Source organism: Eretmochelys imbricata, chromosome 11 (genome assembly GCF_965152235.1).
Source record: "Eretmochelys imbricata isolate rEreImb1 chromosome 11, rEreImb1.hap1, whole genome shotgun sequence".
Classification (NCBI taxonomy): domain Eukaryota; kingdom Metazoa; phylum Chordata; order Testudines; family Cheloniidae; genus Eretmochelys; species Eretmochelys imbricata.
This window is the reverse complement of record NC_135582.1, coordinates 4810102-5098459: the sequence shown is the minus strand read 5'-3', so window position 1 is coordinate 5098459 and position 288358 is coordinate 4810102. Positions and strand designations below refer to the sequence as shown.

At 42.7% G+C, this 288358-nt stretch overlaps 5 protein-coding genes across 12 annotated transcripts; 1 reads left to right on the top strand and 4 right to left on the bottom strand.

The window, feature by feature from the left end:
- Positions 1-3115: 3115 nt before the first annotated feature.
- Positions 3116-45530, bottom strand: CYP27C1 (cytochrome P450 family 27 subfamily C member 1). The gene is made up of 9 exons (XM_077830292.1): positions 45174-45530; positions 35734-35924; positions 28749-28948; positions 26156-26365; positions 20745-20908; positions 16827-16993; positions 15743-15821; positions 4712-4915; positions 3116-3232 (listed from the first exon to the last, which is right to left on the bottom strand). The coding sequence occupies exons 1-9, from the start codon at positions 45528-45530 to the stop codon at positions 3116-3118; spliced, it is 1689 nt and encodes a 562-aa protein (XP_077686418.1).
- Positions 45531-71310: 25780 nt separating this feature from the next.
- ERCC3 (ERCC excision repair 3, TFIIH core complex helicase subunit) lies at positions 71311-116252 on the bottom strand. 5 transcript variants are annotated; one of them, XM_077829547.1, is made up of 15 exons: positions 116184-116252; positions 113432-113637; positions 107442-107678; positions 105712-105761; positions 103920-104055; positions 103570-103728; positions 101569-101773; positions 98585-98899; positions 95893-96077; positions 91079-91281; positions 87308-87404; positions 86996-87113; positions 82043-82161; positions 73434-73586; positions 71311-71893 (listed from the first exon to the last, which is right to left on the bottom strand). In XM_077829547.1, the coding sequence occupies exons 1-15, from the start codon at positions 116200-116202 to the stop codon at positions 71759-71761; spliced, it is 2337 nt and encodes a 778-aa protein (XP_077685673.1). In that variant the 5' UTR covers positions 116203-116252; the 3' UTR covers positions 71311-71758. The 5 variants fall into 5 exon arrangements, 3 of the variants coding, with proteins under 3 accessions (XP_077685673.1, XP_077685675.1, XP_077685674.1); XM_077829549.1 differs by lacking the exon at positions 116184-116252 and adding an exon at positions 115939-116058; XR_013347445.1 differs by lacking the exon at positions 82043-82161 and having other exon boundaries at positions 71754-71893.
- An 11019-nt stretch (positions 116253-127271) lies between these two features.
- MAP3K2 (mitogen-activated protein kinase kinase kinase 2) lies at positions 127272-212761 on the bottom strand. 2 transcript variants are annotated; one of them, XM_077830290.1, is made up of 17 exons: positions 212644-212761; positions 174285-174354; positions 165086-165225; positions 161770-161810; positions 158044-158143; positions 155700-155813; positions 154686-154785; positions 151866-151996; positions 150302-150381; positions 145176-145243; positions 140868-140960; positions 138622-138828; positions 137769-137917; positions 135896-136027; positions 133928-134057; positions 131774-131951; positions 127272-128589 (listed from the first exon to the last, which is right to left on the bottom strand). In XM_077830290.1, the coding sequence occupies exons 2-17, from the start codon at positions 174289-174291 to the stop codon at positions 128364-128366; spliced, it is 1896 nt and encodes a 631-aa protein (XP_077686416.1). In that variant the 5' UTR covers positions 174292-174354; positions 212644-212761; the 3' UTR covers positions 127272-128363. The 2 variants fall into 2 exon arrangements, with proteins under 2 accessions (XP_077686416.1, XP_077686417.1); XM_077830291.1 differs by lacking the exons at positions 161770-161810; positions 165086-165225; positions 174285-174354; positions 212644-212761 and adding an exon at positions 158660-158802.
- A 25009-nt stretch (positions 212762-237770) lies between these two features.
- On the bottom strand, positions 237771-265581 carry PECR (peroxisomal trans-2-enoyl-CoA reductase). 2 transcript variants are annotated; one of them, XR_013347537.1, is made up of 8 exons: positions 265450-265581; positions 264065-264198; positions 246666-246831; positions 245902-245983; positions 242907-243003; positions 239962-240072; positions 238986-239084; positions 237771-238851 (listed from the first exon to the last, which is right to left on the bottom strand). XR_013347537.1 is itself a non-coding variant. In XM_077830305.1 (8 exons), exons 1-8 carry the CDS (start codon positions 265577-265579, stop codon positions 238763-238765), a joined length of 921 nt encoding a protein of 306 aa, XP_077686431.1. In that variant the 5' UTR covers positions 265580-265581; the 3' UTR covers positions 237771-238762. The 2 variants fall into 2 exon arrangements, 1 of the variants encoding a protein (XP_077686431.1); XM_077830305.1 differs by having other exon boundaries at positions 238986-239097.
- Positions 265582-265975: 394 nt separating this feature from the next.
- On the top strand, positions 265976-286204 carry TMEM169 (transmembrane protein 169). 2 transcript variants are annotated; one of them, XM_077830051.1, is made up of 3 exons: positions 265976-266156; positions 280874-281310; positions 284641-286204. In XM_077830051.1, exons 2-3 carry the CDS (start codon positions 281007-281009, stop codon positions 285261-285263), a joined length of 927 nt encoding a protein of 308 aa, XP_077686177.1. In that variant the 5' UTR covers positions 265976-266156; positions 280874-281006; the 3' UTR covers positions 285264-286204. The 2 variants fall into 2 exon arrangements, with proteins under 2 accessions (XP_077686177.1, XP_077686178.1); XM_077830052.1 differs by lacking the exon at positions 265976-266156 and adding an exon at positions 279474-279519.
- Positions 286205-288358: the final 2154 nt, after the last annotated feature.

The window sequence follows — 288358 nt, the reverse complement described above, 5'->3', positions numbered from 1 at the left end:
CTGTGGATGAAGGGAAAGCAGTGGATGTATTGTTTCTTGACTTTAGCAAAGCTTTTGACACGGTCTCCCACAGTATTCTTGTCAGCAAGTTAAAGAAGTATGGGCTGGATGAATGCACTATAAGGTGGGTAGGAAGTTGGCTAGATTGTCGGGCTCAACGGGTAGTGATCAATGGCTCCATGTCTAGTTGGCAGCCGGTGTCAAGTGGAGTGCCCCAGGGGTCGGTCCTGGGGCCGGTTTTGTTCAATATCTTCATAAATGATCTGGAGGATGGTGTGGTTTGCACTCTCAGCAAATTTGCGGATGATACTAAACTGGGAGGAATGGTAGATACGCTGGAGGGCAGGGATAGGATACAGAGGGACCTAGACAAATTGGAGGATTGGGCCAAAAGAAATCTGATGAGGTTCAATAAGGATAAATGCAGGGTCCTGCACTTAGGACGGAAGAGCCCAATGCACAGCTACAGACTAGGGACCGAATGGCTAGGCAGCAGTTCTGTGGAAAAGGACCTAGGGGTGACAGTGGACGAGAAGCTGGATATGAGTCAGCAGTGTGCCCTTATTGCCAAGAAGGCCAATGGCATTTTGGGATGTATAAGTAGGGGCATAGCGAGCAGATCGAGGGACGTGATCGTCCCCCTCTATTCGACATTGGTGAGGCCTCATCTGGAGTACTCTGTCCAGTTTTGGGCCCCACACTACAAGAAGGATGTGGATAAATTGGAGAGAGTCCAGCGAAGGGCAACAAAAATGATTAGGGGTCTGGAACACATGACTTATGAGGAGAGGCTGAGGGAACTGGGATTGTTTAGTCTGCAGAAGAGAAGAATGAGGGGGGATTTGATAGCTGCTTTCAACTACCTGAGAGGTGGTTCCAGAGAGGATGGTTCTAGACTATTCTCAGTGGTAGAAGAGGACAGGACAAGGAGTAATGGTCTCAAGTTGCAGTGGGGGAGGTTTAGGTTGGATATTAGGAAAAACTTTTTCACTAGGAGGGTGGTGAAACACTGGAATGCGTTACCTAGGGAGGTGGTAGAATCTCCTTCCTTAGAAGTTTTTAAGGTCAGGCTTGACAAAGCCCTGGCTGGGATGATTTAATTGGGGATTGGTCCTGCTTTGAGCAGGGGGTTGGACTAGATGACCTCCTAAGGTCCCTTCCAACCCTGATATTCTATGATTCTATGGTTCTTTTGCAAAATGATTTAGCTCAAGGCATAAAATAGTTCCAAGTCAAAGGGTTCTCTCAAATAAGAATAGGAGTACTTGTGGCACCTTAGCAGCTAACCAATTTATTTGAGCATGAGCTTTCATGAGCTACAGCTCACTTCATCGGATGCATACCGTGGAAACTGCAGCAGACTTTATATATACACAGAGAATATGAAACAATACCTCCTCCCACCCCACTGTCCTGCTGGTAATAGCTTATCTAAAGTGATCATCAGGTTGGGCCATTTCCAGCACAAATCCAGGTTTTCTCACCCTCCACCCCCCCACACAAATAGCTATCACCAGCAGGAGAGTGAATTTGTGTGGGGGGGTGGAGGCTGAGAAAACCTGGATTTGTGCTGGAAATGGCCCAACCTGATGATCACTTTAGATAAGCTATTACCAGCAGGACAGTGGGGTGGGAGGAGGTATTGTTTCATATTCTCTGTGTATATATAAAGTCTGCTGCAGTTTCCACGGTATGCATCCGATGAAGTGAGCTGTAGCTCACGAAAGCTCATGCTCAAATAAATTGGTTAGTCTCTAAGGTGCCACAAGTACTCCTTATCTTTTTGCGAATACAGACTAACACGGCTGTTACTCTGAAACCTGTCAAATAAGAATATTTGTACAAATGTAAAATTGGTGCCATAATGATCAGAAGCCACATACAAGAGATATTTTCCACTAGCTGTCAAAGAGAATGTAACTTTAAAGTATACACTTTTTAGATTTGCCACTAGATAGTCAATTAATCTAAAACCGATAATCCTCGTAGCAGTCACAAATCCATCCTACAGAGGGCAGGCAGTCCATTACAATGAGAGTTTCCAGTTCTTACTTTTAAAAAGAGAATATCAGGACAAAAATTATATGTTTGTTTTTGTTGCCATTTTTTAAAACATCTCTGTTACTAATAATATTTTAGGTCACAGGAAATGGAAACGTGGAAACTAATGTATTTCCATCATTTTTCTTGTTTATTTACTATTTGCATGTAATTCAAATGGAACAGTGAAAAAATCTAATTTCACTTCCTGCTTTTCGTGTGATAACACTGTTTGGGTTCATAACTCTGCAACATGGTGTTTAAATACGTTTTTTAAAAAATTAATTTTTTTACAAATGCTTTTAATTTTACAGACACATTTACATAAGAACTGCCATACTAGGTCAGGCCAATTGTCCATCTAGCTCAGTCTCCTGTCTTCCGACTGTGGCCAATACGAAATATTTCAAAGCAATTATTATTTCTATTCACTTTATGTTTTATAAAAACATTTTTAAAAACAGATCCTAATTGTTGAGTCTAAACAAACTGGCAACATCTTCCATATATTTTTACAACATCTTTATGTTTCAAACTATTGAATTAATTTTATTTTGACGCATATCATGTAAATGCTTTTTTAAAGCTAACTAAAGAGGCAGAATTCCAAAAAAGGCATTGAAGACAACAAAGAGAAACTGTCAATCAACATATATATATACAGGTTTGGGAACAGTATATATCACCACACAGACACACAGGAATGCTTCTCTTTGACGACTAAGCAGTCTAACAAAAGCTCAAGACAATATGCCATGTCTGAACTTGATAGTGTTGTTTCAGTGCATCTATTGCTATCATACAAAACTGATTCCAGGGAAAAGGTAACTCCCAGTGCAAAAAGGAAGTATTTAAGTTTATATTTCCATACAGTTCCATGTGAACTTGTGGAATTATCTTCTATGAGAGAGATAACATCTCTTGGATATTGCTAGAAGTAGGTCAGCATCTAAGACTTAATCATTTTGCAGAATGCCCACAAGCCAATGGACAAGAGAACAATCATCATATTTCAATCAGATGCAAGTCAATTTCCAAGAAGAGTACACACTAAAATTTCCTAAACATTTGCATCTCACTTCCTGTCAGCAAATTTCACATTGATGGCGTCTCCAGGAGTCAAAAGTCCATGGGTTTTGGCCTTAACTGGTTTAGTTTTGGGAGAAATTTTGATCTCAAAATTTTGAAGCAGCTGGAAAGAGACATATGTTGATATTAGACAGCTTATAAATTGACAAATACAAACTTATAATTCTAGAAACAGAAAACCAGTAATACTCCTTAGAGTTCATCACTACCACTAATGTTGCTGTCAGTTCCAGTGAACCTGCTTAACACGATTTCTCTGTGGGGAAAATGAAACGGCTCCAGGATGAAGACCATGGTTGACAGCTATGCTCCTCTGGCACGATGGAACTTTCGACAATAAGAGAAAAGCTTGTCTGTACAGGAGACAGAGCTTTTTCGGTGCCTGGCCTAAAACTGTGGAAAAAACTCCCACAGGAACTAAGGACTCTCTAAGTGCAAGGCATGTATGTCTGACCTTGCCATCATGAACAAATATATAGTGTGTGTATATAATGAAAAATATTCCAAAACAAAATACTCCACTGCACACACTTCTCCACCTGGGCAGAGGATGGAACAACAGAACATGACAGATGTTAGTCGCATTCCTTAATGCAAGTGCTCTGATAATAAAGTGATGAGCATGATACAAGAACCTATATTGAACAGAATAACAATAACAGTCTGTCATTCAATCAAGGTGATTCTGCTGATATTAGACCATTGCACTGATGCCCATGATACATCCACTAAAGCAGCATGAGAACCAACACATGGGAGAGACAGCAACTTCTTTGAAATGCTACAGTGCATTACACAAATGACTGTGGAGCACATCCAAGTAGATCAGTTCTGACTGTGAAGTCATGGTAAATAAATAAATAAATAAACAAACAAACAAATAAATAAAATTGCAAACTCATGTGGTTTGATTGCTCAATCTGATCCAAATCTTTTGGGGGATTCTTGGAGATGCATACATACAGTAGGAATTGATAGGAAAGCCTTCTCTACCTCAGGATGTAATACAAAATAATCTATATAAAACAGCAAAAAAGAATACATGCAGAAGCCTGAAAAAGAAGACACAGGGATCAGAGAAAACATGGAGACGGTGAATGTTTGATTTGAATGTTGGTTAGTATGGTCTGCCTCAGTCTCAGGATTACAAACCTTCTTCACTTTCTGGTAAATGCTCCACTGTTCTCAATACAACAATGTTTTAATCAAAATCCTATAACTGAGTAAAGAACCATCCTGCCATATGCCAAGGGAGCCTTTCATTTAAAGGTTGCAATTGACTTATGAAAATCCTTTTACACTAAAGTAATTTATTTCCTTGGTAATCTTACATTGGATGGATTTTGCTTGTACTACAACTGGGATTTACAATTTTTATTTCTGTAATGTAGATTTTTATTGAAATGCTTAATTCTAAGCACATGTGTATTCTGAATGAAAAAGAATGCAGGATCGGGGCCTAGTCAACATTCTTTAAACAAAGCTTTTCTTAAATAAAAAGATGTCCAGAGGCAGTTTGCATATTAAAGAGCTGATACTAATATATTTTTATCTCTTTATAACACTGTCACAGATTCCTCACCTGAATCAGTGCAAGGTGAATTTCCAGTTCTGCAATTCTTTTTCCTATACAACTGCGAATGCCATAACCAAATGGAATGGAACCAAAGTTGTCCACTCTGTCCGTATTGTCTTTCCTCAGCCAGCGCTCAGGTCGGAAATCATTTGCCATTGGGAAATTCTCTTCCTCATACGATGTAGCATAATGACAGAGTGCTAACTGGGTCTGAGAAAACAAATTATATTTTATTTTTAATTAATGCTGATACACGTAGCAATAATAATAATAATAATTCAGTTATAATTTGTATAACATGAAATATGATGGATAAAAAGATGATGTAGAAATTACATATCTGAGTTTTCACAAAGAGCAGTATCTCAAAATTAGATCTCCTTCTCATTGGCTCAAATTAGATCATCTTCAAAAACTTTTAGGCTCAGTAAAAGATTCCTCATGAGCTTGTATAAAAAGAAAATACACAAGGGAATGTAATATAATAAACCCTTTTATGTCTGTTTTTCTCCTATATGTATTGCCTAACACAATCAAAGGAAAAGAGGAAGAGATGGTTACTCACCCTGTGCAGTAATGAGGTTCTTGGAAAGGTGTGTTCCTATGGGTGCTCCACTGTAGGGGCGGCAGCACCCCCTGCACCTGGGATGGGAGATTTTCACCAGCAGTGCCCGTCAGACCGCGCGTACGCACCTCCCCTCTCTCGCACTGTGTGCGGGACGCATATAGAGTGCTGTGCGGTCCGACCACCCCCAGTTCCTTCTCTGCTGCAGAGCTTATATTTTCGTCTCTGAAGCAGAGGGGAGGTGGGTGTGTAGTGGAGCACCCACAGGGACACACATCTTGAAGAACCTCAGTTACTGCACAGGGCAAGTAACCTTTTCTTCTTTGAGTGACGTCCCTATGGGTGCTCCAGTGTAGGTGACTATAAAGCAGTGACCCTAGTTGGAAGGCTGGGGCTTCAGAGCAACATGTACTGTCGAGGATAGGACAGCATGTCCAAGGAGAGTATCCATTGCAGCATTGTGCAAAAGTGCCAGGCAAAAGTGTTTGTTGGTGCCCATGTGGCAGCCTTACAAATGTCATCAATGGGGACATTATTAAGAAAGGCAAACGAGGTAAATAATGATCGTGTGGAATGTGTTCTGACTGAGATAGGAGGTTGTCTATCGTGGAGTTCATAAAATAAATGCATACAAATGTGCATACATTTAGAGAGGCATTGTTTTGGTATAGCAGTGCCTCCGGATCTTTTGGTGGTGGATTGGAATAATCATGGCGATTTCCGGAAGGATTAGTCCTGTCCAAGTAGAAGACTCATGCACACCTCACATCTAGGGTTTGTAGAGCTGCCTCCTATTGATTACTGTGAGGCTTTCAGAAGAAGCAAAGGAGGTGTATTGGTTGATTGAGATGAAAAGATGTTGGGACCTTAGGTAAGAATCTTGGGTGTGGGCGTAGTTTAATTTTGTCTTTACAGTAACACTGTGTATGGTGGACATACCACGAGGGCTGTGAATTCGCCCACCTGCCTAGCAGAGATGATGGCAAAAAGAAAGGCCATTTTCCTTGATAGGTGTATGTAAGAACAGGTTGCCATTGGTTCAATCGGGGGCCTAGTGAGAGAACAGACGACTAGGCTGGGGCCAGGCTGAGGTCAAGTCTTGTATATGGCAAATACCCATCAACAAGCGCTTCATGAGCAGGTGTGTGAAGACGGAGTGGCCAACAATGGGGGAGGGAAAGGTAGTGATTGCCGCCAAGTGTACCCTAATAGAGCTATTGGCCAATCCTGGCTGTTTAAAGGGGAGGGTGTGTAGTGGGACAGTGGCCCCACTTTGGCAGAAGAGGAGTTAAAGCAGGCTGGAGGGCGCCTGTGCAGAACCCGACCAATCAGAGAAGGGCAGAAAGGCAGCCAGTCAGGGCCAGGCTGGGCCCTATATAAAGGCTGCAAAGAATAAGTGGCAATGGAGAGTGTGCTGTGTCAACCTGACGTAAGCTACATCGCAGTGAAATCTAGTCCATTTTTGAATGTAAGTGTGTCTGGTTGTGTCACGCCTGCTATTCAAAAGTATCTGTTTGATTTAGTCTGAGCAGGCTATTTCTGGACCCCAGAACCACAGAGGAGCCAGGCTTTAAGGTGGAGCATCTGCGGATTGGGATGGAGAATGCATCCTGTGTCCTGTGAGAGGATCCACGGTTTTAGGTGGAGACAGATCGGTCAGCATACCATCACGCGTAGAAGGTAAGTATACCAGACCTGTTGTGGCCATGTTGGAGTTATTAGTATGACATGAGCTCGGTACGCCTGTATTTTGCGAAGTACTCGGAATAGGAGAAAGGGATGGAAGGCATAAAGGAGTGGTATATCCCAGGTTACGAAGAACAAGTGTCCCAGCAATCCGCGCCCCAGTCCTGCTCCAGAACATAGAATCATAGAATATCAGGGTTGGAAGGGACCCCTGAAGGTCATCTAGTCCAACTCCCTGCTCGAAGCAGGACCAATTCCCAGTTAAATCATCCCAGCCAGGGCTTTGTCAAGCCTGACCTTAAAAACTTCCAAAGAAGGAGATTCCACCACCTCCCTAGGCAACGCATTCCAGTGTTTCACCACCCTCTTAGTGAAAAAGTTTTTCCTAATATCCAATCTAAACCTCCCCCACTGCAACTTGAGACCATTACTCCTCGTTCTGTCATCTGCTACCATTGAGAACAGTCTAGAGCCATCCTCTTTGGAACCCCCTTTCAGGTAGTTGAAAGCAGCTATCAAATCCCCCCTCATTCTTCTCTTCTGCAGGCTAAACAATCCCAGCTCCCTCAGCCTCTCCTCATAAGTCATGTGTTCTAGACCCCTAATCATTTTTGTTGCCCTTCGCTGGACTCTCTCCAATTTATCCACATCCTTCTTGTAGTGTGGGGCCCAAAACTGGACACAGTACTCCAGATGAGGCCTCACCAATGTCGAATAGAGGGGGACGATCACGTCCCTCGATCTGCTCGCTATGCCCCTACTTATACATCCCAAAATGCCATTGGCCTTCTTGGCAACAAGGGCACACTGCTGACTCATATCCAGCTTCTCGTCCACTGTCACCCCTAGGTCCTTTTCCGCAGAACTGCTGCCTAGCCATTCGGTCCCTAGTCTGTAGCGGTGCATTGGATTCTTCCGTCCTAAGTGCAGGACCCTGCACTTATCCTTATTGAACCTCATCAGATTTCTTTTGGCCCAATCCTCCAATTTGTCTAGGTCCTTCTGTATCCTATCCCTCCCCTCCAGCGTATCTACCACTCCTCCCAGTTTAGTATCGTCCGCAAATTTGCTGAGAGTGCAATCCACACCATCGTCCAGATCATTTATGAAGATATTGAACAAAACCGGCCCCAGGACCGACCCCTGGGGCACTCCACTTGACACCGGCTGCCAACTAGACATGGAGCCATTGATCACTACCCGTTGAGCCCGACAATCTAGCCAGCTTTCTACCCACCCTATAGTGCATTCATCCAGCCCATACTTCCTTAACTTGCTGACAAGAATACTGTGGGAGACCGTGTCAAAAGCTTTGCTAAAGTCAAGAAACAATACATCCACTGCTTTCCCTTCATCCACAGAACCAGTAATCTCATGATAAAAGGCGATTAGATTAGTCAGGCATGACCTTCCCTTGGTGAATCCATGCTGGCTGTTCCTGATCACTTTCCTCTCATGCAAGTACTTCAAGATTGATTCTTTGAGGACCTGCTCCATGATTTTTCCAGGGACTGAGGTGAGGCTGACTGGCCTGTAGTTCCCAGGATCCTCCTTCTTCCCTTTTTTAAAGATTGGCACTACATTAGCCTTTTTCCAGTCATCCGGGACTTCCCCGGTTCACCACGAGTTTTCAAAGATAATGGCCAATGGCTCTGCAATCACAGCCGCCAATTCCTTCAGCACTCTCGGATGCAACTCGTCCGGCCCCATGGACTTGTGCACGTCCAGCTTTTCTAAATAGTCCCTAACCACCTCTATCTCCACAGAGGGCTGGCCATCTCTTCCCCATTTTGTGATGCCCAGCGTAACAGAATTGAGGGCAGTGTGCACTGTGTTGAGTGCCAAAGAGATCTATGATGGGACAGCCCCAGTGGTTGAATATGGGTTGAAGTGCTCGCATATCCAGCTCCCACTCATGATCGTGCAAGACCATCCTGCTCAATGTGTCTGCGGTTGTGTTCTGGGAGGTGCGTGGCTGAAATGGAGATGTTATTCTGGATACACCAGTTCCACAATTTGTTTGCCTCTGAGCATAAAGAGTGGAACCTCGCTCCACTCTGCCTGTTGATGTAATACATTCAGGCAAGATTATCCGTCATCACTCTTATGATATGATGTTTGAGAAGAGGTAAGAAATGTCAGCAGGCATTGCGAACCACTCGTAGCTTTAGGAGATTGATGTGTAAGGTAGATTCGGTGGACAACAATCTGCCCTGCACCGAGTATTCGTATAGATGCACTCCTCAACTGATTTGGGAGGCATTGGCGTTTAGTATCCTAGTTGGCGATGGTTGTAGGAAAGGAACTCCAACAAAGACTTTGCTGGGCTGTGTCCACCACAGCGGTGAATCCTTGACTTGCCTCGGCATGGATAAAAGTTTGTGAGTGCTGTATTTGTGGGGGAGGTATTCAATACAGATCCATGCTTGAAGAAATCGCATGTGTAGTCTTGTGTGCCTGACCACAAACATGGTCACTGCCATGTGGCCTAGAAACTGGCGCACATTTGTGCAGAGATCTGGGGGCAGACCCGTGCAATACCAGATCCGTTATAGCCGAGAATCTGTGAGGTGGTAGGAAGGTTCTGGCATGTATGGCATCCAACTGTGCACTGATGAATTCCAGCTGTTGTACTGGCATTAGAATGGACTTTTCTAGGTTCACGACGAGGCCTACCTTCGTGAACAGGTCCATTGTTATATGGACAGCTCAGAGTGTTGATTTCAGAAGGGGCCTTGAGGAGACAGTCACCCGAGTATGGAAAAATGACGATTTCTTGTTTCCTTAGGAAGGCCACGACTACTGCAAGGACCTTGGAGAACACCTGAGGTGCCATGGAGTCTGAAGGGCAGTACTTTGTACTGGCTGGTGCCCACGACGAACTGGAGGAATCGTCTGTGGGCAGGATGTATGGAAATATAGAAGTATGCATCTTGGAGGTTGAAGGCTGAAAACCAGTCCCTCTGTTCCAGTGCTGGGATAACAGTGGAGAGGGTAACCATCTTGAAACATTGCAGCTTGAAGAATTGTTTCGATTGCGAAGGTCCATGATGGGGCCACCAGCCTTCTTCTGAATCAAAAAATAGTGGTAGTAGAAACCTTGTCACATGTGCTAGGAAGGGACATGGCTCCCAGAAGATGACTTATTTCTCCCCATAGAATGGACTCATGAGAGGGGTCCCTGAAGAAGGACAGGGAGAGGGAATGGCAGGGTGGGAAAGATAGGAAGGGGATGGAGTATCCTTCCTTGAATATCTCTAGAACCCACTTGTCCAAGGTGATGAGACTCCAAGATGGGGAAAATGGAGCTAGTTGGTCACCAAACTGTTAGAACATCAGAGAGGGTGGGGATGACTGGAACAAGAGAATGTTTCTAGGGGCCTCAACCACACCTTCAAAATTGTTGCTTTGGTGCTAGTGCATGAGAGGTAGCTCCTTGAGGAGTGGGCTGTCTACGTTTAATCAAAGGCCTTGTCAACAGCATTGGGTTAAGAGGTGTTGAGAGGTGCATTGTTGAGTTCGGGATCACAGGGGGCAGTTGATACTTCCCTGAGCATCCCTTTGGTGCTGGCATGTATATCCTGAGAGAACAAAGTGTAGCTCAAGAATCTTTAAGGGAGTGCAGAGAGTTATCTGTGCACTCTGAGAATAGTTCCTGGCCTTGGAATGGTAAGTCCTCTACTGCTGTTTGTACCTCCTTAGGAAAGCCTGAGAAGTGGAGCCATGATGCACACCTCATGACCACAGCAGTTGCGATGGATTGAGCAGCGGTGTCTGCAGGATCTAGCGAGGTTTGTAGGGTTGTACAGGCTAGGAGGTGTCCCTCCAATATTAAGGACTGGAATGGCTCCTTTTTGGTCTCTGGTATATCGTGACAGAATTCCTCCTATTTGGAGTAGTTCAGATCATTATATTGGGCCATGAGAGCTTCATAATTTGACATCCTAAATCGTAGCGTGGAGAGTATGCCTTGTGTCCAAATAGGGTCCAGGCGTTTCCAATCTCTTCTGGATGACTAGATCGAGGTTGGTACTAATGGCTTTTCTCCTGCACCGCACTGACCACCAAAGCATTTGGGGTGGGGAGCGAAAAGAAAAATTCAGCATCCTTCATCAGAACATAACATTTTCTGTCAGCGTGTTTGCAGGTCAGAGGGATGGAAGCTGGTGTCTGCCATAGAACCTTTGCAGGTTCGAGAAAAGCTTCACTGAACAATAGTGTGATCTCTGAGGAAGAGGATGTGTGGAGAATGTCCAGCAGTTTATGCTGCTGGTCTTTGACTTCCTCCAATGATATCTGGAGGGAATCCACAATCCTATGGAATAGATTTTGAAAGTGCCTGAAGTCATCGGCAGATTTAGGGGGTGGTGGCATAATCGCCTTGTCAGGTGAGAAGGAGGAAAAATTTAAAGTTGTGGGAGCCTCCTCTTCCTGCTCTTTCTCCTGTTCTTCCTCCCTGGTACTGGTGGTGGTTCGACTTCCTGAGGACGAGAGACTGATGGAGAAGGGAGAGGTGTAGGTCTCCAACTTTGCTCTCTGGGAGGGTTCCTGAATTGTGCCCTGTAGCCCAAGGGTCCCAATATGGCCAGTTTGGTGGGAGTGGCACATGTGGCTGCATCCACAGTGGTCCCTGCCAGGATTGGGGGCCAGAGTGAGGATAAGCCAGTGCAAATTGCCCAGAAGTCGAGGGAACAATGGAGCCTTTGTCCTCCTCCTCCTCTTCCTCCCTGGGGAAGGGAGGTGCTGTCCTCGGCGAAGAGAGGAAGGAATGTTGTGAATCCAGAGAGGAAGGCAGAAGTGGGGGGAGATCCCGTCAAAGAAGTGAAGACTCGGGAGTGTCAGATATCAGCAGGTCTTTAGAGTATCTGAAGTCTTGTGGAGGGGAAAGGAGCATCATTGGTGCCTTTGTAATACACGGTGCCGAAGAGAGGGTGTATGTCCCTGAAATTTTAGAAGATGGCTCCAGAGACTTAGCCGATGACTTGACCAGTGCCAAAGACTTGACCGGTGCTTAAGATTTCAGTGTCAATGATTCGGTTGGCATCAGTAACTTGGCCGGTGCCAATGATTTTAATGGTGCCGAGGACTTACTCGGTGCCAACAGCTTCATCAGAGCCAGAAACAGTGTCGGTGCATAGTTCCAGCAAGCGGGCTGCCTCAGTCCCCAGAGCTGGGAAATGGCATCGAAGTCTGAAGGTCTGGCCAGATAGGTTCTTTAAACCATTTCTTTGAGCCTGTACCAGAGGTACTCAGACGAGCCCTGGAGCTATGTCCCCTGTCGGATGAGGTTGAGGCCACCAACCTAGCCAGGAACAGTGTTCTGGCAGGCTGCACCTCAGAATGTGAGGAGGAGGACGCCCGTTTCTGGTCATCTGCACAATCACAGGATGACTTTCTCTTCACACGGCATGGATAATAGGGGTCAGCAGATGACCTGGCAGAGTGTGAGGGCCTCTCTGGGGGAGAGTCCGGGCCCGGGTCCAATGCTGGATGTAGCAATCTCTCCATGAGGAAAAGTTTCAATCTAATGTCCCTGTCCTTTCTGGCGCTGGGTTTCAGGTGAGACAGTGTCTCCAGACAGCAGATACGCTGCGGGTGGCTGTCCATTATCGAGAAGGCAGCCCCACACGAAACGCACTCTTAAACTCGGGAGAGCCAGGCATAAGGGTGAAGGGAAAAGGCTTCGCAGTCGGGAAAGGTGGGAAGTGAGAAAAACAGAAACCTAAACTATGAGAAGAACTGTAAAGATTAAGTTAAAACAAAACAAAACAAAATTTTGTAGATAGAAGGAGAAAGAAAAAGAGGAGGAAAATACTAACTACATTATCAGGTAAGGCACTCTCTATGAGGGAATAGGAGAAGCGGGCTCTGCTAGTGGATTCCGTCCCAGACCAAAGGTGGTAGAGCAGGAAGTGGGGGTGGTCAGACAGCACAGCTCTACATATACGTCCTGCGCACAGCACAAAAGAGGGGAGCTGCACATGTGCAGTCCGACGGGCACTGCTGGTGAAAATCTCTGATCCCAGCCGCAGGGGGTGCTGCCGCACCTACATTGGAACACCCACAAGGACATCACTTGAAGAAGAACTGCATTTATAAAAAAAGAAATTGGAGACTAGATTTTGTTCTCAACTACTTTAGGGGGTGTAAATCTCAACTACTTTGGTGTAAATCCTGCATATCTTCACTGATTTCAACAGATTAACTCTGAATTTACACCAGTGTAACAGTGGAATTTGGCCTTAGGAGGTGACACAACAAGAGATAGCATGGCAAAGAACATACATCACAGTTTATAATATAAAAACAGAAATGAACAGAAGCCACATGTGTACACCTAAGTGCAGAATTTAGCCATAAGGGTTGACACAACAGGCAGTTGCATCACTCCTTCGAAACATTCTGATCTATTTTGCAAACATATATCAGAATTAAACCAGTGGTTTCAAACACATGACTCATGAGCCAAACCCACTCCCAGTGTGATGCATTGTTGTGGCCCACATGCCATACTCAGTTTCTGCAAAATCTAAGCTTTCATTTTTAAAAAAAATAATTTTTAACCTCATGATTGTGAAAATAACTTTCCAAACACAAACCAGGTGTAAATCAATGCAATTCTTGAGTCTGCAGACATTGTGAAACAATAACTTTGAGGGATGTGGGTTCCCCAGCTCCCTCATTAACTCATGGATTAACATTAAAGTCTATTTACAACATTGTAACGGTCAGCATTAATTATTTAACTGATGATTATTTTAGAGCAGAAGGGATGGGGAAAGCATAGGTACAAAACTGGGAATTGTGTCAGGAAGAGAAATGCAAGATGGAGACGGGAGGAGACAGACACAAAGGCTCATATCCACAAAGGGGACTGGACCATGGGTCTCCCACCTGCCAGGTGGATGCTCAGCTCACCAGGCTATAAAATTATTCTCACTCTCTTTGGCACACTGACGAACTATTTATTTAAAGCACAACAGCTTGAACAGGAGGGACTGAGGGAGCCCCACGTCAAAATAACCCATAACTCAGTGGTTAGAGCACTGTCCTGAGGGGAGAACCTTTCCCACCTCCTTTCTCTGTATCAGATAGAGGGGAGAATTGAACCTGGGTCTCCCATATCCCAAGTGAGTACTCTAACCACTGGGTTATAAGGTTGGCACCACTCTCTCCTCTTCTGCCAGTTGTTTGTGTGGAGTGAGACAGATGCCTAACTCAGGACTTGTCTACACTGGCACTTTACAGTGCTGCAACTTTCTCACTCAGGGGTGTGAAAAAACACACCCCTGAGCACTGCAAGTTTCAGCGCAGTAAAGTGCCAGTGTAATAGCTATTCCCCTTGTGAAGGTATTTTTTTTATAGCACTGGGAGAGCTCTCTCCCAGCGCTATGCTGTGACTACACAAGCCATGTTAAAGCGCTGCCATGGTGCTAGTGAAGACATGCCCTCATTCTCACAATAAATGACTAAGGCCTGACTGCAGCAGAATGATTCCTGGTTGTGGATCACTAGCAGAGATAGGTACCTCCCTGCAGCCCAGATTTAGGTGCCTATCTCCTAGAAATGGATGGAACTTAGGACATACCACTCTTGTCAGAATTTCCCATTGGCTAGCTTAGGCTAGCTCCTTGCCTAGTGTGCTGACTTTTGTGGATTGTATTCTTAGACACCTATCTCTCCCCATTCATTGTATAGGGAGCCTAGGTGATGTGGATCTCATTATTCCGATGATTTTCCAGGTAACACCTAAATCCCTTTGTGGATTCAGGCCAAGACAGTGGAAAAGGAGAGAAACAGAAATGAGAATGTAGAAGAAAGGAAAACAGAGATCAGAAATAGTGGCAGTACTAAAGGTGATCATTTAACCAAGAGAGATGCTGAATGCAATAGATAAATAATAAAGAATGTTAAGAACGCAAGGATCTGTTTCTTTACACTAAGGCCCTTTTACTTTGCTCTGACAATGTAAAAGGATTTTAAAGGAGCAAATTACACTTACATCCATTTAAAAGGCCACTTAACTCTTCTATAGCAATGTCAGGGAGCCTTAACGTAAATGAGAATCAGGCCTTCTAAGCTTAGTTACTTTATAAAAGCATATTCTACCCTTCATCTTGTGTAAGTCTCCAAATGGTATCAATGAGAGTTCCACTGTGAACTGAGAGTAGTTTGTAGTCCTAATTTTATACCTTGGCTATGACCATAATTAAAACAAAAATTCACCTCTCCTGATAGAATGAGTTTGATACCCCAAATTACACTAATTTACAAAAATAATTAAATGTGTGCTCTAGTTTGAAATCTAATCATAGCAACCTAATACAAATTTATCAACAGCCCTCTTTGTTTCTAAGGTACTGAAGAGTAAAGCCAAAACTGAAAGACTCATCAGAGGGTGAGAACCAGTCCTTCTAATAAGGAAAACACTCACATTTCCATCAGGATTTAGGTAAAAAACATAGTCAGTGATAAAATTATTTTTTTTCACATAAATGAACACTATTATAAATTCCTCTTTCCTGTGCTTCCATCTTTGGTGATATCTTGCAAAGTCACACAAGTGTACTTCTGTCTTAATGGAAGACTTTCCATACATAAAGACATAAATCTGTCAGGACTGGTCTAGGTATATTTATCCTGCCTCAGCATGGTAGGGATACCCCTATAGGAGATTGGGCCAGGGATAGAAGATGACCTTTTGAAGTCCTTTCCAGTCCAACATTTCTATGATTCTATGAAGAAAATCTGTTCCTCTCCCTCCATAAGGCCATCACACAACTCACCCCTTTAGGTATCAAGTATCCTCCAACAACCAAGTCTTCTTGTGTCACTCTACCATTTCCTGGCAATACTGGGAATAACCTACAGACAAATGTTAATGAGGGATTCAGCATCTATAATTTATAAAATTTACAAAGGTTTACAAAAGATCCAGTTTAGCTACCACATTAACATATACTCAGAGTGAAAAGAACTGTAGCAAGTATGGATTCTCTTGGGGACCAAAAGAGTGTGGGGCGCCATGGTCTGTCTATTGGTCTCTATAAGACTAGTTGCTAGTATCTCTTTAGTTCTAATTTTGGCTCTGCCAGAGAAATAATAAGAGACAAGATGGGTGAGGTAATATCTTTTATTGGACTAAAGTACCTTTTCCGGACCTGAAGAAGAGTTCTGCGTAAGTCTGAAAGCTTGTCTTTTTCACCAACAGAAGCTGGTCCAATAAAAGATATCACCTCACCCACATTGTCTCGCTAATATTCTGGGACCAACACGGTTCAACAACATTGCAAACAAAAGTGAAATAATGGGTAGCCGTAACATGACAAATTAATCTCAATGCCTCAGTTTCTCCATCTGTGAAATAGGGATAATGATACTTCTGTCATTTTACTTCCATGAGCACAGGTACTGCTCCTGGCTAGCAGAGCTAGCCACCCCTAAAAGGGAGAAGTAGGCTATGTGTCCATGGCCTCAAGAATGGTAGCAGTGGGCACACTCTCCCTGTACTCCCTGAGGCACAACTTCTCCAGAACTCCTGCTGAGGTGGTTTCACAGTCCCTCACAGTGATCAGTGCTCTAACGGCACAGTCAAGCTCTTAATTATCTATTACAGGAACATTGTGAGCATTAATTAGTTAATATTTATACAGCACTTAGAAAACATAAAGTATTATATAGGTGCTATGTATGATATTAAATTGCTCAGAATGCACTGAGTATACTGGTGATACAATGAATAAAAGTAATAGCAGCCACCACCACCAATAGCAGAAACTGAAAACATATTTTAGCTTGGACACAAGAGTCACTATAACCAGAAAGAAACTGGCAGACAACTGCATGTTGATCATTAAAAGTTTCACTTACCTCAGGGTTTCTTTGAGCAGGCCTCTAATCAGTGGCAATTTGGGGACATCATCTGAAGTGGGAACTTGATCTTTTCCCAGATTATTGACTATCTCTTCATACACAGATTCCTGAACTTCAGGATGCTTTGCCAACAAGTATGTTGCCCAGGACAAAGTGAAAGAAGTCTAAGAAAGAAACCGCCAACATCATCAGGAAAAAGAAAAAAATAATGAAAGTAGCTACAAATATTTAATTCAATGCCAGGAAAAACAAGCAGTTTTCAACTAAGGATTCACTATGTACACACACAGTTATAAAACAAAAGGATATGAGTAACATCTGGGTTTCAGGGCATGGAATCAGTCTACATCATCCTCTACCTCAGCCCTTTTCCACCTGGAAAAACACACCAGAACTACCCCTCCTCCGTATTTCTACAAGTGAAAGATCAAAAAGCAACAAGAAAAGTAAACTACAAAATGATATATATAATACAAAAGCTATAAACATGAATGGATGAAATTATTAGCTAGTTCTCAATTACTGCTGTGCCTTTCCTCCCAACAAAAATATTCTGCAGGATGATAGAATGCTATGCAGACCATTTCCACCCACTGTAAGCATATTGCATTCTCCTCACAGAATCCTAGTAACGATAACATTGATATTACCATTTCTAGAATTATATCTCATCATTTAGTAAGTGATGTTGTAACATAATATGCATTTTCCAGCAGTTGGAAACTACTAATATGACATAATTCTACCTCCTATGGAAAGTTTTCCTATCAATGCTTAAGGGGAGTGTGTGTATAAATCAGAGTTTAAAACAACCCAGCATAATTCACCTTTTTACTCTCTTCATGAATAAGCTGTTTCCATTAAAATGACATATTCAAAGAAAACAAATCACACATTTATGATACTAATGATCATGAAAGACTGTACAGAATTACAGGTTTCAGAATTAGGCATTTAAGGAGACACTGGCATATTAAAAATCATAAATTCCAAATGTGGCTTGCCCTGCATAAGCGCACAAAGGCAGGGATAGGACACAAGAACAGGAGCCATGTCCCCATCCTTCTCTACACCAGCTAAATGACTGAAGTTGGTGCAGGTGCATGTGTGTGTCGGAGACCACATGTTACCACATCCAAAAAGAAGGTACAGCAGCCTCTTTTGAACCTGCTTCCCTCAGAACTCCTCTCCACAGACAGAATACCTCCAAGACTGACTGATTCAGTGTCCCTTGGCAAACATGGCAGTTTACTTTTTTATAAATAACATCTTCGATTACTAAAAGTGAAAGAAGATTTAATCTTTACTTTATTTTTCACCATTGAAAAATAATGTGGTTTGAGTTTGCATTTTTCTCAGTTTATATAATGAAAACAGATTATTCAGTTTCATTTTTGTATAGTTAGTTACCAATCAATTTTACTTTCAGGTTCTCATGCACTACAACAATGTTGGAATTTTTGGGTTGCCAACAATATACTGGTAAAAACAAATTTATGGAAATATTTCTGTTGGTATAACTTTACAAAATTGGAATCAGAGAGCAAGTTTGACATGACAGTGACCTTTTCAGTTTGTGTTTATTTGCAAAAATAGGACACAATGCTGAAAATCCTGTCCCCAAATGTGTCTACTCTGCAATGTAAGCCCAGGGTTAGTAGAACGTGAGTTAGCAGACCATGGGTTTGTTTACCTAGGGCTTGTGCATCTACACTCATTTGTAACCCCAAGTTAGGAACTGTTGAAACCTGGGTCTCAACCGGGGGCTCCAGCGTCTACACTGCATTCTGTGAGCCCAAGACCAATCACACATATCCCTGACTCCCTTGCGCCCTCCCAAAATGTGAACACTCTGCCCTTTGTTCATAGTGCAGTGTGGAAAAACTTGACCAGCCACCAGAAGACTGTCCAATGGGCAAAAAGTTGGCTGGTGGGATTGCGTAATACTTTTTGCGGACTCCCTGTGCATAAATTCAGTGGGGCAGCATCTACACTGCAAAGCAATAGGGCTTGAACCATCAGACCCAGCTGGACTCAGGCTCGGACCCTCCACCCCTGGGCGGGTGCCCCTGGGTCAGAGCCCTGGGTTAGTGCAATTTGTGTGTAGATGGAAGGGAGATTAGGCTTGAGCCAGAATTCAAACCCTGGGCTTACATTTCAGGGTAGAAATAGCCCAAGAATCCTCTTTTTAGCCTTTCGTCCCTATAATATCCTTCACTACAGCTCAGTTCTGGGCTGCTCCTCTCTGAAGAGGCTGACAGTTGTGCCAAACTACACACAAGAGTTATTGTGATATAAACAGTGTCTCCTCTCAGGTTCCCAGGTCCTTCATATCCTCTTCAAAACTGGCTCTGTGCTACAACAGCCAAAATGCTTGGAAGCCAAATAACAGCTTTAGAAATTTATTCAAAATCTTTAATAATCCTTGTGAGCTCTTTCAGTTTCCATCATGTAACAAAACCTGAAATGCCAGCATTGGGGAAACAGGGCTCCCTCCATTTCTATCATGTACCAGAAGGGGGGAAGCCAGAAGCACATGTTTCTCATAAAATAATCATTGTTAGTTGAGAAAGCTGTATAAATGCAAACACAGACTCTGTTGTCATGAACTAGTATACTGATCTTTTGGTTTAATGAAAACTCTCTCCGCCTAAAAGTGGAAAATTAGGGCTTTGAAAGGCTGGAAAACTAATGGGATGAATAAATTGTGTTTTATTTAAATAAACAATAAAAAGCTCACCAAGCTCATAAGCCTCTGGAAAACTTAACCAACCGAGTAATTCTAATACAGAAATAAGCCCTTACATATGCTTTTTGTTCTGAGGCTAATAAAGTTTCTTTTTTTCCCAACCATCCCTCCAGACCGCTCTCACACCCAGAGAAAGCTGAATCCAATTAGCAACAAATGAGCTGGATTTTTATTTCAAGCTTACTGGCAAACAAGCTTGTAGAGGGTTATAGATCTTCATCAAACCCTTCTAGGCTTGATCCAAAAAGTTTAATTACAATCTCCAGCACATGGCTCATTTATATCTCTGTGGATGAACCCAATCCTAGAATGCAATTCTCAGCTGTGCTGAGCCCATGCTGTGGGGCAGGGAAGGCGGAGGTGGCTCTAAAACCACCTTTATGCCACCCCAATCTCTAATCCACAGGGATGTTCTAACATGGATTGTCAAGAATGGTTCTTTAGGGATTATGTGTATCATACTCTAGCCTCGCCGCCTGCCCCCCCAACCAGGCTCCATCATGCCCCGCCCCTGCCTTCGAATGCCCCCACCACACCCCATCATGCCCCCTATACCAGCAGGGCTGGCAGAAAAACGGCACAGAGTTCAGGCTTCCTCCATGCTTGTGACTTCACATCATCCCCATACGGCTGGTCTAAGATCCCCTTGATATCAGTCTAGTGGTACAAAGGGACTTTAACAGAGGCCACGTATCTTATCTATAATGTCTCTCAATGATTAATTGTACATATATCAAACTCTATTAGCAAGTTCTAAATATACCTATTTTTTTAAAGAGAGACCCTCAATAGAGTTGCCTATTTCTTTTTTTCTGAAGGGCCATTAAATATTTATTCCATCCCCAAACTAGAAAAGGGAATTTAAGAAAAACTAACAAATACATATATTTCTATTAGACTGTGAAGTAGTGTCCTATAGAAAATGGTGGAAGCCCCATCACTTACAAAGTTCAAAATCAAATTGCACTGTAGAGAGTATATTTTGGCTTCAGTGGATGGACTATATGAACTAGTACATATTTTCCATTACTACTATGATTCCATGATTCATACATGCAATTTATGATGCACAAAAACGCTTACATAGCATTGGCGCAAGGTTGCAAATGGAGTGGATTTATACAGCAATAAAATTGTCCAAACAGAAAATGATATAATAATCTTACTGTGTCCACTCCTGCCAGAAGCATTTCAGTCATATTAGCATAGATCTCTTCCACAGTAAGCTCTTTAGTCATTAGGAGATAGGTGAGTAGCCCACCTTTTACTTCTTCTCCTTGGTCCAGTTGGGACTGAATAGCCTTTATCTTGTTGTCAACGTGGATTTGACCTTTTAAATGACAAAAAAAAAAAAAAAAAATTAAAAAAATCCCCTAATCATTGTTCAGCCCTTCTTTTCTTTCCTCCCTTCTTTCCGATTTATACTTCGGTGATTACAAACATGGCACCTCCAGTGTAGAGGTGGGTTATGCTAAAGAAGAGGTCATACCACAATGCTTAAACCACCCCACAGATTGGTCAGATGCTGACCTCATAGAAAAAAGAACCATAATTGGCATATTCTTGCATGAAGACCACACAGACAAACACACACACAAACAAACAGGTGACCTTGGTAAAGCACATAATCTCCACCTATATTTTAATTCCTTTTCACAGCAAGTGCTACTGCAAAAAAGAAACAATGTGACAAAGAAACCTGAAAACAAAGAGATTGGAGTCTGTTGTTGTTCAGTTGCTGTTAATATTAATCAGAGGTCTGCAGGGGAAGGGCTTGTTTGTTTGTTTTTGGAGGTGGGTGTTCCACAAGGGGAAATGGTAGAAGCCCCATCAAATGCATTCTTTAAAGCAATCAAAAATGTATTATAGGGAATAATTTTATATGCGTAGGGGTATGGACTTGATTTCCTGATAGATCTTGCACATCTTTAATTTTAGCCCTGGGGAAATTCTGCGGGAACTACCCCCCTCGCAGAATGCCTGTGCTTCCCTGCAGAAAACGTCAGGGGAAGCAAAGAGAAGCCTCACGGGCAGTGGGATGACCATGAGTGCAGTTGTGGGAGGGTTTCCCCCACCCAAACAGAGGTGAGGCATGGGGGAAGCACACAGGGTTACATGCCACTGCCCCTCCGCCCCTCATTTCTGCAACCACAGAGCTGCCCAGCTGAAGTAGGGGGATGAGATGGGGAAGAACGGGGATAGGGGAATTGCAAGGGGAAGCAGGAGTCCGGCATGTGGCGTCCCCTTGGCTGCATCTGGGGCTTCCCTGTTAAGCAGGCCCATGGAACCCTTACCCTGAAAAGCCCTAGCCCCCTACACCTCGACCTCTCTGCTGAGCCCCTCACACCCAGACCCCCACTACACTGAGCCCCAACCAGCTGCAACTGGATCCCCTCATCAAACCCCACTCCCCCAGTAACTGGACTCTCCCACTAAGCTCCCCACACTCAGACCCCCTCCACCAAGCCCCATCTCCCCATACCCAGACCCCCCCCCCGAACCCCCTACATTCAGAATTTTAAAATATTATTTTAAATACATTTTATTTTTTTGGTGCCTAATTTTTAATTTTTTTGTGCATAATTTCGCTCAGGAGTAATTACTATAGGTCAATACAGCTCCAGCCATATGACAGATTTATATCGTTAATAATCTGAAGGAACCTCAAAACTTCTCTCAAAAAGTATACATTTGGGGGAATGTAGAAAAAGAAGATTCTGCTACAATATGAATGAAGTAATATGCAGATGTTTCCCAGCACCACTTCTGCAGGGTAAAAAGATTAGAGGGTTTTTGATACCCCCAAATTTTAAATGAGAAATATGAAAACAGGACTCCACTTCCGCAGAGTGATTATAGGCCACTGAAATGCTTATAAATAGAATGTTTTAAACCATATGCCATACTTTCCCTTACTTTTCTTTCCTCGTTTTTTTAAGTAGTAGGTATGTTTGCATGAAATACACTCAGTATTTCTTAAGAGTTCATGAGCTGATTCCTCATTTTGTTCACAGTCAGTTGAAGAGATGATGGTTTTGTTACAGAGCTCCTGTTCCAAAACTCACTGAAGTCAATGGGGAAAAAGCTTCCATTAAATTGAATAGGTTTTGGACAAGTGATGATTCTGACTTCAAGTGAGGAACAAGCAACAGAACAGATTAAAATAAATAATGAACTGGTAATGTAAAATAAGGGACTTACTAGACCATATTGGCAAAATTGTTTCCAAATGGAATATTTTTCAAACTTTTCTGTAAGAACATAAGAAGGCCATATTGGGTCAGACCAATGGTGTATCTAGCCCAATATCCTGTCTTCCAAAAGTGGCCAATACCAGATGCTTCCAAGGGAATGGACAGAACAGGATAATCATCAAGGGATCCATCTGCTGCATCGAGTCCCAGCATCTGGCAGTCAGAGGCTTAGGGACATCCAGAGTGTAGAGCTGCATCTCTGCCCACTTTGTCTAATAGCCTTGATGGACCTATCCTCCATGAACTTATTTAATTCTTTTTTGAACTCAGTTATACTTTTGGCCTTCACAACATCTCCTGGCAATCAGTTCTACAGGTTGACTGTGCGTTGTGTGAAGAAGTACTTCCTTTTGTTTGTTTTAAATCTTCAGCCTATTAATTTCATTGGTGACCCCTGATTCTTGTGTTATGTGAAGGAGTAAATAACACTTCCTTATTCATGATTTTATAGACCTTTATCATATCCGCACTTAGTCATTTATTTTCCAAGCTGAAAAGTCCATGTCTTTAAATCTCTCCTCATATGGAAGCTGTTCCATACCCTTAATCATTTTTGTTTCCCTTCTCTGTATCTTTTCCATTTCTAATGTCTTTCTTGAGATGGGTTGACCAGAACTGCACACAGTATTCAAATGTGGGCATACCATTGATTTATATAGTGGCATTATGATATTTACTCTCTTATTATCTATCCCTTTCCTAATGGTTCCTAACATTTTGTTAGCTTTTTTGACCCCCAGTGCACATTCAGTGGATGTTTTCAAAGAACTATCCGTGATGACTCCCAGATCTCTTTCTTGAATGATAACAGCTAATTTAGACCCCATCATTTTGTATGGATAGCTGGAAATATGTTTTCCAATATAGATTACTTTGCATTTATCAACATTGAATTTCATCTGCCATTTTGCAGTGCAGTCACCCAGTTTTGTGAGATCCCTTTGTAACTCTTTGCAGTCAACTTTGGACTTAACTATCTTGAGTAATTTTGTATCATCTGTAAACTTTGCCATCTCACTGGCAAATTGTGGGGTCAGCGACAAGGGACTGGTTGGGGATTATGACAGATATCCATTCCTCTCGCCAGAGTGTTTCTGCCCTAACATCCTGGCGTGGAAAATGAGACCATAATGGGCGACGTGATGACAAACATGCAGCTGGTGGTTTAAAAAGGTCATTGTGCAGCAGCAGGCTTGAATTGGCGCGTACTTTCTCCAGTAACTTGCCAGTGGCAACCTCTCATCTGATATGATGTGGAGCAATATTGCTTAGAACTGGAAGCCATGGGAGTGGGGTCAGACGCAGGGTGCCAGAGATGATATGCATGGTGGCATGTAACTGCGGATCCACCAGTTTGGTGTGTGACGATCGACTCCAAACTGGTGTGCAGTACTCCACCACCGAATAGGTGGTGGCAAGGGCTGATATCCACAAAGTTGGCGCATGAGCACCCCATGATGAACCTGCCAGTTTGCTAAGAAGATTGTTGTGCGTCTTAACTTTAGCTGCTGTCTTCTTCAGGTGGGCATGGTAACTCAGTGTGCAGTCTAAGGTCACACCTAGATAGACCAGTTCTACTTCATGCTTCACCTTCTGACCATCCAGATAAACATTCAGTGTTTGGGTTGTGCTGGTGTGGCGAAGATGGAACAAACTGGAAACTGTTTTTATGACACTTGGCTGAAGGCACCCAGTCTTACAGTAGCTAACTTTATCATATCCCAGTTTAAGGTGGCATCAAGCTCGTGAAATGTCCAGGCTTGGGTACCGCAACAGATGTCATCTGCGTAAATGAACTTTCGTGACTCCATTGTTGGCAGGTCATTGATGTAAAAGTTGAACAGAGTTGGAAAAAGCACACAGACCTGGGGTAACGCATTGTTGTCTCTGGGGATATAAGGAGGTTGACACCAACTGTGAACAACTTGCAAACTGGGCATCTCGAAACAACCTTGCCCTTCTCCATGATGTTAAGCAGTGAGGCACGTTCCATTCTTCTAGATGGGATCATGACTACTCTCCTGACTTGTGCTGGGTCAGTTCAGTTCATGGCCATCCTCAGCCAGCAACATGCCGAGTCTTGGATAACTTTCCACGCAGCCAACACAGACCGTCGCTGATCCATATCAGGCTACAGATCACAGTTGTCAAGAGTCCCAAAAAGAAGTGGTGGAGATTCTGAAAGGCAGACAGGGAAAAATACAGGGAAGCACTGGAGAAGAGAGTAGTGACAATACCAGCCGAGCATATCTCGGTAAATGAGACCTACTGTCACTTCTGTGGTGCTATCCCATGCGGTTGCCGCCCTGTCTACATCCCCTCTCTCGACAAAGAGTGCGCTGCCTTGCTAGAGCAGTATGAGGCATCTGGTGACCCAGATGTCACTGACCATCTGATCGAATCGTTGGACTCTGTTCGCCGAGCCAGATGGGAGGAGACAACCAACAAGATGAGCTTTACCCGCTCCAGCTGCAAGTGTTAGAGTCTGCTCTGAAGCCTTGGAGCAGGGCAGCAGCCACCTGCACTCTGCCGACCCTCAGTGACACCCAACCAGGTAGCTGGACACCTACTTAAAGTGGCCAGAGCACCTTTGGAGAAACAGGTGTGAAGACAAGTGAGGAACAAATGGCGTATGTTTAAATGTGTACACCAGATCAGAAGCTGCCCAGAACCATTCACTGTAACCAAGCTGGAACAGACACTGGGTAGCATCAAGTGTGGAACAGCTGCGGGCTATGACAACATATCTCCAGAATTCCTGAAAAACCTGGGCCCCCGTGCTCAGCTTTGGCTTGTGAAATGAAACAGGTGAACAAGACAGACAAACAAGGTGGATGGGTAAATGGGGTAACAAAACAAATAAGCTTTAGCAAAAAAGCAGATGTCCGAATATCTTTAACCTCTAGATAATAAGCATGATTTCACAGAAACATAGAAGATAGAGATGGAAAAGATGTGTTGGGCCGCACAGTCCACCACTTGGCCAATAAAGGATTGTTTCCTAGAATACTTTTCCTAGTTTTCTGTTCAGTCTAATTCCAATTGTCCCAATCAGTGCGGCTTCCACTACGCCTCTTAAAAGATTACCGCACCACATTCTAGTAGATCTCGTTGTCAAGAAGTTCTTTCTGCTATGTAGCCCAAATGTTCATCTAGTTTCTCTAAATAATCCCTTAATATTTCACACTGTACTTTATTCCTACTTTCTTCCTCTTCCCCAGTTTCTTACTATAATTTTAGGGTACAAATGCAACAAGCTCTATTCAAATACAGTGACAGCAGCTACAGAGACAAAGTTGAACTTTTCTATTATTAAATCTTACTGAATTTGAAGAGTCCATCCCAGGATCTGCAGAACTCTCTCCAAGGTTTTGGAATAAATGGACGAAGCCATTTGGGAATTGCCCCTGCATACATAGTTGTCTTAAACATGCTAAACATCAATTCCAGAGCCTCAATGTATTCCACAGTCTTCTCTGGGATGTTGTTTTCCAGGCAGCCCAATCGGGATTCATACAGAATAGTTGCCACACCTGAAAAGGAGAAAAGTCACAGAATTTACAGTCCCTTCATTCTTTTTATTTTCTTTGAGTTATTTATGGTACAGAATTAAAAGGTAAAGGAACAGAACCAAGTCTGCAAAAACATGCTTAATTAGTTTGACTAGCACTTACTTGGGATGGTTTAGGGATAATACAGTCCCTTATAAAACAGAGGGTAGACTAAATGACCTCCTTATGTGTCCTTTCTATGATAAAGGAGATGTTAAAGTTATTTCTTTTATCTCCTTTTACCTCTTCATGGGCCACCTTGAAGAATTATTTCTGGACAAATGAACTATGAAACCAATGATATACCTGAGATACATCGATGATATATTCATTCTCTGGACAAACGACTTAAACTCCCTTATAGACTTCCACCACAACTTCAGCAATCACCATCTATCCATTAAACTCTCTCTGGAACATTCCCATACGAGCAACAATTTCCTTCATACCACAATCAGCTTCAACAATGGAATCCTACAGACAACTATATACAAGAAACCCACGGATTACCACACCTACCTTCATAGATCCAGTAACCACCCCAAACACACCAAGAAATCTGTTACTTACAACCAGGCACTCATATATCACAGAATATGCTCTGAGGAGAAAGTCCAGGACACTCAAAACTGCCTTCACCAAACAAGGACACTCCACCAGAAAAGAAGATTGTATCATAGAACAGGCCACCCAAATACCCTGAGAGAACCTGTTTCAATACAGAAATAAAACCACCTCTGACACACACCCCTACTTGTCACTAGCGCCCCACACTGGAACTCATACGGGGTGTCATCAAATAACTACAACCCGTACTCAATGGGGACCCCCATCCTGAAAGAAATCTTTTCCGAACCCCCTCTCCTGGCCTTCCAACAATCCCACAACCTCTCCAAGCTCATCATCAGAAGCAAGCTTCTCACAGGCCAGGGGCACACCACTCCAAAGCAGTACCAGATCCTGCCCGAACAACAGATACAAAACCTGCAGATATACCTCCACTGCTACAATGATTGACATCCCCGACACACACCTTTCAAGATCCATGGGTCCTACTCATGCCTACAACAATATGTGGTGTACTTCATCCAGTGCACTCAATGCCCCAACAGAACCTATGTGGGTGAAACCAGACAATCATTACACTCTCCAATGAACTCACACAGGAAAATGATAAAAGACAAAAACACCCTATCTCCTGTGGGTGAACACTTTTCACAAAGCGATCACTCTATATCTAACCTATCAGTCTTCAACCTCAAAGGGAACCTGCACAACATTTCCAAAGATGAGCCTGGGAGCTTAAATTCATAACTTTGCTAGACACTAAAAATCATGGATTGAATTGAGACACAGGATTTATGGCTTATTACAACAATCTATAACCCCTAACAATGCCTCCTTAGTTGCTTCCCCCCACCACCACTTCCTTTCCTTTCTATGACTGGAGGGGTGACAACGGGTCACTTCACTTTGAAGGATCCCTGGAAATATATGTTAACTGCTTACACTAAACAATCTGTTCCATCTTGTATTTAGTTGTGACACTCTTAAGTTTCCCAGATCTGAAGAAAAGCTCTGTGTAAGCTCAAAAGTTTGTCTCTCTCATCAACAGAAGTTCGTCCAATAAAATATATTACCGCACTCCCCTTGTCTCTCTAGTTCATGCAGTGTCAGTTAAAGAACCACATGAAACTTTAAAACAAAAACTAATAATTCAACCACTGCTGAAAATCAGATATTTGGGAAAGGAATAAAACAAATGTTTAAATGCACAAAAAAAAAGCTACATAACAGTTACATAAGAACATAGGAATCGCTATATTTGATTGGACAGGAGATCCATCTAGTCAAGTATCTTTGCCTCCACCAGTAGCCAGATGCTTCTGAAGAAAGCGTAAGACCCCCACAGTTAGGCAGATGTAGGCACTGAAGAAAAATACTTTTCCCTGTTGAAACTGAAGACAGAATTTAGGTAGGCTAAATGTGACCCCTTGGCCTAGAACTTGGTAAGTATATTGAAGCTTAATGCCCCTACACTTGTGAAAAGTACCCTAGTATTTTGGATGATTACAAGTGGTTAGGACCTTGGGTTTACACTTTGTTTATAGGCGGGAACTTCAGTAGCAAGTGACCCTTTAACACAAAGCAGATATGGGATTAGTTTTGACTCTGATGAAAGAATGGTACTGATTCTTTAGCTGAAGTAGGCGCTAGTTAAGTGAAGCATTTGTAGGATCAAGCCATCTGATTGTTTTAAATTAGCTCGAGTGTGGCAGTGGCAGTTTATGATAAAAATGCCTAATTATAATCACATGGTTTCGCATTAATTTTCTTTCCAGATATTATGTGGTCTGTGTCTCACCTTCCATGGAATACTTGAAGAAAAGGTTGTTAACATTGGTCACTGTTTCCCTATCTTCCTCTTGACTCCTGAGAGTGTTGATTCTCTTAATTAAATCTGTGATGACTTCATTGACTCCTTCAGAGAAAACAGCCACATCCTTGGGTTTCAGGACCTTCTGCCTTAGTACACTCCTCATTTTTAGCCATTCTTCCCCTTCCCTAGAAGAAATAATTTAAAATATCTATGTACAATTCTTCCTGACAATCGTTAGCGAGGCAGGAAGTTCATGAATTAAATAAGAGTCTCTCATTAGCGAGTGATAAACAAATTCATTGGTAAAACTGAAACCACTACTGGGAAGGAGTATAGTGGACACTGGTGTGTCAAGTAATATGTTCTTAAGTTTCTTATTCTGTATTTACTGAAGGTGGCAAGTCATTCCATTGTCTAATTCACCTCACTGTTACAGTACGCAATCAAGTTTGTAAGTTAATTAATGTGTACTGGTTAGAGCTGTAGGACTCTTTCTGTCAGTATTCTGGAAGGGTCTTCAGGTAATTGTTTAATCACACCTGCTATATACATACAGTACCTGACCAACAAAACACATCTGAGATTCTGGTTTGCAAAAGTATCACACATATTCCCATTAAAATGAAATTTTAAATATACATTTATCTTTGCTAATTTGTTTTCTTTTATACAGATTTGGTGCTTTTCTCCCCAAAACATCCAACATAACCAGCTTTCATGGTCCACTGGTCTGATTTAATATAGCAAATCCTGTTATTTGCATATCAAGCCCTGTTATGTTTATTCCAAATCTAGGGGAAGTTTTCTGTGAGCAAAGTTTACTTTCTGTGAGATATGGTACTTTTCAAGTCCTAACCACCTACATTATGAGAAGTTCAAGACAGACCATTAATACATTAAGAATTACATAACTTAGAACAGTGGTTCTCAACTAGAGAGTACGTAGAGGTCTTTCAAACGGTACATCAAGTCATCTAGATATTTACCTAGGTTTACAATAGGCTACATAAAAAGCACTAGCAAAGTCAGTACAAACTAAAATTTCATACAGACAATGACTTGCTTATTCTACTCTGTATACTATACACTGAAATGTAAGTACAATATTTATAGTCCAATTGATTTATTTTATAATTATATGGTAAAAATGAGAAGGTCAGCAATTTTTCAATAATAGTGTGCAATGACACTTTTGTATTTTTATGTCTGATTTTTTAAGCAAGTTGTTTTTAAGTGAGGTGAAACTTGAAATACACAAGACAAATCAGATTCCTGAAGGGGTACAGTAGTCTGTAAAGGTTGAGAGCCACTGACTTAGAGTATGTGAGCTGAACAGGTTCATGCCAATTCAGATACTATAATGTGTCTGTATAATGTCTATGTGTATAACAGCAGTTCTCAACCAGGAGTCTGTGGGCCCTTTCTGTGGGGCCACAGGGCCCCACAGCTGAAACCCGGTGCCCCAAGTCCTAGCTACCCCCCCCCGGGGGCTGAAACTAGGAGATCCAGGGTGAGGGGTGCGGGCTCTGGGAGAAAGTTTGGGAGCGGGGTGCAGGCTCTGGGCTGGGGCAGGAGGTTGTGGGGTGGGAGGGAGGATGGGAGCGGCCAATGGGAGCTGCAGAGTCGGCGCTCAGGGCGGGGGCAGCGGCACGGAGGGAGGGAGGCAGAGCGGGCAAGGAGCCGCCTTAGCCCTGCTGCTGGCATGTCTCTGCACACCTCTTGCGGGGAGGGGGGCAGTAGGTCTCCGTGTGCTGCCCGGGCTGGGGGTAGCGCACGAAGCCACCTCCTCCCCGCTCCAGGGGCGCACAGAGACGTGCCAGCAGCCGTCCACTTCTGTGTGCGGCGTGGGGCCACCAGCCATGGCATGCAGTGCCTGCCTGAGCCCTGCTGCACTGCTGGCTGGGACTCAGGGGCAGGTTGTCAGATATTTGTCCTGCATTTTGGGGCCCCCCTGTCATTGGGGGCCCCGTGCCACTGCACGGTTTGTTTCATGGTAAATCCGCTTCTGAGTGTTGTGGCAGCCATGTTGGTCCCAGGACATTAGAGAGACAAGGTGAGTGAGGTAATATGTTTTATTGGAACAACTTCTGTTAGTGAAAAAGACAAGCTTTTGTATTTACACAGTGCTCTTCTTCAGGTCTGGGAAAGGTACTCAAGAGTGTTACAGATAAGTACAAGGTGGATCAGATAAGGAACTAACACATACACACCAACTTAAAGCAGCACTAGTTGCTGCCATAACAACAGATGCAAAACCTGCAAACATATCTGCACTGCTCCAGTGATCAATATCCCCCCAACAAACACACCTTTCAAGATCCATACGTTCTACACATGCCCATCACAAAATGTGGTTTCAGAGTAACAGCCGTGTTAGTCTGTATTCGCAGAAAGAAAAGGAGTACTTGTGGCACCTTAGAGACTAACGAATTTATTTGAGCATAAGCTTTCGTGAGCTACAGCTCACTTCATCGGATGCATAGTGTGGAAAGTGAAGAAGATCTTTTTATACACACAAAGCATGAAGAAATACCTCCCCCCACCCCACTCTCCTGCTGGTAATAGCTTATCTAAAGTGACCACTCTCCTTACAATGTGTATGATAATCAAGGTGGGCCATTTCCAGCACAAATCCAGGGTTTAACAAGAACGTTGGGGGGGGGGGGGGGGAACACAAGGGGAAATAGGTTACCTTGCATAATGACTTAGCCACTAAAGTGATCACTTTAGATAAGCTACCACCAACAGGAAAGTGGGTCTGTGTGGGGGGGAGGGGAGAGAAAACCTGGATTTGTGCTGGAAATGGCCCAACTTGATCATCATACACATTGTAAGGAGAAAGAAAAGGAGTACTTGTGGCACCTTAGAGACTAACGAATTTATTTGAGCATGAGCTTTCGTGAGCTACAGCTCACTTCATCAGATGCATACCGTGGAAACTGCAGCAGACTCTATATATACACAGAGAATATGAAACAATACCTCCTCCCACCCCACTGTCCTGCTGGTAATAGCTTATCTAAAAGCCATTTCCAGCACAAATCCAGGTTTTCTCACCCTCCGCCCCCCCACACAAATTCACTCTCCTGCTGGTGATAGCCCATCCAAAGTGACAACTCTTTACACAATGTGCATGATAATGAAGTTAGGCCATTTCCTGCACAAATCCAGGTTCTCTCACTCCCTCACCCCCCTCCAAAAACCCACCCCCATACACACACAAACTCACTCTCCTGCTGGCAATAGCTCATCCAAACTGGCCACTCTCCAAGTTTAAATCCAAGTTAAACCAGAACATCGGGGGGGGGGGGGTAGGAAAAAACAAGAGGAAATAGGCTACCTTGCATAATGAAAAATAAAAAGATCTTCTTCACTTTCCACACTATGCATCCGATGAAGTGAGCTGTAGCTCACGAAAGCTTATGCTCAAATAAATTCGTTAGTCTCTAAGGTGCCACAAGTACTCCTTTTCTTTCTACAAAATGTGGTGTATCTCAATCAGTACACTAAATGCCCCCAAAAACTACATGGGTGAAACGAGAGAATCGTTACACTCAAATGAACTCACCCACCAAAATGATAAAAGACATATACACCATATCACCTGTTGGCAAACGATTTTCACAAAACGGTTATTCTGTATCTGACCTCTCAGTCCTCATCCTCAAAGGTAACCTGCACAACATCTTTAAAAAACAAGCCTGGGAACTTATATTCACAACTCCACTAGACACCAAAAATCATAGACTTAATAAAGATAAGGAGTACTTGTGGCACCTTAGAGACTAACAAATTTATTTGAGCATAAGCTTTCCTGAGCTACAGCTCACTTCACTGGATGCATAAAGTGGAAAATGCAGTGAGGATGTTTTATACACACAGACCATGAAAAAATGGGTGTTTATCACTTCAAAAGGTTTTCTCTCCCCCCACCCCACTCTCCTGCTGGTAATAGTTTATCTAAAGTGATCACTCTCCTTACAATGTGTATAAAGATAGGTTTCAGAGTAGCAGCCGTGTTAGTTTGTATTCGCAAAAAGAAAAGGAGTATTTGTGGCACCTTAGAGACTAACAAATTTATTTGAGCATAAGCTTTCGTGAGCTACAGCTCACTTCATCGGATGCATTAATAAAGATACTGGATTTATGGCTCATTACAACAATCTGTAAACTACTAACACACCTTTGGCCTAGGATTGTAGAAGTGTTAACTGCCCACTTCACCTTGAATGGTCTCTTGCAACATGAGTTGACTCCTTATCTGTTCCATCCTTGTATTTAGTTGTGACATTCTGAGTACCTTCCCCAGACCTGAAGAAGGGGAAAGCTTGTCTCTTTCACCAACAGAAGCTGGTCTAATATCTAAAGGTATTACCTCACCCACCGTCTCTCTCTTCGTTATTTAAGCAGACAAACCAACAGTCTTTCAAACATTTTTAAATTGTCATTTGAATAAGCACTCCCGCTGAAAGTCTTCCACTTGGAATGGGATGCTGCTGTAGATTACAGAAAGTTACTGGACCAGAGAGGAATTTCATCCCCCGCCACCTCCCCACTGCCTTCTCTTCTCTTGCTGTCTCTGGAATGCCCACTCCATCTCTAAAAAGGTCTCAGTCATCCATGACCTTTTCATATCTTGCTCCCTCCAGCTCCTGGCTCTCAGATACCTGAATCCCTTCGTTTGGCTTGGCCTCTGAAACTTGCCCTCTCTTATGGAGGCCTCTCCTCTCACATCTCCTGCCCTGCATCAGGCCACGGTGGAGTTGTCGGGCTTCCCTCCCATTCCTGCTGCTTCCAACCCCTCCCTCTTCCCCCTTCCCACCCTTTCTTCTCTTTTGGACAGCACGGCATCCAACTCTTCTCTCCTTTTCCTGTCCACGTTGCTATCAATTACCATTCACCCAACTCCTTCCCATCAGCCTTCTTCTCCGGCTATGATTCCTGGCTCTCTCTCTTCCTCTCCTCACAATCCACCATATGCATCCTTCTCATCCCTGAGTAATTTCATGTTGATAACCCATCCAACCCCCGTAAATGCATGTTTCCTCACCCTCATGTCTTCATTCAACCTGCAGCCCTGGTTCAACTATCCCACTAGCAAAAAGAGCCATTCACTTGACTTGGTTTTACCAAGCACTGCTCTCTTTGATCTCTCTGTTGCTGAGTTCCCCCTCTTCAACCATTATTCAGTCTCGTTCAACATTGCCTGTCAGCCTCCTCTCTCATGCCCTGTCATTTGGCCTTTCCATGACTTCCAGTCCATCAGCACTTCCAGTGCACTTCTCATCTGCTCTCTGCTCTCTCTTCCCTTTCCTCCATTGATATGGTTTTTGATTCACTTAATTCCTCTCTGTCCTCCACCCTTGATTCTTTTGCCCCCCTTTCCCATTGAAAGGGCCACCCACAATCCCAGTTGTCTTTTCACCACCTTTACTCATTCCTCAAACTGTCTCATCTTCCTGTCTCCACTTCTCTCTTTGCAGAGTACCTTGCTGATTTCTAGCAGGAAAAAAATGACAAAATATTATGTGACTTTCCCCGACTCTTCAGTTTGCCTTCCCTTCCCCCTCCTACAACTCTCTCCTCCTTCTCTCTCATCACAGATGCACAAATTCTTCTCTGATCTCCTCCTTCAGGCCCTCCACTTGCCCCAGTGACATCATCCTATCCCATCTCCTGATCTCCCTTGTGCCCACTTTCATCCCCAGCTGACTCATCTCCTTAACTGCTCACTATCTTCCATCTCTTTGCCTTCACAATACAAACATATTTTACTCTCTCATATCTTAAAAAAAAAAAAAAAACACCTGTGACCCCACTTGTCTCTGCAACTACTGCCCCAACTCCCTTCTCCATTTCATCTCCAAACTCATTGAACACACTGTCTACAATCGTTGTCTGGAGTTCCTCTTCTCCAATTCCATCCTAGACCCTCGTCAGTCTGGCTTCCACCCCTTACACTCAACTGAAGCCGCTCTCACCAAAGTCTCTAATGATCTCTTTTTTTAGCCAGATCACAGAACCAGTACTCCATCCTCATTCTCATTCTCCTTAACTTGTCTGCTGCCCTGTCATCCCTATCATCCAGTCTCAGCTTCTTGCAGAGGTTTAGGGACAACTGGAGCATGGGGCTGTGTCCCTGACCATCTTGGGTAATAGCCTTTGATGAACCTACCTTCATGATCTTATCTAATTCTTTATGGAACAGAGTTATACTTTTAGACTTTCCAACATCCCCTGGCAATGAGTTCTGCAGATTGTCTGTGCATTGTGTGAAGAACTACTTCTTTTTGCTTTCAACTTACTGCCTATTAATTTCATTGGGTGACTCCCGTTCTTGTGTTACATGAAGGGGTAAAGAACACTTCCCTATTCAGTTTTTCCACATCGTTCACAATTTTATAGACTTCTATCATATCCCCCCGGCCCTTACTCAGCTCTTTTCTAAGCTGAACAGTCCCAGTCTTTTTAAATCTCTCCTCGTATGGAAGCTGTTCTATACCCCAATCAGTTTTGTTGCCCTTCTCTGCACCTTTTTCAATTCTTATATATCAACAAGGAGCCATTATTTTGAATCTGACCTATATTTTAACCTTGAGATTTTGGTGTAATGTGAGTGTTAAATGCATTATCAGGCTTTCACTATATAAAGCCTTTTGCTACTGCAATTTTATCTCATCAAAGTAAGAGAATGGCCATGACTCACAAAAAGATTGGTTCCCTTTTGCATAAACACATTACATCACTGATTACTGTGAATGCTTCACAAGGACAATTACCCTCATACACCACCCCCCCCCCCCACACACACACAATCATGTTACATGCAAGCTTTCAGAGGCAGATAATTCTTCTTGAACCAATCATATGCTAAATGAAAAAAACCACCAGGCTGATTTATATAGTACTTCAGAAGATTAACATGCTTTGATAATACAAATTAAGAAGGGAAAATAGTAACCATACTTACGCAGAAATAAGTCCTGTAGCTCTCCCTCTTAAATCTCTGTACTCTTGCCAGGATTCCATGTTAGCTCTTTGTGGAGTTCTACCTTCCGCTCGGAGCACCTGAGCAACCATGTCTCGATCTGCAATGGACACTACAAACTGTGGACCAAAGTGAGACTTGAAGATCTTTCCATATTCCTGAGTGTGTTTTTGCTGCAACATCAACAACAAATCAGAGAAAAAAAACATTATGAAAAAAAAAAATAAAGGCAAAGGAAACTGATACTTTTGTCATAGAACATATCAATTTGCATTGACATAAAATGCCACCTAATCTACTGAGGGGAGAGTTTGCAGCAGTAGCACTTTAGAAACAGAATAAGTTTTTCAGGAGCAAACCATACTTCTGAATACCAGCCATCTTCAAAGATATTTCATTACTTGAAAGACAGGAGTTGAAGACCAGCCTGATGATCTAGTGGCAGATCCGTGAGCAGTCATGTGTTGGATCCAGATCTAGGTCCCAAGCTCTTCAATCAAGCAATAGCTGGAAGTGTCACTAGAAAGCATCATCATTCTTGAAATACTCACCATGACCAGAAGGGGAGGTCACTGCTATGCGGGATCTTTGAGGCTGGAAAGACCCCAGACCTCCACAAGACACAAAGGGCTAGCTACACTGAATATTGAAGAGGTGAAAGGACTTGTGGAGTAGGGAAATGTCCAACTCATGTCCAAAAGAGTGACAAAATTGTTTTTCCCCCATGTCAACCTGTTGTGCAGTGCTCCATTTTGAAAATATTGGTCTTATATAAAAGATCAGCCCCAAAAAAGATCAAAACAAAGGATGAAAGTAAAGGGAGGTAAGAAGCATAGTCAAGAAGTAAATTTTTACTTTTTTGTTTTAAAAAGGCTCACTTGTCCCTCTTCAATAAATAAAGCAATTAGTGTGTTCCTTATTCTTTACAAAGTGTACTCAATGACCTTGCCATTAGGGCTGCCAGCACAACAGCAGTGCATTGAAATTTCCAAATTTTAGAGTAGATTTATTATGACAAACATCTCAAAAAAGGCATACATTGTCAGGTGGTGGAAAAGAAAAGGTGGAGGGTGTTCTACTTATCTAATAAGGTATCTCTGTTAAGTGATCCATGAATACTAGCTGGAGGCAAAGAGCAGGCAATTAAGAAAGAGGAATTGAGAAACATTCAACAATAAAAAAAACAAACAAAAAGATTTCTCAAAAGATTATTTTACAGAGTGATGCTCTATCTTTCCCAACAAATAGAAAAAGATTAATAGATTTCATTCGGAGATGGTCTTGAAATGAAGCACCCATCTCTCAGGAATTCATTTTGAATATATCTGAGGAGAGATTAGAACTAAATGTAGGCCGAGATAAAGCCACAAAACCACTTTAGGAGATAGTAGATATAGATAATAAAAATCCATTAGCAGGAGAGCTGGTGTAGAAGAACCAAGAGTTCTGAAGGAACTCAAATGTGAAATTGCAGGACCTCTAACTGTTGTCTGTAATCTATCATTTAAACCAGCTTCTGTATCAAATGACTGGAGGATAGCTAATGTGACGTCAATTTTTAAAAAGGGCTCCAGAGATGACCCTGGCAATTACAGGCCGGTAAGCCTGACTTCAGTACCGGGCAAACTGATTGAAACTATAGTAAAGAACAAAATTGTCAGACAAATAGATGAGCATAATTTGTTGAGGAATAGTCAAAATGGTTTTTATAAAGGGAAATCATGCCTCACCAATCTACTAGAATTCTTTGAGGGGGTCAACAAGCATGTGGACAAGGGGAATCCAGTGGATGTAGTGTACTTGGATTTTCAGAAAGCCTTTGACAAGGTCCCTCACCAAAGGCTCTTAAGCAAAGTAAGCTGTAATAGGATAAGAGGGAAGATTCTCTCATGGATTGGTAACTGGTTAAAAAATAGGAAACAAAGGGTAGGAATAAATGGTCAGTTTTCAGAATGGAGAGAGGTAAATAGTGGCGTTCCCCAAGGGTCTGTACTGGGCCCAGTTCTATTCAACATGTTCAGAAATGATCTGGAAAAAGGGGTAAACAGTGAGGTGGCAAAATTTGCAGATGATACAAAACTACTCAAGATAGTTAAGTCCCAAGCAGAATGCAAAGAGCTACAAAAGGATCTCTCAAAACTGGGTGACTGGACAACAAAATGGCAGATGAAATTCAATGTTGATAAATGCAAAGTAATGCACATTGGAAAACATAATCCTAACTATACATATAAAATGATGGGGTCTAAATTAGCTGTTACAACTCAAGAAAGAGATCTTGGAGTCACTGTGGATAGTTCTCTGAAAACATCCACTCAATGTGCAGCAACAGTCAAAAAAGCGAACGGAATGTTGGGCATCATTAAGAAAGGGATAGATAATAAGACAGAAAATATCATATTGCCTCTATATAAGTCCATGGTATGCCCACATCTTGAATACTGCATGCAGATGTGGTTGGCCCATCTCAAAAAATATATATTAGAATTGGAAAAGTTTCAGAAAAGGGCAACAAAATTTATTAGCAGTATGGAATGGCTGTCGTATGAGGAGAGATGAATGAGACTGGGACTTTTCATCTTGGAAAAGAGATGACTGAGGGGGGATATAATAGAGATCTATAAAATCATAAGGAAGTATTATTTACTCCTTCTCATAACTCAAGAACTAGGGGCCACCAAATGAAATTAATAGGCAGCAGGTTTAAAACAAACAAAAGGAAGTATTTTTTTTATACAACGCACAGTCAATGTGTAACTCCTTGCCAGAGGATGTTGTGAAGGCCAAGACTATAACAGGGTTCAAAAAAGAACTAGATAAATTCATGGAGGATAGGTCCATCAATGGCTATTAGCCAGAATGGGCAGGGATGGTGTCTCTAGCCTGTTTACCAGAAGCTGGGAATGGTGGGCAGGGGATGGATCACTTGATGATTACCTGTTCTGTTCATTCCCTCTGGGCTATTGACCTGGCATTGGCCACTGTCGGAAGACGGGATACTTCTGGGCTAGATGGACCTTTGGTCTGATCCAGTATGGCCGTTCTTATGGTAAGAAAATTTACAATCAGAGAATCAGGATCGGAAAAAATCCACCATCAGGAGAACAGATTTAATTTGTGTAAAAAGAAAACGGTGAAGTGAGCTGTAGCTCATGAAAGCTTATGCTCAAATAAATTTGTTAGTCTCTAAGGTGCCACAAGTACTCCTTTTCCTTTTGCGAATACAGACTAACAGAGCTGCTACTTTGAAACCTTAATTTGAGTAGTATCCCTTAATCTTCCACTATTATATAGATGAGATGTTCAATTGCCTGTAATAACCTTGGAAAGAATTAATCATTCTTTAACATATTGTACTACATTCTTATAACATACGTACATTCAGTTATACTCTTTACGGTGAGATTTATAAGCTAGAATTCAATAAAGACAACTTTGGACTAAATTTTGAGGAGTGAAATCTAATGAAATATGTGTTCTTTCCACAAATAATAGAAAAAGAAGGTAACTCTTCAGGGCAGGAATCTTGTCTTCCATTGTGACTGTACAGCCTCTAGCTCATCTGGGAACATTACTTGTAAAAAATAATAAAATAATAAACAAAATGGCATTTTGTGCATCACATGTATATTGCAGATATGTCTGAAAGGTCTGTTTGATATTTTATTTCACAAACCCATTACTTCCATATTTTGTTTCTTGTTACAATTATTAAAAATATCCTGCCTTGTCTCCCTACTCCCTCATATGTCATGCTGTACTTCACACACAACATTTGAATTCGCAGAGTCCAAACCCTTCCCCCTCACCTTCGTTTTCCTTCTCTCTGAACCTATGGGTGGAACACAACAGCTCCAACTCCACTGAACTCAAAACTCTTTTCCTTTACCCAGAGTTGCTGTAGGCACTGCTGCTATGGCCAACTAAATTCTGGAATCAGGTTACTGAGAACAGAACCTTCATTGTAAAAAATGCTTAAATCCCCCCCACACCACCCCTTTTGCATATGGAACATTTCTGTCTCTCAAAGAACATAATTTAAGTAGCTGCAATGGTTACCAAGAGGTTTCAGATTAATTCATTCCTGATGTTCACTCTGTTGTTAAATTTAACAGGGTGTTATTAATCCAGTTACAGAGTATATACAAACAAGCCATCATGATTTGTAAACTAAAATGTTTTGTGAGACTCTAAACTGAATAAAAAATAGATAAAATATACTGCCCCACACCTTTTTTTTGCGGTTTTTCCTTCCACAAATTGTATTGGATTAAGGGGAAAATCCTGTATTGTTCAGTGGTTGTGGCATGTATTACTATTTTTTCACCTCTAGTTTCTTTGATTGTTGTTATTTTCAAAAATTTTCATAGCACTAACAAATATTTTAGTTGCTAAAATTAAAGAAAGCAATATTTTGCACAGTACGTATAACCCTGTTGTAATTTAATTTGTGGATATGGGTCACATGTCTGTCTTGTACACCCACACACACACACACACAGTATTTTTTGCTTTGTTTCTCTCAGGGGGGAGTCAGTTGTTTTAATTGGCTACCAATCCAGTTAGGCCAAGAAATTCAAAAATAGAAGACTAAAGTTTGGCTGCCATTGACCTCACTAAAGATTTAAGAGTCTAACTCTAGTCTATTTTTAAAAATTTTAACAGAAAGTAACATATAATCTTTACTCTAAAATACAGCAACTTGTTTGAATTTTCCCTTTTTGCCTTTCCTTTCCCTTTCTGGGAATTTTTAGTCCCTCTTCTCCATCCTGATTTTTGTTTCCTTCCATAGTTCATGTTTCTATCCTGATACCTTGTGTTTTCTCAGCAGCTGCCCTTTCCTTTCCCCTCTTTTCCCTTTTTATCTTCTCTGCTCCTTTTCCATCCCCAAGATCCTCTGCTGCTGCTTCTTAGACCTGGTCTACACTTAAAAGGCTTTAACTTATGGCACAACTTATATTATTAAAGGGTATGATTTTTTACCAACAGTTAAACCCTAGCATAGGTGCAGCCATACTGGTATAAAGCCCTTTATGCTAGCCTCGTATATTTTGTTCACCGAACTGGAATAAGCTATACTGGTAGAAGCACTTTTACTCTGGTATAACTGCATCTATATAACAGGGTTTCTGCTGCTTGAATTGAACTATGCCAGCATAGTTAAGGAAGCAAAACTTTTAAGTTTAGACAAGGCCTTATGGGCTGGAATACAGACAATCCCTCCACCTATAATGCAAGGCATTTGGTCACTCCCGCCCTTATATCCCCAGTGCAGCCACAGTTGCAGTCTTTGTATTTTTCTGGAGAGGAGGGGGAAGCAGACCTGCTTAACCCTGAGCTACTGTAAAACAGGTAATCAGATTTGACAGAAAATGAAGTATATGCTTTTAATTTTGCCCTCCTTAGGGATGGTGTCTTCAGAGGGCACACAAGTCCCTTCCTCACTCCAGTGGTTTCATTCAGTGTCAGTTCCCTTTTCTGCCTCTGAAGGATGAAGAGCTCCTCTCTTCCTCTGAAGCTTCCCAACTCAAGTTTTTCCCTCCTTTCTGCCCCATCCCTTTCTGTTCCCCTTCCCCCAATGTCTAACAACTCCACAACTTTCCTCTGACTGTCTCATGACCCACTGGATTTTGCCCCTTTCAGGCCTCCTGCTCCCCACTGTCTTGACTCCACAAGGGAAGATGGGGACTCATTTGACTGTTGCTTCCGCCATTGCTTGATGCAGCACACCTTCTCTATATGGTACCTCACCACAATCCCCACACTGCCTCTTTCCTCATGTAGCAAGAGCACAGAGCAGGAGCTGATGGAGAAACCAAAGAGAGTGTGACAAGGGATCAACCAAAGAAGAAAGAGAAGAAGTTTCAACTGCTGGTCTCTCACCTAGCCAGCAATTAAGAGTGAGCAGGAGAGAAACAAAATCCTGAATGCTGACCTAGCAAAGCTGGAGACACCACTGGGGAGCCCAGAATTGAGATGGAAAGCTATCCTCTGTCCAAAAGCCTGAGGTTAAGTTGTTTTGGGCACCAGGGATTCCTACTGTGGGTGTAACTACTGCGGGAAAATTCAAACCTATCTACAGTGACATCCCACCCTGTAGTGTATGGTAATGGACCATCCTTATTGTGATGCCTAAAGTCTAATGTTATCTAACAAAAAGAAACATTTGATCAGACAGTATTTTTTCTAGCAATAATTATTCTAAAGGGTCAATACTCTGCATTACAAATGTCTGATTTTGTACCAGGCATGAAAACCCATTAGGTACTGTCCCTGAAAAATAAACACAAGCTTGTATTTTTCATACAGTTCTTTATTTTCTTGAAATGCAGGTGCTCACCCTAAACCCACTTGTCCGAGGAAGATGCAGATGGGAGGGAAGGGAGCCCCAGCATAGGAAGGAGTGGCTGCTTAAAAAACAAAGATAGAGGAACTCCCTCTTTATAAAAGACACATTCCAGAGACTATGTCAGCAGCATGCTCTAATTATTGCACATCTCTCCTGCTGCTCCTGGGAATTGTGCAGTGACACCTTGCAGGCTGGGGCCTATCAAATGCAAAGGCGCAGGGCCTGGAGATGACAGGCCCCAACCCACAAGACATTCCCATCTTTGCTCTCTGACCCAGACAGACCAAGATGATGACCCATTGTCTAGGCTGCTCGTCCCACAGGCCAGATTGTGGGAGCCCTGGGACTTCCCCAGTGGTGAAGCTAGGTGGAGCAAACAGAGGAAGCGGACATAAAAAAAGGTGCCACCCACTTGTACTCACTGGGCGGCACTCCAGGTCCTCGGCAGCACTGAAGGCCCCCGCCAAGCTGGAGCGCATGAAGGCCCCCGCCGCCGAGGAGCCGGAGTGCGTGGAGGCCCCACCGCCGAAGACCCGGAGCACTGCCGGGTGAGTAAAAATTAAAAAAGGTACCTATAAATTAGAAAAGCGCCACTTGAGTTCAGAGCGGGAGCGGCCGCTCCCCCGGCTCCTTCCCTGGCTACGCTACTGGACTTCCCGTTAGCTGCCCACTCCAGACACTGGTCCTCTCCCACTCAAATTAAGTATCTGCCATCAGCATGTGGGGCCTCAGCTGCCCTAGTCTATGTCATCGCTTGGCCCACCTCAGAGTGGTTTATTACATGCCTGGGTGTGGGGCTTTAGTGTCCATGCAACTGTGTGTGAAACATGAGTGAGCACACAGCCAAGCTGTGGCCAAGGGGCCCCCAAGCCTGCAGTCACTCACTCCCCCGTCCCTTCTTAGAAGAATCATAGAATCACAGAAGATTAGGGTTAGAAGAGACCTCAGGCGGTCATCTAGTCCAACCCCCTGCTCAAAGCAGAACCAATCCTAACTAAATCATCCCAGCCAGGGCTTTGTCAAGCCGGGCCTTAAAAACCTCTAAGGAAGGAGATTCCACTACCTCCCTAGGGAACCCATTCCAGTGCTTCACCACCCTCCTTGTGAAACAGTGTTTCCTAATATCCAACCTAGACCTCCCCCACTGCAACTTGAGAGCACCACTCCTTGTTCTGTCATCTGCCACCACTGAGAACAGCCGAGCTCCATTCTCTTTGGAACCCCCCTTCAGGTAGTTTAAGGCTTTTATCAAATCCCCCCTCAGTCTTCTCTTCTAAACTAAGTCTAAACAAACCCAGTTCCCCCAGCCTCTCCTCGTAAATCACGTGCCCCAGCCCCCTAATCATTTTTGTTGCCCTCCGCAGGACTCTCTCCAATTTGTCCACCTCCCTTCTATAGTGGGGGGGCCCCCAAACTGGATGCAATACTCCAGATTAACAAATTTATTTGAGCATAAGCTTTCCTGAGCTACAGCTCACTTCATGGGATGCATGCATCCCATGAAGTGAGCTGTAGCTCAGGAAAGCTTATGCTCAAATAAATTTGTTAGTCTCTAAGGGGCCACAAGTCCTCCTGTTCTTTTTGCAGATACAGACTAACAGGGCTGCTACTCTGAATACTCCAGATGTGGCCTCACAGTGCCAGACAGAGGGGAATGATCACGTCCCTTGATCTGCTCCCAACGTTCCTACTTCTTGCCCACTACCAGGAAGCCTCCTCCCCCCGCAACTAGAAGGGGGCCAGCCCCTCCCCTCTATACAACCACCCCGTCGCACACGTGGGGTCCGTCCCTCCCTGCTGTCTGCCAATAGGGGGTGCAGGAGGGAGGGCAGCTGTCTCGGGGACATGGGGGAGCCGCGGCATTGGCTCCCTTCCGGCAGCGCGAGCCCCTTTGGAACGTTGGGGCGCCGCGAGCCGCGACCGTTGGCTGGGTCCCCCCACCCCCAACTTTGGCGCGCGCTGCCATCCTCAGAAGGGGTGGAGGGAGGGGGAAGGGAGGGTTTCAAATGGCCCGCCTGCTGCTGAGGGGATGGCTGTCTAAACAACTCAGCGGCGGCAGCCCCGCCAGCCCTCAGGCCAATACACAGCCGGCGCAGACATATACACAGAAACCGGCCCCCGAGGGGCCCGATATGTGAAGGGTCTGCATGCAGAGCGGGGTGCGAGCGAGGGATAGTTAAGAGACAAAATGGTCTCTCTGAGGAACTGATGAGCTCTGGGGAGATGTAGGTGAAAAAAGCTGAGGGAACCACCCCCCGCAGTGTGTTGTATAGGGCCAAATTCTGCCCACAGAGACATGTGCGCCCCCACAGCATAGTGTGGACACTGCTCCAAGCCTCAGAGAGGTTGCAGTTCAAATTTTCATTATAAGTCACAGAAATTCTGCCTTGTGCTGACACTGCCTCGTTCTGGAGATGAACAGAGTTGGTTGGTTTTTGGTAAAATCTGAGGAAAAATCCTCTCTTGTGTTCCACAAATCTTAAAGGGGAAAAAAAGCCCCCTCTGCCATGTATTATTATGGCTGGATTTCTTCAGTTCTGCATGTAATGTTAAACAAGTCAGTCGTGCCAACTAAAACCCCAAACAGCTAAGGTTGAAAAGACGGGAAAATATTGCCCCAAAAAAGGGAGGAGGAGGAAGATGCAAAGGAAGTCCCACAAGATGCTGGGTTTGTGGGGGATAGAGAAAGCCCTAATATTAGATGAGAGATTTGGAAAAACCACAAGAATCAGTCAGAAATCTGTTCTCACTAAAGCAGATTCTAATGCACGTTTTGCAGACTCTTGTCCATGACTGAAAAGCACGTTTTTAATACTGTTCTCTGACGGAAAGAAAGAAGAAAGCCAGGGTTGAAGTCGCCAAACACTGAAACACTCATTGCATGAAGACTGAATGGGGCGAACAGGGATCCTATAAACAAACACCAACTGTAGCGTGACAACAGCACCAACACGACGTTGTCATGACAAGCAGGATTAACTGGGACTGCAACTCATTAATTAAGCAGATACTTTTTTTAAAAAAAACTGATATCCTAGAGTAAATCAAAATGGTTCTTTTAACTAAATTGTACCTGGATTTCATGAATGCGACCAAAGCCGTCCTTCCAGAAGAACTCAACCAGGTTGGAGAGGGTTTTGGGTCCAGGCATTTCTTGCAGGCTCTTCACTTTGCAGTGGTGGTGTTGGGTGGGTTTCAGGAGCCGCTCTGCCTCCTCTGAAACTGCCACCATCTCCTCCTCTTTGTCCTCTGCTGCAGCAGCAGCAGCTGCTGTTGTAGTGTTATTTTGCACCTCCAAAGTCTGGCTGCTAGAACGTTTGGTCAGTTGGTGAAACCCGCTGACAAAAATCACACGAAAAAAGCAACTCCTTTTCTCAGGCTCAAGCGCCTGTTTGCAACTGCTGTTCAAGACTTTGGTGAAAAGAGACATTTTTTTTTTATATTCAGTAAAAGTTCTGTTTTGTTTCTGCAGCCGCTTTTTATTTGATTGCCGTTTCTCTTCTCCTTTAACTTGCGCAAGCAGCACTTCTCCAATCTCTTAATGCCTGAGCATCAGTTTACACAGACCATTATTAAAGGCTCCCTCCCCTAAGGCTGGAAAAGGGGTGGTGGTCTGGAATGAGACTTGAATAAAATGAGCCTTTTGTTTTGTTTAATTCAAATCCGATAAATTTACTAATTAAGCCTGCTCTGAAGCAATCAAGGTTTAGATTCCACCCTTCCGCCCCCTGTTTTTGGCAAAAATCTCTCATGGGTTACAGTTTTCTCATTCATTAAAAGGTGGTGTTAAGATTAGTAAACGATTTTTTTTCTGAAAGCTAGCATTTCCACCTTTCAGCAAATACTAAGTTCTTTTAATAAAACTTATGTAACTATCACTCAATATGCAATAAAATACAAGAACGTTTTTATTCATATATAAATACCAGTGCTTTTCTACAGCAATTATGTTTGCCAACAATTCCTGTGATAATAATCAGGTTGCCCATATGTTTTCTTTGTTCTTGAATTTATTGCACAAATATCTCTCATCAGAAGTAACTTCTGCATGTTTTGGTAGAACAGTTTCAACTGAACATTATCTTGTAATTACATGTCATGTTCAGCCACCTTTTGATTCTCAATAAATATGTACACGTCTATAATGAATTGTGATTATTTTTTCTGCACAGGGAATTAAAGTTAAAACCAGATAGCAATTTCTTTTGCACAATTTTAAAAAGAATTCAACAACAAAAGCCTGCTAAAATCAAATAGTGTGTAATAGCTATTTTTTGTAGATGAAATCTGTTTTTATCCTTTCTTCCAAGCAATTTTTAGTTACTTCAGTCCTTTTTGTCAGCTTTGCTGGCCACACTACCCTTTTCCTTCATTCATGGCAATTCTGTCCCTCTGTTCCCACAGACTTAATTGCCTCTTGGCTTGCCCAGACAAAACCTTCTTTCTTGGCTCTCCATGTTATAACTGTTCCTTTTTCAGTTTCCACCTTGTCTTTGTTTCTCAAGTCTCTACTATACAACCTGTCACTGAAAAATAATAACAGGTTTCAGAGTAGCAGCCGTGTTAGTCTGTATTCACAAAAAGAAAAGGAGGACTTGTGGCACCTTAGAGACTAACAAATTTATTTGAGCATAAGCTTCCGTGAGCTGATGAAGTGAGCTGTAGCTCACGAAAGCTTATGCTCAAATAAATTTGTTAGTCTCTAAGGTGCCACAAGTAATTCTTTTTTTGAAAAATAATAATAGACTTCCACACTCAAGAGCAACAATATTCAGTAGTAACAACACTATTTTTTTTGGCAGTGGAAATACAGTGCTGTCACTAAGGCAATAGTGTTCAGGACTTAAATCATTCTATGCCAGTGGTTTTCAACCTTTTTTCATTTGTGGACCCTTAAAAACATTTTGAATGGAGTTGCAGACCCCTTTGGAAATTCTGTCTGTGGTCTGCAGACTCCTACCATAGAAGTCTTAGGCTGAAAGCAGACTGAACAGAATTCAACTTTAAATGTTGCACATGATCGGCAAGGCTTTGGCATTTGATGTAGCGTGAAAAGGGGCGCTAAATGGTGGGCTTCTATGGTAATGACAAAACTTCTGGGTTTTGACCGGTAGGCCAGCACATCCCTCAGCCCGCGCCGCTTCCCACAGCCCCCATTGGCCTGGAATGGCAAACCGCGGCCAGTGGGAGCTGTGATCAGCCGAACCTGCGGTCACTGCAGGTAAACAAACTGTCCCGGCCTGCCAGCAGATTTCCCTGAATGGCCATGTGCCAAAGGTTGCCGATCCCTGGTATACCCCATCACAGGTAGGCAGAACAGAATGAAGCAATTTTGAATTTGCCTAGAATATTGTGTTAAGTGTCTACAATAACAGTACAAGAGTATTCAGACTTCACAGCAAATCTTTCTCTTCACCGTATCAGATAAAGAAATATACCAAATATCTTCTGAATATGGCCTCCTCTTAAAGCACATAAAAGCAGCAAAGAGTCCTGTGGCACCTTATAGACTAACAGATGTATTGGAGCATAAGCTTTCGTGGGTGAATACCCACTTCGTCGGATGACGTGCATCCGACGAAGTGGGTATTCACCCATGAAAGCTTAAGGTGCCACAGGACTCTTTGCCGCTTTTATAGCTCCAGACTAACAGGGCTACCCTTCTGATACTTAAAGCACATAGTGTTCCACAATATGTAAGGGTATGCAAAAGAAACATTTCCAACTACATAAATCTTATTAACCATGTTATTTACTAAAAAGAGTAACAAAGATCATAAGGTCATTACAGATTTAGTACACAATGTGAGAGGAACATGATAGTCTAAGAAAAGTTCTAACAAATAAATTAAAAATTAAGAGAAAAATACCCTATAGCAGCACTAGATCTAAAATATTTTGAAATATATTAGTTAAAAACCCTATTAAACTGGATTAGTCTAAATGAAGATAAGCAACTCAAAATAAAATAGGAATTACAGATATTCCAAGGAATAGTTATGTACTTGTAATTACACTACTGAGTTCCTATACACACTAAAAAAAAAAAAAAAAATGACAAGAAACCATTACTGAATAAACCTTGAGCTTACAGCACTTTTCATCAGAGTACAAAATAGGCATCCTGATTTCTGAGCATTTAAAGTACTAGTTATAATCTTTTTTCTTATGCGTCACAAGGTGATATCTAGATTGATGCAGCAGGTAGATGGCTGAACACTGAGGGTAGCAAGGTGTTACAGTCTGCCCTCCAATCTTCTAGTTGTGGAGGTGTGTGCAATATGTTGGACCGTCAGCATCGCTGCCCCACAATTACTGTGGAGATTGGGCTAAGTCAAATTTTTGCATTGTGGCAACCCACTCGGATTTCCAGTCAGTAGCCTATTAAGTCTAGTCCAGGGCCTGTGTCCCAGGCTGAAAACAGATGTAAATTAGGACTTCTGAAGTTCATCAGTTGCTGCCACTCTGCTGGCTCGTATATGCCATTGGTCATCTGAGATTGGCAGTGGGTTGGCAGCACTAGACATAAGTGCATGAATGGCCACCACAAAAGAATGTTGTGATGTCAGTCATGGCAAGTCAGTAGGAACTTCAGGTGCAGGTGTTTTCTTCTGGAGGCAGGCAGATCTCATAGGAAGCATGTGTTGCTTATTGGCACCTATTTGAACCACTGTCAGCCTTTTGTGCAGCAAGTTGTTTTATCCATCGTAGCCCTCCAGGCAGTTTTAAGGGTAATAGCATCTCATCAAAGTTTTGGGCGAGCTATATGAGCCAAGATATACAAATTAGACATTAATGTGTGCAGAGGCGCCAACTTTCTACTGCGCCAAGGGGTGCTCAACTCCCCCTCTGCCCCACTCCACTCCTTCCCCCAAAGCCCCATCCCTGCCCCACCTCTTCCCGCCCCCGCTCTCACCTCAAGCCCTCTCCACCGTTGCTCTTTCTCCTCCCTCTCAGCGCCTCCGGAGGAACAGCTGATCTGCGGTGGGCGGGAGGCACTGGGGGAGAGGGGGAGGCGCTGATCGGCGGGGCTACCAGCGGGTGGGAGGTGCTGGGAGGGATGGGAAGGCTCTGATAGGGGAGCTGCCGGTGTACGCTCAGCACCCCCATTCTTTTTCCTGTGGGTGCTCCAGCCCCAAAGCATCCATGGAGTCGGCACCTATGAAGGTGTGTCTAAGGCAATCACTAATGGTATGGTTGGGTGTATTCAGCTCCAAATCAATGAGATGCATATGCTGACTTTTGCCTCAAACTGCTGCACAATATGTTGTTGGATTGAATACCAGCACCTTGACTGAGGTTAATAAAACATTTGCCTTTGCTCCCCCAAGAGGCTCTTGCTAGCTTCTGGAGGATCAAGGCATTGTAGGAGGTGATCTGTTTCCTTAAGTTCTAGATGGGAATGTTAGACTGTGGTCCAGTTTGATAAATAAGGGGGCTCCGGGTTGAGGCAGGGGGTTGGGGTGTGGGAGGTGGGTACGGGCTCTGGGCTGGGGGTGCACGTTTCAGGGTGGGGCCAGAAATGAGGGGTTCAGGGTGTGGGAGGGGGCTCCAGGCTGGGGCAGGGGGTTGGGATGTGGGGGGTGAGCGCTCAGGCTCAGGGTGCAGACTCTGGGGTGAGGCTGGGGATGAGGGGCTTGGGGTGCAAGACAGTGCACTGCGCTGGGATCGAGGGGTTCAGCAGGCAGGAAGGGGATCAGGGCTGGGGTGCAGGGGTGTGTGAGGGCTCTGGCTGGGGGTGCAGACTCTGAGGTGTGGCTGGGGATGAGGGGCTTGGGGTGTAGGAGGGTGCTCCAGGCTGGGACTGACGGGTTCAGAGGGCAGGAGGGGGATCAGGGCTGGGGCAGGGGGTTGAGGCATGGGGGCAAGTGAGGGCTCTGGCTGGTGGTGCAGGTTCTGGGGTGGGGCTGGGAATGAGGGATTTGGGGTGCAAGAGGGTGCTCTGGGCTGGAATTGAGGGGTTCGGAGGGCGGGAAGGGGATCAGGGCTGGGGTAGGGTGTTGGGGCACAGGGGGGTGGCTCAGGGGTGCAGGCTCAGGGATGCAGGCTCAGGGCGGCACTTACCTCAAGTGGCTCCCAGAAACAGCAGTATGTCTCCCCTCCGGCTCCTACATGGAGGCGCAGCCAGGCAGCTCCGTGTGCTGCCCGTCCACAGACACCGCCCCCGCAGCTACCGTTGGCCACGGTTCCCTGCCAATGGGAGCTGCGGGGGCATCGCTTGGGGCAGGGGCATCATGCAGCACCCCCTGGCTGCCCCTATGCATAGTAGCTGGAGGGGAGACATGCCAGCTGCTTCCCGGGAGCCACGTGGAGGCTAGCAGGGAGTCTGCGAGCCCCGCTGTGCGGCACCACCAACCAAACAGTCAACCACCCAGTCAGCATGGACACCTGGTCACCTTAGCAGTATACCAGGCATGCTACCGGCACCCTAGGTGTTTGGGATACACTGTAACCTCAATAACTACAAGTTTTTGTTCAAAAGGAATAACTGACTTATCTTCCAGTTTCACTTTGGTCTACAGTACTGTAATCCTACTGCTCTCTGTAGAAAGAAGGACTACATACTTGCACTCTGTCACCCTCACTGGTTTCTTATCCACCTCACCCTTTGTCCAAACTCTGCATGGACTTAATATCTAGCTGTTTCCAATCCTCTTCACTCCACATCAGTCAAGTTTTCCTCTGTGTCCTCACCCCGTGACTCTCCACAGTTCGTGATCACATGATCATTTAAATTGCCCGATCTATTAGGAATTCTATCTTCTGCTAAGTTATTGTCACTTCTGAGCTACTGAGTCGCTCTTTGATTTAAAACCTGGTTTGTATTCAGTTTAGGGCTCCTGGCCTGTCTCCCCAGCCCAGGAAGGACTAATGCCACACCCAAAATCTTTTCAGGCCCTTTTGTCAGGATACAGTGTATTCTTTGCACACAATAAAACAGTTCAACATAAGTTCCACATGTAACCCCCTCTCCTGTTCACTGACCTAGTATGAGGTTGTTCAAGAAAGCTATGTCGGCACAGCCGGTGTCCGAGATCAGGGCACACACACACCTAGAATGGAATGGACATGAGCAACACATCTCGAAGAACAACAGTTACGAAAGGTAGGTAACCATTTTTTCCCAGGGCTGCTGTTTACGCACACTAGACCTTGGGCTACACCCTCCCCCCACTTACTGAAAAGGCGACCTCGTCCCTTTCCTTTTTTGAGGACCGGTATGTAAATGTCCTGGCCCGTGTGGAACTGGGAAACGACCTTGCGCAGAAAAGCCAGATGCGGGTGCAGCTGGACCTTGTCCTCGTAGAAGACCGTACAAGGCAGCTCCAAAGTGAGTGCCCTGATCTCGGACACAGGCCGGGCTGACATTATAGTCATCAAGAAGGACACTTTGCAAGAAAGGAGCAGGAGGGAGCAGGAAGCTAGGGGTTCAAAAGGAGGGCCAATGAGCTTTGAGAGCTGCAGATTCAGGCCCCACGGAGGAACCTGATCTCAGATATGTGGGTACAAGCGCTCTAGAGCTTTCACGAATCGTGCCGTCATGGATAGGCAAAGAGCAACCTGCCTTGATTGATTTATTTTATAATTATATGGTAAAAATAAGAAAGGAAGCAATTTTTCAGCAGTACTGTGCTGTGACAATTGTATTTTTATGTCTGATTTTGTAAGTAAATAGTCTTTAAGTTAGGTGAAACTTGGGGGGTATGCAAGACAAATCAGACTCCAGAAAGGGGTACAGTAGTCTGGAAAGTTGAGAGCCACTGAGTTAAGGCACTTGCAGCACTTTTGGAGGGGAGTGCAGCTTAGAAAGAACTGCTCTAATCTACCACTCAAGCCTCAAACTGGTGGATATATCCCAGTAAAAATTGTGTGTAGACGTTTACAGAATTAACTTTCCCTCCTTGCCTTACTGAGGGAGCCAGGAGTATAAATGACCACTGGCTTTTGAATGATCCATGCTGTCAGAAACAATGCAGAGAAACTAGCTTTCTGTGCATATGCCCCACGATGGTAGGAATTGAACTTGATTTCCCAATGTATTTTTGGACATCCCTGCAGTTAAAAAGCCAGGTGGTTAGAAAGCCCTGCCTTCTGCCTTTTCTGAATGTCCACACACTCCTTCCTGAGGGGAGAGTTTTTCAGGCTGTCTATGCAGATACCTCCATCATGGAGTTCTCTGCATACTTTCCCATTTTGCATGGGTTTGCCTGTTAGTGCCGAATATGAGTATGAGGTGAGACCAGAGCTCGTAGTCAGTTATGAAAGCAGTTTTGGTTTAAGAAAAGTCTGTTAATACAGATAAACTTTAGGTTTCTGCACCCCATCATCTATCACATGACAGCCACTAAAGTCTAAACCAAACATTTTAACAAAAGAAGAGATTAAAAAAAAAAGATTGAAGAAAAGGAGGAAAGAAATTCAAGTCCATAGCAGTGGTAACATTCCATGTGACTGTGTTCAGTATTTAATAAAGAACATTAATTGATTGCAACAAAGAACATGAGAGAATTCAGCTTTGCACATGGATTTTTGTAACAGGTCTGGAGTCTGACCCCTCCCATGCTTCTTTGTTACTTTTTTCTAATGAAGTGTTGGTATTTGAGATATGGAGGGATATAACTCAGAGAGAAGACTTTTAACATGTCTACATAGCAGCAGCTTTCTCTGTTCCACTAAGTCCTTCCCTATTTCTCTTCTTTAAGTACAAGTCACACGAAGGTAAGTAAAGCTATGAATACTGTACAGTAATTAACTAATCAAAGGATTAAAAGGCAAAAATTGCAAGGTTAATTAGTCTGTTCTCCCTTGGAGATATTCCTAACTCCCATTAACAGCAATATGAGTTACAAACAAGCTTTGAAAAAAACAAACTGTTAAAGTCCTAATCCTGCAACCCTTAATCACGAGTCCATTTACATACTTAGTGGAACTACTTGTGTGAATACAGGATTCCTTTTATGAATTGAAGGTATAAGATTGGGGCTATGGACTTGATCCTGCTCTTACCCTTAAAGCAATGGCAAAACTCCAACTGATGTCAACAGGATAAAGTTCAGGTCCTGTATTTATAAATCAATCACTTTTGTACTGTATACTGAAATGTAGGAAACAAAAATATTGCATTTGTTTTGTTCGCTTGAGCCCTAAAGTACTCTCTACTATGACTTTATAGTTTTGTTTTCACAGATCATCTCCCTCAACTCATATTAAACTCAAAGTTTAGATTTTGTTAAACTGAAACATTAGAAAAATATCCTAAGACCAATAAAAATATTTCCATTAATTTGTGCATAAAACTTCCAAAGGAAGAAGTTATTTTAAAACAAGTGAATATCTGTAATGTTTTCAACCCAAACATTGCAGCATGTTCTCAGAGCTATGAAACCTGGCTATGAACAAAAGCAACACAGATTTAACTGATTTTCATTGTACACACAGAGTAATGCAAAAAGTAAACCACATAAAAAGTAAAAATAAAATTCTTGACTGTATTTGTTATTAGTAACGTAAGTAAAAAGGCATTTATTTACAGAATGTGATTTTTATTTCAGTGTCCCTTTTAAATATTTGTAGCTTTTTATTTTGTGACAAGCCCAAACTTCTAAAAATGTTCTCTATAGTTCTTTATTACTTTTAGTAAATATATCCATAAAATTGTAAGATTTGTGCATGACAACTATTTTTCAAACTCAGTTGCAATTAGCAATATCTGCTGCTCCACTATGGAAAGAGTTTTTATTTAAAGGGAGACTATTATCTTAAAATCTAGTCATTTTAAAATAGTGAATTAAAAGTAATTTCCATTACTACAACTGTTTCTAAGAGCCACAACATATCTTTGTGGCTTTACAATCTCATTTTCCTGTTCCAGTTTGAGGTTGGAAAGGAATTTTCCCTCAGTGCAGGGACCCTTCTGGTTTTTTGCCTTCCTCTGCACCACTGATCGCATGTAGGAGCATTTGGACTTATCTCATCTAGTCAATCCCCTGACATTGCAGAGGTCTTGGGAATTGGTGGTGACTTAGTTTCTCCTGTTCTCCAGAGTTAGACTAAAGAATTTCAGTCCTCAAGTCATTGGGCTTAATACAGGGATAATTTAAGGGCCTGTGATATACAGGAGGTCAAATTAGATGATCTAAGGATCCCTTCTGGCATTAAACACTAAGAACATTAAGCACTATGAAAAAGACTTGCTTTTGAAAATTTTATCCTTTGTGATTGATTACCTTTCTTCCAACCTTCTGTAGAAATAGCATTGTGCTTTTCCTTCAAAGGGGAAAATAGAAAGCGAGAGGGGAGAATTTAAGTTATAAAAAGTCAACAAATGTCAACAAATAGTTTAATGTGGAAGAACTTGATTTAACTTAGAGAACTCCCTTTATAGGTGTGTGAGGAAGAAAACATGTTTTTTTCACAACAGGGATATTATCTCTTACCTTAGGTCCCACTCTTACAGTTTTTGCTTAGGCAAAAGTTTCTGAAATCAATGGAAATTATGCTTGAGTAATGTCTGCAGGATAGAGCCCTTCGTGTATGTTTCCCTAATTTCAGGTTGCTGGTTAAGATCAAAAGAGAAAAAGTAAAATAAAAGGTCTGGATTTCATCAACAAGCTGTTCATCTTTTATTCTTCCCTGGCTAATTGTCTCTCAAAACTCTCTATGTAAACTGGTGTTAAAAAAAAGGAGAAATACCTATTTATTTGTTTTACTTGAAGTTGTTAGTCTGTCTCTTAGTAACATTCACTTTCCATGTCTGTGTCTGGCAGTCCTGGAGTTTTCATTTTAATTTGATCTCCCTTCCACAGATTTATATTCTACCACCTAGAGTGAATGTACTGAAACAAGATTGCATATGGTCCTGTGGCTTTCATTTTAATTAAATTGAAAAAGCTGAACCATGCTAATGTGAGATCATGAAAACATCTGATGGATGGCAGTACATGAAGAAAAATTCACAGATATAAACTTGGAACTGTGAAAGACAAGACTGAGTCCATATTCAGATACAGTGACAGTGTTTCATCAAAACATTATAGGAAAGACACTGGAAAAAATGGAAAGTTGCACTAGATACTTGGGTAAGTTGTTCCAGTCGTTAGTCAACTTTGATGTTAAATATTTACATACTATATTTCTAGTCTCGGTTTGTCTAGGTAAGGCTTCCAACCATTGGATCTCATTATGGCTTTTTCTGCTAGACTTAAGAGCAATCTATTATAAGAAATCTCTTCACCATGACGATACTTGTAGACCATGATCAAGTTTCCTTTTAATTTTCTCTTGTTCAATCTATTTAGTTTATCCTTCTTTCGTCTGTCACTATAAGGCATGTTTTTTCAGAACTTGAATAATTCTTGTAGTTTTTTTCTGAACTCTTTCCAATTTTTCAACACTTTTTTGAAGTGCGGACAAAAGAACTGGACTCAGTACTGAAGTAATGTTCCCACTAATTCTGTATTCAGAGGTAATACCACCTCCTCACTCCTTTTTTATATTTCCCCATTTATATATCCAAGAACGACTACCACTCTTGTAGCTACACTATTGCACAGGAGGTTCTTGTTCAATTGGTTATCTAGCACAGCCCTTAGGTCCTTTTCAGAGCCATTGCTTTCTAAAATACAGTCAGCCATCTTATAAATGTGACCCATATTCTTTGTCCCTAAATGTATCACCTTGCATTTGGTTGTGTTTAAACACGTTATTCAAATGATCCCACCTTTCCAAATGATCCAGATCAGTCTGTAGAACTGTCTGTCCCCATCATTATTTACCTCTTCACCAATGTTTGTGTCATCTGCAAATTTTATTAGCAATGATTTTATTTTCTTGCAAGTTATTGATAAATATACTCAATATCATTGGCCAAGAATGATCCCTGAAACAACCCCACTAGAAATGCCCCCCAGTGAATGACAACTGCCCATTTAAAATTACTTCTTGCAATCTGCCAATTAACCAGTTTTTAATCCATTTATTGTGGGCTATATTGAGTTTGTATAATGCTGTTTTTAATCAGAATATCAGGTGGGACAAAATCAAATGCCTTAAGGAAGTCTAAGTACATTATGTCAACACAGTTACCTTTATTAACCAAACTTGTGATTTCATCAGAAAACGAATTTGCTTGACAAAACCAATTTTCCATAAAACCATGTTGATTGGCATTAACTAAGCTGTCATCTTTTAATTCTTTACCATTTGTGTCCTTTTCATGAACAGTCAGAAATGACTTCTTGGGTTATCCACTCAGCCCTCTCTGCATTTATAGAACCTTTTCCTAAACGATTTATTTAAAATCTTATCTTTTACATAAATGATAATAAAATATCCTATTCAATCCAAGCCTGATTAGCAGAATGATTTCTTTTACAATCAAACTGACAAACAGCATGAATTTCACAACGAACAAACATATCATTTTGACTGTTAGGACATCAGTTTACAGAAAAGAGCAAGGATAATTGAAACACTAGTAAACTATTACACACAAAAAATTAGTGCAGTGAAAAGTATTTATTTGATGAGTATTGAATGGGAATGGCCAAGCAATTAGAGCAAGTAATTGGAAGTCTGTTCTATCTAATTTATGTATTTATAATGCTCTCATCATTGTCTCATCCAGGTACCAAAATATAAGAAAGCAACGCTTCAATCCAAAAGGATTTTTGTTTTCCACCCTTCTCACATTTATTTTGCATTCTTAAAGGATTGTAAGGCTCCAACCTATTCTGATCTTCTGTTGTAAGAAAGTCCATGGCCATTTGGCCAAGAGTTTCACCTTGGGCTCTGACAGCTGCATCTTTCTTGTATGGACTTATCAGACAGTCATGTCCTCTTTACTCTTCTAGTTGTCACTGTGCTTATCTAACGGTTATAACTCTTTTTCATATAGCAACCTCTCCAGCCACCTACATTTTTAAAATTTCTGTTCTCCTTAAATTTGTTAGGAATTTCCTGTTCGTGTAGTACCCAGAACTGAGATTATTATTCCAGGTGTGGCTTCACTTTCTATTGCTCATTTCCTTCAAACAGAAATTCAAAATATAGGCCTCTTCACAAACGTGAGATACATTATTGCATTGTTCTTACAAACATGCCAAGTGGCAAATATTTTGATGTTCTAAAATGATCAGATTAAATGTTATCACCAAGAAACGGTCAGATTAACAACAAGAGTATTTTATTTGTTCTTGTTCACAGCTTATTATGACAAATCCTTGAAAAATGGTACTATTAATTTACTAAATTAATACAATTAAATATCCCTACAGCATCACTAGTAAAACACTCCTGTCCTGAATTTGGACAGGTATTCACCTAGCTATATTTATGTCACACAGATAAACTTGAGTTGCCTGCCAGGACATTACCTTTGCAAGAAGATTTTTGTAAGGACAAAAAATGCATCTTTAATAAGCTATTACTTTGTAATGAAGAAAACAGAATGGGCCTTCATTACAGCACAAGCCCATGTCACACATTAACACTATCTTAAAGTCCAATAGTCTAAAATAGTCCCAAAGCGGGGTCTCGTATATAGCCTTATCTTCTATTTCCAGAGCACCAAACTAGCATTATTTCTTATTTTCCTAAATTCAGATCTTTTTGGTTCATTATGGAGGTGTCAACTTCAGCTCCACAATTAAGGATGAGTTAAGTTTTACAATTATAGCAGAGATTTAACATCTTTACATATAAACAAATACAGCACATGCTCACCAAAATGAACACTTACTGAATATAGAATGAATTTTCTGAGAATTGATAAATAAATCTAATTAGACTTAAAATTAATTTAAAAACAGGTCCTTTAAGAAATGTGGATCCTGCTTGTATCCCAAACGATCTCATCAGAACACCAGACTTGCCTCAAACTTTTTATATAAGTTAAACTCACTCATCTTGTGCCTAGGCTATATGTGAAGAAGTTTTACAATTAATGGTCATTTTTTTCTGTTACTCTTCATAAAGAAAAGTTGCTTACTTGTACAGCAACTGGAATTCTTTGAAATGTTGTCCATATATATATATTCCATTCCTGGGGCACATGCATTCAAGATTGGAGCCTTTGGGCCAGCAGTAGTTGTTGGGTCTGCACATGCACCCTGATTGTCCTTGTATTCCCATACTGAAGGAATAAAGGGTAGTGTGGGACCAAGTGCCACTAAGTTCCTTCACCACTCTGAAGTGGGACTCTGAAGCAAAGGGGAATAAAGGCAGGTCATGAAATTTTATATAGAGTATATATGGACAACACATCTCAAAGAACTCCACTTATTGTACAGGTAAGTAACTTTTTTCTCTTCTTTGAGTGCTTGTCCATATATATAAACTCTCCAGCAGCAATCTAACTAAAGTGATGGGTGCTCTGAGTTTCACTTAAAGATAGACTGTAAGAAACAGCTCTGCCAAAGGAAGCATCTGCTCCAGAAGCTGTCACTAAGGTCGAATTTATAGAAGTCTACTTTTAGGAAGCAATTTTATACAGTCGATTGTGTGTGTCCCCACTAAGCACATTAAATTGGCGGAGTACGTCCACAGAACCGTGGTTAGCATCGACTTTAGGAGCGTTGCACTGTGGGTAGCTATCCCACAGTTCCCGCAGTCTCCGCTGCCCATTGGAATTCTGGGTTGAGCTCCCAATGCCTGATGGGACAAAAACATTGTCGCGGGTGGTTTTGGGTACTTGTCGTCAGTCGCCCCTCCCTCCATGAAAGGAACGGCAGACAATCGTTTTGCACCTTTTTTCCTTGCTGATGCCATACTGCTGTCAGCATTCGGTGCAGTAGGACTGCTAACTGTCGTCATCCTCCGCTTCCGCAGCAACTCTGCTCTCCTGGTGCCATGAGTCCACCTCGCAGGTCCTCTCGTCATTCTGTATAAATATCTATTCTCGTGGTATCCATCGTCATCCACTGCTTCTGCTGCAACTCTGCTCTCCTGCAGACGCCATACCATGGCAAGCATGGAGCCCCCTCAGCTCACCGCTGCTGTTGTGCGCATTGTAAACACCTCATGCATTATCCTGCAGTATGTGTAGAACCTGCAAAAGCAGGCGAAGAGGCGACGACAGCGCGATCACGATAGTGATGAGAACATGGACACAGACTTCTCTCAAAGCACGGGCCCTGGCAATTTGGACATCATGGTGGTAATGGGGCAGGTTCTTGCTATGGAACGCCGATTGAGGGCCCGGGAAACAAGCACAGACTGGTGGGACCGCATAGTGTTGCAGGTCTGGGATGATTCCCAGTGGCTGTGAAACTTTCGCATGCATTAGGGCACTTTCATGGAACTTTGTGACTTGCTTTCCCCTGCCCTAAAGTGCAAGAATACCAAGATGAGAGCAGCCCTCACAGTTGAGAAGTGAGTGGCGATAGCCTTCTGGAAGCTTGCAACTCCAGACAGCTACCGGTCAGTCGGGAATCAGTTTGGAGTGGGTAAATCTACTGTGGGGGCTGCTATAATCCAAGTAGCCAATGCAATCACTGAGCTGCTGCTATCAAGGGTACTGACTCTGAGAAATGTACAGGTCATAGTGGATGGCTTTGCTGCAATGGGGTTCCCTAATTGTGGTGGGGTGATAGGCGGAACGCATATCCCTAACTTGGGACCGGACCACCTTGGCAGCCAGTACGTAAACCGCAATGGGTACTTTTCAATGGTTCTGCAAGCACTGGTGGATCACAAGGGACATTTCACCAACATCAAAGTGGGATGGCAGGGAAAGGTGCATGATGCTCACATCTTCAGGAACTCTGATCTGTTTGAACAGCTGCAGGAAGGGATTTACTTCCCAGACCAGCAAATAACTGTTGGGGATGTTGAAATGCCTATAGTTATCCTTGGGGACCCAGCCTACCCTTTAATGCCATGGCTCATGAAGCCATACACAGGCACCCTGGACAGTAGGAAGGAGCAGTTCAACTACAGGCTGAGCAAGTGCAGAATGGTGGTGGAATGTGCATTTGGACGTTTAAAAGCTCGCTGGCGCAGTTTACTGACTCGGTTAGACCTCAGCTAAACCAATATTCCCATTGTTATTGCTGCTTGCTGTGTGCTCCACAATATCTGTGAGAATAAGGGGGAAGATGTTTATGGCAGGGTGGGAGGTTGAGGCAAATCGCCTGGCGGCCGATTACACGCAGCCAGACACCAGGGCGATTAGAAGAGCACAGCTGGGCGCACCGCGCAGCAGAGAAGCTTTGAAAACCAGTTTCATGACTGGCCAGGCTACGGTATGACAGTTCTGTTTGTTTCTCCTTGATGAAAACCTGCCCCCTTGGTTGACTCTACTTCCCTGTAAGCCAACTGACCTCCCCGCTTCAATCACCACTTTCAGAGCCAATAAAGTCATAATTGTTTCAAAATCATGCATTCTTTATTAATTCATCACTCAAATAGGGAGAAAACTCGCAAGGTAGCCAGGGAGGGGTGGGTGAGGAGGGAAGCAGCAGGTGGGGTGGTGGATGAGGGGAGGAGGGAAGGACAAGGCCACACTACAGTTCAAAACTTATTGAATGCCAGCCTTCTGTTGCTTGGGCAATTCTCTGGGGTGGAGTGGCTGGGTGCCCGTAGCCTCCTCCCTCCCCTTCCTGTGTTCTTGGGCATCTGGGTGAGGAGGATATGGAACTTGGGGAGGAGGGCAGGTGGTTATACAGGGGCTGCAACGGCAGTCTGGACTCCTGCTGCCTTTCCTGCAGCTCTACCAGGTGCCTGAGCAGGTCAGTTTGCTCCCACCATTAGCCTCAGCATTGCATCCTGCCTCCTCTCAGCGTGCTTCTCCCTCCTCTCATCGTGTTCATTTAAGGCTTTCCTGGACTCTGCCATTGTTGGCCTCTACACATTCTGCTGAGCTCTTTCAGTGCGGGAGGACTGCATGAGCTCTGAGAATGTCATCGCGAGTGCGTTTCTTCCACCCTCTAGTCTGCGCTAGCCTCTGGGACGGAGATGATAGGGGAAGCGTAGAAAAATTTGCAGCTGTGGGAGGAAAAAAAGGGAGAGTAGTATTTAAAAAGATACATTTTAGAGAACAAAGGGAAGACTATTTCACACTGAATCAAGCGATTCACATTACATAGCACATGTGCTTTTGGTACAAGGTCGCATTTTGCCGCTTATATTGCGTGCCTGCCGGTTTGGTGTGAGACATCACACAAGCTCGGCTGGGCGACAGAATTCGGCTTGTAGGCAGCCATGGTAAGGCAAAGGGTTTTGGCTTCTTCAACCTTCATAACATGTGGGAACAGTTTCAAACAGCAGCGCCCTCCTTTCCCATACCAAGCAAAGCCCGTTGGGTTGGCCATTTAAAAGGAGGGGCTGCGGTTTTAGGGTGAATGTGCAGCACAATCCAAACCCCCCTCCACCCAATTCTCTGGAATGATCACTTCATGCACACACTCACCCCACCGCATGGCTAGTATCAGGGAAGATCCCTGTCAGCCAAACACAAACAGCTCAGCATGAACAGGCCTCCCCCCACCGGGTGGCTAACAGCGGGGATGATTTCTTTTCAGCCAAAGGCAAACAGCCCAGCAGGAACGGCACCTCTGAATGTCCCCTTAAACAAATTTCCCGTATTTCGACCAGGTGGCTATGAATGATATCACACTCCTGAGGCTAACGCAGAGAGATAAAGAATGGATGTTGCTTGAATGCCACCAAAGCCCGGGCCCATTCGCTGCAATGCTTTGTTCTGCAATGATTCCAGACTACTTGCTACTGGCTTAGCATGGTAAAGTCTCCTACCATGGAGGACGAAATAAGGCTGCCCTCCCCAGAAACCTTCTGCAAAGGCTTTTAGAGTACCTCCAGGAGAGTTTCATGGAAATATCCCTGGAGGATTTCCGCTCCATCCCCAGACACGTTAACAGACTTTTCCAGTAGCTATACTGGCTGCGAATGCATCCCAAGTCTTCATGGCAAATTTATCATTAAACACACTTGCTTTTAAACCCTGTATTATATTTACAAAGGTACACTCACCAGAGGTGCCGTCTCCAGTTTCATGGTCCGGGAGCCCGCCTTGGGAGGGTTGGGAGGGTATTGGCTTCAGGGTGATGAACAGTTCCTGGCTGCTGGGGAGAAGGGATTCTCTGCTTGCCTGCTCTGTGCTATCCTCAACCTCCTCATCCACAAAATCCTCATCCCTGTTGTGAGAGACTCCCCCCTTGCAAGTGTCCACAGACAGTGGTGGGGTAGTGGTAGCCTTCCCCCCCCCCCCCCCCCCGTGAATTGCATGCAGCTCATTATAGAAGCAGCATGTATGGGGCTCTGACCCGGAGCGACCGTTTGCATCCTTTGTTTTTTGGTAGGCTTGCCTCAGCTCCTTAACTTTCACGCAGCAATGCTGTGTGTCCCTGTTGTAGCCTCTGTCCATCATGCCCTTGGAGATTTTTGCAAATATTTTGGCATTTCATCTTTTGGAATGGAGTTCTGCCTGCACGGACTCTTCTCCCCATACAGCGATCAAATCCAGTACCTCCCATTCAGTCCATGCTGGAGCTCTTTTGTGATTCTGGGACTCCATGGTCACCTGTGCTGCTGAGCTCTGCATGGTCACCTGCGCTGATCAGCTCGCCATGCTGGCCAAACAGGAAATGAAATTCACTTGTACTGTAGACCAGGGCTCAGGTACAGTGTCTGACTAAATGTATGTATAGAACCCAATGTGGCTGCTTCACAAAATGCTTCTCAAGGAAGCAGCTGAAACTGCCTGTGAACTAGTAAAATGGACTCTAATATCCATGGTGGATGTAATTTAGCTAGTTCATAGCAGAGAGTAATCCACCCTCAAACCCATTTAAATAATCTTTGGGTGGAAATAGGATTGACTTTTATCTTCTCAGCAAAGGATAAGAACTGTCTAAGAAATGAAGTAAAAGGTATCGTTTGCTGTAGTAAAAAGGCTCAGGCCCTAGGCACATCAAAAGGTATGTAATTTAACTTAACTATAGAATCATAGAACTGGAAGGGACCTCAAGAGGTCATCTAGTCCAGTACCCTGCACTCAAGGCTGGACTAAGTATTATCATCCCTGGCAGGTGTTTGTCCAACCTGCTCTTAAAAATCCCCAATGATGGAGATTCCAGCACCTCCCTAGGCAATTTATTCCAGTGCTTAACCACTCTGACAGTGAGGAAGTTTTTCCTAATGTCCAACCTAAACCACCCTTGCTGCAATTTAAGCCCATTGCCTCTTGTCCTATCCTCAGAAGTTAAGCACAATTTTTCTCCCTCCTTGTAACAACCTTTTATGGACTTGAAAACTGTTATAATGTCCCCTCTCAGTCTTCTCTTTTCCAGACTAAACAAACCCAATTTTTTCAATCTTCCCTCACAGGTCATGTTTTCTAGACCGTTAATCATTTTTATTGCTCTTCTCTGGACTTTCTCCAATTTGTCCACATCTTTCCTGAAATGTGGCACCCAGAACTGAACACAATACTTCAGTTAAGGCCTAATCAGCACGGAGTAGAGCAGAAGAATTACTTCTCGTGTCTTGCTTACAATACTCCTGCTAATACATCCCAGAATGATGTTTGCTTTTTTTGCACCGTGTTACACTGTTGACTCTTATTTAGCTTGCGATCCACTATGACCCCCAGATCCCTTTCCACAATGAGGTTTGGAAAAATATAGGTAGATTTATAACCTGATTTAAATTTTTCAGTAGAACTTAGGGTGTGGTCTCAGACACCTTTTCTGAGTGAAAAATAGTATAAGGGGGATCCACCATGAGTGACCTTGTCTCCCCAATTCTCCTAGCTGATGTGACTGCTATAAGGAAGGAGGTCTTTATAGATACGTGTAAGAGAACATGATGCCATGAGCTCAAATGGAGGACCAGGAGGCCCACAAGTACACCATTAAGGTTCCAAGTGGGAGTTGGTTCTTCTTATAGGTGGAAAATCTCTTAAGAAACCCCTGAGAAATCTGAAAATAGTGGAATAGGAAAAAAATTGTATACGCCCCTCTAGGTGGATGGAATGTGTGAACAGCTGCAAGTTGCACCTTGACAAAACTAACTGAAAGTCCTGAGTTCTTTAGAGAGAGTAAGAAGTCTAAAATGGCAATGATTTGTGCCTCAAGAGGCTGAAAGTGATGGTGTTCACACCAAGCTGAAAATCTCCACTTAGCTGCATAAGTCTTCCTGGTAGAGTCTTTCGGTTATTAGTTAAAATGTTATGTTCAGTTGGTGCACAGAACTTCTCTATTTCTGACATCCTGTGACAGGGTGTATTTACCCCGCACTGACCCTGCAGAGGACGCCATGCCCCTTTGCTGGGCATGCTCCAACTGGAGGCAGACTATAAAAGAGGCTAGTCTGGCTCAGTCTGGGCTGACCAGGGAGGTGAGTGGACATGTGTTGCAAACTCCCACCCAAAAGTTGTCGGAACCAGAGGCCTCAGAGACCAACCACACCAAGACCCATGGGTGGAAGGAGTTGTAGGAAACCCCACCACCAAGTGCCCCACGGAGGAGGATGACCTGCAGGCTACAGAGCAGGGAGACCGGGTCAGAAGCAGTCCAAGGGAACCAGACATTGGTCTGGTTGTGGTACCGGGGATGGAGTCAGCGTATTTCGGTGCTATCCCTCTGACCCAGTGTTGGGACCACTCACTAGTGATGGGGCCCTGGGCTGGGGACCCAGTGGAGTAGGAAGGGCCTGGGTTCCCTACCCCTGGCCTCCAGCCCCACCACTAGGTGGCATGGCCTGCTCCCCTTTGGCTTCAAGCCCAAACTTGTTGCTGATTTGCCGCAACAAGGAAGCTGTGGGACCCTATACAGTGAGGGCTGCCTGCCCAGCCCTATCGACTGACCGCTAGGACACACCACCCTGCATCAGAGGATTGTCCTATCAACTATGGCCACTAGGTCATGCTGCCCTGCACCAAAGGGCGGCCCTATTGACTCTGGCCACTAGGCCACATGGCCCTGCACCAAAGGAAAGCCATATTGACTTTGGCCACTAGGCCACGCTGCCCTGCACAGGAGGAAAGCCACCTTGTTGCCTATCTGACACCCCGTGACGGGGTATACTTACCCAGCGATACATCCATTCAGAAACCAGGCTCTTAGCTGAAGGGTGGATGTGCTGGGATGAAGGATGGCTCCTTCATTCTTAAATAACAGGTCTAGGAATAGTGGGAGTAGTTTTGGAGGATGGTTTGACAACTGTAAGTTTCAGGTACCAGAACTGCCTTGGCCAGGCAGGAGCGATCACGATGACCCTGGCTGCATTTTGTCTGATATTTCTAAGTACCCTTGGGAGCAATACAATCAGTGGCTAAGTGTGCATCAGTGCACAAGACCAAGGAACACATATGATAGGGATGCTGGACTCTGTCCCCCTCTGGAGCAGAAAGTACTTGACATTACTTGTTCCTGTCAATCACAAATAAGACTACTGATTGGATGATCCCATTTCTTGAAAATCGACTAAATAACTGACTAGTGAATTGTCCATTCATGCTCTGATGAATAGTATCTGCTCAAATCGTTCACCAGAGTGTTCTGTAGCCCCATATAGTGAATTGCTGAGAGAGATATCTGATGTTGAATGCACTAATTCCATAATGGAACTGTTTCCTGGCACAGAGGAGATAAGAGTCCCTCCTGTGGGTTTGTATAAAACATGGCAGTTGTGTTGTTTGTCATTAACTGAACAGACAGTCTGCATATTGGAGGTAAGGGCTCCATGCAAGCTTTGCACACTACTGAGTTCTTGAATATTGAATCTCCGTTTGCCTTGCCTAATTTGTGATCCAAGTGGGGTTCCTCAACCCAGTAACGAAGCATCAGTCACTATGGTCTTGGTTGGGATAGTTGGGAGAAAGGGACTCCCATTCATACCTTGTTATGATTCTTCTACAACTAAGAGAGCAGAGAATGTCTTGTGGCACCATCAGAGGTATGTCTAAGTTATGCTAGCTCAAAATTTCACTACACTGATTTCAGCCACACCTGTATGCAACAAAGGTGCAGTCTAGCATGCAGCGTGACAAAATGCAGGAGGCCATGTGACCCAGCAGATTTAGACAAGTTCTTAGTATGGTTTGAGGATTTGTCTGAAGCTGGGATGACAAGCATGGCCATAGTCTGGAACCTGCTGTAGGTTAAGCTCTGGTTGTCTTGGAGTCTATAATGGTCCCTATAAATTCTTGCATTGATGTAATAATGGCCTAAAAGTCAACAGATAAGTCCAAGGGATATGAATAGCTCAAAAATGCTTTGGATGGTGCTCTGTACCTCTGATGAGCCAGTCATCCAGCTATAGCGACACACTTATTCTCTGTCTCTTCAGGTGTACTACTACTACGGCTAAGACTTTTGTACATAATCTTGGTGCTATAGAAAGGCCAAAGAGACCTCTATAGTGGTAGTGGTTTTGATGTAACATATCTCAGGAATTTCTTGTGCACCCAATGTATGTTGATATGAAAATAGATGTCCTGCAGGTAGAGAGCCGCAACCAATCTTCTTCATCTGGAGATGGTATTATGTAGGCTAAGGTGTCCATTCTGAACTTTATTCAGTGGATAAAAGGTATTAAGTGCTCTGAAATCCAGAATTGGCCCTTATCCCCCTTTCTTCTGGGTATGAGGATATAGTCTGATTAGAAACCTTTCCCTCAGTTGTAGAGGAATCTCTTCTATTGCTCCAAGAGACAGAAATGATTCTACTTCTTGGAGTAAATCTCTCATGAAAGAGGTCCCTGAATAGGGATGGGGAAGGTGGAGAGGAGGCCAGTGTAGAATGATATAGGAATCCCTCAAAGTGTGAAAAGCATCATCTGTTTTCGTTTTGAAAAAAATCTGAACCCTCAAACAGAAAATCCTCCACTGTTGATTGCACTTCTCTTGGGATCTCGGAACTTTTCCCAGCATAGATGCATGCAAAACATCCAGTAACTTATGAGGAGCCCTCTGTACCTTCTCAAACAGAATGTGGAGCAATTGGACTACTCTCATCATCTGTTTCTGGATGCTTTTATAGTCATCCAAATGAGATTGTGCTGAAGGGATCACCGTCTCATCTAGAGACAAAGAAGAGTGGTTACTAGTGCCTGAATATCCTAATTTCTAGGTTGTTGTTCTTCCTCGAGATGCTATCATGAGGGGATGCTTGAGGGTGCACTGTTTTTTGCCTCTGAGCAGCTCTCTGAGACAGTACATGTGAGGTATGCCTGTAATAAGGACCCCAGTGGTTTCAATATGGCCATACAGTAGCCAGAATTGAAATGCTCAGGTCCAATACCTTTATCTGTACCTAAGAGGAGCCAGTGCTGACATATGTGGTGCTGCACACACCTCAGTAGTCTCTGTATTTATTAAGTACCACCTTCAATTAATGGTATTGAACAGTTAATAGTATACTCCCTTGAAGGCCCTCAACTCAGGCTGTGAAATCTCCTTGGATTGGGAATGAAGGGATTATTTTGATCTCTTTTTTATAGAGCTCTCTTAAGAAAAACTGCCTCTACTCTTAGAGAAGGAACAATTCTCCTTTCTGTCTCACTACTCTTAACAGGGACTGTCCTACCCAAACCTATGGAAGTCAAAGGAACCCTGCAGCTAACTGATATTAGGCTCCCAGGGGCACAGCTCTTTACCACAAACTGATGTACCAGGTACAAAGGCTGACCCAGGCTGCATGGGGAAGTTTAGAAGAAACATTTTAAGCCTTGCTCCTCTGGCTTTTAAAGTCCTTTTAGAAAAAGGGCTTGTGGACAATGCATTTATTGGGGATATGGGACTACCCCAAACAAAACAAAAAAAGAGACAACTTGTGTGCCCACCAGTGAGACATGTCCTGGTACTGGGAAGGTTCTGGTCAAGAATATATACAAAGGGAAGGAAAGAATTTTTCTTCCAAAATTTAACTAAAGATCATCAAAAAGGGGAGTACCAATGGGCAACTACTCAATCTAAATAACTAAACTAGAAATTAGTGTATCAAGTGAGAGTGTAGCATGGACACTTGGAGCTCTGTCTAAAACCCAAAGGTGAGGAGAAAGAACTATGGGGCGGTTGGTCCTGCACCACCATTTATGCCCTTGGGATGGAGCATGAGGGCACTCAGGGCATGTCTGCACAGACCCAACGGACACTGCTGACCAAAAGAATGCAATCTCAAGCTCATAGGGTATATGTGCGCATAGATTGGAAGGACTACACACACGCACAGACACACATACGTACATATGGACAAGTACTTGAAGAGCTGAAAGTTTCTTCAGCAGAGGCTGAAAAATTATTTTTCTACAGAGAATTCCATGAAGATTCAAAATGGCTGCTATCTCCCATTAATAGGACTGAAGCAACCAAGGAGGAAGAAAACTGACATCCTTCTATTTTACAGACCTTTGGACACCAAAGGCTTCCTGTAAGAGAGAGTCTCTAATTATGATTGAGCACTATCTGATTGTGGTAATGGAGTTCAGAAGAGTTTAGAGTTCAAGACATCATCATCTTGAGAGACTCCAATGTCAACACAGATCATAACATAAAACCTCCTGCCCTTTTCACTTTTGCTTTCACACAAGATATAGACACACCCATCCACACGGGGACGCACCCAGGACTGGACAGAGATATTAGCAGTGCAAGAACTATCCTGTATAGATCACTTCCTTCTCCAGGCAGAGATTCATACTTCCCCCCCATCACATAACAGGAAGCTATCACACCATCGCTCACCTTCGGAAACTTGGGGCCCTGCTAAATTCCAAAAATTGTTCACAGAAAATTATTCAATTAAGAGCCTTGGGAGAATTAGTAAACACTGCAACCAAATTCCTGAAAAGAGACTTGGGCATCAAAGCAACCTTCCCACCACATTGCTCCTACACATCTATCCACCCGGATTCTTATACTGGCATCTATCACCTTAGTATCTGAGTTGAGTACGCCATTGACGTGTGAATTAAGGGTATTCTGCACTTTACGGGATGGGCCAGAGCTGAAGCAATTCTGCTGTGTTCCATTCCATTCTTCAAAAATGAACTGAGCATTTGGGGGCATGGCAGGGAAAAAAGGAAAAAATGAGGCAGATTATCTCCAACTATAGCAGAGATCATTTTTCACTTCTTCCAGTGAGCTGTTCATCATGCAGGTCAGCTGAACGTCTGTATCAATAAACCAGGTACAGTACAGTCAAACCAGCCTTTGGTAATTACCCTATGGACCAGAAAACGTTGGTTACACAATAAAAGCGGTCTTTAAAGGATGAAAGAAATTACACTAGAAACTGCATGGGGATACTTTGAAGTGTTCATTTTAAAAGGTGGAAGAGTCACTTGAAGGTGACATTTTAGGTTTTACTCTATATCAGTAAGTGACCTATGAATAGCCATTCTTCAGACTGCTAGTAACAAGAATTTTGAAAACTTGAAATCTTTGAATAATCAGATTTATGGAACATTAGCAGGCTTTAAACAACTTTAAACAAGGGAACCCATTGTTTATTTTAAAATGTAGCAATGTTCTCTCTAAGCGTAGTAGAATACACACTAGCTGTACAGCTCTGAAGACCTAGATTCTACTCTTGAAATGAGTGGCAGTGGTTTGCTTAATTCTTACCACACATGCAGTCGTGCGTACTATTTCTGTGCCCAGCACAGTCTGAACAAGAGGTTTCCATGCATAGTGCCACAGCAGGAGGGCTAGATGTCAGGACCAACAGGCATTGTCAAAGCTGCAGAGCACATGTTTGGCTCTAGCCAGTGCTATAGATGCATCATGAGGATTAATTTAACTAGTAAATTACAGCCATCTCCATATTTGGCATAGTACAGCTTTTTCAAAGTTTGTAAAAACAGAAAGTGGTTCTGAAGTGAGCATTAAAACCTGGCAGAGATAAGCGTCCCACTAGGAACACTGACAAACTTGTATGCTTAATGATCACATCATCCCACTTCCTCATTCTGTTCTCCTAAACAAACAGTTCAACAGACTGCTTTGTGTAAGGCCCAAGACAAAGAGAAGAGATATGAGGAATGGGCAAATGTTCCAGTGCTGTGCCCTTGCTTATTGTCTGAGGAATTCAAAGGGGAAAGGAATGAGCACCGAGATACTACACACGTTATTCCTATATAGATATCTTAAATCAAGCTACCCAAGCACCACCTTGACGGGTTCCAGGCTTGCCACATGGAAGGAAGATACAGCACAGGGGAGGGAGAATTGAGCATTGTGAGATGAAGTTGCGGGGACTAACAATGAAACAATTTGAATTGAACCGGTTGGATTCAATTCTCACATCTGTCTGGATCTGGTGCAGTTATACAGATCCTGGGAATACTTGTGAAACATCAGAAGCATTTGTGTGAATGTTAACAGTTTGCATTCCAAGCACATTAACCAAAAAATGGAAACACCAGCATTCGCCAGCATAAACAGAGCTCTGGTGTTCATTTCCCATAAGGAAATAAGTCCATCTCTGTTTTTTTCCCCTCAAAAGATCCCCCTGCTCTGTAGCTACCTGAAGACTTAGCCCCGAATATACATCTCATCCAGCATAGTAAGGCTAATCCTAACCTTAGATCTGAACTGGTGAATCAAGGGCAGCATTACATTATAGGTTGTTCACAAAAATCCTACTCACAGAAAAGGAGCTAATAAATGCAATATCAAAAGTTTTGGTCTTATATCATTAGTGGGCTGTTTGGTGGGTTTGTGTTTAAAACAAATCTCAGCAGTTTCATGATTACATTTATTTTGTTAGGAATTTTCACAGTGGTAAAAGCAAATCCATCACTGAATCAAATTAACTCTCACTTCAGAAGACTTCTTTGCCAGTATTGCCAAGAATAAAAAATACCCATGTTTTAAAAAAGGGCTCTCTCCATCGCAACCCAGCTTTCAGCTCTCCCTGTAGCAAGTCAAAATACTACCTTTTTATGCAAAACTAAAATGGTAATATGCCAATGTTAAACAGAGGATTATTTATGATGACAGTGTATGATGTATACAACAGAAAAACTGTAGTAAGAACACCAAAAATACAGGTTAAATGGATTGCTCATTAACTTTTAAATGTTTTTCCCAGTTTTACTCCAGTGACAAAGTCCCTCTTCAGGTTTTTTCTCTTGAGGTTTCATGACATGTTGAGCTAGTTTGTTATAAATTTAAACTAGGTTAAATTAGGAGTACAAATTACTCAATTCTCCATATGTAAAAAACATAATAAAATGTGCACAATGAATGATTTTTATTCAAGTTTTATTTAAGTTTTTCCTTCAAGCATTTTAGACTTCCTTATGTTTTTTTCAACTAGAATATTTATGAGATAAATAAAATTTTAAACATTAGTACAAACTTGATATACAAAAAAAGATCACGTTTGTAGCATTTGCTTAAAAAGTGGTCTTTAAATTCACTTGATAAAAATAAAGGTTTTATTACCTTGGGGACACCACAGAGGCATAACCAGGGTTCAGTCCTTCTATAACATCTTTCACTGTGGTCAGAGATAGTTCATTCACTTTTTCAGTCTCACCCATTAGCATACATATATTGCTAACTATTTATGCATCTATATAGCCACACATTAAAGAGTCCTTTAAGGGTCTACAAGATATTTAGGCTCCATATTCCGCTGTATGGAAGGATAAATAGGTCCACAATTTGACAAAATGCATCCATATATTACATCATTTCCTGAAACGTTTGAAAAGTGGATGGACATGTTTATTTGAAGATGCCTTGCTCCGTGAAGTGTGATATTCCATATAAACTGCGTCATCTGCTCCAGACATAGAGCTCATTGTGCCAAAACGACGGGACACCTAGAGTAAGAGAAATCACAATTGTTCAGTTTAACTATATACATAATGTTCTTAACCCACTGATGCCAGAGTAGCTAGATGCAATGCTGAATGATCAAATTTTTATATATATAAAAAAAAAATATATATATATATATATATATTTTAAATTAAATACGAAAACGCTGGACACCTAGTGGATGATCAAGAATTCTGTACACCGAAGTGCGTAGGTAAGTATACCCCTACTCCTGCGCCAGGGATGCTCCTCAACCAAAGCACCTCACAGCTAACTGCAGGAGTAATATGCCTCTAGTTAAAGCTGGTATAACAAAAGCAATGGATCTATAGAAAAGATACCTCAAGAGATTGAGAATTCAAAGGGCGTTCCAGCCCAATGCCACCATAGTTAATGGTCAAGCCTGAAGTCTGAGCAACACTCCTATGATGCCCCCTTAACTCATAATATATTAGCAAGCCTTAGGCTTGTCTATGCAGGGACGCTAAGGAAAATTAATCCAAATTAATTTTGGAAGTGGATTAGTAAAACTGTATTAAATGCCTGTGGGAACACCCTCATTCAGACTAAAGTGGCTTTAATTCAGGTTAGCTTAATTAACTTCAGAAATGAATTAAACTAAACCAAATAAAGGCCACTTTAGTCTGAATGAGGATGTTCATTCAGGAATTTAATGTGGTTTAACTAATCCACTACAAATTCACACGTTTGGTTAATTCATATTAATTTTCTTAGATCTCCCTGTGTAGAAAAGCCCTTAGTTTCTCATGTTTATTTTTAGGGAAATCATGTTTTATTTTCTATGAGTAAAAATAAAATAGCATATATAAAGACTCATCTTCTTGAATAGCCTTAACAGTCAGCCCTATTTGAAGTACTATAGGGGGTAAGGTGTTGGAGCATGAAACCTTTCAATCAGTGTGACATGACAAATAAATTAAGTGCACTAGGATATTTTTAATGTGTATTTCATAAAATTGATCTCAATAAAAGAAATTTGCCATCTGCCACCAATGTCCTAAAACATAAAAGGATACTGTAGAGGTCACACTTGTTCAAGTGTCTCATTTCTCTCTCCCAACTTGATTATCATACACATTGTAAGGAGAGTGATCACTTTAGATAAGCTATTACCAGCAGGAGAGTGGGGTGGGGGGAGGTATTTTTTCATGCTTTGTGTGTATAAAAAGATCTTCTACACTTTCCACAGTATGCATCCGATGAAGTGAGCTGTAGCTCACGAAAGCTTATGCTCAAATAAATTGGTTAGTCTCTAAGGTGCCACAAGTACTCCTTTTCTTTTCGCAAATACAGACTAACACAGCTGTTACTCTGAAACCTGTCATTTCTCTCTAGTACCTAAGCTAGCAATTACTCTGATTGCTAAATAAGGTGTTACAGGAGCTGAAAGTAAAGAATTCTATTTTTCTATTCTTTTTTGCGTATTGGCATGGTTATGCAGAAGCAAGACTAAGAAGTAAGGGTCCAGTTCTGTAGCATTTGTAGTTCACAATTACCAGAAGCTAAGCATTCTTCATTTACCTGAGTTGACTTTGAGCCATACTCTCCTGCTACCACCTCTTCCTCAGCATCCAGGTCAGATGCTTGCAGGACCTTCTGAAGAAGCTGCTGCTGCTCTTCTTTGGATGAAAATGAAAGTTGTTCTTCTTCCATTCCTGCAAGCTTTGTGATCACCTAGGAAGCAGAATGTGGTGGAGGATGCATTTTCTCAGTGTTCAGTTTAGTTTTTTTTTAAATTAGCATCTCCCCCATTCCCAAGAAAATCAACTACGCCCCCCAATGGACCTTACTGCATTTATAGCGTATTAGCAGTCCAACAGCTTTGCTTCACAGCTAGCACAAATATATGTAGGCTTGGAAAGATATTTTTAAATTAGTAAATGTCGGTAAACCTCGATTCACCGCACATACAAACTGACAGAAATATTTCCATCAATGATAATCGAAATTTACAGATGGGCAAAGAAAGAAAAATGACGTTTCAGAACGTAGAATTTGATTTAAGAATTTTACTTTGTATATTTTGACAGTTATAAAGCTTCTAATTTTTGACTCTCAATATCTACTGTCATTAAATTATTCTCTGACCCCTCCCGCCAATTTTATACAAACTGGGAAAATTTAAATTGATAAAATTAGAAAAAAAAGCTTAAAAATAAAAAAAAATTTTTGATGGATATATGGGTTTAAAAATTGAATTCTGCCAAGTCTAAATACACATAATACAAAGTGAATGATACCACACACCTGCCTTGTTACATTCTGTGCTAAAGGAACCTAATGCAAAATGTCATTTAGATAAGAGACTAGAACAAAAGCACATAGCTGAGGACGAAGGCATTTCAGAATGTTCAGCCAAATGCTTAATGTACCACATTGACAAGGAAATTGAGCAAAGCACATTTAGCTTAGTAATTATATTTGAGTTAATAATAAAGAGGGCAGAAAACTGCTTTTTAGATTAGTTTCTTCTTATGGACTGAGCCTCTTTTGTTTATTCCTTTAGCTTTCTTCACTATTCTACATTTTCATGAGGCACAATCCACCAGCTCTCACTATGAGAATTCTGACATGTGCATCCCACCCTGATTTACCTTCACCACCAAGGATATGAGTACAGTTTAGCACATATTTTAGTCTCCTATTTAGTCAGACATCTGGGCAAGTATAGTAAATGTGCTATCTCCACTCTACTTCAAAGTCCTTCTTTCCTAGAGAACTCCAAAGTCTCCCAGCTTCTGCTTCTTAGTCTTAGTGAAAAAAGAATGTTTACAATATATGACCATTCGCTGTAAATTCAGTTTCTTTCACAATCACTGAAACATCACTCCCCTCAGTAGGGCTCTCAGACTCAAATACAATCTCTGTTTAAATCCAGAGTAGAAAGGAATAGACATTCCCCTCCGCCCCCCTCTCCGCCCCATTTTGATTACTGAGCCAAGTTTACTGCTTTTAAAAAAATGCGCTAGTCCTGGGTGCACTTCTAACTTCCCAGCGTTCCCAGCCATGGCAGGTTGCAAGACAGACATTCAAATTGGGTCACACTGATTTATCATCTGGCTTTTTTCCTCTCCCATCTCAATTTAGATATCCTCTGAACACCCGAGTTCTCTTGAACTTCTACAGTTAAGAGGTTAATGCTTGATACCATTAGGCAGCTAGGACACCAAACTGTGATCATATTTTATAAAGCTTTGCTTTATATAGCTGTTTAGAACATATAATTAATGCCAGTCACCATGGTTTATGGAAAATAGATCTTGTCAAACATTATTATATATACATATTTATGAAATTACAAAGGTATAGTGTTCATGTAATATATTTAGACTTCTATAAAGCATTTTGAATAAGAAACTGGAATGATATATCAACATGGAACACAAATGGATTAAAGACTGGCTAACAGACATGTCTCAAAATGTAAACAGAAATGGGGAATCATTATCAAGGGGATGTATGTTTCTACTGAGGTTCCACAGTTATTGGTTCTTCGCACAGTTGACAAATACTTACACGGGGCACAAAACTTTGATAACGGGCTCTTCAATCTGGCAGAGAAGGGTGTAACAAGGGCCAATGACTAGAAATCGAAACTAGACAAATTCACACTAGAAATAAGGTGCATATTTTTAACAGTGAGGGTAATTAACCACTGCTCCACTTACCAACAGTTGCAGTGGATTCTCCCTCAGTGGAGGTTTTTTTAAATCAAGACTGAACAATAGAGTATCTTTTAGAAAAACATCTAAACAGAAATTAATTCAGGGAAGTCCCTATGGCCTCCGTTAGACAGGGCTAACTAGATCACAATTGTCCCTTCTAGCCTTACAATCTGTGAATCTATGAAAAACAGCATCTGCTAAGATCGTGTCCAGCTTCTAACAGGAAAAAGTGTATTAATCTGGCCCTTGTGATGATTTAAAAACAAAATTATGTGTACAACTAAAGAGAGACTCTTTGCTTTTCAGCAGTATACAGTACTTGTTTCGAGCTGGCCTGGTTCAAGATGGGTCAAATTTATAAGTTATCACCGATTCTTAGACCAACAGCAGAAAAACCTGCTAGACCAAAGATTTAGTATAAAAGTCTTAGATTTTGTAGAGCAATATTTTTCAAAGGGAATATACTTTAATAAGATGTAACATGAGCCAAGTGCAGTTAACTCACTGGGTTCTGAGCAAGGAATCATGACAAGAGGGCTCTATTTAAAAAGCCAGTGCACCACACAAAATAGCAAAAAGATGAAAAAAGCCACAATTTTTATCCTTACAGACAGATATAACACATGGAACTATTTAATAAATGGTACATAAAACTATCCATAAATAGCAAGTGTTTCCAAAAAACTAATTTTTATTTCTTCCCACATTACCAGCCTTAAGTTTGGCACCAACCATTTGGCACTCACACTTGTCCTAGTTATAATGCCAATTTAAGGCTCCTAAAACTGATTACTTGCAAAAGGAAATCTCTCTGTTTTGGCCTTTTTTAATTAGTTCCATAATCCAAAGCATTCAAATACAAGTAAAGAGATTTCTTTGAGTCTTTTTGGCTATAACCACATAGGCCTGTTCGCTATTAGATCAACACTAATCTGCAACTATTTGGGCACATTTGATATGCTACAAAAAAGGCTTTCATATAAAAAGACTGCGGTGAATTATTTCAATTGTGAGGCCTGTTCTGAAGCGGTCCTCTTAACTAGCCATAGACTATGAAAAAAATGATTCTTCTGGATGTTTTATCCACGCAGATCCCACTCAAGGTTGTGCACGTACCTCATGTGTGCAAGGTCAGAATCTTTCTATAGTAGTGTCCACTGGGCTACACCTGCACTGTGGATGTCCTAATGACCCCTTCCCTCACCCGAGGACAAGGGCAAAGCAGCCACAACCGTCCCACAGCTCCCTCAATTCTTAATATCAATTAAAGACTCTGAAAAAGCAGGGATGGAGGGCGGATCATGGGCAAAACACTGAAGAACCAGAGTTATTGTAAGATAAATAATAGTTTTTTCTCAGAGTATTTGAACCCATTCTAGGGCTCTGCTTATCAGTCACCATCTGGAAGAGGGGACTGAGGAGTCCTAGCTGCCACTAAATCAGGATAACATTCCCCTACCATGTTTGGCACCTGATCTTTCCAACAAGTTGAGGGCATAATATTTAACCAAAGTAGAGGGGGTTCTACAAATGGCTGCCAGGCTTATCTCATATGTAGAGGTTTGTAAAACAAGTCTGCGCTCTAGTGGAATGAGCTTTGACATCTGGAGAAAGTACACCAGCCAGGTGATAGCAGGCTGAAATACCCTAAATGGATATATCAGTATATGTCTATGTTGCAATTCAGAAGTTTGATTGTAACATGTAAACATACCCAAGGTAGATCAAAGATAACTAGAATTGCAGTATTAAAGATGCAGCACCATGGGTGGTGGCCACTTGAGCATGTACCTCGAGTCCTGGGTGGTCAGGGCTTCACTGTTGTTTCTTGAGCTAGCTATGATCTAACTACATCAAAGATAGCTCAGGTATGTCTGACAACTTTGGGGATAAATGTAAGATGAGCTCTCAATGGAATGTTGTTTAAGGAGGGTTGCCCATGGGAGTTTGAAATTTGTTGACCCTTCTGTCTGATGTCAAAAAGGTGGTGGGGAAAAGCCTCCACGAGGCTTGAAAGGACAATATTAAGATCTCACATTGCAGGGATTCCCTAACTGGTAGGTAAATATAGAGTAACCCCTTTCAAAAATCTACATAGAGTGGGGTAAGAAAAACTGAACATGACTGGAAGAGGGTGTTGTCCTGTCAAAAGTCACTGCACAGTGGACCTTAAAGGATCTGAATGAAAGTTCAAAGTATTTCAAATGTAGAATATAATCAAGGACTTTAGGTATGGGGCCTCCAAAAGGTCACGGTTGTGCTGGGCTGCCCAAACAATTTTTGTTGAATAAGTATGCCTTGTCAGAGTTTTCTGCTCTGCAGCAGAATTTCTCATATTTGCAGTGAGAAATTTCTGCTAGTGGCATTCAATCAGCCAACACTCAGGCTGTAAGGTGCAGTGGTTTTTGGTGGGCCTGGGTGTAATATTTGCCCTTGGTTCTGCGTTGTGTCTAGACAGTCTGGAAGGGCTATCAGAGGCTCAGTAGACATTCTGAGCTCTGTTAACCAGAACTGTTTGGGCAAATATAGTACCCCAGGTATTTTTCCATATCATCCTGAGTATTAGCAAGATCCGTTGAAATGCCTAAGTGAGATATTGATCCCACAGGACAAAATGATGTCTTGTGAGGATCCCAGGCTTACATCTCCTCTAGAGCAAAAGACTGGATAGTATGTTTTCTTTTTGATGGCAAGCAAACCTATAATGGGATTTCCCCAATGGTGAAATATCTGTCTGAGAAGGGAACTCTTCAGTGACCATTTGTGGTTGGTAATGGATTGTCCTCTTAGGAAGCCTGTGAAATCACTGCTGGCTCCTAGGAGATGAAAAGCTACTGGGGTTATTCCATGGAGTTGACATTATGTCCATAATTTGATTGCCTTCTGCCACAGGGGTGATGAGCAGGTTCCTCCCTGGCTTGCTTACATAATACATTGCAGGTGTGTTGCCTGTGAGAATCTGTACTATGGAATTTTTTAAAACAGGTTGGAATACTATGCAAGCTAGTGAGATCGCTTATAATTCTAGAGTTATGTATACATTCATGTCCTTTTGGGACCATACCCCTATTCTAGTCTATCTAGATTTTTATACCACTTTCATCCCCACAGCATCTGGGGACCTTCCAAGTAGCAGATTAAGCAACATGAATACACATCTCTCATGTGTTTGTTCTCTTATCCCATCCCCAGAGTGGGAAGCATGTACAATGGAAAGTCCCTGTATCTGGAGGTGGTACAGGTGTGCACTGTTCCTGACTGATGTCTTATCAGTCTTTGTAGGAGGGTATAGAGAAGGATACTCCCCTTCTGAACTCTCTTGATGTAACTGAACTGGTGGTCAGATAACAGGATGTAAACTAGAACCACAACTTGTGTGTGGTAATCTGATGTCTTCTGGGGTGATAAACTGACTTTAGCCAGCATTGCAACGGACATGGGTGAAATCTGATTAGTGGTGTCAGGTAGCTGCATGCTGACATGTGGCCATTAAATCTGAGGCAAGTTCTGATTGTGGCTGATTAATTCACTTTGATGTTGGTGATAACTGTCTAGAGAGAGTGAAATGTGTCTTTGGGAAAGTATGCTTTGGGTGACTTGGAATCAAGTAGGGCTCCTATGAACTCTGATGGGTTGGGAGTCTTTCCCCATGCTGTCTACATAGGTGAAGGACATAGTTCTAGGCTGTGGTGACTTCTTGATGAGACCAGCCTTTGACCAGCCAATTGTCTAAATATGGATAGATGTGAAAGGTTTGTCTCAGTTATGCTGCCGCAACAAGTAGGCATTTTGTGAAGACTACTGGTGTGTGGAGAGACTGAACAGTAGCATTTTGTATTGGATCACAGTATTGAAGTCACATCTTGGAGATCAACAGCTACAAACCAATCTTGAGCTAAAGGGAAGGGATGATGGCCGCAATCATTTTCAGCCTGAACCTGAAATGGCATAGATATTCGTTCAGTCTGCTCAGGTCTAAGATAGGACAAAGACACCCTTTTGTCTTCAGAATAAGGATATTTTGTGATCTGAAGCCTCTTGCCCTAAACTCCACAGGTAGCTTCTCAAGGATCCCTAGATGAAGAAGGGAAACTACTTAGAATCATAGAATATCAGGGTTGGAAGGGACCTCAGGAGATTATCTAGTCCAACCCCCTGCTCAAAGCAGGGCCAATCCCCAATTTTTGCCCCAGATCCCTAAATGGCCCCCCTCAAGGATTGAACTCAGAACCCTGGGTTTAGCAGGCCAATGCTCAAACCACTGAGCTATCCCTCTCCCTTCTTTTAGTTGGTTTTCATGAGAAGGATCCCTGAAGAGGGATGGGAAGGGATTTGGGGGAGAGGGGAAAGATTTAAATAGGTTCTAGTATTCAGTGGCAACAACTTCCAGCATCCATTTGTCAACTGTTATTCCAGTTGGGCTTGGTAGAAAAGAGAAAGATGGCACCTGAAGGTGGGGTTTGGGGATGACTCTCATCCAGTTTCAGTGTGGTACTCAACTCCTGCGTCAAATCTATCTGGCAGCAAGTGTAGTCTGAATAGTGATTGCGAAAGATTTACTTCTTTTGAGAAAGTCTCAGCTTCTTTCTAGGTGGGTACTCAGAAGGCCGTTGTTGAGAGTAGCTGCGTGTCTTCTGTCTAGTTTGCCTTTTGTATCTGAATAGCTTGCAGTTTGGGGCTGAGTGCCCAGTGACCATAGTGTGACTCTGAAATCTTTTACGGCATATAACGCATCATCATCAGTATGTCATATTAATAAATCTGTACCCAAAACTGAGAAGTCTACTGTATTCTGTCTCCCCTTAGGAATACCAGAGGCATGATGCTCTTTTACATAGTAACTGCAGTGGCCCTATGTCTAGCCATCATGTCTGATGCATCCATGGCTGCCGGTAACTTCTTTGCCATTAGTTATTTTTAATCATAATAGTTTTTAACTCCACTCTATAGAGTTTGGGAAGAAAGAAAGATAGTATGTCCCAGGTTACATAATTCAATTTTGCAAACAAAGCTTTAGTTCACTATTTGTAGCTGAAGTGATGCTGATGAATAAGCCTTCCTCCCAAAAGAGATCTACTTTCTTTAGGTCTTTGTGCGTTGGTGTACTCTTAAATGGTTTCATTTTTTCATGAACTGCAGAGTCCACGAAATAATCCAGTGTTGGGAGGGGGCATAATTGCTTAAAACCCTTTTGCCTATTTGGTACCTTTTTTCCTGCTCTTTTAGCAGTCGGCGGTAATGTTGCTTGCATTCACCATAGAATTTTTGCAGTTCTAAAATGCCCTTCTTAATGGGCAATGCTATTACAGCAGAACCGAAATAATATATTATGTCAAATAAATTTCCTTAGTCAATGAGGTCTCTGTTTCTGGTTCATCAACAATCCAGGCAAACAGCTTCTGGAAGCGCCTAAAGTCATCAGGAGATAGTATAAGTGCCAAGACAACTGCCTTGATAGCAGAAGATGAGGAGTCTTGGGGACGGAATGAAGGATGTTGGTCAGGTGGCTCAAGATCTGTCATTTGAATGGTGGGGAGAAGGTTCTCCGCTGGAAGTTGAATAGACTTCTTCCAGTGGTGGTGCTAATCTTTGAGGCAATGTTGATACCAACCTGTTATTGTTGGGATAGTTATTGCTCACTATGCCAGCCCTACTGATGCCACTAGTCCAATGATAAGGAATCAGAAATGCTTCATTTACAAATTTCTGAGAGCTATCTTTGATAGAATAATACCTCTGAGTCCTTACTAAGTGTGGATGCTGAAAACAAATCCCAAGAGAAAAAAAAGATACCAACCACTGAACCATTAATTTGGGCAATATGGTTTCAGGAATAAAGGCTGTTCAAACTGCAATTCAATTATGAAGTCTTTCATGACAGCATCAAGCAGAACTGATGAAGTGGAGGGAAGGAAAAGGTCACAAATGAAAAAAAAAAGTAGTGTTCTTAAGATATAACCAGAGGAAGTAAAATATACCAAGATATTCACTGGACTCTGATGTACACTATACACAACATCACCTACAGCAATGAGGACTTGGACCAACTGGGGACACAAAGCTAGTTTAATTGAGTCTCTATTCTTCACACTCTCAAATGGGAAGGCTTCCAAAACTTCCAAGTACAGGTTAAGGCCATCCCATTTTTGTGGGATCAGTCAATTTTTCCCATAAGTGTTCTTACTCTGGTCCCACTCCCCAGTTGTTGCCTGCTATAAAGTCAGAATGCTTTGCATGGTCAGATGCTGTAATTAATGCTACCTTACCATGTCCTCTACAGCAGTACAGACACCACAATATAGTAACGTTACAGCAACAGTAGTTGCCTGTAAGCACCAACTGATAACCAACTGCACCCTTCATTATCTTCAGGAGGTATAGGAGGTACATTAAGACTCCAAGATGCGCGAATTTGACATTATACGCACAAGTCATCAGTGTTCCATATTAAAGGGACAAAATTACCTTGAAGCTGTAACCTTGATCTACCAGAAATCTTTGTCGTTTGGTTGAATATGCCATTTCCTGAGTATCTTGGGATACAAGGGAATAAAAGAAGGCATTGTATTCCTCTGCAACCGTCCCTAGGAGACAAGAGGTATTGGACAATTAGCCTATATGAGTATATTGAAGGATAAAAAGAAAACATCCAGAGCAGAAGTGTAAAGTTATTTTTACAGAATTGCTTTTCTGAACATACTTTAAAGATTAACTGCACACATGCATTAAGGTAATCTGATCAATCAGCAAGTGATCATGTATATAGCATGGAAATTCTTGCTGAGAACTACTGACAGCCTGAAAAGAATATGGGAAGAGGCAATGGGAGATATAGGAGACCTAACTCTTGGAGGAAAATATTGCTTGTTGAGTTGTGTATTCCAAACAAGGTAAGAACAAAAATTCACAAGGGTGCTATAAAGGATAATCTTAAAAACAACTCAAGTTGTGCTTGAGATACAAGTCAGGAAATAGTACTGCAGCAAGATACCAGAGGAAAAGTTTTATAAATGTAAATGTAGAGATTTGCACTGACATGGCACAAAACCAGATGAGACAATAAGATATTTAGCTTTATTTAGGAATTAGTAAGGCTATTCAATATTCAGAATAACCTAGGCTATATACAGTAGTTGTATATGGGTAATAGATTTTATGGCTCAAACAGCACAAAGCAACTATTAGAGAATCCAAGCCCTCTCCCCCCGCACTAGCTAGTACAATAGTGCAAATGTTATATCTATTTCAGACACATTTTCAAATCCATACTGTTCCCATTGTGCAATCTAAGCAACAAGGAACCATATCCTGAGTGTGCACTAAGGGTTGCACTTTCTAATTTCAAACATAAACAGTGCTTCAGGTAACTGCTGTCTCAATACAAGGCATTTCAGGTACATTTTTCAAAAGCACCTAAGCACTGAGGAACTCAAGTTCTGTTTTCAAAAGCAACTAGGCACTTAGTCAATGGGACTCAGTTTAAAAAATTAGATATGTACATTTAGAGTAATGGTACAATAATAACTAGGATGATCGGTCAGGAGAGCATTGAGGAATGGAAAACTAAAGGAAGGTGAATTAGAGGGAACTTTACCTGGAGATAAAAATGTGTATTACTTGGAGTCCACTTGGAAATTAGATACTGAATCTAATAGAGATTACCCTAATGAAAAGTAGCACAAATACATATAGTATATTTCTTCTAATTTATAAAAATATATGCACCCATCCTATGCTTTGGGTGCCCAGACCATGAACTGAAGGGCACCCGATATAAACGGAATACCCCTAAATATGCAACTTGCCCATTTCTCCTCAGTAGCTGGAGGGGAAGGGAGCTTTACAGCATGCCAGAGAGGTTTAGAAACCACACTCCGCAGTCCAGTGTTGGGGAGCAAGATACCAAGTCACTGACCTTCACAGAGAATGCCCTGCCAGCACCTCCAGTTCAAATACCACCAGTGACTTAATTGTGGTGGCTGAGCAAGGGGAGAAAGGGATCTCAAGTAAGGAGGTCTCAAATTATTTAGGGCCTTACAAGGTACAACCAGCTCCTTGAATTCCACCTGGAAGCTTACTGCAAGCCCTGCAGATCCCAGGGCACTGATCTGACATGTTTCCCATGTGCAATTCCATTCACCAGAAAAGACTTAGCATTTTGCACTAGCTTCAGCCTCTAACTAGTCCCAAGATGAAAAGGAGGACTTGTGGCACCTTAGAGACTAACAAATTTATTTGAGCATAAGCTTTCGGGAGCTACAGCTCACTTCCTCGGATGTAGACCCACACCAAGTGCATTACAGCAATCTAGTTTCCAGGTGATAAAGGCATGGATAATTGTGGCGAGGTCTGCACTGAAGATAAGGTCCTACTTCTTACATGGTAAGGATGGGAAAAGCAGCACTGTGCATACCACAGTCACTATCCAGGCATCCAAAAGCAGTCCCGGATGTGACAACTATGGTGTTACAAATGGTTGCACTCTCTCAATGAGGGCAGCAAGCAAGTTCTACTAAAATTCTTCTGGCTGCCTCCCCCAGCCAATTAACATTCTCTCTCTCTCTTTCTTTTTTCAGGATTATGTTACAGTTGGCCCCAAGCTCATAGAATCGTAGAATATCAGGGTTGGAAGGGACCTCAGGAGGTCATCTAGTCCAACCCCCCGCTCAAAGCAGGGCCAATCCCCAATTTTTTTTTGCTCCAGATCCCTAAATGGCCCCCTCAAGGACTGAACTCAAACCCCTGGGTTTAGCATGCCAATGCTCAAACCACTGAGCTATCCCTCCCCCTCATCTAGGCACAGTGGTACCTTGCAGGAAAGAACCCTTGAAGTAAAGGAAGAGTTGCCTCCAGCTACGTTTTAGGTTCTCCCAGAACAATACCAGAGCCATTTAAGAGCAGCTCAACCACTTCTGAGAGGGTCCACAAGTGAATCAAAGTCTTATGCTCCAAACCATCAAACCATCTGTAGCTTACAGATTTGAGAATAAGCATGTCTTCATCCATTGACAGTAAATAATCAACTAATGCAATCAGTGCAGTTTTGGCACCCGACTTGTAACTCAACTAACTTGAGGCCAAGGAAATCTGATCAATCAAGAAACTGAGCACTGCCCCACTACCACCTTCTTAATGACCTTCCCCAGATGGATGATGGATACCCAGTCACAGTTAGCCAGAATGTCAGTATCAAGAATTGGTTTCTTGAACTCTGGCCTCAATAGCTTAAGACCCACTGGCATCTTTCCCACCACATAGGGAAACATCAACACACACAAGGAAAAACGGACACAGTACTCTCCAGCTGGCCTTCACTTGAAAGTTGTAGGATAAAAGCATTCCAGCACCTCTGTAACCTGAATGGCACCAGCTGTAATTCAAGCAAAGATGACAGCATTTCCCCCTGCTGGACACGGTTCTGTATCCGCGTCAGCAGACAGCTCATTCTGAAATCAGAACAAGTTTGTCTGCAAAACATGAAATTTTTCACATAAGTCAAGCTCAACCTCAGTGGTTACAGGCTTTACCAAGCCGTTGGTCACTTCAAACAGTTCTGTTGTGATGGAAGGAGAAGAAACCTGTCTTTACTTCCTGCAAAGCCACAACATACAATCTTAAAGTCTGCACATCATAACTGGTCAGATTCACGAGACTTCCACCATCAATGCTCTGGTTGTCTCTCCTCTTATTTCATTGGTTATGGGTCATCAGAACCACAGTGAGCGGTGAGGACAGAGTTGGTGAAATGGATATTTAGGGACCACAGAACCAACAATGGTATACTGTGATCATCTAGGCCAAGTAGTAGTTAGATTCCTCTTCCTTAATTATGGAAGCCATCATTCCAGAACTGCAGCCAAAACTTAACAAGTTTTTTAGTTTACATTTATTCGAAAAGAAAAACCTTTCAGGACTGAAAGAAAATGTTCATTCTGATTTTCAACAGATTAGATTTGAGGTGGAGAGTGATTATAAGTGTTAAGCACGGAGCGGCTTTGAGATCTGCCACTCAGAAATTTCTCAACTCAAAATCCACAGCTCAGAGAACAGCAGTTTCAAGTACTACGGTTATGCAACTACAAAGACAACTTGAAAATATACTCTCATTGTCTTGCAAACATTTACCTAGTTTTTAAATGTGAAAATTATGCTGGTGGAAGGTACCAGTCGGTGGTCCATCTTGTGGCCAAAGAAGGGAGGATATCTGAAGCACCAAGATCTGATTCATGAGTTCGGAGGAGGCCTTGAAAGTTGTGAATGTGCTATGGTATGGGAGCAGTGGCCTTCAGCTTTACTGGGAGCTAATCAGTACCCAGTGCTGCAGTAGATTCAAGTCACCAAAGCATTCTCCCACCAAGTATAAAATGGTGAGAAGTCCAAGATGTGTCAAGAAAGAGTCAATCCTAAAATTGTCTAAGTAGGAGAGAAGAGAAGCAATTGAGACTCCCGCATCCCATCCCACCCAGGACCACACAGGTAGAAAAAAAAACCCTTGCCCCAGAGGGAGGAATGAATAAATGGAGGGTCCTACTCAGGAGTTGGTGGGGAGGGAGAACAGTATTCTACATATCATGCCACCTGGAAGCCTGGAAGGGAGGCAGAGGAGTGTATCAAGGGGAAAACACAGGATTTGTTTGTTAACCATTTTCTGAAGTTTTGGTGGTTCCATGCCCATCCACACCTGTCCTCTACAGAACAGAAAAAGCACCGAACAGTACTAGTGCAAGCTTTCCCACACCAGCTTGCCAGTGTCTGACCTCTGCTCTGAAGGGACTATCTAGACAAGTGATAAGATAATTCTGTCTCAACGCACAGACAAATGCTTGACCTCTGCAGATACTTTCAACAAGATTATCAATTTGTGCTCATTTTGACAGTGGTGTCAGTAATGCTGACACTTGTTCATTAGGAACTGCAATGAGACCCAATCTCCAGAATACTGATTAAATGTGTTTCAAGACTGCACTTTGCTGGGTTTTCCTGAAGAAAATGGACCTTAATAAGTTCTTAAAGGAAAGGAAAGGCAAAACAAAGAAAGAAGAAGAGAGAGCCAAGCAGGAACCAGGGGTGATCAAGTGTTCCAACAGGCAGACAGGAAAGGATAGGAGATAAGACCAAGAAGTATGAAAAGGAGAAAGATAAAGGAAGGAAAGAAAAAGTCAGGATAAGTAGAGAACATGAAAGAAACAGAAAAGAGGCGGCTCCTTAGTGCAGCAGAATTTAATAACTACTCTTCAATTTTTACCTTACATGCAAACTTGGGTCAACAGTGGCCACTGCCGACTATGGCAATCTGCCTGCTTAGTTATATGGATGGTTTGTGTTACACCAACATTTGAGTGTTCAACCTAAATTATTAAAAATTCCTAATCTTGTACTAGGACTCAAGACACAAAGCCCAAAACCATGCTCATTTACCTTTTTTGGCTCTCAGCACACGTCCCAATCTTTGAGCCTCCTGTCTTCGAGACCCACCATGGGACGAAATCTGAATCAGAACATTGGCTTCTGGTAGATCAAACGATGTGTCACCTACCTACAATACAAAAGCATCCTCTGAGCAATAAGCTATTTTCCCACATTAAGAAATGAAGACCATGAAAAATACAACTTTGGTGATGCAATAAGTAGTATGTCAAAAATAAGCTGGCACATGTAAATCACTGCATTTTTAAAATAAATTTGCACCCTTCAATCTGATGCAGCATCACAGCAAATGTCTTCACTTACCTTGGAAATAAAGATAGTGTTGATTTTTGGATTGTGCTTGAAGTTCTGTAGAATCTGCATTCTCTCTCCTTGTGCAGTAGGACCATATATGTAAGGTCTAAGATAGAACAAATATTGAAAGTAATCAGTTCTCAAGACTTCTCAGAACTATTTATCCTTAGGTGTTAGAATACCATGGAGGGGAATGCAGTAAAACTATTTAAAATTTCAGATCAGTATATAAATAGGAGTGTTTTGGGTTTTGTTTAAAAACAAAAAAAGTTTTGCTGCTCATCTTTAATCCTTTGGCTCTTTACTGTAATCCTGCCCAAATGTTAACTGAATCACCACCTAGGGCAAACACAAGCTGCCAGAGGCAGACATCTTTCCACTTTCTGCAGAAATAAATCCTGACAGTGGTAAGTGCTTTTCATTTGATGTGCTCTGACTGAACTGCGGATCAGTGGACTGAAAACATTTGCTAATCCTAGATGAAAGGTTGAATGCAGCTGTTAAAATAAAAAGGTGGGTGGCTGGGTTTTTTTTTTTTTTTTTGCTCAAATCCAATGAGCCAGCATATGGACAGCTGTGCCCTTCTCACTTCTTCCCACTAGAGTCCTTAATAATCCAAGTTTCCCTTTTAATTAAATTCTCAGTGTCTCAAGCTGGCTGTTAAGCATTTTATCTGGAAATGATGTCTATATTTTGAAGTCAACACCTTTCTCCTCCTCTCCAGTAACCCCTGGACATGTGGTTTGTGACAGGATAGAATGTTCACTGGGTTCTATGGAAAAGAGCAGAACAACCTGGGATTTACAATGGTGGAGGAAGCTATGAGACTCTTTAGTGTACCTTGCAAGCCGACACTCAAAGGTTAAAATACATGTGGCAAGTTCATATTTCTGTCTGCAATCTCAAAATGACTGCAGCACAGTTCAGACTGTACAGGTTACCTCCTTACAGCGTCCGAAAGGAAAGTGATAATACAGGAAGTTTTTGTGGGAAATGTTGTACATACCCTGACTTTGTACCTGTAGAGCTGGATTGCCCCTGGATCTCCTTCGTTCCACATAGTCTCCAAACTACCTTACATAGCAGCAGTTTTCCATAACACCACATATAACTTGACCCCTTCATCAACTCCCTCCCACTTTAAAGTCTGTTGTGACTCTGCCAGGGCCTGACTGTAAATGCAAGAGAAACCTGCAGTAATGTGTAGCTGCTGCTTTTCCATCTCTTCCCCATTCTTTGGAGAAGCTTGTTAACAAGCACCTTCAAAAACCAAGAGGAGCAAGTTTCATAATTTATGTTAAGAAGTTTTTTCCCTATTTTTTTTTTTAATTAGGCCCAAAAATTTAGCTTAAGTTTACATACTGCACACATCACCATGGCATCTGAGCACAAGAACCCAACTCATAGCATGCCAAGGCCTTCTACATCCCCTGGGCATTGGCTGTTAATGACATTTTCAGTAAGAGAAGGCATTCTAGTTTTTGTGCTGCCAAATCTCCTCTAATCCAATTCTTCTACTTGGTACATTTTGGTAACAGTCTTTTCCTAGCCAAAGCTGAAGTGGCTCATAGGAATGAGACACAAAGTGTTTTAAACAATACTGTTGTTGTACAGCTAGGGATACCCTGTAATGCTGCTGTAGTTACCAGTCTGCCAGTGCTTCTATTTTAAGCCTTCATTTATAATTTCATTTTAGGATGTGAAGGTGATATTCGTCCCAAACAAAATTCACACACAAAACATCCGCTGTTGATTGAACTAAGATTTAAAAACTTGTGAGAACTTCACCTCCATCAGGTGCTGCTTCCCAAGGCTGTAAACAGAGAGCTTGTCAAGCATTTGCCTATATTGCTGTAGTTAAACCAAAAAGTGGGATGACCTAAAACTGTTGGGTGTCTAATCTCCCCTTAACTCCCATCAGTTGGGTTTATCATGATGAACAAACAAGTTATAACACTTCCCCACCCAGAACAAACAAAAACTATCTAATAACAACAACTTGAAAACCAACCCTTCCTCCAACCAATGGGAAGATGAGCCTCAAGGATCAATACCTGTGTCGTCATAATCTGTCAAACCCAGGAAGGCTGGACGTGGCTTTTATAAAGCAATGATTTAGATGTATTGATAAGCATCAGGGCTGTAAGTAAAGAATGGCTTTCATACAAGCTATACTAGCTCTTGCTCTGGATGATGCAAAGAATGATGGTCAAGATGCCAGGATCAGCTCAAGAGACTCCTAATCTCAGCATTTAACATGAGCTTTAAGAAACTCCGCCTTTTCTGCCCCATGCCAATCCCCCGTGACTGCCAAGCATTGCAATCCTGCCTTCCCTGTGGTACTGACAGTTGTGTAACCTTGGGCTCCACTCCAGATCTGAAGAGAGCAATTTGGAAGATGGAGATTTCATTTAAAAAAGCAACTCCCCTCCCCCCCATCCTCCCGCAATTTAATAACTTTGCCAAAAACCTTCAGTAGTTTTACTTACAATGTTTCTCAAACATCTTCACCAGTCACTAAGCTACAGGACTGCCCCCTCCCACCCATCTCTTTTTTATTCTTTACTCAAAAGACCCATTATATTTATTATCTTATATGGAACACCGAACATAGTTATTAACATTCCAGCAGCATCATTCTAGCTAATCTCTGTCCAGACAGGTTTAAGAATGATGATGAAAGAGACCATGAGTTCTGAATCTGGAAGTCATCCAGCACTGTTAGCCCAGCTTATTGTTCGAAGTCACAGTGAGCTGGTGTAGAATGGCTATTGCACTGCCATTCAAAACTCATCACAAATTTGGGAAAAAGAGATAAGGGAAGTTGTTTTTTGTAAGAAATACTGTTGGAAACTCCTGGACAGCTGAAAAAGTTTACAGGGCTAAATGCTCCTCACCATTTCTGCCAAGAGAGGGGAATAGAAAAGCCATGATTTCGACTCATAATTGAAAGGGTAAGGCTGGCTTCTCCACATGCTCCATGGAGAAAATCCTTCCACGAGTATCAGGCAGGGAAGAACCAATCTCCTTTACTATTCTCTCATTAATCCTGCAAGCACTTTGATGCTAATCCCTTGGCAAGTAAATTTTAATTTTTACCTTTCCTTTTGCAATTGAACCCCGCCCCAAAGAGTAAGTCATTCCAAGGCAGCAGAGGGGCTCCTACAGAAGCTGTGCTGCTGTTTATTAATTGTATTAAAGTAGTGTGTGGAAGCACAATGTACTAGGCACTGTATAGACATGTTGTAAAAGGCATTGCCCCAAAGAGCTTAAAATCTTAGTTTAGGACAAAACTGCCACAGGCCTGGAAGGGGACAGAAAGCAGGGAAGGCCACGGCTTTCTGTGGGCCTTGAAGGATCCAGGGGCTCCCTGGTACAAAATTTCCTTCTCATTTCACATGGGGGCAGGGAGACAAGTCTGTTACATGCACAGATAGTTGACCATCCAAATAGCCCCTTATTTAGTCACTTGCCTACAGTGCTTTTATCCTCAGCTCATTTTATTGTGACTATCAACTCTCTACATAAGTACTGGTTTCAAATTCCTCTGTAGCCACTACAGAAAATGCAGAGAGTTTAAACTTAGAATGTTACACTTGGAAAAATATATTGCAATACACATTGAAATTTACTTGAAATGCTCTTTGATGTTTCTTATCTTTATTAAGTTTAATGTTTATTATAAAAATGTCTGACGTGACTGAAATTTGTGGAACATATTAATTTTCCAGTAAGAAGGAGGAGAAGGCGGCGACGCCCTCCTCATTCATGAATACTTACTTCCCCAGTCTGATTGCATACTCCTTCAACGCAAACACATTGTCAGCAAATACAATGATCTTGTCATTCCTTCGCTCATGAAATTTAATCAGGAACTGGCATGCTCTGAATTTATTTGGGTTCATAGTGTAGAGCAATATCCGCTTCTTTGTTTTGATAGCCACATATTCTCTGTAAAACTCTGGAGACATTGGGCACCAAACCTAGAATTTTTGAAAAAAAAAAAAAAATTATACACAGTAATCCATAATGAGTTTCCATGTGTAGTAGAAAACAGATATTCATAGATTTTAAGGCCAGAAGGTACCATTATAATCATCTACTCTGATTTCCAGGCCAGAGAATTTCACCCAATAATTCCTGCAACAAGCTCATAACTTCTGGTTGAACTAAAGGATATATTTTAGACATCCAATCTTGGTATAAAGATAGTCTTCTTTTGGACTTCCCACCACTAGTTGAAATCATCTCTTAAATCACTGTCAGCTGAAAGAGACATTTAGTGTACAAGTGTAGAAACTCATCAATCTGTTTTTAACATGTCCATGCCAAGTTCCATCTAATTTTAATTGCTATTTTCCAGAGATTTTTTTCAAAGAGAGTCCATTGCTTCACTGGTGCACATATAGATTCTGCCACTCCTGAAAAGCTTCAACTAGCACCACTAGCTCAAATTAATAGGATTCTGGAGGCTTTCCTCATTTATGGGCTTTCCTTACAATACATTTTTTTAGCATTACATGATTTTATATTTAGTGAGACCCCTTTATTTACTTCTTATTATTGCATATATTTAACTCAATTTGAGGAACTTGCCACAAATGCAGCGGTATTATCTGTACACCATAGTTTAGAATAGAAGTTCTCTCCCCCACCCCCATTCTGTATACCATGCTCATTACCATAGATGCCAAGCACCCAAGAACAGAACACTTGCAAATAAAAACTAAGAACGTATAACTACTCTCTAAATGAAAACGTAGTTTATAATTATTGTTTAATAAATCAAGTTTAAAAACAAATCTACCATTAATTTAATGGAACATTTGCATTATGGTATGGAAACAATATAGGAGACTTTACTGAATAATTACTTGCTTTCTTAGTGGTCATTATTATTTTCTTTTAGTCAAATCCTGTCTTCAGTGCACAGACTAAACAAGTGGACTACACAATGGGTTTAGAGGAAGTCTCTTTCCCACCAGGTTCGAGTGTAACAATGGAATTACTCTGGATTAGGTTTCATAGCTCCTGTACATCCCCTACTTGAAAGGGAAGTAAGAAATTTTACATCAATGAGTATTTTCAACTAGGACCAGCAGATGTGTGAGTTTGCTAGGGGGAAAAGGTGAAAGACAAAAATAAAGGATACTTCTTGACAACAGAATTTAAACCACAGGATTTAGGAATTACTGCCACAGAGTACACAGGATCTTTCCCATTTAGTGACTTATGCACTCATTCAAGAGTAAAACTGGTAAAAATGCACTTCCATCCCCACTGATCTTTTAATTTTACAATTTTGCAAGGCATGTACTCCAAGGTATAAACCTGGGACAACATCTGGGGACAAGTTTATTGCAAATCAGAAACCTCTGGAAAAAAAGAGTTAGTGGAAATTTTAAAAATAATATGAGATAGGAGCAGCATTTCCCTTTAACATGCTGCAGCTACTACTGATAATAATTTTACAGTCTGTAACTCACACACTGAAGCAAGCGATATATGCTGTGAATATGATCTCCTGCATCACTGGGTAGCACTGCCCTCTACTGCCACATGGAAGATCTGGCCTCAGGAGCAACCAGGTTGCTTTCTCAGGCCAGAATAGATAAGGCAAGCTATGAAAGACACTACACGAATGTGAATAAAGTTCATAACGATCACAGACGTTCGTTACTTCCCAGAAACCACCATTACTTTTTTGGCTGGTTGTTGAAATAATGTAGATTTTAAATTAAATGTAAAAAAAAAATCTAACACTAACACGAACTCGCACAAAGCTGCAAGTAACTAAGAAAAGTTCACAACAAGGAACATTCGTTGTGCTTTATTTAATGCACAGGAGGTCAGCCTAGATCAGAAGTGGGCAAACTACGGCCTGCAGGACAGTCCTGCCCGGCCCCTGAGCTCCTGGCCCAGGAGGCTCGCCCCTGGCTCCCCCCCCGCTGACCCCCCTCCCCCGCAGACCCCCCTCCCTCGCAGGTATGCCATCATGCGTGCAGCGCTCTGGGGAGCAGCCAGACATGCTGCTCTGAGCGGCATGGTAAGGGGGCCAGGGCCAGGGGGTTGGATAAGGGGCAGGGAGTCGGGGGAGAGGGGGGGTCAGGGGAACAGGGGGGGTTAGATGGGGGCAGGGGCCAGGCTGTTTGCGGAGGCACAGCCTTCCCTACCCGGCCCTCTATACAGTTTCGCACCACGATGTGGCCCTCGGGCCAAAAAGTTTGCCCACCCCGGCCTAGATGATCATGATGGTCCCTTCTGACCTTAAAAAGTCTATGAGTCTATGACAGGAGTGGGCAAACTTTTTGGCCCAAGGGCCACATTTGGGTATGGAAATTGTATGGCAGGCCATGAATGCTCATGAAATTGGGGGTTGGGGTGCAGGAGGGGGTGAGGGCTCTGGCTGGGGGTGCGGGCTCTGGCGTGGGGCCAGAAATAAGGAGTTCAGGGTGCAGGAGTGGGCTCCAGGCTGGGACAGGGAGGCAGGGTTAGGGCTTCGGCTGGAGGTGCAGGCTCTGGGGTGGGGCTGGGATTGAGGGGTTTTGAGGGGGATCAGGGCAGCGCTTACCTCAAGCAGCTCCCGGAAGCAGCGGCATGTCCCCTCTCCAGCTCCTATGCAGAGGTGAGGCCAGGCGGCTCTGCACACTGCCCAGTCTGCAGGCACAGACCCTGCAGCTCCCACTGGCCACAGTTCCCAACCAATGGGAGTTGTGGGGGCGGTGCTTGGGGTGGGGGCAGCATGTGGAGCCCCCTGGCTACCTCTATGCGTAGGAGCCAGAGAGGGACATGCCGCTGCTTCTGGGAGCCGTGTGGAGTGCCCCCTGACCCCGCTTCGTGGCTGGAGTTTGGGAAGCCCCAGATCCTGCTCCCCAGCGAGAGCTCAAGGGCCGGATAAAATGGGCTGGCGGGCTGAATGTGGCCCACGGGCTGTAGTTTGCCCACCCCTAGTCTATGAGCTACCAGCCAGTGTGTGCAACAGGGAAACCGTACTCCTGAAATGGAATTGCCTAAAAAGTGTCTAATAATGGTTTTGTCAGCCTGGATTTTTTGGTTTTGTGTTTTAGCTTGATCAATTTCCAGTCATTCCAATTCCCGACAGAGCACCATCCAGAGCACAGTATGGACTCAAAAAAAAAAAAAATGTAATTTGTATGAGACTTGAGATTCATAAGGTTGTTTTTAACAAGGCAAAAAATGACTCATTCTTCAGGGAAAGGTGGCTGGAAAATGCTGACAAATGTAAGTAAAACTAAAAACTAAAACAAAACAAGGTTTTGGTAAGCTTGGGTGTTACTTGTAATTAAATGGGTACAAAGATAGAATGAAATTTTCAAATTGTTGTCCCTATAATACTGCAGTTTCAGTGCTACAGTGTATATACATATGCATTTACCATGACAGCTGTCCTCCCAACAGCTCCTTTGGAGGGACAAGATTAGTGGAAGCTTCACAGAACCAAGGGCAGGCACACTATTATATCTGAGAGGTTGGAAGTTCAACCTGCTTGGGGATTTATTTATTTTGTTTTAAGGAAAACCAATTTGTCCATAAGGAGACTGAGCTCACTCTCTAAGGCAGTGCAGTGGCAGCTATCAACAGTGCCTCCTGACCAGCACCAAACAGCTGATCAGTGGGTGGCTGGTGGGAGCTGAGCACCCTTCCCCCCAACCCCCATGGGTACTCCAGCCCCAGAGCACCCACAGAGTCAACACCTATGGGCAGAAGGAGAACCCCATAAGACTTCCATCTCACAGCAATCAATTACACTGAACTCTATTCCTGTCTGGGGAATTGCTTTACTTTATTTCAATTATATCCTCAAAAGCTTGAGGGCTTCAGATGCGAGAGACAGATTTTCCCTTCTCAGACACCATAGTTCACACTAATCCTTTCCCTCCAATTGCGTGACTAGAGGAGATCAAACACAGGCACATTTCAAAAGGTATAACAAGAACCAGTGGCTGGAATTTGCAGACAAAGAAATCTGAATATGACATAAGGCACACATTCATAGTAGTCAGGATAATTAACCACTGGAAGAGCTTTCCCAAGGGCTGTGGTAGATTCTCCATCACCTGAAGTCTTTAAATCAAGACTGGGTGCCTTCTTTCTAAAATACAGTCTATGACAGGGGTCTATAGATCCATCACAAGTTACTGGGCTTGATACTAGGTGGCATTCCATGGTTTGTTATGCAAGAGAACAAAGGAGATGGTCATAATAGTCCCTTCTGACCTTAAAATCTATGATCAAAGAACTACATTAGTACTGAAGCCAGTGTGTGCCGATGTCTGAGGATGGGGCTACAGAGAGCCAACCAAACACCACAGTATCAGCAGTCAGCATTAGTGTCTCAACAGATGCATGTCCAGATACCGTTATATTAGCATGCAATGACAGAGTCACAATACAGTATTTACCATGGATTTATGTTGATTACCGACAGTCTTGCCTGAAATACACAGTATCTCAATATTGTTGCAGATCTATAAAGACGACTGATTGCCCTAATTAAACATAAATGGGATTAGATAGTTCTGGCTGCAAGAGAATATAGACTGTAGCACTTGTAGTAAAAAGCGGAGCATCACCTCAGCACACTGGACTTTAGCAATGTAGCCATTGTTCTGTAGCTCCATCCAGTTGGCTTCATAGAGTTTTGGTCCAATCAGGAAATTCAAGTCGACAATTTTGTCATCTTCTCTGACGAGAGTAGCAGTCAGTCCCAGTTTGCAGTGAGCTTGCACAATGGTGAGCACACGTCTGAACATTTTGGCTAAGAAAGACAAGGTGAGATTTCTTTTTGATTTCATAAAAGGATTAAAAAGACACACATTGCAAGTGTGTAGATTTTGTTGTATTAGCTATACGCCAGAGATGAGCACACTATAAATGGGTAAGCAACACGATTCTAATCTAATATTACTCCTACATTAAAACCAAACACTCGATTGGTTGCAGCTTTTGACTTATACTTAAGCACTTTTACTGCACTGTACATCTTCAAAGCACTGTACAAACCTTAACTAGTCCTCAGACCCCAGTATTATCCATGTCAACTGTCCGGAGTGGCTCACAACATGGGTGCCAACTGTTACAAACCAGGGCGCTAACACCAAACTGGCTGTGTGTTCTATAATTAGATTTCACCAACCCAGTATCAAATGTGAACGGCTCAAGCAATATAACAGCCTTAACCTGGAGTCACAGAGAGTCCCCTTGGGCATCCCAGTCTATCTCCCCACCCAGGCAAGCTTGCCTTTGTGACAAAAGGACCCTTATGCCAAAAAAAATCACAACAATGTACAGGTTACTTCCAGTCCCAAAAGGACCAGTCACTTACCTCAGGTCAATTGTACCTTAGATCTCTCACCAAAGACAATGCTAATAGTCAATCCTACATTAAGCTAACTAAAGGTTTGTTAACTAGGAAAAAGAAGTTAGAGTTATTTGTAATGCTGAAGCAGGTAAACATCTACACAAATGCATGACCGTCTCAGGTTCCAAAAAGTAATAGCAGCTGCTGCAATATGCAGGCTGTGTGTGTCCTTTATGGCTAACTCAAACTAACCAACTTGGGGACTCCCCTCGCTTATGGGTTGAAATACTGCCCTCACCAAATTCCAAGCAGCACAGTGATATAGATCCTCCTGGTCAGGGATTTATACTCCTCTCCCCCCCAAGTTCAAACAGTGATGGGATGCAGATTTGTGCATATCCCCTCTTCACGGGTGTGGGAGGAGCAAACAACAAAGTCTTTTGTTCATTGATGTTCCACAGTAGTTTGTCTGGTGCTTAACAACTCTTTTGGTAAAACTAATATTTTACACTCGGTCATGTCTCTCTCTTGACTGTGGGGGTTTCCAGTTTCATAAGAAACACTTTTGTAGTTACAAAGCAAACACTCCAATATTATAACATGGGATATGTATATAAGAAGTAATATTAATGCAGGCAGTGACTCACAAGTATTTCACGAAGTCCAAACACAAATCTATAAATCTAATACCTATTTTGACAATATTAACACACAGGCGAGCCAGACTGGTTTCCAGCTAAGCATTTGTCAGTGCGGCCTAGGGATCTTGTCATGAGCTGGCAGCTGGACTGCCAGCAACACAATCCCCGTTTACCAGATGGGAAACAAGGAGAGATACGGAGGTGTTAAGTGACTTAGCCTAGGCCACACAGCACTTCAGAGCCAGGATTAGAAAATAGGGGTTCTACTATTCCTACGTTGAGTCCATTGGAGTATGATGGCATCATCTCTCTCAGGTATTTCCAGAACTCCCATCATCTTTCTAGTAGTATAAAGTAGGCCTTCTGCCTTATTTTTTATGACCAAGTCTAAGAAGCGATGACGGTAAGAAAATTGAGGCAACAGCATAGATCTTTGTTAAAAGTGGCTGCCAATGAGCAATGGCTATTTCCATATTTTACCATTTCTCCCATTTCTGTTAATACTTAAAAATTACATGCAAACTCTTTCAGTAAAGGTATAGCAGTCAGAGACTTGGACTGGACTGGGGGGGGCATTTCTAACCAGCATTATTTCCTGTAAACTGAAATGCTCCATTCTTTCCTTCCAACACCATATATCCCTATCTGGAAGTCAACACACCTATTGATAAATTATTTTAGAAACAAATCAGCATACATATATTTCTTCCCAGTAAAATACATACATAGACAAAGGGATCCCTAACTTATTCATAGGGACCACACTTCAAGAGATTGTATCAGGACACCTTCCTACCCACTTAAGAGAATGCAGACCAACTCTTCTCCCACTTGTGTTGATGTAACAGCCACATGGCAACTTTAGCAACTGTTACATGAAAAGTAAATGCATATTAAGTGTACTACAGAAATCTTTTACTGAAGTTTAAGCAGCTTCAGAAGAAAGCCTCCATCATGTTACCATCCATTCTCTGGAACAAAGCTCTAGAGATGACACCTCTTACTACTGTAATTAGGAAAAGTGCTAACATTACTATAATGATTTCCCACTGGTATTAAGAATAGTAACACCTGTTCCCTAATGAGTTGAGAGGTCTCTGGAAATCAGTCTTCCTATAAATACTGCAGTACTGCAAAAACTTCTACCAGAGCCGATGATCATTTACATGTATTAAACCTCAAATACTAAGCTATGAATTTATTCTAGAACTCCAGAACAACATTAAAGAGAAAGCCAGCAGGAAACTGCATGGCAACAGTAGCGAAGCATTAACAATGGGTCTGGGGGGGAGGGGACTATTTAAGAATTTGTACACTCCTTACCAGGTATGGTGTGCACCTCATCAAGTATCATAAGGCCCCATTCTTGACTTTTAAGCCATTCCATTACTCTCTCTGCCTCCCAAGACCTCTTAGTTGTGTGTCCCAACATAGAGTAGGTACTAATTGCAACAGAGCAGCCGATAGGCTTGTCCTTGGCATCTGACGTGAATCGACAGATTTGGCTGTCATCTATGGTGGACCACATTTTGAACTGGGCTTTCCACTGCTCCACAGAGACAGAAGAGTTGCCAAGTACCAGGCAACGCTTACGGACTGTACACGCAGCTGTAACTCCAACTAAAGACTTGCCAGCACCTGTAGGAGGACAAATAAGAGCAACTGTCATCAGTAATCAGCTCAGACAGATAGATCCCATCATTCCTTGGATAAAAAGGGGGAGGGGAGGAAAACCACTGTGGAATGGTTAGCCAGGAATTGTCCTAGAGGAGGGGAAATTTCTCAGTAGCCACTGCTTCAAGATTAGAATAGAAGCAGCAGCCTTTACATATTAGCATATGAAACCACACATCTGTGTCTGCTGCTTGTCATACACTTATGAAAAATCTCAGCAAAATCACTGCAATTAATGTTCTCTTTGCAGCAAAATGAACTGCTTTGAATAGTTTCTTTGTTCCAAAACTTAGGCCAGGTCTACACTACAAGCCTACACTGGTAGAATGATGTCGCTCAGGGGTGTGAAAAATCCACTCCCTTAGTTACACCGACCTAACCCCTGGGTAGGCAGCGCTATGCTGATGAGACAGCTTCTCCTGTCGACAGAGCGACTGCCTCTCATGGAGATGGATTAACTACACCAAAGGGAGCAGCTCTCCTGTCAGCGTAGAACCGTCTTCACTAAAGCGGCACAGCTGTATGTGTTGACAACCCTTTAAATTAGACCAGATGGCTTCAGCAAGCTGCTAGTTACTGAGTGGGTCTTTGTTGCTTCTATAGGCTGAGCCCATTGCACACTAGGGGCTCATTGCATTCCTCTATTCCCCACCCCTACAAGCTCCCGTTGTGCCACCCTCATAAGAACGGCCAGACTGGGTCAGACCAAAGGTCCATCTAGCCCAGGATCCTGTCTGCCGACAGTGGCCAATATCAGGTGCCCCAGAGGGAATGAACAGAACAGGTAATCGTCAAGTGATCCATCTTCTGTCGCCCACTGCCATCCCCATCTATTTCAGAGGCTCCCTGGCAGTTTCCCACCCACCCCCTCCATCATGCCAGGGCTCTGTGTACTCCCAGACGCTCATGGATCGCTAACTGGTTAAAAGACAGGAAAACAAAGGGTAGGAATAAATGGTCAGTTTTCAGAATGGAGAGATGTAAATAGTGGTGTCCCCCAGGGGTCTGTACTGGGCCCAGTCCTATTCAACATATTCATAAATGATCTGGAAAAAGGGGTAAACAGTGAGGTGGCAAAATCTGCAGATGATACAAAATTACTCAAGATAGTCAAGTCCAAAACAAAGGGTTACAAAAGTATCTCACTAAACTGGGTGACTGAGCGACAAAATGGCAGATTTCAGAGTAGCAGCCGTGTTACAAAAAGAACAGGAGTACTTGTGGCACCTTAGAGACTAACAAATTTATTTGAGCATAAGCTTTCGTGAGCTACAGCTCACTTCATCGGATACATTTGTTAGTCTCTAAGGTGCCACAAGTACTCCTGTTCTTTTTGCAAAATGGCAGATGAAATTCAATGTTGATAAATGCAAAGTAATGCACATTGGAAAACAATCCCAACTCTACATACAAAATAATGGGGTCTAATTTAGCTGTTACTACTGCAGAGAGAGATCGTAGAGTCATCGTGGATAGTTCTCGGAAAACATCTGCTCAGTGTGCAGCAGCAGTCGTCAAAAAAGCTAACAATGTTAGGAACCATTAGGAAAGGAATCGATAATAAGACACAAAATATCATAGTGCCATTATATAAATCCATGGTATGCCCACACCTTGAACAGTGCATGCAGTTCTGGTCACCCTATCTCAAAAAAAAATATTAGAAATGGAGAAAGGTACAGAGAAGGGCAATGGAAATGATTAAGGGTATGGAACAGCTTCCATACAAGGAGAGATGAAAAAGACGGCGACTTTTCAGCTTGGAAAAGCGACGACTAAGAGGGAATGTAATTGAGGTCGATAAAAGCTTGACTGGTGTGGAAAAAAATGAATAAGAAAGTGTTATTTATTCCTTTCACGTAACACAAGAACCAGGGGGCATGTGATGAAATTAATAGGCAGCAGGTTTAAAACAAACAAAACGAAATAGTTCTTCACATGACACAGTCAACCTGTGGAATTCGTTGCCTGGGGAATTGTGAAGGTCAAAACTATAGCAGTGTTCAAAAAACAATGAGATAAATTCACAGAGGACAGGTCTATCAATGGCTATTAGCAAAGATGGTCAGTGATACAACCCCATGCTCTGGGTGTCCCTAGCCTCTGACTGCCAGAAGCTGGGAGTGGACACAGGGAATGAATCACTTGATCATTGCTCTGTTCTCTGCCTTCCCTTGGAAGCACCTGGCATTGGCCACTGTCAGAAGACAGGATACTGAGCTAGAAGGACCATTGGTCTGACCCAGTATGGCTGTTCTTACATTTCCTGCTTTGCCATCATTCTTATTTCTTTTCTTTCTATTTGGAAGATAAATCATTTATGGTGTCAACATTTTAAAACTCTATTGGCACAAGCAAAAGAACTGAGATGGGGGGGGCGGGGCGGTATTGTTATACTGGAAGGTGTTAATGGCTGCCAGCAGCTGGTTCTTTGATCTGCAGATATTTGCAGACCTACCTGCTAACCAGATGCCAGGGGCTCTGTCCCCCCCGCAAGGGTTATGCCCAGAACATTCCCTGAAACTCTCTGGAACTGATCAGCTGTGGCAGTCAAAAATTAGTTACAAACAGAGAAATGCCATCAAGTTGCGCATAAGGCCTTATTTCAACTTAGCCAAAATCCAACTACTTACCACATGGCAGGACAATAACACCAGATCTAGCACGCCCATTCCCAAACATCTTCCTTAGACTTTTCTCCTGGTAAGGTCTGAGAACTGCTGTGGGCTTCAGGTCGATATTAATGTCAGGATTCACTGAATCATTTCTGAAATCATACTCTGCCAGCAAGGGATACTCCAAGTGGATGCAACGCTTCTGAAGCTCTTCAATCATTTCCTAGAAAGGAAACAAAGCTTCTAACAGCATATTCTAAATTTCTGAAACCTGCTGAGGATTTTTTAAAGTCACCAGTTTATATACCCTAGCTGTATAAAGGCAAGTTAATTGTTCTTTTACACCCTTTGCTTGCTCTGTAACAGCAGGAGTTAAAACCTATTCTCAGAACTTTGCTGGTGATCAAAGCAGAAAACAGAACAATTTAAGTATTATTGTATATTAGAAACAAAGGGGGGAAATTGTTGACAAATGGAAAAAAGTGAGATATTCAAATCTCTGAAAGGGTGTTATTCTGTAGGGAAAGCCCCTGATAATGTCCTTTATAGGACTATTGACAAATCAACATTTTGAACACAAACAATTCAAAATAAAGCATCTCTAGTCACTGTTTTGTAACTGAAGGTCCACAGAAGCTACACAGGTGACTGAGAAATCTTCGCTCTGCAGTAACAGATACTCTACCACAAAAGCATGTTGCATTTAATTGCTATCTGAGACATTGAAAAAATGACCTGAATAGCCTGCCGATTGTCTTTATGTTTCCTATAAGGCAACAAAAGACTTGCCAAGTCTAGGATAAAACGACAGAAAATTCACAAAAAAGCCTCAAATACATCTGATCTAATAAGTTAATTCATATGCAGCACCTGCTACCTGTTAAGCACCGATATCCTCCATTCTGTACATGACAGAAATATAAAAAGCATCTTTGTCCAAAGATTTTATAATCCGAGAGATTTAGACAAAACACTGCAAGAAACAAACTGATTCAGACCCCTACATGATCTCACACCTCACTAATTACACACTGCTGGGATGGGGAAGGCACTTAACAGAAATGACTTAACAGAAGCAGTAACATTAAAGGTTCCACACCCGCAAATAAGAACAGTGTATCTCTTTACATAGGCCAGGTTTGCATAAGGAGTAAGAATAGTATTGTAGCTAAGGCACTAGAGTGGAACTCGTGAACTTTGTCCTTGGGCCAGTTGCTTAAGCTCCTGGGACCTCAGCTCCCCATCTGCATGAGGGAAGAAATAACGATCTCTATTTCACACAAGATTGGGGTTTTTGAGGATTGAGGTTGGGATTTTCAAATGTGCCCAAGGGAGTTAAGCATGCAACTCCCTTTTAACTTCCATAGGCTCCTCTGAAAATCGTAGCCAAATTCACTAGTATTTGTGACGTGCTCAGACATTACAACAATGAGCACCAAAGAAAAGTCCACAAGATCTTACTTACCAAGCTCCTCAAACATATGGGACATGTATGCAAGCCACATTAACTTTTGCTGAATAGTGTAGGTTAACCGCCAACAAGATCAAGCAGACAAGGTAAATTTAAGAACAGTCTCACAGTTGCCAGAAGCTGCTGGGGCTGGAAGGAGATGTGAAGTCACACAAAGCATCTGGGTGGATTTAGAATCTGCCTTCAGACTACATTAATATTTTCAAGTAATTATCTCACTCAGGTTTGGTCAGCATAACAGTCCACACGAGATAGCACATTCAATCCTGCAGAAAGGGAGCCCATATACCCTAGCAACTGCCCTGTAGCCTGTCAACATCGCTCACGCGTCAGCCAGGGAAGGGGCAGTGTCTAGTCCCTCCCACCAGGCTGGAGAGGAAGAATCTGTGATGTGGGACTTTCAGAGGTGAGGGAAGAAGTCTTTGTGGCTCAGAGGGCCCCCCCCGATAGAAAAGCCTTAGAATATGGTATTTAGCAACCCCACATCCAATTGCCTGCAGTGGGACTCACTATGACCATGGGTGCCAAGCAGTTAACAGATATTTTACCTGCTTGACTTCAAAAGATACAGTCTGTGTTTCTTCCTCCTCCTCCTCATCTTTGTCCATCTGCTCGTAAAACTCAAATAAGTCGGCCGGGACATCCGATTTATTCTGAGCATCTGTCCCTTGTGATGTTGAAGGACCTCCGTCACTGGATTTGGAAATCTGAAACAGAAATTTAAAAGACCCCATTAGAGATTCTCGCTGAGCAATGGTTCATTAATGAAGCAGAGCATGTGCAATGTTTACAACAGAAGGAAGTATGCAATAACCACCGCTGCAGATATTCAACAGTATGTACAGCCTCACAAAGAGGAATCCAGCATTTTAGAAGATGACCCTCGATCCCAACGTACTGCTGATTTGCTCGTGAATGTCTCTGTGATGAGCTCCGTTTCTTCTCCCTCAGCGTTTCTCAGCCGACACTCTTTGATGACGTGGTCCTGAAGAAGCTGCTGGATGACTTCAGGGTGGGTGCTTTCTACAAAATACCTAGATGGAAAGAACAAACAAGAACTAGACAAGCAGCTCCCAACAAAGTTTAAAGCATGTTATACCAATCAGAGAATCTGTCTGAGCACCTACTGCAACACCGGAACTGGCGTTTCAATCTACCTGACAGTGATTCCAGATGGAGTCACTCAAGCTATAGCATCTTTGCCATCGCTCGTGCGTATGAGGGTTAAAACAATTGTTGCTACCACAGAGAACTTTTCACAGACATCCTCACAGCAAATATTTAACTGCTAAAGATTCCCTTGCTTGAATAATCCATTTCAAAACTTAGATAAGACTAGAAAGACTCCAAAAGCACCATTTAGATAACCCTGGAAAGCTCCCCAATTCACCATCCATCATCTCTAAAAGGAGGCAATTCTTTTGAAGCCGCCTTTGGGGTGGGGCCAGGAAAGAAATCCGAGTACACAGGGTGAGCTGCCTGAGCCCTTAGTATAAGGCAGAAGCTATGAAAACCTCTTTCTGCAAGCCCTAGGAGTGTTTCTTCCCCTTGAAGCTTGCCAATAAAGATGCTCGTTGGAGAGTCTCATTAAAACGTGAGCCTACAGAAGCTGAAAAACGTTTGAACTGGAGAAGCAGGTGGTGGTTCAGGGAGGACTCCTAAAAACGGCTATAAAGAGCGTGCTTGTATTGAACAGAAGAACGGCCACCCTGGGTCAGATCAAAGGCCCATCTAGCCCAGTCTCCTGTCTGCCGACAGCAGCCAATGCCAGGTGCTCCAGAGGGAATGAACAGAACAGGGAATCATCCAGTGATCCATCCCCTGTCGCCCATTCCCAGCTTCTGGCAAACAGAGGCTAGGGACACCATCCCTGCCCATCCTGGATAATAGCCATTGATGGACCTATCCTCCATGTATTTATCTAGTTCTTTTTTAATCCTTTTTTGAATCCTGAGTCTTGGCCTTCACAACATCCTCTGGCAAAGAGTTCCACAGGTGGGTGAATTTCCGTTTTACCCAAAAGGGCAGGTTAAAAGGGAGGCGAGAGGGCACCGGGAGTCAGGAGTCCTGGGTTCTATTCCTGGCTCAGCCACTGACACGCTGTGGCATCTCAGGCATGCCACTTCCCCTCTGACCCTTGGTCTCCTCATATGCAGGATAGATTTTAAGGCTAAAAGGGACCATTTAGATCATCTAGGCCAGTGGTGGGCAACCTGCGGCCCGCACACAGTTCGTCAGGGTCATCCGCTGGCAGGCTGCCAGACAGTTTGTTTACATTTGCAAGGCTGCCTGCAGCTTCCAGTGGCCGCGGTTCACCGTTCCTGGCCAATGGGAGCCATGGGAAGCGGCAGCCAGCATGTCCCACGCAGCCCGCACCACTTCCCGCAGTAAGACAATCTACCGCAGTAAAACAAACATCGTCAGCTCAGCAGTCTGAGACCATAGATTGACCAGTCAATTAACGTAAATCAGCACTTCTGGTTTGAAGAATCTTTCTAAAAAAAAACAAAAAACAAACAAAGCATACCCATGCTAACACAATGATCACCACTAGAGTGAACCCAGAACAGTCAAACTTAAAGCAAATAACTACTATACTAAAGTACTGCAAGCAAGGGGAATAAAAAAAAAAACACCTGATATTCCCTCCCACCCCCCCACCCCACACACACACGAGAAAAGCTGCTTACCTGTTGTGTTTCAGCACTAGCTTTACCTTTCCATAGCTGACAGTACACAGCTACAAACAGACAAGAACATCCATTAGGAACAAGCAATTCAGATTCAGCATAATAAAGCAGTGGCTGATTTAATGACACAACATTTGTGTGTGTATACAAAAATACAGACACACAACCTTTGCTGCGTAACCAGAATGGTTCACCAAGACTAGTACAGGATCAATAAGAGTCAGAACAAATGGGAAGTATAAGGGAGAACTGAAATCAGTCAACTCTACACGCACAGGATTGCCGAGAGCTGCTGCAAAATAGATGGGCATCAAAGACGAGAGGTCTTCAAGAGGTTTCGCAACCTATTATGGATTACGTAAAAAAAATGGTCTTCGTTACCACTAAGAACTGGATGCTTTGAAACATCGGAGCAATTCCTCCTCTGAATATAGAAGAGATGGGAACTCATCTATCCCGCAATATAGTGTTAGAGACTCCAGGACAACAGTCCCATTGTCAAGTCTGGAATCTTTGGTAATATCTGTCCAAATGGCAGCTTGTTCACAAATATTTAGGGCTACGCCATAGTGTCTCTCACATGCTTCTGCACCTCACAATCCATATGCATAGAGACCTGGAGGACCCAGACAGGTTATAGCTATTTGCTGATAACAACACTGGTTACGACAGGCGCCTGGCAATGTCCACAATAGTTTTTATTTGTATTATCATAGCACTTAGGAGTACAATTCAAGGACGAGAACCCTGGTGTGCTAGATGAACGAAAAGACAGCCCCTGCTACTTGCTAAGGTTGAAAGGCACAATCCTCACTAAGGAGCATGTGCTTTTCTTGGCTTAAAATAAATTACATTTTTATCATTTTCAGAGAACTGCCTCCCGCCAACCAGTGTGCATAATAATGGCAATTACTGTAATAGCTACGTTTCATTAATGCAAGGCTATGATTGCTCAGTTAAATTAAGATTCTTATAGCAATGTTAACTCTGACACACTGCACAGCTTGAATATTCTATGGAATACTTTCTACCAAAAATAATAAGATTTAGTTCCTAATTCCTGATTAAGAGTGTGTTTTCTACACTACTTTTACGGCTATATGTGTAGATTACTGTATTTCTGTTAATATAAAAAATACAATAAAAAAATACAGGATGCACAACACAGGTGTGTTAATACATCTTTTGGAACCTTGACTTTGGCATTTCTGACTTTGATTTTAATAGAGCAACCTCAACTATGCATTAACTTACTATTAAATGCAAAAAACCGTAAGCAACTCAGACACTGTTCTATAGTGCAGGTTTGTACCTTTCGACAATGTGACGTTTTAATGCATATAGCAGGGGTGATTCCAAATTTGGGGCCAGATGCTGCAGCGCACTTACTGACTCCAGTTAAATTATTTACATGAACAATGGTTACAAGATCAGACCTTTACATGAAATTTTCTGTTTGTGGGTCAAACCTATTTATAAGGTATATTTAGTATTTAGGATATGCATACATGTTGCATGGAGAAATCAATCAGAAATATGCAATTTTGATGTCCAGTTCCAATCTGTCACAGCCTGAAAGCTATGTTTCTGATGCTATCCTAAGGGTAAAGGAAGAAGATAGGATGAAGAGCGTGCTTCCCTGAATTCTGAAACCGAGCAATAGAAGAGAACAGGAGTATTAGAGACATGAAAAGACAATGGAGAATGACTCTCCACTGAAATGATCTTACCTTGATAAACTGAATTATTCCATCTGGGACACCAGTCTTGCTCAGCTTTTGCAAATATTCAGTGATGTCACTTGTCTGTAAACCAACACTGACAGCAGCATAAAGCGAGTAAGCAGTGAGTTTGTATTCGTGTACATGGGTTGGCCTGCACACAGGTTCAGCAATAGCAACCAGAAAATCCTGGGCATATTTGTAAACAGGAGAAAAGGCTTCCAGGAAAACATGGCCATCAGGAGCCTAGAAGACAGAAAAGGAAAAATGGGTTAAAGAAATAATGAGGTTGTTTGAGAAAGGTAGAAAGTGCTCTCTACTACTAGGATTAAGGACACACGATGCAAAGGGACCATTATTATTTAATGGACAGTATGTCATGGGGCATGGAAAAAGTGCTGCTGTTTCAGGGTGAGAGCCACATATGGAGGAAAACTAATCTGACGTTCAAGACACAAACAAAATAAGTCAGCAAAAAACTCGAGGCCACCTTGAGGTTCATCTAATCAGTTTCACGATTACCAATTTTCCCATCATAGAGCATCAAGTGAGAGAAAAAAGCTTTTTAAAAATAGGCTGTAACAGGGTGAATAAAATTGATGATTTAAAAAGTCAGATCTTTTAAAATTAAATACAGGTTTATTGTTAAAATAATAAACCTATTTAAAATTGGCAATTTATGTTAAGGCCTAAACCAATCATAATCTGTTAAAATCATTTAATGAAATACAACAAACAACATGTTTGCTGCCAACTTCTTAAGAAAATCCAACCACTGAACTGGTGGAAGTCACTGGCTAAGCATCTGGGCCACAGTTTGCTGAAGTGTTAAGCCAGTTTTGGACAGCAGTAGCAGAGCAAATATTTTCTTCATTTCAGTTTATGCGACTAGTTCAGTTCAATGACTAGTTCTTTCAAAATTAAGAGACCAATGGGAGCTGAAAAAGCAAGAAAGCTTGTTATCCTCTTCCAGTCTATGAATAAAAACTGGGATGAGATCTATTAGTTCTAAAGGCTTGAAGGACATGGTGACCAGAAACAATCAGTTCAATTTGCTAACTACAGATCATAGTTCCTTCGCTTAATAAATCAGTTTTAAAGCTAAAAATCGGTTTTGATAAACTTTTTTCTTATGTATCCAGCACATTTGAAGTAGTTTAAATTTAATAAAACAAAATAATATGCTGTTTTTGTCCGTCAATTGAATTTGAATTACCATCCAAATAAAGCTTGACACAAATCACAAGTAAAAAGTTAATTGTCTACTAAATAAGAAATGCACCATTCACCATTTATTAACATAATACAAAAATTAAAATTGAGAACGCGAATACATGTAAGTTAAGCTGCATAACTGCTTAAATAAATGTGTATAGATATGGTGTATCCTGGTTAGCACCAAGAATCACCAAGTGTAGTGTAAAGGCTATATTAGTTGCAAATCAATATGTTTAACCACCAATAAAAATAAACCTTTCTTTAGGAAAATAACTAACTAAAATGTACAAATGCAAAACACGATTAAAATCGATGGATTTAAATCAAGGTTTCCTGCTTGCTGATTTAAATCGTGTTGACTTACATCAATTCACCCTGGGCTTTAAAACCACAAAAACTGACAGGGGACTCAGAGCTAGGTATAGTACCAGAACCTACTTTTAACTCATTTTCTGCAAGTGACCAGATACTAATATGTCGGTGTCTCTTTAATGCATTCAAGTGTAAACACCCCTAGAACTGATGAGGTTTTTTCAGTCTGACATATTAATTTTGAAGTAAGACCACATACTAACTGTTCGAGAAGAGTCACTATGCTAATCAAAGTCCTGAATCATAACAGCAATACACACTGACTCATGGGATAAGAAGGAAGGTCCTCTCATGGATCAGTAACTGGTTGAAAGACAGGAAACAAAGGTTTTACAGTTTTCACAGTGGAGAGAAGTAAACAGCAAGTGGTCCCCAAAGGATCTGTATTGGGACCAGTGCTGTTCAACAAATTCAATGATTTAGAAAAAGGGGTAAACAGTGAGGTTGCAAAAATTTTGCAGATGACACAAAATTACTCAAAATAGTTAAGTCCAAAGCAGATTGCAAAGGGTTACAAAGGGATCTCACTAAACTGGATGACTGCGTGACAAACTGGCAGATGAAATTCAATGTTGATAAATGCACAGTAATTCACATTGGAAAACAATCCCAACTATACATATAAAGTGACTGAGTCTAAATTAGCTGTTACCACTCAAGAGACCTTGAAGTCTTGGATAGTTCTCTGAAAACATCTGCTCAATATTCAGCAGCAGTCAAAGAAGCTAGAAGAATACTAGGAACCATTAGGAAAGGGACAAATGATAAAATAGTAAATATCGTATCACCACTATATAAATCCTTGGTATGCTCACACCTTGAATACTGGGTGCAGTTCTGGTTGCCCTCATCTCACAAAAGATATATTAGGATTGGAAAAGACCAGAAAAAGTGATTAGGGTTACGGAACACCTTGCGTATGAGGCAAGATTAAAAAGACAGGGATTGTTCAGCTTGGAAAAGAGACGACTGAGGGGGGATATGAAACAGGTCTACAAAATCATGAATGGTGTGTGGAGAAAGTAAATAAGGAAGTGTTATTTACACCCTCACGTTATACAAGAACCAAGCGTCACACAATGAAATTAATAGGCAGCAGGTTTAAAACAAATGCAAGGAAGTACTTCCTCACAAAACACAAAGTCAACCTGTGCCAGATGACACTGCGAAGCCCAAAACCATAACTGGATTCGAAAGAGAATTAAATAAGTTCATGGAGGACAGGTACATCAATGGCTATTATTGAAAATGGTCATGGAGGCAACCCCATGCCCTGGGTGTCCTGAAACCCCTGACTGCCAGAAGCTTGGACTGCATGATAGGGGATGGCTCACTCGATAAATCTGGTTAGTTGTGAAAGGGTATTTGGTGGGAGAGCCTCCCAACCAACCCTTGCAGGCCATCTGTTTATGCCCTGAAACACAAAGTTTGCTTTCCTCAATAAGAACATAAAAATGGCCATATTGAGTCAGACAAATGGTCCATCTAGTCCAGTATCCTGTCTTCCAACAGTGGCCGGTGCCAGATGCTTCAGAGGGAATGAACAGAACAGGGCAATTTATCGAGGCAGGACTAAGTACTATCTAGACCATCCCTGACAGGTGTTTGTCCAACCTGCTCTTAAAAATCCCCAATGATGCAGATTCCACAACCTCCCTAGGCAATTTATTCCAGTGCTTAACCACCCTGACAGGAAAAATTTCCTAATGTCCAACCTAAGCAATTTAAGCCCATTGCTTCTTGTTCTATCCTCAGAGGTTAAGATGAATAATTTTTCTCCCTCCTCCTTGTAATAACCTTTTATGTACTTGAAAACTGTTATATCCCCTCTCAGTCTTCTCTTCTCCAGACTAAACAAATCCAATTTTTTTCAAACTTCCCTTTTAGGTCATGTTTTCTAGACCTTTAATCACTTTTGTTGTTCTTCTCTGGACTGTCTCCAATTTGTCCCCATCTTTCCTGAAATGTGTTGCCCAGAACTGGACACAATGCTCCAGTTGAGGCCTAATCAGCACAGAGTAGAGCGGAAAAATTACTTCTCGCATCTTGCTTACAACAATCCTGCTAATACATCCCAGAATGATGTTTGCTTTTTTTGCAAGTGTGTGTGACAAAGCTCCTCCTCTGCCTTGGTGGGTCCTGTGCTTTTGGCAGATTTGCTCACCTCAGAGACTGACGGCAGCCCTCAGTTTGGCCGCTTCTGCTAGAGGCTCAAACCTGCTGTTCACTCAGCTAACCTCATCACTGGTCAGCATGGGGGAAACGGAGAACGATCTCCGCAGTCTCTGTTGTCCCACCTAGTGGGTTGTGGACAGGCCAGATCTCTTTCCAAATTAGCCCTTCCCTTCTGGTGTTGCTCACAGACCAGGTCAACTCCTCCTGTGTCTGATCAGGAGTTGGGGGGACAGATCCAGGCCTGCCCTTTACACTGGGTTCCAGCCAGGGCCCTGTGGATAACAGTTGTCTACAATGTCTCCTGTATCAGCTGTGTGACAGCTACAACTCCCTGGGTTACTTCCCCATGGCCTTCCCCGCACAGCACCTTCTTTATCCTCATCGCAGGATCTTCCTCCTGAAGCCTGATCACACTTGTACTTCTCAGTCCTCCAAGCAGCACGCCTTCTCACTCCCTGCTCCTTGCACACCCTCCACTAACTGATGGGAGGTCCTTTTTAAACCAGGTGTCCTGATTAGCCTGCCTGCCATAATTGATTCTCTTAAGTTCTTAATTGGCTCCAGGTGTCTTAATTAGCTTGCCTGTCTTAATTGGTTCTAGCACATTCCTGATTGCTCTAGCACAGCCCCTGCTCTGGTCACCCAGGGAACAGAAAACTATTCATCCAGTGGCCAGTATATTTGCCTTCGACCAGACTCCTGTATCCCACTGGTCTGGGTCTGTCACAAGTGTTACACTGTTGACTCACAGTTAGCTTGTGATCCACTATGACCCCGAGATCCCTTTCCGCAGTACTCCTTCCTAGGCAGTCATTTCCCATTTTGTATGTGTGCAACTAATTGTTCCTTCCTAAGTGGAGAACTTTGCATTTGTCCTTATTGAATTTCATCCTATTTACTTCAGACCATTTCTCCAGATCATTCTCAATTTTAATCCTATCCTCCAAAGAACTTGCAACCCCTCCCAGCTTGGTATTGCCACAAACTTTATAAGTGTACTCTTTATGCCATTATCTAAATCATTGATAAAGATATTCAAAACAACTACACCCAGAACCGATCCCTGCTGGACCCCACTCGTTATGCTCTTCTAGCATAACTGTGAACCACTGATAACTACTCTCTGGGAATGATTTTCCAACCATTTATGCACCCACCTTATAGTAGTTCCATATAGATTGCATTTCCCTATTTGTTTATGAGAAGGTGATGCGAGACAGTATCAAAAGCCTTACTAAAGTCAAGATATACCACATCTACCGCTTTCCCCCTATCCACAAGGCTCCATTATCTTTCCAGGTACAGAAGTTAAGCTGACTGGTCTGTAATATCCTGGGTTGTCCTTATTTCCCTTTTTATATATGGACACTATATTTGCCCTTTTGCAGTCTTCTGGAATGTCTCCCGTCTTCCATGACTTTTCAAAGATAATTGCTAATGGCTCAGATATCTCCTCAGTCAGCTCCTGGAGCATTCTAGGATGCATTTCATCAGGCCTTGGTAATTTGAAGACATCTAACTTGTTTAAGTAATTTTTGACTTGTTCTTTCCCTATTTTAGACTCTGATCCTACCTCATTTTCACTGGCATTCACTATGTTAGACATCCAATCGCCACCAACCTTCTTGGTGAAAACTGAAACAAATAAGTCATTAAGCATCTCTGTCATCCTCTCATGCCACTCTAAACTAGGACTGTACCAAAACTTTAAAGTTTGCTCAGAATGTTTTACACGGGCAAACTCACACCAAGATTTCTGTCTACCTGGAGACACATGATACGTTTTTGTTCCCCCCCCCCGCTATGCCTCTCTACTAGATTGCAATAAGTGAAGCATATTTTGAAATGCCTACAAATCCTCCTGCATTCCCAGCTTTTCTCTGGGGAAAAAATATTAATGGGGCCTTCCAGTTTTAACCTTTTACCTCAAACCTCATTTGTACCATATTACAGAGAAAGGTATTTGCCTAGATAACATGAATCCCTCCTCTAGATCTCCAAAGCATCCCATCCTATGTCCGTTGTTAGCAATCTAGGGCAGAGACTGTCTCCCTGGCTGCGTTTTGCACAGCATTTGTCCGTATTGTTGGGCCTTATGCAAAATCTTCCTCCTCACAGTGTCCCTTTCTAAGTCTACCTAATTCAAACTCACTGCACAGTACTATACTTCATTCTCCTTTATTATTTGCCACAAACAAAAGAAGTCTTTTACAAAGCTGTTTGATGGGACTTACCACCCAGAGTGGACGTGAGGAATGATCACCCTTTAGAAGCATCTGGAGTCTGTAGTCTTTTGCTCCATACTCATCCACTTTGATCCCAGACTCTTCCACTTGTTTCCCGGCTGCAGATGGAACGGCTTCCTGAGACTCTCTACCAGGAGTTTCATCGTCGTCATCATCGTCATCATCGTAATGACGTTTCTTAGATTTCTTCTTATCTGAAAACAAAGTCACAAAAATTAAAATATAAATTTATCTACACCTTGATCAGTTAAGGTCCATCAAGACGACAAGACACTGTCCCGATCGGTAGCCGAGTGAGTCAGACATCTATTTAAAAAAACCAAAAACCTACATTAAGAGATACTTGCTGGGAGGTTATTGATAGGATAGGCATCATGGAAACTTGGTGGAATGAGGAAAGTCAAGGAGACCCAGTAATATCAGGGTATAAAATATATGAAACGACAGGTCGTGCTGGTGAGGGCGTGACACTACATGTGAAAGAAAGCATAGAGTCAAATAAAGTAAAGATCTTAAATGAATCAAACTGTACCACAGAATGTCTATGGATAGAAATCCCATGCTTGAATAATAAGACTATAGCAGTAGGTATATACTACTGACCACTTGACCAGGATGGTGATTGTGAAAAGCTCAGGGAGATTAGGTAGCCTACAAGGTAGAAAATGCATTTTCATGGGGGATTTCAACTATCCTCATACTAACTGGGAATGTGTCACCTCAAGGAAGGGATGCAGAGACAAAATTTCTAGACACATTGAATGACTGCTTCTTGGAGCAGCTTGTCCCGGAACTCACAAGGAGAGAGGCAATTCTTGATTTAGTCTTAAGTAGAACACAGGGTCTGGTTCTGTTCATCCTGAATATAGCTGAACCGCTCAGTAATAGCAACCATAAATGTAATTAAATTTCACATCCTTAATTGGGGGGAAATGCCAAAGAACCGCACTACAGAAGCATTTAACTTCAAAAAGGAGAACTACACAAAAATGAGGAAGCTAGTTAAATGGAAATTAAAAGGAACCGTCACAAGGGAGAAATGCCTGCAAACTGCATGGACGCTATTTAAAAAGTTTCAGAGTAGCAGCCGTGTTAGTCTGTATCCGCAAAAAGAAAAGGAGGACTTGTGGCACCTTAGAGACTAACCAATTTATTTGAGCATAAGCTTTCGTGAGCTACAGCACCTGCCCGCAGACGCAGACACGCGCACGCGCGCACACCTGCCACGCGCCCGCAGACGCAGACACGCGCGCGCACACCTGCCACGCGCCCGCAAACGCAGACACGCGCGCGCACACCTGCCACGCGCCCGCAGACGCAGACACGCGCGCGCACACCTGCCACGCGCCCGCAGACGCAGACACGCGCGCGCACACCTGCCACGCGCCCGCAGACGCAGACACGCGCGCGCACACCTGCCACGCGCCCGCAGACGCAGACACGCGCGCGCGCGCACACCTGCCACGCGCCCGCAGACGCAGACACACGCGCGCGCACACCTGCCACGCGCCCGCAGACGCACGCGCGCGCACACCTGCCACGCGCCCGCAGACGCACGCGCGCGCACACCTGCCACGCGCCCGCAGACGCACGCGCGCGCACACCTGCCACGCGCCCGCAGACGCACGCGCGCGCACACCTGCCACGCGCCCGCAGACGCACGCGCGCGCACACCTGCCACGCGCCCGCAGACGCAGACACGCGCACACCTGCCACGCGCCCACAGACACGCACGCGCACACCTGCCACGCGCCCGCAGACACAGACACACGCGCGCACACCTGCCACGCGCCCACAGACACGGACACGCACGCGCACACCTGCCACGCGCCCGCAGACATGGACACGCACCTGCCGCGCACCTGCAGACACAGACACGCGCACACCTGCCACGCGCCCACAGACACGCGCGCGCACACCTGCCACGCGCCCGCAGACACAGACACGCGCGCGCAGACCTGCCACGCGCCCACAGACACGGACACGCGCGCGCACACCTGCCACGCGCCCACAGACACGGACACGCACCTGCCGCGCACCTGCCACGCGCCCACAGACACGGACACGCACCTGCCGCGCACCTGCAGACACAGACACGCGCACACCTGCCACGCGCCCACAGACACGTGCGCGCACACCTGCCACGCGCCCGCAGACACAGACACGCGCGCGCACACCTGCCACGCGCCCACGGACACGCGCGCGCACACCTGCCACGCGCCCACAGACACGGACACGCACCCGCAGACACAGACGCGCGCACACACCTGCCACGCGCCCGCAGACACAGACACGCGCGCACACACCTGCCACGCACCCGCAGACACAGACACGCACGCGCGCACCTGCCACGCACCCGCAGACACAGACACGCACGCGCGCACCTGCCACGCGCCCACAGACACAGACACGCGCGCGCACCTGCCACGCGCCCGCTGACACAGACACGCGCGCGCACCTGCCACGCGCCCGCTGACACAGACACGCGCGCGCACCTGCTACGCGCACACGCCTGTTACACGCCCAGTCTAAGGGCCACAGCTCCGGGGCCCGGTTTCCAGACGTGGCCCCTGCGGCTGGTGGCGGCCGGAGCCCAGGGAAGCCGGGCGGGGGCAGCTCCCATCGCCCCGCAGGCTGCGCGGCCCGTCGGGGGACCCCGGCTACGCCCGGGGCGGGAAAGGGGCGCACCGGGCGCGGGGGGCGCTGGCGGGGAGCGGAGCCGCCGCGGGGGGGGTCTCACCTCGCTCCCGCCGGCCCATCGTCACGGGCCCGTCCGCGCCCGCCCGCCGCCAGCAGCACCGCGGGCCCCGCCCAGCCGGCGCCGGCCCCGACCGTCACTTCCGGGGCGGGGCGCCGCCCGCGGCCTGTCACCTAGCAACCCCCGCGACACACAGCCCCTCCCCTCGCACCCCTCCCCCCCTTCCTCTCCCCAGTCCCCCCGGCACCCCTCAAATACCCGCCGACACCCGCCCTCGCATCGTCCCCCGCCTCGGTCCCCATCACAGCCACGGTCCCCCCGCCCGGACCCCGCCTCCCCCGGCACCCCGCCTCCCCCCCCCGACACCTCGCCACCCCCCGGCACCCCGCCTCCCCCCCCCGACACCCCCCGTCCCCATCCCCACCCCGGCAGCCCGCCTCCCCCCCCTCCCCCGACACCCCCCGTCCCCGTCCCCACCCCGGCACCCCGCCTTCTCCTCCTCCCCCCGTCCCCACCCCGGCAGCCCGCGTCTCCCTCCCCCTCCCCCGACACACCCCGTCCCCCCCGGCACCCCGCCTTCCTCCCCACCCCGGCAGCCCGCGTCTCCCTCCCCGTCCCCCGACACACCCCGTCCCCACCCCGGCACCCCGCCTCTCCCCCTCCCCCGACACCCCGCCTTCCTCCCCTCCCCCCGTCCCCACCCCGGCAGCCCGCGTCTCCCTCCCCCTCCCCCGACACCCCCCGTCTCCGTCCCCACCCCGGCAGTCCGCCTTCTCCTCCTCCCCCCGTCCCCACCCCGGCAGCCCGCGTCTCCCTCCCCCTCCCCCGACACACCCCGTCCCCACCCCGGCACCCCGCCTCTCCCCCTCCCCCGACACCCCCCGGCACCCCGCCTTCCTCCCCTCCCCCCGTCCCCACCCCGGCAGCCCGCGTCTCCCTCCCCCTCCCCCGACACCCCCCGGCACCCCGCCTTCCTCCCCTCCCCCCGTCCCCACCCCGGCAGCCCGCGTCTCCCTCCCCCTCCCCCGACACCCCCCGTCTCCGTCCCCACCCCGGCAGCCCGCCTCTCCCCCCGTCCCCATTCCCCCGGGCACCCCCCGTCCCCACCCCGGCAGCCCATGTCTCCCTCCCCCGACACCCCCCGTCCCCGCCTCTCCCCTCCCACACTCCCCCATCCCCATCCCAGCAGCCCACGTCTACCCCCCTCCCCAGACACCCTCTGGCGCCCCCCATCCCCACCCTGCCTCTCCCCCCCCACACTCCTCTGGCGCCCCCCGTCCCCACCCGGGCAGCCCGCCTCTCCCCCGTCTCCATCTCTATCCCAGCAGCCTACGTCTCCCCCCTTCCCCCGGCACCTCCCGCCCCCACCCTGCCTCCCCCCCCACACACACTCCCCCAGCGCCCCCCATCCCAACCGCAGCTGCCTACGTCTCCCCTCACACACTCCCCCAGCACCCCGTGTCCCAACTGCAGCAGCCCGCACCCCCCATTCCTCAGGCACCCCCTGTCCCAACTCCGGCACCCCTCCAGCAGCCCGTGTCACCCCCCACTCCCCAGCACCCCGTGTCCCAACCCCAGCAACCCGCACCCCCCATTCCTCTGGCACCCCCCCCAGCACCCTCTATACCAACCCCAGCAGCCCACATCACCCCCAGTCAGCCCCTGTACAAACTCCAGCAGCCCGCATCACCCCGGACTCCCCAGACACCCCTGCGGCCCCTCAACAGGGGAGGGCAGAGACCTATTTTAAAAATGAGTAGGGAACCATCCATTGTGCAAATTGTTCACCCCCAGCCCTAGTGATTACTTCCGTTATCTTCACCCCCAGCACATTTTGTCAGGCACGGAGGTGCTGGAACAATGTATATGTGTATAGTGGGGGTGCTGAGAGCCATTGAACCAAACTGTAAACCCTGAATATGAGGGAAACCATGCAGCAGCACCCCCAGGTCCAGCCCCTATGTCAGTCATCCTCAGTGCATTCCATTCCATTGAAAGCTCTTCCAGGTACAGCCCATGCGGCCTTTCGTCTTTGTACAGCACCTAGCACCAGAGGGCACGTCCCAGAGACGGCTCTTGTTTGACTTACAGCAGATGTTTTTAGAAAAACGTTATCTTGATTTTAAAATGGCCAGCAATAGAGCATTCACCCCCACCGTTGGTAAATTGTTCCAGTGGTTAATCATCCTCAGTGTTAAAAATTCACACCTTCTTTCCAGTTTTCAGAGTAGCAGCCGTGTTAGTCTGTAGCCGCAAAAAGAAAAGGAGGACTTGTGGCACCTTAGAGACTAACACATTTATTTGAGCATAAGCTTTCATGAGCTACAGCTTACTTCGTCAGATGCATTTCCAGTCTGACCTTTAAGCCAACTTTAAGCCTTTGGATCTTGTATACCTTTGTCTGCTACATTAAAGGTACCACTATAAAATAGATTGAGCTCCTTGAGTCTATCACTGTAAGGCACGTTTCTACTGAAATGTGAGGATGTGAAGCATTATATTAGTGAAGATTACTTAAAGAGCTCTAGTTTTGCTCTCAATTATTTTTAAAAGTTGTCCCTTTTCCACATGAAAGTTCTAGTTCTGAATGACCGCATACTTTGAGCCAGCTCCATTCTTACTTCCTTAAACTCAGAACAGATGATGTCTCTCCCTTGCCTGGTATGGTTGTTAAAAATCCCTCAGCATTTTTGCAGAAATGATTGTTCCAAGCAAAAAAAGTTAAATTTAGGTGACAGGTCCCAATCCTGCAATTTACAATGCACAGACATGCTGCTGCAGCCCGATAGCCCTGTTGATTTCAATGTGGCTTCAGGCTGTAGTCTGCCTATACATTGAAAACTGCAGAATCAGTGTCTTAGACAATATCAGTTAAAACTAAGTCATATAAATAAGTCACAAATGGACTAAATTTTAAAAATACTCTTATGCTTATTGTCAAGCTCTGGGACAGTCACAAGGTTGCACAACAACAAAAAGCTGCCGAATATCTGCAATTTCTCTCCAACAAAACGTGACTCTCCTCCCCAATTCTGAATATAGCCTGAATATTCCCTTGTTTGTATAAAGAAATATCCAAAAGTCAAATAAAAACATACCTAGTAAAGATGGGTTTTCCCCCATTCTACAACAGGAGTGTGTCCTTGCAGATGGTATTTCACATAGACAGCTACCTGCTGGAGCTTACTCGTGTCTAACAACCTCTTTTCGGCATGAGCAGGAGTTGAACACTGTGCTCCTGGTTCCCATCTCAGTTACGCAGGCCAGTTTTTACTGTATAACAAAAATCAGAGGCATTTGCTTTACAGCATGAGAGGGTGATCGTTTTTTATTTCCACGATCTTTGCATTTATAAGAGGACCTTTGCAGATTTAAACATTCTAGCTCATGGATGTTGAGAGATGCTTTCTGTACCATGTTATATACTTTGCTTTACTTTGAACAGACTAGTCTAGTGTTGCAGGCAAATGTAGTATGTGAAGCGTGTAAATTTGCTGTTTTGAAAACATAAAATAAATGAAGGGAAATACAAATTGGAAATAAATATTTTGTTTTATTAACACTCAAAGTGCCATTATCTATAGTCGTTCCATAGTTCATAAGGTTACATCCAGTAAACCTCTGCACCATAACCTTTCAAAAATGAATAAAAATTTGGAAGAAAAAGCAATCTTTCATTGTGCTAATTCTTGCAGGTCCTCATGCATGATCAACCTAAACAAAGATGTGTACCAACAATATATAAATTTCATATAAACAAAGTCATTGGTCAAACACAAAATATAAACATGGCTTCTTTTACATCCGATACAAAAAAAACCCAACCCAAACAAAATAAAAGCCATTTACCAGCAAGAAAATAAAACAGGTAAATACATAAAAAAGTAAAAAAAATCAAAAAAGTTTTTTATACATTTTTACAAGCACAATTTTGAGAATGTAACAAAGTCAAAATGTGCACGAAAAGTGGAAGAAACCACACCGTACCAGGCAATTAGTAGGTCCTTTGTTTGACAGAGTATACTGGCTCTTTTCCTAAACTATGGATTTAGAGACATTCAACAGTGCACTGTATACCTAGCATGAGAATTTTTACTTGGGTATCACTTTAAACATTATACAGGATTTTTTTTTTTTTTAAGCCACAAAAATGTTAATCAAAATGGAAGTCAAAAGTTTGACTAGTATTCTTGAAAGGAGTAAGCCACATTTTTAAAGCATGTTCTTATCTCATGCGCCAATCAATCAACAATATAGTAACATGCTTTATCTTTTCTAATACCAGAAAACTAGAAATGGGAAAGGATAAAGAAAGAGAAGCATAACCATTAAATGTAACACAAAGAACAGGAGATGGAAAAATCTGACTTTTCCAAGATTGATTTTTTCCCCCCTCACATTTTTTCAAGTAGCTCTGAGAATTCAAAGATTGCTTTCCCCTTTTCACAACAGTGGATTTTCTCCGTATCACTGACACATTAGCATTTTGGTTTTTTACAAAAGTCTTAAAGAGAAATCCCACTGTTGTCCCTCCAGAGTGTTTTAATATACTTCTAAGTACAATTCATGTCCAATTTTGGAAATACAAATACATTTTGAATGATTAAAAACAAAATTAAAAAAATATTTTCTGAACATCAGCCAGCTGAAAATATATTTATCTAGTAAATTATCTCTCAAAGCTTTTATATATTTAATTATTCTAACTAAACATAGTACCCTTAAAAAACAAGTTCATAAAAATGTAGAAATGAAACTGGAATAAGACAACTGGGATATTTCTCTGTGTGTGTGTGTGTGTGTGTACACACCGCGTGCGCGCGAACACACACCGAGTTCATATACAGAATTACAAGTATACTTTAAAGTTGGGAAAGTCGTTAGACACATTATAGAACTAGTAAGCAATGCTCAACTCCTGAGTTCCTCAACCAAGATATAACCATAGGCTAATACACTTGTACACAAGATATTCCATTTAAAGCAGCAACAGCAGTGCAGTTACTGATAGCAACATCTCAAAAGTAATAAAAAACATACATCCAAACAGTAGTACATTGCACACATACTTGATTCTCATACGCCCATCAACAATTGGTCAGAGTATTAAATCAGTGTACAAATTAAACATTTTCAAAAATGTGCAAAAAAGTCAACATTGATAGAAAAAAACACCTTTGTGTATACATTACAAACTGTGCCCAGCATTCAACTGAGAGTAAAAACATATACAGAGAGAAACTGATAGATTAAATATAGAGAATTTAACAGCTACATAAAAATGTACATTAGATCAAAAGGGCAAATTTACACATTTATTCATAGCATTGTGAAAATTAAAAAGCCTACTTTCAAACTTATCCAAGTCTCCAACATTTATTTACAATGATATTCCATTAAATGAACTGTGTGACATCTGAGATGGCAGACAAGTTTTAACAAACCATTTACATTTTAGAATGAATGACATCAAGATTTAAACCAGTATTAGCGAAAGATAAACACTGTGAAACTGACAAAAAATGCAATGCTTGTCTTTATATCCACATTTATATATTCTTGGGGGAGGGGGAAAGAAGATCTATTATAGGGGGAAAAGATGCAAAACTTTCTGAAATATTTCCCACCTTACATTCAGTGTAAACCCATATTATCTTTCTTCTCTCCTCCCCACAAGGAGCCTGATCCTGCAATCCTTACCAGCAGGAGTCCCACCAGCATAACGACTGAATGATCAGGGCCAAATTTTCACTAATTTTTATCCAGTTTTTCTCCCCTTTTAAAAAAATAATGGAAAAAAAAAAAGCTAGTCAAAATGAGCTTACTAAATTCTGTCCTTTCAATACATGAGAGGTCAACTGAATTACACCTTTAGTTGCTACAGATTTTCCCCAAGGTATTGCTTAAATATGATCCAAAAAAGGTACTGAAGTAATGCCGAAGAAATTTAAAACATAAATCAGCCAAACAAAGGTTAAATGCAAAAGCACTCTTTGTTCCTGATGTGGAGTTTAATGACTTAGAAATCCTATCTTGGGGGAAATTCTGCTCCCTCCAGTGTGCATTCGTGGCTCTCCCCTTAAGGGCAGTGGAAGTCCCTTGTATCTAGGGGTGAGATTTGGCTCTTAAACTAAATGGACTGCTTCCTGCAGCAACCTCTGAAGTCTTCTGGTTTGCTATGGCACTACGAGCAGTTCAGATCATAAATCTACTTTTCTTCATGGCTTTCCTTAAATGCCCCCAAGCTCAAACTTGGCTATAAAGAATATCATAGGAAAGGAATTTAATCACCAAGTTTGTGCATTATGTTAGTGATGTCAATAAGATCGTGTAGATCTTTGTTCAAACTTTTCCTTTTAATGCTGGAATGAATTTTGCATCTCAAAACAGCAACGAGGAGCCTCCAAACCTATCCTTAAAAATGGGCAGTGCTGGACATAACTTTTACTAGTACCTGTTTTATTCCATTTAGCAATAGTTTACTGGTAGATAAGGATGAGTAACAGTACTAACCTACGAAACATCACTTTTGGCTCTTGTAGAGGGGATAGAAAAGCTTTGGTTTTTTAAGTGATTTGACACTGCATACTTGTCATGAATACAAGATAGGAAGTTCCCAGCAATAAGAAATGGTATGGGCAGTAATACCTTTGCTAATCCAAAAAACACCATATGGGTTTCCATTCAAGCACACAAAAATATGCTTTTTTATATTCATGATAAAGTTTAAAGAACTAGACGATTAAAAAGCTAACAAATAAATTTAGTTCTAAACAACTGTAGATCTGACCAATTTGCTCAAGTCTCTGAAGCGGCAGTTTGACACTGGTCAATGTTGTCTGAAGGAATGGCTTACTATACTGCACTGCACCTTCTGCTTCTAGCGGGAACGCTTTCATTCAAGACAATGGCAGAGTTAGGATTATTTAAAAGAAGAGAACACAATATCATTGGAAACAAAGGTAGCTCATTTGAACTATCTGCTAATTTGTGCAGTAGTATTGGCTCTGTCTTAACACTTTTCTTAGCCAAACTTCCTTTATTATAGTACAGTACCATGTATAGCAAGTGGCATGTCTAAGCCTATGATCTTGGGCAAGTTATCTAGCCCACGTCTCAGTTTTCCAATCTGTAAAATGGGGATAACACTAACATCCTTGTTGGAATGTTTGTACAGTACTCTGAAAAAGGAGAGCACTGTAGGTGCTAAGTATTTTTATCATTTAAAAACAACTGTAGTAAATTCTCAACCTAAAAGTCTGCTACAGATACTAGTTAAAGTACAACTTTTGATGCAGTTAGTGAGTTCTGCCTTGGAAACTTGCATATATTTTTAAAGACTATTTTGGTGGCACTGAATAATTAGACGGCCATATGATTTAAATATGGTGTCTATACAAAAACAAAATTAAGGCATACAGATAAAAAGGCACTAGCTGAAGAGACAGCTGTTAAATTATTTTTCAATATTATAACCAAAAGGACAGTTTAACTCAATTCGAAACGTACCCTGAACTATTACTCAAAAATTTTGCCTAAAAAAATTGGAAGGAATTATGTATGCATAAAGTATAGTTTGTGGTTTAGATTAACTGAAATTCTACTCAATTCTTTTTTGTAAAGTAAGCATTTTCTTAAAATCATCACTGCATATCATTCTCCCCTTAGACAGGACTGAACTTGTACCAAAGCACATTGTTTGTTTTTACAAATGGAGTCTGTGCCAGCCAGCAGTTATTCATATTTTTCTCCATTTCAATCAGATAGAAACCAGCTTATTAAAAAATACACAGAAAACTGTAGTTTAATTAATAAGCTTATTTCTGACTGGCTGAAGTACAAACCTACTGGTTATATAAGCCAATAAGAATGCAGCATATCAGAATTATGCAGCGACTAGCTCACTATTAAAACCAATTTACAGACAAGTTGTTAAATATTTATTACTAAACAGATGTAACAGAAATAAAGTCAGTGTAATAAAAAATAGTTGCCAGATCAACAGCTCCTGATTTGAAAATAAGCATTTCTCTCTCCCAATAAATCTTGACACTTCTGTAAGCCCAGTTCTGCTTTGGTATTGACATAGGAGGAGACCAAAACCCTGTGACAACATTCTGTTCCACTGACATTTTCTCATAATTGGACGTAGTACTCACAAGTTAACGATTCTAAAATACTCTAATGTTAGTTGGTAGGTTATTCAAAGTGGCGCAGAGAAATCTTGCTTCATGACCCTCATCTTCAATGGGATTTTAATCATGCAGCTCCATGCACCTTCAGAATTATAGACATAAATTGTATTAGTTATACTGCCAGTGATGTGCTAGATGCCTTATGGACATATAGGGATCTACTGCACCATCATTAAAAGCAGATAACACAAAAACCATTTTACCTCAACATGATCTTACCAAGTTTCCAAAAATGCAACATGCAAGGGAATGAATGTACTGCCTGTTTCTCAAAAGGCAGAATTTGACTAGCTTCAATAGTTCCTATTTCTAGCTCAAAATATAGTTTTATTTTATACAGTAATTGTTTAAAGGGTTATACATAAGTAGCTTAGATCGGTTGGGAGGTTCTCCCAAGGGTAAAAAAAATAGTTCAGTCCTTCTTGTGATTCATATGACAAGATCTTAATCATGAACAACAAAACTGGTGAAATTAGTCATAATTAAAGAGGTACTATATTGCCTCAGTAGCTTTCTGATATGTCCAACAATTGACAATCCAGATGGAATTATATTTTAAGGGGAAAACTATGCCTAAAAGTTTTTAAAACTTTGTATTATTCTGCAAGTTCTCTCTTTTCCCAATCTCAAACCAGTTTACCATTGTCAAGACAGAAAGCAATCTTTTAAAAAGGCACAAAAGCAGCAGTCTTGGGTTTTTTTGTTTTGTTTTCCAGTCACAGCTAAGAAATGACACTGCAGCATAGAGAAGCCAACTCTGCCTTGCAAATAGGGTATATTTTTTAAAAACTTCAAGCTTCAGAGAGCAGTTTCTTTTATTGATCCAAGAGTATCTTTAAAATTTCTGAGTGCTGCAGTTAAAACTGGTTACATTTTCCCTTTAAAGTTCATTTTTTGTACTTTTTGGTAATATAAATGACTTTCTTACCCTTTCAGATACCACTGTCTATATATGTACATTTTCAGCTTGGCTTTTGATACCTTCTTAATTTGTTTGAAATCAATTTCAGATATATGGTTTGTACATTATGTAAACTATTAGTCTACAGTAGAACCTCAGAGTTTCAAACATCTCAGGAAAGGAGGTTGTTCATAAGTCTGAACAAAATGTTATGGTGATTCTTTCAAAAGTTTACAACTGAACATTGACTTAATACAGCTTTGAACCTTTATTGTGCAGAAGAAAAATGCGGCTTTAATCATCTTAATTTAAATGAAATAAGTACAGATAGTTTCCTTACCTTGTCAAACCTTTTTTTAAAACTTTCCCTTTACTTTTTTAGTAGTTTACATTTAACACTGTACTGTGCTGTATAGTCTTTGCTGCGTTTTTGTCTTTGCTGCCTGATTAAGTACTTCTGGTTACAGATGAGGTGTGTAGCTGACCAGTCAGTTCGTAACTCTAGTGTTCATAACTCTGAGGTTCTACTGTATTTTAAAGACAGTCTCTACATAACTCTCCATACTGTCCCCACTGCCACTAAATTTTGCTTATGAAGCAAAGGTCCTTTACAGCACAAAGGTTCATGCAGATTCTTTCCATAGACTGCTTCCATAGAGTGACAAAGAAGCCAAAGAAAGTGAACACAAGTTTACTTTAATTTTGGCTCATGGGTTTTCCCTGACTGAACTCTCATCTCATGCATGTAAACCCTGCACTGCTGCTTACCATGACCAACAAAATGACCAACCAGATAAAAGTCACAATAATCACAGAAAACAGACAACTAGAATAGGCCACCTGTCCAAAATATTGTGATCGTGACCCCAATAGAAGAATAATTGTTCACCTACTACAGGTAAATGGATTAGGATAGATCCAGACTCCTAGTTATGCTGCTGATACACAATTTAGCAGCTAAATTCGCAAAATAAAAATTCAGAAACCTCAAGAGTCTCTATCTCGTGAGCCAACACTTTAATTTCTCATTGTAGCCCCAATACATTCATTTCTTAATTTTCATGCACCTCAAGCTTTTGATAGTCCTAATAAGGACAAAAAGCACAGTGGACTCTTGGAACCATTACACAAAGTCTTGCCAGAATGGTTTGATGTCCAAAGCATCAGCACATTCCGTCTTTACATAACTGTGAGGGTAAGATAGGCAACCAGTGAATCAATCATATTATCAAGAATCAAACTTAAGTTATATAGGTCAAAGAACTTATTTCCAAACTCTCTCTCAAATTCTGTATATTGCATACTTTTATAAAGATGGGAGGCTTTGACTTCTCTCTCTAAAGTGAAGTCAGTTAGTAAATGCTTCTCATCAGTATTTTACTCTTTTACTGCCCTGTTCTAGAGATGGAAAAGATAAATAAACAGTTTATGACTGTCTGAGATCTAGCACAGTTTGATCCTTCTGGATTGCAAAATTGTAGACTCATACTATTTAGTTGCTTTGTTCCTTTTACATCTTTGGTCATTTTTAATGCAAAACTCAGCATGACACATTGTGCTGCTGCTCTTTGTTTAGTTAGACTTCATTTTCAAAATTCATGTGCAATTGCTACGTCACACAAGCAGCTTTAAAAATATTCCACTTTTTCTGTATGGTCTGTCCCTGATGTTTCTATGTTGACTGCTTTTAATGCTTTCCCTAGGAAAGAGGCATTTTAAAGTTTTTTTATCATCACTGCTGCTTGAAAAATATGACCTAAGAAGTATTGAAGTGCCTTGTTGTCATTTGACACTAATGGAATTAGACACAAGGAATTAGAATTCATTTTATTTCAGGGACTTTTTCTAACATCCTAATAACTGGATTGTGTTATTAAAACAATCGCATTTAAAACAATTTGAGAAGGATTATTATATTCAGAAAAAAGAAAAGGAGTACTTGTGGCACCTTAGAGACTAACAAATTTATTTTTGGTCTCTAAGGTGCCACAAGTACTCCTTTTCTGTTTGCGAATACAGACTAACACAGCTGCTACCCTAAAACCTGTTATTATATTCAGGTGCATGACCTTCAAAATACATTCCTTCTCAGTCTCTGACAATTGTTCTGAATGTCTTATTCCTTGCAGTTCATTTGGATAGTCAGATAATGTATACAGTAAATAAGGATTAATTTTTTTCTTTGACATTCATTGGATGGTGAAGGACTTTATCTCACACCGGTTTGTGTCTTACAATCACCTAAGGGAAGTGACTCCTCCCACCCCCTTAACTTCTATAGTAAGTGTATCTTTGGCAGCTGCAGGGGGTAAGGATTCTCCTGACTTATTTCTATTTATCTGTTGATCTTTTTGGTTATTTTTTGTTTCTTCATTATGGAGACTACCCCCTGAGCTTTGCAGTCTCTAGAAGTTTGGATCTATAATAATTGATTTACCTGTAATTTTTGATCTATGAAGGTAATAGAATAACTTTATACCAGCTCCCACCAACTACTGATTTAGGGTTACGCTCCTGCCTTATTTTCTTTTGGTCACAAAGGAAGTGTCAGGCAGGTGCTCTATTATGCAGAGCATTCTCTACTGAGGGTTCTAAGTTCTTTGAGCTTTCTAATTAATTTCCAGAACTGTGGGTTCATGCCTCAAGTGTGATATTCAGAAACTGATTAACAAGCTAAAATATAACTTAAAACCCTCAGCAGCAACTACCTACAGTACAAAGAACAAATCACAGATAATGATTTTATTCTCCCTGCATGCTAGCTGCTAATGTATTTTTCCCTGCATCCTGAGACAGTCAGCGGTGTTAGAAAATGTTACAGTTCTTGACAGACCAAGTCACATGTCTGTTTTCCCCTTAGTTAAGGAATGAATATGTACTAAAGTGCTTTATCTGTGAACCACATCAGTACATTAAAGAAACAAAAGGTTCTAGGTCGGGAGGGGGGACCCTCATTCTAAATACAAAAATTTAAATTCTTGCTTATAATCTAAGTGAAACAAAGAATCAAGAGAAATATGTTTTCTCTCTTGTCTTTTTTCTCCTTTTTTTGTACAAAAATAAAAATAAAAGTGCAGTCAAATAGAAAATAAATGCAGTAGATGCAAGCTGAGTTGAGGCAGGCTGTTAGTGATAATGTGCAAATGTGTGTCTTAGCAGTTCATCTGCAGATGGTCGCAACTTGGCCTCGATAAAAATCCGCTTGAGGAAATCCCGACCATGGTCCGAGACATGAGGTGGCAGCTGTGGATTGGTTGGCTGGGTGGCAATTTTAAAGATGGCAGCCATTGCTTCATACTCTGCCCAAGGGGGTTTCTCAGTGAGCATTTCTACCACCGTACAACCTACGCTCCTGAAACAGAGGTGAAAGTAAAAGAGCAGGTTACAAACAGAATGATGTTCTCCCCCATGGAAACAAAAACTACAACATGGAAGCTTACTGAAATGCCACAAATGGAAGATTGTTGCCCACACAACATTGCAACTCAATTCAATTGAAAAAACAGACTTTTATCACGTCTATAATTACACACTTGATTTGAAGGTCATGCAAGCTACTGCAAATCACAACTTATGTCCGGCTCCACATGTCAGCTAACCTGAATGCAATTATTTCAGTGGCAGATGTTTATGTGACTTGCTCATGTGACCCTGGAATCCACCTTGTGCCTATAATTTTCCACAAACTGAGACTGAGAACTTTGTTTGGACAGTAATATTCCACTCACATGGGAGAAGGTATAAAAGACCCTTGGAAACATCTCCATTTTGTCTTCATGTCCTGCTTCATTTTTCTGGACTGAATTTCTAACAAGGAAGCTCTAAACCAGGACTCATAATCCCCAAGCTATTTGGGTAACTTCCAGATAGACTTTTTCAAACTAACAGTTTATTCCATCATTGTTTATTCCATCACTGATATAAGAATTTATGCATATAATCATTGCAATGAATTCCTCAGCCATTTTAAACTACTTCTTTTCTCTTAAAAATAAATCTTTAGATTTTAGCCACTAAAGGACTGGCAACAGCGTGATTAGTGGGTAAGATCTGAGTTATATATTGATCTGGCGATATGGCTGATCTTGAGAGACCAGAAGAACCCTGTTTGATGAAATTGGTTTTCATTAACCACTCATCATAAAGTATAGTGTCTAGGTGGTAAAATAAGTGCTGGAATGCCTAAAGAGACTGCATTTTTTATTTCTTGTTAACCAGTGTGGTGAGACAGAAGTTTACTTTTATTACTGGCTTGGTATATCTTATGATAGAATAACTATCAGTTTGGGGGTAAGTCTGCCCTATTTCTCAGCAGTTTGTCCTGAATCTGGCATCCTCAGCTGTGACCCACTGACACATGGTCAGTTTATCTAGACAGCACGTTAATTTCTTACTTGAAAAATAAGATTTACAAATGCTAGAGCCAGCAATCTGAATTTCTGGGCCAACTCCACAGTTTAGTGGCAGTGCTATCAGACAGTGGTGTTAAAATTATTCTTATGGAGAAATCCCTGTCCCTCCTCGCTCTGGCTTTAAGGTTGCTGCAATGGGAACATTTTAGAGAAATGTGCTCCTCCCGTAAGCAGCGGACACACTGTGAGTATCCATCAGAGACAGGCATTGTGTCCTTACACGAAGTGCATCTTTTAAACTCAGGAGAGCTTGGCATTTTCAGAGTCCAACTTAAGTCACAGGACAATAAAAGAAAAAGGGGGAAAGGGAACTCCCGAGTGGGTTTTTTTTTTTTTTTTTTTTTAAAGAAAAAGTCTAAATGGTTAAAACGGAAACCTAAGACTAACAATGAACTAACTACTGGGGACTAAACTGAACTAATAACTATTTCAAATTCTTTTCTAGGTAATTTTGTGACACTGCCGTTGGAGCTCTGTCTGCAGCCGAGGACGGCTGAGAAGGAACTGAGGGGGGTTGGGACACGCGAGCACTAAATGAAGTGCCAACGACATCGCGAAACAGCTACTGCGCACGGGCATCCCGACCAGGCACTGCTACCAAAAAATCTCTGATCGGCGGCGCCAGGACACACTGGCACCTGAAGTGGAGCACCCACAGGGACAGCACTCAAAGAAGAATTATTCTCATTCTTGTAAGACGGTGATATTTCACTGTGTGTTCTGTGTCCCAAGCATTTTGATGGGGAATGGGACACTATATAAATAGAATTATTAATTTTGAGACCTTTTGAGTATCAACCATCCAGAGTACAATGCACTTGCAAATAGTTGTGTCATTTCACTCAAAGAGCTCTTCAAATCACAATGCTCCCTTAGTTCTACCGCTCTGAATGTTGCAGTTTCTTTTTTTAAATAAAATCTTCAGTATAAAATATGTTGGTGCTATATTTTGCGTGATAGCTAAGTAAACTCAACACGTAATCCATCCTGTTAACATATGTTAGAGACCTTCAGGTATATAAGGGAGCAGAAGGAAGAAATAAAACTAAAACAAATTAGCCTCTTCCCCTCTCAACATGGTAGTGCTTATGATATGGTTTGGGCAAATGCTACTTAGGTAACTTTCATTAATCACTGAACTGAATTAATTGTGACATTTTCCTATGAGTCAGCAGTGTGCCCTTGTTGCCAAGAAGGCCAATGGCATTTTGGGATGTATAAGTAGGGGCATAGCCAGCAGATCGAGGGACGTGATCGTTCCCCTCTATTCGACATTGGTGAGGACTCATCTGGAGTACTGTGTCCAGTTTTGGGCCCCACACTACAAGAAGGATGTGGATAAATTGGAGAGAGTCCAGCGAAGGGCAACAAAAATGATTAGGGGTCTAGAACACATGACTTATGAGGAGAGGCTGAGGGAGCTGGGATTGTTTAGCCTGCAGAAGAGAAGAATGAGGGGGGATTTGATAGCTGCTTTCAACTATCTGAAAGGGGGTTCCAAAGAGGATGGCTCTAGACTGTTCTCAATGGTAGCAGATGACAGAACGAGGAGTAATGGTCTCAAGTTGCAGTGGGGGAGGTTTAGGTTGGATATTAGGAAAAACTTTTTCACTAAGAGGGTGGTGAAACACTGGAATGCGTTACCTAGGGAGGTGGTAGAATCTCCTTCCTTAGAGGTTTTTAAGGTCAGGCTTGACAAAGCCCTGGCTGGGATGATTTAACTGGGAATTGGTCCTGCTTCGAGCAGGGGGTTGGACTAGATGACCTTCAGGGGTCCCTTCCAACCCTGATATTCTATGATTCTATGTTAGTGCCCCTCTAGTATTTACAAGTATGCCAGATACGCCTAACTTCATGTGAGCTTGGTCCACAGTGTTCTCTTGTGGTCCTAAGTCAGTCAGCACAGTCACTGATATACAAAAAACAATCTGTTTAGTGTTAACTGATCCCCTGGCCCCAATATATTCTTCATTGTCTACATAGCTTGTTTTCACCTTGGGCAACCAGAAACACATAATGAGTGCGCTCATGCTTAAAATAATGAAATTTTATATTTTGCAGTGAAACCATCTCCTCTGGGGTAGTATGTAGCTGTCTTTCATTTAGAATAGCTCTTTGACCTACCAGATATCTGCTTTTCTCCCATACCCTTCTCCACTGATAACTTCAGGACTCATCCAGTATGGAGTCCCCATGACAGACTTCATTCCCGTGCCAGAGAGACAGATAGTCTGAAGTCGCTTGCTGGCACCGAAATCACCTAGCTTCACATTGCCTGCTGAATCCCGCAGAATATTTGCTCCTGGAAGAAAAAGAAAAATCTCTGCTTTATAGTCAGTAAAAGCCAATCAACTGCATGAGAGTGAATCAACACACATTTGGTTTAACTGATGCATTATAACAACAGCCAAGTATATTACATGGCACAGAACTTGCCCCTTGCTCAGAACTGTTCTCTAGAATCTGAGCTTTCATTTTAAAAATTATTTCTAGCCCCTATGGTTGGAGAAAAAAACCTCTGAAATCTGAACCAAGTGTAACTGATGCAATGTCATCTACCTGCATCTGCAGAGAGTCTGAAAATTATAGTCCTGAGACATAACCTGCCCTATTTGTCTCACTCAAGTCTCTGTGGATGCCACAATTCCACAGCTGCATAATTTGGCATATTTCCAAAATGCCATGGAATTCATCATTTTGCTGCAGCCCGGCAACCAACATTTTTGTGTGTGTCCCTGGGCTGCCTGCACTACCTCTTGCTCTGCAGCTTTGCGCATAAGGGGAAGTTAATTGAATTACAGTGCATGATCCCTGCAGAGTTCGCTGGAGCCAGGTAACAGGAAGTTGGGGAGCCAGAGCTAGAATCCAGCTTGCATCTAAGGACGAGAGGAGATGGACGCGTAGTTTGATAGGCTAGGAAGCAAGAGACTAGGTCAGCTAAGGAGGTAAACTGCTAAAGCTAGCTGCTTCCAACTTTCCTGACTCTTATGAGAAAAAAGAAGATCTGAGCTGAGTTCTCTGGGCAACACCCTGGGAGTTGAGGCCCAGGTAGCGGAACTGGGCCATCCGGAGAACATAATAAAATCCCACCACTGACAATCATGAATGAATTTTACATTAATGACTATTTTCCACTCTGAGCCACAGCTGTGTGTGTACTGGCGGTCGTGGTGGGGATGGGGACAAGAGACTATTTCATGGCCTTAGAATAAAGTGATGTTGCTGCAGAATTTAAGAGTTCTTGCTGCGGAATATATGGGGCCTGATTCTAATCTTAAATGAAGTTATATTTGAAATAATTTAATGAACAAAAATAAAGTCAAAATCCGGAGGGCAGAATATTAGGGGCACCTCTGTCATCTAAGAGTTTGCAGGTTATTTCTATATCCTTCAAAAATTGACCAATTTGGAAAAAAAAAGTGCTGGATTAACTCAGAGCTTCTCAACCTTTTCCATTATCAGAGTGCTCTAGGGGTCTCCATTCCTCTAACCAGGACTACCTATCCCCCCATTTAGCAATATAAAAATGGCAGGATGGCCACAGCTCCCTGACACTGATTTGCAACCCTTTGGGAATTATGGAGGTCCTTTCTATGAATTTTCTGAGAAAGTTATTGACTTGCCAAATCTATCTTATATTAAGAATAAATAAAAGGGAACTGGGTGGGTAAGAAAGAAGTGAAGTAAGGAAGGAAAGCGCCTAGAGCACTCAGAAAATCTGCATCTTCATATCATGTTCAAAGTGAATGACATACTTTTAGGTTTACAAATTTATTTAACTTGGTATAAGCATGATAGTTGAAATCTGTCACCTTGAAATTTACAAAAAATTATATTGACACATAAACAGGAAAATAATGTAGCATTTTTAGCAGCTATGATACAGTTATGTCCACCAGATTTACTCACACTCGCTAAGGGTTTCAACATTGTGTTCGCTGGATTGTTGTTCATAAATAAATGTTTTGAAAAGTCCTGATATTAAAACAGTCATATATACCCCTATTAGTATCCCATTACTCACTAAAACATTTTTTTTCTCAGTTTGCAACATTGGCAATTTTCAGGTTTGAAAAACATTACGAAGACTGGACTATTGAAGTAAATCCTGATGGAACTGCTTGAAGTTAAGCCAATATTCTGGCATCACAAATTTAGCAGTGACCCTTTAATTTTATTGCAATCATTTCCCTTTGGTTTATGAAGCTTCAAATGTTTCAAGGTCATGTTGCTTATTTGGAGTAGAGAAAGCAGAACTCATATCTCTTCTTTAATTACCTTTAATATCTCTATGTACAATCATATTACTGTGCAAATAGTAAACTCCCTCCAAAATCTGCCGTGTGTATTTTCGGGTCACATTCTCTGTGAGTGCTCCATATGCTTTTAACTGGTCCTTAATGGAACCCTGTGGCCAAAAAGAAAAAGTATTAATAATTATAGCACTTTTAAGAATGATAGAATAATTTATCTTTTAACCATTATTAAAAAATAACTGGATTGTATGAAGTTTGTACCAGAAATTTAGAGATGCAAGGCTCTACGACTTCTCCGGATCAGCTTAATTCACATTAGCAGTTATATCTCCAGCTAAACTAAATGATTCAGCCTTTAACAGGAGCATAATGATACACAGAAATGTTATCAAGACAATGAATTTTAAAAATACCAAATAGTTTAAATGTTGCTGAGCTGCTGTACAGGTAACACAGTAGAGTATTTTCCTTCTAAGCATGATTTTTTAGAGATTTACTAGTTACATGATGATGCTGTGTTTGGCACTGTACACGACACAGCCATTGACCGTACCCAATCCATCTTACACTCTGAGAGACAACAAACGGAGAAAACGATCTGGACAACCCAGAGCATGACATTTAAAAATATGTTGTTTAATAAATTTTAGGTCTCAATAAAACAACAGGCAGAAACTTGGCATAAAAAAAAAGTCTCAGCCTACATCGGATGTTTTTCTAAATATCTGAATACAATTTGGGTTGGCCATTTTAAATTACACACTTCAATGGTTTAAAAGGAACAGTATCAAGACAAAAACCCAAAACTATACAGGTCTTTAAAACTGCATATTTTGATACTCTGTCCTCCAGATCTCAGAAAATCTTACAAGTCTCTAAAATGAGATCCTCGTCTCATCTAAAATCCTAATTTTTCTTCTGTGCAGCCTTATAACAACAAACTAGAATGCAGCAATTACTTATGAACATTTAGGGATACATGAAACAACTGCATCTTACTATACTCAGGTCTGCTTGTTCTATTTTGTGAATAAGTGAAAATCTGCAGTTTTCAGAAAGCAAAATATTTCCATAAAGGAGTAGGCAGACAGGAGGGACAGTACAATACATGCCTCTGTGCCAACAAAAAGACAGCTGCAAGATCTAATTTTCAACTTATCTCTGGCTATTATTAACTAGTTTTTGCCCTCACAACATCTTTGACTGGCTGACGCAGTGACCTAGTAATAGTGCCCAATGCACTAAGAGAGAGACCTAAACCTTAGAACTCGAGCTTGATCTCTCTCTCTCCCCCCAAGTCAACAGGAGTCCTATGTATGGCTACTGTGATACTCCCTTCATAGGCTTGCTAATTGGTTCAAGAGGCAGCTGTGTATATTCCTCATCTGTTAGAAGCATCTCTAGAACACAGTCAAGCTGGAGGTGGATGCAAACTTAAAAAGGAATGTTAAACTTGAGATACATGATTAAAAGTTGTTAAAAAAAAAGCTCACAAAACTGTTTTTAAAAGACATTTGTTGCAAGTAGTCAGCCAGAAGCACACAAATATTGTGCTCTCTAAACTAATTCTAATTCTGAATTAATAAGCAATTAATACAGTAAGCAAAACTCAAATAATGTTATAATGCAGTTGTGTCTGTCTTTGGTTAATGATTTATCATCAGACATTTCCTTAACATCTGTGTGTGCTCCTGCAAATCTTATCCATTTAGATCATTGGTTCTCAAACTTTTGCATTGGTGACCCCTTTCACACAGTAAGCCTCCGAGTGCGATCCCTCCTTATAAATTAAACACATTTAACACTATTATAAATGCTGAAGGTGAAGCGGGGGTTGGGGGTGGAGGCTGAGAGCTCACAACCCTCCCCCTCCCTGTAATAACCTTGTGACCCCCTGAGGGGTCATGACCGTCTGTTTGAGAACCCCTGATTTAGACTGTTGGCACACATTCTGTAGAAATGATTGCCTGCAATGAGCTCTCTTGCTTACCCCTGGCATGTATTCCATGAATATAGAGAGTGTTCTTTCGGGGGGATCCCTCAAGCAGCCATAATACTGAACAATTCTTTCATGCAGCAGGTTTTTCAACAGCTGAATCTCACATTCAAGTGCATTTACCTCCTGAAAAGAAAATATTCAGTAAAACTTACTATAGTTGAGACAAAATGATCTCACACAACTTTTAGATTTCTGTTAATAAGACTGACTTTATGAGGGTTTACTCTGCAGTCTGTGTAAAGTTAATACATTTTCTTGTTAGAAAACATCAGCAGTAGAAGAGGGAGAGCAGATCTACAGCATAATCTGAGAAATGTTTTGACTTCTATAAATTCTTTAGGGATATTTTCCAGTTATTTCAGTTTCTTTTGATTTCAAGAATCATTCTCAATCTCATATACTCATAAACTAGAACCTGTCAGGTACTTTATTTTAAAATGTCAACAAATTCAAGAGCTGTACTGTAATATTATGTTACAAATTTTCAGTTGGATGAAAAATTCTCAAATTAAGTCTTTCTTCGGGTATCACTAGAATTAGTTCATAAAAGCTTATCTCAAGTTAAGCAACACATTTATAAATCTAAACTACAGTTCACAATTAATTACATATTTTAGTTTTGTTTTTCCTCCCAGATATATATTTTATTATTTATTTTTATAGCATGGAAGTGGTTAAGGGTGGAAAAGCCACTTATTCCCTGCTGTAAATTTCCCTATACAAGTTCATTAAAAAATAGGTATGATTTAGAATTTTAAGCATTCCAGAGATTCCATATGGAAGCCCTTCATCAAAACTTGGTATTTATCCATCACAGACCACTTGATGTTGCCACGGGTGTGTTACAAGAAGTAATGGCAAGTTTGGGTAACTTCTGAAAGGTAACTACTGCAAAAATGGCATCATGTGGTTCCACGTTTACTGTCCTTATGATTTCCAGAGCAAATTGGTTACTTTTTACAATAATTTGTTTTTAAAGCACCAGCACTAAAAACTACAGCTGCAAGTCAATCTTTGTTCTGTCTAGCTCCTATGCTACCAGCAGTAATATAGTCTACAGCTGGAAGTCAGCCAGTTAATTCTGCAGATGATGCATGAGCCGGAATGGAATCCAGCCCACTCTCCCCACAACTGTACTGACTATGGAATCCTAATGAATGAAAAGAAGAATTTATTTTTGTCAGTAAAACTGGCAGCTACAACTTGGAATACAAACAAGGAGCAGATCTGGGCAGTAACATGGTGCCGTTTTTACATTTCTGACTGTAACTGTATTTAAAGAAGGACAAGTTCAGATTAGACGTATGGAAATACTACCTGTCAACAAAACCACTAAAACAATGCTCTTGGGAGAGCAATATAGGGGACCAATTACAGTAGGTTCATTGGCATTGGACTTTACCTATAATGTCAATTTGTACATAACTGCAGCCATATCCATTAAACAGTGTTCTTCATCAAAACATTCTCTATTGGTTTCATTATCAAACAAAGCGAATGTACGCTAGGTTCCTATATTTTTCACTTTACTACTTAAAATAATATTTCTGTAGAATGTACCTTCCATGTTAGATTATGGTTTAGCTTTATAGCCTCAGGCTGTATTGAATTTGATAATACATGTTAGTTTCAGAGACATATATCTGAAGATGAAATCATGTGTTACATACCACTATATTCATTCAACTGAGTTATGAAGATTTTAATGAAACGGGATGTCTATCTGTCGTACAGACTCATAGAAGTATATGTCCTCAAACATTCATAAAATTAAGTGAAAGCAAAAAGCAACATCAGTTTAGACCACACAGAAAACCACTCTTAAAGTGATCCCTTTACAAATATTTCTTTCAGGGTCTCTTACCTTGCTTGTCTCTGGACTGTCAGGGTCAAATTGAACCTGTTTAACAGCCAATTCTCTTCCGGTGTCAGCATCATAACATAGATATACTCTGCCAAAAGCACCCTGACCCAGCAGCTTGCCAAGTCTCCAGTTAGTTGGCGCTCGTGGTGCTGAAAATAGAAGTATGTCTTGTTTTTAGAATGAGTTTGTTATTCAGTTGTTCAAGAAAAACTGGAACACAAAAATAAAACTCTTGAAAAAAAATACTTTTTTAATTTTAAATTTCCATGTAAAAAGCACAGATTTATAAAATTTCCTCTAAATAGAAAATGTGATCCTGTCAGCTACCTAATAATCTATATTTTATCCATAAAAATACATCCAAACACATAAGTACAAGATATGCACATCTGAGGTACTTACTAAAGTACCTGAAAAGGAGACTAAAATACATTTCATCACCGAAGTATTTTAAGAGAGCCCTTTAAAAACAAGACATGATCTACAGCAACTACAAAGCATACATAGCTAGTATAAACACACACACCCAACCACCATACTAATTAAGTCCCCTGTTTATCAAAACAAAAAAATTAAGCCCATAGCAGCAAGAGCAAATAAAGTTATCATTTGACTGGTAAGCATCTTACTACTTCAGGTCCAGATGTATACTAACATTATTAAATGTTAAGAAAATTAGTGATTAGTTATAATATAATGTAAGTTACAATTATAATGTAATACTGTAATAATACTATGGATATGCCTTTAATAACATGTATTTTAGTAATTTTGTCGGTTTTGATGTATTATATATTTAACGAGATTTTTTTTTAATTTTCCTTTGAAGACTGTAATGTGCCTTTTAACTTACAGCGGCTAGGTGGGCTGATGTCCATTACTGACAGGGTAGGATTGTCTATGTCACTTCCCCTTCTTCTCATTCGGTTCTCCTCATACTCTGGAGTAAAGGTGCTGCTCCCACTGCTTGTACTCAGGGAGTGATCGGTGGGGCTGAAACTGACTGGAGACCGGAAGCTGTTCCCCTGGGTCCTTCTAGCCCTGGGAAAGGTTTTACGACCTGTAATGATGCACAAAGACTACCTAGAATACTGTACCATGAAGAATAAGTACTAAACAATATGTGTCTGTATACTGCATGAAGTGTGCACTGAAAACAAAACAATTCAAATCTTCCATAGAATATGATGAAATGATAATGAAAGTTACTGGTTTAGCCTGCTGAGAGGGAAAGTGTGCAGAATGCCTACATGTAGAGCTCAGACTTAAACTAGCTTAATGACTTAGTCCAAGACTGGCTAGCTGGGAGCAGTGCTTAAGTAACATCTGCAATTCCTGCAAACAGTTTCATAATTAAGTGACTCTTTCTACTGGTGGTTTGAAGAAAATGGAGACAAGTTCCAAAGGCAACAATACTTCTATCTTCACTGCTATGAGAGGCTATTATCTATTCCTGGAAAACAGGCCAAAGATACACTAGAGTTCTAATGGCCCACCTAGTGAGGAATCCTCACACAGAAGGTGTTTAAGTTCAGATGAAGATGAAAGATAGTCCATAATGGACACTACGGGAATTACCTGCCTGTAGAAGTTTCTTCCTGTCAACCACTAACTGATGGGAGCTAGGAAGAAACTTCTACAGGCATGGAAGCATGGATTCCCTCCCCTCTTTTTTCTCTATCTAATGTAACTCATTATCCAAATGTCTAATCTTGTTTTGAAATACAATACCTTCCAGCAATTAGTTCCACAGGTTAATTAAGTTAACAAGTATTTTTGAGTTTTAAATTTATTGCTTTTCAATTTCATGACCTATCCTTCTCCTCTTTTATTATGAGAATCAGTAAACAGGAGCAACAATTTAGCTACTCTATGCTATTCCAGATTGAGTAACAGCGAAGTCTATTCTGGGTAGTGAAGTATCACAATTACTCATGGCATTCATTGTATGTTCTGTATAGTTTGTGCATAGGCTTTTGGCAGAGATGGTTTCCATGTACAGCTGCTCCCATGATTCCCTAATACTCTAATCTATATCTTCACAGGAGCTGGGGCAGCTCAGCATCTTTGAAAAATCAGGCTACTTTAATTTAGGTGCCTTGTGGTAGGGTGGTGCCCCACCCCCAGGTAAGATTGGGCTACAACAGGCCAGAGCAGCTGTGCGGAACGGCAGCCAACAGAGAGGGACTGTGGGGGAGCCAATCAGTGCAGAGCAGAGGGCAGCCAATCGGGGCCAGGCTAGACTCCTCTATATAAAGGCTGCCCAGGAGAGGAGCAGGGAGTTTCTCCCAGACCTTCAGAGGGGAAGGTCTGTCTCCTGAGCTAAGGAGACCAGCACCTTGGACAGCGCAGTGCTGGGCAGGCTCGGGGCGCGCCCAGAGGAGAGCTCCAGCCCAATACCTGTCAGACTGCAGGCCCTGACCAGAAGGGCCTAGAGGGTGCAAGGGGTCAGAGGGGAAGTGACCCAGGGAAGATGGACAGATGAGCGGAGAGAAGGAGGATGGAGAGGCTGACACTAGAGGGTCCCTGGGTTGGGACCCAGAGCAGTAGGAGGGCCTAGGTGTCTGTCTCTCCCCCCCTGCCCCTTGTACTGCACCTGGCTGTGGAGGAGTGGCCGTGACAGACTGCAACTGGCCCTTGAGCAGAGGGACTAGACTTTGGGGGTTGTGGTTGGCCACTGTGGCAGAGGCGAGCTGGAAGACTGTTGTTAAACCCCCCTGGCCCGGAAGGGGGTAAGGATGGACTAAGGGGCACCGTCGGAGGGCAGTGACCAGAAGCGGACGTCCTCCATCAGGGAGCAACGTGGCTCTGGATATGAACAGGGGAGCAGATGATGAACGGGACACCACTGGCACAGGGTGCCCTGCAGAGGACAGAGCTAATTCCCAGATGTGCCAGCGGGAAGCGCTGCAGTGGTGAGTCCCAACCCCATCACATGCCTAAACACAGATTTGTGAGTAACTTTAAGCATGCTTTACATTTATTTCAGAGAGAACACCTGTTTGCTTCTCCAACATTTTCAGATTATATTTGTTAACTCTTTCAACTTCTTTTTTGAAAAAAGAATAAATATTGAAAATGTTACTGTCCCATACTCACCATCATTGTAATCTTGGTGATGATATGAAATATGATACCTTCGGGGATAAGTCCCGCCTTTTCCAAATTTCTCAAATATTGGGATATCATAGTCTATGGGGAACAAAGAAAATATTATCATACATTGCAAAATTAAACACACGAGGAAAAATTCATAAAACAAACCAAATTTTAATTGGTCTTGCATCACAAGTTTTTAAAAAAGCAACCCTACACTTAACCCTGAAGTGGACTCTTGTATAAAGAGACTTGTAAACTGGAAGGCTGTGCATATAAAGATCAGCAAATTAACATTCAGCCTACTAATCATGTTTTAGTCCCTATAAATGATAAAACAGCAAAACAATAAAAAAAGAAATTTAATTAGATATCACATCCACTCAAACATGCTACTATCTGTTTCTAAGCAGGCACAAGATTACAATACCAATAGAACAGAAAATTATGTCTTAGTAGATTTTTTTCCTTCGATTGGCAAGTAAGCTTTTTCTATAAAAACCTTAGTTAGTAAACTATCTGGAGTGGCAGCATTGTTTGTGGGAATTTTCTGCCTGAAATGTTAAAAGCAATCTCCTGTTTATGCTGAATGGAAAAAAGATTCATGGCACTTTCTGTAAAAATATCTAAGACATCTACAGACTTCATGTGTATGGAAATACTGCATTCTATTCATTTAACGTTCAACACATAAGAAGGGTTTGTCCTAGCATCCGTAGCTAAACCCCTCCCTCACTGGTGTATCCAGTTGTCTGCCACCCACTACCCCATAGGTCACTGCATGATTCCTATCATAAGCAGGGCTGGTTGCACCACCTATTAAGGTTGACCAACACTTCTCTTTATAAGACCCTGTTTTTCAGTTTTGTACCTTGCCAAACTTTAACTATTTGGGCTGACATTTTCTATGCTGGTTGTCTGCCTCAGGCTCAATTTGTCTGGAAAATTTCTGCCAAAAGGGTTTAGATGTTTCTGAGAATGAGGCTCAGAAAATATATATATTTTGACCATGTTAAATTCTGGTGACTTTCTTTGAAATGCTCGAACACCTGCATGCTTTGGAGCAGGTTCCTGAAATTTGGCAAGGAGCAGGAGCGGCCTTTGTTTCAAGGATGTGTTTTTTGCCATCTGGTAAAAAGGCCACTCAAATCTGGCTAAATTATAAACCTTTACAAAAAAATTTTCACATACTCAGTTTAGACTTGCTAGCTAAAATCTCCAAAGATTCCATCCTCACTGAGCATGCTCCAGCCTCTCAGCTCCTAGCACTGACCAGACTAAACATGTATCATCCTCACAGATTGACTGAGCATGCTCCAACCCAGAGCTACAAAGGCTGGGTACGGAAACAGAGAGCCAGTAGCTGGTCTCTCCTGTGCTCTCAACTCTCCTGCTGGCACTCAGGCAGTGTGAAGGAGTAAGCTGTCTCATTCGAATGCAGAAGGGACAAAAACCGGACGATGAGGGAGAGACAGGAGCAGACTGGAACAAGTGGCCTGGTGAGACAGGGATTGGCAGTGGAGAAACTGAGTGGGAGTTGGGGAGGGGATAGACTGGGAATTGGGAACTGGGACAGAGTTGGTGAGGGAAACGGGAGAGGGGTAGAAGGAAGAGCTGGTAGCCAGGTACCTGAGTAGGGAACACTGAGATTAGACGAGGAGCTGGGGAGACTGGGACCTGGAGCCAAGGAGAAGGTGGGGGTGGGGATGGGAGGCTGAAATTGGATGAGGAGCCCAGGGAGAGAGACTGAGCCAGAGGTGGGGCAGGAGAAAGATATAGACTGTATGAGGAACCAGGGAAGGACTATGATGAGGGCTGTCTGGGCAATAAGACTGACGACAAGGAGCTGGGACAGGAAAGGAGGAACTGGAGCTGACTGAGCAAGGAGGCTGGAATCAGAAGCCAGGAGTGGGGAAGAGTCAGCACTGGGACAGGTTGGAAGGAATGGGGTAGAAGAGGTCAAGCTTTGAAGTAGGCCAAAAGAGGACATTCTCTTCTAGAGCCTGGAATGGAACCCAAGATTCTTGAGTCTCTCAGTTTCTGCTGTCAGCAAATACTTGTCAACCCCACTGCCAAAGTATGTGTCATCTTCCATTAGTGCTGCTCCACATAGAGGATGATAACCTAATACTGCTATCATTTATTCTGTTAGCTCAAGTGGCAGAGATGTGGTGATCTAAAGGTTCAATATGATGCCACCTGATGGAATTAGTGTGTAAGTGTAATTTCATAAGTTTTTAAAAAAAAATCTTTAAAAATTCAGATTGCAGAGTCAAGCACACACAAGTTAAGAAATGCCAGAATTCAGGTTGCCTGTGCAACCTTAATTAAGCCCCCTTATGTGAATGCATTATGACAGTCTTTAATGATCAGATCCTATTTTTTCCATAGGACACTTGCCTCATTCACTACACCTGATAGACCTACTCTGGGGACAAATTAGGGATGTGCAATGAAGCAGGCTGTTGGCTGTAGGACTACTGCCTCATTTGTTGTAGAAGTTGGAAGGTATGCAGTGACCGAGATAGGAAATAGCAGGAAGAGAAAGGAAGATCCCATGGTTAAACCAGTTGAACGCTGCCCCAGAAAATTTGATTCTATCATCTCTGCCACAGAGTTCCTGTCTGATGCTAACCAAGTCACTTACACCAAGCTTTTCACAGGTGGCCACTGATTGTCATTTTCCAAGTGTCTGCCTTCAGACTCTGGGGTCTGATTTGCAGAAGTTCCGAACACTCACAAATGCAATTGAAGTCAACTGGAGTTGTGCTTCAATATAAAAACTACTACATAATACTAGCTACTCTGAAAAATCAGGTCCAGGCACCTCAAATTAGGCACCCAAAATTAGAGAATACTTTTAATCCTAATCTGTGCTTCAGCTCCCCATGTGTAAAATGGGGATAATATCTTGTCACCTCACAGCAGTTTTGTGAAGATTAATTAATAGATGTTTGTGAAGCACTTGGATACTATCGTGATGAGTGCCAATGAAAAACCTCTGACAAAATTAATAATCCTGCTTTTACAGAAGGGTTTGAATAGTGTGCACTAAGTAAGATCTAGGACCATATATTGAACAAAAAGGATCAAACAAAACATTGAATAGCTGCCCATTAATTGAGCATTGTCTATTCTGTGCATTGAATGAGGCATGGGACATGTGGAAAAAATAGTGAAATAAAGGCTCAGACAGGTTAAATAAATAACCCAAGGTTACACAACTATTCACTGGCAAACCGGAACTATGGTCCTGATCTGACTCCTAGTCCTGTGCCACCAAACAAAGGTGTCTCTCTCTCTTTTGGATGAGAGGCAAAATTAGCTTCTCCTGTGACCCAAAAATCCCTTGGTGCCAACTGGCAGACAGTGCAGAGGGTTTCACAGGGATCCCTTGGGTATTTGTAGAATAGTTTACCAAAGGGTGGTATATGAGGTCTCTATTGAGACCCAGTAGCCACTGGTCATTATAATCAATGCAAAATGTCTGTACTAATTGGATAATACTTTGCAAAATCTACAAGAGAAGAAATCTATAGGAAGGAACAAACAGAAGGGGGATATTCTTGTTTATGAATAAAGACAAAAGATTGGTCTGGCCTATCTTGGAAATCCAAAGGGACACACTGAATACTTCACCTAGGAAGCACACTGACAGCATGCTTGTCTCTTGTCTCATGAAAAGAGGGTCATAGCCAGCCAGGCTGTAAAGCACTGCAAAGATTCTGGGTGAGCAATACTCTACAAGACATGAGTATCTTAAGTTTAGGCTCTACAATGTGTGTTATGATTTTATTTCATTTGTAATTTGTTTTCAATACTTCTACTTGCTACTACTTGATTCTCTATGCTTTGTTAAATAAACTTTATACCTGATTTCACTATAAACAAATCTAAGTGTTATGTGTTAAGCACAGCACTGATCTGAGGTGAAACTGGTAAGCTGAGGTGTTTTGAGTCTTTAGAAGCAGCGAATCTGTGAATATGGAGAGTGTTCAGCAGATGAGAGGATGTACTGTAGAGATGCTTGAAGGGTTGAGGTGTGCCAACTACTGACCTGTAGAGGGACAGCAGGGCCTGTGAGGTCTAGAGGCAAGTGCTTGTATGGCCATGGCTGGTAGCGCTGGGGAGCTGAGCCATGGCAAACACAAACAAGGTTTCCTCATACTAAGGGAAGGTGGTAGTGAGGTGCCTCAAAACCCTGGGTACCCCAAGGAAGCATCACATATACTATGTACATGCATCCTGAGACATGTTACTTACAGCTGGATGTATCTGGTAAGACTAAATGGCCCCAATAGATTTACCTACCTGAAAACTCCTGGTGGTTATCTGGATAGCTCTGTGCTCGTGGCATCCGAGATTTGGGGTAGCTATCTCTAGAAGCGTAAGACAACATTTTAGATGCTCTGTTACTGGAGAGTCAGAGTAGTCAGGCAAGCACTTAAGTTTTACTGTTTTATATTGTTGAATTATACAGTACAGTGTGTGCTATCGTAGACATGAATAGGACTCAACTTTGAAATACCAAAGCTTGTAGACATCAATTACAATGGATGGATCTTGCTTGGGATAGGGAGGAAACAAATGGCACTGCTCATTAGTACAGACTCTTAGTAGACACAGCAGTGCCAATGAAGCCACACACGAGCTCGTGCTTTGCACCTTCATGGATAAACAAAATCAAAACATCAGTTACAGGATATTAATTTAGCAAGAATTTTTGTAGCCTATTTAAATATTTTTTGCCAAAGAAATGCAGAGTCTTGCAGCTCTCGGATTTCCTTTTTCCTTCTGTGAAGCTCAAGTGTTTTCATAAAAAACTTTAAAAAGCAATTTTATTGAATTAAGGGGTTTTTCATGTGGTCAAATTTCTTACCTAGAAATTTGTCTTTATGTAACTCCCAGCCACCAAACAGGAATGGATGGGATTCCAGTCAGACAGAACAACCAATTGCAGTAGAGCACTTTCATAACCATACCACCCCAGCATCTTCCTTTTCCAGATAAGAATTTCTCTAGTAGGCAACAGAAGCAGAAATGGAGACACAAGCCTAAACCCCTGTTAGGAGTCCTTGAACAAAGTAAAAGGCAAACTAAATGAGGATGACAAGAGTCTCTGGATTGGTTGAGGCAAGTCAAATTTCTATGCAAGAAACTTTTTCATAGGATACTTTCAGTCTACCAATCAAGGTTAATTGGTTTTCTTAGAAAAAATCAAAAATTAGGCAAAAAATGAAGGCTGTTAATCAATTGCAGTTAACTCATGTGATTAACTCAAAAAATCACACTGTTAAACAGAATACCAATTGAAATTTATTAAATATTTTGGGTGTTTTACTACATTTTCAAATATTTCTATTACAACACAGAATATGAAGTGTACAGTGCTCACTTTATATTTTTTATTACAAATATTTGCACTGTAAAAAATATTTTTCAATTAACCTCATACCAGTATTGTAGTGCAACCTCTTTATCATGAAACTGCAACTGACAAATGTAGTTTTGTTACATAACTGCACTCAAACAAAAGAATGTAAAATTTTAGCGCCTACAAGTCCACTCAGTCCTACTTCTTATTCAGCCAATCGTTAAGAGAAAAGTTTGTTTAAATTTACAGTAGATAATGCTGCCCACTTCTTGTTTACAATATCACCTGAAAGTGAGAACAGGCATTCACATGGTACTTTTGTAGCTGGCACTGCATGGTATTTACATGCTAGATATGCTAAACATTTGTATGCCCCTTCATGCTTCAGCCACCATTCCGGAGGACATGCTTCTGTGCTGCTGAGGCTAGTTAAAAAAAATGTGTTAATTAAATTTGTGACTGAACTCCCTGGGGGAGAACTGTATGTCTCTTGCTCTGTTTTACCCACATTCTGCCATATATTTCTTGTTATAGCAGTCTCGGATGATGACCCAGCACATGTTCGTTTTTTAAGAATACTTTCACTGCAAATCTGACAAAATGTAAAAATACCAATATGAAATTTCTAAAGATAGCTACAGCATTTGATCCGAGAATCTGAAGTGCCTTCCAAAATCAGAGGGATGAGGGGGTGGAGCATGCTTTCAGAAGTCTTAAAAGAACAAACACTCTGATGTGGAAACTACAGAACCCAAACCACCAAAAAAGAAAATCAACTTTCTGCTAGTGGCATCTGGCTCTGATGATGATGATGAACCTGCATCGGTTCGCACAGCTTTGGATAGTTATTGAGCAGAACCCATCATTAGCATGGATGCATGTCTTCTGGAATGGTGGTTGAAACATTAGCGCATCTGGCATGTAAATATCTTGTGACACTGCCTACAACAGTGCCATGCAAATGCCTGTTCTCACTTTCAGGTGATATTGTAAACAAAAAGCAGGCAGCATCATCTTCTGCAAATGTAAACAAACTTGTTTGTCTGAGTGATTGGCTGACAAAGAAGTAGGACTGATTGGACTTGTAGGCTCTAAAGTTTTACTTCTGAATGCAGGGGTTTTTTGTACATAATTCTACATTTGTAAGTTCAACTTTCATGATAAAGCGATTGAAACCTCATACTAATATAACTGAAAAATACTATTTCTTTTGTTTGTTTTCAGTGTAAATATTTGTAATAAAAAAGTGAGCACTGTATACTTTGTATTCTGTTGTAACTGAAATCAATATATTTGAAAATATTGATTGTGCGATTAATTGTGATTTTTTTAATCACTTGACAGCCCAATAAAAACCTTAACTACCTAAAATTGAGTGCATAACCTTTTACACACCAGCTACAAAGTAGATATTTCAAGCATTGATGCAATCTCTCTGTACCATACATAGATTTTCTTATCTGTAAAATGGGGATAACAATTATCTGAAAGGGGTAGTTGAGAGATTAAAATAATATTTGTGAAGCATTGATTCTCAAATGAAAAGTTGCTATAGAAGTGCCAATTATTTAGGAGTAGAAAGCTTTCTTTCCTACAGAAATGGAGTACTCTTATTAGAAAACAAATGCTACATGAATGGAGGAATGGAGATCTATGATTCAAGTTTTCTTGAAGGCTGTGAAGCTTCTTGAAACAACTTCTTAAACATGGTATAAATAGCTATAGAACAACTAATCTTTCCTTCCACTGGAAAGGATAGTAATTTCTCTCTCCTTCTCTAATTGGATAAGCATAACTAAATGAATTCATCCAGTAAGCAATCTTTTGCCCCTAAGCATTTCCAAGCTTCTGGAAAGTTCAAATCTCAAAAGTTTTCAAAGATCCTTTTGTGATACTTTGACATGAAATTGTAAGCTAATTGTCTTTCCCAAAAAATGGACATGAAGAGATACATGCCTTAACTCTGAAGGCTATAACTACTTAAAGTTTAAACAAGGTGGAGTCCTTGTGGCACCTTAGACTAACCAATTTATTTGGGTATACATGGGCTATAATCCACTTCATCATATGCATCTGATGAAGTAGGTTATAGCCCACGAAAGCTTATGCCCAAATAAATTTGTTAGTCTTTAAGGTGCCACAAGGACTCCTCAGTGTTTTTGCTGATACAGGCTAACAGGGCTACCCCTCTGAAACTTAAAGTTTGCAGTCTAAGATGTATCTGATCTTCAACTCCAAGGTAACCATATTCAGTATGCCACTGATATCAAGCTAGATTTCAGAGTGACTCACATACCCCATTGCTGTGCCACTATTTTGACTCATGGGACTCCAGTCTAGTTCTGAGTCCACTTAGCATGTGTTCCTGGACACAGCAGTTTTTCCCTACTGGTATAAACATTTGAGAAGCGGAGATAGATCAGAAGCCCCTGTTGTTGTCATTCTCTGTCCCATGCTCCATAAGCACAAAACAAGCTGGGAGTGAATCTCTCCCCACACTTTTTACCCTCTTCTAGCCCTGCATTGCTAGTACAGGAAAGGAGTGCTGTTGATGTTTTGACAGTAAGAACAGATTAGAGGAAGAAGTTCCTGCGGTGCTTTGGACATGGGAAGTTAGTCTTTTGGCTCTTGTCAGAATGGAACAGGAAGAGAACAAGACTTTTGAATGGCTATTTAACTCCATGAGCGCTTCAATCATCAACAGTTAATTACTGGCAGGATCACAAAACTTTACAGCAAATTAAATTACAAGACAACACAAAGGGAAAGCATGGACATATTTCATTTCTGATGACAATGCAGAAATTTTGCACCATGTGCTGGGTTGAAGAATTTTATTTATTTGAGTTATGATGTCTACCCACACCTTTAACCATCACCCAAAATTTAAGTATATTTTAGGGTTTTTTTCATGAAACCTGTCATTATAAAGTTTTGATTCAAACTTCCAATTTAAAATAGATTAATTTTTACTTTCCCACAAAAGAGAATAAATGCCCTCTCCACAACCATATGGTGAGACCCTCTCAGATCATCCTTCAGTTTCCAGTTCCCCGATTATTTTAAATGCCGGAAAAAATGGACTTTGCAGCATGCGTGGAAGATAAGTCCTTCGACAATGATGTCTTCATCAAATAAGGAAAGGAGGCACAAGTAATTTACCTCAACTATGACTGGCTGTTCTGCCAGTCTGACTGGTTCAACATGGGAACAACCATCCATTTCAGGTTGGTGGATCTGTGGCTCATAAATGTGTACTAATAATTTTAATTAAGTATTTAAACTCCACACCTCCAAATATTAGACAAGAGTGGCACAAAATGACAAAACCTAAAGCAAATTTAAAACCAAACCAAGATAAGCTGACTGTATCTGCTTGTTTCTCCTGTACAATGATTTCTTTCAGAACAGAAAATATTCAACTTAGCAAATAAGAAGTCAGTCAGTTCATCTGGGAAATGTTCAAATTTTGTTTTATTTATAATATTTGGGCATGTAGGTGGAACTGAAATGTTCAGTAAAATGTGCCAACAATATAATCTTATGTTTTGAATGGATCTTTATCTGCAATGACTATACACAACTATCACTCACCTTTCCATTTATGTTTGACTGTTTGCACTGATTTATCATCTGTGCAGTAATATTAAGCACAATGCTGGGTAACCTATTAGTAGAATGGAAGTTTCTTGCAGATTATGCCAAATTCTAAAGTGGATGTTTAATGGAGCTGTTCATGGCTGTGGAATGCACTCAATTTACAAACAAGACAACGATGTCCAGATTTACAATAAATCTCTGTGTGCAAAAAAAAGCAGCAAGTCCAGAAACTGATGTATTAAATTTCATGCATCTTCAAAAATAATAGGCTGATATGGCACTCTTCTCTTCTGTGCATCAGTAAGCAGTTAAATCCCAATAAGTTATATTGTTTTTGCTTTTCTGTGTGTGTTTGAAAAAAGTACACCTAGAAATTGTTTCTGAAGGTTGACTTACTATGTTCTGTGGTCAGTACTTTCAAGCAATCTAGCAGAAAAAAGTGCTGAATGTAAGTAGTTCTTACCCATCTAAAGGACTGTCAAGTGAGGGGCAGCTTCCTGAGCCAGAGTTTTCAGGACTGCTCAAGGACAATGGATCCAGCATCTAGTAAGTAACCATAAGAGAGGGACTGAAATTTTTTATTGTTGATGGTTCTTTGCATCACATTTTATAGCTCAAAACCCTAACATACTGATCATAAAAATCAGCAGTTATAACTGATGTGGCCGAAGTCATATTGTATGGAGTCCTGCTTGTTGAAAAGCACTCTGGTGCTCTTCTCCCACCTAATACAAATAGTGTTTGTATTTAATTTACAGTGTTTAGGAAATAGTAAATTATAGCAATTATGTTAAAAGAAATGTATGTAGTACACACACAAAGAGAGGAAGTATTTGCAACACCTATATTAGATTAACAAAATTGCTTTGTCTCTATCTCAGGCTGAAATTTTTTGGAAAATATGAGCAAAAAAATTAAGCTACTAAAGATAGTTAGCTGTGGCAATGTTTCAAAAAATTTTGTTTTTTAAAGAAACGGCTCCAGGAGAAGGAACTTGAAATTTGGAAAAGAGATGGTTATGGGGTCAGAGGTGTCTTTTGCTGTGTCGGTGACAATCCAGGTTACATGCCCTTTTGAGTGGCTGGTCCAGAGAGGATAACAGTCTACTACTTCTACCAGCTGAGTGAGTTATTCCTATAGATTAAATGGTAGAGGTATATGCTATAGAGCTGAAGGTCCTAGGTTTAAACACTGATGACTCATGCAGGTGGTTGTTACAGTTGCATGTGCTATAAATATTTTACGTTTTGGAGTGTCCATACATGCAATCCTTGGTCTCTAATTCCCTGTGAGCATTTGTGTACTTGAAATGTCTGAGAGGCATCAACTGACTTTATGCAGGCCAATGGTAATGATTATTATGTACAGAAATGGGCTGGATCTGATCAGAGGATTGGTAGGCAGTGTTGTTCAGAGGACAGGGCCTGGCACTGAGGGTCTGGAGATATAAGTTCTACTCCCAGTTCAGACACTGACTTGCTGTGCAACTGACAAGTCACTTTCACACTATGCCTTTGTTTTCTCTTCCACTCTCTCTCATCTCATCGTAAATGCTTCATTGTAAGTACTGACTCTTACTACTTGTGAGCACAAAGTCTTCCTGTAGGGGGTCCTGATCTCAAATGGGGCAATGAGACACCACTGTAATAAGGATAAATAATAATGGCCCAGATGTGAAAAGTACTACATATCCCCTTTTCAATCCTCTGAGCTATTCAGACCCCACCCACCTTTTCCATCAGTATCCAGATAGGATATGATATTGAGAGAGAGAGCAGGAATTCTGGTAGATTCTAATAGCTTCATTCTGGTGGAATAGTTGAGTAACAGACAGATCAGAGGAACAGAATGAGACGCCCCTGTGCACCTGCTAGAGGAAGGTGGCAATGCTTACTAGGTTTATAGTACTTAAACCATTATAGAAACATTAACTGAAAAGCTGATAGGTGGTAATTGGTAGGTCAGTCAGTCACCATGCCCACAGTGACATTTAATCAAGTGGAAAGGGGAAAAAAAAAAATATTTACTTGATCCATGCTTTCTGGAATGAACTCTCCTTCACTATTGATACTAGTGAATGATCCATTTCGTACCACCTGGTGCAGCTCATCTGGAATGTATCCCGGGGGAGGTGAACTCCTATCACGTGTATTAGATCCTTTTAATAAAAAAAAGGCAATATTGGAGAACAGTTTTCTTGGACTGGAGATTAAAAACAATCCTCTCCTGCAAAAAAGCTTACTATGGTATTTTTTCTTTTTGTAAAGCACAAAGTTTGCTTCTACATCTACCATGATTTATTTCAGTTTTTAAAAGCTGACTGTTGCTCTCATGGAGCCTGATACTGCAAGGTGCTGATTTTCCAGTGGCCAAGGATTCAAAAAACAACCGCTCCTCCCCCACTCCCTCCTCCCATTAGGCACCATCAACTAAAACTTTAATGTCATCTCCTAAAATTTAATACTTTAAAATGTATTAAGTGACAAAATAAAGCCCCAATCCTGCTCAATGGATGTGGACTCTGCTCATGCGGAGCAGCTTCCAGGATCAGTCTGAAGACAACAAATTAAGAACTACTACACATCATAGGTAGGATTGCTGAAGAAAGTCAATCTACATATTGAAGGACTGGAAAAGTGTATTGGGGTACTTGAGTTTACCATGATTAAAATTAAAATTTCCATTGTTTCTTATAGCAGAGAACAAGAACAGTTCAGTTTACTAAAGAGGGTTTAAAGGTGACCGCAAACAATCCACTACCATCACATCACTATGCCCTTTGTATGCTGGAGAGGGTTCCAGAATGATTCTTTGGGATAAACCCCCAAATTAATTGACTCATATTATATGAAAGTGTGTGAAAGGAATGAATCTTAAGGTGCGCTTCAGACATCTTCCTTTGTCCCCACAGATTAGTATATATTTGTTTGTTTTCAGTGTTAGCTTTAAGGATAGAACTTACTTTTAAAATATGAAATTCTCCTTTACATCCTCAATAACTCAAAATTAAGGGCAGTCATAAGCTTCATGGGGCCCAGAGCTAGCTGTGATCACTTTCTCCTTTACAAACATTCCTAGACCTGTAGTCAACATTCTATGTTTCTCTGGCGTTTTTGGTGCCCTTAACTTCATTAGAAGAGACAATATAATTCTAAACTTATAATCTGGGAATTGTGTCCATCTACATATCCATCTCTGGATAAAAATTTGCCTCTGCCAATGTGCAAGCTAATCTGGTGCATTCTAAATCTTGCATTTAGAATGCACCAGATTGAATGTACTTTTCCACTGTACAGCACAGGCATATAATTCATTAATTCCCAGCACACCAGACAACTGGATCTAGATTTCCTAAGAGGAGTATTTACTGATGCCAATTCTCATGATTTTTATTGACAACCTCATGAACTTTTACTTAAAACCCCAGCTCCTAGAGTCTTATGAGGATGTGAGAATTTCAGCTTTCACTAAAACACACAACAAAAAATGTTTATAACCATCATCAGTGCAGAGAAGAGCTTGAAAACACAAACCCTAAAGACTTAAAATCCAGAAGGCAAATAAAAATCCAAAATGTAAAAAAAAAAGGAGTACTTGTGGCACCTTTGAGACTAACAAATTTATTTGAGCTTCACGAAAGCTTATGCTCACATAAATTTGTTAGTCTCTAAGGTGCCACAAGTCCTCCTTTTCTTTTTGTGAATACAGACTAACACGGCTGCTACTCAAACAAATCCAAAATGTATTATTTATTTTAAAAAAAACTCATGATTTTTTGTGGCCTGACTCATTATTTTAAACCTTGCAGCAGGTACTACTGGGTGTTGTAAATAAAAAGCACATTTCAACTGTATCAAACCAGGTGTGACAAATTGTTACCTAAATACAAAGGTCCTTATATTACATTAACATGTGTATTTAATATGGTCATATTTAAAATTTTAAAGAAAAGATGTCTGAATATCCAATCCCAAAATAAAGTAAGCAAACATTTAATTAAGCATCCAACTATCTCCTTAACACAGATGAGTTACAGCGCCACACTATTTTCTTTTGTTTGTAACAGTGCAATATATACACTGCAAAAATATGCTTACATGATGTGCAAAATCAGAACGTAATTGACAATTAAACTGACAAACAAATGTTACTTGTTCAATTAATTCTTTAGTCACAGAAGACATGAAACCAAGGAATCCACATAATTAAATTTCACAAGTTAACCTCACACTTCAAACTGTGCATAGGAGAAAAGGTTAATTAGTCCAATGCTAACACAGCTGCTTCTCTTAGAGATACTTTAAGAGCAGCCTGAACAATCTAAATCACCAAACATTTTTAAGAATGGAATCTTGCAGTCAGGAAAATGCATTGCCATTTAAATAAATATGGTTTTGTTCAGAAGCTCAATCCTGCATGTAATGAAGTCAGAGTACTGACACTGAGTTCAATGGACAGAAGGGATGAGTCTGCAAATGAACAATAAAAAAGAAAATCTATAGGCTAACGTTAGGGAACAAAGAATTAACCCATTTGCTAATATCCCAAATCTAATTCTATTACAGGGTTCTTTCAACTATGGATTAATTCTTTTTTTTGGTCAGTCTTTTCTGCACTAAACATTTAGGCAAATTAAAAAAATATTTACCTTTATTTATTTTTTCTTTGATTTTTACAACTAAAAATTATCACCCAACTCATCAGCATGAATAAACCTCAGTAAAAGAAACATGACATCAACCAGTCAATCAGGATTAACGGAGATACTCTCTCAAAAGTATGAGTCTGCAGACAATTTAAAATGAAAGCTCATACACTTAAAGTCACAGGAATATTAATTGCTTTACCTATTACAGACAGCCTGTTTTTCCTCTCTGCCACTCCAAATACTGTATTATCCAAATCTTCCAGTGATGGCAAGGGTTCCATGTTACTCAGGACAGGAGCCTAAAAATGAAAAAAATATAAAATAACAAATATGTTTAATTCTGTAGTCCCAAAAGGAGAAGAAATAAAGAAAAACACACTACAGATTTCCAAAAGCTCTTTATGTTACAAGAAACGTTTCCATGCGATATTTTTTTTGCGTAAGGAAAAGAAGCCAATTTGCTTCAAAGTCCATGTATTTCATATCATTTCAGTTGTTTACTCAAACATTTCTACAACCATGTCTTAAATTACACTGAAATAGCACGTTATGTTTTTGTTATAATTAGAATTTTTTTCAAACTTGCAATTTTCAGTTTGTGTCAAGAAAAATACACACTCTCTTTTAGCTCATAGAATCTGATGTTTGGATTTCATCTTCAAAGAATCACTATACAAAATAATAATAATTACTTATAATGTGGTATAACTCAAATGACCAAAGTATTATCGTGCTAGTAATGTCCACATAAAGTGGTACTGTGGGACACGACAAAAACCTATTATATCTTCACTGTTACCATTTGTTGTGACAGATACATTTGAACACCTCTTTTTTTATTTAAAGAAAATCTGAAATTATTAATTTAAAAAAGTTAAATGCATTAGCCTCTGAAATTGCATGCCTATGTTGGCGATTTTACACATTTTCCTATTTTAAAAAATATCTTTTGCTGCTGTATGAAAAACCCACACAAAGAGGGTAACTCAAATAATTTAACTCTCCAGGGGAACACAGTGAAAATGACCAAACATGAAATGTTGCATGCATAAAGTAAACAAACTCAAAAAACAGAAAAAACATTCTCTCTAATCTCTTAGATGTTACTTGTAACAATAATAGATAAATATTTCACAGAGAAGTGTAATTTTTAAGTAGGCAATGTCCCGTTGAACTCTTTAATCTAGACATAAATAAATATACTAATTCATACCTGTGAATTTCCATGTATTACAAGCAATATCTTGAGGCTCTTCATGTGAACACTACGATCTAGCAGTTCAACAGCTTTGTCCAAATCATCCTGTGTGGTTAATGGAATCACCAGCTACAGGGAGAGAGAGGAAAAAAGTTGTCTTAGTAAGGGACAAAAAGAGTAGTGTTGGTGTAAACCCAATACTGTGTGTGACTAAGAACCCCCCCAAAAATGTTTTTAAAACCAATTAATATAAACTACTGTAATAATGCAGCATTGAGACACCTCAGTCAGGCACTGAAGAGAGTTAGGAAATAATGTTAAATTTGAATCACAACTTTAACTTTGCCTTCTAGTCTGTAAAGCATTATGAAGCAGGCATTCATAACAAAGTAACAACCATTTCAAAATATACAATGTAACATTTTCTGCAGCTTTAGATACATGTAGCATCTTATAGTATATTTTCTTTCTCCTACATAGAAGTATCATAATAAATCACAATACCTTCCCCCCACAGAGCTCATATATAATTTCTTTTCGACATCATTATGTACAGTTTTGTCACCTCACATAGTATACATTCAAAATACATTTTTTAAAAACAGTAATGTTGTTTGTACACATTCCCCAATGACTTATCTATTAAGTAATTACATTATTCAAGAAAGGTGCTAGACATAAACATTCCTACATGGGATAAATACAGGCCTCACTAGGAAGGCATGAACTGAATTAATTCTTTGCCTAGGCCAGGGTCACAAATTGCCGACTGAAATCCATTTAAATTATAATTAACATTTTTTAAACCATAACCAGATTTTAATCAAATTAGAATTGAAATATCTCCTGTTTATAAAAAGAAACTGCACAATACTGATCTATATCAATGGATTTTCCCTGCCCACAAGTAACTATTGTAATGAAATTTGAGGAATGAAACATTTTGCAAATTTGTTTCTATAGCAATCAATTAACCTCCATGTTACTCAAAGAAAAACACAGTCAAACGGGTGTGTGTGGAGGTGCGGGGTGGTGTACATTTTAGAATAAAACCAGAAACTAATCTATTAGTATTTGTATTATTATGTTAGTACCTAAAACCCATAATCAGGGATTGGGACATCACCATAATGGTCACTGTAGAGATATAAAGTACAGTAAAGACTGTCCTATCATACAATCCTAGAAGATTAGGGTTGGAAAAGACCTCAGGAGGTCACCTAGTCCAACCCACTGCTCAAAGCAGGACCAATCCCAACTAAATCATCCCAGCCAGGGCTTTGTCAAGCCGGGCCTTAAAAACCTCTACGGATGGAGATTCCACCACCTCCCTTGGTAACCCATTCCAGTGCTTCACCATCCTCCTAGTGAAATACCTAGTCCTACCTCAAAGACCTTAATTACAATACAACAAGTGGACAACCCCAAAGAAATGGTCAGGGGAGAAAAGAGGGAAGACAAGGTAAACAGTAGTTTCTAATATTTATTAGCTTAACAGTGGCAGGTTGTTTCAACACACTTCTGACTATACCTTCTCCTTCCTCATTTTAACTCAAAAAGGGGACAAGAAGAGCAGAAAACTCATTCACATGCCCAGAGGCAGATTACCCTTTTGTGGGGCCCTGGGCCAGAGCAAGTGGGTGCCCTCCCCACCCCTTTGCCTGCAGTAGCTCCCTCTGCTGCTCCCCCTTCCCTCATGCTCCTACCAACAGGAGAGCCAGGCGGGTAGGCAGAGCGGGTCACGAGGCAGGGGCACCCATTTTTCTGGGGCCCCTCAGTTGGCTGCGCTGCCCAGAAGAACTAGGGGGAAGAAAACAATTAAGTCCAGAAATGGGACAGAAGGTCCGGCTCTTTACTCAAATGTCCCAATACTAATAATAGTATTTAACACTTACATAATATTAATCTTTAAATCTCCAAGCACTTTACTCTGAGGGTAAATATCATCCACATTTTACAAAAAGGAAGGGAGGCACAAGGAGAGATTAAATGAGTTGTCCAAAGTCACACAGCAGGTCAGTGGCAAAGCTGGGAATAAAAATCAAATTCACGACCCCCATCCCCAGTCTGGTGTCCCATCCATCAGGGCATGCTGCCTCCCTACAACATTTTGGGCTGTGCCCTCTTCCTTATCCCTGTTTAGACAAATCCCATTCACCTGAGGGAATGGTGCATTGGAGAACCCTGCAAACTCATGGCAGAAGTGACTAACCTTGGCCATTCTGCAACTTTTTAAGCAGGAGGCCATCAGATGGCCTTCAGTCATTATGAAAATACGTTGGATTTCAGTCTTGAAATGTTCAGCTGTCAAAACCATTAATACATTAGAAACTGAGGATTTAGGAAGGCAGACTATTACCTCATTATTGCTGTAATGCAAGTCCATAGGCTGTCCAAAAGCAACTTTAGCTTTAGATGCAAGATCTTCTAGTTTGACAGGCCTGGGAAATTGTAGAATCCTGTAACACAAAAAATAATTTTTGGAGAAATTTTTCACTAATTTGAAAGGATCATTGTTTATTAATGAATTACCCATGAATAATCTTAAAACAGGAAAAAGAAAAAACAGTTTACCAAATATTTGCTGCCTTTTTGGAACATTAATATGCAGAATAAATTTAAAAAGCATCTTCTGTTGTAAAAATTAAAGGAACGCTCACAGTTTTTCATATTTTACTAGGCATAAAATTAGGTCCTGCTAGCTGTACTTTAGTAATTTGCATATTGCTCCATTCTGGTGAGCACTCACAGCATTAAGTATTCCAGAATCTTGCTCCAACTATTCCAGAATGGAGGATTCTTGTAAATTTCAATAACTTCTGTTTAACAGAACTAAGTAGAACACGGGAGGCAGCTATCAATGAGGCTTGATCTGTTCAACATACTTACTTCGGTATAATTACGCCACTTGGGTGTGAAAAATCCACACCCCGAAAGAAGTAGTTATACCGACCTTAACACACACACACCCCCACGTAGACAGAGCTACGACGGCAGGAGAACTTCTCCCACTGACATAGCTACCACTTCTTGCAGAGGTGGAGTTAAGCCAATGAGAGAGTTCTCGCCCATTGGCTTTAAGCATCTTCACCAGATGTGCTGCAGTTGTGCCGATGTGAATTTGTAGTGTAGACCTGCCCTAAGAAAAACAGGATGTAGGCTAGTAATGGACTGACCAGCAGAAGAGTTAGAATTACATCAATATTACCGCCTTCATTTTAACTGGCTAACAAATATTCTAGAATCAGGAGGAGAGTTTAAAAATACCATCCAGCCACTCCCCTTTTTGAAAGATATGATGTAGTTAAATTGTTAAGACTAACAACATTGACAGTGTTTCTTTAAGTAAAATTCCCTTAAAAATTTCTAAAATGTGGGTTATAAACTTAAAGATTTCCTATTAGCTGAATGCCACCAAAACTAAAAGATCCTAAATGTGTGTCACTCTCAGAGCTTCCATTACGTACAAATATCTCTCAAAAAGAAGCTATTAAATTATTTCAGCAGAAGGCCATATAACAGACTTTTGCTTCATCGCTATTCTAAGTGACCGAGGCAGATATGAACCACAAATCCTGAAGAGGAATTCCACTTGAATTTTATGGATATTATGCTGGAAAATTAACAATGGGTAATGGTCCCTTTTATCTGTGTCTTCATTAACCAACATAGCAGTAAGAACGTTGTTTCCTCAGGAAAAGGAGGAGAGAAGCTAGGTCATCGTCTCTTTCCTTTCTCACCTTAGTTAATTGTGCAAGCCTGGAACTTTGCTTACTAGAAGACTTTGGCTATCAGTTTAGAATGCCATATATATTATCTTAGGAACTTATGAATAGCTCTGACTCCTCCTTTCTGCCTCCTATTTTACAACAATGTAGAAGCACCATTCAAAATATTTATTTATTGCATAACCCTATGTCCATTGTGCCACCCCATCCTGGTATCTTTGGAACTGCATGTTCTTACACAGAACAGAGCTCAACCTGCATATTGGACGTGGTTTGTCCAGTATCACCTGTTTGCAGTTGTAGCTATGTTGGACCCAGGATACTAGAGGCACAAGGTGGGTGAGGTAACATCTTTTATTGTCCCCACTGCTGTTGGTGAAAAAGGCACACTTTTACCAACAGAAGTGGGTCCAATAAAAGAATGTTACCTCACCCACCTTCCTTCTCCAGTATCACCTGGGCATTAGCTCCAAATCACTTCTATCTGGCCTGAATAGTCTTAATTTTAAAGGAAGCTACAAGGATGTCTTTTGCATTACATAAAACATTCTTCCACAAATGATGTGCTAATACATTTCAATTACAATTCTAGACACAGACAGTGAAGTCTGTTAATGGCCAGTAAGAGTACTTCTATTTTTCTAGCCATTTTAAAAGGTGGCCACACTGCATTCTGATTAGCATGGAAGAACTTGCATTGATAGATTTTACAGGCCACTAACAACTAGTGACCAGTAGCACAGGCTTCAGTGTAATCTGGTTTTTTAAAAAGGAAAAGAGAACTGTTGCATTTGCTATTGTTAAAAATGGGGTTCTCTATCATCATTATTACTGGTTACATAGTACTGAGTGTGCTTGGTGTTTCACCAATATAAGGATAAAGGTCCTTGCTCTGAAGAGTTTACAATTTACACAATGAATATGACCAGAATTTTTGAGGTTGTTTTTTTATTTTGAGTTAATTTTCAATAGTTTAACTTGTGACCACTACTCACAGGAAGGTCTAGGGATTTACTGGAAGAAGAATATTGGCAGGAAGTACTTGGAGAAGAGAAATGAGGCATGGCAAACCTGTTCAGGAACAGAGTTCCAAACAAAGGAGATGCATGAAGGAGGAATGGCAGTGAAGAAGGAGAGTGGGAGACCTCCACAAAGGGGAAATTGAGTCATACATCTTAGCTTTAATTATGCATTTTAAGCTTTTGAATATCTTTTTGAATATCTGGAAACCAATCAGAACAGCCCAGTTACAAATCTCAGAAGACTTTCCTATAGAAGAATTGCCAGTTAGGATCTTCCCACAAAATCACAGTCAGTACAGAAAGATCAAATCAAAATGTTTCCTTTTCTTACTAATGTAGGGCTTGATCCTGCAACCACTTATTCATATGAGCATAAGTCCCAGTAACTTCACTCGTGAATAAAGTTATTCATGAGAGAGCATTTGAAGAATCAGGTCCATTCTTTGGAATTTACATCTAAGTAAATCCTATTTGACAATTCCTTGACTAATCGAAAGAGTATAAAGCTAACTATGCAATGAAAAAAGTTTTCTAAATCCCACTTTTCACTCTTACAAATATATCAACTTAATAAAGCTTAGGGCTGGAAGAAGTCTCCAGATTAGTCTGCCCTTCTGCAGAAGTGCATGAATTGCTCAACTCATTTCTCTGGAAGTTACATTGAGAGTTTCTCTACACATTTCTGGTAATGGAAAACCGCTCTGGGTCAGGTATTCCTCTGACCTCATGATCAACATTTTTTTTCTTAACAGTTAAACTAGACTTTTATAGATCATTTTATAGATCATTGCTGCTAGTGACTACAACACACAGCATCAGACCCCAGCTAGGATGGCAGGCAAATATGGTAGTCTCCGTAATCACTATAAATTCTTTGTACTGATAACAAAATAGCTCTGGTGATCCAGTTTAGATTTTGCATTCTCACTTCATGTACCATGACCATACTGCTTCAACAATTCCTGACCACATATACAAATCTACTTATATTTGAGGTGTACACTCCTTGTTTGTGTAATTAATCTATGCTAGAAAGTTCTATTTTAAAAGCTAACATATGAAGATTTGGTAAGACATTTGCTAATAAGATACCTTTTTAGTTTTAAGAACAGTTTGGGGTCTACATTTAACAGCTTTTAATTAATTTTGTTTAAATTATACATTTCTATTTTCTGCTTATTTGTGCTGACTGTTCTATTTCTCTTAAGTCATGTGTGTACATCAATTTCTATCAAGTACTTTTAATGGTTTCTTTGGGACACTAGCAGAGAAATAGCAATAAAACCCATAAACTAGCAATAGAAATGCATTAAAAAGTTTCTTTTCCTGCCTTACCTTTTTTCACCTCGGTGTTCGAATTTGACTCTAACATCATTCTGTAATGAAAGAGAAATTATACATTTTTTAAAAAGCCATAATAGAAACCATTATAAATTATTAGTTGGTGACAAATTCTTACTCAGAAAACCATAAAAATACATTTAACATTCTCAGACATTTTGTTTAATCTTTAGAGGGGCCACAAGGTTTATTTATATTCTTTTCTGCCTTACTGAACATTTTGGCAGAAACTAACACAGACAAGTGGAAGACTATTTCTTCTGGTAAGGTATCAGATATAAGTCCAGAAATCCATGAGGATAAAAAGGATGGTTTTGAAGTAAACTAAACATTTGTGTGAGAAAAAACACACATTGGCCAGGAACGGCGAACCGCGGCCACTGGGAGCTGCAGGGGGTCATACCTGCCAACGTAAACAAAATGTCTCACAGCCCCCCAGTGGATTACTCTGATGGGCCACGTGCCAAAGATTTCCGACCCCTGATTTACATTTAGCTGTATTAAAATGCATGTAGTTTGCTTGTGCCCACTTTACCAAACGATCCAGATCGCTCTGAATCAGTGACCTTTGCTCTTCATTATTTACTGCTCCCCAACTTTTGTGTCATCTGTAAACTTTATCAGCAATGATTTTTAGGTTGTCTTCTAGATAATTCATAAAAATATTAAAATAACTGAACGGAACCCTGCGGGACCCGACGAAAAACACACCAGTTCAATGATTCTCATTTCACAGTTACTTTTTCAGACTCATCAGTTAGCTAGTTTTTTAATTCATTTAACATGTGCCATTTTTCTTTTAGATCTTTCTAGTTTTTTAATCAAAATGTCATGCGGTACCAAGTCAAACACCTTACAGAACTCTAAGGATATTATACCAACACTATGACCTGTATCAACCATAATTGATTTTTTAAATGAGATTACAAGTTAGTTTAATGGGATCTATTTTCCCTAAACCCATGCGATTTGCATTAATTATATTATTCTCCTTTAACTATTTATTAATTGAGTCCCATATCAGCCACTCCATTATCTTTCCAAGGATCAATGTCAGTCAGACAAGCCTACAATTTACCTGAGTCATCCCATTTATTCTTTTTAAAAATTGGCATAACATTAGCTTTCTTCCAGTCTTCCGGAATTTCCCCAGTGCTCCAGCATTTCAGCATTAATGGTCCAGTCAGCTCCTCAGCAAGCTCTTTTAAAATTCTTGGATGGGCAGTTATTTGGGCATGCTGATTTAAAAATGGTCAACTTTCCATTCCACTAATATCTCTGAAGTATGTTAAAGAGTGTTATCACCATATGATGAGACCATATCATCTGTTTTTCCCCAAATACGGAACAGAAATATTTATTGAACCACGTCCACTTTTTCTGCATTATTATTGATAATTCTACCATTTCCATGCAGTAATGGAGCAATACTACTGTCAGGATACTTTTTGTTCCTAATATATTTTTTAAAACTTGCTTTTTATCTTAATATACACACATGCTTTACAGCTGCCTTCACTTCCCCTCTAAACCAGGTCAGTTTTTTTAACCAAGACAGCCTTCTTCCTTGATTATGACTCTCTGGGCAGCTAGCAAGGTGTTAAAGTATTTCCAATTATCATTCAATTTTTTCTGATTAAAATCTTCCTCTCATCTGATTTGGCTCACAGTTGTTTTCAGCTTTGTGAAACTGGCCCTGTTAAAGCACCAAGTACACACATTACTGGTTTGGACTTTATTCTGCTTGCATATTATGATACAAGCTTGTATCTAAGCTACCATTAATTTTTAGTTTTGTAATCAGTTCCTCTTCATCGATTAGGTCAAGGTCTAAGAAAGAATTACCCACATATTGGCTGCAACACTTTTTGAGTTAGGAAACTGTCATCTATAATGTCTAGGAATTCTAAGGCTGTTTTAATACTGGCAGCATGAGAACTCCAGCACATCACTCAAACTGAAGTTCTCCATGATCTCACAGTTCTTTTCCCTACACATTGTAAATAGGTACATAAGGAGGTTGTCATCCTGTTCCCTAGTATGATTGGGAGGTCTATAGCAGACACCAACTAGTACCCCATCTTGTGCTTTATTTGTTAGGATATTGATCCATAAACATTCAAGATCATTTTCTTCCAAGTTATCACTGACTCAGAAACAGATTATGCGATTTATGACAGAGTGCCACTCCTCCTCCCCTTCTGCCCGCTCAATCCTTCCTAAATCAGTATTGCCATTTTAACATTCTGATTGTGTGAATCAACCCATCAGGTTTCAGTAATACCAACCTCATCAAATTTATGCTCAAACGGAGAATTCCAGTTACAATTCCTTGTTTGTTACAAGCGGAATATCTATGGCTTTTAAACCATCAATAAGGAATGACCCCCCCCCTTCTTCCAAATACTGAAGATAAAATAGATTAATACACAAATACATGTAAAAATTTAAATGTCTTGATAGACCACCAATTCAGGCCCCAATCCAACAAACATCCATTTAATTCTATGGGATTATTCTCATGAGCAATGCTATTCACTTGCCCTTATACAGAATGTACAGAATGTGACCTACTGTACAAAGGCGAAAAACTGTGGCTTTTTGCTTCTTTATGAAGCTCACAGAAGCCCTAAATATTATTTTTCAAAATAAATATAAAATTTGAACATTCTGACTAAAAACTCCTCCCCCCACCCAATTGTTCAGCTTTATCAATTCTCTTTTGCAATACCACAATCTCCACTAGTTCTCTAGCTTCCCATAGTCTCTGGGAAAAACACAGTTCACAAGAACTAGTATTTCTAATGTCAAACAAATGAAAAAAAATCTTTCATACTTTCTCTATGTATTTCCCCCCACTGCACACCACCTTTAATATGACAGTTTCAATACCTGGATAGTCCAATTCAGTTGTATATGACTAAATTCAGTCTAAAGAAACAATTCAAAGAAGGGGCGGCAGCAAATCTTGCTTTTAAAATAAAAATCCTAAAATAAGTCAGCAAAAAAGACTGTGATCCAAACCAAAGTGTGATCTTGACAATTAGTGTAATTCTCTGTCTTTAAATATTCAATTACGGAGTAGGAAGGGGATGCTTTACCTTCACCAGATACATTTAGTGTGCATGTGTTTAGAATATGTCCTAAACATTACTCTTCATTTTTGTAACTAATTTCAAAAATATGCAGCATCCACAAGGGATTAGAATCACTCATTTAACACTGACTTTGGTCTTGCAATTGGAAAATTATAGAAGTCACAAAAGGATATACATTGTTCATTGTGTTAGACAAGAATGCAGAAAATTACCTGTTTTTTGGGTGAAGATGATTTTGGTTTTCCTGTTTCTTGTACTGGCAATGCAGGACGACTAGCCTTATGAAGGACAGCCAAATCCTGCATGATTGAATTCAAAGCTTGCTGCTCGATAGAATTGAAAGACTGATCATCTGTTTAAAAAAAAAACAAAAAACAAACACACCAACAATAGGACAGTTAGAAGTTCAAATTGTTTCACTTGAAAGCTGCATTTAAAAATTGACTAGGAAAATAAACATGTTTCCTAAAAACTTAAGAAAGGGCACGCACATTCATCACAATTAGCTTTAAAAAAAAAAAGAGAGATCCTGTAGCTAGCATGTTGCAATTAGAAACATTCATTTAATTTGTTTCTAGGAAGTAACATCATAAGCAGGACTTAAGGAACTAAACAACTTTTATTGTTAAGTACTTAAATTTAAATTTTTGAAAAAAAGTAAAAGCAGCTTCCCAACAAATTAGGACTGACAATTCAATTCACCTCGATACAACTGCAGACTATAACTAGGAAAAAGGGTTTCAAAGGCTGTTTCGTGTAAAACGCTTAGGAAAATGTGAGAGAAAAAAATTAGATCTTCAATTTGTAAAGATGCACTATTATGGCAGTACTTGTGTGTGGCACAGAAAGACCAAAGTTAACAATTTACTGTGGGTATCATTCTTCCCCCAACCTAAACCAGTAGAACTCAGGCACACCGAAAAAGCAACACATTGGAACTCTAATTAGAAGAGACTTTTGCTACTTGCTGATTGCTCTCAATGTAGTTTTTAGCTAGCTTCAGGACAAATTCTGCTGCAAAGTTCATGTAGACAGGTGGTGAAGAGCTCCCACTAGAATCTAGAGAACTGCTTAAATGGACTAAGCATGCACATGACTTTATATTTCATACAACTAAAGCCGTTTGCACAGCAGGGAAAGCCTGGGAGATTGGTAGAAAGGAGAGAACAGTTACATATATTAAAACTTAGTTCCTCTTGGAAACTCACATTTTAAATGTGCATAACCCTCCTTTGAGGCCAATACAAAGTCAAACAACTATATGAATGACCCCATCAGTCCTTCAAAAGGTGAAACAACAGAGTCTCTAATGTTTTAATAGAATGCCAATCATTGCAGTTAACCCTGTGGAAGAACTCTATTAGGTTATCAAAGTTAAATATTAATGGCTGCATTGGTCCTATGCATAAATGAATGCCAGGTTCAAAGATTCAATTTTATGATCCTTGACAAGCATTCTTGTGAAATGCAATTTTGTTATAATAATTTTGCAGAAGTAGGAAGCAAGCAAGAATAATGTGCTCTCACTTGAAGAGGTGTCAGGGCTAAGTCAGATGTCACTGACAAATATGAATGGTGACTCCTCAACTACAGTATTTGCAACTGATACTGTTCATTTATGCCATCACCACCTTACACAAGGAAAGGAAGAGCTGGGGATAACAGCGATTCCATGTTCATCTAGCTAACTTCTCTCTTCTTTAAAATAACTTGTACTGGGATTTACAGCAACTTAATATTTCACTGTCACGGTCCTTTTAAGCTGTGGTTTACGCTGAACACTAAAAAGTGGTTGAAAAGAATAAAATACAAACCTGTATAATGTGTAAACAACTGTTTAATGTAAATAGTAAATATAATCCAGATTTTAATTTTTTTAAATTATCCAAAGACCTTTGGCCATGAATGCCTAAAAATTAGTTAGACCAGGTAGGTAACGTAATATCTTTTATTGGATCAATTTCTGTTCGTGGAAGGGACGCATTTTTGAGATTCACAGAGCTCTAAATAATAAATATGAATCTAATAAATATGAATCATCTATTATTGCTCATTGATCAAACTGAACTCAAAAATAAAAATCAAGTTACAGTAAATTCATTTATTTAAAGATAAAAACACTGGCAAGTTCAAAAATACCATTTCCTGTCTTTAGTACCGCAAGAATTGTCATAAAATATTGTAACAGTACCATATGATTGCAGTAACACCACAATTGTAAATGTCTGCACACAACTGAAGATGTTAAAAATGTAGTTATTGTTAGCCAATAGCAGTAATGAGCTACCCAAGAGTTTGTGTGGGATGAAGGTTGATGATTCGATACATTCAAATAATTTAAATCTAGTTTACAGTCTTTATTCGTGAGCTACAGAGCTGTAGCTCACAAAAGCTTATGCTCAAATAAATGTTAGTCTCTAAGGTGCCACAAGTCCTCCTTTTCTTTTTGAGGATACAGACTAACACGGCTGCTACTCTGAAACCTGTCAAAATAGGCAGGTCAAAACTTTTACTTGGAACTAACCAATAGTGAAAATCTGCATTCATAATAATGGTATAAAGCCTCTAAAATTTTCCTACCAAGGGAAAAATTAAAAGCAGATCTGCTTCTTACTGCAATACTCTCAAGCAAGCCAACTGATGCACACTTGCTCTTTACTATGATTTATGGTGGAGTTTATGATGAGAATCCTGGACCTGGATCAAAGGATTTGAAGCATGTCATCGATGTGCTTCATCAGTTGCTGAACTACCTGAAGTCATCTGCCATGGAAGGTGGTGGAGGCAGTACAGCTTCGCCAGGCAATGACAACAATACAATTGTGTGAGGTGTCACCTCCTGGTCAGCCCTTGCTTCCTGCTCCTTGAAGGTCTCCTCCAGTGGTTCTGGTTGAGACCGTGGAAGTAGAGGTTGGGGAGAAGCTCTCTTTGCATATGTGCCCTATGACAGCGATTCAGGGCCCTAATGAACTATTGGTGATAAAGGACCCGGGGTCCCAGCAAGGTTACTCTAGGAGCCCTGAGAGCATAGGAGGAGGCATCCACTATTGATATCAGGTGCACAGGGGTCAAGGTAGAAAAATGATGTCTTGGAGGATAAACAGGAGAATGCTGTACTGAAATCTGAGAGTCGGAAGAGTCATCCTCAATATAATCCAGAGTTGGTGATAACTGTTCACTTTGGATGGTTCAAGTCTGTAAACAAGGTGGTTCCAATGAAAAAATGTGGAGTGAGCGACCAAGAGCATCTCTGTGCAGACAGCTGTCCGGTACCAGTAAGTAACAAGGATTCTAGCTCAGTGTAGACAAGCAGGTTTTTGAGTGTCTAAACTCCTGCGGTACTGGTGGTATGTAGGAGGGAGTTAAATGAGGTCTGGTGGAGAACGGCTTTGGTACCAAGGTAGGTACTTGTGTTGAGTGTATGAATGCTATGGATGTCAAACACTTGATATGAGGGATAGACTCCGATAGTATGATACAGAGGTATGAGATGATGGTATAAGGACCAGGTGTGACACTGCACCCCATATTCTTCATAGTGATATTAGTATGATATAATTATATCATGATTATGATGTATTTTATGCAATATAAGGCATGTGAGGTGTCATTGGAAAGGCTATGGTTTGCTGAATATGTATTATTTTTGTATCCAAAGTTACGAATATTGACTATATCTATTTCACACATAGCTATTCCTGGGCATCTCCCACTAGGCAAAATGCTCTCAGTCTAGATGGCTGGCTGGGAAGGGCCCATTCAGGTTAAATGAGCCATTAGGAAGAAACAATAGGCCTTAGGAGAAGCTTATCTCCCATCTGGTGCGCCTTCCTGTGAAGGCTCTCAACAGCCTGTGGGAAATGGCTGCTGTGACTCTACAGGGAAACATGACCAGGTAACCTGGTGCTGGATTCCATCTTGGAATGTCAGTATTTTTCCACTGACTGGCATGGGAAGCAACCTTTGAAACAAAGGGTTCCAACCATATGCAAAAGCTATATAAGGCAGGGGAATGACATCATCTGGATTCTTCACTCCCCACCCAAGAAGACTCCTGGAAACACCTGAGGAATGAAGACTGAACTGGAGGAAGCGCTGGACCCAGGCTAAAGGGATTTTTAGCCTGTGAATGGAACACCTGGGGGTTCCAAAATGGAAGCAAGTGCAGCTTGCCCCTAAGAATCTGCAGCCTGCTTATATCCTCACTTAGGGTGAGAATCTGCTATTCATATCCAACCTATTTAGTATATTAAGCTTAGATTGCATTTTTTGTTTATTTGCTAGCTAATCTGCTTTGATCTGCTTGCTTTATAATCACTTAATCTATCTTTTGTAGTTAATAAATTTGTTTTTGCATTATCGAAACTAGTGTATGGGAATCCTAACTCGGGGGGAAGAAGGCTGTTGCATATTCCTCTCCACACTGAGGGAGGGGGTGAATTTTATGAGCTTAAGCTGTAGTCCTCTGTGCAGCGCAAGATGGTATAATTTTGGGTTTATATTCTGGGGGAGGGGTTACGTGCTTAAGGAGCTGGGAGGTACCCGAGCTGGAGCCTTTCCATGCAGGGGCTGGTCAGAGAACCTAACTGCATGTAACCGCAGCTTAGTGTGTCCCTACCTGTATGTATGCTGGTGAAAGTGCAGGCTAGAGGGGGTTTTGCAGCTTGTCACAGCACTACAGTGTAAAGGGAGCCCAGTCTGGTGGGTCAGGGTGGGCTCAGTGGTACCCCAGTTCTAGGTGGCACCCCAGAGGGAACCCATCACACCGGGGATATGGAAGGGTACAATGGTGTAGACCTCTCTGACATAAAATTTCTAAACTGGATATGGCCATCTGCAGTTGAAGTCCTCAGTACAGAGTCCCATTTCATAGTATGGCTCTTAAGGGACATTTTAGATGTTCTCAGGGTACTGGAGTGACTGGGAGCTTCAGTGGAACTGAGGTCTCTGGAGCCTTCTTAAGAACATAAGAACGGCCATACTGGGTCAGACCATCTAGCCCAGTATCCTGCCTTCCGACAGTGGCCAATGCCAGCTGCCCCAGAGGGAATGAACAGAACAGGTAATCATCAAGTGATCCATCCCCTGTCACTCATTCTCAGCTTCTGGCATTGATGGACCTATCCTCCATGAATGTATCTAGTTCTTTTTTGAACCCTGTTATAGTCTTGGCCTTCACAACATCCTCTGGCAAGGAGTTCCACAGGTTGACTGTGCATTGTGTGGAAAAAATACTTCCTTTTGTTTGTTTTAAACCTGATGCCTATTAATTTCATTTGGTGGCCCCTAGGTCTTGTGTTATGAATAGGAGTAAATAACACTTCCTTATTTACTTTCTCCACACCAGTCATGATTTTATAAACCTCTATCTTATCCCCTCTTAGTCATCTCTTTTCAAAGCTGAAAAGTCCCAGTCTTATTCATCTTTTCTCAGATGGCAGCCGTTCCATACCCCTAATAATTTTTGTTGCCCTTTTCTGAACCTTCTCCAATTCTGATGTATCTTTTTTGAGATTTGGCGATCACATCTGCATGGAGTATTCAAGATGTGGGAGTACCATGGAATTATATAGAGGCAATATATTATTTGCGGTCTTATTATCTATCCCTTTCTTAATGATGCCCAACATTCTGTTAGTTCTTTTGACTGCCGCTGCACATTGAGTGGATGTTTACAGAGAACTATCCACAATGACTCCCAGATCTCCTTCAGTGGTAACAGCCAATTTAGACCCCATCATTTTATATGTATAGTTGGGATTATGTTTTCCAATGTGCATTACTTTGCATTTATCAACATTGGGCAACAATACGGCAGATGAAATTCAATCACCCAGTTTTGAGAGATCCTTTTGTAGCTCTTCACAGTCTGCTTAGGACTTAACTATCTTGAGTAGTTTTGTATCATCTGCAAATTTTGCCACCTCCCTGTTTACCCCTTTTTCGAGATCATTCATGAATATGTTGAAAAGGACTGGGCCTAGAACAGACCCCAGGGGGACACCACTATTTACTTCTCTCCATTCTGAAAACTGACCATTTATTCCTACCCTTTATTTTCTTTTAACCAGTTACCAATCCATGACAGGACCTTCCCTCTTTATCCCATGACAGCTTACTTTGCTTAAGAGCCTTCGGTGAGGGACCTTGCCAAAGACTTTCTGAAAATCTAAGTACACTATACCCACTGGATCCCTTTGTTCACATGCTTGTTGACCCCCTCAAAGAATTCTAGTAGACTGGTGAGGCATGATTTCCCATTACAAAAAGCATGTTGACTATTCCCCAACAAACTGTGTTCATCTGTGTCTGACAGTTTTTTTTTCCTTTACTTATCAGGTGCTGACCAAGATTTCTTAAGACATCTAGTATTCCTACTTTCCTTGTTGGTACCCTGAGATTTAGAAATGAAGCTCTTTTTACTGCAGACATCAGTACAAGTGCTGCCTCTCCTGAGCTGGTCACCAAGACTCGGAGGCAGACAGGGTAGCAACACTTGGATCCTTCGAGACTCCTGGTGACAGGGATCCTGAATTCTACGAGGCATAAAGAGTACTCAGAGGCCTGTGTGCAGAAGGGTTCTCAGAGCCTGGGTCAGAAGCTAGTCTTAGGGCTTACTCCCTTATCAATAATTTGATCTTCCTGTTTTCCCAAGATCTGGTTTTGAAGGAGCAGCATATTTTACACTTCTTGGGGCAGATGGGTGTCTCCCAAATAGCAGAGGAACCAAGAATGGCGGTCATTGATTTGGGATAGCTTGCTGGCAGGAGACACTCTGCTTAAACCCTGGGGATCCTGCCATACCCCAAAGCAGAAGTTCAGAATCAACCTTCAATCGGGGAAATTGAACAAAAGGGGAAAGAAACTATTAAACTAAAACTATACTAGAAATTAAGTCTGAGTAAAGTGGGCATGGTTGATGTTCTGCCTCAAGCTGAAGGTGGTTGAGAAGGAACTGAGGGCAGTTTGCCTGGGCAGCCCTATATGACCTTGGTATGGGACAAAAGGATGAGAAGGTTGCATGCATGGGCCGAACAGGCACTGTTCCCAAAAATCTCCCATCAAAAGCATATGGATGGGCACACAGTCAGATGGGCACACAATCCTGAAGTGGAGCACTACTCAAAGAAGAATACCAAGTGTGATGGGGTTCCCCCCCCCACGAAGCCTGAAATTAGACCAATTAACCTTAGGCTGCACCTGGAGGAAACATAGGGACTGCTAGGGCCTAATTGCAGATGAAGTCCAGGTCGGGGGAGGAGCTCAGCAGGTCTATAGAGAGGAAATTTGTAGGTTTCAGGAGAGGAAACCTGCAGTTGTACTCCCTGACATAAGGGGGAAGAGCAGGAAGCAGTCCAGGGAAGGAGCAGTAAGGGCTGGGAGAGTAAAGGCCAGAGCTGCTGGGTTGAGGGTCCCTGGACTGGAAAACAGTGGAGAGAGTGCGTCCGGGTTCCCCTACCAGCTACTGAGAGAGTAGCGCACACCAGGCATGAGGAGAGGACTGCCTGGGACAGGTGGAAGGTCCGCCGTGGCCCCCAACAGCTGTCTCTTGCCGTGGCCAGGCTGCGGCTCCGAGCCGCCACCCCCCTCCCCCACCTGGAGCCACGTTGGGGAGAGCTGAACTGGCAGCTATGGGGAACCTAAGTGTCTCCACCTGCCCTGGGTCAGAGGCCTGGAGGGCAGGGACACAGGCCTGGGGCTGCTCGGGCCCCCCACCCAGGGCAGGTGGAGGGACACAGGCTCCCCATAGCACATCTCTCCCTGACCCGGCTATGCAGGGGAGAGGGAGGTAGCTTGGAGCTGCTGCCCGGCCATGGTAAGAGCCAGGCAGGCAGCTGTGGGAAGCCACGGCGGACCCTCCACCTGCCCTGGACAGGGGGCCCAAGCAGCCCCCTGTCTGTGTCCATGCCCCTCAAGCCCCTCGCCAAGGGCAGGTGGAGGGTCTGCACTGTGGTTCCTCACAGCTGCCCACCCAGCTCTTACCATCAGAGCACTGCACGGATACATAATTTGTATCTGCATGTATGCTGCTATCTGCAAAAATGGTCCAGGGATATCCACATCTGTGGATACCCGCAGCTATAAAGCGGATACCCATGGATTTTCAGTGCTCCATGGGTATGACCTCCCCTTGAGAGCGGCCGTGCAGAGGAAGAAGTAATCCCATCCCTTGCCAACCCAGAAGACTAGCAGCTGGAGCAAGGTGAATGGTGGGGGCACTCCCAGAAGCACAGGGGAGATCAGACCCACCTCCAGGAATCTCCCCCAGCTGCAGGAAGCTCTGTGGCTGCTGCCTGCAAAGCCCAGTTCTTAAGTCAATGCAGAAGTGAGGGTGGCAATCCCGCAACCAACTTATATCAGTTTTGCAACCTCCCACAACCCTCTTTTGGATCAGGAACCTCATGGTTACAATACCATGAAATTTCCAGATGTAAATATCTGAAAACATGAAATTGACCAATTTAAAAACCCTCTGGCTATGAAATTGATCAAAATGGACTTTGAATTTGGTAGGGGCCCTACTTATAATGAAGAAGCATGTTAAACCACTGTATTTGATAAAAATAAGAAATTAAGTTTTAGCTTGAGGACTCTAAATGCAATTTAACATCTAATGCATGTTATAATTTGACAAAATCCCTGTTCTTACAAATTTCAGTGTGTGCAGAAACATTAGCAGCATGAAAAGCACTATATTCTTAAACAATCCTGTCTCATTGTTTTTTGTTTTTTTTTAAAGTATCAGATTAGGACCAACACACACAAAAATCAGTTATATCATAATTCCCAGACAAAGAATACACTAAAATAAAGTTACGGTTGAGAGCATATATCAGTATTTTAGGTTAAAATTGGGATGGTGTAATCATTCCAAAAACTAATCATCCATCATAAACCCCAAAAATTCAGGTTAAATGTAACAAAAAATCCAAACATTTTGAGGTACAGAAATGCATAGTTAGGACATCTAGACAGCCTTTACGCCACCTTGTAGTGAAACTAGGCATCAAATGTGCTTATGATTAAGGCATTTGAGTGTTTGTAGTCTCAGATTAGATTAAAATCATTTTTAAAGAAAGATTTTGCCCCCCACCCATGGTGTCATTAAAGAGTGAGTGTTGTGTATCCTAACAGCACATTTCCATACTTTAACTTTTTTCAATTTCTTTTAAATTTATTCTATATCCACAGAGTAAGTGCTGTAATTTTGTCAACAATTTGCAATATTTTTCATATTCAAACTGGTTGAATGTCTGCTTTAAGTGCAAGCCTCAATTCAAATTTCACTATCAAAGCCATGACATGCATTTCCAGCATAAAAAATGTTAATTACGTAAGTGGTCTTGTTCTTTTCACAAGGAATTAAGCCAAGGTAACAGTTTAATTGGATTCCACTTATAGGTAACTTACCCATCATGGCAGCCAGCCAGAAAACCTGAACCTCAGGGAAACGGCTGTCCCATTAGCATTCATTTATTTTCTAAAGAGAAAAACAATTAAAAAACATGTAAGCTCTGAAGACTTAAGAGTAAAGGTTTAAAGTGTAAAAAATTTACATATGAAGTATAACTATTTTCACTAACTCCTACATTTCTTGAGAGTTTTAAACCACATGTCTGAAACGCTGGAAGTTTTAATCTAATATAACACCTACAACTACAATTTAAAGACCAAATTATGAATCTTCATTTCAGTTGTTATTTCTACCTCAACATATGGATGTGAAAGCTGAAAATCCACTAGAGCAATGGTTACCAAACTTTTCACGTTGTGATTCCCCCCCCCCCCACTCCTGGTCCACACCCATAGCTGGGAGCAAGGCTGTGATGGGGGGAGAGAAAGAGGCTTAAGCCACAGACAGGAGTAAGGGGGCCAAGGCTGGGGATGGGAGTGGGGCCATGGCTCAGAGAGAACCTGCAGCTGGGGGTTGAGGCACGGCCAGGAGCTGAGACGGGGGGCTGAGTAGGGTTGGCGCTCCCTCCTCATCCTGCATGGGGGCTGGCCCAGGCCCTGCCACACACCCCTGAATGTTCCTCTGTGTCCACCTTGGGGGGCATGCCCTACAGTTTGTGGACCACTGCACTGGAGGTATAGACAGCTGTATCAATGCCTATAACAGCGAATGCCTTAGGAAAATACTAGGTATTAAATGGAGTGAATTGATAACAAATACCAAGATTTGGCAGAAGATTCAACAACTCATTATCTCTAAGTTTCTCCAAAAAAGAATTCTTCTGCTGGATTTTCTTCCTCCTGGATCCTCTCCCACAAGAGGGAACAATGTGTTCCTCCACACAGTATTATAATCAAGACTTTAGACAAAAAAAATAGTCAGGAAATTCAGATTTATAGTTCACCTTAATTTGGTCCCCACTGAGTACATAAAATATTTTCACAACTAATTTCTTAGTATTTGCAATGTGCTAACTTGCACAGATATTATGTGACTATACAGACACAAGTTAAAGTCACAGCCATAATAAAGTATTTGTATTTACATTTCTCAATTTCTTTTAAAGATATTTACACACAATTTATAAGGAAAAAATGCAAATGATCACTGAATAAAGACACATGAAGTCAAAGCACCCAGACAAATGAAGTACGATGGCACTAGAACCCAGAGCCAAACCCTAATCGTTGTCACACATGAAGACGAAATCATCCTAAAAACATAAAGGACTACCTTTGACTCTCAACAGTTGGAAAAGTTCCAGGTCAACTGTTTACATACACTATATGTTCATACATTCAGAATCCCCCAGTCACCTTACAGCCCAAGAGAAAGGCTGTAGAGAAAGCCAAGATAGGATAATAGCAATAATGTAAACAATTCAAAAAAGAGTTGAGGCAAAGTATGCAGCTTCTGTTTAAAAGTATAATTATCACCATATCTTAAACCACGCTAGGATCATGAGAAAAATCAGAAAAGCACACTTCCTAATTGATCTGCCAGAGTACCATCTCACACAACATAGGCAAGGACAGTCTTTTTGATCTGTGGCTGTATATCACTTAGCACAACAGTGTCCCACTCTTAGGTGCTACAGTAGTACAAATAAAAACAACAGACTTTAACCCTGCAAACAGAACTGGCAAGCACAGACACTCTTCCACTAGTGGCCTCCCACTGACTTCAATGATGTCATGCACATGTGCAGTGCTTTATGTTACAGGATCAAGCCCATAAAAAGACATCCACACATTTTTCCTTGTAATTTACTAAAGCATCTGGCAACACTGAAGGTACAAAATTTTATTTTCTTTAAACGAAAAGAAAAAGTTGTTTAACAAGGAAGTTTCTCCACAAACTGAAAATAGCTTGCTTTCATATAACTGCTTACTTTTAAATCACTCAGCTTGATGGGATCAGAGTTCAGACGCCAAGAAGAGACTTTGAAACACAGAGGGACTGTGTACTTTAGGCAAAGGGAAACGTAATTACTCTCTAGGTGCCATTCTGCCTAGCAGCAAAAGACTATGGTCACTGCAAAGAGTGGTGTTAAGGAGTTCTGAAGGGAATAGCCCCTTGATCCTTTCTGCTAGATCAAGTATCACAACAGCATAGGCTCTAGAAGGAGAATGGGGAGTGTAAGTGAGGATCTTTATGAACTATAGAGCTACTGAAAGGGGGTGGGAAGAAGAGGCTATGATCTTGTAACTATTTATAGCCATTAAAACTTGCCCTCCTAATTTAGAGATTAAAACATGCAGCTCAGCAAAATCTGCTAAAAATCCTTAAAATTATAACAGTAAGCATGTTTGTATCTTCTTTGAGCATTTGTCCATATATATTACACTTTTGGTACATATGAACTCGAGATCAGAATCATTTGACCAGCAGCATGCATTGGTGTCCACCCTCCCCAAGAGCACAAAGGGCACAGAGAAGGTAACCAACCTCACAGTTCCTTCACCAATACAGAATCCAAATGTTATAAAACTCTGTAGAAGTAGGCATGGACGGTGTGTTGTGGAATATACATATGGAAAACACATCTTTAAAAAAAAGTTATTTAAAGTAAGCAACTTTTCTTCTTTGAATGCTTGCCCATACATATATCACTCTTTATGGCCCACAAGCAATAAACCTGTAAAACAGCTCTGCCAAAGAAGACATTCAGTCTAGAAGCTCCTATCAACGAATGGTGTTTTGAGAAAGTATGAATTGATCCCCAAGTACACCTCTACCCCAATATAACATGACCTGATATAACACGAATTCGGATAGAACGCGGTAAAGCAGCGCTCCAGGAGGGTGCTGCGCGCTCCAGTGGATCAAAGCAAGTTCGATATAATGCTGTTTCACCTATAACGCGGTATGATCTTTTGGCTCCTGAGGATAGCGTTATATCGGGGTAGAGGTGTAGCTGCTATACATATTTCTGAGACTGAACAATTCTGAAAAACTGCCTGAGCTCAAGTGAAATAAACCCTGACTTGATCTGGTGGATCTAAACTAGCTAACTGATAACATATCTTAATATAACCTGAGACCCACTTACACAACTTTTGAGATGAAATGGCTTGGCCCTTCATTCTCCCCACAAAGGCAACAAACAATGTAAGTGAAATACGAAATGACTTTAATTCTATCCAGGTAAAGATAAAGGGGTTTGTGTATATCTGAAGAGTGTAGTCTAGACTGCCCTTGGTTGGAGTGGGGCTTGGGTAATAACACTGGTAGATGAATCATGAGGTTTAGGAGGAAGTCAAAAACAGCTTTGGGTAGAAATTTTGAATGGGGCCTACGCATAGCCTCCCTATATGCACAAAAAAAAGGTTACCATGCGTGCAGGCAATTCCCCGATCCTACCGGCTGGTGACTGCCACTAAGAAGTCCGAAAGATAGTGTAAGGAACATGATGCTACAACTCAAAGGGAGGACCCATCAACCCACCTAAGTCCACACTGAGATCCCAGTAGAGTGAAGGCTCCCACACTGGTGGGAATACATGTAGTAGTCCCTTAAGAAATCCCCCCAAATTGGGATGAAATCCTGAACAGGAGGATGGTGCCCTGATAGAGCTGTCTTATAGAACTGATAAAAAACCCTGATCTTTTTATCAACATTAAATAGTCCAGATATTTAGGAATGTTTGCTGCTGTTGGAGAAATATGATGTTGCTCTGCCAATAAGGAGAACTTTTCTACTTTGCAGCGTATGTGAACCTTGTAACATCCTTTCTATTTTGTAGGATAATGTTTTGGAAATCTCTAGAACAAGCTCTTTCAATGATTGTCAACATCCAGAATGTGAGAAGTAGAGAGGCCAAATTTGGATACTAGACATTCTCATTGTTCAGGAAGACAATGTTTGGACTCACTGGCAATGTTACTGGAGGCTAAATTGAAAGTCTCATGAAGGCTGGGAACCAGAATTGCCTGGGCCAAGCTGGTGCTATCAAGATCATTAGTCTTGTTTGAGTTTCCAGGAATGGAATCTATATATGGACAACACATTTTAAAGAACCACAATTACAGTAAGATAAATAACCATATTTTTTACATGTAACAACTGCACTCAAAATTTGTCACCTTTTTTGTATTAAGATTCTCAGCACTTACAGCAGATGGTGTTAAACATGGTCTCTGAATGCAGATATAGCAGCATCCAACAAATGCCGCAACAGCAGAACATGCTCATACTCATTTTAAAAGCTTATGCTAAAGAAGGGGAAAATATATTCAAAGTTCAACCTGACACTCCTAAAATACAGACCCAGATGAGTCTCTGAGCACATAATCTTGTACTTTATCACACTCCCACCCACTATGGAGGTGCAAGAAATTAAACCAAAGATAGAGGGGCACCATCAACTTTAAAAACACATTTGTATCTGAACATTTACCTGCCCCCTATCCTCCCAAGCACACCTATGATTATTGTAGCAAAGATTAGAGAAAACACCTTTAATTTCAGTTTAATTGTGCATTTGTTGATACTTAGTTTCATTATTTCCTTTGTGGCCTTAGTTTCCCTTGTTTATGTAGCTGGTGTTTTGTACACCAAAGGAGGAAAAAGACATTTTTACAAACATGAAATTGTTATAGTAAACCTAAAAAAGTTGGCATGTTGATTTAAGAGTATGTAGACTATTTTAACAAAAATTTAAAGTGGTTTCTAATTGCCAATGTCCCTTTAACAAGAGCCTACCAACCTGAAGCAATGATTAGTTCTGTTCTGTTCAGGTTTTGACACCATGCCCATCACCAGGACAAGATTCCCTTTGTTTGACCCTTTGACCTCCTTCCTATTCCTGTTATTTTGTTAGTTGTCCCCCGGAATTACTTGGCTTCCAGGTCCTGTGGATCCCCCCCATAGGGTGGGGGTGGGGACCTTTTAGCAGTGAGCAGGCGTCCGCCCATTTCCTGGGTCCCAGTAGGAGCAGGACAATATTAAGACATAGCCACTATAGGCCCACACCTAGCATTCCAGTGTTATCAGAATCTCAGCTTTCATTTTCTAAAAAAATAAGTTTATAGTCCTGATGGTTGTGAAGAAAAGCTTGAAAACATGACTCAAATGTAACAAACACAATGATGTCTTACATCTACTGACAGCCTAAAACAATAGCTCAGAATTGTGTGAACTTCCCCATGCACCTCAATGGGGTGTTACCTCCAAGACCTACTGTTCTGGGGGGCCCAGACAACACCATTCCTGCAGAGGACTGTGTGTGTCTGGCAAGAGGGGGAAAGAGTGCAGCAGGACTGTTCTGGTCCACCCACCCAAGCAGATACACCCTAAATACTGGGTGGAGCACCCTGCTGGCACTCTGCCTCTCCATGGTAGGAGAGCATGGTAGGACACCTTCCTCACTCCTTATTTCCAAGGGGAGGAAGCTCCTGATACTGCTCCTGGAAGGAGAAAGAGTTCATGCTTCTGCCTCTCTGGGAGATTAAATGGACCATCCCCGTCCCCCCCAGTCCACGTGGGGAAAGGAACACAGGGGCATAAATATTGGGGCCTCCTGTCGCAAGTTGCCAAGGGGGCCTGGATTGTCTTTATCCAGCTCCAACCATCGGTATCTGATCACCTTCCAGGAGTTCATTAAGTGACATGACTACCATGTATGGTTCTCTCCTTCTCACCTCTCAGATGGAAAGTTATATTTGAATGTTTTTCAAAAATTATTTTTATGTCTGATATACAATGTGATGTTTGTAGTAGTGCTCAGATGCCACAGGATTTTGTTCCACAGTCTTGGAGGCGTCCCATAAAAGCTCTATTGCTCTATCAATTTGTTACATTGTTCTTAAAAGAAACATTTTACTCGCTATTTGTTTCAACTTCCCTGAAATGGAAACTGGGTCCTTTTAATAAATGTTATCTATTTTAATTAATTGTCTAATTGTATATTAAAGCACCAAAAATATGTTCTATATTCTCTGCTGAAATGCTGTATTTCCCTGACAACTGTGCTGCCAAATTAACCCCTCCATACACTTTTAAAAAAAGGTTATATCCCATTTCTTCAAAAATGAAAGCGTCAAAGGCATTAGCAGGATCTGAAATAGGAAAAACTGGGAGTAAAGAGTCATAGGACTGGAAGGAGCATAGGGAGCAAGAGAGAAAGAAAGACGACAAAATCAGAGATGAAGCTGAGATGAGATTATAGCAAAGACTTGAAGACAAGGACAGGCAGCATGAGTTGAGACAGAGGATACCCAGGAAGGTATTTCAAGGAGAGGAGGTTGTGGTAAGAATGGCAGACAAAGAAGAAAACTAACAACTGCATTTTGGTTATATTGGAAAACGGTAGAGTATTCATATGCAAGGAGGCCAGAACAGAAGGTTACACTGGCCAAGCAAGAGGTGGATAACTAAGGTTTGGAGAAGGATTGTGGCCAGAGTGGTATAAAACAGCTTTAATTTAAATGAGAATCAGCTGTTTTATCTACAGCCCATTATTAAATATTTGTTCCCAATGCAGATACTTACAGATTGCAATCAAGTCACCCCTTAACTTCCTCTTTGCTAAACTAAATAGCTAGAGCTCCTTGAGTCTATCACTATAAGGCATGTTTTCGAATTCTTTAATCATTCTCAGAGCTCAACTCTGAACCCTCTCCAGTTGATCAACATTCTGCTTGAATTGTGAACAGACTAGGACACAGTATTCCGGCAGCAGTCACACCAGTAACACATCTAGAGGTAAAATAACCTCTCTACTCCTACTCAAGTCTTCCTTATGTATGCATCCAAAGATTACATTAGCCCTTTTGGCCACATCACCACATTAGGAGCTCATGTTCAGTTGCTTACTCATCATGGTTCCCAACTCTTTTTCAGAATCCCTAGTTCCCAGGATAGAGTGGCTCGTTAAGTAAGTATGGCCTTCACCAGGGAGGGGCAAACTTTTTGGCCTGAAGGCCATATCTGGGTATGGAAATTGTATGGTGGGCCATCAATGCTCACGAAATTGGGGGTTAAGGTGCGGGAGGGGGTGAGGGCTCCGGCTGGGGGTGTGGGCTCTGGGGTGGGGCCAGAAATGAGGAGTTCAGGGTGTGGATTCCCAGCCAATGGGAGCTGCAGAGCCAGTGCTTAGGGAGAGGGCACTGTGCAGAGCCCCCTGGCTCCCAGGCCCCTATGCGTAGGAGCTGGGGCGGGGGGCATGCTGTTGCTTTTGGGAGCCGCGTGGAGTGGGGCTGAATTAAAAGGTCAGACGGTCTGGATGCGGCCCGTGAGCTATAGTCTGCCCACCCCTGGCCTACACTCTTTGTTCCTAGCTGTATATTGATATATTTGGCCATATTAAAATGCATATTCTTTACCTACGCCCAGTTTACCAGATCACACTGCCTCGGTGACCTGTCCTCTTCATTACTTACAACTCCCCCAATGTGTGTGTTTGACAAACTTTATCAGTTATTTTATGTTTTCTTCCAGGTCATTAATAAAAACGCTAAATAGCAGAGGGCCAAGAACTGATCTATATGGGACCCCACTGGAAATACCCGTCTGATGATGATTTCCCCATTTACAATTATGTTTTGAGACCTATCTGTACGCCAGCTTTTAATCCATTTAATGTGTGCCATGTTAATTTTATACCATTCTAGTTTTTTTAATCAAAAGCATTCAATACCAAGTCAAATGTCTAAGTCTATTACACAAACACTATTGCCTTCATCAACCACACTTGGTATCTGTTTTTGATGACATTACAAGCTAGACAGGATCTATTTTCCATAAGCATAAGAATATAGGAACATAAGAATGGCCCTACTGGGTCAGACCAAAGGTCCATTCAGCCCAGTATCCTGTCTACCGACAGTGGCCAATGCAAGGTGCCCCAGAGGGAGTGAACCTAACAGGTAATGATCAAGTGATCTCTCTCCTGCAATCCATCTCCACCCGCCGACAAACAGAGGCTAGGGACACCATTCCTTACCCATCCTTAACAGCCATTAATGGACTTAACCTCTATGAATTTATCTAGTTCTCTTTTAAACCCTGTTATAGTCCTAGCATTCACAACCTCCTCAGGCAAGGAGTTCCACAGGTTGACTGTGGGCTGAGTGAAGAAGAACCTCCTTTTATTTGTTTTAAACCTGCTGCCCATTAATTTCATTTGGTGGTCCCTAGTTCTTATATTATGGGAACAAGTAAACAACGTTTCCTTATTCACTTTCTCCACATCACTCATGATTTTATATACCCGTCACATCCCCCCTTAGTCTCCTCTTTTCCAAGCTGAAAAGTCCTAGCCTCTTTAATCTCTCCTCATAGGGGATCCGTTCCAAACCCCTAATCATTTTAGTTGCCCTTCTCTGAAGCTTTTCTAATGCCAGTATATCTTTTTTGAGATGAGGAGACCACATCTGTATGCAGTATTCAAGATGTGGGCGTACCATGGATTTATATAAGGGCAATAAGATATTCTCCGTCTTATTCTCTGTCCCTTTTTTAATGATTCCTAACATCCCGTTTGCTTTTTTGAGAGCCGCTGCACACTGCGTGGACGTCTTCAGAGAACTATCCACGATGACTCCAAGATCTCTTTCCTGATTAGCTGTAGCTAAATTAGCCCCAATCATATTGTATGTATCGTTGGCGTTATTTTTTCCAGTGTGCATTACTTCACATTTATCCACATTAAATTTCATGTGTCATTTTGTGGCCCAATCACTTAGTTTTGTGAGTTTTTTTGAAGTTCTTCACAGTCTGCTTTGGTCTTAACTATCTTGAGCAGTTTAGTATTATCTGCAAACTTTGCCACCTCACTCTTTACCCCTTTCTCCAGATCATTTATGAAAAAGTTGAATAGGACTGGTCCTAGGACTGAGCCTTAGGGAACACCACTAGTTACCCCTCTCCATTCTGAAAATTTACCGTTTATTCCTACCCTTTGTTCCCTGTCTTTTAACCAGTTCTCAATCCATGAAAGGATCTTCCCTCTTATCCCATGACAACTTAATTTATTAAGAGCCTTTGGTGAGGGACCTTGTCAAAGCCTTTCTGGAAATCTAAGTACATTATGTCCACTGGATCCCCCTTGTCCACATGTTTGTTGACCCCTTCAAAGAACTCCAATAGATTAGTAAGACATGATTTCCCATTACAGAAACCATGCTGACTTTTACCCAACAATTTATGTTCTTCTATGTGTCTGACCATTTTATTCTTTATTATTGTTTTGACTAATTTGCCCGGTACTGACATTAGACTTACTGGTCTATAATTGCTGGGATCACCTCTAGAGCCATTTTTAAATATTGGTGTTACATTAGCTATCTTCCAGTCATTGGGTACAGTAGCTGATTTAAAGGACAGGTTACAAACCATAGTTACTACTTCGCAATCTCACATTTGAGTTCTTTCAGAACTCTTGGGTGAATGTCATCTGGTCCCGGTGACTTATTACTGTTAAGTTTATCAATTAATTCCAAAACCTCCTCTAGTGACACTTCAGTGTGTAACAATTCCTCAGATTTGTCACCTACAAAAGATCGTCCAGGGGCCCCACTGGTTGTTTAGCAGGCTTCCTGCTTCTGATGTACTTAAAAAATATTTTGTTATTACCTTTCGAGGTTTTGGCTAGCTGTTCTTCAAACTCCTTTTTGGCTTTTCTTATTACATTTTTACACTTAATTTGGCAGTGTTTATGCTCTTTTCTATTTACCTCATTAGGGTTTGACTTCCACTTTTTAAAAGATGCCTTTTTATCTCTCTTACTGTTTCTTTTACATGGTTGTTAAGCCATGGTGGCTCTTCTTTAGTTCTTTTACTGTGTTTTTTAATTTGGGGTATACATTTAAGTTGGGCCTCTATTATGGTGTCTTTGAAAAGTGTCCATGCAGCTTGCAGGGATTTCACTCATCACTGTACCTTTTAATTTCTGTTTAACTAACCTCCTCATTTTTGCATAGTTCCCCTTTCTGAAATTAAATGCCACAGTGTTGGGCTGTTGAGGTGATCTTCCCACCACAGGAATGTTAAATGTTTTATATTATGGTCACTATTTCCAAGCAGTCCTGTCATAGTTACCTCTCGGACCAGATCCTGCCACTCCAAACTAAATTGAGAATTGCCTCTCCTCTTGTGGGTTCCTGTACCAGCTGCTCCAAGAAGCAGTCATTTAAAGTATTGAGAAATTTTGTCTCTGCATTTCGTCCTGAAGTGACACGTACCCAGTCAATATGGGGATAACTGAAATCCCGCACTATTATTGAGTTCTTTATTTTGGTAGTCTCTCTAATCTCCCTTAGCATTTCATCGTTACTCTCACTGTCCTAGTCAGGTGGTCAATAATCGATCCCTAATGTTATATTCTTATTAGAGCATGGAATTACTATCCATCCAGATTCTATGGAACATGTGGCTTCATTTAAGATTTTTACTTCATTTGATTCTACATTTTCTTTCACATATGCCGCCACTCTTCTCCCCTCCCGTTCGTCCCCCCCAATGACCTGTTCTGTCCTTCAGTTATATTTAGTACCCTGGAATGATTATGTCTCATTGATTGTCCTCACTCCACCAGGTTTCTGTGATGCCTATTATATCAATATCCTCCTTTAACATGAGGCACTCTAGTTCACCCATCTTATTATTTAGACTTCTAGCATTTGTGTACAAGCACTTAAACTTGTCACTGTTTATTTGTCTACCCTTTTCTGATGTGTCAGATTCTTTTTTATGTGAATGTTTCTCGTCTGATCTGGCCCGTACTTTATCCTCTTCCATCCTCTCTTCCTGACTAAAACCTAGAGAATCTCTATCAATAGACTCTCCTCTAAGAGAAGTCTCTGTCTGATCCACGTGCTCCTCTGCAGCAATCGACTTTCCCCCATCTCTTAGTTTAAAACCTGCTCTGCAATCTTTTTAATGTTAAGTGCCAGCAGTCTGGATGCACTTTCGTTTAGGTGGAGCCCACCCTTCCTGTATAGACTCCCCAATCCCAAAAGTTTCCCCAGTTCCTCATAGATCTAAACCCCTTCTCTCTACATCATCATCTCATCCACGCATTGAGACTCTGAAGCTCTGCCTGCCTACCTGGCCCTGAGCGTGGAACTGGAAGCCCATGTTGGTATGCATAAATTATGTTACTCTCCTTTCATTCTTTATTAAGTCCCGTATCACCCACTCCATTCTCTTGATTGGGATGAATGTCAGACCAAAAGGCTTTTAACATTAGCTTTCTTACAGTCTTCTGGAACTTCCCTTATCAACTGTCTGATTCCTAGCTTCTGATTTATATTCGTTACTATCTACTTCCCCTTTCTTTCATTTGTTATATTTATGTAGATAGATATAGCTATATCTGCCTTAACTTCCCCTCAAAATCAGTGTTGTTTTTTTTAACCAATACAGCCTTCCCCCTCAACTGTAGCTTTTTGCGCATCTAATAATGTATTCTTAAACAATTCCCAATTATCATTCACATTTTTCTGATTAAGCGCTTCATCCCAGCTGATTTGGCTCATAACTGTTTTCAGCTTTGTGAAATTGGCCCTTTTAAGGCACTACGTTTATATATCACTGGCCTGGACTTTATTTTGTTTCCACATTATAAATAGAAAAGGAGTACTTGTGGCACCTTAGAGACTAACCAATTTATTTGAGCATGAGCTTTCATGAGCTACAGCTCACTTCATCGGATGCATCTGTAGCTCACGAAAGCTCATGCTTTCATAAATTGGTTAGTCTCTAAGATGCCACAAGTACTCGTCTTTTTGCGAATACAGACTAACACGGCTGTTACTCTGAAACCTCACATTATAAATGTGATCAAGTATGACAAAGTTTGAACTCTAACATTTGTGGCAGAGGTGAGAATGTTTTCATTTACTCTTTATGTTATTTGTACTTGATAAAATTATAAATTCAATCTAGTTCCAACATTGTTCTTGGCTCTGATTTACAAACAAGATCACTACATTTCTGTATAAGTACTGCCAGATCTCAGAATACTCTACAGAAAGGAATTCTTACTGTATATCCAAGTATGACATATTTGTCTGTGTCCTCCATTGTCTACAAAACAGACATGTTTCCCATTCAGTTTCTGCAGATGGACAACATACTTTATTTTCTTAGTTTGGATTTTTGCTTTCTTAATTTCTGCTGCATTTATAAGTCACCCAACAGCATGCTGATGTCATATTACAGGGCCTTAAAGGAAATATTTAATGGGTTTATCTTTATCTTCACTAAAATCATGCTTGATTACTATGCTAAGAGCCATACCCACATATTAAAAGGGTTTTTTGATTTGTTTGCCCTTTGTTAGTTTTTTCTGGTTTGGGGGGGTGGGGGTGTTTTTCTGCATTGCTGCTTGGTTTTTGTTTTTAAAGGCAGTCTAAGCTAAGGTACCATTAGCTTCTGGTGATCTTGGAAGGTCTTCTGCTGAAACTTTCACTGGGTGGCACTACTGCCAGTTCTAACTCAGTCTTATGGCCGAAGAGTCTACCTATTTTCTTTGGTTTGGTAAACATGATATAATGAAAGCTCAGTATTTCTGTTACAGAAGCTTCAATGCATTAAATTTTATTTCTTCAAGAAGCCATAGCTAAGGCCTTTCTAAAAACAAACATCCTAAGAGTTGTAAGCCATACTCCCTGAAGTGTATGTATGTACAGGATATTTCTGTTATTTATATTATAGAAGAACTCAGACACCAGTCAGAACTGAGGTCTAATTACACTATGCTGTACAAACAAAGTGAAATACACTTCAACAGTTGTTTCCGGTTCTAGAAGTATTACTGATTGCAGCATATTCCCCATTCTTAAAATGAGGCATAGCACTAAAAGTGGTAACATCTCTAAAGTCAGAATGAACTAAGTTTACCTACTTATTGAAAAGGCAATTCCTGCCCTCAAGGAGCTTATAATCTATTAACATTAATTTTAAGTAATAAGAATATAAATTAAAATTGAGATCTGACTCCCTATATAAATTTAGCGCTACATACAATTAGGACAAAAGTGTTTCACTACCATAATTTAAGTATGAATAGCTACATTTTGCTCATGGATTGAGATACACTTTTGACAGCTCACCTCCATATGCACCCGAGTCTCAAGTACAGGGTACACACTTTAATATCCAGTATCTAGAACTTTACAATTATTCTTTTACAGGTTTATGCTTAAGTTCTATGACCCACAATGGGCTGAAAGTCTACCATTTTGGGGGAGCAAGAAAGCCAGAAATATGAATTCCTTGTACATGCTACCTGTAAAGAATACTTATTGTAGACTATATATTGGATTACTGTAGGCTATATTTATTATTCTGACTTTTTAAAAAACAATTACATGCAGAACAAAGAGGGAAAATTCAACATAAGTAATTTTTTAACTATACTAAAGATGGCAGTATTAGCTTTTTCAGGACATTGTGGAAAGGCAAGACAATCTTTCATAAAGCATTTAATCAAGTCTCCAGGAAAAATAACATTTTCTATGCCTTGCAATACAACTAGTTATTAGACCGATACATTATTCTAAACTTGCTCGTGCATTCACACAAAAATCTGATGTAGCAACAGAACTGTATATTTCCAGTTTTGCTGAATGTGTTTTTGGAATGGGAAGTGTTCTCAAAATAAACTTTGTAAGCTATAGATGTGCCACTCTAATAGCTATCACATCCAAATAAGTTATGTTAAAAGAGTGTTAAGGTTGCAGAAGTACATACTCAAGTTAGGAAATGTCAAAATTAAGGTTGCCTACGAAACTTTAATCCCTCCTGTATTTGTGATATGATCTTTAAATATATTATCACTTACTATTTTTTCCACAGTACTTCTGCCTCAATCAGTGCACAGGATGGATGATGCTAAATGAATGGGTAGCTATTCAATATTTATTTTTATCCTCTTTCAGAATGTGGCCCCATGCATCATTTACTGCACATCCTTAAGAGCCTGCTCTGAATACAAAATTAATTGTCCTTATAAGCTTTTCTATGGTGATCTTATTTTAGTATCTTATTTCTTTACAAACCTTAATTTATCACCACAACACATCTATGAAGTGATATGGTATTATCCCCATTTTACATGAGGAACTGCGGCAAAGAGACGCCCAATTTGAGAAGCCTAGGGAAGGCCTGATTTTTCATATTACCTAGCTCTTTTCAGGTTCAGAGCACAGCTCCTACTGACTTCAGCTGCGAATGCTAAGCACTTCTGAAAATCAGATCCCAAGTGTCTCAAGTTCCCTAACATTCTAAGGAACACATGGATCATTTTAGCTGAAACTTTCCAAAACAAATTCAGCTTGAGGCAAACACTTGGCATGGAAAATTCCAGCCTTAAAGGTTAAAGTTTGGCAAAGTTATAAGCGCAACTCAAAACAGGGTCTTAATAATGGGAAGCACTGGACAACTTTTACTACTGGCATCACTACCAGCATCATCAATAATATGGTAATGCACGACTTTCACGGCCTTTACACTTACATTAAAAGTGATGTTTATCCTAGATATGTTGTCACACAATATTTTACCATTTAACTTAGTTGAAAATTCCAACTTTCACCATCCATCTAGGTTACTAATACTCTGAAACCTAATACAACACTGAAACTTACTGAATCAGTCTCAGTCAGATGCAAGATTAGAAATGGTACTTTTATTATTTTTCTTATTAGTATTACCGTAGTGCCTACAAGCCCGTGTCATGGACCAGAACCCCATTGTGCTAGGGCCTGCACAAACAGACCACAAACACTGTCCCCAACCCCAAAGAGCTTACAACTTAAGTAAAAAACAAGCATCAACAGCTGGATACAGACAAAATACTCTCCTAAACAATCAGTCGACTGAGTATTGAGATGAAGGTGGCCTAGATGAAAAAAATTCTTCCAAGTATATGTTTTTGAGAGCATCAGCCTTTTAGGTGGGACCTGATATTTTTAGTCAGCATGTTCTGGAATTGCAGAGATAGATGCTGGCATAGCACACAAGTCTTTTGCAGGTTTAAGAATGCCCTCGTCGACAGGTAGGGCTACTCTATTTTGTGTAGATGGTTGAAGAATGTTGAAAAGTTAGTCTTCTTCTAAACCACCTCCAAAGGAATCTCAAATCCCATCAACCATCCTCTAGGGGCTCCTGGAAAGTCTTAAAACCATTTATAGACACTGATACTGACAACACTAGTGTCGTATCTGGAGATGAAGATGAAAAACATCTCTTTGGAGATGATTCTACCTGGTGTGCCTCTTCTTCCTCTTCGCTCAACTGTAGTGTTTCTGAAGTAATTTATCTTGAAGGAAAGAGCCTAGATACTTGAAGACACACCATGTCTTGAGAGAAGAGCAGATGGATGACTTGATGTTCTGGAATGTTTAAGATAAAGCATATTGGGCAAGGTGGTGGCATCTAGGGAGCAAAGGGGGTTTCTCATAAGGGATTTCTGAATGTAGTTCAAAATGAGCCTTTCTTGAGCTGTCCACTAAGTTGATAACCTGAATTGCTAAGTTGATACCACATCCATAATTTGATTGTCTTTTGGAACATAGGCGACAAACATTCACCTCTCTTGCTCTCCCCCTTGCCCCCATCACACACTAACTACACTGGGGATGTATTGTCTGTGAGGATGTGTACGCTGGAATTTGTTTAGCCTGCAAAGCATTTCTGATTACCCTATCTTATTGCCCCAAGTTGCAAGACATTGAAATGTAGTCTCATCTCTTCCTGGGACCACATTTTCTATGTTTGGAAATGGTAAAGGTGAGCACTCCAACCTGTTCCGTATGCATCTGTGATCACTGTCTTTAGAGGTGCAGGGATGGAGGAAGAGTACCCCTATCTAAACATTCAGGGAGTCTGTCCACTAGTTTTGCGATAAAAGGATATGAGCTGGGACTATAATATGCATGTCCAGCTGAGGTGTCTCAGGGCAATACACGGACCTCAGCTAGCTCTGTAATGGGCATAGGTGAAGTCTAGCTAGTAAATGCAAGCCTGCATATGACCTGTTTGAGATAGAGTCTCAATGTGATGGATTTATCTCGAAGCTAGAGATGATTATCTGGCTCTGTAGCTGAAATCTCTCCTCTGGAAGGTATGCCTTTGCTAATTTGAAGTCAATTATAGCTCCTATGACCTCTATCCTCTGCGAATGGTTGAGCAATAACTTTCTGTAGCTCACTATCAGGCTCAACTCCCTGAACAGGTTGCAGACGGTCTCATGAGGCCTGTCTGATCAGCCAATCATCTAGATATAGACAGACATTAATTACTTGCCTCTATGTGTGTGGCCACCAAGGCTAGGCATTGTGTGAAGACTCTTGGAGCCACAGGGAGCACGAATGGCAGTATCTTGTACTGATAATGATTGGACCCTACTACAAAATGCAGATGCTTCCTGTGGGCTTGACGGATCACAATATGGAAGTATGCATCCTTGAGGTCTAGAGCCACTAACCAGTCTTGTCTCATGCCTATAAAGAAGGGATGGTGGAGGCTAGCATTATTATTTATCCTTTGTATTATCGTAGTGCCTAGGAGCCACAGTCATGGACCAGGACTCCACTGTGGTAGGTGCTGTACAAACAGAACATATCTGAGACTGTGTGTATAATTCTTTAGTCCTTTCAGATCAAGGATAGGAAAAACACCCCATCTCTTTTTGGAGTAAGAAAATATCACAAGTAGAAACCTTTTGGCCTGACTTCCAGAGATGGCAAAGCAGGGCAGCCACTTTTCAGTTGATTTTTGTGAGACGGTTCCCTGAAGAATGATGGGGAAGCTGGTGGGTAGGATGCAGGGACTGGAATTGTTGAAAATAGTCTACTCTGAGACTGGAGTCTGAAGTGTTTCCATCTCAAGACCAGGGTATTGTTACCTAGTGATATCAGAGTGGCTCTGGAGTCCTACACTGAATGCAAAGCCTCATCAGTTCAGTTGCTGAATAGGTCTGTGCGCTCAAGAGCAAGTCCTCTACGGTATTCTGTACTACTTTTGGTACACTGGATGGTTGGTGCCACAAAGCCTTCCCCATTGTAACTGCCACAGCCATGGACCAAGATATGGTGTCAGTGTAGAGATTTTTAAGATAACAGTTGATGTTCAGAGATTATGGCTTTAATTCCTCCCTGGTTTCTTGAGGAAGTTTGTTGAAAAAAAGGGGGACCCCTTGCCCCCATGTAAAGAAATCATACTTCGTGACTATAACTTGGTATTTTGCTGTTCCTAATTGGAGAGCAGCAGAGAAGTAAGCCTTTCCCCTAGCCCCCTTCCCACTATCTGGAGAAATTTAGCTTTTTCAGATCTTCTGGAATGGCTCTTGGAAGGTCAGGTTGTCTAGCTTTCCCTTAGACTACAGAGATTCCAGGGGCAGTTAGGTATAAAACGGTCTGAAGTCCCTCTGGAACACTAGATAACATTTTTTCCACTCTTTTTGCAGTTGGGGCAAGGTAGATGGCGTTTGCCAGAGCTTTTGCTGGCTCCAAAATGCCCTTCTTAACAGTCATTACTATCCTGCCCAGAATACAGAAGTGCAAGATATCAAATAATTTGTGCACCTTTTCTTTGATTACTGAAGTCTCAATTTCTAAGGCATCAGCAATCCAAGAGAGCAAGTTTTGAAGGCTCTGAAACAGTTAGGTGCTGGTATCAGGGATGATGAAACTCCATCAAGAGAGAACTGTGGATATTTAGAAGAGACTGATGGACACTGATCTGGTGTTCAGGATCAGTTTCTTTTTTGTCTTTCAGTAAATTATGATTTGAGAACTTCAGTAACTCAGCCAGATGTTATCAGAGTGGAAGAGTGAGGTTCTCTGGCATGAAATGTTCAGGACAGACTAGATGATCATGATGGTCCCTTCTGGCCTTAAAGTCTATGAATCTAATTCATCCTCCTTCTTATGCTGTTTAATAGGCACTGGCAGAGGCGCAGAAGGATGTCTTGAAATACACCTGTAGGAAGTCATGGATTCCGTGACTTTCCGGGACCTCTGTGACTTTTGCAGCAGCTGTTGCAACTGATCTCCGGGCCACCTGAGCAGCTTGGGCAGCCCCCAGGCCAGCCACACCGGCCGCAGCTGGGGCAGTCCCGGGCCACCCCCTGCCCCAGAGCACCCAAGCAATGTGTCTTCATTATTTTTATTCTTGCACACTATATGCAGAAATTCAACAGATTCAGTTTAAAAAAAACTTAAAGGAAAGTTATCTTCTCATCTCCCTTATAGTTTGCTCACTCAAGAAAACACATGCCTCACATTTTGCACACCTAACAGGGTAGTAGTGACTTCCTTTGAATGTGGAAACAGGAAGTGCTTGGGACAGTAGCAAGAAGCATGGGACAAAATGTTTCTCAGTTTCTGCAGGGAAAGAGAAGCACAGAAGATATACATATATCAACTTTCTTTTAAATTTTACAAGGCTAACCAAGTTCTGCTTCATAAACATTCAACAGCAAAAATATTTTAAAGGTAATTTAGAGGGGCCATCAACTTGAAATGTTTACATTTTTAATTAAAGTAGTTTTAAGGACTCTCTCTCTCTCTGCAAGTCTTCCTGCCAATTTATTATTTTACAAACACGTTTTCCTATTTTTTTAAAAAAAACTTTTTTCTCCCTATTGCTGTCTGAAAAATCCACATAAACAGGGAAGACTGACTACTGAAAAGTAGTTGAACTGCATGTCTGTGAAGTGTTCTCCAATCTGAAAAGTCAAGTTGAAAAAGAAAAACGTTTAACTAATCTTTCAATACTAGTAATCTTTAGGGGATACTTGTAACATAAGATTTAAAAAATAAAGGAGGCCAACGGTTATCTTTCAGTTAGATGACACTCAAATATTAACACGTGATTATACTTTAAAAATTACACCAGTTCCAAGTTTGTTTCCCTAATGATTCAGTACCAAATTGCTTTCATTTTCCAAACTGTTAATGCTGCAAACTTATGCTGTGATCTGAAAGACAAGTTTTGTTTTGCTTTTCTTGCTGTATACATCAGAAGAAACAATCTGCAAGTCAAATTCTGCCCTTAGTTACATGGCTTGGATCGGTTTAACAAAGCAGGATTTGACTTTGTAAATGTAACTTTCTGTCGGTGTGAACCAGAAGAATCCATCTCTCTCAGCTATATTGGATCTGCAGTGCTAAGAGAAGTTAAAAGCAGTAAAAGTTTATTTAGTCAGAGAACCAAGAACCAAATACAAGTAGGAAGACAACATATCCTCACTTTGCTTCTTTCACACATTTCCCACACTCCATCATCGGAAGTCCTAGGGACAGGATCCTTGTTTTGGTATTTAGGAGACATGTATAAAACACTTTCTGGTATTGTTTTAGATACACTTTTTTTTTTCTTCAATCGATAAAATACAAGAACACCAGATAGGATTAGGAAGAAACCTATGGGAAGTTGTTCTATAACTATGCAGTTAAGGGACTGTCTGATGCTTGGAAGCAAGAATGTTTAAATCCCTGTTCATTTTTATCAATTCTAGCAAAATGTAACCATTCTGGCTACTGTTCCGATTCCTCACACTGATTCACTATTCCAACATGATTTTAGCAGCCAATATGCTCATAAAGCCCTGAAGTTAGAAATTCACGCTGTAGTATGCTTTTAGAAGGCATACAATAGTGTTCTAGTTCTAACTTATGGAGTCCACTAGAGTGGAAGCTTAGAGTCAAGAAAGAAATGCGATATACAATCAGAACACTGGCTTCTCAAATTTCCAATGGTGCACAGTATTAGTTTTTCTAGTTCTTGCGGTTCCTGAGATCTCTGGAATGGTCACTAGTCTCTTGGCCCAGAAGTATTATTTTGGCACTGGTCCACTACTTCAAGGAAATCCTGGACCAGTGTCATTTTCAATCCATACTGTGTTTAAATTGCATCAGCAATTGTGTATCCATTTTTACAGAGTTATAAAACCAAGTGAAGCAGCATGCAATGGATTAAAACTCTGCAATACATATTTTAAACATTTGCAAATTGGGATTTAAATTTAATTTCTCATTTGAAAGTTTTATTTGGTGCTCATCAATGGCGCCAAACTGACAGTTTTGGAGTCTCAAGACTTTTATTCACAGAACAGTTACAACACAGGCCACAGCAGTGAATAAAACAGCCTTAACCCTGATGTGAAGGGAGTTCTCGTAAGGGAGATAGGGTAGTTCATAGAGTTCAAACCTTCACCTCAAAAAAATATTAACTAGGATGCCAGATGTGGAAATGGTTTGTGAACTGAACATCAGCCCACTAGGAAGTGGGCCAAGACCATGAACCCATTTTATGCAGGCCAACATACATCCACCACTACTGCACAACAGATTGGGCTAGACTTTAACCAGGATAAAAGCTGAAATATTCTACACCTGGTTACAAATTACTTAAGTATTCAGTGCTGCTTTTTTTTTTTTAAATGTAGTATTTATATATTAGCAAATAAAATATACTTAGGGATAGTGCACCCAACCCCTCAAAAGCGTGGAAAGAAGAAGTTATGGGAAAAGACTTGTGCGTTCCTTTCCACCTTCACATTGCCTACAAAACAGTCACCAACACTCCAGTGCTCCATAAGGCTTTAAGGTATGTGTTGGGAAAGCAATACATACCCCAACTTCAAACTTACATTCCAATGCAAAATCTTAAGGGCCCACATTTGCTTTTATATCAGTTATATCAACAGATCAGCATGTATGAATGACTGTCACACTTTCTATGTATTTGGAAGTTATTTTGCCTTAATGTAGCTGACATTAGCTTGCTGTTCTGGCTAAAAATTAATAAAATACTTTACTGTCCTATACTCCCAACACATTTATGATTCTAGGACTCAGTACGAGGAACAATGTGGCCAAAGGACAGGGTCCCAGAGCATTTTAGATTTCTTGCAAAAGTGGTACAAAGAAAAGTGAGATGCTGCAGTGAAAAAAAATACATAAAGGGATGATGGATGGATTCATGACTTCATCAAGAGCAAGTCATGCCTGACTAATCTAATTGCCTTCGAAGATGAGATAACTGGCTCTGTGGATGAGGGGAAAGCAGTGGACGTGTTGTCCCTTGACTTTAGCAAAGCTTTTGACATTGTCTCCCACAGTATTCTTGCCAGCAAGTTAAAGAAGTATGGACTGGACAAATGGAATACAAGGTGGACAGAAAGCTGACTAGATTGTCAGGCTCAACGGGTAGTGATCAATGGCTCCATGTCTAGTTTGCAGCCGGTATCAAGCGGAGCGCCCCAAGGATCGGTCCTCGGGCTGGTTTTGTTCAATATCTTCCTTAATGATCTGGAGGATGGTGTGGATTGCAGATGACACTAAACTAAGGAGAAGTAGATACGCTGGAGGGTAGGGATAGGATACAGAGGGCCCTAGATAAATTGGAGGATTGGGCCAAAAGAAATCTGATGAGGTTCAACAAGGACAAGTGCAGAGTCCTGCACTTAGGACAGAAGAGTCCCATGCACCGCTACAGACTAGGGACCGAATGGCTAGGCAGCAGTTCTGCAGAAAAGGACCTAGGGGTTATAGTAAATGAGAAGCTGGATATGAGTCAACAGTGTGCCGTTGTTGCCAAGAAGGCCAATGGCATTTTGAGATGTATAAGTAGGGGCATTACCAGCAGATCGAGGGACGTGACCATTCCCCTCTATTCGACATTGGTGAGGCTTCATCTGGAGTACTGTGTCCAGTTTTCGGCCCCACACTACAAGAAGGATGTGGAAAAATTGGAAAACGTCCAGTGGAGGGCAACAAAAATGACTAGGGGACTGGAACACATGACTTATGAGGAGAGGCTGAGGGAACTGGGATTGTTTAGTCTGCAGGAGAATGAGGGGGGGATTTGGTCGCTGCTTTCAACTACCTGAAAAGGGGTTCCGAAGAGGATGGATCTAGACTGTTCTCAGTGGTAGTGGATGACAGAACGAGGAGTAATGGTCTCAAGCTGCAGTGGGGGAAGTTTAGGTTGGATATTAGGAAAAACTTTTTCACTAGGAGAGTGGTGAAACACTGGAAGTTTTTAAGGTCAGGCTTAACAAAGCCCTGCCTGGGATGATTTAGTTGGGGATTGGTCCTGCTTTGAGCAGGGGGTTGGACTAGATGACCTCCTGAGGTCCCTTCCAACCCTGATATTCTATGATTTTTAAATTCTTATTCTCTCTATTGATTCATTTTTCACTGAACCATGAAAAATTCAAACAGTGATCAGTTTATTCTATGTTTTGGTTTTTGCCATTTCAATTAGATTTTTAAAAAATAAAGAACTCTACCACTACTACTGCAACATAACAATTGTGACACAGTGACATTAATCTGTCAGTAATTGGACAATGAATATAGAGTGACTTTTTAAAATCAACCATATTCAAGCAGTCAGAGCCTGCTTTTCAAAAATGTGTAGGGTACGAATTCCCCACCACTCTGCGATAAAACACGTCTGCTGCTTTCTTTAGTTCCCTGAAGAAGTTGGTAGGGATGTCAACATTTTAATTTCCTTTGTTACTGTGGTTGTCAGCAGAGTCAGATGTTCTAATTTTATATTCATTATCTGAGTGTTTGCTAGTCTCCAGCTGCTCTGCTGAAATGTAAAATCTTCACTCCAAGGTGAAATTCTGGTTCCCATTTGCATAGATTTGCCTCCATAGTGCTGAAAACTGTCAGCATTTAGATGGTTTAACCTTTCTTAAATTCTTTCTGCACCAGCAGCCCGTCCAATAGTTTTAGGTTAATCACCATCTACACTGAGTTATCATTTATATCCAAGATGACAAATCCCCTCCCATGCTTTCCTTAATGACCACCGTTGGTATTTGTTTTGTTCTTGGACATGATTCTCTATCGGTACTGCCCTCAATCTGCCCCATAAGGACAATTGTCTGACTCACTATCCCTTCCACTAAGGCCAGGTCTACCCTAGAAACTTTTGTTGATATAATGTCAGTTCAGAGTGTGATTTTTATGATGTTTTATAATGGCAAAAGCGCTATTTTAGGCACCAATTATAGCAAAACAAGTGTTTTGCCACTATAGCTTGTTTGGGAAACCGTTATAAGCTATACCAGCAAAAGCACATTTTTCCTCAAGAGAACCTGTTTCTATACTGAGAGGGTTTGTCAGTACACCTATATCACCACACCTTTACTAGTGTAAACTAGACCCAAGTTTAGAAGTCCCAGGGGTAGGGTGTTTTTGGAAAGGGTTGTGGAATAGTAGGAACTGTGTTTTTCCACATCATCATCCATTTGTTAACTCATCCAAGTGAGGGGATCCAACTCCTATTGCACCTGTGCTCCTGCAAAGAAGTGGTCCCTTCATAAGCATCAGCAGTTCAAAACAGATTTGAACGTCATTATTCAAACCATAGGGGCTATCTAACTATTGTTACTGTGCTTACCAGGGGCGCATTTCTTTGGTGTCCTTTGCTGCTGTGCATACTCAGAGATGCAAATTATGAAGGGGGTGCTGGGAAAGAAACAAGCGACAAAAGAGACATAAAAACCAAGGTCTGCCGGAAGCAAGGCAGTGACAAGGAAAGAAACAGATCCCCATGTAAGTGGACATTAGCATACATAAAATGATTTCACACTCAGCTGACACCAGGAACTAAACAACTTAATCTCTTGGCAAGTACACCTATTTTATAAGCATACAATATTTGACAAATGTGAACATGCAATAAGAGACTTCCAACTAATATGCACAAGAGATGAGTTAAGGGTGTATATGCCATCTTAATTTTGTCATTTTGTGACTTCAGCGCTCAACTCGTGTATGTGTGTGTTTTGCATTTTCTATCTTTACTGCACTTATATAACACTTGTTCATCTTGAGGTCTAGGAGGACTTTACAAAGATAAGAAAGAATACTTTAAAGCACCATCAAACTCAGGAGAGAGAGTTGTGTGTGTACACAGGAGGGAGGTTAGAAGCGACACCTGATTAAGAGCCCAAGTTAACTGCACAGTGAAGACGTACTCTCACAGGCCAAAGATCTAGGTTCTGTTCCAGGCAGCAAGTCACTTAAACCACAATGTTCCAGTTTCCCCAACTGTGAAAAGGGGTAATATTTAATAGTTGAGACAACCTGCTTGGTCCTGCATAAGTCATAACAAGAGCATTCTTGCCCCAGAGATCTACTTCCAGTTTGCAAGCTGACTTCGAAAAACAAGATGTATAAGGAGATCCAGGGGAGGGTTCTTGGGCAAACAGCAAAATAAAAAGATATAAGAATATTTACTTAAGTGAGGTGTTAGGCCTCACTAAAGTAAGTTCACAATAAGCAAAAAGTATTACGGCCAATTAGTGGGAGAAGTGAACAGAAGTCAAGTCCTCTGGACTCTCAAGCCCTAAAGCCAGTGCTTCTCAATGACCAGCCCATGGACCGGCACCAGTACCTGAGATCTCCCTGACACCGTTTAGGAAGGCAGCAAGCTAATCCCTGATAATCAAAAAGGTTGAGATAGTATGCCCTAGGCTATGCGGGTTATTTTAGTGAGAAGAACAGCAATAGACAACTGATCATCAGGCAGTGGGATTTTCAAAAGCACTCCCTATTGTTCTAACCATTGAAGTCAATGGAAGTTTTACCATTGACTTCAGAGACCAGAGTTAGTCCAACGCTAAATGCTTTTGAAAATCCCACCATAGATTCCTGAAACATCTGTAATGTCCTTATTCATAAGTTGAATTTAAAATCAGAAATATAGGCCTGGACAGAAATTCAAGAAGTCACCTAGGCTATGGCTACACTACAGCTTATGTCAGCACAATTTATGCCACTCCCCCAACTGACATAAATGAATCACCCCCAAGTGACATAAATTACACCGACATAAGTGCCAGTGTGGACAACGCTACTGCTGCTCGCAGAGGCTGGGGTAATTAAGCAGGCAGGAAAGCTCTCTCCCATCGGCTTAGTGTGGCTAATTCGGGAATTTATAGTGGCAAAGCTGTGCTCCTAGTCCAGCCCCCTGCACCGTGGCAGGCCCAAGTAGACCATCCCTGACAGGTGTTTGTCTAACCTATTCTTAAAAACCCCAAATGATGGGGATTCCACAACCTCCCCTGGTAACATATTCCAGAGCTTATATATTCTCGTAGTTATAAAGTTATTTCTAATATCTAACCTAAATCTCTCTTGCTGCAGATTAAGCCCATTAGCTCTTGTCCTATTTTCAGTGGACATGGGGACCAACTGATCGTTGTCCTCTTTGTAACAGCCCTTTAAGACTTATCAGGTCCCGTCTGTCTTCTTTCCTGAAGACTAAATAGTTTTTTTTAAAACCTCTCCTTACATCATTTTTGTTGCTCTTCTCTGGACTCTTTCCAATACGGCCAGATCTTTCTTTAACTTACAGCAGGTCAAGTTAAAATAAATGTCAATGATCACAACTATCAAATCGAAACCAATTTCCTCTGGAATAAGGTGATGAACTACTCTTCAAAGGCGAGCTATAACAGTCAAATCATCACCATTTTTACTATAATCATACTCAGAAAAAGAATGTTAAAGGTTTTTCTTTCCTCTCAGAAGTTGCTGAACCATTTTATCCTCAGAATTAAAAAAAGAAAAAGAAAATGTTCACCTTAGGGCACAGATGAAGCATGGAAAATTTAAGCCTCAAAGGTGATTACAATGACTAGTTGATGACAAATTTATAACAAACTGTTTTGCAACTAGAATTATAGACAAAAAGGCATTCTTTAAAAGTGAAAGTTAAATACTAGTGAGGAAAATAGAAAGGAGCATAAATTCTGGCAAATGAAGTGTAAAAATATAATTAGGGAGTCCAAAAGAGAATTTGAAGACCAGCTAGCCAAAAAGAAATAGCTTTCTCCCCGCCCCCCGCCAAAAAAAAAAAATTAAGTACATCAGAAGCAGGAAGCCTGCTAAACAACCAGTAGGGCCACTGGACGATTGAGATGCTAAAGGAGCACTCAAGGACGATAAGACCATTGCTGAGAAACTAAATGAATTCTTTGCTTCGGTCTTCACGGCTGAGGATGTGAAGGAGATTCCCAAAACTGAGCCATTCTTTTTAGGTGACAAATCTGAGGAAATGTCGCAGATTGAGGTGTCAGAGGAAGTTTTGGAACAAACTCATAAACTAAACAGTAATAAGTCACCAGGACCAGATGGCATTCACCCAAGAGTTCTGAAGGAACTCTAATGTGAAACTACAGGACTACTAACTGTAGTTTGTAACCTATCATTTAAATCAGCTTCTGTACCAAATGACTAGAGGATAACTAATGTGACGCCAATTTTTTAAAAGGGCTCTAGAGGTGATCCTGACAATTACAGGCTGGTAAGCCTTACTTCAGTACTGGGCAAACTCGCTGAAACTATAGTAAAAAGTAAAATTGTCAGATACATAGATGAACACAGTTTGTTGGAGAATAGTCAACATGCTTTTTGTAATGGGAAATCATGCCTCACCAGTCTACTAGAATTCTTTGAGGGGGTCAACAAGCATGTGAACAAAGGGATCCAGTGGGTATAGTGTACTTAGATTTTCAGAAAGTCTTTGGCAAGGTCCCCCACCGAAGGCTCTTAAGCAAAGTAAGCTGTCATGGGATAAAGAGGGAAGGTCCTGTCATGGATTGGTAACTGGTTAAAAGAAAACAAAGGGTAGGAATAAATGGTCAGTTTTCAGAATGGAGAGAAGTAAATAGTGGTGTCCCCCTGGGGTCTGTTCTAGGCCCAGTCCTTTTCAACATATTCATGAATGATCTCGAAAAAGGGGTAAACAGGGAGGTGGCAAAATTTGCAGATGATACAAAACTACTCAAGATAGTTAAGTCCTAAGCAGACTGTGAAGAGCTACAAAAGGATCTCTCAAAACTGGGTGATTGAATTTCATCTGCCGTATTGTTGCCCAATGTTGATAAATGCAAAGTAATGCACATTGGAAAACATAATCCCAACTATACATATAAAATGATGGGGTCTAAATTGGCTGTTACCACTGAAGGAGATCTGGGAGTCATTGTGGATAGTTCTCTGTAAACATCCACTCAATGTGCAGCGGCAGTCAAAAGAACTAACAGAATGTTGGGCATCATTAAGAAAGGGATAGATAATAAGACCGCAAATATCATATTGCCTCTATATAATCCCATGGTACTCCCACATCTTGAATACTCCATGCAGATGTGATCGCCAAATCTCAAAAAAGATACATCGGAATTGGAAAAGGTTCAGAAAAGGGCAACAAAAATTATTAGGGGTATGGAACGGCTGCCATCTGAGAAAAGATAAATAAGACTGGGACTTTTCAGCTTTGAAAAGAGACGACTAAGAGGGGATAAGATAGAGGTTTATAAAATCATGACTGGTGTGGAGAAAGTAAATAAGGAAGTGTTATTTACTCCTTCTCATAACACAAGACCTAGGGGCCACCAAATGAAATTAACAGGCAGCAGGTTTAAAACAAACAAAAGGAAGTATTTTTTCCACACAATGCACAGTCAACCTGTGGAACTCCTTGCCAGAGGATGTTGTGACCCTCCCCAGCCCAGTGCAAATGAGCGAGTGAGGGTGGGGGAGAGGGAGCTACAGAGGATGGAGTGAGTGGGGTGGGGCCTCGGAGAAGACGTAGGGCAAGGGCGTTCGGTTTTGTGCGATTAGAAAGTTGGCAATCCTATGTGAAGGCCAAGACTATACATAACACGGTTCAAAAAAAGAACTAGATAAGTTCGTGGAAGATAGGCCGATCAATAGCTATTAGCCAGGATGGGCAGGGATGGGGTCTTTAGCCTTTGTTTGCCAGAAGTTGGGAATGGGCGACGGGGTGGATCACTTGATGATTACCTGTTCTGTTCACTCCCTCTGGGGCACCTAGCATTGGCCACTGTTGGAAGACAGGATACTGGGCTAGATGGACCTTTGGTCTGACTCAGTATGGCCATTCTTATGTTTTTATTCACCATTGCTATAATAAAGTCCAATTGCTTTTGCCCAATTTTTCCAAATTTAAGATATCTAGCACTGAGTGTTAAATATAGTCTATTTAACATAATATATAGTCTATTTAACACACACACACAAAATATACCCCTTTTATTTGCCTTCCATAAAATAATCTTTTGTTGTGGTGGTTTTGGGTTTTTTTGTGTGGGAGAAGTTAGAAAAAAGTTACTCTGTTCACATTTTATTCTACTTTCAATTTAAGAACAGCCATACTGGGTCAGATCAAAGGTCCATCTAGCCCAGTAATCTGCCTTCCGACATATATTACACTTTACAAACAATAATCTTCACCTTCATGATACTGTGTTGAAATGTGATATCACAAATATTACCATTTTGAGTCCAGAGGATTTTCAGTAGTTTTGACATATCGGGTCTGTAAACAAGTCCCATCAAAACACAGTTACACTTAATTCATAACTGAAAATGTAATCCTATAATTTATAAAAGTCAGCCTGTAGTCAAATTTACATAAAATATAACACAGATGAAGATGGTTAACAAATACCACTTGAAACTACTAAATACATGGAACCTCCCTCAAGAAGGTTTCTCCAAGCGTATGTATCAATACTACAAAGTTTTCATACCACATCTAACTTGAACCAATTATTTATAAACAGTAGCTGAGGAAAGGTTAACAGAAGAAAAACCCAAGAACAGTACTGGCAACATGCGTGAAGGAAATTTACAGAGTGACTGATTTTCTAGCCCTCTAAAGCACAAACTTTATGTTTACAATAAAACAAAGCATGCTTCTGTATCTAGCTACAGTCATTTTTAAAGATTCAAAGCTCTAGACTCTGAATAACTTTCCTAGGAACCACATGAAAGAAGCAGAGATGGAATTATAACCAAATTGTAAAGTCTATTTACCTCACATTTTTACTTTAACTACACATCTACATATTTGTACAAATATTATATTAAACTGTGTATATATAAATTCAATGTGTGTTTATGCAAGGTTTTTTTACTCCACAAGAGCATTAAAATATCTTAAACGAAAACAGCATTATTGCAACATTATATGGTGACAAATTTTAAGAATTGAGGAAGTTCTCTCAAACCTCAGTTGTCTCCAAAATATGCACATTTACATGTAAGCAGTGTTGTTGTAGCCATGTCAGTCCAAGGATATTAGAGGGAAAAGATGGATGAGGTACATTAGCATCTCAGAGTTATGACGAACACCAGAGTTACGAACTTACCGGTCAAACACACACCTCATTTGGAACCAGAAGTACACAGACAGCAGCAGAGACAAAAAATAATAATACAGTACAGTACTGTGTTAAATGTAAACTTCTACAAAAGTCAAATCTTTTTTTAAACTTTCCCTTGATAAGTTAAAGAAACTGTTTCTGTGCTCATTTAAATTAAGATGGTTAAAAGCAGTATTCTTCTTCTGCATAGTAAAGTTTCAAAGCTGTATTAAGTCAATGTTCAGTTGTAAACTTTTGAAAGAACCATAACATTTTGTTCAAAGTTACAAACATTTCCGAGTTATGAACAACCTCTATTGCTGAGGTGCTCATAAATCTGAGGTTCTACTGTAATATCTTTATTGGACCAACTTCTGTTGGAGAGAGAGAGAAGCTTTTGAGCTTACACAGAGCTCTTCTTCAAGCCTGGAAAATTAACTCAGGTATGTCTACATGGCAAAGAAAAACCTGTGGCTGGCCTGTGCCAGCCAACTCAGGCTCACAGGGCTCAGGGCAGTTTCACTGCTGCGTAGACCCTGTGAGGGTCCTACAGCCAGGGCTTCAGCCTGAGCCTGGAAGTCTACACAGCACTGAAATAGCCCCCCAGACCAAACCCTGTGAGCCAGAGTCAGCTGGCATGGGCCAGTCAGGGATTTTCTTTGCTGTGCAGACATTGACTCAGAGTGTCACTGCTAAATATAAGGTGGAACAGACTGTTTAGCATAAAGAAAAGGAGGACTTGTGGCACCTTAGAGACTCAAATTTATTTGAGCATAAGCTTTCGTGAGCTGTAGCTCACTTCATCGGATGTATCCTCACGAAGCTTATGTAGCTCACGAAAGCTTATGCTCAAATAAATTTGTTAGTCTCTAAGGTGCCGCAAGTCCTCCTTTTCTTTTTGCAGATACAGTCTGCTACTCTGAAACCTGTTTAGCATAAGTAGTTAACATATTTCAAGGAACCATTCAAGGTTAAGTGGCCCATTAGCACCCCTCCAGTCAGGGATGAAAGGAAGGAGTGTGGGGGAAAGCAGCTGGGCAGTGGTTGTTAGTGGGTTACATATTGTTGTAATAAGCCATAAATCCAGTAAGCCTACGCAGTCCAGGGCCGTAACTAGGGAGGAGTGAGCGGGGCAGTCGCCCAGGGTGCAAAGCCACAGGGGGGTAGTTTCACAGACACAGGATCACTGCACAGACACTTCTAGTCTCTGTATCTACGCAGCCTGGCAGGCCAGAGGCTGATCACGTGCCTGGCTCTATAGCCCCGCCACAACCATTTCTTCCCCGCCCTGGACCCCCAAGCCATGTCCCCTCCTGTACAGATCCTGCTTGGCTCTGCCCCTTCCCCCTCATGTAAATTCTAGTCCCACTGCTGGACAAGAAGCCCCAACTCCTCCCCACTGCCCCACCCATCTATCTGCTCCTCCTCAGGTAGGTGCTGGCCTCCCCTTACCACAACCCTCTCCCCCGATCCTCCTCAGGTAAGTGCCAGCCCCACCTCCTCCTCTCCCCCCACCCAAGACCACAGCCCCAGCCTGTTTGGAGGCCAGAAGCCAAAGCCGGGCAGCGCAGGTCAGCTTCTACACAGGCTAGTGCCATGGTCTGGATAGCCACAGCGCTCCCCCATCTCCTCCTCCTGCTGAGTCTGCTAGTGCCCGGAGCTGTGGCTGCACCTGAGCGCCGCACCACTCTTTGACTGCTTGCAGCCAGTATGAGCCGCCCAGGCAGGGAGACCCGGCTCCAGGGCCAGCAGAGCCCTTGGGGAGCAGTTACCACAGGGTGCAGGGCCCAGAAGCCCAGGGCAGAGTGAATCAGTCTGGGCTGCTGTGGGAAGCTCTGGACCCTCCACCTGCCCTGGGCAGCGTGCCACAGCAGAGACACGGGCAGAAGGCTGCTCTCCGGCCTCCCTCTGCCCCTCAGCTGCTGAAATGAAAGGACCTCCCCCGCTTCAAGCGAGACCCGGGGTGTTACTAGCTGAAGGGCTTGCCCACTCCCTGTTACAAACCCCATTCTCAGCAGGCCCCGCCTGGCCGTGGGACAGGTGGCAGCTGCCTGGCCATGGCGGGGTTGGTCCCAGCCTTTCACCCCACATCACAATTCCACCTTGAACCTGACCTCTGACTAGGAGCAGCAATGGCCCAGTGGCCTGAGCACAGGGATGGGAATAGCCTTGGTGCTGTGCCCAGCTCTCCCATTATTTGCTCATGACCTTCTGATTACTCAATTTTAATCAAAGTGGACACTGATTTGGAGGTGATCACCCAAAAATGCCACTTTTGGAAGATGTTGGCATTCAGTGCAGTGCCTCTGGAAATCAGGCATAAAGTGTCCCCAGTTAGGCATCCAAAATTACTGGCAGCACATTAAAAGTTTTGCTCTGAAACTCCACCTCAGTTACTCCATCTGTAAAAGGGGAACAATGCTTGAAACTTCTGTCAAAACCTCTGACATCTACTGATGAAAAGTTCTATTTAAGTGCAAGTAATAGTATTAAAATTAGAATCTATACACACAGTTTTCAAACATATCCTGTTACAAACACTTCCCATCCCAGACCTCTCACCTCCCATTCCCTACAGAAACTCAGGGCTTGTCCACACTGGCAATTTACAGCGCTGCAACTTTTTCGCTTAGCAGTGTGAAAAAACACCCCCCTGAGAGCAGCAAGTTTAAGCGCTGTAAAGCAACAGTGTAGACAACTGGGAGCTACGCCCCTTGTGGAGGTGGTTTTTTTAAGAGCGCCAGGAGAGCTCTCTCCCAGCACCGTGCCGCAAGTACACAAGGTGCGGCAGCACTTTAGCATTGCCAGCGTAGACTAGCCCTTAGTAATGTTTGGTTAACTGAAGAAGTAATGTAAAGGCATTATTAAAGATACAGGATCAAAATAAGCTTGCTTTAATTCGGTAGGTAGGTATGCATGGTTTCTTCCAGTCTGCTGTTTAATTTTAAAATATTCCTAGCCATTACAGTTGTGAAGAGTGTTCTGAATATAAACGTGACGCAGTGGTGTCATGCTGGGTTTGCAAAAAGCAGCTCCACTGCCCCAGCTGCTGCTCAGAACTTTCCCAAGCAGCAGCACAATGAAACTTGGGACATTCTGGCTACTGTCAGTGATGCTGTATAGAACTCTGGGGGTAGTAATGACAACGAGCTGCAAAGGAAAGCTATGTGAAGCCCTAGTTTTGTGTTTGTTAGTACCATATCTTTCCACACAAACCACTTTGATTCAAGACCACAAAACGGCATGGAGAGATTAGTCTTCTTGTGTGTTAGAAAACACAAACTCTTCTTTGAAAATTGTCCATAGGGATGCCCATTCTGAGAAAAATATGCTCCCAGAAACCTCTAGTAAGCGGCAGCTATGGAGGGTCACTAATGCTGGTTAATCTTCTAAGAAAAGGGATTCACAGAGTAACTATGGGAAGAACAACTCACTCACTCATATGGATCCACCCTCTTTGACCACCTTCCCCATTTTTTAAGTCTCCAGTTAAGGATTCAAGAACTAACAGAGTGAACTAAAACACAAATCGGACCCCTCTTGTTCTCAAAACCAGAGAGAGGGAGAAGGATGAGAAAGCACAGAGACATAACCAGGGTGGGGCAAGCAGGGCAGCCGCCCAGGGCACAGAGCAATGGGGCGGAAAAATGACAAAAAAATGGTAGCGGGGCTGATACACTCCCTCACCCTTTGGAAGCGGGGAAGAGGTGCGTTACAGCCCCACCGCTGAGTCAGTAGTACAGCCCTGGCTATCGGGGCAGTGCAGCCTAGCAGCCAGAGTCAGTAGTGGTGGTGAGCTGGGCCACCACCCTGGGGTGGGTGGTGGCCAGGATAGGAGGACCTGGGCCTGCCCTCTCCACCAGACAGCTTCGTGGGGATCCTGCCAAAACATGATGAGCCCGTCTATGGTTCTACAACCGTTTCCCTGCAACATTTCCCTGAGTCACTTCTTAACCGATTCTCTGCAGTTTGCTGTCTCCGAGTCTCCACAGTCTCTCCCCTCTCTGCGGGATCCCGAGCCTGTGTGTCGGGGTCCATCTGCGTCTTGCTGGCCTCCTGTTCCTGGAGTGCAGGCGGTCCTACCACAGGAGTCAGTTGTGCACCTCCTTCCTCATCGGCGGACAGTCCCAACTGAGCTGCTCTGCTGCCTTTTATACCCTGTCTCCAGCTGGAACATAGCCAGCAGAGCCACAGGGGCGTGGCCTCCTTGGCCCAGAGGGGAGGATTAATCCCTGCTGCATGCAGGGCTGATGCACTCAGTCACACACCCTCTTCCTTAAGATAGCATCTGGGAGCTGTCTTCCTTGCTCTTCTTCCCCTCCCTCACGGGAGAAGTCATCTACATTTGCATTGGCCTTCCCTGGCCAGTGCAGCACATGGAAGGCATAAGGTTGGAGGGAGAGGTACTACCGCATAATTCACACATTGGTTTCCTTCGTACTATGGATCCGTCGGAGGGCTGCGTGGTCAGTTACCAAAAGAAAGGGGTTCTCTAAGAGGTAATACCTTAAGGTGTCGACCGCACACTTAACGGCAAGGGCCTCTTGTTCTACCGTGGAGTAGTGGTTCTCCCGGGGCAACAACTTGCGGCTGAGGTACAGGATTGGGTGCTCCTCCCCCTCTAGTTCTTGTGACAACACTGCTCCCCGTCCTGCCTCCGAAGTATCTGTTTCAAGGATGAAAGGTTTTGGGAAGTCAGGCTGGGACACCACTGGCTCTCGTAGGGCTTGGAAGATGGCCTCACAGTCCTCTGACCACTGGACTTTCCATAGTTGGGAGTTTTTTGTCAAGTTCATCAGTGGAGTGGCAAGTGTGGTGAAGTTGAGCACAGATGGTAGTAGTACACAGCCAGCCCTAAGAATTTCCGTACTTGTCCCTTTGTCGTGGGGGTAGGGTAGTTCCATAAGGCCTGCACCTTTTCTATTAAGGAGCATAGCTTTCCCTTACCCACAGTGTAGCCCAGTTAAGTCACCACCCGCTGGCCTAAATTACACTTGGCCAGGTTCGCGGTGAGGCCCGTGACTCCCAGGGCTTGCAGTATGCTGATGAAATGTTCCTTTCAGCCCACACTATAGTCAACAATATCGTCGATGTACACAGCAGCATACGAATTATGGAGGCTCAGTATTTGGTTCATAAGCCATTGGAAGGTGGCTGCAGCCCCATGCAACCCAAAAGGCATCATGGGGGACTGGTATCTTCTTGGGGAGCAGATGGTGGTTATTTCTCACTTTCTGTCCAGGGATGGTGGCGATGTGATGGCTTCTCACATTCGTTCACATTCACACATTCGTTCTCCCTGACCAGGCTGGCAAGATGGACGGGAAGGCTGACATTAGCGGTCATATCTGATCCTGCTATTCGGGGTTGAGCTACTGGATGATTGCCACTGGCCCTGATTCAGAGGGTTTGTCGGCCAGCAGCCCCAACTCAGGTTCCAGGAGATATAGTGCAATCATCAGGCCTTCCCAATCCTTCCAGACCTTGAGGAGGTTAATTTGTGGTAAACCTGTGCGCCTCTCCTGAGTCCTGGTAGCTGTATCTTGTAGTCAACAGGCCCAACCTATCTAGTTACCTTGCAGGGGCCCAGACACTTGGCCAGCAGCTTAGACTCTGAGGAGGGTAACAACAACAGGACTTGGTCTCCAGGCTCAAAGGTCCTCATCTTCATTCCCCTGTTGTACTGGCTCTCTTGGGCACATTGGGCCCGCAACAGGTTCTACCATGCCAAGGTACCCAAGATAGGGGGACCCACGTCCACGCTCTCCACCGGGTCCTAACTGCCACCAGCTCGTCAGGGATCCTACCAAAACACGCTGAGCCCATCTATGGTTCTACAACCGCTTCCCTGCAACGTTTCCCTGGGTCGCTTCCTACCGGATTCTTTGCAGTTTCCTGTCTCTGTATCTCCCTGGTCTCTCCCCTCTCTGTGGTATCCCGAGCCTGTGTGTCAGGTTCCGTCTGCGTCTTGCTGGCCTACGCTTCCTGGAGTGCAGGCGGTCCTACACCAGGAGTCAGTAGTTCACCTCCTTTCTTATTGGCGGTCAGCCCTAACTGAGCTGCTCTGCTGCCTTTTATATCATCTCCCCAGCTGGAGCATACCCAGCAGAGCCACGGGGGCGTGCCCTCCTTGGCCCAGAAAGAAGGATTAACCCCTGCTACACCAGTGCTGATACATCCCATCACAGAGTGCAAACATGTTTACTCACCCTTGGTGCTAAAATGCCTAGTTATGACTCTGATGCAATCCATAATTTTTAGTGTCCACCAAAGTTATGAATTATCTATATGGTAAGGGACTGAACTTCTGCCCCACCACAGACCTAATACGATGCTCATGTGGAGAACTAAGAGTTTTCCCACCGACTCCACCTCAAAGAATTATTTCACAACAATGACACTCTACTCACAGTTACCACGTCCCCACGGATATCATAAGGAAAAAAGTGATCTAGCTGACCACCACAGAGCAGATGAAACCACACTCTTGATCGTTACATTGATTGCTTCAGGAAAAAAAATCTTAAACAAACATCACATCAACCAAAATCTCTCCAGCTCCAAGAGGACAGCTACACAGTCCCTGAAATCTAACCACCAGACAGTGATCAAACCAGCAGACAAAAGAAGGCACCACTGTAGTCCTCAACTATGATGACTACATTAATGAGGCCAACCAACAAGTCTCCAACACCACCTTCTATGAAGAACTAAAGGTGACTTCAGACCACAATTTCCCAAGGAATTTAAGGATATCAAATCCTTCCCCAAACAACTCCAAGAGAAACTCTACAAACTCATCTCCCACAAACCTGCTCCGGGGAACTTTTACATGCTTCCTAAGATACACAAACAAGAGAACCCAGGCAGACCCACCAGATCTAACCATGGCACTCTTACTGAAGGAATATCAGCACTGTTAGAAACCATCCTCAAACCTCTCATCACACAAAGGTTCAGCTTCCTCCAAGACACTGACTTCCTCCACAAACAACACAACATTAAAAACTGCAGTCAGAACAGCATTCTTGCCACTATGTATATGTCACCTCCCTATACACTACGCACTGTAAGATTTCTAGATCTAGAAACAACTGGAGACAAACTATTAAAAACGTGGATATTTTCTTCACAATAGCCCTCCATTAATGTCATGTAAACAAATGATACAAAGAATTTCACAAGACAAACAGGATATACATATTTTCTCCAAATATAAGTCAATTTGTAAAATACCAGCTTGTCATTCTGCTTTACGAAAACCTAGATGGCCCTTTTACTCTGTATTTAGTGACACTAACAACTGACATTACCAGTTTGCTTCAATATATCCTATGTCGTGGTTGTTACTGAAACAAATGTCCAGGGAAAAAACCAAGTATTAGTTACGAGATGTTCACATTTTTAAATACTGTGTGTGTGTGTGTGTGTGTGTGTGTGTGTGTGTGTGTAGAGAGAAAGAACAGTGTATATCAAAGAAAATATCAATTTCCCATATTTCTTACTATGTTGCTGTTAATGAGGGAGTTTTTTTAGTCTCAGAAACATTCTATAAAAAATTTCATCATTGTAATGTAGCGTCCAGAGTCTTTCCTAACAACTTCTTCATTTTCTCCTCCCTCCAACAAAATAAATGAATCACAGAATTTTCTGCTATTCCCCCCCTTCCCTAACAAGTGCCACTCCACAAGAGAATCCAAGATGTTTTGCAAGACAAGCATGTAGACCTTCATCTTGCAAATACTAAGCCTTTGCCACATATGTAGCAGTGAATTTCTGAAGGCCTCTTGTACTCAGCAAAATACTGCATTGTTTTAAAGTGAATCTCACAATTTAGAGCTATTTGTATACACCATAAGCTCCCCTATCAAAGATGCAAGACAGACTTCCCTTATCCTCTTCAACACTCCCCACAAATAGAACTTTAATGATATAATATCCATAATTGCTTAGCACCTTTCATGCTTTGATCTTTAAAACCAAAAATCTTGTGGCAAACCTTTAAAAATTTGTTTGCCAAGAAAAAGCAGAAGCCAAGGAAATACCTTACATGTATTGCAATGCACTTCACAACTGAGAAGGAAAAAAGAACCTAATGTTCTCTCTTTTCTGACAAAAATACCTGCTGATAGCTAGCCCACATAAACAGCTACAGTGCTGCCACCATCACAGAACTCTTTAAAGGAATGAGACTTAAAGGAAGGAGACTACTTATCTCAATGATGGCATACTGTCAAAAGCCTAAGTGATATTATAATTAAATATTATGTATTTTTTTTTTATAAAACACCCAATTCCATCAAGGCTCGATAATTACAACGTAAACACTACTATTATGTCCAATTAACACACACAAAAGCCACAAACAACTAATTTATTGTGCTATTTTGTTTAAACAGCTTTGTTACTTGGTCTGGGGGTAGCCCTGTTATTGTTTGTTTGTAGTAACTCACAAGATACGTTTCAGAGCAGCAGCCGTGTTAGTGTGTATCCGCAAAAAGAAAAGGAGTACTTGTAGCACCTTAGAGACTAACAAATTTATTTGAGCATAAGCATACTGGTCACTTTCCGGGCATTCAGGAAGGAGCGCTTTGCTGTGAAGAACTCAGCTCATCAAGAACGCCCCCCCCCCCCATCAAGACCCCCCCATAGTTGGGGACTGGTCCTGCGTTGAGCAGGGGGTTGGACTAGGTGACCTCCTCAGGTCCCTTCCATCCCTGACATTCTGGGATTCTATGATCACCTGACACCAACATGTCATCCCCAAACTGATGGCTCCGGACTCTCTACTCCTCATTGTCTTCTGCAGCCCCCTAGACTGCTGGGGTGTCACCCCCCCCAAACCCACCACTGCAATTCAGCAGCTCAGTGGCTCCCCCCCCACGATCCTTCCCCCCCCTCCCACTCCACCTCGGCAGCTCACGTTCCCCCGCCACACACATACTCAGGGTCCCCCTCCCCCACCAGCTAAGGCTCTTCCCCCCCACCCCCACCCCGGACAGCTAAATGGCTCCCCCTCACCACGGCAACTCAGGGGCCCCTCCCTCTCCCTTCCCCCCCGCTGGGCAGCTCAGACACCCCCCCATACACACATTCAGGCCCCCCCTCCCCCAGGCAAGCCCCCTCCGGACCTCGGCACCCCCCTCTCCCTCCACACCTACCTGGGTCCCAGCCGAGCCCCGAGTGGGGGTGAGGAAGCCGTTGGTGCCCGAGCCCAGGGAGCCCCCCCACAGCTCCCTGCCCGGTGCAGGCCCGGGGGACGCGGGTGAGGAGCAGGCTCGGGGGCGGGGGGGCGCAGCCAGGTTTCCGGGCACAGGCGGGGGGGGGGGGCGCGGGCAGGACCCTGCAGCCCGCCTGCCCCTAGCCCCCCGGGGCGGCGGGACTGGGGGGCCTATCGGCGGGGGTGACGGCAGACGAGGCCGCAGCAGGAGACACCCGGGAGAAGGCGGGCGGGCCAGAGGCCGGAGTGGGGAGGGGGGGCGAAGATGGGGAGCGAGCTGCCAAAGGGAGGGCGCCCGCCACCCCTCACGCGGATCGAGGGCAGCAAGGGGCGGGGGGGGAGCGACCCTTCAACGTGAGGCGCCCGCGACCGCCGCTACCGTCCCCGCTGAAAGCTCCACCTCCTCCACCCAGAAACTCGTGACGTAAACCGCAGGGGCCGTCAAAGCCGGGGCCTACGGGGCGGGGAGCGCTTGAGGAGAACGTCATCCCGCCAGACAAGACCTGTAGGCGCACGCACAGCACGCCAGCCCTCTCGCGCTCCTCACAACGCGACCTGAGAACGCTGGGGGGGGGAGGTAACGCGGCCCCCGGTGGCGCATGCGCAGTGGGAAAGCCACCCGTTGTTCCGATTCCGGCGCGTGCGCCTGAAGAGCGGCGCGGGAGGCTTCTGTCAAAGCTTCTTCATAGGGGGGGTCGTTGAAAGAACCTGTGTTTACACCATCTCGCTGTGCGCATGCGCAATTAGACTCCCCTGAGGCGCCAGAATGATGCCCTGTAACCCTTGGGGGCCTGCACGAGCTGTGGTAGGGCAGCTGGGGGCTGGGTTCTCACTAGCTGCCCTTGGGCCACCATTGGCCTTAGCCTACTGCTGCCAACCACGTGCCCCTGCCCCTAGAGCTATAGGGGAGTCTCCACTCGCTGTATAGGAGCTTTGACACACAGTGGGGCAAGAGTGCTGCCAGGCACCAGCACTTAGTTGACATCAGGTTTGGGGGAGGGAGGTGTTCCCCCAAATTGCAGGGACACTCCACGGTGTGGGGGAGAATAGGAGGGTCAGGCAGGAGGAAGAATTTGGGCACCTCATGAGCTACAGCTCATGAAAGCTCATGCTCAAATAAATTGGTTAGTCTCTAAGGTGCCACAAGTCCTCCTTTTCTTTTTGTGAATACAGACTAACACGGCTGTTACTCTGAAACTTGGGCACCTCTGTTTCTCCATGGGTGTAGGCACTGTTTCCTGGCTATGGACGGTCCTGTGTGCCCCTTTCTGGGCCACCGGCTGAGGGGTGCATTGAAATTAGGCTTGGATGGAGTCGATTTTTAAAGGTAAACATCAATTCCACCATACACACATGCAGCAAGTGATACACAAATATTTCCATCAGTAATTGAAATTTACAGATAGGCAAAATAACTAAAAAGCTACACTAGGACTTATTAGAGTCAAACTGTACTGATTTAGGCTTTTGAATAAGGCTTGTTCCGAATAGCCTAGCAAATGAATGGTAAAAACAGGTACGGTTTGTTGACTTAAGAATATTTACTTTGTATATTTTGACATGATGTTAATTTGTTTAAACAGTTTATAAAGCTTTAATTTTTTGACTCTCAACAGTTACTGTCATTAAATTATCTGACCTCCCCAGTTTCTCTCAGCTGTGAAAATCTAAATCTATCAAAATTAGAAAATGCTTAAAGCCCATAATTTCATGCAACTATGAACATTTAAATAGATAAAAGTTTAAAAGAAATGCTTAAACATTGATATCCGTCAAAATTAAAATATAAATTTTTTTGCCAGCCCTAAGAATAATGTACCAAAGAGGCTCAAAGAAGGGAGCTTGTAGGGGAAGCAATTTTTTACCACAAAGTGAGACCGTTGCCAATCACACTGACCAGTACTGTCTCATTGTTTCCTTATACGCCCCATCTGTTTGTATCCATCTGATGTCTTGGACTGTAAGCTCTTTGTGGCAGGGACAGTCTTTTTGTTTGGTGTTTGTACAGTGCCTAGCACAACAGGGTCCTGATCCATGCCTGGGGCTCCCAGGTGCTACAACAATACAAACATAAAAATTAATAAGTGCAAATGCCCCCAAATGCAAGGCAGAATGCACAGACTCTTCCACACAGAGAGCCAGTCAACTTTTCACTTTGCTCCTTCACTGTATTTTCTGTGTATCTCACAAAGAGATCATTACCAGTATAGCTGTACTATCAGACAATTCAGGTTTCCCAGTAGAAAACAAGAAAGTGATTCAGGTTTAAAGTCATATATTTAAGCAGTAATACCAGTACGTGCCAGTCTGTTACACACATCTCACTCTCTTCTTTCAAGTCACAGAGGTTGGAGGCGGGGGAGAATGATTTTGGTCAAGAATAGCATTTAGTGAGCTACCTTTTAACTACCTGAAAGGGGGTTCCAAAGAGGATGGATCTAGACTGTTCTCAGTGGTAGCAGATGAGAGAACGAGGAGTAATGGTCTCAAGTTGCAGTGGGGGAGGTTTAGGTTGGATATTAGGAAATACTTTTTCACTAGGAGGGTGGTGAAACACTGGAATGCGTTACCTAGGGAGGTGTGGAATCTCCTTCCTTAGAAGTTTTTAAGGTCAGGCTTGACAAAGCCCTGGCTGGGATGATTTAGTTGGGGATTGGTCCTGCTTTGAGCAGGGGGTTGGACTAGATGACCTCCTGAGGTCCCTTCCAACCCTGATATTCTATGATTCTAAGAGGTCAACCATCTCCATCCTTTCATGACCAAGAGGCAAATTCAGTTACAAGCAACCTAAGGTCAACAGCAAGTTGTTTCTGGACTCCTTGTGTCAAATTGTGCTATCTTGAGAGAGAGGATTGTGACAACTGCACTTGAAATTAGGGGAAGTTTTCAATGACCTCTTAGTAGTGACTTCCTCAAAACCTGTTGTTGAGATTACAAGGCTTCAGATGGTTATTGCATCATTATGTTGATGTTTATGTACTATATCCCCTAGTGCTTCTCACTTTGCTATAGATTTTTGAAAAGGAGATTAGTTTGCCAGCCCATGGCAGGAGGAAAGTTTTAGAGCAATACTGAACTTTACCTTCTGAAGAGATATGGGACCAGATAGTTATTCTCAGTAGCAGGATGGTTCTGCAGTTAAGGTGCAGAAATTACCTAAATTAACTGTTCAGCATGCAGGCCAAGACCCGTGAAGGGGGAAAGGCATAACGATGCTGAGTCTTGCAGCACCTACCTTTTAGGCACCTAGAAAAATCACAGGAACAACACTTCAGTACACAAAGCCTGAATTAGGTGCCAAACATGTGGCTAATTTACAGTTAAAGTGCAGCTCATAGAGTCCCCCATGCATCCTCCATTCTCCGCCTACCAGACTGGGCAGGGTGGAGCTCGGGGCTTCTGCCCTGCGGCTGGGTGGTGGGACTAGGGGCTTCTGCCCTGTGGCGGGGTCTTTCTCCTGAAGGGAGGAGGTCTAATGGCTTTAGCCCCATGGGAGAGAGTTGGGGGAGAAGCCTCACACCCTGGCAGGCGCCACCTCACGAAGCTGGTTGTGTGTGTCTTGCGGCTCTCGAACTTCTGAAGATTATGCGATTTGGGGGGTCAGTAATTTTGGCCTTTCCTGTTCTATACAACGAAGCGGGAGAGATAGGTGCCTTACACTGTGATCCACAAAGGCAGCAAGCTACCCAGGGAGCTGCCTAAGCTAGCCAAGGTGAGACACTGACCAGAGGGATGTGTGCTAAGCCTTGCCCTTTTCTCAGAGATAGGTGCCAAAGTCCAGCTGTGGGGAGGCGCTTAGCAGTGCTAGCAATCCACGAACTGGCAGAAGATGAGATTTGGTCACCGCAGTTGCATTCGGGGCCTGAAACAAAATGGCGGGGGAGGGAAGAGGAGGATCTCCCTTATAACCTTAAGCCTCTAGTGAATACGTACTCAGCCTGAATGTGGGAGACCCCCCAATTAAGTCCCTCCTCCTCCTGAGAGGAAGAAGGGATTTGAACAGGGATGTGCCACCTGTCAGGCTAACAACTAGGTTCTGGAATATTCTGATGTGGGTCTCCCTCAATCTTGCTGATTGAAGTTGATCCACTTTAATTAATTAATATTAATTGGGCCAGTAAAAATTAGAATGACTATATGGCCTAACTGTTAGGGCACTCACATGATAGTTCAAATCCCTTCTTCCCCTTGGCCCTTTTGTGTGAGCTCACTTAAGGGGCCAGCTCCAGTTCGCAGCCTCTGACCACACCTACCGGATCAGGCCTCCATACATAACTTAGTTGGATAGGCACCTGTCTTTCCCAGTTTGGGAATCATTCTGGGGCTTAGGCAAGAGATGAGTGTCTGGATGCCAATCATGAGGCCGTAGTGCGCATGCTCAGGCAGGAGGAGCTGCAGTGTGCATGCCCAGAGGCAGAAACTCAGTCGCCGAGTTTTAGGCACCTACAGGGTTTGCTAGCAGCCAAGCGGGGATTTTATGAATTGCAGTGGTGCCTAAAAATGGGACTTCAGTGCATAAGTACCTTTGTGGATCGCACACATCCTTAGATACTATCATGATAGCCATTGTAGAAATCCATGTTTATTTTTCATAAACATTTATATTACTATAACTCCCACATGGGGCTCCATTGTATTGGGCATTGTATAGATACACAGATGAGAGACAATTCATGCCCCAGAGCGTTTACAGTCTAAAAGACAGGAGGAGACAAAGGATTGAGCAGGGACAGGCCAAACAACATATGCACGAACACCAACAACTTTTTTAGTGACATGTGTTATTGTCTGGCTTTTTAATTAGGGGTAGAGATAGGGGATGAAATCCTGAAGTCAATTGAAGTCAATGGCAAAACTCCTATTGACTGCAGTGAGGCCAAGGTTTCAGTCAGAGCAAGGAACAGCTGGAATGGGGAAATTAGAGAGAGCAAAGGACTGGAAAAAAGGAAAGGGAAGGGGACAGGTAAGAGGGATGTCACACCTCATTACCTGCCTGCTCTTGATTACCAAGCAGGGTACCATAGGCACCACAGCAGGGAGTATGTCTTACAGTGAGATTTGAAAGAAGATAAGGTAATAACCCTATGGATTTTATCAGGGAGTTTTTCCCATGCAGAAGGAGCAATGTGGGAGATATCACAAAAGTGTTTCAGGGAGAAACTGACTGGTGGGCAGAAAGGCTGGGAATGCTCTCAGAGCAATGGTTGCAGTTGTTATTGCAGTAAGTTGTATGCAGTGTTGTTGTAGCCATGTTGGTTCCAGGATAGTAGAGAGGCAAGGGGGGTGAGGTAATATCTTTTATTAGACCAACCAATTTCTGCTGGTGAGAGAGACGAGCTTTGGAGCAGAGTTCTTCTTCAGATCTGAGAAGGATACTCAGAGTGTCACTGTGACAGTCTGTATCCCTATGGTTACCCTTTTTACAAAACTGTAATGGATTATGTACAAAGTATACCTTGTGAGGTATCATTTTAAAACTCATAATGGGCTGATCATTATTATCCTGGTAAAATATGTGTGGCAACGTTGCATGTAAAGTTATAAGATTCTTCTGTATAACATTACTGAGACATATTTCAAGTTTAGAAAAACAGGCACAAACCAGTTCCTCAAAGACAAAAGGCAAACTGATGTCTCAGGCAGGTGTTAACAAAATCAAATGGACCATCACCTGGTTACGTGGCCATTCCTTGGCAGGAAAAGGGTGTGAGTGAGAAATGTACATCTTGGTAAAGAAACAGCTGTGAGTTTTCGTCGCAGAGATTTTCTGTCTCCTGAACCCCACCTGAAGATGATTCTCAAAGAGGAGGAAAAGATATAAAAATGGGGAACAGATGCCCCAAAGGATCTCTCTCCCTTCATCTCTACTCATGGCATCGACAACACTTGAAAGACAAAAGAAGCATCATTGGACTGGGGATGGATCCTGGCTGAAAGATTCAGCCAGTAAGGCTGTTAGAACATGTGGTGAGAGAGATCTTTTGGTTTGAATTCATTTGAACTTAAGTTAGAATTAATTGTGTTTTACCTTGTATTTTCTTGGAACCAATTCTGACTTTTATGCCTCATTACTTGTAATCACTTCAAATCTATCTTTCTGTAGTTAATAAACTTTCTTTATTGTTTTATCTAAACTAGCGTGTGTTTGGACTGAAGTGTTAGGGAGACTTCATTTGGGATAACAAGGTTTGTGAATATCATTTTCTATTAATGAAATGATGGGCTTTACCTGAGCTTGTATTGTCCAGAAGGGTGCGGGGCAATTCAAGATACAGATATCTGGGGGTAAGGCTGGGACTGGGAGTCTGCTGGTGTTGCCCTGCAGTGTAATTCATGGGTGTCTGAATATAGTACTCATACCGGATATCTGGGAGTGATTTACATGCTGAAGGCTGTGTGTGGGCAGACCAGGAGTGGTTGCTCTCACAGCGAAGCAGTGTAAAAGGCACCCTAGGTTAGAGAATTGAGGGGACACAGCTGTCCAGCAGTCCAGATTATACCCTGGGTAGTGTCGGAATCACAGTTAAGTATGAGGTCAAACAGATAAGTAGTGAGCACATATTCTAACCTATGCTAAGAGACCATTCAAGATGAAATGGCCTGTTAACACCCCTGTAGTCATAGGACAAAGAGGGGGGGTTAGCGGATTACAGATTGTTGTAATAAGCCATAAATCCAGTGTCTCTGTTCAATCCATGATTTTTAGTGTCTAGCAAAGTTATGAGCTCTGCATACCTTACAGCTGCACTGCTGCAGCAGCAAATCTGTGTCACTGTAAGGGCTTATTTTAGAATAAGAGTGTTCTTAGGGGAAGTTATACCTGTTTAACTATAGCAGTATAATTATGCTGGTAAGTTTCCCCGTGTAGACAAGCTCTTTTATAAGGGCCCAATCATTCAAATCCTTAGACGTAGCTAGTAATCTTTCAGTGGGGTTTCCTCACATAAGGGCTATGTACATGTCTAAGAGAATTACAGGATAAAACCATCCTATTTTTATGTGCTTTGAGATCCTTCAAAGGCAAATGCTGTTGTGAAAGATAATTGAAATAGTTCTTACAAATGTCTCTTTAAAAGTGCCAAATAAGTACACAACTGATGAGCATCCAAATGAGAGGCATGAGGCTCTGAATCACACTAATGAATAAGGGTCCCATTTAACACTATTTTGTCAGGACCCTGAGAATTAAAGAACAGAGGGTGCACAAGGGTCCTGCCAAGTCAGGCAGCTTCATCCCACAGCAGACAAAGCCTTGCCAGGCATGTTCCTCCTAGCATGCTGAGATGATGACTATCATTGATCAAAGCTCCGTTCAGAACTCTTAACTAGTCAGTAACCAAGGTGACCTTTTGCATTAAGTGACAGGAGAAGAGCCAAGAGAAATGCTGACATTGTGTGATGCTTCTGTGTTGTCTAGTACAGTGTTTTTCAATGACCACTAGCAGATCAATGAGCCACAGCTGCCTACTGTGCTTTGAAAACACATCCAACATTCCCCCCTTTTATTCCTGTTCCAGCCCACAGCCATTTGTCCATTTTAAACATCTTTAGAAAGGAATTTCACTGAAGGGGAAAGAATAGCTGGAGGGTGGGGTATTGAAGGTAGCTTCTACCATATTAGAGGAACTCTTGCGAGGTTGGAGAGAGCTCATCATTTCACCTTTTCCCCCCCTTATATCTGGCTCAAATCATGCAAACCCTCCTAGCATACAGCTCCCATCCACTGTAATGGTAGTTCAAGGGCTGGGGCACTTTGAAAAGTCAGTGTAGTTCCTTGTGGGTGCCAGTTTTGCTTGTGTCAGAAGAAATAATCCCAGGAGTTCAGAGTCCGTGGTATAAATACCCAGAACACATCTACCTCTTTTTAAATTTAAAAAAAAAAAAAAAAAAGAGAGAGAGAGAGAACACATGACCAGCATGGGCTAGCACTTTTAGAATGACTTCACCTATGCCTTAGCAAGCTGGGTCTATGCCAAGATCTCAGCGTTAGGTGTGATTATTACTTGCTAAACAACTTGTTAGCACAGACAAAGTCTCCTGGACTTCCTCCCTTCAGTGCAATTTCCTGATCTTTGATATGGGGAGCCCCTCATTCAACCCAGGTGTGGCTCATCCTGTAATCAGGGCTGGCTTAGCCCCAGGCTCTCCAGCCCATAGGCAAGCCACCCTATTACAGGTATATTAACAGGAGTGTCATATCTAAGACACAGGAAGCAATTGTCCTGCTCTGTTCAGCACTGGTGAGGCCCCAGCAGGAGTGCTGTGTCCACTTCTGGGCACCAAACTTTCAGAAAGCTGCAGGGAAACTGGAGAGGGTCCAGAGGAGAGCAACATAAATGATAAAAGGTTTAGACAATCTGACCTATAAGGAAAGGTTAAAAAACTGGGCATGTTTAGTCTTGAGAAAAGAAGACTGAGGGAGGACCTGATAGGAGTTTTCAGATATATTAAGGACTGTTATAAAGAGGACAGTGATCAGTTGTTCTCCACATACTTTGAAGGTAGCACAAGAAGTCTTCTTAGCGTATATGCAACATGTCTCAGGTGGCACGTGACCAGGATTCATCACCGAATTTTAGTCTGCTGGCTGGATCATTAGCTTCCCCAGCCTGGGCCCGGTACTGATGGGGAGTGCAATGTGAATGCTGATCCATGCCCTCAAGGATAAGGAGTAATGGGCTTAATCTGCAACAAGGGAAATTAGGTTTAGATATTAGAAAAACTTTCTAACTACAATGATATTTAAGCACTGGAATAGGTTTCCAAGGAGGGTTATAGAATCCTCATCACTGGAGGTTTTATCTAACAGGTTAGACAAACACCTGTTAGGGATGGTCCAGGTATACTTGGTCCTGCCTCTGTACAGGGGACTGGACTAGATGACCTTTTGAGGTCTCTTCCATCCCTACATTTCTTTGATTCTGTGCTGGTGCAGTGAACTGGAAAGTCTGTGACAGCTTAATTATATTAAGCTGCTGAAGATTTGAATTCATTGAATATGAAAATGAATAATACAATGGACACAAGAAAGCCTGTTATTTAGGTATTAAATTCAACACTTGCAGAGGCATAGGAAGCATTAGATTGGAGACTGTAGAATAAGTACTAGCCATTTCTACAAAAGTAACTGACAGTGAAATAGTCAGTTTGGCATAAAGCCGGGGTAAGAAGTTGTGCGGTGGGGTTTGCCCCTGTGTAAACTCATGCACACAGGGGTTGGGCTGGAGGCAAGAATAGGACCTGGAGGGACTTAAGTTGCTGCCACGGAGCTGAGGATTTGGCCTCAGAGCAGGTAAGAACTGCTGGGATCCCCCTTTCCAGCCTGGAGCCGACTGCCCATCCCTGCCCCACCAGGTCTGAGTAGCTCCCTTCTCTCCTTCTCCTCCTCCTATCTCTCTGTCCCCCCATTCACAGTGTTTCCTTGTACCAGTTCCCATTCATGTGGGAGTCTGTGCTGAGATCAGGAGTATGTGACCCTGCCACAGCCAGCACTTCCTTCTGATTCTGGTGAAAACAAACTGCTGATTCATGATCTCTTTGTTGGTACTGAAGTCTTTCCAACCAATTCCTGGAATCTCTCGTAGGCACTTAGTTTCGTTTTAGTCGAGCTCCAGCTCTCACCGTGGTACGTTAGCACTGAGATTACATTTGAATGGAAAATTCTCAGTTTTGTTCTGATGCTATCCACAACCTCACCTCTGCACTTTGTTGTGCTGCACTGGTCCCAAGCCCGGATAAAATAGGGAAGACTGAGTGGGAAGTTAACCAGCTAACCTTGTGAAAAAAGGCTTCACTGTCTTCAGAAATTGAACCAGGCTACCATTCTGGTAAAGACGGTTGCTCAGCATAGAGCACTGCTGACCCCTTGTGCTGCATGAAGGTTCCTGGTGAAAGCCAGTCTTTGGAAGCCAGGGCCCTGTAAAGTTTGGTTCTGGCCACAGGAAAAGACTTTGAAGTGGCCTCTATTGCATTGTTCTCCATCTTCCACCACAGGACACGTTATTTCTGAGACAGTCTGTACTGTATGTTCACCCCTTTTTCAAGACTATGATACATTTTATACAAACTCCGCCTTCTAAGGTATCATTTGAAAACACATAATTTGCTGATCATTATAGTCCTGGTAAAATATGTGGGGCTACATTGTATGTAAAGTTATAAGATTCTACTGCATGATGTTACTAAGACATATGTCAAATCTGGGGAAGCAGCCACAAACCAGTTCCTCAAAGACAAAAAGCAAACTGACTCCTCAGGCAGGTGTTGACAAAATCAAATGGACCATTACCTGCTTAAGTGACCATTCTTTGGCAGGAAAAAAGGTGTGATTGAGAAATTCACATCTTGGCAAAGCAACAGCTGGAGATTCATGTACCCACAGACTCTGTCTCCTGAACCCCAGCTGGAGAGGATTCTCAAAGAAGAGGAAAAAGTATAAGAATGGGGAACAGATACCCCAAGTTATTCCTCCTTTTCTCTCTATCCACAGAAGCCAGACCTGAGGAACAGACACAGCTTTGGACTGACGGAGGGAGGGAACCTGTCTGAAGGGAATTCAGCCAGTAAGACTGCTGCCTGAAGCATGCAGAGAGAGAGACTTTTGCTTTGAATTAATTTACGCTTGTTAAATTAAGCTGCATTTTACCTTTTATTTCTTTGTAAGCAATTCTGACTTTATGCCCCATTACTTGTAATCACTTAAAATGTATCTTTCTGTAGTTAATAAACTTGTTTTATCTAAACCAGTGCTTGGATTGAAGTGTTTGGGAAACTCCATTTGAGAGACTAGAAAAATGATATGCACAAATCCTGTTAATAAAATGACAGACTTTATATGAGCTTGTGTTGTCCAGAAGGTGGGCAGTACAAGACGCACATTTCTGGGGGAAAGTCTAGGACTGGGAGTTTGCTAGGACTGGGAGTGGTGCTCTACAGTGCAATTTAAGAGTGGCTGGCCATAGCATTCATATTGTTAAGCCTGGCCAGGGACTTACATCGGTTTACACCCCTGCGTCCCGCATCTATCAGGTGCTTTTACCCCAACAGAGGACCTGACAGAACATAAGGTGCAAAACAGATAAAGTTTATTAACAAGGTGGGACTCCGGACACCCAACTTAAACAGATAGACCTAGAACAATACCTCACCTGTTAACTCCCCAACCAGGGCTTAAAGCCCAGGGCCAAAAATATTTACAATAGGTAGGAATAAGATATGACAAGCTGACACTGTACCATCTCTTGTTGACAAGTAGGGCACGTCTCACCAGCAGGACAGGAGCACTGGCCACATAGATGGAGAACCAGATCCTGGAATTGGGCGCACGAGGACTTCTTCAGGTAAGTAGCTCTTCTTCTTGGTCTTCTCCCCAGCGCTGTCCTGGGTGCAAGTATGAGTTGAAGGTGGATAGCTGATGGACTGCTATCCTGAGTGGAAGTAAGAAACCCTCGTCAGTATGCTGCAGATGTTATACCAATGGTACAGATATCTGGAGGTAATCCCACCTATGGACTGGCTACCTCCCCACGGGCTCTGAATGCCGCTCGAGCAAACAGAATCTGCTGCTACCTCCAGTACAAACCGCTTTCACTGCTGCTTCTAGGGTGGACAGCCCCGAGTGACTGGATTGTTGGCCTTATATAATCTCCTGTTGCTGAGCAGATTAGCCAGTCACATGACCCCCCTACCTGTTCCCACTATGGCATGAAAAGAGCACCCAAATGAAAAAGGGTGTCAAAGCCTGGATGAAGAAAGGGAATCAAGATGTATGCCAAACAATGACATAGGGAATCCAAGATAGCCTGATAGGGAATAAAATCAAAAGTTCCCTTACAATATAGTGTAGCTGGGAGTAATTTACACGCTGGAGGCTGGGCGTGAGCATGGTTGCTCTCACAGTGAAGCACCTATTGAATTCCAGGGGTGGGTGGGTGGAAGCCTGCCCACGTCTGAAAGCTCTCCCCCAGCCTAAGGGGAGGAGCTACTAGACCCAGGGTTCAAATGAAAGCAGAGGACAACAAATGATAAAACATGAATGAGCATGAGGGTCATAGGTTAAAAATCAGGGATCTGGAAGGGGCCCCTGAGCAGAGAACCCTGGACAGTGCCTACTGGTCCTCAAAGGGGTTAAGGGAGCCAGCAGAAGCAGCCCAGAGGAACTCTTCTCGGATATGTGAGCTAAGGGAGGAGTGGAAATAGGTCCCACAGTCACATAGCACCTCCCCGTCCAGCATCCTCCTCCTGGGGTGGTGAACGGCCACTTTGGCCAGCACGAGGAGGAGACTGACAAGGAGGTCTTGCAACTTCTTGGGGCCACGGACAGGGTGTACGTAGATCAGGCGGTGCGGGGAGATTCTGGAGGAGCCAGAAAAGGACTGCAACCTGGTGCACTCCAGAGAGATGTGTGCCGGGGTCTCCCGCACACTGAAAAAAGGACAGGTGTCAAAAATGGGGTTGAACCAGAGACAGACGCATCCCCTTCAGCTTCCTGACCCACATGCTACCCTTCTCCATTCCGTATTCACCTACTGAGATCACTGCCCTTGCCCATTGCTCTGACCACATCAAATACGTATTCCCAGGGCTGGCCTTAGGGAAAATGGCACCGTGGGTGAACATGTATTTTGGTGCCTTTCCTTTGAAGGCAGATGCACAGGGGTTGGGTGGACAGGAGGGCAGCTCGTTGCATGGTGACTCCTCCCACAGCAGCAGGGGAGCGATTGGGGCAGGAAGTGGGTGGGGGAGAGTGCGGAACTTCTTGCAGCCAGGGGAGGTTTTCAGAGGTGGATCGGACCCAGAACTGGGAGCGACCCATGCAGGGGAAGAGGAAGTCCTATTCCTACCCAGCCTGGCAGAGACTAGCAGCTGGAGTCTGGCACATGGTAAAAGGTCCCTGGCCAGAACACCCCGAGCCCTGGCCCTCCCCGGCTCTGGGCCAGCACTCAGGTGTTAAAGGGGGCTTGGACTGGCTTTGTGAGTGTGGTGGCGGTTGACCACTGTGCCCCCATGCCACAGCACCCTGGGTGGTCGCCCACAGCAGTCGCCCACCTGTAAGGCTGGCCCTGCATATCCCCTTCTTTGAATCCTTCCACTGGCTCCCCATTTTTCACTGCATCAATTCCTTGTCCTTATGTCCCTTCACAATTCTCTTCCTTAACAGTTATCTGCTCTAGTCTCATCACTTTCACCTCCTGCTCTTATACCAATAAAATAAAAACCAGCAGGATCTTATTAAAGAGGAAAAGGCAAAATGCCACATTTATTGTGAATACAGAAAGAATCATAGTAAACAGTTAGTTATAGCTATAACATTCCATTCAATTTCATATTTATTCACACACACACAGGTTCTGCAAGGTTGTTATCATAATTACCAGCCTTAGAGTTGCTCATGTCAAGCCACTGGCCAGATGGCCTGGACATGAGGAGGGAGCAGGGCCTCATCAGATGCGCATCTGATGCTCCTGGAAGTTGGTTTGCAGGATCAGACCCCAAAGTCTTTCTAGAGTCCTTTTTTATAGGAATTTCTTCCTATGCCAGTCTATGGGAATTGCTTCATCATGCTGTTGCTGAATCAATCACCAGATGGCACATTCCTGACGGCTCCGTGCTATCTTGTTATCTTGTTCTTTGATTCTCCTATCCTTGAGGCTGATGGGTGGATTCCAGTCTGCCCTCCGGGGGGGTCCTCTGGTTGTTTCCACTTGATGCCTTCTTCAGCCAATGGTCACTGGATTCTTAGGCTGGCACCTCCCTGATCATTCAGTTATTATCCACACACATCCTCTATCTCTATTTTAATCACAATTGTTAACAAAGCGAGATGAATACAACAAAAGGGAGGGGAGTCTATGGGTGCTGTTTCTGTTGTTACAGAGTATTGCTTTGGGTCTCTCTCTGTATGAGTAGTTGTTGTTACAAAGAATTGCTTTGAGAACAGACTCTATCTTAGAATGTACTAACACAATTAGCAGCTTGCAAGTTTCACACAGAGAGGGAGAGAAACAGTACCAAAAACCAAGAGACCTCTTAATTAGTAATACCCTGGAATTTAAACTATGGGGAATCAAACTCATTTGTGATTTTAATACAGAACTTCTTTAATATGATCCAACACTGCCCCTTCCACCAGCGATAGCAGCCTGTTTATCTCGTCCTTCAATTACCACCTTTGGGCTTTCTTCCACACCAGAACGCCTTCCTTGCACTAGTCCATAAAGGCACTACTCTTTCCTTCAGATGCCACTCTCAGAACCCTCTTGTACCCTGACACCTCCAAGAAACTGACCAGCATATAATGGCTGGAGTGGAGGGCAGCTGCACAAGTTTGTTTAAATCCTCCCCAAAAAACCCTAACAAGCCATGGCCGTATCATCTCCCTGACCACTGTGCATGTACATTGTATCCTCTTATCCTTCCCTTCATTCCTTTTTATCATCTTAGATTGTAACCTCTGACACATGGATCATCCATCTGTATACTTACACAAACTTATCATGGTAGTATCTGAGCATGCTCCTGAGGCACAAAGAGGCTAAAGGTCACAGGAAAACTACCATAGTTGTCTTCTGAGGGTCAGTCTAGTGCTTTAACCACAAGAACATCCTTCCACCTCTTGTCTATAAGTTTATACCAACAACATAGAACCCACATCCTCACTGGAGGCTTTGGACACTATCCCAGCGTAGATAAATAATAATGACCCCTGATTTTCTCATTGGCCTAAGATGCTCCCCAGTTATCTGCTGCTCCCATGGGACCATCTCCCTTACAGACAGTTTTTCCCCCCACTCCTCTGCCTTTTCCTGCTAAGGCTTAATAAAGTTAACAGGCACTTGTTTAGACAATTGCTCAAGTGAGCTATACAATGTGGGGATGGGAGGGGAAAGAATCTAGATCCTTACATTACAATGGGAGGCATGCGAGTTACATTAGAAAATCAAGAGCATGATCGTTCCTTTTAAAAAAAATAAGTTGGGTCAACAACTTCAGCAAGTTACTAGTGATTTTGGGCACCCAAATTGAGGGGTCTCAACTTCCGAGCACCCATCCTGTGAAAGTCAGACCCCTTTAAAAGGGGTCTTAAGTTGGGCACCCAAGAATGGAGGCATACAAAAATAATTTTAAAATATTTTGAAAGCATTGGCCAACGATATTACACCAAATGTTTGAACAAGCAAGCCCAAAAAAGGAGGGAAGTGTGATGGAGATAAATGTAGCAATGGCAGGGCAAGAGATATTTGAAAAAAGAGAGAGATCAAAGCTTCAAGGCAGGGGAGAGGGAGTTACAAGTTGCTAACTGACTGTTTATTACTGTGGTAATCATTACAACTTATATTTATGGAGGATCCTGCAATACCATGGCTCTGGGAACTGTATAGTTAACCGTGGAAATAGAACCATGACAACTTAAGACAGTTGAAAGTTAGTGAACCTATTTCTTTAGCCTAGGCATGAAGAAAGAAACTCTGCATCTCTAATTGCAACAGGCCGCAAGCACAAGAGCTTGGGGGCACAGGTACAAGAGACCCTATATACCACTGAAGCTGAGGAGTAGAGGAAAAAATAACAATGAACGGCTGATTTAGATTGTAAAATTTGGGAGGGAAATAAAGTGATGGGAAATAATGTCATCATTTAGGACCTTGGAATGGATTTCTTGAGCTATTTCTATGGGGAGAAAAACACATTGTAAATCAGATCAGGGAGAGGCATCTAAGCTGACAGGTTTGTCTGCTCAAGCCCCATAAATGTAAGTTTATGAAGTAGCTCATCTGTCTTCAGACAGAGACTCAACCATTCTCAGCAATCCGGAACACTGGCAATGTTGATTTTTTAAAACAAGATTATTTTCCTTAATGTCAGCCTGCAGCAAGCTGGCCCAGCTACCTGAGACAGCGCAAGAGTGGACGGTCGTTAGAAGGGGATGAAATTATTCCATTATGGCACACGCTATGCTCTGCTTCCTTTGAGATTATACAGGATGTCCTACTTGTCCATTCAAAGACTAAACACAGCTATAAAAGTTGGTCCCAGGCAGCTTTTGCCTCATCATACTCGTTAAAAATTACATACACTGAGGCAGACACTTCATAGAATCATAGAATATCAGGGTTGGAAGGAACCTCAGGAGGTCATCTAGTCTAACCCCCTGCTCAAAGCAGGACCAATCCTCAACTAAATCATCCCAGCCAGAACTTTGTCAAGACTGACCTTAAAAACTTCTAAGGAAGGAGATTTCACCTTACTGCTGACTTGCATTGAGAACCAGAACATACTCCCTGCAACAACCACAATGATAATCATTAACCTCTAAAGAATGAAGTTTTTACAACTGGTTCTTCCTTATTGTCTAAATAAGTATGCAAAATGCTGATAATTCAGGCTGGTGGAAAAGGTAACTGTCTCTACAGTGTAGGTCAAGTATGATTAAAAGATAGCCATTCATGGAACCATATCAGTTTTGGGGTTGGGTGAAGCACTCTTGTATATTCACAAACAATAATAAGAAAGATCAGCAAGGAAGTAATTTATCAGTTTGGTGAAAAGACACTAACTGAATAAATGGATGCTTAACTGGTGTCATGAGGCGGAATAGGTAAAGAGAGAAAAGCAGAGGTAGATTACAAGAGTAAAGAAACACAGGGGAGATCATTTCTAGAAAAGAATGCCAGAGGTAATGTTTATTCTGATGGCATTGCTTTTTACTCATTACAATTCTATGGCACAAGCAACATTCATAAGCGGCTGGTGTGTGGTCATTTAAACCTCAGTAAAAATCTCCCCCTACCATTTTCTGTGGCTGCCTTCACCTTCCCTGTTGGGATATGATTAGGTAGCTCCAGAAGAGCTAAGCAAGCCACAGACAGGACAGATATTTTCACCACCCACACATATATTTTCCTTCTTGGTGCCCTTTGACCAAGAGGGACTGTTGCCAGAATTCAGCATGGTAGCTGTGTTAGTCTGTATCAGCAAAAACAACGAGGAGTCCTTGTGGCACCTTAGAGACTAACACATTTATTTGGGCATAAGCTTTCGTGGGCTAAAACCCACTTCATCAGATGCATGGAGTGGGGGAAAAAACAGTAGGCGGGTATATATACACACAGTACATGAAAAGATGGGAGTTGCCTTACCAAGTGTGTGGGCGGGGGGTCAGTGCTAATGAGACAATTCAATTAAAGTGGAAGTGGACTATTCTTAACAGTAGAATACCAAAGAAGGGGGGAAAAAATCACTTTTGTAGTGGTAATGAGGCCAATGTAAACAGGGTGGCCCATTTCAAACAATTGAGAAGAAGGTGTGAGTAACAATAGGGGGAAATTAGTATGGGGAAATTAGTTTTTGTAGTGACCCATCAAAAGTCACTACAAAAACTAATTTCCCTCTATTGTTACTCACACCTTCTTCTCAATCCTAGAATATCAGGGTTGGAAGGGACCCTCAGGGGGTCATCTAGTCCAACCTCCTGCTCAAAGCAGGACCAATCCCCAATTTTTTGCCCCAGATCCCTCAACGGCCCCCTCAAGGATTGAACTCACAACCCTAGGTTTAGCAGGCTAATGCTCAGACCACTGAGCTATCCCTCCCCTCCATCAATTGTTTGAAATGGGCCACCCTGTTTACATTGGCCTCATTACCACTACAAAAGTGATTTCCCTCCCCTTCTTTGGTATTCTACTGTTGAGAATAGTTCACTTCCACTTTAATTGAATTGTCTCATTAGCACTGACACCCCCCCCTCCCCCGGTAAGGCAACTCCCATCTTTTCATGTACTGTGTGTACTGATGAAGTGGGTTTTAGCCCACGAAAGCTTATGCCCAAATAAATGTGTTAGTCTCTAAGGTGCCACAAGGACTCCTCGTTGTTTTTATTCCAGAATGGCATAGCAGCAGATCTGCAGACTGATTTTTAATCTCAGTTTCCACATCTACAGCTGGCAATACAGTCAGCAGGCCACTACAGCATCCCACTTTTGTAACATGTTTCAAGACCCCCCCATATAAAGTTACATTTCTTCTATCCCAGTTGGTAAAGGGAGAGAAATGGCCAAAACGTTCAGGTGTGAACTGATATGTGATACGCGACTGATATGTGAAGTATGCATGTGCATATGTGTTCATGACACTACAAGCTTCAGCATATATCAGATGTAAGGCCTAACACTGTTTCTCAAGTACAAAATTGCAAAGGGAATCAATGTTCCCCCTATTTGAGGATGCATTTTAAGTGATGCTAATGCTGTATTCCACCATAATCATACATAATATCCCTCTCCTCTATATGCAGATTCATACTACAGTAAAAAAACAACAAAAAAAACCAAAAAAAAACCCAGCAGATACTTTTAGTATAGAGGATAAGGAGTCATTTTGTATTATGCAAATTAAGTTACTCTTTTCTTTTTAGTTTATGGTTCACTCTCTCTGTAGATCAACGGTTTTCAAACTTCATTGCACCGTGACCCCCCTTCTGACAAGAAAAATTACTACATGACCCCAGGAGGGGGGACCGAAGCCAGTGTGCGTCTGAGCCCTGCCACCTCAAGTGTGTGTGTGGGTGGGGGGGGGGCAAAGCCTGAGTCCCACTACCCTTCACGGTGGGGTGGAGGAGCCAAAGAGCTTCAGCCCCAGGTGGGGGGCTGTAACCTGAGCCCTGTCACCCAGGGCTGAAGCCCTCAGGCTTCGGCTTTAACCCCAGGCAGTGGGGCTCGGGCTTCGGCTTCAGCCCCAGCAAGTCTAACACCAGCTCTGGGTGACCCCATTAAACAGGGTCCCGACCTAGTTTGAGAACTGGTGCTGTAGGGTGCTCTGGGATACTGTATAGGCAAGTGTTTTAGGTTCCTAAAACAAGCTTCAGTTCACTTCCAATCAGCATTCTTTTGTGGATCCTAGAAGTTCAGAAGCCAAACATATGCGGAGGGGAAGTTGCATGAACTCGATACAGGAATCTTGTGTTTAGTTTTAATTTCTTACATAGGAACAAATGAAACATGTAGAAATATGGTTATCTTGGCAAGCTAAGAATTGCACTTAAGCAAATGCAGATGATCACATCACTGGGTTTTAGTCAATTTAATGACTGGATTTTCTTTCAGGAATGTTCTCTAATTGTTTACCTTATCTAATACTTACTGTAGGAAGGACATGTCCACACTGGCAGGTTTGAAGGAGCTGATTTCATCTCTTTACAGGTCCTTCCTTACTACTAGCTCAATGAGTAATGACTTACTCAGAAAAACAGCTATCAGTATGAGATTAAATCTAATACAAAAGCTTCTTAGCTTTATACGCTCAAACTCCTCCTCCCACTCAGAACCAGTATTCATGTTTTTTATAACATTAAGGAACTCAGGAAGTTGTTATATTTTATTACCAAAACCAAGCAGCTTCACTGTGTTGGAGGTGGACAACCGGCAACCAAGTCTTACACAGAATCCAAGATTAAATGTTAATGAAGGCCCTTCTGCTTCCATTTTGCACCAACCGCCTGCCCCCAGTTGTGGATTTCTGCTGTCACAAACCAAACAGAACAATCCATCACTTATTTTAGTTTTGGCCATTATGGCAAATGGTAATAGAGGTCTATCTGCGGACATTTGTTTTAAACTGAATGCTAACATCACACATATATACCACGTTAGTGTGGTATACATGCTAAACAGTACAAAAAGTTATGAAATTTTAGATGAAAGTTATCCACTTTACTAATCACACAAAAATGTGCATTTTTGTGGCATTATAACCCAAATGTCTTTATCCCAGCTGAGTTAAGACACCGCTGGAATTATGAAAATGCAGAAAGTGACACTTAAAAGCCTTTCAGTTGATCTTTAACTGGCTAAGAAAATGAGTGCAGACATCAAGAGTTTCTCCTGCAACAACTGAAAACATCTCAAGCACCTACACGACAGAACCATTTCTTAAGCTACCTTATATGCCTGAAGTTACATGTTCTTGCAGGTGAAGACGCAGTCCTGAACTCTGGTCACTGCCAGTAAGAACAGGAAGCAATGCGTTTATAAAATAGTTTTAAATATAGTTATACACTGCAAAACATACAAGGTTAAGGATTAAAGTGACAAGAGAGGAGATTCAGGTTTAGAGACGCACTTCTCTTTAACCAACCCTATAGCGTACATTGGTTAGTGCTCCCAGACTCTGTGTGCTAAGCCACTGTGCATAGTGAAGTTTTCTCCCTGTAAGTTTCAAAGCTTGGGAAAACTTTATTGTGACGCATGGCTAGAAAGGGTTAAACATTGGCTGAATGACCCAAAGCCCTCCTTTAAAGTCATGTTAGAAAGGTATGTGAATGATAATTAGGGCAATTCATGCTAAATAGGCTAGAACTTTGAAATGCAAACCTATATTGTTAGAAATGATACTAATTATGTGTATCTTAGATGCTACCCATAAACAGACAGTTCCTGTCTGTCACTATAACTATTGATTCAGAGATCAAAAGGGAATATTAACATTTGGATGAATCTTGGGTAAAATAATGTCATTGTCTATATGTCTCTTTGGAGTTTGTAATAGACTGCCTAATGGATAAATTACCCTATGTTAATTTGTGTAACTAATTACTGGTGGTGTTTAGAAAGCAAAAGGTTACATCAAAAGCCTATTGTTTAACCAGGACTGTGTGGTCAAGTAGATGCTAGAACACTGTGTAAAAAGGCCTTTGGGTCCTGATCCTGTTAATCTCAGATCTGCTTTAGCTTCATCAGGGGACATTTGAGTCACAAGACTGAGGTCCCAGTTATGCTGGTATGCCCTGAATATGATATTTGGACATTGGACTATAAACTATTTCTGAAAGAACTCTTTGCAACTACAAAGCTCACCATCTCTGATATGAATCTGAACCTCGATGAATTGAACTCATGTCTGTATGTATATTGATCTTTTAACCAGATTCTCTCTCTTTTGTTTTTTAATACATTTTAGTTTAGTTAATAAGAATTGGCTGTAGTGTGTATTTGGGTAAGTTCTGAAACGTTCATTAACCTAGAAGGTAATGTGTCCAATCCTTTGGTATTGATAGAACCCTTTATTTTATATGATGAAATAAGATTTTCAGAAATCATCATATTTGACTTAGGTACCTCGATGGAGGTGTGAGGATGGATCACTTTAAGGGAACTGTGTTGTTTGGACTTCTGAATAACCGGTAAGGTAATATAGAAGCTGTTTTGCTGAATCTAAGTATTGGAATATCCACCAGCTTTATGGGGTTTGTCTGCCCATTATTTGTAGTTCACCCTAATTGAGTGACCATAGTTGGCCCCCACTAGGACCCTGGTCACATTTATAATTAATTTATCCTATTGTATGGAACTCGACATACAGAAATAATTCACATTCTGCAATGGTCTTCAACAGCACTTTCAACTTCTAAGGAGAACGTGACACACAGGTGCCAACTGGCAAAGAATTTACTGTTCTGTAAGAGCAAGTCTTAGCTGGCCTGACAAACTCGCCACACCTAACACACTGCTTTCATCGTATTTATCCATAAAGAATATAATGGAAGGTATAATGGGGTCATCACCTGCCTCTTGCAAGTGCCCCCTTCCCTGGCTGATAGTGCCTGCAATCTTTTGAGTGGGTCTTAAGCAACTCAACACTCTGAGCTGCATTCACTGTCCGCCCCCCCTTCTGGGGTATGCAGTCTTGGGTTCTTTTCCTGGCCCTGGTATGGGGCTGTAGACCTAGGGGTTCTTCCTAGAGGCCCTGCCTTCTTCAACAACCTAACCAAGCCCATCTCAGCAGTCCTCCTTGGGGTCAGTCTAAAACCAGACCAGCTGGGCTCACCTCAGTGCCCTTGCCTGGTCAGGCCAGGTTCTGGGCTCATTTCGCCTGCACTGACGTGCCCATGATCCTGCTGCTCATCCATCCAGCTAGGCACCTAGTCCTCTCTCTTCAAGCTCCAGACAGGAACTGAATTCTTTGCTCTGCTGCTTGCCTTTTATATGGCCCTTCTGGCCCTGATTACTTGCTCCAGCAGGCCCTCCGATTGGTTACTTCTGTGCAGTCATTCTAGGCTGCCTGGAGGACTTCTCTGCTACTCTTTTCTGGGGTGGGGGGTAGGGAGGGATGACACATGGGTGTAAGGCCTCCAGCAGGGGGCCTCTGGACCTTGTCCGCGCCATCACAGAAGGTCTCTAATAAAACCTTGTCATACTGATCCTTATAATCACTGCATGATGTATGTACGGCTGATATTTAAGGAGTTGTGTATATGTAATAAAAGTATGTGTTTAAGTCTGTCACCAACCAAAGAGAAAGCAGTTTTCCCTCAAACAGGGGTTAGGAGGTCTATTCACCTGTCTATCTCAGTTCACACATAAATTAAGCATTGTAAACTAATACAACAGGGACTCAATTTACATATGAAGTCAACAGGGGGATGGGAAGACATTGGTGACTAAGTCTCAGGGGTTGTCCTGTTTGTGGGAGGCAAAAAAAGAACGTTGAAGATTAACAAAATGTCTCCTGGCATTCTATTTATTGTCATTCAGTGAGGAAACTCACTGGTGGGGGTGGGGGGCAGGGAAGAGGGGCTTCATGAAAGTTGGATCCTGGTTTGTCTGAAACTAGCTAGCTCTCTAAAAGTCTGAACCCTTGGCACAAAATCTACTTTATTATATAGGAAAGGTAACTATTGATAGAGTTTCAGAGTAACAGCCGTGTTAGTCTGTATTCGCAAAAAGAAAAGGAGGACTTGTGGCACCTTAGAGACTAACCAATTTATTTGAGCATAAGCTTTCGTGAGCTACAGCTCACTTCATCGGATGCATACTGTGGAAAGTACAGAAGATCTTTTTATACACACAAACCATGAAAAAATGGGTGTTTACCACTACAAAAGGTTTTCTCTCCCCCCACCCCACTCTCCTGCTGGTAATAGCTTATCTAAAGTGATCACTCTCCTTACAATGTGTATGATAATCAAGGTGGGCCATTTCCAGCACAAATCCAGGGTTTAACAAGAACGGCTGGGGGAAGGAACAACAAGGGGAAATAGGTTACCTTGCATAATGACTTAGAGACTGGGAGTGGCTATTCAAGCCTAAGTTAATTGTATCCAATTTGCAAATGAATTCCAATTCAACAGTCTCTCGCTGGAGTCTGGTTTTGAAGTTTTTCTGTTGTAATATCGCAACTTTCATGTCTGTAATCACGTGACCAGAGAGATTGAAGTGTTCTCCGACTGGTTTATGAATGTTATAATTCTTGACATCTGATTTGTGTCCATTTATTCTTTTACGTAGAGACTGTCCAGTTTGACCAATGTACATGGCAGAGGGGCATTGCTGGCACATGATGGCATATATCACATTGGTGGATGTGCAGGTGAACGAGCCTCTGATAGTGTGGCTGATGTTATTAGGCCCTGTGATGGTGTCCCCTGAATAGATATGTGGGCACAGTTGGCAATGGGCTTTGTTGCAAGGATAGGTTCCGGGTTAGTGGTTCTGTTGTGTGGAATGTGGTTGCTGGTGAGTATTTGCTTCAGGTTGGGGGGCTGTCTGTAGGCAAGGACTGGCCTGTCTCCCAAGATTTGTGAGAGTTTTGGGTCATCCTTCAGGATAGGTTGTAGATCCTTAATAATGCGTTGAAGGGGTTTTAGTTGGGGGCTGAAGGTGACGGCTAGTGGCGTTATGTGATATATGCCAGCATTGCCCCTCTGCCATGTACATTGGTCAAACTGGACAGTCTCTATGTAAAAGAATAAATGGACACAAATCAGATGTCAAGAATTATAACATTCATAAACCAGTCGGAGAACACTTCAATCTCTCTGGTCACGCGATTACAGACATGAAAGTTGCGATATTACAACAGAAAAACTTCAAAACCAGACTCCAGCGAGAGACTGTTGAATTGGAATTCATTTGCAAATTGGATACAATTAACTTAGGCTTGAATAGAGACTGGGAGTGGCTAAGTCATTATGTAAGGTAATCTATTTCCCCTTATTTTTTCCTCCCCTCCCCCCAACCCCCCCCCCCGACGTTCTTGTTAAACCCTGGATTTGTGCTGGAAACGGCCCACCTTGATTATCACACACATTGTAAGGAGAGCGATCACTTTAGATAAGCTATTACCAGCAGGAGAGTGGGGTGGGGGGAAAGAAAACCTTTTGTAGTGGTAAACACCCATTTTTTCATGGTTTGTGTGTATAAAAAGATCTTCTGTACTTTCCACAGTATGCATCCGATGAAGTGAGCTGTAGCTCACGAAAGCTTATGCTCAGATGAATTGGTTAGTCTCTAAGGTGCCACAAGTACTCCTTTTCTCATTGATAGAGTAGATCCCGGTTTGCATTTTATGATTGTTTTATATGTAACCATTTTTGTTTTCATTATCCTTCTCCACTAGCTCTTAAATTTTCAACAGTGAAATTTATTATTGTTTTCATTAAAAACATATCTCTGTGCTGTACTGTTCTATACGAGTTGATCCTCAGTTGAATCAAACAAGCTAGTGTACACGCTGTCCGCTTGGGGATAGTGAACCTGGTAATTTCTGTGAGTGTCCACTGACAGGGGCTGTATACTACAGGAAATGCTTTGGGCTCAGGTGCACCTATTGTTGTCCTGCAAGGCAAAGTAAGGGCTGGCAGAGCCCAGAGGAAATTGTTTGGGTAGCTAACAGACTGGTGGGGTCAGGGAACTGGCACCTAGTTAAGCACCCACCTAGAGGCAGAGGAATGACAAGGTGACTCTCAATCCTGGCCCCCTGAGAAAGTGTCACAGGAAGGACATACACCCAGGGCCATCCCTAGCTATTTTGGTACCCTATGCAGCCCCAGGCCTCCACTGCAGGGAGCGGGGTGGGGGGATGGAGGGGCTGGCCCCAGGCCTCTGCGGGCAGGACTGGCCACTTCCTGCGGTAAGTGGAGTGACCCAGCCCCAGCCTGCTTTGCTCCCCTGGCTCCCAGGCTTGGTGGGAGGGGAGAACCGCCCCGCCCCACCCCACAGCACTCGCCGGCAGCGCTGCTGGGAGCCAGGGGAGCAGAGCAGGCTAGGGCCAGATCACTCCACTTACCATGCGGTGAGTGCAGGGTTGGGTCTGGCTGCAATCTTCAGGGGAGTGAGAGCAGGGCTGGAGGAGCAGGGGCAGGGGCAGGGGCCTGGAGAAGAGCCGGAGCAGGGGCTGGAGCAGAACGCAGCTGCACAGGGCACCAGGAAATTTGGTGCCCCAAATTTCCTGGTGCCCAGCGCAACTGTGTGCTTTGCGTATGGGTACGGATGGTCCTGCATACTCAGAAACATGTGATGCATAAATCAATAGCATAAATCAATAGGAAAACCAGTGCCGCTCTGCGAGGTGGTTTTGTTAAATTAGGTTTGCAGTCAGCATGCTCAACGTCATCAACTTAGTGATTGTCACAGATAGCATTGCCTCATTCCCAGTGCAGTTCAGCTGTGTGCGCACTTTAATTAGCCATTATAATTATTCTTGGGCAACCCAGGCTATGAGCTGAGTAGCAGAAGTGCTATATACCCAGCAGATGACTCAAAGGTTACTGACACAGCCCAGAATGCTAGTTCTGTGCAGAAACCAACATTCCCCAGAGATTCAAACTCCATTCTTTCCAAAGTCATCCAGGATAAGGGCTTCAAGCTGACATTTCCCACTCATTAAAGCTATGCACATTTCTCTTCCAATCACTTCGATATTGCCTATGCTAATATCCTGCCTAAGATGGAGAGCGCCTGCCTCTCCTGGCTTTTTATTCACTAGATTTAGAGCAAGATTTTGACCACATCTACTACGGACTCCTCACTGTTTCTTTCACGTTGAAGCTGTTGAATCCTGATGTAATAACGAATCGATCGGTCCCAAACCTTCTGAGGCAGGGGGAGTTTTCAGAGGAGAATATTCACTATATAAGGATTTTATGGGCTAGCTTACAAATATATGAAGATCAAGGCACCCCAGTGTGTTTGCATCACGAACAGGAAACCCAAATTTACTTAGAATTACAAAGCAAAGGTGTTATATTGTCAGCATTTCCACTGGGGTTTGGATGGAGTCTCATTTCTTCACAGCTTTGATGCAGTCTTGCCAGAAAGCATCTTTCTGAGTGCCTTGGAATTGTCTCCTTCTGGTGCTGAAGGCCACCTATTATGATCTGTGAGAAGTGATACCAAAAACAATCCGTTCATTTGCAAAACTAGCCCTCTACTCTTCTATCCTCCCACACCCAGTCACCACCCTTCCCAAGTTTCATCACTGGAAGACACTATCCCATGAACCCATTTTTACCTGGTATTTCCCAAGTGGAGGAATATAAGCTTTGACCAGCATCCACCTTCACAGTTTCCCCAGTTATAAAGGATGCAGCAGGAGAGAGCAGGAAACACACTGTAGGGGAGACCTAACAATGAAGAATTATGCCATTTACTTACTCAAATTTCTGGGGATTTGTGTCTGTTACAAAGTATGTAATGGCTGATTTAGGTGTGAGACATCTACAGAGGCATACTCATTTTGTGCAGATGCCTGAGGATATGGGTCATCAGCAACTTTAAGCCAAGTTCCCAACAACAGCCATGGCTGCCACTTAAGTAATATAGCTTAATACAACAAGCTTTTAAGTTGAGCAGCAGACCATAACTCTCTACCTTCCATACCAAGGCCAAAAAAAGTTTTAAAGAGGTTTCATTATTTTGTCAAAGAAAAGAGTGTTCTTACTGATCAACCAGTTGACTGGAAGATGGCTTAATCCCTTATGCTTTTACTTTCTGACGTTACCATTCAATACTTTCAGTTCTTTTCTCATTTAGTCAGCTTCCTTTGTAACTAAGTTGAGAACAAAAAGAAAAGGAGGACTTGTGGCACCTTAGAGACTAACCAATTTATTTGAGCATAAGCTTTCGTGAGCTACAGCTTATGCTCAAATAAATTGGTTAGTCTCTAAGGTGCCACAAGTACTCCTTTTCTTTTTGCGAATACAGACTAACATGGCTGTTACTCTGTAAGTTGAGAATTTATTTGACCAGGAACAAGTACTTACAATACATTTTAAATTCTCAGAGTATGTTTGGATAAATCTCCTAATGGGATGATTCTTTTTAAGTCTTCAAGCAATTCTTTGCACACTACTGTTCCTTTCTCCAAGCTCTCCCTCTTCTAACACCCTCACCACCTCAATATTAACCCTTTATTGTCCTCCATATACTATAATGGTGTCAGGACAGAGGTACAGGTAGAATCAGGAACATGTTCTGAAATGCATTACCTCCTCAGGAATTCCCAGTCTCTTGGCTGGAATCTTTTGGATGTAGTTTTTAAACATCTCTTCACCAAGTTCTTTATAGTTTGCAACAGCGGTTTCTGAAAATATTACTCCCTATATTGAAAACAAAAAGCACAGTGAGATCAAAGTATTGTTGCATAAATTTAAATTCTGAAAAATTTAAAACCCTGACACATTTTTACCATCTAAACAGCACTTGGCTGTGAGTTTTTTAAACTGGGCTTGGTCAGAATAATGAGACACTTTAGTTATAATGCAGGTAGCTATTAGCATCTTCATTATTAAACAGTGTCATTCAAGTCATTGGTTACTGTTATGCTGGTCTTTCCATTCAAAATCCTAGTTTTCCCAAATTTGCAATTAAATTCCTCAATCTCAGCTCAACAGCTCCAAACATTGGGTATAAAATCTGAACCCAAAAGATTTTTTTTGGAATTACAAATATTTAAGATTTGCTTTTATTGAAGGAGAGCAAAATAATCCAAATAGGACAGCCAAAGGTTTCTTCTGGTCTTACAGACCCCTACACTGGCTTTACTATGTGTGTTCTGGTACCACCCAGAGTCCCAGCCAGATTCAGGGCCCCATGTTTTAGGATCTGTATTGATGTAGAGAAAGAAACTGTCCCTGCCCTGAAGACTTTCCACTCTAGATTAAGAGGGTTGTAGCAGATAGAAGGGATGGAGGAGGGAAGATGAAAGTAACAGCAATTGGAACACAGGGTTACATGACCAGCTATGTGCATAATCTGCATGTTTCAAGACTGTTGGTTTTTTAAACAGGAGAAATGTTCTGAATTCCAACCAAAATTTTCCATGTCATTAATCCATAGTGTGGCTATTAAGGTGATAGGAATCTTACAGGAATGTGGACCACAGCTTTTTTGGGAATTAGGGGAATAGTGTTTAATGCACAAGCAAGTTATTTCCTTTAGAAACACACTCTGCTTCCCTCGTACATGTTTCCTTGGTGCCCCGCCCAGATCCTGCAGTGAAAAGTTCTTGGGGGTTACCGCAAAAGTGGTGCACCCACACAGGATAGTTGTGCATATCTTTGTGTCTCCTGACTGCAATATGGATTTTCATAATTGACACAGTAATGAAACCATTACAGGCTAGCCAGTAAATAACTGTCCTCTAATGTTAATACATAATTTGATATATCTGACAATTATAGTATTGTGCACTGGGTACATGACGTATTAAAATGCAAGCACTGTGTGAATTAAAAAATATATGTTTACTTATCCGAGATGCTGCTTGGCATATGCAATAATGTATAATTGATATGATTAAATGGATAATTATTAAGTCTTTTTAAAAAGCCAGACACACACATTATATCTCATTACACACAAGCTATGTTAGGTTTATTAAGTCTTGGGGAAATAAATTAAGAAACTAGGCAAAAATCTCAATGTTTAACCGTCATTCAGTAGTTCTCATTGCAAATATATGATCAATTAAGTTTCACAGGAGCCGGAATGCAGCCTTTACGCAAATGCAGAAACCTCTGAGGAAGCTTGAGTTTCTCTACCTGAATGGAGCTGCACGGTGTGCATCCAATTAAACAGCCCATCCCAACACCAACAATACTGCTTGTTTCTAGATAGGAAGCTTAACGGGACACACACCATCCCATAATAGGGGAGGTTTAGATTGGATATTAGGAAAAACTTTTTCACTAAGAGGGTGGTGAAACACTGGAATGCGTTACCTAGGGAGGTGGTAGAATCTCCTTCCTTAGAGGTTCTTAAGGTCAGGCTTGACAAAGCCCTGGCTGGGATGATTTAACTGGGAATTGGTCCTGCTTCGAGCAGGGGGTTGGACTAGATGACCTTCAGGGGTCCCTTCCAACCCTGATATTCTATGATTCTATGATAAAGGCAGAAGAAGGGTCCCCTTGCTGGCCTGTTTCCCAACTCTGACTTCTGTAAGGGAGAATGCAACATGGATTTTGAATGGGAAAGTACTGGGGAAAATTCTGCTCCTCCCACATATCTCTCACCAAAAAATAAATCAAATTTGGAGAAACAGACTCTGGTTTAGGATGCAACGTATAACAACTAGAACTGAAACAATATCAACATTCAAAGCTAGGGCTGCCATGTCTCTTAATTCACAGCAGCATGCATTTGGAATAGATAGTTAGTCTTTCCATAACATTATTTAAACCAATTACTCAATACATAATTAATTCCCAGTGATCTGGCAAGCATGTTCTAGCTAGCCTGTACATTGGATTCCTGTCTGCGTTGTGTTTCATTGATACGAATCATGAATAACCACCACCCCCCACTCTTCTATAGTGAATTCTTCTGCACATGCTAAACATCCATTTTTGCCCCCAAATAACCCCATTTTACATATGAGGAAATTATGGCAAAAGAGTTTAAGAACTTGTTTGACATCCTAGAGAGAGAGATTCTGTGTCAGAGCTGGGACAGAAGCCATTTCTCAACTCCCAGTCCCTGCACCATCACCACATAACTGTCCTTTCTACATAGCACACCTCCTGAATCACACACTCGTGTACCCCCCATTGAAATACTGAGTGTTGTATATGTTTTCAAAATGTGCTTTTGAAAGACATTTCTCCCCCACTCCCAAGTATCTTTCCCCTAAAGAAGAAAAATAGGGGAAGTGCTAATGCAAACACAGAAGTGGAAGTGATTTTACTGACCCCATGTTCCTGACAGACAGACCATCCAGTCAGTGCAAACAGACTCAGAGGGCCTTGAAGATGTTAAGAACACTTTAGAGTGGTGATGCTAAATGAAATTGAGCATTCAAAGCAGACATGGGGATTTAGCCACACAACGTCCATAAATTCTGCATTTCTACCCCCCACGCCAGTTGGCTTTGAAAAATCTTAAACCTGGGACTATATCATTGATAAGTCTGATCATATTGTGTGTTGTTACTTACAGGGGCTACAGAGTTGATTCTCACTCCACTGTGGGCCCACTCTATGGCTAAACTCTTGGTTAGGTTATCCACTGCAGCTCTTGCTGCTCCAGTATGTCTATCACAGAGAAAGAAAGGAAAGAATCCATTTCAACAGATAACACTGTGCTCTCTCTCACCACCCCACTGAAGAATGTAAGAAAAATGTAAGTAACATAAAACAATAACTACAAAGTTTTTGGCTGGGCCAGTCAGACAATTGCATCTTCCAGCTTACTAAGCAAACTCCAACAAGCTTGTTCTCCTAAGGAACAGCAAAGAGTCAAGAGGAAGCTTTGCTGAAAGACTACAGGTCATAAGATGGGTATGTGAGATGATACTACGAGGGAACCCCAGTGAACAAAATAATTACACAGCTGGACAGGTAAATCAAGTGCAACTGAAACCCAGAAGTTAATTTGCCAATAGTCATGTGACTGTATAGAAGCACAAAACATGATTAACAAGCCAGACACTGCCCCTTAGAGTGACCTGATGAAACCTCTTTCCATCTTAGTTTTATAGTAAATGAGATGGGGCTCAGGCTCTCCAGCTCTAGGTTTATTTTCCAAATGTGGTATTGGTATATTCTCAGTGAGAGCTCACACATCGGTCAATTCCAGAGCAAACCGAAGTGCCTGTACCACCTTGTGGATCTCTAAGTTATCTTTACACTGACTAGAACCAGACAGATTCCAGCTCTTAGATAGTAAGTGAAAAAAATACTAACAAAAGTACAGCAAGTGCGTTATGTTGGTTTGTCTATGACAAGACGCTCTGCTGGAGTTGCGTTATGGTTGGGAGCTACCTATGAGCTCTGTGTGTGTGACTTCTACCTACTGTTCATACTCCCCTCTGCAGAGCCTTGGCACCTGTTGCTGCCAAAAATGCAACAAGAGAAGGAAAACTGCTGAAAGTAGATACACACGATCTCCTGCTCAAGAGAGAAGGCACAACAGTGAACACACAAAGGAGTCAGCCTGTACCGATCAACCTTACTCCGGTATTACCACTCAGGATTAGGGGCAGTAAAATTCCTGGTCCTGTCCACTCCACAGCTTTCAGCAAATAAACCCCTGATGCTGTACATGAGAAGGTGACTCCAAAACAGATATCCGCATGGTGGGGGTTGGGGGAGGCTGAGTGAGGCTACCTGCAGGACAAGGTCAGAACATGCTAGGGACACTCTGTGATGGGGTGTACCAACCTTGCACCGGGCCACTGGGACAGGACCAATTACTGTGGGTCCAGGATGCCACGCCCCTCCCCCCTGCTGCACATACTCCAGGTGGAAGGGACAGATAAAAGGAGGCAGCCCTGCTCTGTCCCGGCTGTCTGAAGAGGAGGAAGGATGTGTGCTGCAAGCCCCTGCAGAGGCACCAGCAAATCCCGAAGCAGTGGGAACCCTGGACCTGGACTACGCTGCGGATGACCAGTCAACCGAGGAGACTGACTGGGAAGCTGAGCTGCTGCCAGCCCAGGAGATTCCTGAGATGAGCCTTGCAGTAGGACGTGACACAGGGAATGTATTAGAAGCCGATGCTTGAACCTTTAACCAGGAATTTTCCAGCTTCATAGGGCCCTGGTTCCCCTCTTCCTCTCCCCCCACCCCCGCCACTTGCCACTAGGTGTGGCTACCGGGGACTAAAGCCATAGACTAACTGTTTGCTCTGTCTCACCCATAGTATCAGAATCCCATAACTGTTATTGCCTGCCCCAGCCAGGAGGCTTCAGGCCTAGACTATTTGCTTTGCTCTGTCCTGCCCAGGGGTTGCAGACAGATTGTTTGCTCTGCCCTGCCAAGAGGATTAGAGCCCCCCCAATTGCTATTGTTTGCCCCAGCCAGGAGGCTTGGGAGGCATAAACTGAGTGTTTGCTGGTCCCCGCATCCCCCCTCATCGAAACTGCCTGATGCAACAGGGAGTCCCGATGATTGTGTGACGGGGTGTACCAACCCCACACTGGGCCTATGGGGGTGTCCCTGCTTCACACGCAGGGCCCCCTGTGAGACACTCCTTCCCAACCAACAACCCCCCCCCCCCAAGACCCAAAATCATGCTACAACTAGAGAACAGATAAACTAGTAAATCCACAGTAGAAGAGGACAGCAACACTCTCTGCAGAATACGACCAGTGCAGAAGTTGCATACACAGAACTCACAGGCAACTTTCACCCACATCACAACTTTAACAGAGGCTTCACTTACAGGCTACGCCTACACTGTGCCGCAGTGCAGACTATGGGGGTGTGAACTGCAGAGCGCACCAAAGTGTTGCATGCTAACTGCCCCAGGTGGATGCTGTTGGCGTGAACTAACTGGTACAGCAGCACCCCGTTTATTTGATCTAACTGGGGCTGGGACCAGACCGGATAATCAAAAATTCAGATAATCTGGAAAATGGGAACATGTGAGGTTGCAACGCCATCTAGCGGCCATAGGAGAGATGGCTGCTTCTGGATGTATGGGCTGGTTGTTCGGTTAATGCGGAGAGCTGGATAATGGAGGGTCGGATAAATGAGGTTCTACTGTACCTAGTCCCAGTAACGCAGTCCTCTTTCAAACAACACTACTAATTTGTGCCAGCAGCATCCACAAATAGGGTAGGGTAGGGTAGTTAGCGTGCAACCCTTCCTAGTGTGCTCTGCAATTCACACCTGTGCACAGTGTAGACAAGCCCCTGGTTTTGTATAGTCCAGCTGGTGTGGAACACAGATTCAATCTATTGCTGCAGCTGTCTCTAAACTCATGATAGATCCCTGTACATACAGCAAATACATACAGAAAGACATGTGGAAACAGTGTGTCAAGGCAGAGCAGTAACCGCTCTTCCAAGCCCTGTTGCTGCCTAGTTGCTGCCTAATGAATATTTTCTGTAAGAATAGCCCCTGTTCAAAAAGGAGGCCCTGCTGGGGTTGCTCAGCTAAAGTGATTAATACTGCTAAGTCAAAAAGGATAGGAAAGGTAAATAATCTTACGACATGCCAGGAAACCCCTTCCACATGTCAGCTACAATGTTGACAATGGCTCCTCCGTGCTCCCGCATCCAAGCATTGTACACTATATGAGGGGAGGAAAATAACCTACTCAGCATCTGCCTCTTTTCAAATGATTTTTCCTAATGATTAGCACACACAAGTGGGAGTCAAGACTCCTAGGTCTAATCTCAGCTCTGCCACAGACTTTAGGGACGCAAAATCACCTTGCGTCCCTAAACCACAGTCCCCACATCTTGAAAATGGGAACAACATGTATGAGATGTCAAGAGCAATTCATTAGTGTTTGCAAAGAGCTTTGAGAACTGCTGGCGGAAGGATTAGGATCTTGATTCCCACTAAACTACTTTGCATTCATAATTAATACCATGCACTTTTCTATCCAAGGATCACAGTGCGCAAACTTTACATTTAGCCTCCCATCTCTGCTGTGAAAAAAGTATTAATTCTATTTGACAGATAGGGAAATCAGGCATTAAAGAGGTTAAGTGACTTGCCTAAGGCCACGTAAGTCTGTGGCAAAACCAGAAACAGACTTTTTGACTCCCAGGCCTGGCTTTAGCCACAAGACCATCCTTCCACTCTTTTCATAACAAACATAGAAGATATATATTTAGTTTAGGATGAGATTAATGAAACAGGCATCCAATGTGATGCAAATGTGTGCAGAGAGGAGGTGGGGGAACAACAGGCAGCCTTTTAAAGTTATTTGCCTACTGGTATTTCTTGCCACATCCAGTCCTCACCTGCCTTGCAGCAGTAGAAGGTCCCAGTCAGATTTGTTTCAATGACAGCATTCCAGCCCTTTGAACTGATGGCTTCAGCAGGACTGGGGAACTGGCCCCCTCCATTATTCACCAGGAAATCGATCCTGCCATGCAGATCCAGGGTGGATTTCACCAAAGCTTCCACCTAATAAAAGTAATTAAAAAAAAAATCTTTAAGAGGTCAATTGGTTTGTCTGTCTATCCCATTTTAGCAGTGTGTGCTCCCCATCTACAAAAAGAATGCGCCAATGCACTTGCCAGCCTTCCACAAGTTCAGTGGTTCTCAAATTTTTGCATTGGTGACCCCTTTCACAAAGTAAGCCTCTGAGTGCAACCCCTCTTATAAATTAAAAACACATTTTTATATATTTAACACAATTATAAATGCTGGAGGCAAAGCGGGGTTTGGGGAGGAGGCTGACAGCTCGTGACCCCCCCATGTAATAACCTCGCAACCTCCTGAGCCCCAGTTTGAGAACCCCTGCACGAGTTCTTCTAGGCAACAACCTTGCAACTATACTCAGGCTGTGAGAGCGCAACTTGACAGCTTCAGTTAACAGAGGACTGGGCAGAGTCAGTATTTGGATGGGACAGCTCCCAAAAATAACCCAGGTGCTGGAAGTGTCAGTATTGAAATAAAGGGAAAGCTGTGCAATTGGAGGTTATGTTTTTTTGATAAAATGTAAAAATGAAGCATTCAAATTCAAAGTTACTAAAATTCCTATGGCACTTTTCCTGAGATTGGCTCCTGGCCAAATTCCACATAAGGTAATTACTGATGCCTTCCTGTACTTAAATTCACTGCCGTTTTGAATGGATACAATATTTTTAATTCACTTACTGTTCTAAAAGTGGCCATATTGTGTTGCTGGTTATAATGGCTACTATATCCCATCCTCAGAAAGCTCTGCACTTCAGTAGCTGAGGGAGTAATCTTTACACACACACACACACACCCCCCACTTCATTGTCTAAAGGCCCTTGCTGCTTGCTAAGGGCAGTAATGCATCGAACAACAACAATCAGCTTTCTCAAGTGAAACAGGAGGCTATATTGACTACATTCACCACAGACAATCTTCCTGTGTCACACTGCCTGGTTTGGGACACAGCTAAGAATGCCAAAATACAGGGCAAGTACTCCAGACTTGTGGTATATTCCATGAGATTTCACCAAACCAGTAACAAATGTGCACTTCCAAAATACTATACAAGTTAACATGAAGCCACAGACAGTCCCCTTCAGGCATGCTAGCCCCACATGCACCACTCAGACAAACCAGACTTCTGCGATAAATGATTATTAAACCCATAAATCACATATATTAGGTTCTTTCAGCTCCAGAGATCCAGCCACTTACCCCAGGTCAAAATATACTTCAAGATTTCACCCAAAAACCATGCTGGTAACCAATCCTTTAGTAAACTAAAACTAAAGGTAAAAGGAAAGGAGTACTTGTGGCACCTTAGAGACTAACCAATTTATTTGAGCATGAGCTTTCGTGAGCTACAGCTCACTAATGAAGTGAGCTGTAGCTCACGAAAGCTCATGCTCAAATAAATTGGTTAGCCTCTAAGGTGCCACAAGTACTCCTTTTCTTTTTGCAAAGACAGACTAACACGGCTGTTACTCTGAAACCTAAAGGTAAAAGAGAGTTGTTAAAAGGTTAAAATGAATCATATCCATTACAGTTGATTTCAGAGTTTGCATATCAGGATCATAGTAGTGATGTTAAATCTGCTAACTTGCAATTAGTCTTTCTGGTTCACCCAAAAGATTGGGGGGGTCCTCAGTCCATTGTTCAGAGCACCCCTTTGTTAGAAATCATAGTCCAGAGATGTGGAGCAGGAAAGAGACAAGGAGGTGATGACACAGTTTCCATATATACCCTCAGCCTATGTGCATGGAAAGTTACTGGTTCAAACAGAGTTTTGGATCACAGGTCCTTATATGCCATTGCTGAGTCATAGGGCATCCACTGTCTCCGTGTCTTCTGAACTGTCTTTAGGAGGGGCCCACTAGAAGAGCTGATTCTCATTAATGGACCAGTCTTGATGTAAATCTGCCTTATGGGTGTTACGCAGGAACACCATGATACACAGATTTCAACAGGATAATAATACTTAGCAGACTATAACTTTTCCATCGATACTTTACAAGGCATGCTTTGTATAAGATTTATCTCAATTGTGCAACAGTGGTGATACATCAGTGGTTGCAACAGTGGTAATCTTTCTTTTCTACAGTGTCATATGATTGACAGTAACAACATCATAGAGGAAGGAGTAGGAAAAGAATCAAAACCATCCTAGTGTTCTCTTTTACAACTGCCAAAGGCATATTTGACTAAACAAATATGTTCCTATCTCCTATATTGGAGGAGTGGGGAAGTAATAAGAATACTCCAACAGTACTTATATTCAAATAAGAGGGTTTTAGAACAGACTATCTATTGCAATTTGCTACCATATTCTGGAGGAAACCCTCACAGTTCCCAGTTGAAAAAGAGGTGACCTAAACATGTCAGAGAGCCAGGAATTCTTGATTTAATCCTACCTGATACTGACCTTCTCAGAGTATTGGGATAATCACTTAACCTTTCTGCCTCAGTTTCCTTATCTGTAAAGTGTAGCTTTTTATACTTAAAACCTTGTCAACACAGGAGAGATAGTTCGCAGTAAGTTGACATCTGTTAGTTAGCGTGTAATGTAATGTAAGACGAACTAATAGCGTGCCCACGGAATGGCTGTGCCCATTCAATTTGCATGTTTTTGTACATGACAGGTGTTTGGTGCATACTAAGCGCATTGCAGCCTGGGAGGGTATTCCATGATCCTTTGCTTCATTGCTGACCCATGTGCATTTTGGGATTTTTCTCACTGTGCATTGTCAGATCATAGCAAACGCCAGGCAGAAGGCAGTGGAATTCTAGGACATGGGTTTAAATTTTAAAAAAAAATCCCACAATTCTGCTCTCTCCTTCCCCTGCTTCCTCTGTTTCTGGGCAGACTAGTGCCATTTTTGAATTACTGTCAGTAGCACCAACAATGCTCTACGCTATACTGGCAACCGCAAATACACCAAAGCCCGGTGACAAATATTTGCGTATTTTTCTATTAAAAAAAGAAGGAATTGGAGACCATTTGAACAGCTGCCCATCAAATTATCCCTTGGATCAATTATTGTGCTCAATTTTTTCCTATAACTCATTTCCCTGTTCTGCATTAGCTGTCATAAAAAGGTTCTGAGCACTGTTTATCCCCAGCCAAGAAGAAGATGCAGAGAGTTAATCTAGCATCTGTGGTCACAGAAAACGGACAAAAGAACGGGTAATGGGAATGTCCTGCTGACCAGGCAGACTCAAGAGCAGTGCAATCCTACAGGGGGAAGAACATCATTCAGCATCCTTCTCATATATTGAGCTGGCAATATACAGAAGCATCAGAAACAAGAGGGCAGCGTGTGACCTATGTCTCACAAATAGAGCCGCTAACTTAGCGCCACATCAACTCAGTAACTATGCCATGGGGGCTGGGGAGAACAGGGAAAGTACCTTGAACTTGACAGAGTTCAAACAAATGAATACAAAAAGTCTAACAACAGATAAGCTGCTAGTCACTGAATAAAATATTCAGTCTACAGCACATTAAAAAAAGTTAAAACTCTGTAAGTACCAACTTTTAGCTATTACTATGTACTAGGTGGACATTCTGCCCAAAGAAACTCATCTCTTACTGTTCTTCACAGGAATTGTTAACATATTATTCGTGATTGTTTCAACTGCTGTTCAGTTGACTCCTGGCCAATCAGTGAAGATGAGGTAGGAAAAGTGTGAGCAGTACAACTGGGTGAGCTTTTTAGTCAACAGAATAAAAACAATGAAGTAACATGACAATGAAAATAAATTTAAGACTAGAGCTTAATGTCCTTACTTAAGTAGGTGCTTTTTTACCTGCCTAAAATTCCCCCTGGAGAGTTTCAATTTGAGATGGGCATCTTCACCTTTTGTCCGGAACTGTGTGTAGTGTTGCCATATTCTGTTCAACAGCAGCTATGTTCCTCTTCAGAAGTAGCTGCATTTCAGTAGCAGGTGAAGTGACTCTTGTACACACTTTGGATGACAGGTATTATATGGCTGAAAATTTATATCCCCAAATAAAGACTTAAGATTGTAAACTAATGGAATATTTACAGCTGCATTATTAGAGTATTAAAAAGGTCAGAGTAAATTTAGTTATGAACTACAACTTACTAAACATCACAGTGAGGGGCACTGCTTAATTCAGGTAACTAAACAGCAGCCTTCCTCCATTATTTACCAGAACAGACATAAAGGAATACCAGTGTGACTGATACCAAGTCACACTGCTTTAATAAGGTGGGTGAAACTGTTGTAACAGCAATGAGAATAAGCTTTGCTGTAGGAAAGGAGATAAACAGAGAAATGACTGAAGTCTGAACTAAATCAAGTTTACTAGTGATTGAAAGCCAACTTGATGTACCCTCTGGGCAGAATGCTGGGACATGGCGGGAGAAGAAGGAAAGTGCCTGCCACATACCTAGTGACTAGAAAAGGAGGACTTGTGGCACCTTAGAGACTAACCAATTCATCTGAGCATGAGCTTTCGTGAGCTACAGCTCACTTCATCGGATGCATACTGTGGAAAGTACAGAAGATCTTTTTATACACACAAACCATGAAAAAATGGGTGTTTACCACTACAAAAGGTTTTCTCTCCCCCCACCCCACTCTCCTGCTGGTAATAACTTATCTAAAGTGATCACTCTCCTTACAATGTGTATGATAATCAAGGTGGGCCGTTTCCAGCACAAATCCAGGGTTTAACAAGAACGTCTGGGGGGGGCGGGGTAGGAGAAAACAAGGGGAAATAGGTTACCTTGCATAATGACTTAGCCACTCCTAGTCTCTATTGAACCTAAGTTAATTGTATCCAATTTGCAAATGAATTCCAATTCAACAGTTTCTCGCTGGAGTCTGGATTTCCCCTTGTTTTTTCCTACCCCCACCCCCCAGACATTCTTGTTAAACCCTGGATTTGTGCTGGAAATGGCCCACCTTGATTATCATACACATTGTAAGGAGAGTGGTCACTTTAGATAAGCTATTACCAGCAGGAGAGTGGGGTGGGAGGAGGTATTTTTTCATGCTTTGTGTGTATATAAAAAGATCTTCTACACTTTCCACAGTATGCATCCGAGGAAGTGAGCTGTAGCTCACGAAAGCTTATGCTCAAATAAATTGGTTAGTCTCTACGGTGCCACAAGTACTCCTTTTCTTTTTGCGAATACAGACTAACACGGCTGTTACTCTGAAACATACCTAGTGACTGACGCCCTGTGTGTTCCACTTTGGTGTGACACACTGGAAATCCTGCAGCAGTTTAGATACATAATTAAAAGCTTCTAAGTAAATACACATGATCAGTCCAGTAGCTCGTTATCTAGATACAAAAGGGATGGGAGCTATGCAAATACCTTACCTAATTTGAGTTTAAGTTCTGTTTCCCAGAGGAGTACAGGAGGCAGATTAGAATAGCAGGAGAGACATATTTTTTAGATATTTCTGCTAAAGTGGTAGACTGTGAAAGAGTTATTATTTTTGACATTTAAATGGTCATGTTTATGATATCAGAGTAAGCACCCCATTGAGCAAAATGGGGTACTTCAGACCTCTCATGGTTATTGTTTCAGGCTGTCACTCAGGAAGAAAGACAAGGTGGGTGAGGTAATATCTTTTATTGGACCAACTTCTGTTGGTGACAGACAAGCTTTCAAGCTTACACAACACTGCATATTAAGGATGAAAGCATTTGTACTGGTTACACTAAGAGCTTACCAGTTTAACTAATAGTCTAATTTTTTAACTGATACTGTTAAACTGGTGCAAGGGGTGGTTTGAACACTTAGTTGACCTAAGCCTAAAATAGCTTGTAGAGCACAATTCTGCAGCTCTGGAGGGCCCTGCTTACAATCCACCCTGGCAGATTCAAGGAGTGGAAATAACTTATTCTAGACAAAGCCATATCCATCTGTTGTGGAGGAAGAAAGTAATAAAAGAGAAAGGCGGGGGGGCGGGAGGGGAAACGACTGAACATTTTCAGATAAGCTATTTACTCTCCAACACAGACCTTTTGGGGGATTTTAACTAAAAACCAGATCATTCTAGTGTCTACTGCCTCACCATTTTGTCAGCAAAATAAAAAATATAAATAAAATAGTCCTGTTTTCTGTGTGCCAGCCTTTGCTGTCTTTGTCTCCAATCCAGCTCAGCAGCTTCCATACTTTCACACTACAGCTGTCCTCTAAATAATTCACCAAATGAAAGCACATTTTGATATCACTGCAGGGTTTCTTCTGGTTACAGTAACCACAGCCAGTGCAGTGAGAGAGAAAGATTTATCAGCAGAACCAGTTACAGCTCACAAGGGGGAAAATAAGGAAAGAGTTCTGTATCGATCCTGAATTTGAAATTCTCCCTGTATAGATTTTCAGTGTTCAGCTCATGGAAACTTCCTCTCTGGAAGCAAAAGTAGAGATATACATTGGATTATTCAATCACCTAAAGCAGTGGTGCTTAAACTTTTTCAGTCACACCCCCCTTTACCAGTAATGGAATCTGTCCACAGACACACATCCCTCCAAAGCCAAGCTGGGAGAGAAACTGGGGCTGGGGATAGAGAGGGAATGAGGGAAGAGTTGGGCTGGGAGCAGAGCAGGGAGCTGAGTGGAGCTGCGGCTGCAGTTGGAGAGGGAGTGAAAGCGGAGCTGGGCCTGGAGGAGGAGCTGGTCTGTGGGCAGAGCAGGGCTGGAAGCATAGTGCTCCATACCCATCTCACATGGGGGCTGGCCCCGGCTCCACCATACGCCCTCCTGAATGTTCCTCCATGCCCCCCTTGTGGGGCATGCCCCACAGTTTGGGGACTACTGACCTAAGGGGTCAATTTTGACAAAGGTCAAAAAGAAGAACTAGAAGACCAGGGTTCCAGTCTGTGCTCTGACACTGAATCGCTTTGTGACCTTGCACTAACCACATCACATTGTGGCACGTAGTTTCATCATCTCTGATATGAGGATAATAAAGTGACCTACTTCAAAAGAGAGAGGCATTGTTAGGATATAGATATTCAGGCCTGTCTGTAAAGGCCTATACTCTAAAAATTTAGGTGTATTCTTATCACTTAGTTAGTTATAGAAGTATAAAAGAAAGAATCAAAATCACTGTCTGCCATTGTAAGGTCCTTCTCTTACTGTGACTTACTCTAGTCTGAGGCCCTGTGCTTAGGCGAAGATCTTTGGCTAAGCAGCAGAGGCAGCCATAAGCTGGGAAGCGACCGGTCACATCCTCACATTCCAAACTAGTCACATTGAAATAAGGTGCTATTGGGCTGTTAGGAATACAGTCCTGTCCTGATAGTGCCTATCGCCTCCAGAGAAAGGGAAGTGCCTAGAAGATGTAAAAGGAAACTTGGTTTGATAGCATCCTGTCTGGCAAGAACTCACTTATCAATAGCTGGGATATGAAATTCTCATTTCTTTGTTGTTCTATCACTGTAGCCCCCACTTCCCTATTGTTTATTTGTCTGTATAATCTGTCTGGTTCTGTGATTGTTTCTGTCTGCTGTATAATTAATTTTGCTGGGTGTAAACTAATTAAAGTGGTGGGATATAATTGGTTAAATAATCATGTTACAATATGTTAGGAATGGTTAGTTAAATTTCAGTAAAATGATTGGTTAAGGTATAGCTAAGCAGAACTCAAGTTTTACTATATAGGCTGCAGTCAATCAGGGCATGTGTGTGTGTGGGGGGGAATGGGAATCATGTTTTGCTAAAGGGGGAAATGGGAACAGGGACACAGGCTCTGTGGTGTTAGAGCTGGAAAGGGGGACACTAAGGAAGGAAACTGGAATCATGTTTGCTGGAAGTTCACCCCAATAAACATGGAATTGTTTGCACCTTTGGACTTCGAGTATTGTTGCTCTCTGTTCATGCGAGAAGGACCAGGGAAGTAAGTGGGTGAAGGAATAAGCCCCCTACCAGGCATGTGTGGAAATATGAATATTAGTGAACACATTAAGAAACTCAGTGAGTAATTGATAGAATCATAGAAGATATGGGTTGGAAGAGACCTCAGGAGGTCATCTAGTCCAACTCCCTGCTCAAAGCAGGACCAACCCCAACTAAGTCATCCCAGCAAGGGCTTTGTCAAGCCAAATCTTAAAAACCACTCAGGATGGAGATTCCACCACCTCCCTAGGTAACCCATTCCAGTGCTTCACCACCCTCCTAGTGAAATAGCGTTTCCTAATATCCAACCTAGACCTCCCGCACTGCAACTTGAGACCATTGCTTCTTGTTCTGTCATCTGCCACCACTGAGAACAGCCTAGATCCATCCTCTTTGGAATACCCCTTCAGGTACTTGAAGGCTGCTATCAAATCCCCCCTCAATCTTTTCTTCTGCAGACTAAATAAGCCCAGTTCCCTCAGTCTCTTCTAATAAGTCATGTGTTCCAGCCCCCTAATCATTTTTGTTGCCCTCCGCCGGACTCTCTCCAATTTGTCCACCTCCTTTCTGTAGTGGGGGCCCCAAAACTGGACGCAATACTCCACATATGGCCTCACCTGTGCCAAATACAGCAGAATAATCACTTCCCTGGATCTGCTGGCAACGTTCCTACTAATGCAGCCCAATATGCCGTTAGCCTTCTTGGCAACAAGGGCACACTGTTAACTCATATCCAGCTTCTTGTCCACTGTAATCCCCAGGACTGTTTCTGCAGAACTGCCATTTAGCCAGTTGGTCCCCAGCCTGTAGCATTGCACGGGATTCTTCCGTCCTAAGTGCAGGACTCTGCGATTGTCCTTGTTGAACCTCATCAGATTTCTCTAGGCCTAATCCTCCAATTTGTCTAGGTCACGCTGGACTCTATCCCTACCCTCCACCATATCTACCTCTCCTCCCTAGCTTAGTGTTATCTGCGAACTTGCTGAGGGTGCCATCATCCAGATCATTAATGAAAATGTTGAACAAAACTGGCCCCAAGACTCACCCTGGGGCACTCCGCTTGATACCGGCTGTCAACTAGACATCGAGCTGTTGATTACTACCCGTTGAGCCTGATGATCTAGCCAGCTTTCTATCCACCTTATAGTCCTTTCATCCAATCTTTTTTAACTTGCTGGCAAGAATACTGTGGGAGACTGTATTCAAAAGCTTTGCTAAAGTCAAGGTATATCATGTCCACCACTTTCCCCATATCCACAGAGCCAGTTATCTCATCATAGAAGGCAATCAGGTTGGTCAGGCATGACTTGCCCTTGGTGAATCCATGTTGACTGTTCCTGATCACCTTCCTCTCCTCCAAGTGCTTCAAAATGGATTCCTTTAGGACATGCTCCATGATTTTTCCAGGGACTGAGGTGAGGCTGACCATTCTGTAGTTTCCCAGATTCTTCCTCTTCCCTTTTTAAAAGATGGGCACTATAGTTGCCTTTTTCCAATCGTCCAAAGAGTGTGGAGAATCAAAGGCTAGCAATTGTGGCATTTGTGGATCAAGACAATGGGAGGCCCTTTCACCTGAGATGAGGGAAGTTCACTATGTGTTATCAGCTGCTATTTTAAACACAATGGAAATCCCTTACTCACGATTTGTCAAACCATTCTTCCACTACAGACTCCATGCAGGATAGATATGGAGTATTTTTATACCAATGTAGGCTACATTTAACTGTCAGTGGAGGGAGTTACAGTAAAGCTTGAGGATTTTAGGTCTCTTGGAAAAGAAAGCTATTCATCAATGCTCAGATGAGCTACAGTGGTCAGCATTACTGCAGTGACAGCATACAACTTCTCCTTCCCAAGGGACCTTGTCGGTTAGGTTTAAAACCAGCTGGTTGGATACCTGGGTTTTAGCATCAGCATCTCATTCCCCAGCCTCCTCACCCACGGCAGTTTTTGCAATCTTGAAGTAGGGGACATGGACGCAGTCCAGAGAATGCTAAGAGCACGTGGTTGATCGCAGGCACACCAAGAGTCCCAGCTTAGCTATGCTTGGAAGGAAGAAAGACCTGGTGGCATTGCAGGTACTAGGACCCTCTCCTTCACCCATGTCGAGGCAGTGGAGAAGCAGGAGCTGGGCAGAGAAGGCCATCCTTTTCCCATGAAGGAAGAGGAGAAAGAAGCCACCAAAACTCTCCTGGCACCTGTACCCTGATTGTGCAGGTGGCAGAGAAGGAGTCTCAACTCCTCCCATTTTCCACTGCTACACAGGAGATGTGGGGAGGAGGACTCTTCCTCCAAACATCAGTCAGTCAGGGAAGAGCCTCTCAGCAGCCAGGAGGAAAGATTGTGGGGCTCCTCCATCCCTGCAGCCTACAGAGTGGGGTACAAGAGCTAAATAGTGATAGTTTCCTTGGAACTTGGGGGAAAGGGTTTGGCCTGACACAAGGGATACACAGCCACTTAGTTTAGATCTTGGCCAGCAGAAGCCGAATGCACTCTCCCTCCCCCTCGCATCTGTAACAGCAAGCGTGGGATACTGGCTAGTATTCAGTCCAAATTACTAAGATCACTACTGCCTCAGGAGCCCATACTGGTCACCACATATGCTCTAGTCCAAAGAGAGTCATCAGACACCCAAATTTGCTGTTCCAGATGAAACATCCCTTCATGCACGAAAACAAAATAGGGAAACCCGGATGCTCTTTACACAGCCATGTTCCATAATTCCTCTTCCCAACAGCCTTAACAAAACAGATTTGCTACATTTTACAAAATACTGGTTTCAGAGTAACAGCCGTGTTAGTCTGTATTCGCAAAAAGAAAAGGAGTACTTGTGGCACTTTAGAGACTAACCAGTTTATTTGAGCATGAGCTTTCGTGAGCTACAGCTCACTTCATCAGATACATACCGTGGAAACTGCAGCAGACTTTATATATACACAGAGAATATGAAACAATACCTCCTCCCACCCCACTGTCCTGCTGGTAATAGCTTATCTAAAGTAATCGTCAGGTTAGGCCATTTCCAGCACAAATCCAGGTTTTCTCACCCTCCACCCCCCCACACAAATTCACTCTCCTGCTGGTGATAGCCCATCCAAAGTGACAACTCTTTACACAATGTGCATGATAATGAAGTTAGGCCATTTCCTGCACAAATCCAGGTTCTCTCACTCCCTCACCCCCCTCCAAAAACCCACCCCCATACACACACAGACTCACTCTCCTGCTGGTAATAGCTCGTCCAAACTGACCACTCTCCAAGTTTAAATCCAAGTTAAACCAGAACATCTGGGGGGGGAGGAAAAAACAAGAGGAAATAGGCTACCTTGCATAATGACTTAGCCACTCCCAGTCTCTATTTAAGCCTAAATTAATAGTATCCAATTTGCAAATGAATTCCAATTCAGCAGTTTCTCGCTGGAGTCTGGATTTGAAGTTTTTTTGTTTTAAGATAGCGACCTTCATGTCTGTGATTGCGTGACCAGAGAGATTGAAGTGTTCTCCGACTGGTTTATGAATGTTATAATTCTTGACATCTGATTTGTGTCCATTTATTCTTTTACGTAGAGACTGTCCAGTTTGACCAATGTACATGGCAGAGGGGCATTGCTGGCACATGATGGCATAAATCACATTGGTGGATGTGCAGGTGAACGAGCCTCTGATAGTGTGGCTGATGTTATTAGGCCCTGTGATGGTGTCCCCTGAATAGATATGTGGGCACAATTGGCAACGGGCTTTGTTGCAAGGATAAGTTCCTGGGTTAGTGGTTCTGTTGTGTGGTATGTGGTTGTTGGTGAGTATTTGCTTCAGGTTGCGGGGCTGTCTGTAGGCAAGGACTGGCCTGTCTCCCAAGATTTGTGAGAGTGTTGGGTCATCCTTAAAGAGTTGTCACTTTGGATGGGCTATCACCAGCAGGAGAGTGAATTTGTGTGGGGGGGTGGAGGGTGAGAAAACCTGGATTTGTGCTGGAAATGGCCTAACCTGACGATTACTTTAGATAAGCTATTACCAGCAGGACAGTGGGGTGGGAGGAGGTATTGTTTCATATTCTCTGTGTATATATAAAGTCTGCTGCAGTTTCCACGGTATGTATCTGATGAAGTGAGCTGTAGCTCACGAAAGCTCATGCTCAAATAAACTGGTTAGTCTCTAAAGTGCCACAAGTACTCCTTTTCTTTTTACAAAATACTGTCTGTAAAACAACTAGAAACAAGACAATGAGGCAGCAGCATTGTCTTTTTAATTAAAGGAACCTGACAGGTGAGGCACTATTTATGAAAGCCCTTCATTAGCAAGCAGGATTATTTCTTGCATACTTGGTGAAAAGACATTTTAGCTAGAAAGCAAGAAGGCCCCTGAGGATAAAGATTAAAAGAAACATCAAAACTTGCATTCATTAAGTTATTCCCTTGATGTCTAGCATAAATCTCCTCCTGCAGCACTCAATATGGCTTCTTCAGCACTTTGGAGGCTGAAGAGAGCCCTGACAGCCCAAATACAAGCGCTACACGTGGAGAGATGTATCCTCAAAAGCTTTGTGTGATGCAGTTTCAAACTAGGCAGACAAGACAGAACGAACATTATGTCATCTTCAAACCAGATGCACTATTAAGAGATTTAGAACAGCAGAATAGGAGATCTTTTGGCAATTCGGAAAGCAGTTTCATCCTCCTTAGAATTCCCCTACTCAAGAATCTCTGCTCCAATTTCTCTGAACTGGAGTTACAACTGAGATAAAATTCTTACTTGTCTTTGGAGCCATGAAGGGGTCCAGGAGAGAAGAGATGCCCTGTGTGACACTGTATGGAATAGCCTGTTCGATGGCCCATCAAGGGTCATCAACTGTACAATAAACCCATTGAAAAAAGCCAGAGACTACCCCGATGAGTCAGCAAGCCATGTAGGGGCATGCCAATGGTCAAAGAACTCTAAGGCTTTTCCATGTGCTGTGAAGCTTGTGTTTGGGATACAGGAATTACAAGCCTCATGGCAAAAGAATACAAAAGGCAGCAACAGCATCTCCATTATGTCTTCATTCCTCTTCTTACCTCTGGAGTAACTTTTCTACAAACTGAAGAAGCTCTGAACAAAGGACTGAATGACCCATCCAAGCTGTGGATGTGTTCCAGAGGGACTTTCAAGCCCGCAAACTCACCAATATTGCTAAGAACCTGATACATGGACTTTGAATCTCTGTATGTATTTGAGTGCTTTATCATTTAACAACTCTCTTCCTGTTCTTTCATTTTTCTTTGTAATAAACCTTTAGGTTTAGACACTAAAGGATTGGCTTGCAACATGGTTTTTTGGGTAAGATCCAACCCAATATTGACCTGACAATGTGGCCGGCCCTTTGGGGAACAGAAAAACATCTTGTTTAGTGAGCAGAATTTTTTAAATAAGTTCTCACCGAACTGGACTATGGGCTGCTCGGGAGCCAGAGAAGTGGAATGCAATAAAGGGGGCTGTGTGATTTCTTTTTTAGCTTCTTGATAACCAGTGTAGGGGACCAGGAGCACAGTTTGTGACTGACTGGTGAGTCCAACTTCAGTGTTATACATCAGTTTTAGGAGAATCTGCTCTCCTTTTCGCAGACTGCCCGGACTTTGGCATTTTTAGTAAGGGCTACCCCAGGCACACCAGGTCACACCTTGCTCGTGGACCTGATTTGTCTGGCTTTTTGTTTTGTATTTTTAAATAGGAAGGCTTACTTTTCCAAGTGTTTAATTTGAGATATCACAAAGATGAGATCGCAGCCAAAAAAGACACTGGTCTTGTGTTTTTATAGTGTAATACAAAATGATTCATCACAGCAATTTTAAGTGTCTTTTATCCCAGTCTCAACTAGACTCAGGCCTAGTCCACAGGGCCACAACCTCTTCCCAAGAATCCTCCATATCTGCACTGGATCCCTCCTCTGACAGCGCCACATCTTAGCCATCATCCTTCAATTCAAGGACAGACAGGACTTCTTTTAGAGCTTAGACAGAGAGATTGCCAGTGAGCACCCCAAAAACACTTTCACCACACTCACTGCAAGGTAGCCAAATGCACTGTAGACAGCATTTACAGCCACTGTTGGCCTGAGGAAGTACCTTGGTAACCTCCACTCACACAAGTATGATTTAAAATTTGAGCAACCTATTGCTCCAGTTATCTGTTTGATCTTAGGGAAGAACTAAATGGTGATAATGTAGTAATCCTTGGAAAGTCCAGAGGTAGAGAATGTTAAACACACACAACTTAAACGGAAACCCACGAATACAACGAATAGCACAGAAGTTAGTTAAGAATTACAGACTGTACCTAAGGAACATAGGATGAAAATTGCATTTTCTTATTCAGGGCTTCTCATGGATATCAACATTTATTTGAAATCAGACTATATATTAGGGAAGGAAGTACATCTAGTTCTGCCGTCCAAAGTTAGAGAGGAGAAGAGCTCATCAAAAAGAAAGTTCACAGTGATTTGATCCCAGTCTGTGAGTATCTATGTGGGGAGGAGATATCTGATAGAGCAGGGATTGGCAACCTTTGGCACATGGCCCGTCAGGGAAATCCGCTGGCAGGCTGGGAGAGTTTGTTTACCTGCACCGTCCGCCGGTTCGGCCGTTGCCACTGGCCACAGTTCGCCATTCCAGGCCAATGGGGGCTGCAGGAAGCAGCAGCCAGCACATCTCTCGGCCCACACCGCTTCCCGCAGCCCCCACTGGCCTGGAACAGCGAACTGCAGCCAGTGGGAGCGGCGATCGGCCAAACTTGCAGACACTGCAGGTAAACGAACTGTCCTGGCCTGCCAGCAGATTTGTCTGACAGATCGTGTGCCAAAGGTTGCCGATCCCTGTGACAGAGGGTTCTTTAATATGGCTCTTGTTATAATTTTGTATGCTAATATCTGGAAGTTGCAGCTAGACATTCATCCTGGAAAAGTAGCACAGATTTTTAACAGAGAGATCAATCAATCATTAGAACTAAGTATTTTGAACAAGACTGATGCCTTTATGAGAGATGTTCTAATTCAACCAGAACTTGATGCAAGAATTTTACCCAGTAATTCCATGGTCCATATTATGCCAGAGGTCAGGCTAGATGACCACAAAAAATAAAAATGAAAACTATCAATATCTAATGGTTACTGCATATGGCTGCAAGTAGGGTCTCTGCCATTCTTTTCCTACCTCGATGGATTCACTGTGGCATTGTGGATAAGACACTTCTCCGTACATCAATCTTTAAAATGGGGAAAATACCTATAGTAAGAACACTGTAACAGTGCTATTCCTATTTGTTTCTTCAAAAGTGATTTTAATATTAGGTTCCTAAATTCACATTTAGGCACTTAAATAAGTGTCCTATTTTCAGTGAGCGTCCAGTAGCTTCCATTAACTCACCTTTCAGATGGATGCAAAAGGTTAGTGACCATCCCTAGGAAGAAAATGCACTCTTTGCAAGGGAAGGGGTTCTCTACTTATTGTCTCAGTGCCTATTTGACTCTGGTATTTCTATCCCCCCTACTTAGATCGTTCTTGTGGCTTCAATAACATAAGTGGTCTTTTGCCATCTGTCCTAACCTATTATGTAGCATTGCTGATGCTGGTAGATACTGAGCTGAAATTCACTGGCAAGTGAATTGAAACAGTGTGGACAGCCCCGTAGGGCCCAGCTCTTCCAGTTGAAAGGCACCAGGTACGTTGCTATAAATCTCTTAAGACATTATTAGCTGTTCTGTTTTATTCTATTATTTTAGGCTGGTTGGTTTACGGTAGTAAAATTGACCAGACGGGTTTAGAATGTATATCGCTATTGAAGGGTAGGTATATGCTTTTACATTTTGTTGTGTTTTGAGGCTTTGAGTGCTTAAGGAAATTCACCAGATGAGACAAGGACCACCACCACAGATCAGGAAGTTTAGGTGTTTTCATGAACTCATTCAAGATTGTGTGAGAATAAAGGTCAGACTCAAATCATTACATTTTTGAATGTTTATTTATAAAGTGTAACAACAAGCAGGCAACTCAGACTTCATTCACCTGCCAGACTTCAGAGAGATCTAAAAACTAGGACTCAACATGAACGGTTTTCCAAATTACTAAAGCTTTCTCCAATTTAATTGGATATTAAGAGACAGATTACCTGTCTCCCTCTCCTCTGCTCTCAAGCAGGCTTTATGACATCATCCAAAGTCTTCAATCACTTCTTAATTCAGAAGAAATTGGCAAGCAGGATTCAGACAGTTAGTTAACAGTTAATCAAGCCTGTGTCAATCACTTTCAGTCTGAGCCTCATGATCTACAAGCATGAAGACCTGCAGCCATGAGAAGCATTTAGGATTTTCAGCACGTTTTGGGTCACATAGAAGACCATTCAAATTACAAGTGTTTTCCTGCTTAGAGAGTCACCGAAAGGAGGTGACTCTCCTTTCACACAGCTGTACAGTACATACTCCAAGCCCATATCACAATGATTTTCCTTCAGCCAATGAAGAAAGATTAAATTCCTTTGGCCTACCTAGGAGCAGCATCGGGGTGCTGTCCAGACAGATTGCTGCAGAGCAACAAGAGGCTTTCCAATGCCCAGTCCAGGGATGAGTACACTAGCTCCCTGCCTCAACCACTTTGACCCCATGTCCCCCCCCACGATGGCCCTTTACAAGACTTCTGAAAGAATCAAATACTGCTGTTAAGCTCCTGAAGTTTGGCCTGCAAAGAGTCTACATTAGCTATTGAACAAAGGCTTCCCTTCAGATCAGGGTAAAATCAGGCATTTTGAGGTTGGGCAGTAGTCAATGTTTAATTTCTCTGTCCCATCAGATGTTGCCAGGCCCTGCCTTCTCATGAGTCAAGAAACGAGCAGCTGACCATAAGAAACTGCAGGAGGTATAAGTGGGGCTAGATGTTGAAGTACAGTGATTCTTACTCACAGAGACGGTTAAAATAACCATCAAATCTGAGGTGTCAAATACATTTTTACCAGGGCATATTTGCAGGGGCCATTGCAGGTTTGATGTTCCTCCTCTCCCCACCCTCCCCCCACACACATACACACTTCTCTGGAGCACTAAGTAGAACCAACTGATTAAGGATCAGGTGGGTGTATCCAGCGTAATCGTTTCCTGCAGTGACAGGCAACCTCCAGGAAACGGTTAATTTCAGTCCTTTCTATCTTCTCTTCCCCTGCATCTACATTTTTGTAACAGTAAATCAAAAAATGCTACAATGCATTTACCTGATCTATGGCATTCATTCTTCTGAGTAAGATCACAGAAGAGCCTTTGAGGATTGAGACAACTTTAATAGCCTCAACACATCTTTAACATTTTAAACACAAAAGTAATTCATCTGGATTACCTCCTCTTCTCTGCGGATGTTGCACTGTATGGGGGTCACTTTGACTGGATTTGAGGAAGAGATTTTAGCAGCCAACTCTTTTGCAGCAGCTTGTAATCTGTCAAGTTTACGAGAGGCAATAACTATATTGCAACCTGTCAAAACAAAACCAAAAACTCTTTAGATAGAAGCTGTTCAAATAGGATAGTTGTATTAGACATTTAATAAGGTAGAGATTTCTTGTAAGACTGACAGCTCATTAATAGCTGCCGGCAAGTTAGAGATCAGCAGTCAGTATTACTTTCTGGTCTCTGAGTTCACATCTCTTTCCCTCATCTAAGCTCTGGAGGTAAGAAGGATCTACAATCAGAGCCAGGCTTATCTGCAGCGTCCCAAAGTGCTAGAGGGAAACTGACTGAAAATGTGGCTGCAATGTGGCCCTCGGGCTAAAAAGTTTGCCCACCCCTGTATTATAGGTTAACGAAGGTGAGTATTTTCAGGCAAGGCCTGGAAGGATAAGTGAAGCAGGACAGGTGACTAAGTGCATGGCACTCCCCCTCACCAAGTCAATACTGGCACACTTGCCAGGGCACCTTAGGCAAGTTACTTAGACATGCTGCATGCCTTAGTTTCCCACTCAATCTGTGCAATATAAACCTAAATTACAAGTTGACAAGAGACTGAATTAATGTTTGTAAAGCATCTGTGACAGAAGGTGCCTGGGTGGCTTCCTCCTGCACCCCTCTGGGGATCCCCATTTTCTTCTCCCGTAGGGCCGACCTTGTGCACTGACTCTTTGGAGGGATCCCATACCCCTTCTCCCGCACCTCCTCAGAGGAGTATTCCCCCCCAGCATCAGCTTTCCCACTGCAAGGGCTTCCCCCATTCTTCACCCTCCCTCCCCCTGTCTGAGAGGCCCCCTTCTTCGTCCCCCCAGTCCAACGGCTCCCCCCTCCCCCATTCTTCAACCCCCCCCCCGTCCAACGGCTCCCCCGCCCCCACTCCCCCAGCTCCCCCCTTCTTCACTCCTCCCCGTCCAACGGCTCCCCCGTCCCCACTTCCTCGGTCCTCGAGCTCCCCCCTTCTTCACTCCTCCCTGTCCAACGGCTCCCCCGCCCCCACTTCCCCGGTCCTCGAGCTCCCCCCTTCTTCACTCCTCCCCGTCCAACGGCTCCCCCCGTCCCCACTTCCCCGGTCCTCGAGCTCTTCCCTTCTTCGTCCCCGCAGTCCAACGGCTCCCCCCCTCCCCCATTCTTCAACTCCCCCCCGTCCAACGGCTCCCCCGCCCCCACTTCCTCGGTCCTCGAGCTCCTCCCTTCTTCGCCCCCCCAGTCCAACGGCTCCCCCGTCCCCACTTCCCCGGTCCTCGAGCTCCCCCCGCTCCCCGCAGGGCCCCCCGGCCCCACCTAGGCCCAGCAGGTCGGCGCTGATGGCCTTGCCGATGCCAGTGCCGCCGCCGGTCACGATGGCCACCTGGTTGCGGAACAGCCCGGCAGCCAGGACCCCGCAGCACACGCCCCCGCCCGGCGCCGCCATCTTAGCACAGCGCCCCCCACGCCCCCGCCATAGGCGCCCCGCCCTCCCACGTGACCCCGCCGTGGCCCCGCCCCCTCCCAGACACCGCCAGAGGCTGAGGGTGGGAGGCTGCTGCGGCGGCGGCGGCAGAAGCATCGTTCGCCGGTCAGCGGCCCCCCGGGACGGGGACAGCGGCCTCTGCCTGCCGCCAGGGGCAGGAGTGTTCGACCCCGGACCCAGCTGGGGGTAGGAGCATCCACTCCTCCCACCCCCCCTTGCAGAGCAGCTGGGGGCAGGAGCATCCCCTCTTCTCACCCCCATTGCAGACCCCCCTCACCCCCATTGCAGAGCAGCTGGGGGCAGGAGCATCCACTCCTCCCCCCCCATTGCAGACCCCCTTTACCCCCATTGCAGACCCAGCTGGGGACGGAAGCATCCACTCCTCCACCCCCCATTGCAGACTCCCCTCACCCCCATTGCAGAGCAGCTGGGGGCAGGAGCATCCACTCCTCCACCCCCCCATTGCAGACCCCCTTCACCCCCATTGCAGACCCAGCTGGGGACGGAAGCATCCGACCCCCACGCAGGGGGCCAGCAGGTAAGTTTGATTTCATGTCAGGTGATTTTTGCTATCTTGAAGGTGATTTTCTCTTCTGCATTTGCCTCAGTGTAACTGGCCGACTGTTTATTCCCCGTCCCCTCCCCCGGTTGCACCTTTGCAATTCCCAGGTAGGGGAGGTGCAGCAGCAGAGTTCTGCCCCGTTGTACGTGGTGCTGCGGTTTTAAATACGTGGTGGGGGGAGAGGCACCACGCCTACAAACTCTCCAACAAGCTGCAGTGGGCGATCTTCCCTGCGTAGGAGCAAGGGCGCACATTCCACCTTGCTCCTAATGCATTGTCTTATCCGGTTGAGTGTACAGATGTGAGGCTTGCTCGTTAAGTCCATGCGGCTGCAGTGTATAGAGCATCCCTAGTCTGGGTGTGAGGGCTCCATGTATGCATTTTGGAGACATGTCACCTTGCCGGCGCGTGTGTGCATATGACTAAGGGTTCCTTCCACGCGTGCACGTTGGAGAAGGGTTCATCCTTGCACGTGCGAATGGCTTATGCATCTTGGAGAGAGGGATTTCATGGCACATGGGCATTTGACGGTACCTTGCTGGCATGTACGTTGGAGAAGAGTCCCCCATTGCATGTGAGAGAATTCCATATATGTATGCAGGTTGGAAAGGGGTTCTCCCTGCAGGCATACTGGCATGTGAGTGAGCAAACTTTAGACAGAAGGGCGTTTTTTAGCCTGTCCCCTAAAATAAAACGATGCTCGCACTTCGAATATAGCAAAACAAATGAAATGGGGCTCAGCAAAGCCTGCCCTATTCTGCTGGGCACCGGGCAGGGCTGTGCAAAGAACTGCAGAAGTCTGTTGCTGCCTCTGAAATAAAGGGGATTTATGGCCCTGCCTTCCCTGACACCTAACAAGAGGAAAGGCGATATTGACTACAAATGGCATGTGCTCCCTTTTCCAAAATTGTGGTCTTGTCCAGGTCACTCAGACATTGGGCTTTATTGATTGAGCTGGAGATAGTTACTTGCTTTATTGAATGGAATAAAAAGACTTGATCAGATGTGTGTGTGTGTATATATGTGTGTGTACATATTTTTTTTTCTCTTTTGCTCTTAGAGGGCAACAAATAGGTCCCACCCAGCAGCTGAGATTGCAGTTCTGGAGATCAGGCACTAGGACAAACCTGCTCAGCCCCCACCCCCTCTTATTCTGCTGTCTGATCTATTCTTAGCTGCATTTCTCCCCCTTTGAAGCTGGTGGATTCCTGCCCACTTCCCCTTGAAGAGGAAATCGTTTTTTGAAAAAGCAAAAGGGGATTATTTTCACATGCATGTATATTCCCTCTTAAACCAAGGAACGGTTTTTCAGAGGCAGAACCCTGGCAAAACTCTGGGTGTGTGTTTTGTTTTGTTTTTAACCTTATTAACCATAAAATAAAATGCGTTGCTCTGAAGTTGTATTTCTTGGCGCTTTTTCCTTAAATGACCTTGTGCTTTTTAACCATTCTTAAGAATTTTTCAAAGCCTTCATCATAAGATATAAATTGCTCATCAGAAAAAATAGCACTTGCGTTTATGTTAAGTGTGCTTAAAATAATATTTCATCTCAATTTATCTCATAACTCCTTACTTACAGGATCATTCATCCACATCCCAACTGAGTTATGCACCTATCAATCTATAGCTTTCTCTAAGCAAATAGCAGATCTTTAATGTTGTGTGTTTCTCAAGAGGGAATGATTTTTTAAATTATATTTATCTTTCTATATCTTCTCACTTATTTTGCACAGAGCTAGAGAAAGGCAGCTTGCAGTTTTCTCTTATTTTGAGTTGATTCTCCATTATTCTCAAATAATTCCCTAATTTTGTGTGTTTTAATACACGTCAAGGATGGTATCTAGTAGTTTGTAATACCTGAGCCACATACTCTGAATGGAAAATTCTCTCTTCAGAAACAGCCATTGGTGTGATGAAATCTAACTATTATTGAAAGTGGTATAATCTGATCCTTTTAAAATGTCTTGAACACAGCCCCTTTTGTGCTAAAGAAAAGGCAGAGGTCTGGCATTTTTAAATAGTTCCCTCAACAAGCCCAGTATCAGTTATTCAATTGCTGCAGGGAACATTCAGCATTATTTTGAGTTTTGCCCAACAAAAAATAAACGCTGGACAGATCTTTCCCAATCCAACATAGATCATTTTCATTTTTAACCAGCATTGGTGTGCCTAGTAGATCCTGTGTGTTGAATAAAGTGCACAGATTGGTTTCTCTGGTGATCCCATTAGATGAGAGCACAAAGATTGAAAACATCATTAACGATTATTTCTGCATATTTTTTCACGGTAAGAGGTTACTTGGTAGAAGAGGTAGTACTAGCTGGTAAGAATAATTCTCAGTCATATGTGCTCATTAAACAAGTAAGTCAGCTAACAGCTCTGTGCCTCAGTTTCCCGCTCTGTAAAATAAAGGATAATGATAAATAAATGAAAATAAAGGATAAAATAAGGATAACTATTATTTTTCTGGTAGGTGTGGTAAAGATTAACCCTTTAACAATAAAAGCACTTATAGTATAGCACCTTTCATCTGAAGATCATAAACTGTAATATGAAGGAGTGTATACATTCACACTTTACATATAGGGAAATAAAGGTACAGTGTTTGCAACTATGCCATTGTCTTTCAGCAAGTCAGAGACAAACAGGCTTGGAATAGAACTCCAGACTTCTGATTCCTAGTCTATGCTGTAACCATCGGACCATGCTGCCTTTCAGATTCATTAATGTTTCTACAGCATTTTGAAGTTCTAAAACACTGTATTAAAGAGCTCAATTGAGGCAAAGTATAGACTGCTGTGGCATGCATGGAATGCTGTGGATGGCACTGTAAGACATTCTTTAATTATCTTCCACGTTGCCATGATCTTGAGGCCATATAGAGCCCCATTAGTTGCCGGTGGCTGCCGTACATATCCTAAATAGACTATATCAGACAGATCTTTAATTAATCCCAGGGACAAACACTCATCTATGTTTGCAAACTAGGTCTTCAGCTTCCAAAGCACCTGCTTGACTACCAAGCCACAAGCCATTGAGTAAAATCTACACTACTTACATGTTTTATCAGAGTGAAGAATATCAAATGCCTTCTGTCATAAATATAAAGGGAAGGGTAACCACCTTTCTGTATACAGTGCTATAAAATCCCTCCTGGCCGGAGGCAACATCCTATTACCTGTAAAGGGTTAAGAAGCTCAGCTAACCTGGCTGGCACCTGACCCAAAGGACCAATAAGGGAACAAGATACTTTCAAATCTTGCTGGGGCAGGGGGAAGGTTTTGTTTGTGCTCTTTATTTACGTGGTTGTTCTCTCTTGGGACTGAGAGAGGCCAGACAGAAATCCATCTTCTCCAGCCCATCCTAATCCAAGTCTCCAATATTGCAACCAGTAGAGGTAAGCCAGGCAAGGCGGATTAGTGTATCTTTTGTTTGATGTGAATTTTCCCTGTGTTAAGAGGGAGGTTTATTCCTGTTTTCTGTAACTTTAAGGTTTTGCCCAGAGGGGGATCCTCTGTGTTTTGAATCTGAATACCCTGTGAAGTATTTTCCATCCTGATTTTACAGAGGTGATTTTTTTACCTTTTCTTTCATTAAAATTCTTCTTTTAAGAACCTGATTGATTTTTCATTGTTCTTAAGATCCAAGGGTTTGGATCTGTGTTCACCAGTACAGATTGGTGAGGATTATTATCAAGCCTTCTCCAGGAAAGGGAGTGTAGGGCTTGGGGGGATATTTTGGGGAAAGACGTCTCCAAGTGGTCTCTTTCCCTGTTCTTTGTTTAAAACCCTTGGTGGTGGCAGCATACTGTTCAAGGACAAGGCAAAGTTTGTACCTTGGGGAAGTTTTTAACCTAAGCTGGTAAGAATAAGTTTAGGGGGTCTTTCATGCGGGTCCCCACATCTGTACCCTAGAGTTCAGAGTGGGGAAGGAACCCTGACACCTTCACTCTCCCATCAAGAAAAGTTACTTACTTTTTGCTGAGATTTGCAATAGTTCTTAATCTGTTATAAATGCCATAGTTTAAATGTTTAAAAAAATTAGATCAATGTTTTGTGAGCATTTGCCTTAACTGTGCCTTGCAGGGACCAGTTCTATGGGGTAGTGGAGAGCTCCACTTCTTTCCCTCCCTTAGGACACTGCCATTTATGAAACAGAAATCTACCCACTAAGACCTGGACCAAACCCACCAATGTCTGTTCATGTTGCCACCACAGGTAATGACTCAGGTTCCTACCAGTCTTCATTGTGTTTGAACCAGTGTATTAAATTATTTCTTCACAGCAGAGTTAACCCAGGCTCTTACCCAGGTGTTGCCTCTCGCCTGACTACCGTCCACACACACAAACCTCTCATCTGGGTTTAGAGGTGCTTTAAACCTAGCTTGCTGGCACAGTTAGGAGATATGGGTTTGAGCCTGGGTTCTGCTTTAACCCAGGCTGGTAACACACCCATTTTGCAGTGTGGACACTGACTAATCAACATAGGTGCTGATAGTCCTCCAGTGTCTTCCCACAGTTCCTTCTGGGCCATACTTTCTTCCCCGCTACCTACACCTTCCTTCTGTACCAGAAGTCACCTTCTAGTTTATGTACACCAGTTTGGCATTTAAACCCCACATTGTATGCAGCACTTCCACAGTATTTGAACAGTCTTTGGGAAGGAGATAGGGGAATGGACCAGGGAGGATGCAGTGGAGGAACCAGTGTGGTTTCTTTAGCAAGGTACCGTGCTGCTAAGATCCCTTCCACTGTGTCTCGTGCCTTGCGTCTGCCTCCTGTTGCCAAAATGAAGGTTGCATTAAAGCCAACAGCTGGATCAGATCATCATTCACAGTAAACTCCATGCCTGCTCATGGGTTGCAACAGAGGTGGAGGACAGGAAGTTGTTTACATTAGTGAGCTGGCAGGCTAAGAACACTTCCACACAGGTCTGTCCTTCCTGGGCCAAAGTTCTCTCACAATACACCGTGAAAGAATTCAGAGAACTTAAAGCAGCGCTAAGAGCCAGGGGATAGCCACCCAGAAGTCCTAGCCTAGCTCCTCAGGTGGGCGAGTGCAGCACCAGCGTGGATGCAGTCATACAGGTCTGGGACATTTTAAGCTTTCGCAGTAGGGCCTCTCTATCCAGGCTAATATAACCTGGGTACTCAGACCTGGTAATAGTCTCCCAAGCTGACTCTGCAGTGAAGATGTACCCTTAGAAGTGATATGCTCTGTGTCCTACTGCTGATCCCCTGAGCCATCCAGTTCCTACCTTTAGAGGTTCTCTCTAAATATCCTAGATGATATTTATTGTGTGATGTGTAAGCAGTCCCGGATCACTCCCTGTGGACACTTCCAGTTCTGTCAGGTTACCCCGTGTAGCTGTTAAGTAACTGTGGGCCAAAGCATGATGTTCTTACTCAGTTTACACTCAGGCAGAACTCTGAATTGAAGTCAGTGAGCGTATTGGCCTTGTGTAAACATTTTTCAAAAAATCCACCTCTACATTTGGTTTTAGACAGCCGTCTCCAGTGGACCACACAGCAGTGACCTTTAGCTTTATAATTAAAAAAGGAAAGTCTTCTTCCTCCATGTACCTTTCTCCCCACATGGGTTCTCCCACACATTGCCTTGTTAAGAGAAGGACTTGTAAGTCTCCCACCCCTTCATTCCAATAACCACATTCCAGCCCTTCCCCCTTTCCAAAGTTTTCTAAGTGGCTACAAATTGTGACTCATCCTCTGGTTGGGTTAGCAGAAGCCATCATCACAGCCCATGTTGCATTATGGGTCAATGAACCCTGGGTACAACAACTGGCCATCAGCAGGTCTTTCTCACACATGCACTCCATTTAGAGGTGGTTCAGCCCTAAAGGTGGGATGGCTGGGGAAAAAACAGCTGTTTCCAAACTCTGCTTCCATGTCATCCAGCAAATAGCATTGCCATTGGGCTGGCAAATGAAATCCTTTCATATGAGCACTCAGTGTCTGCTGTGTTAAACATGCAGGACTCTGAGCCCACTGGCTGAAGTAGGAAAATGGGGACGTTTGGGGGTGTAGAGGGATGGGTGGAATTGGGGCGAGGAGAGGAAAAAGTGTCTTCACTTTGTTTCCAGAAGAAATGTAAGCCCAGGTATTAGGTTGAGATTTTCAAAGCAGTCTAGCACATCTTCTATTAAAATTATTTGTATTACCATAGCATCTAGGAGCTCTAGTCGTAGACCAGAACCCTACTATGCTAAACATTGTACTGTGAGATGTGTGTCTAAATCTCTTAGATTGCTTTGAAAATCTCAAACTTTTTCTCCCCCGAGGTTATTCTAATATCAAAATCTCGGGTCTCTTCAAAAGCTCATGTACATGTGTCACTCGTTGAAACTTCTGGCACAAGATAATACATGATAGAAAACCAGTCTCATTCCTGTGGATAAACTTGGAAGCTTTGCATTCTTTGTCTGAAAATGTTTCTTTATCCTCTTCTACCAAATCTGGACAAAACAACCTGGAGGCTGGGGTGGAATACACTCTGGTACATACTATCTTTGTCCTAAATAGGTAGATAAGCGGTGTTCGGGGATCCTCCATAAGGGAAAGTTTTATGCAAGGGAATTTAACAAGGCATTTTGTTTGACTTTTTTAAAGAACAGCTTTTCTTGTACAGTGTCTGCCAGAGTTCAGTAAGGCTGCTTTGCATGGCAGCGTTATCTCTTGACATTTGGGAAAGTTATGGAATAATGGAGAAAAAAGAACTAATTCATAAAACAGATATTCTGTAAAGCACCCTCAGTGGAACGACTTAAATAAATCCTTTGAAAATGTCATCTAGAAACAACTGAGTGATACTTTGGAAAACTCCTTTTTAAAACGTTTTGGCTGCAATGTATCCTATAGAATGTTACTAGCAAAGAGTTAAGTCTGTCACAAAAAGGAAACGCAAAAGAGGCCCAGTTCAGTGGTCTGAGTATAGGGCTGAGAGCCGGGAAGTCCTGAGCTCTAGTCCTAGCACCATTACTGATTCACTCTGTGGCCTTGAACAGGTCACCTGAGTGTCGTCACCTGAAAAGTGGGGCTAAGAACAAGTATCTCTCGGTGGTGTTGGGTGTCTCAATTAAAGAATACCTGTAAAGTGTTCTGTGATGGTCAGCTATCTTACTGTGTTTTCCCCTCTGTTCTGTTCCTTGAACTGATATGTTAAACCACTATGCTCTGCTCTTTGAAATTCTGCTACAAGATTGACGTCTCCTGTGATGCTTGCTGGGCATGGCCAGTTGGCACTGGCCTGACAGAGGGTCAGTGGGATTGCTTATCACTTTGTTTTGAAAAAATGTTTAAGTGATTTGGAACCATCAAGGTATGCACAGAGAGGAAGGATGGTCCAGTGGTTAGAATCCTAGCCTGCGACTTCAAAGACTTGTGTTCAATTCCCTGCTCCACTACAGAATTCCCGTGTGACCTTGGGCAAGTCACTTAGGGCTTGTGTAAATGAATGTGTAGCTCACTGCAAGCTTGGATGTAACTCCATGTTGCACTAGCCTGCTGGGCACTAAGCAGGGGTGCTGGAACAATTTTTATAGTGAGGGTGCTGAGAGCCATTGAACTAAACTGTAAACCCTGTATATAATGGAAACTACTTCAAGCCAGGGGGTGCAGCAGCACCCCTATTTAGGGTTGCAGACGTCCGGTTTTCGACCAGAACGCCCAGTCAAAAATGGACCCTGGTGGCTCCAGCCATCAAAAGTCCAGTCGGCGGCGCAGTGGGGCTAAGGCAGGCTCCTTGCCTGCCTTGGCTCTGTGCAACTCCCTGGAAGCAGCCGGCAAGTCCGGCTCTTAGGCGCAGGGGCGATCAGGGAAGCACCGTGCGCTGCCCCCAGTGCAGGCTCCGCAGCTCCCACTGGCTGGGAACCATGGCCAGAGGGAGCTGCGGAGGCAGTGCGGGCAGCGCACACTGTGCAGAGCCGCCTGGCCTAGGGGCTGGACATGCCGGCCGCTTCCGGGAGCAGTGCGGAGCCAGGCCAGGCAGGGAACCTGCCTTAGCTCCACTGAGCTGCCAACCAGGAGCCGCCTGAGGTAAGCGCCGCCTGGCTGGAGCCCGCACCCCAAACCTCCAGTCCTAGGTTGGAACCCCCTCCTGCACCTCTGCCCCAGGTCAGAACCCCCTCCCGTACCCTAACCCGCACCCCAACCCCCTGCCCCGGGTCAGAACCCCTTCCTGCACCCTAACGCCCTCCCAGACTCCACACCGCCTCCTGCACCCTAATCTTCTATTCCAGCCCTGAGCCCGCTCCCGGAGACCACACCCTGAACCCCTCATTTCTGGCTCCACCTTGGAGCTGGAGCCCTCACCCCCTCCCAGACCCCAACCCCCTGTCCCAGCCCAGTGAAAGTGAGTGAGGGTGGGGGAGAGTGAGCAGCGGGGGGAGAGGGGGCTCAGAGATGGGGCAGGGGTAGGGCATCAGGGAAGGAGTGAGGCGGGGGCGGGGCAAGGGTGTTCAGTTTAGTGCAATTAGAAAGTTGGCAACCCTACGGCTAGTTCCAGCATCTGTGGCACTGTATGTCTGTGTGGACCCTGCTGCTGTGCGCGAAATGTTCCCTACTGCACTTCGATCTAGCCTGCTTTGAAAGGGGAGTAGGTCAAGGCACGCTAGGGGGACTTTTTAATGTGCAGCAGCCAGAGTTGCCATAAGTACTGATAAAAAGGACTTAAGTATAAGTGCCAAGTACACATTGCAGAAGTCCTTATAAGTACAGGTGAGCCGTGGAAATCATGCTTATGTATTTATAAGTAAAAGCACGGGTACTGTCAACTCCCGTATTCCTTGCAATTGTCCAGTCTACGTATGGACAACTACCTGAATAACGTGAACACACAGTGGAAGAGAGAGAAGAAGAGTAACAAGGAAATGTTATTCGTATACATGAACAATGGATTAACAATGAGAAAATATCTTATAAATGTAAATACATTCACACACGCATGCCCCCCCCCCCCCCCGAATGTGGGACAGTTGGGAGGGATGTGATTGTTTGAAAAAGCTCTTGCAGAGGGGGAAAAAGTTGCTTGTATTTTAAATACCTTTTAAAGTGTACTTAAGACAAGTACTAAGTACATAGTGTTTTAAGATTCTTAAGTACAAGTATGTAGTGTGCTTCAAAACAGGTAAGTACAAATGTACTTAGGTGCACGGGAACTCTGGCAGCAGCGGGATCCACATAGACACTTAGAGTGTGGCAGGCTAGTGCAAGGTATATTTACACCCCAGCTTGCAGTGAACTAAGCGTTCGTTTAGACAGGCCCTAAATCGCGCTATGCCCCAGTTCCCCATCTGTCAAATGGAGATCCTGGCACTTCCCTACCGTGTAGGGATGTTGTGAGGATGAATCCAGTAAAGATTATGAGGTGCTCAGATACTATGGGAAACAGAGGCCAGATAAATACCTTGAATAAATGACAGGTTTCAGAGTAACAGCCGTGTTAGTCTGTATTCGCAAAAAGAAAAGGAGTCCTTGTGGCACCTTAGAGACTAACCAATTTATTTGAGCATGAGCTTTCGTGAGCTACAGCTCACTTCATCAGATGCATACCGTGCATCTGATGAAGTGAGCTGTAGCTCACGAAAGCTCATGCTCAAATAAATTGGTTAGTCTCTAAGGTGCCACAAGGACTCCTTTTCTTTTTGAATAAATGAGCAGACATAAAGCTGGCACATGTAAATACCAGCTCTTATTATGGTTACCTTCTTCCCTCTTATTAATTGCATGTTCATTTGTTGCACCATACAGTCTAATTTCAGACAAATTATTCAGGGCAGAGATCTCGTCTTGCTATTTGTTTAGACGGCACCTAGGAAGGCAGGTTCCTGATTTGCTTGGGACCTTGGTATGCTACAAATAAGTAAGAAGGAGTGCTGGAAGCGCTCAACATACTGGATGTATTTATCTGTTTTATTTTCTGTGACTATAAACATAAATAAGTACAAAACTGATGCTAGTTAGTGTCCACTGCTCACACTGTCGTCTCACCTCGGCTCTGTTATGAACAATCCCCAAAAGGCTGTGGCCAGAACAGAACCCTGGTTTTAATGTACCAGGGATCAAAGGATTTTCTTAGCTTTCTGAGAGGCTTTTTCTTGTATTCTGTTTTCGTGAGCAGAATAATATCTTATCTTTTAATGGAAATAGAATCAAGCCTTTCCATTGACTTAAAATAGTGCAGGAGAAAACCTTGAGACCCTTGTGCGACAGAGTCTAATGTTGTCATGACCGCCCTGATCAGCAGAGCTTGCTACTGTGGAGCCTGCCCAGGGTTCTTCCATCTGTGTTCTCACGGAGATTAATAACCAGTTGCTTGGCTAATAAACTGCTGCATGCTCGCTCTGAAGCCCTGGCCATTGTCCTCTTCCTTACCCCCTGTCGTGGATTATTAGATTCGTGCCTGCTCTTGTGCTCTCATGGGGAGTGCAGTCTACTCTGATGATATGCATATGGAAATTATCATGCTCCACCTACACTTTGAGACTTCTGCGGGGTGGAGTTCTCACTGGGTGATCGACAGAAGTCAGTGCAGAAAATGACCTCTGAAGCAGGATTGCCAAAGCTCGCCAGCGCCAAGTGCCACTTTTGAGGTGTGAGGGCTGCACCCAGTCTGCATAGCTTTTACAAAGAATGAGATGCTCGTTACTGTGCTATCTGCTTGTGTCTGTGTCTTACGGAGCCTTTTTTTGAATGGATAGAAACTGCTCATTGTTCGAGTTCACTAGTGCTGAGTACCAAATCCCGAGGCATTCCAAGAGAGGAGGAGCAGGCTTGGGCTCCAACCTGTTAGATTCACCCGGGCCCATGAACTGCCCCAACATCTCTGAGTTGACAGCTGAACCAGAGGGTGGACTGTACTCTGGGCACCCTGTTCCTAAAATGTTGCTTTTATTGATGTGAGAGAGGGTGCCATTGCTTCCCAGGCATGCTGAGCATGAGGGCAGGCAAAACACCGGCCAGATGTATGGTGGGGAGACAGCTGATTTGTTTGTGTGCGGGGTGATCATCGTTTTTTTTTTTTTTTAAGTTCAGAACAGACATCCGTGATCATCTAGACAGACCTCCTGTATAACACAGGACTTCCTGAACTAATTCCGGTTGGAACTAGAGCAGATCTTTTAGAACAACTCCAATCTTGATTTAAAATTTCCCTGAGATGGAGACTGTAGCACAGCCTTTGGTAAGTTTTTTCCAGTAGTTAATTACCCTCATTTTTAAAAAATTGTACCTTATTTCTAGTTAGAATTTGTCTAGCTCCAACTTCCAACAACTGGATTTTCTTGTAACTTTTGTCTAGTAGATTGCCAAGCTCTCTCTTATCAAATTTCTGTTCCCCATGTAGGGACTTATAGACCACGATTAAATCACCTTTAATCTTCCCTTTGATAGGCTAAATCAACTTCAGGAGCCCAAATTTGTTAGTCTCTAAGGTGCCACAAGTACTCCTTTTCTTTGTGTGAATACAGACTAACTCGGCTGCTACTCTGAAAACTATAATACATGTTTTCCAATCCTTGAATCGTTATTGTGGCTCACCCTCTCCAATATATCGGCATCCTTCTTGAAGTGCAGATGCCAGAACTGGACACAGTATCCCGGCCGCAGTGCCAAATACAGAGGTAGAATAACCTCCCTACTCCGCATTCCTCTGTTTATACATTCAAGGACAACATGAGCCCTTTTGGTCACAGCGTCACACTGGGACCTCAGGTTCAGCTGGTTATCCACCATGACCCCACATATTTTTCATTGTAACAGCTGAGGGCGCTGCATTGGTTTTGCCTTCAATTTTTGTGTGCATTTAACCTAGGTCACAGCTGAATATACTTAAAAAACAAACCAACCCCTTCCGCCCCCCCAACCCGGTCTGTGGTTTTGGGGCTGTTTTTAACTTCTACTGGCAAGTTTTGTGTGGGTTGCTGTTCCAGGGTTAGGAGACTTTCTGTCTACTCTTTGAGGCAGTGTGGGCTGAACACAGGCTGAGAACCTGGAAGTCCCAGATTCTAATCCCAGCTTAGTTTCTTTCTGTCTGTCCAGTTTTTTAGGGGTTGCCCATCATTGTGGCATCTGAGTGGCGCCAGGCCACTGTGCTGCAGTTTTCCCCATCCCAGAGGGGCATTAGGGTTAATCAGCTGCTCTGTGTGCAGTGTCTTTCAGGTGCAAGGCATGATGTAAGCTTTAAGTATTAGTACTGGACTTTTCAGGAGAACCTTAGAGGAATGTATTCATGTGTCCCAGGCAAGTCTCTGAAGAATAGCACCACTTGCATGAATTTACTCCCCAGCCATTTGTCCCCTCAGCGTGCGTTTTTGAAAAACGCCTCTCTCAAAATTTAAACAAGTTCCTGTGGACCTGGACAACTTCCAGAGTTAGTATGTCAAGAGCGGACTCTTTGCGCTCTCTCTGAAATCAGTGGGTGGTTTGAACTGGAGGGCAGGAGTATTTCTCTATTCTTGGATAGTCCATTGTTCTTTTATATTGATTAAGGTATGGAGTGTTAACACCTAGTTAACTAACTTCCCAACTAACTAACTTCCCTGTCTCTAAGGTGCCACAAGTACTCCTTTTCTTTTAACTTCCCAAGAACACTGCTGCTCTATGTAAATGAGACATTCTACAATGCAGAGAAGCAGCAATGTCCCCAGGAAGGAATCACTCTTTTTTCTAGTTGCTTTGTATTTTTAACCCCCTTCTTTCTTTTACGTGACCCCTCCACAGGCTCTTTCACAAGGTGCAGAAGGGGCCAGGAGAATTGCTATATGATTTTTCTTTGCCTCTATTTAGGATTGGATGGTAGTACTATCCCAAACTCTACCTAAAACCAAACTTCACCCACAAAAGACACCATGCTAGATTGGGCTACCACTCAGAAAAGACTCTGCACTTCTTCAAAATATCATCCCTATTCTTTCTTGCCTGCTTTAATAAGGATTGAAATTATTTAAATCAACATTGTTAACTTTACTAAGGTGTAAGAATCAACCCCTCCTTGAGATGGCGTGTCATTTCATCCCCTCTTGACGCTCCTGTTTCAGGCAGTCTGTCAGGAACATTGCACTGGTTTTACTCTGCTGACAATTTGAAGGTTCTGTTTGCAGCTGTAATGGCTGGAGGCTTGTGCCAAGATTTGCAAAAGTCCTAATTATTTTTGGGTGCCTAATGTACGCATCTTTAAGTGTCCTGCTGACCCTATTATTGGAATGCCTCTTTGCACACTTCCTGATGACTAATGAAAATTTATTTTCTATATGTAAAACTTCAGTGATCTTTAGATTTTCAACTTTTCAAGCCACCCAGAGGCAGCTGAACACAGTCTTTCCTCAGGTATTCAAGTAAAACAATTAAAGTTTTACTACAAATCTCTGTGTGTGCATGTGTATAAGAGAGAAGCATAAATAAAACTTTAGATCAACCAAAATAACTCCCACCCCCCCCAACCCGAATCCCCAAAACGTGTGACTTTGTATTTGTGGGAGGGTCATTTTAGACTATATAGCTGAATCTAAAATGTTCAACTTTTTCCCAGCATTTGTTTAAATAAAACAATGTCTCCACATTTAATGGGCTGTAAATTATGATGATGTCTTTAAATTCCTGTTGAAGGACTGCTTCATGCATTAGGCAGGACTTTAATGCTCAGTCATGCAGAGTCTTCTGATCATTTAAATGTTCAACCTAGATCTGCATTGCTGTATTTAGATCTCCACCAAAGTATCTGCCAGTGCTATCTCCCAATCGGTCTCTTCATTTCCTAGATTGAGTCTAGTCTGAGAATTGTATGGATCCTGTGGATGCAGGGATCATCCACCAGGATGCAGTTTACACTGCTTGCATGCTGAAGGCCTGTTCCTGTGTCCTTTACTCAGGCAAAACTCCCATCAAAGTCAGTGGCATTTTTTAATATTAATAATGGCTTTGCTTGAGTAAAGAATCAGGCCCTGAGTTTTTTTATATCGATTGGTAGTAAAAAAATTTCTACACAACCAAAATACTTCATTGTAATTTTTTATTTTTCATGGAGTCGTCTTGATTTTACCCCCCTCAACATAAAACTCACATTTAAAAAAATGCTTATGCTTGTTACCAATAGAAATGCAGATTATTAAATTGCAGGGTTTTTAAAAATCCGTTGACTTTTCACCGTGTATCACATCATTCAATTACTATTTGCATTAACCTCATCTTGCATAATAAATCTAGGGTTTGTCTAGATTAAGGCAATTTGCACCATAGTTTCACTGCTGCAATTGTCCAGTAGGGATCCTAAATTAGTCAGTTTCATGTATGTTGCTTGCCAGTTTCACCTTTTTGTTCTACTGCCAGTGCAGTTTTGCTGGCATTGCAGAGGAATGTTAAAATCTCCCAACAAACCGTGCTTATTTAGTCTATTCCTATTAAACACCCACGCCCATCCTGGCGGCTTTTGTTTCCTGTATTTAAATTTGGAACATACATTTAACCCTCGTCCATATTAGAAAATTTGTATTGGTGTAACTAAATCCGATTTTAAAATCAATAAATGTAGATTCACGTAAGTCAGTTTAAATTGCGCTTAAACCAATTTTGCTTAACGTGGTAAGTTAGCTGGAAGTGCCTCTTTAAAAATCCGCAGGAACCTACTCTTCTACATGGAGTTAAATGTGACACTCTATTGATTATTTGTCCTCTCTCATTTTAGGTTGGAAATGGAGGATGTCTGTTGGATGCTGTGACTAGGATGCTTTCGCAAGCCAGAGCATCCCTACTAATCATTGCCTGATCAATGGCTCAGAAGTGCAGGAGCGGATAGATTTTTAAACACCTCCTCAGAGATGCCTGATGAGACGCTTCAAAACAGCAGCGGGATGGAGGAAGCAGTGCAGAGGGAGAACAAGGCTGGAACACGCAGCCCGCACCGAGGCTCCCTGCGGAGAGCTGTGGCTACGGCAGTGACCTTTGATGGAGAAGCCACTATGGACAGAAGGAAAAAGAAAAAGAAAGAGTCCCGTCCAGAGTCTATTATAGTTTATCGGTCGGAGAATGAAAATAAGGTGGAAGAAGAGCAGGCGGATGAGGAAGGAAGGGAGAGAAGTTCAGAAGAAGGCTCTAAGTTCTTGGGAAATTCCGTGGCAGATGGTACGTATCCCCAGAAGCTGCAGCTGGCACCCAGATTCAACTAGCCATTGAGCCACTGAACAGTAAAATATATTGATCCGTGTGTAAATAGGGTCACTAACTCTTGCCTGTCTTTTTTTTGTTTGTTTGTTTGTTTCAAAGGTATGGGGAAGGATAAAACTTCTGGAAGTCTATCCTCCTCTCTTGCGGCTGAGTGCTCTGAAGCACCATGGGCATCCATGGGACTTGAGGGCACAAGCCCCTTTTCAGATGTAGTGTTTATTAGGGTAGATGCTGTGAGTTATTTTTTGAGCTTCTGTATCGTTACTTTTTGGAAAATTGGGCATTTTCAATTTACAAATCGAGGGTCTTTTTTTATGGATTCAGGCTGGTCGGGGAGCACAGGAGGAGAATCCAGGGCCGCCTTTCCAGCTCCGCTACTGACTTTTGATGTGACCTTTGGCAAGGCACTTTAACTTCTACTCCTCAGTTTTCCCTGTCGCATAATAGCGGAGAGCGAGTTTGAGAGGCTTCAGACATGAAAGTGCTTTGAAATCCCAGATAAAAGGCACCAGGGGTTATTTTTTGGTCTGTTGTCTTAACCAATTATTTGTTTGAATATCCTCCCCATTGGTCCCCCTCTTCTTAAATCTTTTTTTTTTTTTAATGTAGCTGCTAATTTAGGGCCTGATGCAGTGAGATGTTGAGCACACCCTCCTCCCATTGACTTTGGGATCAGGCCCTCTTCCCTACTTAGAACTGCATGTAAAGCAAATGGATGGGAACTCGGGCTCCAGGTTGATCAATTCTAGAGGCTCTTTCTGGTATAGTGCCATAGGGAGAGGGCATTGGCTGCAGCCTCCTGTTGATACAGTCTCAGCATAGCTTCCTCTTTGGAAAGGGACTCCTTGTCAGGGTCAACGGTGAGCACTTTCAGAGCTGCTTTCACCCAGAAGGGCAGCTGGAGTTCTCTGCACGGGGGCGAGTCCCCGCCAGGTCTTCCAGCCCTGTCCATCTATTCGGACTCATAGCTGATAAGGAAGGAGAGTGGTGTTGTGTGTGGGTTTTTTTTTTTTGCGGGGAGGGGGTGCTAATAAATAAGGAAAATTGCAGTGCATGTATATTCCATCCCTTTCTCTGTGTGGAATGCACTGCTGGTATTCACAGTCCAGTTAGATCGCTGCATCTCAAACCTACTGTCCTGCTGTGTTTTCAAGCCTCAAAAGGTTTGCAGACAGTGGACGCTTCAGTTTTAAAGTGTGTGCCATCGTCCCTTCATTGATGTCATAACTGAATTGCTACTTTCCCTAGGGAATATCCATATCCTGTTTTAGGCTTGCAAACTCGTCTATTCTCACCGCTGCCCGTGCCTTCCTCTGACTTGAGCAACCACTCCTCCGCCCAGTGTCCCACTCAGGCAATAAGTCTGCTTGGGCTGGTCAAGCCAGCTAATGATCCCCGTATTCTTCCAGGACTGGGTTGGGGATGGGATTTGTTCTGTCCCTCACTATGGAACTCCATCTCCATGTTGGCTGCCTTTAGATTATGCTGCAGGTCCCAGGGACTTCTGTTGTCTCTTTCTTGCCCGTTTTTGGCCCCTTCCTTTGCTTTTTGTTTCTGTTCTCTTCCTGCCCCTTTCTTCCCCTGACTTTCTCCAATGTGGACTGGATCCTTTGTGGTGGTGACTAGTTTGCCTGGGTCTGTCTGTGTGCCACATCGTTTGATATTGGGCCCTATTTGGGCTGATTGACTTTCCCTTTAATTCTTTTAAAATGTCTCTCATATGTTTATGGCCCGTGGAGGGAAACGTTTGCAATAGGTGCCTTACAGAGCAATGAAATAAATATCTTTAACCGGGACTGTTGCAACTCCCTTCTCTGTGGCCTCTACAATCCCAGCTCTCCAGCAAGGACAGATTGCTCCCACCTGCCTTTTAATAGGTCCAGAGAATGTAACCACCACCACCTTCATGAGCTACATTGGATTGCCCAGACTTGTTTTGAAAACTCTCTGTGGACTTGCTGCAGCCTAAGTAACAGACTTGGGGCCAAATTCAGAATTGATGTGTAAGGGCGTATAACTGGGACCCCTCTAACCACTGTGTAAGGCAGGGTTGGGCAAACTACAGGATGGATCCGTCCCGTGAGCTGTTTGAGCTCCCACTGGGGAGCGAGATCTGGGGGTTGGCCCGCTCCGGCTGGGGCACAGGGTCGGGGACCGTACCACGTGGCTCCCAGAAGCCACGGCATGGCCCTGCTCCGGCTCCTACACGCTCAAATGGCCCCTCCGGCGCTCCAATGGGAACTGCAGGGGCAGTGCAGAGCTGCCAGACTGCGCCTCCGTGTAGGAGCTGGAGAAGGGACATGCTGCTGCTTCCAGGAGCAACCTGAGGTAAGCGTCGCTTGGAGCCTGCGCCCCTGAGCCTCTCCCCACGCCCCAACCACCTGCCCCAGCCCTGATCCCCCTCCCGCCTTCCAAACCCCTCGATCCCAGCCTGGAGCACCCTCCTGCACCCCAAACCTCTCTTCCCCAGCCCCACCCCAGAACCCGCACCCCCAGCTGGAGCCTGCATCCCTTCCTGCACCCCAACCCCCTGCTTCAGCCCGGAGCCCCCTCCCGTACCCTGAACTCCTCATTTCTGGCCCCACCCCAGAGCCCTCACACCCTCCCGCACCCCAACTCCAATTTTGTGAGCATTCATGGCCCGCCATACAATTTCAATTCCCAGCCATGGCCCTAGGGCCAAAATGTTTTCCCACCCCTGGTGTAAGGGGCTCTGAGTTGATGTAACTTAGAAGGCTTAAGAATGGGGGCTATTTTAACTTAGTCTTATACCCTTTAGTTGCTTTTCTTGCTACATCTTATCCCTTGTCATGCAAATTATACCAACTTAGACTTTCCTTCCCCCCACTTCTGAATTTGGCCCACTGAGTATTTTGTGGTTGGTGTAACACGCATGTTGAGGGGACCAGAAGAGAAAGTTGCACCATTTTAGAGTCCCCTCTGAATCTGGCCCATTCTCTTTCCTCTACCATCTCCCCTCTCTTCCTATAGCAGCTGCCTCTTGTTTTTCCTTTTACACAGCCTCACCAGTACAGAACCTTCTCCACTCCTGTCCTCTCAACCAGCGTCCCTGGATAGCTCCACATTTTCTTCCATTGTCCTGTGTGATCTCCTGCTTGCATCTCTTAGCTTCCCTTGCCCTGCCTTTTTTATATTATTATTATTATTATTATGATTTGAACGCTAACTGTATTGTCTAATTCCACGCAATGTCTTTGGGGATTTGCATGAAATGTACTTTAAAAAATAGTTCTCTTGAATGTTGATGAAATTTATCTCCATTTCAAGGTGCCTGGAGCATGCCCTTAGACAGCCGATATGTTACTTTAACTGGAACTATCACAAGAGGGAAGAAGAAGGGCCAGATGGTGGACATCCATGTTACGCTAACCGACAAAGAGCTACAGGAGCTGGCTAAGTCAAAGGAGCCTCCAAAAGATGAGACACCAGAAGGGAAGAAGACTTGCGACATTGGATTGGACAGGGGCCCCCATGTCCTGCTCTGGAGCATCATCTGCCTTCCTGTCATCTTTGTAGTGTCCTTTGTGGTTTCCTTTTACTACGGGACCATCACTTGGTACAACATCTTCTTGGTGTACAACGAAGAGAGGACCTTCTGGCACAAGATCACCTTCTGCCCCTTACTGATTATCTTCTATCCTGTCATAATCATGGTCATGTCTTTCTTCCTAGGCTTGTATACGGCAGTTACTCAGATTGCGTGGTCCTTCGGTGGCTGGTGGCATGCCGTGAATGATATGGAGAAGGGATTCTGTGGCTGGTTGTGTAGCAAGCTGGGCCTAGAAGACTGTTCCCCATATAGCATTGTTGAGCTGCTAGATTCTGACAATATCTCAGGTAGTCTGTCTGGCAAAGGCTCTGCACACGGTGTTGAGACTTCAACAGTTTGAGGCTTTGTGCTGCCTGTCTCTGACTTTCTTGTTCACATGTATTCTGAATGGTGCACCACACAAAGAACTGCGCTGCCTTTTTTATGTTGGAGCACACACATAGAGAATGAAAACTTGGGAGTTGGGGGGAAGAGGGGACGTGAAATGTGTACAGAGCACCAAAAAATGCCGGATAAGAGTCTGGCATTTGTTGTCAGGTGGACATGCATGGTTATGTCATAGGGCTGCTTAGCTGATCTCTTTAATATTTGGTTTTAGCAAATCATAACTGTATGTAATTGTGAGAAGATCCAGGTGTGTGGGGTTAAAATGGGAAGCTGTATAGGTATGTTGGGATGAGTGGCAAAAGCCCCGTACTTCTGCAAAAGGCCGTTCTAGTTTTAGGGTAGAAAGGATGGACCATATAGTGATTATAGACCTAGCTAAAGGAGTCTGTTCTCTGGACAATCCCTGTACCCAACACCTGCTGAAATCAGGAGATCTGTGCTTATGTGGTGCTAGAGGCTAGATTGAAAAGTGCATGGTGTTACTAAAGTTGTCTTAGAAACCAGTTGTGACAGGTTCGGTCATGGAGACCCCCTTGGGACTGTCACCTGATGTGCTGAGACTATCTCTGAGCCATTTTTCTCTACCAACGTGGGATTCCAGAACCCTGCCTTGTTGACACAGACACGCTAGCCTGATGCAAGACAGACCCAGGTCTGGTCCATGCCCCTAAAGCTACAGACTTTAACCAAAAACTGCTCAGCAGGTCACCTATCTCCAGCACCGAGGCACCCAGTTCCCAATGGGATCCAAACCCCAAATAAATCTGTTTTACTCTGTATAAAGCTTATACCGGATAAACTCATAAATTGTCCCCCCTCTATAACACTGATAGAGAGATACGCACAGCTGTTTGCTCCCCCAGGTATTAATCACTTACTCTGGGTTTATCAATAAACAAAAGTGATTTTATTAAGTATAAAAAGTAGGATTTAAGTGGTTTCAAGTAATAACAGACAGAACAAAGTAAGTTACCAAGCAAAATAAAGCAAGACACGCAAGTCTAAGCCTAATACCTTAAGAAATTGATTACAGGTAAATCTCACCCTCAGAGATGTTCCAGTAAGCTTCTTTCACAGGCTAGATTCCTTCCTAGTCTGGGCCCAGTCCTTTCCCTGGTACAGTCCTTGTTAGTTCCAGCAGGCATTTTTGGTGAAAAGCAGGGGCTTTCTCATGACTGGGACCCCCCTTTGTTCTGTTCCACCCCCTTTTATATCTTTGGCACAAGGCAGGAATCTTTGGTCTCTCTGGGTTCCCACCCTTCCTTCTAAATGGAAAAGCACCAGGTTTAAGATGGATTCCAGTATCAGGTGACATGTTCACATGTCCTGTGAAACCCCTCCATTCTTCCGGGGCTGGCCCGCACTTATACAGGAAGCCTTTCAGGTAAATAAACCATTTACAACCAATTGTCCTAGTCAGTGGGAGCAATCAAGATTCTAAAGCACCATTAATGGCCCACACTTTGCATGATTACAATAGGACCTCAGGGTTATACTTCATATTCTTAGTTTCAGATACAAGAATGACACATTCATACAATTAGGATGAGCACACTCAGTAGATTATGAGCTTTGTAATGATACCTTACAAGAGACCTTTTGCATGAAGCATATGCCAGTTACAACATATTCACACTTCTAAACATATTTTTGTAAAGCGTATGGAGTGCACCGTCACACTGGTATGTTGGGAAAGGTGTTTCACAAGTTCACACCAATGCAACAACCCTTGCAAGTAGTCTGGCTGCTGCAGCAAAGAATGTATAGTGGTTTGAAAGGCAACCTCGATACTGAATATCTGGTTTGGTGTGCAAGCAAAAGCTCAGGTTGTGTCAAAAGGTTCCTCCTTTAGCAGCATAAGAAAGAAGCATCTCCACTGAACAAGAACCAGGAGTTTGTACTTGTGAATGCAGTGTGTGTTTGTGTGGAGCAGTAGCACATGTAGTTAGAGCTGCACAGGTGATATGTGCAGAGGGAAAGTCTTTCTACATAGATATGAGGCAACGGAATGGCCTGTCTTGCTGTCCTGATAGGGCAGTGAATCTGCCCCTTGGGAATGGGAGATCCTGAGCCAGTGTCATTTAGCGCGAATGCAAAATGCATTAATGTCTCTGGCTGGAAATCCCACCCCCATTACTTGACTCCATACAGTTAATTATACTGAGCATTGATGGACTTCAACCTTCATTTTAAGTCTGTCCCCTTCCCCCCGTATTTCATTGTCATGGATGTTTTTCTTCTTTTGGAGACATTCATGGTGTCATCACCTCCTGGCGGAACATTTTTAAGGCATTTAAAGACTGGCACAGAAGCTCCTTTCTGATCCCTATCTTGACTGTAACGTTTCGGACTGGGAAGGTGGGTGGTAATTGAGTTACAGGTGTCCAAAAGGTAGTTGTAGTTTATAAGTACTCTGCACACACATACCTCTACAGCAGTGGTTTTCAACCTTTTTTTCGTTTCCAGACCTCCTAAAAAATGCTGAATAGAGGTGCAGACCCCTTTGGAAATCTTAGACATAGTCTGTGGACACCCAGGAGTCCGTGGACCACAGGTTGAAAACCACTGTTCTACAGCAAAGTTGGTGCCAGTGAAAGGCCTGGAGCCTGAGCCCTATACTTCCACATCCCCAAGGTACAGACATTAAGGGCAGCAACCAATCAATCTTCCCCTTCACTGCCTCACTCCCAGCCTGGAAGGGCCCACCAGTCACATGCGTGGAGATAGGTGATTCATAGTCCGTGTGCAATCTATTCAAACAATGTGGCCTTCATGGGTGTATGCACTTTTCTCCCCTACCAGAGGGCTTATCTGCTTTAGTCTTGGGGTTGCTGAAAGCTTGTTTCTCACACAGTGGGCTTAGCGGGGACACTGACCTTCCCAGCATGGGGACTTGGCTTGTTTAAAACTGTTGTGTGTATGCCTGACCTCTTCCTTCTGCAGCTCACTGCTGGGCATTTGCGACCGGCCGGATAGGATGCAAAGCAGCCTGCTGTAAGTACAGCTGTATTTCCACATCTGTGCTTGCTCCAGCTTCACTGTTCTGAA

Bases quoted from the DNA above. Each gene is read 5' to 3' on its own strand.
- CYP27C1 (XM_077830292.1), bottom strand. From the start codon at position 45,530: ATGTCTCTTTTCACCAAAGTCTTGAACAGCAGTTGCAAACAGGCGCTT. The intron at 35,925-45,173 runs GTACAATTTAGT...TTGATGTTGCAG, and splicing joins GTCGCATTCATGAAATCCAG to CAAAAACACACTCAGGAATA. The intron at 16,994-20,744 runs GTAAGATTATTA...TTTCTTTCTTAG, and splicing joins TTCTGGCAGGAGTGGACACA to ACTTCTTTCACTTTGTCCTG.
- ERCC3 (XM_077829547.1), bottom strand. The intron at 107,679-113,431 runs GTAAGTCCCATC...TCTGTCTTCTAG, and splicing joins CCTCACGTCCACTCTGGGTG to GCTCCTGATGGCCATGTTTT. The intron at 105,762-107,441 runs GTAAGATCATTT...GTCTGTTTGTAG, and splicing joins GAATAATTCAGTTTATCAAG to CTGTGTACTGTCAGCTATGG.
- MAP3K2 (XM_077830290.1), bottom strand. The intron at 150,382-151,865 runs GTAAATATTTTT...GTTACTTACTAG, and splicing joins TTCCAGAAAGCATGGATCAA to ATGCTGGATCCATTGTCCTT. The intron at 140,961-145,175 runs GTAGGTAAATCT...TGTTCCCCATAG, and splicing joins TAACCACCAGGAGTTTTCAG to ACTATGATATCCCAATATTT.
- PECR (XM_077830305.1), bottom strand. From the start codon at position 265,579: ATGGCGGCGCCGGGCGGGGGCGTGTGCTGCGGGGTCCTGGCTGCCGGG. The intron at 239,098-239,961 runs GTAATGCATTTC...CTTCATTGTTAG, and splicing joins GACTGGGAATTCCTGAGGAG to GTCTCCCCTACAGTGTGTTT. The intron at 238,852-238,985 runs GTAAAAATGGGT...CACTTCTCACAG, and splicing joins CTCCACTTGGGAAATACCAG to ATCATAATAGGTGGCCTTCA.
- TMEM169 (XM_077830051.1), top strand. From the start codon at position 281,007: ATGCCTGATGAGACGCTTCAAAACAGCAGCGGGATGGAGGAAGCAGTG. The intron at 281,311-284,640 runs GTACGTATCCCC...CTCCATTTCAAG, and splicing joins GGGAAATTCCGTGGCAGATG to GTGCCTGGAGCATGCCCTTA.